Source organism: Melanostigma gelatinosum (genome assembly GCF_949748355.1).
Source record: "Melanostigma gelatinosum genome assembly, chromosome: 14".
NCBI lineage: Eukaryota > Metazoa > Chordata > Actinopteri > Perciformes > Zoarcidae > Melanostigma > Melanostigma gelatinosum.
Genome location: NC_136647.1, coordinates 8,407,533 through 8,613,468, shown reverse-complemented (window position 1 = coordinate 8,613,468; position 205,936 = coordinate 8,407,533). Strand labels below are relative to the sequence as shown.

Genomic DNA, 205,936 nt, shown 5'->3' with positions numbered 1-205,936 from the left:
TTTGCATGTCACGCATAACTCTAATTCACTCTGATCACTGGCTGCTCCGCACCTCCCTCAGTGAGCTCCCCAAGGGCTGCTGTCCACTGCCTGCTTTCAGACACAGGGGAGAGCCAAGAAAGTGCCAATGCAGGAGGAGGTTTATCAGGTTAAGGCACGGGAGGAGCAGATTTGGACATTTGGCTGGTTCTTTCTTCACACTGTATTTCATGCCACAAGTGAACAGGTACTCAGCGACTTTCCAAATCTGGTCACATAATTCCTTGTTTCCCTATAAAACTCATCATATAACACATCAGAAGCATTTCTCTGACTGTGTCTTTGACTAACATGCCATCCACATAAGTTTAATCAATCCTGGGTTTTCAGATGCACAGTACGCATACTGTATACGTACACATGTATTCATGCCTCATGTGAAAAGAATAAGAAGTTCATTCAGGCACTTTAAAGACTAATGCCAGCGAATTACAGTTCTGAAGTGCTGAAATTATTCAAGTCAATAAAAAAAAAATGGCCTAAACCTACTGTCATGCATCATTCCTGTGAAATAAAGAGCCCTGCAATAACAGACAATTATTTAATTATTATTATTTCTGCCTCTGAAATGTTACGACTTGATGCATCACGATGGAGAAGCTTGTCCTTCCTGTTAGTATGACTAATGGACAGCTCTTAAAATTGAATGTACTGAACCTAACAACAGATTTATAGCCTGCAGCTTACGTCATGCTGGTCAGGTCAACCAGAGTTGCCAGTGAAACAGGCACGTGATAAATAATGTGCTAGAAGTGAACTACATGTACATTTTTTATGTTACAAGTTAGAAGGATCACGCGTGTAGGTCTGGAGGCCAATTGCTGCAGTGTAAACAGATACAATGGATGTATTCATTAAGATACCTCATTCGTTTTTTATGAAGCCAGCTTCGTTGTGCATATTTGAATAAAGTGTTTGTGTGTCAGAACAAACAGCAAAGGACAGAAAGAGTGCTGTGCTGGCCGTCGATATGACAAGGCTGAATGAGGTGGACTGCAGGGTAAGCATAAGTGGTTCACAGCTGGTGTCTGGGGGAAACACGAGAGAGGGGTGGAGAAGGCCGGACGGCGACGGGAGGCGAGGGGAGGGCTCTGGTGGCGATTGTGGGGGGCGGTTGCAACCATGACGACTGATGGAGGAGGAAGTAAACAGATGTCCGCAAGCTGGCAGACAGGCCCAGAGCGGTCCAACCACTGAGAGACAGGTGGACATCCAGGAACACAGTGGGACTGCAGAGGGACTGTGAAGCCAAGCAGAGCTTTGCATTTACAACACAAACACTTTTATTGTATGATTTAGTGAACCGGGTAAAAAAAAAAGTATCTAATATATGTCACCATGAAACTTGCCCTGTTTTGTACAAGTTTTCTGAAGATTTTAAATATGTGCTAATTTGCATCCAATTCCAGAACCGAAATCTGAGCATTGGTTGCAGGTTTAAAGTTGTTTCATTTGGTTTACATATTTGAATCAAAGGTTTTTTGGATGTCTCTTTGTATCACTCCATAAATCAGAAAATACTGTCAACCGCCATAAAAAAAATGTGTTCATGAATACAATGTTCTATGAATCAGGTTATGAATGAACCCAACATCTCAATATTGACAAGTGCATGAAAAAGTAGGATTTGCATGCGTCTCCCCTCAACACAAATGAAATCCATATTTGAGATGGTCTCACTTAAAACATGTAATATCCAACTGATGAAGAGACAAAACACAGCAAAAAAACAGCATCTTAATTATATTCATGACCCTGATTGCTGTCTCTTCCAACTTGCTGTAAGTTGAAATCACGAAATGATGAGACGGTGATGATGATGATGCGATGAGAAAGCCTTCATCTCAGCAGTCCAAATGAATCTATCGCTGCCCTTCATATAACCCGCCTCAGCATTTTTGCAGAGTCACCGCAGCCGCAGTCGTCTTGAGGATAGACTGGAAACTAGAAAGCTATCAGCTTTAAATCACCTGGCAAGCTGCTAAATCAGGGCGCAGGAAGCGAAGGAGACGCGCTGTCGCCTCCGCCAATGCTATCAGTCAACATGACCTTGAGCAAGGCACTTCAAACCTCAGCTGCTCTGGGATGCACTTGTATACTCACCGAAAGGGGGCAGAAGTGACGCTAAGTCTGTCTGACAAAGCGTCAGTGTGTGACAAGTTGGAATGAGAGCCTGTTTTTTTTCTTTTTAAGGAGATACATCTGTTCACAGAGTCTGACCACGGCATGACTCGTGACGGTGTGATGTTCTTGTTCCGGTAAAGAGAGGAAGCTGAGCAGGACAGACCTCTGCAGTGATGTCGGCATCATTAAACAAGGCCTCATCGGTTTCCATGGAAGCTTACTCACAGCCGGAAAAGCCTTGAGAGGCTTATTCTGAGCCTAATCAGCTGCAGCCACTCCAGGAAGACCGTGATGAGCAACAAACGATGACGTCATCTGATGAGTAGTTGGCGAAGAAGCTTTTTCTTTCTCAGAAACGTATGCTGAATCACAGATGTGTGTCATCGTCACGTTTGTTGACTGTCGTGTACTTTCGTCGATGCTCTTCATCACAGAGAAAACGTGAGGCCCATGTGTTGGCATGTTGGAGACTGAAAAACCATCATCTGAATGTTTAAAAACATGGTGGATGAAACTAAACAGAAGGTTTGTAGGTGGGTGGCTTCGTGGATAACTCAGAATTAGGTAGAGAGGATCAAAAAAAAGTAACACATGACCCGGATTCCCTTTATGCTCTTTCAGATCACCATGCGGGGAGTCACCGGTGTGCCGTCTCAAGTAGCTTTGTCTGCTCGGCAGATTTTCTAATGAGGGGCTTTTGGAGGAGGGTGACAGAGCGCTCTGCCTGTTCTGTCGGGGAGGAGGGGCATTTAAAAGAAACCAGCAATGCTCTGTCTGTGGATACGCCTCATGCTAGATTCTCAGATGGCCTGCTGGCAGCCTGGCAGCACCATTAGGACTGAGAAGGGTGGCATTAGTCTCAAACTCTCATTATGTCAGACGCACTGAAAACCTCTAATCAATGAGAGGGGTAGAATTAAAATACACTGGGCAAGAAGGCAGCAGAGGTGCAATTCAAAGCACGCAAATCTGCTTTGTTTGTACTTTACACTTGATAACTTTATTTAGGGAGAAAATGCTCAGAATTGAATAGCTTTAAGTAATAATCCATTGTGTTTTAATATGAATCTGTTTCTGAATTAATGTCTGATTGCTACACAAATGCTAGGATTGTTCCTCTTGTACACACAAACAGAGGGGTTTTATAGCACCAGTAATTGTGTATTTCTATTTGTAGTATGTATTTATTGAGTTAGAAATATTAAGAAGGAAAAAGACAGATATCTACAGAAACATGAACCTCAACACAACATTAATCTCCCAGAACAGGCCACAGGTAAATAAGCTCATTGGTAAAAAAAGAAAAAGAAAAACAAGTATACCGCAAAAAATCAACGAAACTTGCAACTATACAATACATATTTTCTATACTTCATAAGGAAGGAAGCAGATATATTTAGAAAAAACAATGGCCCACATACAGTAAACTGGTTCCTGCTCGTTAGCGTGTTATCATCACGAGACAGAAGCATGACAGCTGCTCAATAAATCACTCAACCAAAAACGTGTGAAGAAGGTCACACAAGCACATCTAGAAGAGATGGTGTTTGTCTCCACTTATGCTGATAAATGATCCTTTCATCTTGACAAATCTCACTGGATTTGGTAAACAGGAAGTTCTATCATCTCCACTCTGAAAATCCAAGGAGAGGATGAGTAACTGGCTGCAATCACATTTTTAAAAAGTTGATAAGCTCACCATGCTAGACAGACAGTCTTACAATAAAGATAGGTTATCTTCTCTGGAACGTAAGTGATCATATAAGATTTGGATTGTGTGACTTCCATCTGATTATCCACATTTGCTGAACTTTGCTCGTGTTTTTAATAAGATCATTAATCAAAACCGGAACTTTAAACATGTCACTATTTCCTGAGTTTACGAGCTGCTTGTGAAGAGTTTCCATCACATATATTAGAGAGAAATACTTCCACTAAAAAACGTATTCCGTTGTTGTCTTGCTTTAGAATTCATACGTTATTTATTTCTCCAGAAGATGGAAATATTTCACAAAACCTGAATGAAGATATTGGAGACAAATCTAGTCTAATGATATACTTGCCATTTAATTTTGGGGATTCATGAGGTGTTTAGAAATTCTGTGGCTGATTGTGAGAGATATTCAACTCATCATGTGTTTGAGCGTGGATCAAAGGGTTATTTATCAAAAGAAGTAAATAAAAATATCAGTGGGCTCGGCCCACACACTGGCTGTGTGAAGAAGCCAAAACAGGATTAAAAGAAAAATCCAGGAAGCTAACAGACAGCTCTATTCTTATTATGGCACCACAGTTTTCAGCAAGCACTGGATTATTCATGTCTTTTGTGGTCAATATGTCCGTATAAATGCTGCAGCTGCTACTGCCCATAAAATGTCATCTGCTACTAATTATACAAGGTGTGGTGCATTAGTGGTGAGACGCAGGAACAGCAGAAACAATGTGGGTTCCAGCATCCAGAATGTCACATGTCTGCCATCTGCTGGACTGTTACCACAGTACAACATTGACTCCAACTCTGTTTTTGGACAATGACACGAAAGGGATGGTTCAGTTTTTCTGACACCCTATGGATGGTACGACTTATTCTCTGTCCACAGAAGACTGAGCTAATGTCTCAGTACCACCACCAGAGAGCTATCAATATTATATCAAAGAATATGTACTGGCCCTTTAAATCACACTACATTATTCTCTAAACTGAGAAATAAGGAAATTGATATTAACATAATGAGTCCGTTTGATTTGAAAGTTTGTTTTTCAATCAATATTGATACATTTGGATAATATGTATCACAAATGTTTTGGGTACCTTTGAGTCTGGGGGGGGGGGAAACATGCATTCATAATCAATTATCAATTAAAGGGCATTTAATGTCCTTATCCTTCTATTGTTGCTGCTGCGGTGTTGATGTTTACTAATGTCTGTCCTCTCTGCTTTTAAAATCACCTCACCTTCTTGCAAACCTGCATGCGTGTGTGTGTGTGTGTGTGTGTGTGTGTGTGTGTGTGTGTGCGTGTGTGTGTGTGGACATCTCTGTTGAATTCATACTCTTGGAATCACTTTCTTTTGACTGCCTTAAACTTAGTGAAAAGATGACGCTGCCTCCAGAAGGTGAAAACAAGTCTAGTTTCCTCAATTTGGCTTTCAAAATAAAAGAACAGCAATTGAGACGTGGTAGAGCAGGACTGCTTTTCTTTACTGAGCAATTGACTCAAATAGCACATCTATTAAGTTTCATGAATTGAAAGTGTATGCTTTATAATGTGTCTTTCTTCGCTTTAAGGTTGGGACCTCTGACATTCAGCCAATGTCCTCATATAGTAAATTATGACGAGCAAATTTCATTTTAATTTGGGATTGGGTTTAAATAATTCATGATTTGTGTAGGCTAGTGTTTAGTTGCTCTTGTTTTGAAAACAACATATTTTGAAATAATATGAAACAGCAATTGATTGTAAAAAAGGAGTCAAATCAACCGATGTTTTTGTGTTCTTTTGGATCTTTTATATTTTTATTTTTGGCAGTCACATAAAACCACACACGCTTATGTTGGTATAAATAAAAATAAGAATAAAAAAGACTGGTGCCTGAGTGTGTTATGGAAGAGGATAGCCACAAGAATAAAACATTTCTCAGATAATCTCAGAAGTGATTATCACGTACATCCCAAACAGAAGTGCGATTATTTTGAAAACCCAATCCAACCGGATGTCTCCCGTTAAACCTTTCCAGCTGGACACACACACACACACACACATTACACGCAAAGCAGTGAAGGCTATGGTGGGTTGAAGACGCACGCGGACCTCCAGCGAGCTCGTTCCCAGTGTGATTGACCTGCAGGCGGTGTACCGTGTCGTGAGAAGATGTCTGTGAACGAGGTGTTTGTGTTCCGGCCCTTCAAGCTGATCGCTCTGCTGTGCGTCTTCCTGGCGCTGTGTTTGGACGTGGTGGCTCTGCTGAGCCCAGCCTGGGTCACCGCGGACCACTTCTCCCTGTCCCTGTGGGAGTCCTGCGCCCAGTCCGCGGCGGAGGAGGCTCAGTGGAGCTGCTTCTCCACCCTCACATCTGGTAGGGAGTCGATGTTTGTGTTGGCACCTTTTGGTTGATTTGGGGTTTGTTTATTTGTGTTTGTCCCTGGTGTTGTTGTTGGAGAGAGAGTAACCAAACATTGTGAAGAAAAAGCTGCAATCTCAAGGTTGTGGTCATTTAAAGAAGTTTTTTTTCAGGGAAAACTGAGATTTTGTGATTTAAACAGTAACTCTGGGTGGTTTTAAACGATAGCATGTTACCAGTGGTCTGTTATTGGGGCTGCACTTCACTATGTTTGACATAAACAAAGAGGAATGTGTGTTGAACTGTAGACTCTCTCAATGAATAGTTTGTTATAGTTGGCTTGTTGTTCTCTCAGCAGCAGCTGATCAGGGCTTTCTAGTGCTGCTGGTGCTTTTTCCCTCTGTTCATACCAGAGCAGTGAGGTGGTGTCAAACACACTGTGATGCTCAGCTCCAACAGCAACGTGCGACTCATTCACGAGCAACAATGAGTTTGAATTGAATGATTATGCTGGTGGTTCAATTGTCAGGGTGTTTTCAGAGTTATTATGAATGGTAATTAAATTAACAAAAAAAGGGGGGGGGGGGGGGGGGCTGGTGAATCAGTGTCCCATTTAAAAGTTGATTGGTTACATTGATACTTTATTACTATTTCTAGTAACATCAGTTTCCATGTTAGAAATAACAGAAAACTGATCACATGCAGTGTAGAAGCATAACACCTTTTTTTTTTTTTTAAGAGACGCATTCAGCATCTTCCCCATCATCCACCTCACCAGGTCTGCACCCACCAGGTTGCCTTTTGTCAAGCAGAGAAGCCACATGAATGGAGTGTTTATGCCTCCAGCCCCGTGCCTTTCCCCACCAGGGGAGACAATCCTCATTAAATGCACCACATTTACCAGCATTTGGCTGGTGGCTGTTACAGTAGGCTGGAGCTGTGTGGAGACTCAAATGCAAACCACATACAATCAAATATATATTTATTGAACTTTTTTTTGGATATTTGTTGCCAACTCTAGATTTTAGCTGTTCATTTATTTAAGAGGCCCGAGTGACTCTTTTGTTTGAACCACCATCAAACATGCACAGCCAGGAGTGAAACAGCTTTGGGGTGGCTGACCGCTCTCTGATATTGTGGAATGTGTTGGGGTGAATGGGAGGCGGGTTTGTTGCTTTGAGTGTCTGCAGAGCTCATTAAAAGCAACAGTGGAGGGGCGGGTTGAGGTTAAAGGGGCAGTTCACCAAAAGGCAAAGCTGATTTATTATGCACACTTTCTCATATCCCAAGATTTTTGAATTTCAGTCTGTCTTCGGAGTGACGTAATCGGGCTGACACGATAAATTGCAAGCGACTAGAATAATCCGGATGAAAACAGTGTAATAACTCACAACCTCTTGTGATGGGAGTACACTGTTTAATATTGTTTTTGGGGTTTTTTTTGACAAAAACCAGAATTTGAACCACATAATGGAGGAAAGATGTTAGAATTGTTTTTGGTTGAATCAAATCGGGTTCAGATGTGCCATTTGGGAAAAGTACATTTTGGGGGGGGGGGGGGGGGGGAGTGATGGGTTTAACTTTTCCCCCAGGAGCGACTGGAGTTTGTTTGGAACAGAAGCAGAAAAAGAAAACTGGTGCTGTTAAAAACCCAACATCCGGCAGCCGCAAGCTGAAACTCCAAGGAGATGATTACCGACAGTATTCCAAAAGGATGCAGCTGTGCTTTCAATATCTTCATCGTCAAGTTGTCAGCTGATGATGAGAGTTTGAAGTACGAACTGGAAACCTCTGAATCTATAATTATTTCTGTTAACATGTACATTTAGTTTGTTCGATCCCATTAATGTGACCACAGAGTTACTGGTCGGGTTCCCGTCCCTCGTGCAGGCCCCGAGTCCGTTCTGCTCCACTCGCTGCGGATTAGCTCTTGCTTTGTGTTTGTCAACACAGCGGTTCAATTCAACAGTGTCGCGCCGCGAGTCGAGCTTTTGTTGCTGCCCTCTAACCTGCGTGTGTCTCGTCCTGCAGACTGGCAGATTGCCACCCTGGTGCTGCTGGTTGCCGGTGCCGTGGCAACTCTCCTGGCCTTTCTGGTGGCCCTGATTTCCCTCTGCAGGGGGACGCAGAGGCGCCACTACCGCACCGTGGCCGTGTTGCTCTTCACTGCAGGTACGTCTTCCTTTCTATTGGTTTCCCCCCCCTGTCAAAAGGTTTGAATCATTCACATGTGTGTGTGTATGAATGTTTATCCACTGTTCCCACCCATCATGCACATTTCGGAAAGAGAAAGCCGGCACGTATACGTTCACCACAACAGTTTCCATATAGACAGGGGTTTATTGTTCAAGTAGAAGGGTGCAGAAGGAAAGAAGCAGCTGAAAGAGGCCCGTTGGTTGAGCTCATTCTTTCTGTGGCGTGGAGTCTAGGGAGCTGCCGGATCATGAGCCAAGGGAAAAAAAGAAAAAGCAGCCGCAGAATTTGCAGACTTGCCACAGAAATGAAGTCACTGTGGGGAAAACAAAAAAACCTCCTCACCCAGCACCGCCTCTTGTTTGGACTGCAGGCTCTGCGAGATGGTCCTTTGACACTGCTGAGGGAGGATCTATTTATGAAACGTATTATTAAAACCAAAGCAGTCAAGACACATTGTTCCATATACTACGCAGGCGTTGCAATAACTGTCTCATAACCTGTGTTCAGTTTCTGCAGTGATACAACTCTCATCACTTACCGCCACTTATCTCATGCCCAGTTCCAGATCGGAAAAATTAAATGAGATTATCTGAGAAACAGACATTCTGTCATGCATCATAAATTACGTCCGTCCTGCATTTTTACGTCTTGCCCGTAGACTAAACCTAAAGGAATAGTTCCACACTTACTTGCGTTCTTGGTGAGAGCTTCTGGAAATGAAAAGATTTATTGGTCGTTTTGTTCTTTGTCAACTAAGATTTATTTATTTATTTCATAATTATTTCCAAGAAACGTATGAGCACAATCCTGGTAAACACAAGCTTTAATGTGGTGCCTTTGTGGGATTCCTTGTGGAAAAACTCTATTTTACAGATCTGTCGATCAGTTGACAGAGAATTTCTTTGGTCGGGAACAGCCCTATAGATTACACTCAATGTCTGGAACAAGCGGATCAGATGGATAATAAAATACAACGTTCTCAAATGCTGTAGGAAAATGTTTGATCTAACTTTGGAGGGGCAATACAAGGGATTCTTTTTTAGTTCCGTCTCTGAAACCATCGGTCACAAAGGAGCAGTGTGCGCTCAACGGCTGTGCCTTCGACTGTTATCCATTTACTGAAAAGCGTGGGAAGGCAGTGTTATCCTTTCCTGTGTGTAATTGCTTTAAGAGCCTTTCGAGAATAAGGTCTCCTTACAGGCACACGGTCTTTAGCAGCAGCAGCAGTTGGACTCTGTTAAATGCCCCTTGGCAGGGCCGTGGCTGTGTGGTATTTATTTTCTATCCAGAAATATGACCTCAGCGGGCTGCGCGCTCAGCTCAGCTCCATCAACACAACGCCGCATTCTTGAGCTGCCATCGTCCCTCCTGTACGCCCCCCTCTACTTCGTCCTGTAGGAAGGAAAGGCGGAGTTGCGGTCACACGAAGTCCCTTCCTCAAGAGTCACCTAGCATGCACTAAAGGGAGCGACGGTAGCTGCTGTGAGAGTAGACCACAATGCCCCTTTTATGGCGCACATGCACGTCCTCTCATAATGACGCATTTACCTCCGGTAGCTCATGGTCCTGCATGGTTTAAGGGGAAAATGAATCACGATGATGAAGGCATTAAAGTCATTTTCCTTCAGTGACTTCAAGGCCAGAAGAATGACTTTATATCGGAGTAAAGGGAATGCACACGATTTACTTTTGAGTGCAGAAATGTGCTGGTTGAGTCATTGTCAGGGACAAAAGACAGGCCACTTCAGAAGAGCAAGAAACCCACAAGGAAGAGTTTCACACAAAGAGTGTTTCTCTTGATGTTTTCATCTTTTATGGAGAAGTCAGACTGGATGAAAAATTGAAATACGATTGATGAAAAAACACATCTTATAACTTGTGAAATCACTTGTTGGTCCTCCATTAAGCAGGGTTAAAGAAATAAATTTTAAGCTTTCAACAAAATGCACCATGGCTAAATGTATTTTACAATTTTACGGTTTTATAAATTATTATTTTATTAGCATCACGGGAATCAAGCTGAACAAATCAATCACTTTACTCCTCAAGTCTCTTAAATACTGTTTGTTATGTATTTAAATCGTTCTACAGCGAGGAAGGTTTGGTACTGAGGCATCACTCTCTAGTAGTAGTAGTACAAGGTGTACTGATGGTGGTTGTACGAGTATTTTACAACATAAGTGTGTCTGGTAGTGTTGGTAACAGTACGCTTGACTCTTTTGGTTCTAGTGGTTCTGCAGTCCTGCGCTCTGGTCCTCTACCCGATCAAGTTCATCGATGGAAGGGTTCTCCGGACCTATCACGAGTTCAGCTGGGGCTACGGGCTGGGCTGGGGAGCCACCATCTTCATGCTGGGCGGAGGGATCCTCTTCTGCCTGCGGACGGACGTGTACGAGGACGCAATGTACTGAGTCCTTTCTCAAACCGCCGCCACTGGAAAAACACACACATACACACACACACACACACAGAATTCCCATACAGGAGGTGTGCTACTTTTCTCCACTCTGCACACAGCTTGTGTGCACGCGAGCACAGACCCCGTCTCTCTCTCTCTCCTGCTCTCTCTGTTATTTTTAGACCGGTTGTGAAGGCCCAATTTAGGCCAGGCCCTTTAATGAATAAGACGCCCAGAACCCCTCCTCCCATGCAGCCGGCAGGTCCCTCGGCCCTGCCGGTATCAGGGATGAGGCGGGCAGAGCTAAAGCACAGAGAGCTTTCCGGACAGGCATGAGTCACCGATGCTGGACGCTTCCAACGCACGTTGACCTGGATCTCTATTGTTAGAGAAGCGGGACAGTAGATTCTGAGCACAGACCTGAATGTGCAGTGACTGAACATTTAAAGGGATTGACTGATCGCCACGTTTCCTTTTTTAAAAAATTCTTTTCTTAGCATTTCACGAGGACAAGCTTGTTGTTGATGTATTTATGGCACACACTTTATAAATATTGATGAACTTCCCCCTCCGTGTGTTCTAGCTGAAACATATCTAGTAATGCCAGGCCTTCTGATAGTAGAATTGTAAATTAGATATATGCCAGAGCTCTCGAGTGTTTATAGTTTGTTTGCAAACTCACACTAGTCTGTCTCAAATTCAACATGTAAATGTGTACAAAGTATTTCTACATGAAGGAAATCCAGAATAAACAATTGTAGTTTTGGGAGTGTTAGAAGTGTGATTTAACGTTGATTTCAATACGAAGACATTCTGCCGCTCTGACACCAGCGGCTCACAAACTGACCTCCAACTGAATGTAAAGAGGGGGAGCGTCACCCTTTTTTTCCTTCTTTTTTTTGGCGACCAAATGGCAATGAGACAAATATGTATGTATGTATATATATATACAGTTCATGGATTTATCTGGGGCATTATCATTATTTGCTCACAAGCCAAAATTCAAATTACAGCTACCGGTACTATTTATTTTGAAATCTCCTCTTTTAGTTTGCAGATGAAAAGGTAGCTGTAAGTAGTTTATTCATGTTTTGGTCATAGTGTGCTAATGTAAGGCAACTTTTTAAAGATCTCTGTTATTTTGTGTAAAACAGAAGGCACTGCCACACATGAGCAGCCTGGTGTGAAGTTTCATCTTTACCCCCCCGTAGTTCAACAGCTGGTTAAATAGTCTCCAGAGAGGGAACCACTGCAATTAAACAATCTCCCCAGCTGCTGCGGTGTGAAAACTGTGGACATTATTTACGCCCGAATCAACAGCTCCGAGGAAAAGTAGCCGGAATTACTCCGCCATGTGAACCTGACGCTTGGCTCCTGTGAAGACTTTTATGTGGTGTGTTGAGGGTGTGAGGTGCCGGGCCAGTGGTTGTCTTATAATAGCGGTGACCTCTCGGGAATCTTTCAAAATGTGACTCGCGTGTTAAGAAGGTGACGTGGTAACACAACATGCAGACGGAGAGGGCACATCATACAGTATCTAAACCATGACACACACACGTGATCACATTACTTTGTTGTCCCACACGTGTGTAAAGCATGTTGAGTTAAACTTCAGTGGCGAGCACAATGTGAAAAGATGTTTTCACAATGTGGAACACTGATTCAGGAGATTTAAAACATTTATTCGACAGTAGAACATTTACTCTCTCTTAAAGGATACACAAACACCCACAGTATACCAGCTGACACACATAATATGCAAATATGCTTTGCTTTGTAACGGTGAAACTGCCAGTGGGTCTTCAATCTCAGCACAACACCCACACAGTTTTTCTTACATTACTTGCCACTGCACAGTTAAGAGGAATATGCACTTCACACAAAATGTCTCACAAAAGACAATGTTCAAAGACAGGAGAGCTGGTTGCTCATTTGCCCTTTGATCTTGTTCTGTTCACTTGCCAGCATGCCAGAGAAAGATTTAGTATGTCCCAATATATCGTGTGTCAAATGCAGTATGTCAAATAAGCAAAAAGGGGTCAAAGTTCGAGGTGCAATGTTAAGACGAAGTAGTATGTCCCAATTGAGTGCACGCTGCATGCAACAGTACGTACTTTGCAAGGGCAGCTGCAGTGTGTACCAAAAGTAAAAAAGAATGTGATTTGGAACGCAGACTTGCTTTTGCCTCCACCATGAGCACCATGTTTGACCCACTCGCATGATGAAGTCTAACTTCTTCTTCCAGCTAATGGGCAAACATGATCATGCTTGCTGTGGTGAGGCGATGCGAGCCGTCATGAATCACAAGAGCAAAATAGTTATGATTCTGTTTCTCAACTGGAGGGTGATATCGATCTGCAGCATGTTAAACAGAAAATGTGTATCCTAAAACGCTTTTTGAGGTGTTTATCGTGACTCTTTTCTGTATGCTGTATACAAATGAAGAAGTGAAAATATATATACAGTATGTATCACATCAATCATGTCCCAAATCTGTTGTTTTTTGCTAAGATAGGCAGGAAAACTAGCTCTACGCTTGCATTCAAACAATGGCATCACGTCACCTTTAAGTTTGTACTGATACAGATATGAAAGCACCAGACTGACCTGAAACACCAACTCAGAATGATGAATATCAAATGTATATACAAACCTATTATTAATGTACACATTTTTACAAGCAGAATCATTTTTAGAACAATGCTGCACCTGTGCAGCAACATGCACTCATCTCTGAATACTGTGGATACGACCACCGTTTTTCCTTCTGCTGCAGAAGATTAGCACAAAACCAAAGCATGGCAAATCCTTCTCTCCAGCTGTTTCCACCCGCAACACATTTAGTCACAGACGATTGCAAATCTCAAAGCAGCGAAGTGTATTTGAAGTGAAGATGATGGGTCCTTTGGAGAGAAGCCCGGCCCCTGGGTGCAGTAACCAGCCAGGCCCTGCACTTTGTCATTCTGCAGGGACAGATTCCAGTTACTGAGCCTGGGGGACAGAGACAAAGATGGACTCTGACATCTTTGACATCTCTGACAGATGTGCTAAAAATGCAAGATATCCAATCATAAATGCAAACCATAGTTGTCCAGCTCCTCCTGTGATTCTCAGCAGTGGACGTCCTCTGCAGACTAGTGAAGCAGATAAATGGAATGAAAAGTCATACCTGGGCTATACATTACCCTCCGACCAATCGCCTATCAAGCTTGGCTCCACCAAAATTACATATTAACCTGAAGAAAGTTGCTCATTTCTCCTCCACTATCACACTTCTGCTGCCCTGCAGCCCCCCTGGGTCCCGTTAAACCCACATACTGCCACTGTATACTCAACATTGTTTGCATACAACAGTCAAATCACTTGCATAACACTTTCTTAACTCGTCATTCATTAGTTATCTTCTGTTTTGTTACGCAGGCAGGGTGCAGAAGTCAGAGGTTGCATTCAAATATGCAACTTCTAATTCACCCATGACATAAAAATGATGACTATCCGTGTGTGTGTGTGTGCATGCTTTATTAATGTTTCTCTCATTTATTCTTTACTGAATAATCATACAAGAACTCTATCTCAACAATGAGCCAAATGAAGTTACCAAGAGAGACACAACTACCCACCGACACACACATGCACATGGACAGTCAGGTGTGAACGAGGCGACCTGGTGTGGGAAGCTGTCAGCTGCATCACTGACCTTGTGGATGTCAATGAATGTTGGATCAAACTCTGAAGAACAGCCGTCAGCCTGGAGCCAGATGGTTACTTTCCCAACATGAAAGAAATGCAGTGGAAATTCATTTAATGTACACTTGCACTGCAGAGTGATGAGATCTGCATGAACAGCATAGAGTAGTCTGTTAACATACAAAGGAAACATGAATACACGCTGAATCAGAGCTTCCTTTTTTTGCAAAGTTTCAATCCAAATTTGATCTTCTTAAACACAAAGGTAATGATCGAGCCTGTATATGAGTAGTGGCATCATAACCACTTCATCACACTCACATGTGCCAAAATATCCATATCAAATGTAAAATGAAAAAAAAACATTGATATGGACAGCTGCACACAGGTAAGTGAAATATATTGTGCACAATCATTTCATCTGTAGATCACAAGAGAATCTGCTGAAAGTATAAAGGACCCTAATTTCATCTACGTGGTGGGTGCTATAGATTGTCTGAACACTAGAGGGCAACGAGAGCTATAGCAAAACAATAAGGTCTTCCTTACTGTATACACTAAAAGCAGGTTATCTTCAGAAGTAAATTTGGTGTCATCATAAAATATCATTTGTACCATGGACCATATAAATAAATAGAAACCCATCCTGCTTCTTCCCTTACACTGCTGTTTCAGTACGTCACAGTTGGAAAATACGATTATTTGCTGTTGTTTTAACATCTGATGTTACACCTGGAAACCAAAGATGTATCTCTTCACTGTTTGAAATGACAGAACACTGTATGAAGTTTAAATGACAGAACACTGCTTACTATAGGAATTCCAAGCACTCATTACATTTAATTTCATATGGAACTGAGAAATTGAGATTGTTGTTCCACAGCTAGTATTGAGGTTGATTTTTGTGAAAATGCAGCGAGACAACTACAGAAACATTATGCGCATATTGCAACCGAGTGTTATCATTGTTCCTGTTTATACTACTATATCGTAAGGCGTATATATACAACGGAGAATACAAATTGTATTTATAGGTATTTCCAGCTCTTTCAGTCATGACAGACAAGTTTAAGCAGATGTTAATTATATATATATTCACAGAACCATTCCTCTAGTTACCTCTAGTCAACAGACAATACAAACATGTTTTATGTTAGTGATGAGTTTTCAAGGAAAGGATTCAACTAGGAGAAGATCAGATTCAACTATATTGTCAATGCCTGAAAAACACACTGTGACACTTTCATTAAGTCGTTGTATCCATTTAATATCTTTTAATAAACAGTCTTAAAGTAATTCACAAAACTACAACTCATAGTGCCTTCAACAGTACGCTTTATTTGAAATAGGCAACACAATCAATCAGAAAAAACACTGCTGATGTCCAGTGTCTTGGTAGACATTTGGTTCATACAAAAATCTCATGAAGTAAACCATACACCCCAAAATACCATTAATTAAACAGTATACTCATGTTAAATACAATACAAAGCACAAATCCACTTCAAACACATTCTCCTGGTACACTGGAATTAGACATGGTAATACAATACTCATTATTTGAACTATTTGGCAAGACTTAAGGCAAAAAGCAAACCATTTAACACAAAAAAAGACTTCAAAATAGAATTCTATATTATTTCTCCACAACATGGAAGTCGGTCATTGCTCACTGAATCAGCTGGAAAGTGTTTTGGCAAAAACAGCCAACCATGAAAAAAACAACAACAATCGTAAAAAATACAATTCCAGTTACATTTCCTGTAAATTCAAGCCTTTGCTAAATAAAAAGCAAGCGCAGTGCATTATGTTGGATTCATAGAATACTGTTTTGTAACACGTAGCCTATGAAGTAACCTGCTGGAGCCTTCAGCCCAACAGGTTTAATTCTACAACAAAACATTCAACAGAGGTGGCGTGTTTGAGAGCGATGAAGGTGCACGTTTTCTTGTCTTCTTAGGCCTCCGCCGCCGTGAGTACTGAATTTCTGGCAGAGGGTGGTGAGCAGAGAGTCCGGCTTCTTCACTTGTCTCGAGATCTTCCTAAAATGGAAACACAGTTTGCAGTGAGCTTATTTTCTCATTTTATTGTGAGTCCAAAAGCACCTGGAAGACGTTCATTTAACCCAAAACATGATACTTTCCTCAACCTAACCAAGTATGTTTGTTAACTAAACCTAAGCAGATTTCTGGCAGACAGCCCTGAAGGAAAACTTCTCCCATGTGTACTTTGTATTTATTTACTCACATTGCCTCCACACACAGCAACAGCACCAGTATGGCGATGATGGCAAGAGCGATATATACATAGATAGGTACCATGTCCCATCCTGGTTCAGGTGCCACTTCTTTCTTCTCTAAAGACAAAGCAAACACACACAATGTTCAGGTTACGTATTCCCTTCATCAATAAAAGCATCTGTCCATGAACCTTACAAAGACAAGTCAACTAAGATCTACAGAAACAACAATAGATTATCAATGCAATGTTGAAAATAAAGCAGGAGATCCCTATTTGGACATTTTATAGAACCACAAGTCATTTGGACCCATTTGTATTGCGTAAGCTTTATAACAGTATACCAGTTACAGTAAGAGACCGGCAAACAAATTGCATAAATATGAATGAATGAATGAATTTTATTTATATAGAACTTTTCACAGACAGTAGTATCACAAAGTGCTTAACAGAGCAGACATTTAAAAGCATAAAAAACACAATGTGACCCTAGGGTCAATAAATTATCTACACAGAGAAAATTAAAAAATTAAAGAATAAAATAAAAAATAAAAAATAAAATAAAAATGTAAAACATATTTTAAGAGCAGGTCTAGGACATGGGTTTACTTTTACACAAACGCCAGCCTAAACAGGTGGGTTTTGAGCTGGCTTTTAAAAGTATCCACAGTATCTGCGAGGCGCAGAGTTGCAGGCAGAGCATTCCAGAGCCTCGGGGCCACTGCCTCAAAGGCTCGGTCACCACGGCTCTTAAATCGTGTGCGTGGGACTGACAGAAGACCTAGAGCGTTTGACCTGAGAGTGCGGGCGGGTGAATAGGGGCGAAGTAGATCAGCTACATAAGCCAGAGCCTGACCGTGAAGTGCTCTGTAAGTGATGGTGAGAATTTTAAACTGTATCGATGCTACAGGAAACCAGTGGAGAGATCGGAGTACGGGGGTGATGTGAGACCGTCGATTTGTTCATGTCCTCTGGAGCAATAACTAGGACCTCCGTCTTAGAGTCGTTGAGTTGCAAGCAGTTTTCTGCCGTCCAGTCTCTGATGGCATTGACACAGTCCAGGAGCCTAGTTAATGTGAATGCCTCGCTGGGTTTGAATGACAGATGAAGTTGGATATCGTCTGCATATAAGTGATAGGACACATTATAGCTTTTTATGATCGGTCCCAAAGGTAACAGATAAAGGGAAAATAACAGAGGCCCCAGAACCGAGCCCTGCGGTACACCACAAGACAGTGGAGAGGTAACAGACACAATTCATTCATTCATATATATAACATCACAATAAGACAATGAAGTCAAGCTAAGCAGAAATCACACACACTAATTAAAAGAGGCACAAATAGTATTAAAGACATCAGCAAGAAGAATATTAAAGTCCCTCAGAGGGATTAGCAGTTCATTCCAGTGGTGCAAGGTGCAGAGTACGAATACACTTCAAACTCAACTTTTGAATATCTCAGCAGCTAATTGTCTTTAATTAGCTTTCAACTTCATCATATAAATCCTGGAAAAGTGTGAGACGACCCTCTGCACCCTGCCTGCTTGTTTGGCTGCTTTCTTGTCAGGTACTAGAGGTAGAAGTAGCAGATGTTCATCAGCAAACACCTGGGCTCATCAGCAACACTAGCAACACCTGGGCCCTGTGCTCCTAAAGAAAATACCCTGTTTGAGCTCAGTTTACTGCCTCTTTCCTGCCCTAGACCCCCATTTGGTTTTTGGTTGGTATTTTGACTCATGTTTTTCCACTCATGCATGCATCCACCTACATTGCTGAACTTAATGATTACACATGCCACTGTAAGTTTAAGTTTTCCTCTTGTGCTTTTAAAAATAAATAAATAAGAATATTAAATTGGTTGTGTGCATCTCCCTCTTTTGTCATGTCCGTGTGGCCAAAGTGTGATAGCTGTCTTGAGTATAATGAATCAAACGGCACAGTGGTAAAATCACAGTGGTTTAAGGGTTGTGGCACCAGCATAAAGATACAGGATATTTCCATATTCCAGAGATAGTATCATGGTTTGTATAATGGTCTGTTTTGAAAGGACGAACCAGCTCTGTTCCTGTATAAGAATCCAATAAGAGTTTGACTTCATAAGTTTTGTAGGATTTAGTCACAAGGAGTCACATTAGGCAATGGAGAAAAAATAATCACTTAATTTGTGCATTTCAGTCCTTGTCCTCCAATTCCCTCTTTACCTGGAAGGCAGACAGTTTCAGTCGCTAGTGGTACATCCTTCTATTGAAGTAATTCAACACGAACTCAGGTACTTTTTTAAATACTAGATTTACAAGTAGAGACCTTAAGGTGCTTTAAGTGGTACACATTTCCACACAAATTTGAAATTAATAAAATTGCCCCAAACAAATGAACACAAAGTTCAATGTCGGCCACTGGATGTCTCATGTTTGAAGCTCAAAAAATACATTTGTGGTGCTGTTGCATTTATCACGTTTAAACCTCTCAAAATGATCATAACATAACATTTTGTTCAGGATGCTCCCAATCCTCAGATGCTCCTTCATCCTTCCTGATCTTGGCAGCATTAGTGTCTAAAAAAACCCAAAACAAATAGAGATAAATTAGAAAGGGCCATGATGTTGTGATGCTGTCCAATAGCCTGCAATTACATTGTTATTTTTGACACACCTGCTGAAGTGACATCAATTAGACGTTGGCATGTCAAGCAGATAATTATGCCACTGCCACAACATGTCGTTACATTTATGGCTCTCACAAATTCTAAAATCATTAAAAAAACATTTATTAAAGATATTTTTGTTGTATAGTATAGGATAAGGATAAGAGCAAAATAAAGTAAAATTAAATTTGACAAAAGACCAGAAGGCATGAAAATAATAATGTATTTGAAATAGATAGCCATATTGTACACCTGAATGCAATTTATGTTTTGCAATATAAAATAATAAATAATTAAACTTACTGTTTTATGATCACATCAGGGTCTTCCAGGACAGACTCCAAAAATATGTAGCTTATGAGGACTCATTGATGTAGAAACAAAACAGTTGCTTCATAGCTTTTTTTTAAAAATGTGTATACCTGGAAACATTTTGAATTAATCCTCCAGAAAAACCAGATTAAAAATAAATCTCAGGAATTTAAGGTGTCATATAAATTAGTTTTTTCAAATGTCTCCGTCTGTGGCACATTGCTACATATATCTCATGAGGACACCCAGACAAAGACTGACTGGGAAAGTTTCAAAATAAGCTTGACACTCAGATGAACGGATTTCATGGTGTAGAAATGATATTTTCAGGTTTTCTTCGTAATAACAAAAACAAAATACAGGTTTTACTGCAATGCTATTGGTAAACACCATTACCTGGGTGGCATGTCGGACGACTCCACTTGCTCCAAAAGCTGTTGGCTGCGCAATACTTGTGCAACTTGGACCGAACACTGAAGCAGTTTTTCTGATTGTCATGGTTGGAGGGCAGCGTTATGTTCCTCTGCCTCGTTGAAATCAGCTTCTGTCAACAACAAAAATGTGTAGAGAAGTGATTATAATACAATACAACCTTGAGTTAGAGAGTCAACACACATATCCCAATGCCTAAATCGACTTTAAGCTGCATTAATCGACATTTCTTTATTTAGTCTCATTTAGCTCACTCGTTTTATGGCACACTCGGTTCAGTCTCTCATTAACCCAGCTTTTAAAAACATTAGCTGTGATGCACCAAATTGCACTGCAGAAATTCTGGGAAACATTATTAGATATAAGAAGAAATTATGTGATGATGTATGTTATGCACTTGGGTTTTTGTTTCCTCCGTTTCCTCCTCGTGTGTCATATTTGGTTTCACTTCCGTTCTTGTGAGTTTTCCCGTCTTTTTGATTGTCTGCTCTGCCCTGATTAGTTTCACCTCTCCTCTCCTCACCTCCTGCTCTAACTTCCCTTGTTAGTCAATCCCTATTCATGCCACCTCAATTTCTTTGTTCTTTGCTGGCGCCGCATAAATTGCTGTCTGGAGTTTGGGTACCAGTTTTGCCTGTTACACCTGCCTGCTTCTGGCTTCTTTCATTTTATCTTTTAAGTGTACAAGTCTGCCTGCTTTGCCTGCAGTTTAGGGATTATGTGACTCTTCCCTCTATGCTTACATGCCTCTCACAGCAGCCGAATCCTGTTTTCTGCAGGTGGTTCTGCAGTACTTTTATCACTCTTGCAGCTGAACAATCGACAGATGTGGAAAACTATACTCCGAAACCCTGAAGCAGAAATGCTCATATTACGTACCGAAGCAGTTTTCCCATCAGGTCCCTCTTGTTTGTGTTCCACCTCCCATTCTAGACATTGTCCAGGAATGCTCCCAACTGGGCTTTCCCAGTGTAGTTGCAGCTGCTTGCCTGGACCTGATTGCAGATGCACCTTCTCTGTGGTTCCAGGCTTCACTGTATGAACATAAAACAAATGACGCCTGATTACAGATTGTGACAGGAAGCTGAGAGGTCAACAAATATATGTTGGTGAGCGGAGCAAGTAATGACCCTAAACACAGGGTAAAACATGAGGGCCATAATAATCACTATGCTCTCATTAAGTTTGCATGTTAAGGCAAACCTTCATGTACCGTGGTTTTGGATTTCCAAGGAGATGAATGTAGTTTGCAGGGGGCCTTCAGGAGAGGAGCCATTTACACAGAAGTTGATATCAGTGAACTCCGGGAGGGATTTTTCAGTGAAGTTGCAGCCGCTCCTGGTTCCGCCCGAGATAAGATATTTTGGGCATTCATCTGCCTGTTCCAGCCCATTGTGCCTTGGGAATAGACAAAACACATGCTTAAATGGGTGCTATCGCTCCATCCAGACAGTTTTGTTGAGAGTTGTTGAGGTTTGAAGATGTTTGCCGTATGACTACCATCATGTTAATTCTTCAAAGGACAATGGCCTTTATTTCTTATTATAATAAGATCTTGGCACTTAGGTAGATTTAAACAAATCAAGCAATCACCAACGTTGTTCAGGTTCATCCTCAGGGGATCTTGAAGGTAAATAGGATTTATCTGCTCAGGGCCATGGATGTCTTTACAAAATTTCAAGGGAATCCATCTAATACATATTTTGTTCTGAACCAAATAGGTGGTGCAACTGACCTCGGAGGAAATTGCTAAAGAGGACTTTGATGGGCCCGTAACATACCAGAAATACAGATTTTGCCGTGAGTTGGCAGGCATCTTTGGGTTTCCCCCCCAATTGCACTCCAGGTACTGCCTGTTATGGTACACGCAGACAAAATCCTGGACTGCAGTCCCCGCAACACCTTGAGGTAGGAAGGCCAATAAAACCAATCAATGACAATTCATACATTTTCCAAATATCTCATTCTGATGTATTTACCACCATTTATACACCTGGAGCACTGACCTGCGCTGGAAGGTTTCTGGACCAGTTCAGTGTAGCTTGTGCTCTTGATCATAGTGCCGTTGGTGCAGGGTCCACTCAGCAAGGTGTACACTCTCACTCTCACATCTTTCATCAGATCAAACTGGGCACTGTGCTCCGTCGTAGACATCCTGATAGCCTGCCAATCCAGAAACACAATCCCGCTATTCAGATTACAGTTTATTCATACATACTGCGCTCAAACATTCAACAGATGCCTTTGGACAGAAAGTTTGCGTCCCAATCTTCAATATCCACCAGAGATTTTATTCTGGGAAACCTGACGCTGTGTTCAAAGCTGGTTATTGTGGAAATTTGATGCCTAAAAGTCAATTATTACTTATTTGATCCAAACTTCCTGAATAACAAAGTTGCACAGATCACCTTGCGGGCGACAGGGTGCCCGCGGGCACCGTGTTGGCTACCTCTGAGAGAGTGAAGCAGCTGAAGTTTAACCTCTTGTACACGATTGGATACATCAGTTAATGTGCATTCTTTTCACGTTCCTTGTTTGGCATATAATTAAATAATCAATTAGGATTGTGTGAAGTAAAGCAGCTTCCATGGTGACATCAAACACGTCATTTAATTTAACTGTTAAATCTGGATCTTCATGTCTGGATCTCATACGTGGGTATGAGATGAACTGCATCATTTTAATTGACTCATGAACATAGCTGATAATATCACGCTATATTGATTATTTCTGGCATGAGATTAGGCAAGTTAAGAGCCTCTGCAAGAATTGAATGAAAGCACTTACATCCCAGCTGTTCCTGTATGTGTCGAAGTACTCCAGCTGATAACGTTTTGAGCACTCTGTCACATTAACCAAGCTGGCTGGGGGGCTCCATCTAATCTGGAGATGTCCAAAATGACCAGGGTCCAATATCACAAGGTCCTCAGGAGGATCCACTGCAAGAGGAAACCGAATGATTTACAGGGTGTCACCGTGTTTTTCTATTGAAAAGTATGTTTAGTATGACTGTTAATGCGCAATCTGCGTTGAAACAGGCAGCCTCTTGCACAAAAGAAAACCCGACACAAGTGATAAACAAGTGAAGAGTGGCATGCGACTCATAAATGAATAATTGACAGATCTGGACCAACCTGTAGGGCCATTGCAATGCGTGCTCTCGGGCCAGGTTATTAAGAGCAGCATCAGTGTTGGCCAGGATTTACTCGCCATTCAGATGTGTGTACGCGCTTTACAACCAAGACTGTGAAAAACAAATACAGATTCAAAAAAAGTTGTAGAAATGTAGAGAGTATATCGAATAGAAATGTAGGCTACTTTGTAATATATTTCTTAAGCATGAAAAAAATCCCCGAAAAAAGAAGACGTTAAATATAAAGAGTTTTAGAATGACTGATGTAATATTACATAAAATATTGCTGGAAGAAATAAATCTGTCAGACTTAAAAAAAGGTATACTTACGCGAGGAGGAGGCAGGTTCAGGGCTGCAGGGCACTGGCAGTGTTGGTGGTTTGACAGTGTGTGCTGCTCACAGGAGGCGTCTCGCTCTATTGAAGGCACTCGTTGAGTCATCCCATATCTGCATGATTAATGTATTTGTGTGAATACAAATATAATGTGCAGAGGAGGAGGAAGCTTAAGAGGGTGGAGACACAGTCCGCTGCTATTTTAAGAAAAGAGTATTCCTTTCAATCATGTTGGCTCTTGTGTGAAAGAACACACATGTCCACTTAAATCCTCCTTCTCTTGGCAACAGAAAAACTATATTAAATGAATCTTTTTTTTTCTGCGTTGTCAACCAATTTGGTAAGTCCAGTGCTTTTGTGCCGTGGTCCATATCCTTGTTATCGGCTAATTCTCACTGTCGCCATGGGAAAAGTTCATACAAATCCTTCATTCACACCTGTCAATTGCGATGAACAGTGTGGGTGAGGTCGATCGTAACGGAAGGTAAGCCACACCGTTCAGGTTATTCCAGTCAAGAAGCTGTAAACGACACTTAGGAAAACCCCAAAGAACAGAAAGGTATGTTGGAGGAGTCTGATGCATGCCTGGGCATGGGGGAGGAGCTACGATAACGTAGCTGAGGATGGAGAGAAACCAGGAAAAGCTGCAGGAACCTATAATTGTTAACTCATGGGTTTATGTGCATACATGTGTTCAAGTGCAGACTGTCTCATGCAAAACCAGACACACGATCCAATCCTAAACAACACAACATCGGAACTGGTTTAGCTTTAATGCCCAAGTTCAGCCTGAAATTACATTATTATGGTCATATTACCAGATCAACTCTTCAGGTGCAGCGATTTTTCTTCTTCTAATTGTTTTTGTGCTAAAACGGTGGCTTACAGTTCAGCTGGGTGGCAAAATAAGTGCGAACTAAGTGAAATATAAAATCTGTAAATGAAAACTAAAATCAGACACACAGACCTCATCCTCAACTCAGAGTGCCATCAACATTGAATGCATAAGAAAATGCTCCTGGGCCTCAAACTGCACACAATTATCGCTCTTCTCTTCCACGCTTTTGCACGCTATAATAACCTCATGGAAGAAAAAAACATCAGACATGCCAGCATAAACCTCTAAATGATCAATTATCTGCATTTTTCTGTTGGTGAGACATTGTGTTTTTCCTGGAAGTACGGTTATCGATTCCTGGGCACAAGTCAGTTTTTGAATTACAGTAAACATTCATCCAATAGATAAAACATACAATAGAAAACTGATTGCAGTGCATGATTGTCTCCGGTGATTTCTAAGCTTCTGACTCACTGACGTTCTTGTTTTGGACTTGGGTGGTTGGTTCCCATCCATTATGTGTCAGGACTGACTGTCTAACTCAGAACAACTTGTTTTGTCACAGTTCAGGTAGCGACAACTGGAACCAAATGCACACAGACATGCAGACTGTAGGCACATCGAGCAAAGAGCTCCAGTGGGCAGAGCCTGAGATGACGAGACAAGACAAGACTGAGCTGCAAAGAATTTGACTTTTATTTCATATGGACCACGTTTGTTTTTGTTTTTTTTGTAAGAAATCCCTGGACTTTATACAGATGATATGTACAGAGGTTGAGCTTCAGCCGCTCTGTATTCTTGCATGCATTTGACTTGTTTTTAAATACAAAAAGCGTACGTACATACGTTTGAATTTTCTTGGCAGTGTGGTATTTAGACATGACTCACGGATTCACTGTTTTCTTTGGATGAGATGATAAGATGAAGTGTTAAAATAAAAAAAATGACAGGTACAGATGAAGTCTGTCTTATTCACATACCCATATGAACAGCGAGAGATTTCAATCGCTACGATCATTCCTCCAGTTCACCCTGCCCTGAGGAAATCTCCCTTTAAAGAGTTTCCTGCGTAAAAGATGGGAGGCCAAAATCCCCAGTCCTGATTCTGTGGAAAAATACTTTGACGTTCAGCCAAAGCTAATCTGAGGCTTCAGCAGTTCTGAGCAAGACACAACAAGCGGGTATCATCTGAAGATAAGTGTTTTCAGTACAACATTCCCATTGTGTTACTATTCCTCTGCCACAGTTCAACAAAGAAACACTGTTTGTGGAATTTCACACGCTAACAGATACTGTTAGCTAGAAGATACTCGCTTGACTCTCGTATTAACTTTGGCTGAACCTGCTTTTTTGCAATGATTTCTTGACAGCCAACTTAAACTGTGTCAATGTACATCTGTACCACTGTTTTCATTCATAAACAGATAGATAGATAGAAATAATGTATGCCACTGCATGCGGTATTTCACGTTCAGTTTCTGCAAATCATAACACAAACCATCTGGATGCACCTCCGTCTCCATGCTGTGAGATCCACTATCTGTCTACAGCGGTGAGGCTTTTTGCTGAAACACTGAAGCTTGCAATCGGAGGATAACCCTCGTGATTTGGCACTTGGTTAATTGACAGTAAAACAATGAAAGCGCAGCTGGACATACGGTAGCGTATAAAGGTAAAAACAAGAGCAAGGCACCAGTGTCAGACATTGGACAACATAATTACATGAGTCTTTTGGCCACCTTAGCTGACAGACGTTGAATGAGTCATCTCACCTTTTACAGTGCAAAATACATATATCAAAGGAAGGAGGGTGAGGCACCACACTTCCATAAATCATATTTTATGTCTAAATTTATGCCTACAGCAATCACAACAAGAGCGATTGCTTTGCATTTTAGTCAAGTACATGCACGTCTGTGATGAAATGAAGGACTCAAAGGACATAAAGCTGCACAACATTCATTTGAATGCTATGCCTCATGCCCAAGCATGTTAGTGCATTTCACCACGGACAGACGAAGTTCTAGAGAAGACACAATGACACACTTTAATGCCTTGTTGTTCAGATATAGCGCCAGCCGGCGTCTGTAATGCTATCATATCGCTGTGCGCTACAAGTTTTGAGCAGCTTGTGTCTTTCTGCCTAAGACACAGGCGTGTCATAAGGCTGTGAGTATTTTACACCCGAGGCCTAAGAAACTGGATGCCATGTATTGTTTTGTATCTCTGTGGCATCTCTTCCTTGGAACATGACGGCACAAAGTCATTCAATACAGCCTGTTCAGAGAACGCGGAGATTCTTAAGTGTTGCATTTAGAGCTGGAACGCAAAAAGAGCTGACTCATGCAAAAATCTAAAGCATCCTCTAAGTACAGGGAGGAAAACTATAACTCAATATTGTAATTACTTAAGACTGCAGACAGAACAATGAACACAGCCAAGGCACAAGAAGTCCTGTTTTTAGATGTTTCAATGCGGTTTAACATGATGTTTGAGAACTTTCCGGGTGTTGAAGTGGCTTTAGGCACTGTTGTCCTCCAAGATGTTTCAGCTACAAAACAATACACTGTCAAAGCAGATAGACATTAACCGCCTTGCCTACTTGTTTCTGTTTTAAACATGGGGTTTCGTGTTAACTACAGGTCACTATAGCTGAACTAGCAAAGCCTTTGTAATAGCCACAGGTCATTCAATTCAATGACCAATGTGTCAAGGATAGCGGTCAACACAAGTCCTCAGAGGGCGGGACTAACAGTAACCTGGCAACAAGATTGATATTGCTCTGCAGAAATAACAACCCTTAAATAAGAAACAAATAACAAATTGAACAGATAAAAAGTGAACAACTTTATGAGGAAATGACAAACACTGGAAGGAATTTTCAGTTTAGAATACCTCTAAAGTCGTCTTTGTGAAGATGTTATGCAGGTACGTCTTATGCTGTCAGCTCTACTGACAAAGGCCGGCTTATCAACTCCCACACGGAGTGGTTGTCACGTTTTAAATACACGTGTTACAGATGTCACGCTATGCCGCTATGTGTTATGCAGACGATTCACAGAGGTATTAAGTTAAACACACAGGAAACACACGTGAGATCTAAATGTTCAGATGCACCACACCTGACCTGGTAGTCAGGGTGAAGATGACACAAAGCAACAACATATAAATAGAAAACAAAATGAATAAATACATAAATAATTTCCCTGAAATAATGGGTTGTATCAGAAGCCACATACAGCAGGGTGGCAGTAAGATAAGAGCGTGCCATGTGTAGAAGGTCTGCAGGAGCGAGTGCTCCTTTCGCCTCCACTCACAAACACGTACAGTGTGAACATGTTTCATCAGAGGTGGTGCAAAGGAATCAAATTCCAACGGCTTTGTGTCTAACATTGCAAACACAAGCTCTGAACTCTGGGAAAAATAAATGGCAATTGATGATTGGAAAGAAAGTATAAAAGCTTTAGAAAAGTCATACAGAATCATTTTCAATAACAATAACCTTGCGTGTTCAATGAAAAAAAGGCTAGAAAACAGGACCGTGGTGCTTCTGGCCACAGCCGAGCACATGTTCTCACAGTGGTCAAATGTCATGCAGGTTTGTATTGAGAAAGCATTTTAAGTATTGGTTTGTACAGCGGTTTAAATATGACCAAACTACACCAGAGTTTGAGGGAAAACGGGCAGCATGTCTACAGATGCATGACTTCCAGCAGGACAACGTCAAATCCCATTCTTTTTGCCTTCGCCATCAAAACGTCAACACCACTTATGAATCAGGTTTGGCTGCTGAAAAGCAGACACGGCAGAGAACCTGAAGAAAAAAAACGTATCAAATTCAAAAATGAATTTTCATGGGAAGAATAAATTCCACAAAAAGAAGAGAAACTCAAGAGTGTAAGAACCCCTTGAGGTCAGTCAGTGGATTGTACTCTTCAGTAAAGAAGTGAGTCACGTGTCTGTCGTCTCTTCACTGCCGATGTCTCCCACAGCAGCACGGAAATGTTGTCGGCACTTGCAGACTCAACAACCACTGAGCCTGTTGAGAGGGACGAACAGGTCTTCCTAAAGACCCACCGTCTTCAACGTCTGTCCTCAGCGAGCCCGAGCTGTGCAGCTCAGGAAACACACGGTCACATTGCTAGTCCACACACATACAGGACGACCCCAGTAACTAGGAACAAGGATACACGTGGAAATGTGATGCGCAGGAAGTGTGGTGGCGGCTGACATCATATAAAGAGACTGAGGTGTTTCTCCCTCCGGTCTCCTGTTTCAGTCAGGCAGAAGCAAACCCCCAAAGACCCACAAGCCCACTGGGTCCCCCCCCCCCCCCGAGGGGCTCTCTGGTCCCTGGCTATGGGGATCGGGATCGGGCTGGGGAGAGGGGTGGGCTGGATGACTGCGGGTCGGACGCAGCATTCGGGCTCGTGTCAAACAGCTGACAGTTGAGTGGGCTTCGATGCGGGCAGATCCAGCAGAGCCTGGACAGTCAGACTCACCTTCACCCCGCGCTCTTCTAGGATGTGATGGGGCAGACACAGCTTGTCCTGAGTGAGCAGAGGGACGTCTTACACTCGGCAAATAAAAGACGGGTGTGACTTCCATAGCTTCTCCTCTCCCTCATCATTTTAAGCACTTGATAAAGGATCAGTACACTCAAAGCAAATAAAAAACACAATTGCACATGAATGTGTAAAAAACACTTGAATATTCATTGTGAATTTCTGAACCCTGCTTATAGAATTCATATTATTATGTAAATGTTTGGCTTCCACACAAATTCTCTTGAAATCTAATTGTGTGGGGGGGTAACTTTGGTCGAGGTCAGCATTTTCTGCTGAGCCTGTTGCAGTATTAGTTTCAGTGTGTGTTAAAAAGAAAAACATAAAGTGAAGTTAAGACTGGGAAAGCCGTGCTTGTATTGAACACATTGTATATTATATCATAATAATATTACCTGAGTTACACCCAGCTTCTTACAGGCGTCCAAGAAGTTCTCCACATTCCTGCGGCACTTCGCCATGCTAAGCTTTGGCTGGTGGCCAGAACACATATGACGTTAGAGACATTTCATGAAGCTGTAAGGTGTTGCACAACACAACGCATTTAATGACTCGCAGCTTATTAACCACATAAAGTGAGAAAGCTTATATATTACCACTGCGGGAGACGGCACGTGGATGCTGGCGACAGACCGGGGACAAATGTGATTGGCTAAATGGCAAAGGACAACCCCATCCATCAGAGCAGCGCCAACATCGTCTGGGAGCAACACCTTCAGTCGAGACTCAATGTTCTGCAAACACAATGACAGTGAACTCATGACATACTGTATTCATACTGTACATTGACTTCTGTTTCCTCTCATAGTGTGAGGAGCGTGTCCAGGCCTGCACTGTGTGAGTCATATTTGGGAGGGTTTACTAAATAACCTCATTACTGTTAAATACTGTGTGGAAAGTTGTTATGCGATCAAACTAATTGGTTATGCATTACATAATTACAACATCATTTTGATTTTCCAGAAAAAAGGAAAACTCCTCAGCCAAGTTCAACGAGTTTAAGGTGCTGCCAACACCCATGAGACTTCCTGGAAATGATTACCTGGTGCTCTACGAGACAGCATGTGCAAATGAACTGCACTTAAATTGGATCTGATGCATGTCTGAACAGAAAATGGAGTGCAAGGCAGCTGTTTTCTACTGCTATTCGTGCACTCTTCTCACACGAAGGAAGGCTATATTATGTGAGGAGGTATAAGTTAAACAGTCTGGTGTTGTCAGCTCAACAAAAAGACCAATGACTGAATCAACATGGGAGATTTTTGGTGGTTCTTAGAACTTTAAAAATGTATTATAAAAATGTTACCAGAAAACTGTGGCCTATTTATTGACTTTTTAAATGGCTGATTGCTCAGTCACATGACCCGAGTATGGAACTTTGGTCACATTGTAACATGTGGTCACGTATGGGGGGGGGGGGGGGGGGGGATGGGGGCTGCGGTCAAATAGTTTCGCTAAGGAAGGTTCAATGCTTCCTTTCTCATCTCCTTTAGCAAAGGGAACACTGGAACATCCTTTACGAAATGAAAGGAGTTAAAGCCCTCTCACAATTCCTTGCGTCAGCAGCATTTAAAGCGACACACGTCTGCAACATCCACGGTTGCATCATTACGTAGCCTGATGTAGGTGCAGTCGGATTCTTGACAAAGAAGAGGTTGTTCTGCTCTCAGCATCGCCGAATGGTGTTTCCTAAAAGTGACAGTCCGAGAATGCAGTTTCCGTTCTAAAATATGACCTCAAATGCAGTTTCCATTCAGAGCACTTGCCTGGGACTAGAAAGTATTGCAATCTCTCACTAGCAATAACAATGATTTTATTGAGATAGAAAGTCAAGACAAGACTTGACTTCTTTGTCATGGTCAAGGGTCAAGACTTCTAAGCCTTGAAATGATAAGAATTAAGGAACCAAAATGGATGGTGCCCGAACTCCTTATGGTGGGTTTCCCAGTAAAGTGCATGTCTGCTCTATTATTCATCTGCATGCCTTGCGTTCCTTTTCTTGCTGTTGCTGCCTCTCAGCTTTGAAACAGCCTCCCGCTTTGTGTCCTTTTACACTGTCTGGTCTGTCTCTATTATCCCCTTTTGCCTTTTCTTCCATCTGCAGAACACTTTAACTGCTGTTTAGGAAAGTCCCATGAATCTGTAAATGATGTTTGCTTACTTCAGGGATATCAGATCATCTTAACGTGTGAAATGGCCTGCAGATGTGAATTCTGTGATTAATGTGATGTTTGTTCAGAATCAAGTGGGTTGAGCACATCTGTACACTATATTGTATTTCAGTCTGTTTATTCAGTCTGTGACAAACGATGAGAGGTTCCTGACATACCTCTGCATGTTCAGACAAGGGCAATCCACCTGTCAATGTTACTAACACACTGTCTGAAAATGTACAGATAACATCTTTACTCTGTCACAACACTTGGCAGCCTAACAAAGGCTTCTTTTCATCACTGCATAACGTCACACTAATACAACATAAGCTACTGTGATGACTGCTAAAAATCTACTCCTAGTGCGACTAAAAACTACTCGTCTTACTACTAAAAAGAATGCAAATGTAGCATTACAAAGCAGTACTACTACTACAAAAACGGTGACATGAAGTTTCAATTAGGCAGCTCAATACAGCAGCAATTAGCAACCGCAATTTGGTGATGAAGTCATGTGCTGCATCCAAAATCACACGCTCTGCACTACACACTCAATGTGTACAATCAACATACTTTTGTGTGACCAAACAGAAGAACGCATCTTTTCGGACGCACTGGGCTGTGATTAGCCGGAGCGTCTTTGCCGGCAGGAAATGCGTAACTGCGGTGACTCGCGACAACTTCATGTGACCAAACGAGGATTTGTGAGTCTGAACTGATGAATGAAATACAGAACATCTGTCAAAGTGGAATCTTACACCTAAACCTATGCATTGAACACTACCGCATCGCATCGTGAGATATTTATGCCGGGGTAGTGTCCAGTGTCCAGTCATTTAACAGGAAAGTGTGTACAATTTGCGTCCTATTGATTTTGACATCCTATCTTCCCTAAAGGGAGAGATTTCTAAAATTACAAGAGAGGAACTTAAAAGTGCGCTGGCGGAAGATGGCAGTTGTGACACTTTTGTATCATTGAATGGGAATGTTCAGTGAGGATACACACACCCTCCTCCGATACCACATAATATTACAAACACTGGAACAAAAGCAGGATCTGACAGGCTTTGGCCTCTGAATGACTCAATGATTTGCGCAGATGGCGTAAACAAGCCGGGAAGCTTCTGACCTGCCGTAGGAGTCCTATCTGTTCGATTTCCTCCCTCAAGTGCTCCATCTTCCTCCTCATAGTGAAGCTGGGGTCTGTCGAGCTGTACTCCTGGCGGCTTCCTTTGGCGAAGGCTGAAATAGGAGTTCCAGATAACACAGAGTGACACACAAAAAGGAAGCTAGAATCCTAGATACAGCTACCACCGACTATCCTAGCAGGTCAACCGCGGGCCACCTGAGGTCCACTTCGGGTGAGTGTGATAACAGACATGTACATTTCACTCCCACGTTTCAGGGAAAAGGCGACGTCACTGTGAGAACAAGCCACACTGTGCCGAACGCAAATATCACTGCTTTACTTCCATTGTTGTTAGAGATGGTTGAGATATGGTTGCAACTTCCTGCGTCACCTGTTATCTTTAGTTCTCATACTACGGTCCAGTACATTTCCCACAACTTCTCATGAAAAATGTTTTGTTAGAGTAGCATCCCACACAAATCCTTGCACCCCATTGGCTCCTCGTTTCTGGAAACTCAGCTTCTTACAGTATATAATATGAGTGTTTTCCAGAGATGTCCTTTTAAATATAAGACACTATTAATGCAGGTCAATGATAAGAGTTGATTTACAATTCACAATTCCACTCTAATATCTATTATTTATCAGGCATCTTATTGCCATCTTCCTAAAAATCTTTCTGATACCGGTGTTCTAACTTATGCAAATCTTTTTCTTGTTTGATTAAATTACATCTTCCTCAAAGTCCTAAAGAGAAGCAACAAATAACATGTTTTATAAGTAAAGTACTTCGTTACTTGTACTTTACTTTAGTATTTCCATTTTCTGCAAATTTATACTCGATGCAGATCAAACTATCTTAAAGTATATACATTGAAAAATGAAATGAGTAGTCAATTAAACTTACACGCTTTTATTTAGCTATTATTTTCAATGTAGGACTTGCAACTTGCAATGGAGTGTTTTTACACAGTAAGACTTTTATCTATGTAAAGGATCTGACATGTTTTGACAGACAAGATGTTATCAATACTGATAAAATCACATATCCATGGTTTATTAGTGCCAAAATAAAGCAGGAAGAGTCATTAATCCTGTTGCGCCTTGTCCTTGTCTGTTAATGCACTGATGTAGAACAGTTCCTCAGAAACCTTCCCCACTTCCAGAGAAAGGAAGCTGAGACTCCACCTAAAAAAAACTTGGCTTCAGATATGAGCCTTGGGTTATGGAGCACCGCCTCAGTGCTATACAAGCTTTATTTGCATATTAGGAGAAGCTAAGTGCACATGATGCATGGAATGTTAATAATGGAATATTTTAGCTAAGCCCATTGATGTGAAGCTATCCTAAGTAAACATTTTATTTGATTTCCTAAATGTAATTTTCAAGATGATTTGCGGTCTCTCTAATTTTGATTTCTACCCAAGCTTCTGGATTCGTCAAGTCTTTAATGTTTACATCCTTTCCCGTCTCTATTCCTTCATTATCTGCAGACATATATTTAGAAGAGGTCTTACAGGTGAGCAAGAACTTGTGTATTACCTGATCTGGGCTTCAGTCCAAACACAGTCAGAGTGGTGCTAAATTCAGCGTTGCACAAACCCTCCTGGAGACACAACGTCATTAAGATTAGGAGGAGGGCATTGTCTCAGAACTGATTGTTTGAGATGATTTGTTGTTTTTATTTTCATTCACACACACAATGTTTTTCACACCCACCTCACAGTCGTCGGTCCCACTGGAGTTTTTCCGAGCACTCTGACACTTGTACTGTCAGAAAAAGGAAAAGCACTTTTTTTTTAATGAATTTGCTAACATATGTGCCATGAGTGCCATAATTATAAAAGGATGACTTTCACTATGTTATAAATTACCAAAGATTTCTGAGAATATATGCACCTGCAACTAATGAGGTTTTGTTGTGCAGCGCATCCATTTAAATTAGGCCGCTGCAGTTACGGGGAGACGTGTGCAGGCTCATACCTTCAGATAATCTTTTCTCAGGTACTTGTTCCTCCTGCGATCTTCGTTCTGATTGAGGACCGGTGGGATTTCGGGCCATTTCGGCTCCGAATCCGACTGATCTGACTTCAGGCTGCCATCAAATGAGCAGGAGGAAGACGGCTGCAGAAATTGACGGACACAATTAAAAGCATTCCCTGCATCCTCCAGAGAGAAACAATCACATGAGGAATGGGAGACACGGCAGGAAACAAAGTAGCTGATCACGCATGGTATGTTTCATTTGAAGTAGAAGAGTTTGTACCTGTCCACTCAGCACTGATGCCCCACTACTTCCTTCATCCAGAGAAGCACTAGAATACAGACAAGCAAGACAAAACTAATTGAGCAGAAATATTGCTATGTTTCTGGTCATCGTAGCCACAGGCCGTCTACAAGGGCTCCTCTTTACATGTGTGCTCCCGGTCGGCAGGACTGAACTCGTGTTACAGCGCGTACCTGCGAGCGGTCTGAGGAGGGGGCCTCGGTTTGCTGCCTGAGCTTCCAGAGTAACTTAGGAATCTGTAGACGGAAGCAAGAAACAGTAACTGTGATTTACAACAACAACTCCGTGACAACGGATGTGACTCATGTTCCATGATGCGTGTGGACTGCTGTGCGTCAATGATGATATGTTGACAAATACAACAATTGGGTAAGTCAAATTCAATGGAAATGTAACCAGTTGAGCCACAAAGTGAAATGAACCCGCACAATGAACGAGTAAGTTTACAAATTTCTACCAGTTCACAGGCTTCGATTTCCACATACTCTGTGGGTGTGCTCACGGACACGACCGGTGGTTGTCTACCCGGTGTGACGCACAAATAATCTGCGATTGATGAAGAAAGAAAGTCCATCTACCTGTGTGCGCGGCCAGTCACTCTCCGTCGGTGAATAAGACTCTCCGCTCTGCAAATCAAGGACCGTCGTCTAGAAGCCGCGAAAAATCAATGGCGCAGCAGCCGGGTTGAGGGAGAGGACAAGAGGGAAGTCGCGTTGATAAAGAATTCGATTTTATCAGAGCAGAGGTGAAAGAGGTAAAATGGTGCTTGACGGAGCGATATTTGGGGATGTAAGGAAAACAATCCGTGGATACAGAGAATGAATCCACAAACACCGTTATGATGAGAGGATCTTTTCACAAGTTGTGCACGTAGGAGGAGGTTGATTTTTAGCAGTGCAGCAAATGGAGATCCAAACTAATGGCAGTGCAGAGTGCTTCATTAAGTATGGGTTGGCTTTCGTTACTGGAAGAAAAGTGAGAGCCACACACCTGTTCTGCTGCTCCTGCTGCAAAAGCTGAACAGCAATCTTCCTCAGATCCAGCACTTCCTTCAGCTCGTCATCCTCTTCCTCAACTAGCTGCTCCTTGTCAGAGCTGGAGAAAAGTCGAAGATATCTAAATCATCAGAAACTACACATGACTCACCATTTTGACGTCGGAGTTTAAACATAATCTTCACAAAAGGTCTGCAAAGTGAAGAGAGCCCCGTAAGAAATAAATCAGAAAGGCCCAGTATAGCTGTCAAAACCAAAGCCTGACATGTATATATACACCAAATCATGTACATCTAAACTTGTCTTTTTGATGCGACCGTAAATCACGTCTGCACATGATCGCTTAACATTTGCAAACTCTCCAAAATATTTTCAGATGTCTTAAACTGACAACCTGCATAAAGAGTATGACACGATCCAAAACTGTCCCTTGAACGGACCAGTTGTTGCCGCAGTAGATTAGTTTTCAAGCTGAGGGCCGCGTTGAATATTTGCAAGAGCATCGAGTTGATTGATCAAACTACTGGTACCACTAGTCACTGCTTATGGATGATTGCAAGAGTTGATTTGTGGAAATCCTTTGTTTGTGGCTACAAACATTTTTTTTGTTTTTTTTTGCTTTGTGCTGAAATATCCTCGCAATTATGGTGAGCAAAAAATATCGAAAGAAAGAGACAACATTCACAACATGTTCGATTAACACTGCAAGGCAGCATGTTCTTTGTTTTTACTGTGAATGTATCCGGGCAACTTAGGAAACTCCTTTCTTCCACAGAACTTTTTGCACTCACAAAAATGAGTTGCATGCATAAATAGACAGTGATGAGTAACATCATGAATCACGGACTCACCCTGACTCCTCTTTCCAGCCGTCTTTATCTCTGCTTTGGTGAGACATATTAAGAACTTTCTCCAGTTCCTGAAACACACACACACCATGTCAGGGACCAATTGATTGATTCATTGATAAATAAATGAATTGATTGATTCATACCCTGATACAAGACACACTGCTCTGCTGCCCGTCGCACTCTGACAGAGCAGGATCCTCGTCCGGGTTGGGGTCTATAAAGTCATAGAGATCCTGATCTGATAGAGGGAGGAAGCATCGGCGTTCATCAAATAAACTGTCACATGTTAGGCACTTCACTCAACCACCCCCGTGTCTCTGTTATTGCTGCCAAAGGGAATGTGTGATGCTTATTTCCGGTAACCTTTGCAAGAATCCATTTTAGAGAGGAGAGAGAGGGCATCAGCACGGGCGGTCTCTGACACCTGAGAGTGCAGGCTGACAGTGTCATCGTCTGAAGGCTGCAGGAGAAGAAAAGCACGAATAATAACCGTTAATAAAACAAGAACAATGAAAATAACGTTTGCTTCTCATGCAATACTTTGACGCAGGCAGGGAGGTTCCTCGTGCCTGAGTCAGAGGTGGACTCCCACACTTGTGTTTCAACCTCTGCTGTCATGTCGAGACTCAATTACTCCACCATCTTCCCATCAGTCGCCCTCAGAGACCTTCCCACCTCAGCCAACCACCCCTGACCACCCACCTGCTTGCACAACTGCCTCCCAGTTTTTTTGAGCTTTTAGATAAACTTTGCTAAAAAAAAACAACTCTAGCGAGCAGCAGTGTATCCATTGTGCCATAAGGTGCACTTTGACATTCATGCATCTCAAAATGTTGCATCAGTTGAGCGTTTGAACTCTGACCTCAGTTGTAGACAGCCTCTTGTCACCATTGTCACTTCCAATTCCAGAGTCAGGCCCGTGGTTCTTACTGGGATAAAAATCTTCCATGCTGGAAATATGCAACACAAAACTGCTCATTAGGGCTGTATCAGGCAACCGTCAAATCGAATTTGCGAGGATAGAATAATGAACGAACATAACACGTGTCGTCAAGGGAGTTTGTGTAGACGCAAAACAAATATTTCCAAAGGGACGGATATGAAACGTGAGTGTATTGTGTGTGACGTCACGGTGAAACAATAACAACAAGTGTCTCAGTACCTATCTGTAAGCGGCTGTGGAAGGCAACGTTTGCCGAGGGAGGGGAGGTCCAGGGTGTCCGGCTTCTTGTCCATCCTACACGCCTGGATGTTCAGGAACTTGAATATGTGCACTTTGCCCTTGAGACAAATCTGAAACGTACCAAAGCAAACAAGGGGTCTGAGTTGTGACAACTGGAAAGATAAATATGTTCCTCAGTCGTACCAGGTTCACTTCAAACTAAAAGATGTGTGCTGCACGCTGACACCAGATATACTCATGACGTCTGCAGCACATGATATGCACAAACGGAATTGTGAAGTGAATGCGCGTACCTGTGCTGGTGGAGACTGCATGGGGTTGTTATCGAGGATGATGTGCTGCAGCTGCCTGAGCTTCCTGTAAGCTGGAGGAATCTCTGTGATCTTATTGCAGGAAAAGTCAAGTTGGATGAGGGGCAGGTCAGCCAACTCTGCAAGTACAGACCAGAGAACAGCTTTTGTTGAATGCAATGCAATGGAAATGTCTTCTTTCTTACGCCGGTGGGTTACACCTATTACTGCCTCACCCACAAACACTGAGCCAAGTCCAGGTTGGTATTGTTCCTGGGCTGATGGTGTCTTAAAGGAGTACTCTAGCGATTTAGTGTTTGCTGTACTCTACATTTGAGGAACTCGATCAAAATTGATGCACTCTACTTTTTTTTATCCCTATGCATGCATGAGTAAACACCCACATCTTCCAAACTCTTTGTAATGCAGATTTTCCATGACAAAACGCCTCCAAACACCACCTCCCCAACCGAAGTGTGTTTTATCTTTTCATTTAATTCACTCTAATTCAAACGCATGCAGAGAACGGGAAGGTTCCTTCGGGCTGCTTCGTAACAAGAGTTCAACCTCTGTAAATTTATAAAGTGAATCTTTATCAAATATGAACAAAATCAGAGACTGCATGGTTACTATTCATAATTGTTTAAACATGGCTGAAATCCAGGGATTCTTTGGCTTGGTTTTGGTAATTGCATCAATTACTACGGTACATGTAGTTCAACCAAACCCTAAATAACCGCAAGTCGGGCGTGAGAGAACCGCAATGCTTGCCAAAAGTGTCAACCATAATGAATGAATAAAGTGGCGTGATGGACGGACCCTCAGGCAGCATGTGAAGACAATTCTTCCTGATGTTGAGTTCTCGCAAGGCGTGAAGCCGCCCCACCTGGGCTGGCAGCACCCGGATCTCATTACAGCTCAGGTCCTGCAGGGGGAGACAAAGTGTAGGAAATGCTGGCACTCTGGTGGTACAATATACACAGGTTCATTTTATTGCACTGCTGACACAGACGCACTGCTCACCAGTTCCATCAACTCTTTGGCCCTGCCGATGTCCTCGGGGATGGACACGAGTTTGTTGTTGCTCACCAGCAGAACTTTGAGGGGGAGGCTGAACAAGTATTTTGGCAAAACTGACAGGAGATTTCGGCTGTAGACGGAGATAAAACATTGACCTACATTTAAAACGGGACACAGGAGCATGCAACAGAGAGTATCACTGGGAATTGAGTTTCAGCAAAGGAGGAAATGCTTCTCTTTCACCAAAGCATGTTGGGCCCTGTTAATTGTACTGGAAGGGGAACAAGCACTTCTTGAGAGCACACATTCATTCACTTTTGTTGCGTGTGTATAATGAGACATAGGGATTAGGCTGAAAGTATAGGGTTAGCAATGACCCACCTGATATCAAGATACGTCAGCATCTGCAGATTGATAATGGCTTCTGGGATGCACTTGATGCAGTTGTGGTAGAGGTTGAGCGACTCGAGGGGGGCGAACAGACACACTTCAGGGGGGATTTCCGTGAGGCGATTCTTGGACAAATCTGCAAGTCGGAGAAAGAGGAGCTGATGAATCTCTACACTTTCAACACACAGTTGACATACGCACATTATGATCTTTTGAAGATCTTGGCATCGTCTATTATGTATGCTTTAGGCATGAGGCCATAGAGCCGAAAGACTAATCGATCCCGGTGACGGAGCGCGCCTCTTCATCGGACACCGGTCTAAGATTACAGAAGAGTCTTGGGCCTCGAAGGTTTGAGTGCTGCTGGCAGTTTAATATCTCAGTATTTTCGATCTCACTGGGAGTGGCACAGAAATGGCCTTTGAATTGTATGAATGTGAGGAAAGTGTTTTCTTTTTGCAACAGATGAAACCCCTCAGTGATTATGATAAGGGATATTTGGGCTGCTTGTTGTAAATAAGGGTGGTTTTTCTATGCCACTGAATAGTCTGGAATTATTTATTTTGAATAACATATATGGCAAGTTAGCTGCAGTAATGTAACTGAAATATGCATTTTTATAGACATGGAAATCTAATATATTGACATAAATTGAACACATTTGCAATGTAATGTAATAAACCAAATGCTATGTGGCAAAACACAAAGTGGTGCTCTAAGCTAAGTGCTAATGCTAACATGGCAACATACTTACAATGCTAATATGCTAATGTTTAGCAGGTCTAATGTCTGCTATGTTCACCATCTTAGTTTAGCATGTTGGCCCGCTAACATTTGCTAATTAGCACCAAACACAAACAGCAGAGGCTCATGGGAATGTATTTGGTTTTGCAGTTATTTCAAATTACAACAAATGTATTCAAATTCATCCAGAGGGAGACATCAACAATAAATAAGTCAGTTCCATGAGTTAAAACTGTGCTGATGTTGAATCAATAACGGACAAGCTGTGATTAGAAATGTGTGACACATTTAGCACAGACGACAATAACTCACGGGCTCTGCTTTACTACCGAAGACAATTTGCTGCACAATCACAGCCCAGAGCGGCTGCTGCTACTACTCTGGGACAACAACATGAATCTAATCCCTGCTGCAGTCAATGAATGTGAGCACAGCCTATCATCTGCATCTTTGCTTCTTATGATTAAATATTGAGATACTGGCTCTCTCGCCCAAGAACATCGAAGCAGAGGAAAACACTCACTCGGCACATAATTTACTCCATCATAGTACACCAACCAGACTCCTTATCCCTCTGGAGGTCTACATGCCTCTGGATCTCGCACCGCTTAAGGCACACTGTCCCTCAAGGTTGCTGAATCACTGTCCAAGAAAAGTCCATGGACAAACACACTGGAACATGCAACCAAATCCACACCACCTCACTCTCTTTGTGTCATCTATTAAATGAAGCCAGACACAAACAGCATTCAATTCAACAGAAAAGGTGAGGATGCCTGGGGAACCATTAGAACAATACATGTGAAGACTACCGTATCGACAAGGCTTCGCCTTCAGATGCATATTGATTCAGTAGAGCTGCAAATTGCATGTGTGTCTTCTGAATTATCTCTGGGTGACATGATGGAGCAGCTCAGCCACAGATAAAAACAGCTTCGTGCTGAAACGCAAACACTACTGCGCCTCCATCGCCCGACACAATTACGCTATATGGGCTTTACTGAAAGCAAACACTCACTGGCCTACTGGCAGGAGGATTCTGTTTACTGTGGATGGATTAGCAATGTAATATCAATGGCACTTCAACGTATTTACGCAGACATCGCAACCCTTAATCCCTGCTCCCCGGGGGTTACAAGATGGCAAAACTGTTTGCGAGCTGTGTCTGTGCGTTTCGAAGGACTCTCATTTCTGACCAACAATAGACCCGACAGGCCTCACTCTGTAGCTGTGGTCTGAGCTCTGGCAGCAGCCGGTAAGCAGAAGTGAGAAGCAGACCATGACACAGTCAGCAGCACAAAGGGAAAAGCAGCAGAGATGTCAAGGGAAACAGAAATGATTACCACATGGGAAAAGACCAAAGCTGAGGTCACAGGGTGTACTCGTTTTCCATTAAGAGTCAATTCTGCTTCTCCCCGAGGCTCTAACCTTGATGCTGTAAGCCCAGCTGTACGCAGACCATCCAAACAACCGGGGAGTCTCCTTTAGCAGTGGAATCATGTGGGTCGATGGGCGATGGGGGTGGGTGGAGGCAGTCTTTATGAGCCTGTCCGTCTCCAAGCCCTTCTCCCTCCTCCAGCCCGGGCCATGCACCATCTGCAGCCCACAGTGGGCCTTTTATCCACCTGCTGGTCGCCCAGAGCTCCCGCAGGACGAGTCCCGCCAGGCAGACGAGCCCTCCACCAAGGCTCCCCTGTGCTGCACCCTGCCGCCAAATCACCAACCCATCAACGTATGTTGGTCGTGCCGACGATGTCTGGCTATGTCATCCCGTGACACAGCAAACTCTACACCAACAGACATCCTGCTGAGCGTTTGAGCAAATAACTGAGGGGTTCTGAACAGAAAATATTCGTGTAAAGATTGCAATTAAAATGTTCAACCTGTGATCATCTTAATATAACGACTACGAGAAAAACTGCCTGAATGCATCATTTCACTACAAAGTTCAATTTCATGAAAACAGGACAGCATCATGACAAAAACATGATTAATTGGGGTTAATTATTTGCGCCCTGCAGCAGATGCGACCACAGTCCCTGGCTGCCAGGTTGTGGGCGTGGTCTGGAGTGTAGAGGGTAAGCAGGGACCTTTATTGGGCATTATGTCTGCGTGTTTGATGGTCAGTCAGCTCGCTGCTCCTGCCATCAATCTGCTCCTGGAGATTCCCAAATGGGATTTCGCAGCAGGTTTTGAGGAGCCATTTCAACCATGATACGATGAGCCAATGAGGCCTTTTTATGAGCATTCATCACAACTGAGGCTGGCGTCCAGGACGGCTCGGAACTTGTGAGCCGTGTTGATAGAGTGGTCGGGCCGTTGCAGACTGCTGCTGTGTGTGAGGTGTACCCTGGGATCAGCTGTATTGGCTCAGCTACGTTATTGGGGGGGCTGTCTGTGGATCCTTAGAGACCTTTCAGTTTGCTCACACTCAGGCACGAATTTGGCCGACATCTGGTCCGTGCATTACAGTCACGACATCTACACTTCCACTCAAAGATATGTTCTTCTAGACGCTTCATGACTTCAGCAGCCCCATACTGACAGATTCACTCATACACAATAAACATACACATTATTATCGGCACTTTAGATATAAAATATTCATGTTCACATAATGCTTGATTTTCTTCCTGTGTTGTTTTCCAAGGAGATCACTCTCACGCACACACACACATTCCATCATTTATGTTTAACCTCCTCTCCAACAGTCGCTACAGTACAAACAACGATGAAAAGAAGGTGCTCCTTTAGCTGTATATCGTACAGAATGTTTGTTTCTGCTGACTGAATGGAGTGGAATCCGATGCAGCAGTAGCTACTCGTGGCTGTACAGTTGACTTGCTGCTGATTCACACAGAGGAGCACTTTAAAATATGATTTTAATAAAATGAGCACAGCGGCCGTTATACGACACACAACAGCTTCTCATTTCATTTGCAGGATAGATTATTACTTATTATTACTTATTATTATTATTAAGTTACGCAAAGAACAGTTTCAGACATTTTCTAAAAAAACGGAATATATTTCCAAACGTACGGGAATAATCTCCAGTCAGCTTTTCCTACAATACTTCCCTCAACTGTTGACTGTACTGGAAACAGACAGTACGTCAATTATTACCGACAGTGTGTAACACGATAAGAGGATACATTTGTTCTCATCATTTTATTTTTAAGAGATTATTATTTTATCATCCAAACATTTGATGGTGGCGTCATGTGATAAGGCATCGTGTTCCTGATGACAGGTATGTATTTGTCCTCTGGTCTAGACATGCGATGGCACATCTAAAAGGGAGCCCTGAGGGAAGAAGCACCATTGGGGATGTGGATATATTTTTTTCCAGGCGACACTCATATGACTATGAAGTAAAGAGAACCATCCATTTTTGGGTGGCAGTTCTTTTGAGCAGCCTCCCGGCAGCCCAATGCTATTCTTCACACACCAACCACGACAAGAGGAAAGACAGGACAGGCTTTCATAAGACACCCAGAATATTTGATTCCACTACACAGTGTGGTGCTGTGTTTTATACTTCCAAGTCTCTGGAAGCCTTTTAAATGAGTCGGTCTGCAATGTGCTTTAACGAGCAGTGACTCTTTAAGTTATTTACACTCGTTGATGATTGAATACAAGAATGCCAGCGTGATACTTGTGTCCTTGTGGAGACTGTCCTTCGTAAGCAAACTAAACTTCTTAAGAATGTAACAATTAAGAAGCATTTGAACAGTGCGAGGCTTACTGTGTGCTACAATCAAATAAAAAGGGGGGATTTTCAGTTTGCAACCTGTTTCAGCCAGCTCTCGGTAGCACACTAGAATGACACACGATTAATCCTCCAGCTTTTGGTTTCTTCTTCAGATCTCCATCGCATGCACTCACGGTTAGCAACAAAAATATCACACGTGTACATTTTTTCTTTGACCTTGCACTCTTTTCATTTGGAGCTTTATTTGGCTGTTCTATATTACACCAAACGCTTTATAGAGGATACAAGAAGGCGATTATTTTTGTGTTATGACGGATTTCTGTCATAAAGCAAGGAAACCACCACCCATATTCTCAAGTACAGTGTAAATGTGTTCATTATGTTCTCTCAAATAACACATGACACTCTGTTGTATGTCTGAGAATACTGCACGGTGCTGTCGCTTGGTGTGTTCGTACCCTCGGGGCAGGGTAATGGTCGGGCAGGAGCATGCTGGGATAGGAACCTGAACACCTGCCCAGGTTGATGCACTGCTCCCCAGGCCGTCTCCATGGGGAGCAGCGTCCCATGGGACAGCAAACTGACTGGAGATAAACTGCCAGGAGTTCAGTGCAAACACACACCCTTGTGTGAGCAGGCCTCTCTCTCTCTCTCTCTCTCTGTGTCTACACACACCGGGGCCGTCTGCTGCTCATTAGTCAGCCGGAGGCCACTCGGTTAGACCCCGTCCTGTATAAAAAACCCATTTAACTTCTAAAACCAACAATGGGAATTAATGGTGGGAAACAATGCTGTTGCTTCGTCGAAGCATCCAGATCTAAAAATGAAAATATTCCACGGACATTCAGATTTATATAGTACAAGGAAAACAGTGCAAAGACACATACTATGATAATCATTTTCAGAGGAATCTGTTATTTCTTCTTCTTACAAGTCAATTTCACGTGAGCTTGTGTTTCCATTCAGTTTGAAAGGCTTCCGATGGGATCGATCCAGTGACGCGTAAAGGCCGCGTGCAGCATTGTAAAGCTGTTTCCTTTGTACGGCAGAGATTGGAGTTGTCGTGGAGGACGCTGCTGTGAGGTGTTTATCTGTCTTCGCACATTTCAAAGTGAGACTTCCTTCCGGCACACCTTCCATTGACGGCATCGCAATGAAAGGTGTGAATAAAAGTGAAAGGACTGCAGCAATCACGGTGACAGGGTGAAGTCGCATGTGTGAGTGAGACGATGAGAGGTGTACTCCCTCTCACATCTCTTTTGATTACTTTCAGTGCTACGGTATATAACGTGCGCTCACCAAATCCTATTTGTGACAATAATGATATCTGTGGACAGTCTTGGTTCAGATAGAGACAAGCTGGTCATTATTACAGCATATTGTGACGTTAACAAGTGTGTACAATCAGCCCGGCAGTCCAGAAATGGAGCATACTAACTTCCTGTTGCTACTGAAAAGCAGCCTGTTCATAATTGACATGGCTTCAGCTATTCAAAGGTATAGGTTTTTAAAATGACATCATTCCGGATCACTGACACAGAGAAGCAACAATCTGCATGTTTGTCCAAAATGTCTGCTGAAACTAACCGGTTACCTTTTAGCCAAGCCAATTACTGTCTATTATGATTACATTATGAAGCACGAAACATATCTTTACGTTGAATTCCATATACGTGTTTGGATCCGCCAGCTTTCGAAAAGGTGAAACAAAAAAGAAAAGTCTGAGGAGGTACCAAACTCTTTGAGCAGAAAATGTAAAGCCCTTGGAGTATAAGGGCTCTCCAACACACCACAGCTTGCCATGAGCTGCACATGACAGGGTAACACCATATGGCACGCGGACATGTCAGAGGAGGAAATTATCATCCTGATATTCAGCACAATCTAGATGTCCACGATAATGACTGGTATCCATTACATTTGCTTATAGTATAAAAAGGTATATCTGATACAAATATTCTCCTGAACAGGGCTCCTTGGAACAAAATAGCATCAGTTATGTCTGTCGTCCTTTATGTGTAAAGAGTTAGACAAGCCGATTCCGAAACCACAATGTCTGATACAGTATGTGTGGCCTGACCCTGATAAGCCTTCAGGAAGCTTACGCTACTGGCTATATTCTAATTCCCTACCTTATAATAAAGACCAAAACAGCAGATACATATCTATCCGCCTGCATGTGAAACCAAAAGCAGACCATGCGTCTTCCTCCTCTCTTTTACAGACTATATCGCATGTGCAGCCAGGGGGGTGAGGCTGCAAGTACACACTGCATCTTTTGTCTGGTTGTGCAGAAAATGCAGAAGAAAAAAAAGATGAAGCATGTACGCGTATCACATGCTCTCCGCAAATGATAATGAGTGAGGAAGCATTTACGACTGCCCTTTCGGTTCATTCATATTCTGCTCCAGCAGTCCGGTGCCAAATCAACTGCAAACCACTGCGCAGCGCCTGGCATGGGTGCGCCTGCTGCCGCCTCATTCATGAGTCTCATGGGGGGGGTGGGGGGGTTGGCGTCGATCAAAACAACCACACAACAGCAGCCGAGTCCCTTGTGCAGGGAAACTGGTGTGGTTTATATGAACCCGAGTGGGCAGTAATTACAACCAGGATGTATATATGTGCATTTACAGAAGCCAGCTCAGTGGACGGTGTTGCCCTTTAAATATTGTCACCTGCGCGTTAATGCGCCTGTCCATAAAATCAGACATAAATCCGTGCACAATGCGGGCATGCTGCATTCACATAAAAGAGCGAGCACATTTCTTTTGTATTGTTATTTTGTATATATGAAGCACATTGGGGCTGACTCGTGGCTTCCTATATGGTCCATGCACGCACAGCGACCCACCTGCTTGTGTCGTATCGGTCAGATCGTAGCTCAGCCCCGGGTACTCCCTCAGCTTCCTGCCGCTCAGGTTCAGTAGCCCCGAGCACGCGGCATCCTCCAGAGCCCGGTCCAGGCTGCGGGCCGTGTGGTGCTGCTGCTGGTGCTGGAACTGGCTGATGCTCGGGCTCCAGGGAGGTCCGCTCGAGTAGTGATGGCTTTGTAGAGCCGTGACAGCTCCCACACCTCCCTGACTGGACGCCATTTTCGTTCAAAAAAAAAAAGAGAAGAAATTACTCTTACAATAATAACAGCGCACAGCGGCAGTTTCCCCGCCCATGCGCAGACGGGGTACATTCCCTGGACGGACGCTAGGGGTTGGGCTTCTGAGGTGGTGGTGCTGCTGCTGATGGTGATGGTGAGCAATGTATGGTGGCCATTTTAAGCTTTTACCCTTCCTTCACCTGCTAATACCAAACTGCCAGCAGTGCGGGGCCCCTGCCCCATGTGTGCTACTCTGGGGCCCCTCAATCATTTCCTTAAAATGTGCCCCCAATGCCTGGAGGGGCAGTGGATGGTTATTATTATTATTATTATTATTATTATTATTATTATTATTATTATTATTATTATTAACAAATTATGATGACTCACTTTAATAACAACAATATCAGATAAATATATTTCAGCAATACTAATACTTCTTTCTGAAGAGGCGACTCATACTATAACATTGTGCATCAGATAGTCTAAAGGAGATGACGTCAGAGACTATCACGTCCATATAGGGTCAATACTGACCTACTTTGGTTCACAGGTTAGCAATTATAGTTCATCACTGCTACTCCTGGTAAAGGGACGGCTACTGGAAGACTGGAGAGTGGAAGCTAATAGCAAAATAATTATCCCCACATAAATCTTCGCTGTGGTAATTTCCAACGCAGCGTATTATATTTCTCGGTCCTGAAGGGGCATTTTCCTTTTCTCCCCTAATGTCACTCCAGAGAAGAACTACATTTGCACAAAGGCCCCTCTAGTCAGCCCTAAGAGGCCCTTATCTGCCAAATGGTCCTCAGGTCAGCCCATGATTGTCCTCTTGGCCCAAACACACCTTGTCAACAGAGTGCTGTTTGGACCAAATGCCTGTGTCCGTATATGGCCGGGAAAAAATATCCTGAAAGTGCCCCTCAGGTTATCCCCATGTTCATTAAAAAATAATATAAAATAGGGCCACACCTTTTATTCTAGCATTGAACACATGTGATGACCAAACAGCTGGTTTCTCCAAGCTCCATTGTTATTTCCCTGTGTCTTTTTTCATATAGTTATGGTTTTATGGACTGGGAAGGAATAAGTGCATGGAGCCTATATGAAGCTTATATATTGACAGTTTTAATATTATCATTAGTGCATGGATACTATGTATTTTATTAGTTGTACTTCATGACCGAAGAAAGGATTTGTCAAAAATATACTGCACATCTACACTTTTTGTATATTATCAGACGTAATATTCATGCAATTGATTAAATCAGATATGTTAATGGTGATATTATGTTGTATTGTATGATCAGTCAAATGATTGACGATGAGGCTAATTGAGGGGCGTTTAAAGACATTTATTCACATAATATTTCCAAATATTGAAAAATGTTAAGGGTGTAAGAACCAGAAAGAAGCTTATGTTCAGTGGAAACTTGGAACTGGATTTAAACTCCCAAGACCTGGTTGAACTTCAGTAAGTAGGCTGTAACATTTGAGAAAACTCTCCAGCCATAGGTGACCACAGCTCGTGTGGGGGGGGGTATAAAGGGGGAGCGCACTCTTTTGTAAGCACAATAACAATTTGACAACTCACCTAAATAAAGTCCAAATTGTCCACGAGAAAGAGTGGACTGTCTCCCCCATGCATATGCACGAGCAGAGAGACAGACTCGTTTATTACTTTGCGGACTGAGCCCCACCGAGCAGGCGTCCTCTCTGCAGAGCTCCAGTCGGATGTCTCGCCTCTTCACAGCTCCGTGTTGTTGTACTAATCAATAGTCGTCGCAACCAGAACATGGTGAAGCAGTAGCATGACACACGTTGTAAGTTACAGTTTCAGCTTAAAGTGTTAAGCTATGTGCATGGAAGTGCGGTTTAATAATAATCAGTTGTGTGCGGTCAGCCGGTGCTTTTTGTGGCGTTACAGAAGGGAAACATTAAGACTGTTATGTTAGCTTAGCGTTAGCTAAGAGGGTCACTGTGTGACATCCACAGTTAGCAGATGTTAGCGGTTCGATGGAGGGTTGTTGCATCTGTGTGGGTCAGTGAGGTTTATCAGGATATAATGGTCGACGTGGAAGTATCGGCTGTATGCAGCGGTGCTCCTCTAAAGGTTAACGCTCGAGTGAGCTAAGCTAAACATTAATGCTAGCTAACGTTAGCTAAGTGTTAGCCCAGGCCTTTTAAACACCGTGTGTGCTACAAACTGACCAAAAACAACGCGTGCGTTACCTCAAAGGACTCCCAGGACATGTGCTGAATGGTATACAGTTTAAAATATACATAATATAGTGGAGTAAATCTGCCTCTGGCCATATGTTTGAGCAGTTTGCAGTCAATGTGGGGTGTGAATGATGCTAGATTTTGCTAAGTGTTCAAATGTGCACAGTTTAAGTTTTGAAAGAAGGCTAACTATATATTATACAAAACTCAGAGGACCAGGGACGTGTCTTACTATTTATTGTTCTTCACTGTGCAGTTTGTGCTGACAACATAAAGGATGTCAGACTCCATTGAGACATATAACAGGATTAGAGTCATTTAAACACCAAAAAGGCTAATTTTGAATTACCAAAGGCTGTTGGAAGGGGATGTATGCTGGATTTAACAGAGATGTCACTGTTATGACATTCCTGTGATAGATGTAGCATCTTTACATTTTGACTTCATTCATTTATTATTGTTACTTTTGCAGTTCGAGCATGGCAGATAGAAAAGGAAAACCTGTCACTCAGATCAAAACACTCACAAAGAAAGAACAAGAAGAGCTCAAGAAAAAGGTACGGAGGTTTGGGGATGTTGTAATATTTGATATAGAAAACTCGTCATCAGAATTGTGAATTTGATCAACAGTGAACTGAGATTGTACTGTACATGTTTCTGTGACATTCTAGGAGGAAGAAAAAGCAGCGGACGTTTTTGAAGAATTCTTGGCGTCGTTTGAGACCAACGAGAAAAGCGGAGTGAAAACCTTTGTCCGTGGGGGGATTGTAAATGCAACTAAAGGTCAGCGGCTAAGACTTCGCAATACTGTTCCACTTTTCTTGCGTGGTATGTCCGGACAAAAGATGAATCATGAGTTATCTGTTCCAGTTATGAATTACCTGGATATCTTAAGATAACTGAAAATAGTTATTTTAAGACTATCGGGCTGACTCTGCAGTGAAATAAATCACCATTTCTCATGTTGTACTTATACACATACAGTATGGCAATAAGGGACAAATGAAGAGCGATCTTCATTTCTTTTCTGTGGGTGTTTTTAAGTGAATGTGGGTCTTTCGGATCAGTGAGAGGAGTTATAGTTTGCACACCTGAATAAGTGTTGGATAGTCGGTATTCAATGATCGCTTTGATTACTTTTTTGCAGAGGAGGAAGCAGCAGAGGTCAAGAAAAATAAGCTGTATCGACCTGCTGGCAAGTTTGTCCCCGTGTCCCAGCATGCCTCACCAGTATCGTCTGCTGACAGCAAAAAGTCTGTAAGTTTGGACTCCGATGTTTGTATAAAGGTATAATTTACTGAATTGAGTAAGAATGCAAACTTACTATCAACATGTATCTTTAAATGTTGCTCAGTCAATTATAATAATAACCACATTGGCTACTTCTTTGATTAATAGGCGTATAAAAAGAAGGCAGAAGAAAAGAAGAAGAGTAATCTCGAGCTCTTCAAAGAAGAACTTAAGCTGTAAGTCTTTTTTTGTGCCGAGCATCATGTTTCAGTTCAATAAGTTGATATCTTTTTGGCATTCATAAGTCTATAATTATGTTTGAAAAAAAAAAAATGCAGAATACAAGAAGAGCGAGAGGAAAGATATAAGAGGAAGAAAAATGACTCTGGTGGTGGAGGATTTGGAGAACTGGACGCACCATTGTCAGGACGGTCGGGTAAGAATAACTACAAAATTGTTCCATTCGTTAAAAATGTCTCGTCTCTAAATCATGTTAACCTCAATCCTGCTTTCCCCCCGACAGCATTGTACGATGACCTGACCGTGCCAACCACCACTAACCTCTACATTAGCTGCATTAGCCCAAAGGTAAAGGAGCACACTGACTTTGACTGGCTTAGCGCCGCATCGACGTACATCTCCCACTGTTTGTGTTTCCTCCTCCTTTCAGATGAACGAGGAGATTCTGTGCAAAGAGTTTGGTAAGTATGGTCCCCTGGCCAGCGTGAAGATCATGTGGCCCCGAACGGACGAGGAGCGCTGCAGGACGTCCAACAGAGCCTTCGTGGCTTTCATGACGCGGAAAGATGCAGAGAGAGCCTTGTCTTCACTCGATGGTACAGTTGACTCTGAAAAAAATAGGTTTTTGATTTACAGGCTGCGATAGCAGGTTTATCTAATAATACCCATTCCCCCCCCATTGTTCTAATCGTCTAATTACTGTGATTGTGTTTTGTAGGTAAAGTGATTATGGGCTTTGAAATAAAGCTCGGATGGGGTAAACCAGCTCGGATTCCACCCCAGCCTCTCTACACACCGGTGGGGGTGAGGGCCACGCCGCCGCCCCCATCTGGTCTCCCTTTCAACGCTCAGCCAAGAGACCGCTTCCGCAATGACTTCACCAAGCCGCTCGGCATGTCCAAAGGAGAGCTCGACAAGGTGAAGTTGTCTCCGTTCTCTGCGGTGTTTTGCATGGCCATTTTGTCTCTGTCATGTGTGTGTGCCACCACAGGCTCTCGTGTTTCAGTTACGAGCAATTTTAGTCATGAGATTATTAAGGAAGATGAAGCTTTAGAGAAGATTTTAGAAATATGCACACCCCTGAAAATGTGTTATTTGGCTTCAATATTAAAATGAAAGTACAAACTTTTTAAAACTGCAGTGGGTTCTGCAACTGATTCAGAATAAGTCAATGTAATCTTTCATCATCAATCATTGTAAAAAGTTGTTTGTTCTTATGTCGCATGTTTGTTCATTCATCTAATTGATCACCTTGTCCATGCAGTGCCATGCAGGCTAAAGAAATGCACTAATTCAAAGTAACATAGCAGTTTGACTTTGTAAAAAGGATCTAACTATAAACCTTTTAGATCAATTAGCTTAGCTAGTATAGCTGGTTTAGCATTTGTTGGAGAGTTTACTAAAGCTGTGTGACCCTCCCCTTCATTTCACTGACTATGAATGCTGTCGTCGTTTTCTATGCTGTATGTATCCTGCAGTGTTTCATCTGTACAAGTTCTCACTTTTTAATATTTTCACTATTTGATTTGACTTCACAAACAGACTCTGTCCGAAGCCGTAGTCAAAGTGGTTATCCCAACCGAAAGGTACACGCACTCTTCTTACTACGACTGACCAGCTGCAAAAACACAAGTGTTACAGGACCCGTACACATTCAGGCTGTTCACGCATCTGACACGGTCGGACATTTTTGACACCTGCAACGTAAGACTGAGGGTTCTCATTGTAGATGTCAAAGGTCCCGATGGCCTCAGATTTACATACAATGAATGCAGTTAGTAGTTTTAGTATTTGCTCCTTCTAGTTGGCTCAAATACCTCAGACAATTCATGTTGTTCCCTTCATCATATTATTGTTATTGTTGTGAAAAGCAGAAGATTTTGTAAATGACTGTACGAGCCATTTGATTTCTAGCAACATCTTTGAGCCCTGGGTTTCCCACGGGTGGGCTGAGACACTGCAGACCGATACAGCTAGAAGGCAGACAGACTTAATATTAACCCAAGTCAGGCGATGTGGATTCATGCTGGTGTCATAAATGAAACTTAAGTACCGCTTCAGGTTAGGGTAGCGAGTGTTCTGAAGGTCTAACTGCAGTGGTAGATCTGACACAACATCAGGTAACACTGCATGAGCACACTGTGTACACTGATGCTCCAGTTCAGAGAGGATTCTGGCCTAGAGCCCCACATTATCGTCTCTATATCATCCTGATGCTGACTTATCATGTGTTTTAATGTTTTGTTCTAGTTATTATCTGGGGAAAAAATACATTTTGAGACTTTTTATTTCTTAAAAACTGGCCTGTAAATTCTCACGTGGTTTTGTTGGAACTTTTTCTACAATCGAGGTAAAATGGCGAAACCTTCCTATGATTGGGGCTTTCATATCTTAAAATCCAAGTCAGCGAATAGATGCTGTGCGTACATTAAAGTACGCTGATGCACTGTCTGCACAGAGGACAGTGACTATGCAGTTTTTGCAAAGTCCCAGGGGCTGTCGCCTTTTATTATGTTCAATATTTTGTAATAACATTGCGAACGACACTGTTTGCGGTCAACTGCGTTCAATGTGACGGTCAGCCTGCAGTTTGCATGGGCCGCTAGTTCGGCGTGAAGAGGTGTTAGAGATCTCGTGCTGTGACTGGCGGGCGGTGTGCAAACCCTGCTCTGATGCGCTCTTCGTCTCCCACAGGAACCTATTATTCCTCATTCACAGGATGATAGAGTTTGTGGTGCGTGAAGGCCCCGTGTTTGAAGCCGTAATCATGAACAAGGAGAAAAGCAATCCAGATTACAGGTGAGCATTACTGCACCCGGTGGCGTGATGGTCTCGTGACCTCCGCGGGTACGTATTTGATGAGCTCATTCTTTTGTCGTTGCAGGTTCCTTTTCGACAACAAAAGCCAAGATCATGTGTACTATCGCTGGAAACTGTTCTCCATCCTGCAGGTATGTTTTCACCGCAAAGTCTCGTTTCTTAAGACCTTTAGGATTGTACCTGGAGGAAGTAAAAGCTGTTCTACACTTCACTTGTTAATCTCATTTCATGGGGGAACAGCTGTCGGAGTCATGCCCCAATTCTTTCTAGCTTTTACTCTGAAGCCGTGTATGTTCTATTTACCCGACCTTCGTCCTTACCACAGGGACAGTCCCCGACGGAGTGGAGGACGGCAGACTTTCGTATGTTCCGGGGAGGCTCCATGTGGAGACCCCCGATCATAAACAATTACTCCGAGAGAGATGACGACAGGGCGGATGTGGAGGAGGATGTTCCCCCCGAGGAGGAGGTGAAGAAAGGGCAGCTCAGAGCTGAGTAAGTGTGTCCAGCAGGCAGAATGACATTCATTCATACGCTGTTTAGCTTTCGTCGAATTAACTGTAAACCTGTGTTTTTCTTTGCCATTCAGGCACAAACAGAGGCTGGAGACATTGCTTAAGGAGCTCACTCCAAGCAGAGACGATATCGCCAATGCCATGCTGTTCTGTCTTGAGCGAGCAGATGCAGCAGAGGAAGTAGTGGGACACATCACTGAATCTTTTTCCTTGCTTCAGACGCCCCTTCAGAAGAAGGCTAGTCTTCAGATAATAAACATAGTTGCACAGAATGTCTATGTGAACATAAACAGCTGATTTTAATCAGCATTTGTTTTTGTTGTCCTCTTTCCTGCAGATTGCCCGATTGTATCTCGTGTCGGATATCTTGCACAATTCATGTGCCAAAGTAGCCGGTGCATCATATTATCGTAAATAGTAAGATACTTTCCCTTAAACTCCAGCTTTAACACGTTCTTCCGCTGTTATTTTTTGTCTTAACGTGTGTTTTTTTGGGCTCTGTCTTTTCAGTTTTGAAACTAAGCTAACAGAGATATTTGGAGACCTTAATGCGGCGCATAAAAACATACAAGCCAGGCTGCAGGCAGAACAGTTTAAGGTAATCGTGTGTTTTCATTTGGGTCACACAACAACATTTACCATAACGGACAACAAAAGGAAAGCATTTGTATTCCCTGTCTTCACAGCAAAAGGTCACAAGTTGTTTTCGAGCTTGGGAAGACTGGGCCATATACCCGGAGCCTTATTTAATCCACCTTCAAAACATCTTTCTGGGCTTCGCCAAAGCAGTGGAGGAGTTGAAAGAGACTACAGAGGTGAATATTTATCTTGTCATTACAGACATTATTGCCTTTTTCTAACAGCATTTCAACAAATCAGACGGCTGTTCATGTCAAAAAAAAATTGAATACAAAGAAAATCAAGATGTTTGCTCACGAACAGGACAAACAGTATGTCCCCTTGTCTGTCTCCTTGCAGGAAGTATCCTCCTTTATCGACGGTGCGCCGATGGACCACGCACCCATAGATGGGTTGCCTTCGCAAAGAGCTCCTGTGGATGACCTCGATGGCTGCCCCTTAGGCTGGGACCCTGTGGATGGCGTCCCTGTTGATGACATAGACGGCGTTCCCTTAGGAGTTGCCATCGATGACATTGATGGAATGCCCCGTGAGTCCACACGCACATCAAAAAGCACGTCTTTCAACCAGAAGTCCACCGGTTTCCTGTTCTTGTCAATTATCCGCCAAGTGTCACGAATCGATACACGATCAATCCACCCTCTCACGGGTTGTTGTCGGTGGCTGAGTGTGCACTCGGATCTCCATGAGTACAGAAAGGGATTAATACAGCCATCAACTATATCGGTCTCTTTTTTCCCCTCAGTGGAGGAGAGCAGTGTTCCTCTCTCCAGAGTGCCTTTGTCTAAGTGGGAGAAGACGGCCGACACTGGGACATCTTCTCAAGGTAACGCAGGTAAAGATTCACTCGCATATCATATCAATCCCCCCCCCCCCCCCCCCTCTGGCTCATCTTTGTCCTTTCTCTCTCAGCCAAGACTGAGTCGAAGTGGGACATGGTGGTGGAGCCAAACGGTGCAGATGAAGTGAATGTAAGGTAAGGCCTCCGTGGTTGGTATCAATGCATCGAGCATCTACATTTGCGAGAAGCATACACCCTGTACGTAAACCGTCACATGGTATGGAAATGTATTGTTCTTTCCCCCCCCCCCCGGTGACAGTGTCCACTCACAGGATGGCGACGAAGACTCACAGAGTGACAGTAGCGATGACTCCGGCAGATTGTCCAAGTATGAGAGCGCCGACTTCCAGAGCACCCTCAAAAGTTTTCAAATGTCTGAGAGCAAAAGGAAACGGTTGAGAGAGCTGGAGGCAAGTCCACATTTGATCTAGTTTTTATTTATTTATTTATATGTATGTATGTATGGATGGATGGATGGATGGATGTCGTCCTGTAGCCACTTCAGTAACCTGTTTAAATCAGAAATATACAGGATTTAACTCAGGAAGGCTGATGCTATACATAAATATGCAGAACTGATTAGATGTGTCTTGACACAGGTAAAGGTCATGAAGACCCAAGACGAGTTGGAATCCGGCAAGAGGTCGAGGAAGTCTGGAATGAGCATCCAACAACAAGTGGAGCACTACAGGAACAAACTGCTGCAGAAGGTGGAGAACTGGATACTTTTAAATTCTTATTGAATATTTGATTTTATCTTTCAGAAAATAGGAGTCCTGAATTATGAAGCCAGTTAATGATGCATAGTTATTACACAGTATACACCCGGTGTTTGTTCCGCTCTCAAGGGCCTCTGAAGCAAAAAAAATGCAACCATCACTGATATGTAATAGAAATATTTCTTTAATCAAGAACAGTGTGGGGCAAAAATGTACAGAACATTCAAATTAGACTATCAAATTAGTCAATTGGTACAGTAAAAAAGTGTTACTGATGCTAAGCACTCAAAATCAGACACAGGCCATGAGTAGCTGCAGGAAAGGAAAGTACCGGTATAGCTAAAGTTGCAATTGATGGCTTGTTTATTCCAGCACAGTCTCTGTTGAATAACTAAGAACTGTTCACTTTGTGCATTTTGCTGCTAATATTTTTGGCCACACAGAGAAACCAGCATCTATTAAAGAAACGTGTCCTTTCTCTGCCTGTAGGTGTCAATGTTGACATGAACTGGTACAGATCTGTAGTAGTTCTGTTAATAGGTGGAATAGTTGAGCACTGGTCTGACGTTGACAAAGCAGCTGCACATTGTGGAGAACCGGCAGGCGATTATGAGTGTTTGTGAGTTAAGCAGGTTCCATGTCGTGTTTTGCGTCTCAACAGGTAAAAGACATAGAAGCCTATATCTGACTTCATTGGGATGTTTTTACCCCGTCTGCTATAGGAGTTTGAAAAAGATGAAGAAAAGACTGAGAAAAAGTCGAAAGACAAGTCAAAGGACGACAGAAGAGACAAAGACAGGAGCAAAAGAAGTGAAGACGGGGTCAGGAGACGAGGATGGAGTCGAGATCCTGATGACCACACCCGAAAATCCAGGAGCATCTCCCCGTTAAAGCAAGTGCAATGAGGTTTCTGCAGAGTGCCATTGATTATCCTTGAAGTCAATCTGTTATATGTTCAACCCTTTCTCTTTTTAAACAGGACAAGGTCTCCCAAATGGTCCAAGCGTTCCCGATCGCCGTCTCCAAACCGGAAGACGAGGAAGTCGCGGTCGCCGCATCGCTCCCACAAGAAGGCAAAGAAGAGCAAACATTGACTCTCAGCCCTGTCCTCCATCAGCGGGTCGACCCACACACTGCTCTGTTCTCTTGGTCCCAACTCACACTATCCATGCAAGATTCAGCACTCTTTTTGTATGATGAAGTTTGAACACTGTAACTAATTATATATATTTTTGTTTTTATGTTTGTTTTTAAAATAACCCGATACGTTGCTGTAAAGTTCTGAAACTAAATAAATCACTGGTGATGAATGTGTGTGGACATGTTTGGTAGGGCCAGGTATCAAAACACTTTCTCTACTAAAGTGTTCGATGTTAAGAAAGGTTTTCAACCATTCGTTGTTTGTTTGGACTTTTATTGAGGATAATCGAGCATTTGGTTCAGTTTACAAAAAGCTACAAGTATTATAGAACTATTTTATAATGTGCTCTCATTGAACAAAACTTATCAAAAGCACTTATGAGCCATTATTGTTTGTGAAAGATTGTAAGATACCCAGCCCTAACCATTAGGAGCCATTAGTAACCGCATTCAGATTTCCCGTACCGTAGGTCTGCGGTCATCTGCTAAAATGTTTTGATATATTTTAGAGGAAAGGCGTGGAAGGCTGAATTTAGAAAAGCAATCTAGATTTCATAGGCACACATTTCAAACCACCTTGCTTTTCAAGACAATGGTTACATCTCTTTACATAAGACACATTAAAATTTGAGTGTGACATTAGGACAGTGTCTTGCACTTGACTTATCTGAAATGTGAAAGCAAAAATAATTAGTAAGGTGCCCATTCTACAACCAAACAGCCTTGCAGCTAAACTCTGTAAATGAACACATACCTGAACAGACCACACACACTTGGCATTTCTGGCTCTTTTTTTTCTTTTCTTAATGCCAAACCATTCACAGTTGCTTGGTATTAAAGATAAAAAACAGAAATGTGACGGAATCACACAGTGTCTGTATTACAGTCAATTTCTTCCATTGTAGGGTCCCTGTTCTCCCGAAGAAGCCACAGAAGGCTCTTTGTCTCGGAGCAATAACCATTAGGTAGTTGGGTGACGGGCCGTCTTTAGGACGGACGGGACCGGGTGTGGGTGAGCGGACGACCTCAGAAGTGCTCAGTACTTTTTTACGTTGATGAAAACCTTGATGGCTCCAGTGAAGTCGGCGGAGAGTAGAACCTCTGTGTGATCCGTCTTCAGGGCTCCTGCGAACGACAACACTATTTTATAGCACTGAAACGGCCTCGGCGTCATGAAAACTGTGCGTGTGTTACTTGCAATGTACCTGAGGGTATCGTTTCAGAGTCTGTGGAGTCCAGGCTCTTGCACTCTGCTTCTGGTTTGTCTGCTCCAGCTTCTGGTGGAACAATAAGGCCTGGGTGCGGTGCAAAAATTGCTGAGGTGACTACTGCGTTGTGTGCTGAAAGATAAGTCCCACACAAACAAATCAATTAAGACAAGTGGTTAGCATTACAATAATGTTTTGTCATTCACCACACGGAGCACAGTTACCTTTAATTCCTTCCCAGAAGTCATTGCGGTCCCGTCGTACGGAAGTGAATTTGCTCAGGTCGTGGTAAGTGCTCCAGATGTACACGTACTTGTCCTCTGAGCCACTGACTATGAAGGAGTAGTCGTGACTGGAGGAAGAGAATCCCGGGGTAAGTCACGGTGCAGAGCAACATAAAAACAAGACTCAACTGTTACCGCTGCTAGTCAAAGATGGGCCCTCGTCACCTGAAGCTGGCCTTGATCTGGCTGCTGCTGTTGACGTAGCCTTTGTATTTCATGGATAAAGACAAGTCCCTCAGGTCATAAAGGCGAATGCGGGAATCATTTGAGGTCACCAAAATCTATCACGGTGATGGGGAAGGAAATGTGTCATTTAGAAGTCTCGACAGGCGTGCCTCATTATGGTGACATCAGACACACCGCAGATGTAGTTGTAGCGGAGATCAGATGTTACCTTATTCTCTCCAGGTAGAGGTTCAATGCTAGTGATTTTCCGCCCAACTTTGTTCCGGCCTCTGGTGGACCTCACGTGAATTTGAGTGTGGTATTTCAGACGCTACGGGATGAGCAAGCAGAAGAACACGTTTAACCTGGAACAAATGCTGTCATGACAAAAACAATAACAACATTAAAAACCATGTCTCAGCAGCCGGGCACCTCTGTGTCATAGAAGATGCATCGGCCATCGTAGGTGCCGATGACGGCGTACTTCCCATTTTGGCAGAAGTTAGCTGCCGTGATGAGGCGTGTCTGGCCGTCCACCTCATTCCACAACGCCACCTTTTTGTCCGGAATGTTCCAGAGCCGGAGCTTTCCATCCAGAGAGCCACTTAAAAAGTATCGGTCATCCTGGGAAACAAGAAGCACGCGTTACTATAAATACAATCTGGGGCGGGGGGGCAGATTTGTGATGAAAATAAACTTACTCTGGGATGGAAAGCAATGGCTGTGACAAAATCAATGTGCTGAAAGCAGCAGAGACACTCTCTCCTGGATATGTGCCACAACCTGACCGTTTTATCCATGGAAGAGGAGAGGAGGAAGAAGTTCTGGATTGCCACACAAATGAAGAGTAAGAGGAGAGTATAAACCAGTACTGTCTAAAGTGTGCGGAGAGGAGAGATTAAAGGATAGAAGAGTTGGCAGTAAGACATCACCTTTGACCAGGACAAGTCCAATAGATCCGCCGTATGACCTTTATACTTGCAGAAGGGGACTTGACGGAAAGGGGCGTTCCTATTATCTTCTGTGTCTGGGTCCTCCGGAGCACAGCTTGCCTGTGGCGAGAGAACAATCTGTTAAAGAGTCTCAACACTGTACAATATACAGCATTGCAATATTTTTACTATTTCTAAATAACAATAATATTTTCTGGAAACGGTTAATGTCACTCACCCCGTGATCGTCAGATTTAGAGGAGCATAAACTTTCCTGAGAAGGAGACGGTGAAACACGACCTGGACGAACAAAATCAGAAGCTGAGCATCGAACTTGAAATAATCGCTTTCATCATTCGACAACAACAAAAAGAATCGGAGATGCCGATGAGGTTACCTTCGGTGTTGTACTTTAACCTCATGTTATTGAAGTAGTCAAAGGCGATCTTTAAGACCCAGATGCGAACCACGTTGTCTTGGCCCGCGGTCGCCAGCAGCCTCCCGCAGTGAGAGAACTTCATCGTCCAAACGGCCCCCTGAGGAAGAGACAACGGCCGCTGTGAAACCGAGCGTCCACTGGTGCGCGTCTTCTCTTAGAACAGCTCGGACGCTCTTACCATGTGCTCTCCACTCAGGTCCTGCACCACTTTAATCTGATCGAAGTCAAAGGGCCCCTTGAAGCTGTGCGCTGCCTTGAACTTGGCAGACCTAGTGTAAGGCATGCCATCATCGTCACTTGATGACTGATCGTCTTGGTCTGTATGGAACACTGAGCGCACCCGAAACAAAAGAAATCACAACTCAGGTCTTCAACATCCTTTGCAGCAGCTGGAGCATAAATATTTCACAAACGGAAATCTAACCAAGTGTAGAAATACTTAAAATGCTTCTTTTACCTTCATCGCGCACACTTTTCACTTTGTTGACCGCCTTCTCTCCATATTCCTCAGCGAAATGCTTGGCCTTCTTAACAGACTTGCCCAGAAACTTTTTAAACTGAGTTCTGGTTGTATGAAATAAGGGACAAAGCAAAAATATTAGATTATACATTTGATCATGTGGTGAGAAGGGGACGAAGATAAATCCCAGGAAGCAGGAACTTCCTCACGTCTTCTGTTTTAGTTTTCCTCCATCTGTGTCTACCAGCGGAGCCTGAGCCTTGTCATCGTCATCCGACTGTGCTGCATCATTCCTGAGAGGAAACAATACAACAGATCTACTTCCTCTGGAAAATGTACCGTTTGTTTTACCGTGCTCAGCGCCAAATGTAACAATACTGCAGCTCGCTAACACAGACAAACTTACGTAATGTACTCCTTGGTCCTCCTCATGATGTGCAGCGTGAGCGGGTTGATCGCCGCAGGAAGTTTCTCTTCTGCCTGGATTAAAGGGATCTCTTCCCCAGTGTCCAAATTCTTGATCATCACACTGGCCAGAATTTCCTGTTTTAAGATAACACACAAGTTCACATTTTGGGAATAAAAAGGGTTTGGTGGAAGGAATGTGCTAGAGGTTGGGGTCGGGGCTTGGATTGGAGCTGAATAAAAATGCAATAAAAACAAACAGAGAGGAGCTCTTACTTCATCCGTCAGTTCTCTACCAGAGTTGGAACGTGGACGATGAGGGCCTGGAGTTTGTCCCCCACTCTGACACGACGCCTGTTCATCCTCATTTTCCTACAAAAAGCAAAAGCAAGCATCGGTGCAATAGATAAGCAAAGTCCTACACCATATACTTTTTCATTTTTGAGCATCTCCGGTCCACAGCCTCACTGACCTTTGCCGTCACTACTTTGTCCCCGCTGGTAGCACTGGCCAGATCCAAGGAATGCTGCAGCTCTTTGGTTAGACTCCTCACGGTGCTGCTGGGAGACACCAGGCCTGAGGGCTCCAGAACATCATCGCTGACTGCAGAAACTGGACAATCGTACAACACAAAACACTTCATCTGAAAAACACCTTCTACTACTCAGTTTGCTCTGCACGGGAATGCAGCGGTTTGACACTGTAGTTTTGCGAGAACGGCGGTAAAAGAGATGCCGTCTAGTACATGGGCTGTGAGATAACTGCATAACCCGAAAATACTTTCTCGTATGACATCAGTGTTGTTTTTCCAACCTTCTCCACACACGCTATTGCTCTAAAGGCTGTACTTTACAGCAACGTCAAACACTTTAAAAAAAGTAACTAACCAAGTGATGTCTAACAGGTTGAATTCAACGTTCACACAACATTTTGAATCAATGTCATCAACTTGAGCTGTTCTCGCTACCTTCCAGTCCACTTGGCCTCAGACACTCCTGGGACTTCTTGGAGGGTAGACTCTGCCAAGCAGGTGGAGGCGGTCTCGGTGGCGGACCTCCGCCGGGAGGGGGTGGGCGCGAGGGAGGAGGCTTCTTGGTGCTTGCTACAATGTCTGGTTCCGCTGTTATGTGCCGCGGGGGTTTCGTCGGCCCAGAGGAGTCCGAGTCGGCCGGCCTGTCCGCGAACGGGACCTGGTCTAAGATGTCTGCGGGTCTCTGCTCCTCCTCCCCATCCAGCTGAATGAGTCCTACGGTGCTGGTGATGTCCGGCGGCTGAACAACCGATGGCCCTGGGAGATCCGTGGGTTCAGAGGCCGGTGAAGAGCACGCTCCGTTCGTCGCTGCGCTTTCCCGTTCTTCCTCTGGCCTCTCGACAAGATGGGGTTCGACAGCTGGCGCTGCGACCTCCACGGGAACTTCCTGAGCATTATTCTCTTCCGTTGGCTCCGGTTCTGCTCTCGCATCGACTTGTAGCTGATCTAACAGTTGAGCCACCTCACCAACGTCACCTACACTTCCCTTTTGACTCTCCTCAATGATGCTGTCAATGATCTATAAAGGAACAGAACAGTCAACTTAACAACACAGCAATTACAATGAAAGTTCCCATGTCCAGCTTAACTACAACAGATATATGTTATATACATGTTTCTTTAGTTAGTAGTTAACACAAAACAAAAACTTCAAGCTGGAGTTATAGCCACATAACAACCTGGAGGGTACAGCAAAGCACACACTGCAGGATATGCCATTCATAAAGCATACCATTAAAAGATATCACTTTTTTTAACACTTTTCAAAATATGAGAATGTGCTGAAACTCCATTGTCTTTGATCTTTCCATTTTATAGCAGTCATCTCGTGCGGGAAACTGTGCAACCAGGAGAAACACTCACCAGTAGGGAATCGTCTTGCTGAGTCTCAGATGCAGCCACTCTGCAGCTCACATCGTGTGCTGCGTTCACTGATCTCTGTACAAACTATCCAGAAAGCAGAAAAACGACCATCAACAGATACACTTTGGAAATAACAAAAGCCGCACGACCAGCTTCGATCACACATTTCTATAAAATGACTAAAACTCTCATAACCAGCTGACTGTTAATTGGACTTTTATTCTTTTGATGCAACTGCTTGCTATGAGGATGAACTCTGCGACTGAAAGTAAATTCAGGGATCCGCACACAGATTCCATCTGAGCATGAGACACTGCTCTGTGGTGCAATTTCCTTTTTCTGCAAAAATCCACATTTTCAGTCATATTTGCTGATTTCAGGCACAGGGCTGTGAGCAAGGTTCACTCCAGGGTCCAATCCCACACCAGCTCAGTACTGTGATGCAGATAAAGTAGTTATAAAGTAGAGACATTTTAAATTCAGTTATCAAGGCCAGATGATACCTTTACATTCTCCTAGCTGTCAATAGGGAGACGCCAGCTCACCAATGCAAGTGGCAGATGTCACGGCTGAGGGTTGAGTATTAGCAGTCGATGACTCATCGCTAAACAGCCTGCGTTAATGTTTTCACGAAAGGGTCCCAATATCTTTCTCTGAAGTCACTTAAGACGGGCGTCATTTCAAGGACAACTACTATAAACACTGCAGTCACCTCTAGATAGTTAACCACAGGGTACTGCTTTAGTTGGTTTTAGGTCACATGTGTCAAACTCAAGGCCCGCCACGTCATTTTATGTGGCCCGCGAATCCGCCAGCAAAAACAATTAACTTTTTTTTTTTTTTTGAAAAATTATTAAAAGTTTGACTTGAAAATAAAAGTATCCCCATGGTCGAAATTATGAGATAGAAAGTTGAAATTATGAGATAGCATGTTGTCTGTGTACCGACATTACAACTATCACAACAGGTGGACAGGAGAGGCAACAGCCCGAAAAGAGGTTTTCCAACATTTGCGAAAGATCGACAAATAATCCCAAAATGTCCACGAAGAGAAAAATTGATGCAGAGGGAAGAACATGTAATGAAAGATGGGAAAGCGAATACATGTTTGTGCTTCAAGGAGAGAAACGTGTCTGTCTTCTGTGTTATGAGGCGTGTCGGTGATGAAGGAATACAATTCACGTCTGCATTTTGACACCAAACACGGAGCTAAATTTAGCCTCCAAGAAAAACATCAAACTGTCCAAGAATTAAAAGGCAGACTGCAATCACAGCAGAATATATTTACAAAAGCTACAATATTTGTACACTTGAATAAACAATAATCAAATGCAGTTTACCAATATGTTCGGGAGAAGTTAGTTATACAGTCTTACAGTTACAACCGGCCCTTTGAGGGCGACCGTGATGCTGATGTGGCCCAGAGTGAAAATGAGTTTGACACCCCTGTTTTAGGTCCAATAGCCATTGTTAAAATACCCAGATTCACGAAAGTCCAATTCTAGTTAACTCTCTATTTTAACTAGCAAGGTAAGCAAACAGGTGGTCATCTTGCTGAGGTACAACTGCTATCAAACAGAAGTAAAAAAAACAACTCGTAACAAACTACCTCAATAGATTCAATAAAGGATTCTAAAGGAATATAATACAAGTTAATTGAACTTGGATAATATGTATTAACTACCTCTACTTCCCTTTCAAGCCTTGGTAACTTTCAAACTAAGCGACTCAGCAGATACTGCCTTGATTAAACAGTGGCCAGGCTTTAGATAAACATACCTGAGGTGAAGGAATGGCGAACTTTGTAGGTGACCTAAAAACCACAAAAAGGTAATGAGGGTCAATGTCTAAAACACAACGTGCTAAAACAAATCTAATCTGAAACCAAACGTGTTGTTATTGTATCTTTCCCCCTTGAGCAGTTAGATGTATGTGTGTGAATTACAACTCTTTTATCCCCCAAAAAAGAAATACAGATGTTCAGACCTCTTCAATCATTAAACCAAAAAAAAAAAACTAAATTGCCACACATTTGGTTTCTACACTTGATCAGTACTAAAACATATAAAACATGATGAATAACATGCACGTGCTGTTAAGTGAATAATGCCCAGGATGGATATTCACATGGTGGCCTCAACTATTGATTTTTACTCCGAACAAACAAAAAAGGAGATAAAGTCCAAGAGGCAAAGTGACAGTTAAATCTTGGGAGCATTTCCCAACAATATTATGAAAACATGGCGATGTTTTAAAAAGCTAAAGCTAAAACCACAAGTTCCCAAAAATGTCAACCTGCTGTATCTTTTTGATGTTGCAATAAACAATGTTTATAAATGGAAATGGTCGATTTGATCTCAGGAATAACATCACGTGACTTGATTATTGCGGTTGACTCTCCCTGCACTGACACCACACCAGTATAGTTTAACACAATACTGACTGGATATAGCTCATCTCTGCCGATAGATATGAGCATTTAGCCATTTTAACGTTAAGTTTGTTAGCTGTCATTGTTACGTTGGATAGGTGCTGATGCCACCAGATGAACCAATCAGAAACACGTGTGCATTGGTCACTCTTATGCGAAGTAATAGTATAAAAAAGACGTGTTTCCTTACACTTTGGGAGATGGAGTCAAATGAACGTCCTCGGGAGCATCATAGAATTCCTCGGTGTCACTTGTATCTGACGCCATGCTAACATGAATGTAGCTCACAAGCTAAATCAACTTCAGTCGCCAGGCAGCTGTCTAGAAGCCTAACCTGCGAGTGTTAAGCGTTACACACACATGCACTTTGTTCCTCTATATACTGCCTTCTCTATATATCTATGTTATCGTATAAATGGCTCGGCCCAGCCTTCCTGTCCAACGTCACTCCATGACTGTTACAGATGAGCCAAAATGCTAGGCTAACAACTCTAATCTGTTCGTTCGACTCACCAACGCCTACTGCTAAACTAGCTCTCTACCCTCCTATACATCTGTCGTTCACAGCACAGTAGCTTCCATGAAATCGGACATCGACGAGTGCGTTTTTTTTTTACAACAGCATACTCTCTCGGTCAGCTGTCAAGCTAATGGGGCCAATGAGCCGCGTCATAAACAAACCACAAACACAAAAAAAATACATCTAACGAACGAGGTGAGTCAAAGGGCGGGGCCCAGACGCTCTTCTTCTTCTACGCTACTATTATGGCAGTTGGAGGATGATGTTGACACACTACTGCCCCATACTGGACTTGTTGAAGAACAGCACGTAACAGAAAACAGGAAAAACCAGGGAGGGGTTGTCGTTTGTATTTTGCAAAAGGCTGGCAAAACGTAGGGATGAGAAGCTAATCTTGGTTGTTTGTTGTTGGGTTAAATCTTTGCACGACTGTTTATTTCGTTCATTTAATATTATTCTACTTCATTGTATATGTTGTGCATTTTTATACTCGATATTTTTTATTTTTTACTCTTTGCTTACCTGTATTATGATGCTGCTGTAGCGAACTAATTTCCCCTTGCGGGATTAATAAAGTATCTATCTATCTATCTATCTATCTATCTATCTATCTATCTATCTATCTATCTATCTATCTATCTATCTATCTATCTATCTATCTATCTGTCTGTCTGTCTGTCTGTCTGTCTGTCTGTCTGTCTGTCTGTCTGTCTGTCTGTCTGTCTATCTATCTATCTATCTATCTATCTATCTATCTATCTATCTATCTATCTATCTATCTATCTATCTATCTATCTATCTATCTCATCACCGAAATCAGTGCAGCCTAGAGCATCGCTGATCCTGGATTTTGAGACAAATACCAATATAGATATTTGACAAAATAAGAAATACAGAACCAAGACATTTTTTTTGCAAAATTGTATTACATTTGGTTATTAAAGAAATGTGGCCAATATATGTTGGCTGCTGACCAGAACATTTTACAGTGGAAAAACTGCCATGTACAGAGATATGTCTGTGATGTGCTAAAACTGTGAAAAACTGTGTTCCCAGTATTGTAACCTGAGGTCACACAATGATAATCAAAACTTTTTTTAAATTGAAAAATCATGCAGAAATAACTGATTCTGGAATGTGTGCGTGAATCTTTAATTATAAACTTAAATTATCCAAGAACATTTAATTACATGGTACTGTATACCAGTTGGATGGTTCATGAACAGCCAGTGCAACTCATGAGGTGAGAATTGGTTGGTAAAATATGCGCATAAATTAGCAGCTGCAAGTCCCATTCATTCACACATAACACAGGCAGCCACTTATATACACTGTAGAGCCATCAACAGTGAATCAAAATTAGCATTGCATTTTAAGTCTGTTCCAACGTGCTCTTTGTTCCAGATCAATGCATCAGTTGATAAATAAGCTTGCAATTTCATTGATGATTGGAGAGGACAAAAAGGTGGCAGTGGTAGATGAGTGATTATACAAATAGCCTCAGTGCATTTTAATGAATGCATTTGGGAATTTTGTTTTTGGCCATATTGTAGACTTGCATTCACATTATCAAGCATGCATAGAATATGAATTGCAAAAAATTATTACTGTTGTGTTTTAAGCTTTTTAATTTTCCTCAAACATGTTTAAATGTTTGCAACTAAACCCCAAAGTCAGTGTGTTTTGCATCATACGGTTGATTTTTGATTGGTAGGCTTTGGTAAATGAACATTTAACAATTCACCTTATAGGAGTATTTCAAAAATACTCTCGATAAATCGTTTCTTCAACTTTTGATTATTAATCAATGAATAATAATTTTAAAATAATTTAAAAAACAGTCTAAGGATCTTGAAACTTCAGTAGCATTAAACAGCATTCAAAGGAAAACATATTACATAAATAAATAAATAAATAAATAAATGTGGTATGCTTGTCTGTCTCCTTTGTTGAGGAAGCTTCTGAGTGTGGAGATAAGGACGTGTGTGAGTGTGTATTTGTGTACAAATCAAATTCAAGTAGGGACTTTGTCAATACTTGAATGTGAGAGCAAGAGATAAAGACCTAAGCGTCAGCACTTGTGATAATATAAAAAGTAGAGTAAATGGAGTTAGCAATGTATGTTGACTGTAATAAATCCTAACATCCACATCCACTGCATCTGTGCAGTTAATGTAGAATTGTTTTACCTAAATCACTCAAATCACTCTAAAACCAAAGTTTGCTTTCTGCTTTTCTGCTTTATTTTCATAGATTTTTTAATTACCACATGCACAGCACTAGAGGTTCTTCATTAAGCCCTGCTTTGCTTCAAAGACTCTGTGAGTCCTTGTTACTTTTCTTAAGATGATATTTCCTGTGTTTTCACACAGAGAGCCAATTGTTTTCCTTGTAACTAATCCCGGGCGTTGTAAGGACACATCAGATCTCCATAATCAATTTACCGGTAACCTTATTTTTCCAAGTAAAGCAAGCACAGACATTTGTTTCAGGGCATGAACGCTTCACAGAAAGACGACTCCTCTTTGGAAAAGACTTTATTTAGTAACGGAAGTTTTGAGCCAATGAGAAAAGATTGCCATACTCTTCCACCAATGGGAAGTGTGGATACTCCAGCTCTGCTAGTAAGCGACGATTTCATTGGCTAGAAATAGGAAGGAGGCTCCAAGTGGTATAAGTGGATTTGAGGGGCTTGGGAAGGAAAACAAGGACGCTAGTCAACGATATCGCGTTGTTGAAGGTATGGAATCTGCTATTTAAAAGTTTACAGAGTGTATTTGCGATACATATGTTCATTGAAATATCATATATATAGCAAGGTTGTATTAAGCTCAACAAATACCGGGTTGACAGGTAGTCACAGTCATGTGTTGGTGGTAAGCCAACCAGCCTGACTAACTAATAACTAAGCCAACTAACTCGTTAAGACCCCGGTCTTTTAGTAGTTAGTTAAGCTGACCTAGCTAGCGAACGATGTATACCAGCAACTAACTTAACAGTCATATAGCCGGTTGTCCTGCTTCTAATGTTATCTCAAGCTAGCCAATGTTAAAGGGTTAGCTTGGCTAGTTAGCCACATAGCCTGTTCCCACTGGAGATGTAACGACTGTGTTGCGGCAACATGGCCAGAAAACTAGCAAAAGCTCCGATCTGTCAGCGTGTCTTCACGTGACAATATAACTGTATAAGTCTGGACGCAATAAAGACACTTTTAACGCCAGATCCTGGTAGGCTGAAAGCTTCTGCTAGCAAGCAAGTGGGCTACCTCGCCGTAGACTTAGTGACATGTATCTCACTTTAGCTTTTAAAGGAACGTTCCACCTCGTGCCTGTCTGAGAGCTTTTTCAGAGGTAAGCTGTCAACTCCTATCAGTTCTGTGTCACTAAAATTATGTCATTTTTAACAGGAACCAGACTAGTGAGGAAACTTTACCGTGGGCCAGTTGTCATTCTTCTAAGACATTGCTGTACGCCTTTCATTTTGTCCAACATATCAGCTGAATTTCAAAATAAGAGGTGGTTCTGTCAAAAAAACAACACACTGCAGATATTTTTAACTTCAATTCGCCTAGTTCTGTGTAAAGCAACAAGTTAGAAATATGATGCCACTGTCACATGTCAGAAGGGGATGGGGCTCAAGGAAAGCCCATTGCACCTCGCCATCAACTTCTGTGGGACATGAATGCAAATATATTCACATTATTTTGAGATAATCACTAAACTTCAAGAGCTAATGAGGCCACAGGTGTGTGTGTAGCTAAAGTCTGTCACACAGACACACATGTTTGCTTTCAGGATAAACTTGAAAGTCAACTTTTTGGTATTTACTCAATCTGATGCCATTATTAGTCTTATTTAGAAATATGTGAAACTTTTAAAGTTTAAATTATGCTAGGTGTTGCTATTTATTGCTCCTTCTCAGTTGTAGAAAATATACATTTTGATGCTTTCTTTTTACCTTTTTAATACTGTGTAACTGTAAGGTAGTTTTACTTGTGATCTGTAGTGAAATAATACTGTTGTTTACTCCTGTATCTTTTGGAAATAAGAGTGCCAGATTCTGAAATCATCTATGCATGACTGTAGAAAGAGTTTCTCTGTTACAACAATGGGATACTGTCCAAATTAGACAATACATTGTATGTTTAATAGTGTGCGGACTGCAACATTTAAATAAAAAAGGAAGTTTGGTTAAACGTGCAGATACGAAATTGACTTGCTGAATCAAAACGCGTCTTCATGTAACTGCTTAATCTTGCTTTTCTTGGGTGAAATTTAATGTTTGTTTTGACAAAAGACTTAATTCAAATGTTAAAGTACCATTTCTTTATGTTTTTGAGGTGTGGTTTTGGCGAGGGTATGGAGCACCCTGTACACAGAGGGGAGACGATGCCCATTGGACTACATGACAGGTAATGTGCAATGTCTCATATTTCATTATTCTGCTGGCAACTGTAAAAATGTGTATTTGTGGACTTTTCACTGTACACATTCTACTGCCAAAAAGTTATTAACAGTAGCTGTAGTAGTAGCTGTTTTGCAACCCTGTAAAATTACCAATTCAAATCAATGAATTTTTGACTCAGGATTGATGGTTCATCATAATAATTCTTGACTCGTATACAGTACAGCATGTATCTTCAGTTCTGTCTGTCGGGGCTAGGTAATGGCTTCTCCCTGGAATTGAAGTTGTTAATCAGGTAATCCCTGATTGGATTATAAGAAAGAAAAGCATGCTGGCACTCATAAACAGGGTGGAGAGCCACGCTAAGCATCTTACCAGAGTGTCACCCAAGGTGTTTCTGTGACATTAGTTCCCCTGTGGCCTAGATTGCCTTTGCATAATGATGGCAAAATGTGTCACTATTTGCCAGCAATCATTCTGTCACTCAAACATTATTGTCACAGCCCACTTTGCTTACTTGTTTGGTCTACATACACTGAAATAGGAGTTTTCAACTGGGCACAGTGCTGGTGCTGGCAACATACAAATGTTTTTACGTGCTGACAACATGTGGGAGTTTAATTAGCATAAGAGAAACTGGTACGTCGTGCACTTTTTCTCAACTTCCAACAGAATATCAGCAAAGTTATGGAATAGCATAAACTTATCGAGATCAAGCCTGTGACTGATGACCGATGGGGTGACACATTTGGGCAAGTTTTTCCTTCAGTTGGGTTCTGAGGAATGTTTAGTTTCACCGCAAGGAAGCTCCCGAAGAGCCGTGCGTTTTTATTTGTTGCATACCTTTTTTTTTTTATAGGTAGCACCAAATGGTTGCATACGGATGTGTTTTTAAAATTAGACACCCGAGGAAGGCGCTTGGCTGATAGTTTTATGTGCTTTTGATCCAATTTGTCTCCTTTGCCCATCGACAGGATTGTGACTGGAGGTGGGTGAGACACCAACTGGATGAGCAGTTGTGGAGCGTAAATAACAGATCGTAGAATCAAACATTGCTAGTTTACATGAATGAAGGAAGCAGCAGTTCTCCGTCAGCTTATTGCTGTTTTCATTATTGGCAAGGAATCTCTGTCTGACATGGAGGAAGAGCACCTTTACTTTGGACTTGTGAATCCTAATAATTCTTGCTGTGCCATTACTTCTGTAGTAATATGACCCATACTGATGTTTTTCTCGTTAGCCAATATGAGGACATTTGCTTTGTGAGGTAGTTAAACTGGAATTGACTTCTTCGATACCGGTTGCCTGGGGCTTAAAAGTGAATCTTTAAACTAACATGACCGTGTTCATGTTATTATGTATTACATCAGACGTTGCTGTTTCTTAGTCTCTTGCACAGTAATCCAACACATCTAATTGATTTCATAAAAGTGGGGCAGGACGATAGGCATGACAACTTGTGTTTTCTGAGAGATATGAGTTATCTGAACGTTGGGTACAGCAGCGCTGCAGCGTCTCATTTGCTAAAAGCCTTTCTTTATTTTTTTTACACAAGGGGTGTCTTTAAGTGGAGAGTTGATGGGGCATCCTGGTGGCCTAAGGCTCCAGTATACGCGTATGAACTTTTTCTTCTCCAGGACGACCTGACCATGAGCCGCCACATCCCCTGTTTGAGTCTGGCTATAGTGCTTTGTTGCATCATTTAGGAAAGGTTTATCATACCAGAGGGGTTGCTGTAAGTGTGAATCAGAAAGTTTGGTGTGAGCTGTGTTGGTACACCTGTTTGTTAATTTACACTGATTGCTCTCGGGCTGACTCTACTCATGAACACTCCAGAATAACACTCATTTATCCCTCTGTCTGTTTTATTGTTTAGCCAAAATGCAAAGCACAGCCGCGTCCAAACATGATATGTGGGAAAAGCCTACATCTTAAATCGAGGGATTTTTGAGCATGTTGTCAGAATTATCTGTTAATTCGCCTTAGTGGCTCTCCAAGTCTTGAAACTTGGAATACAACGGTGACGAGACATACGCTGAAAAGAGAATACATATTTGAACTCTTTTCCATTTGACTGCTGCGCCCACTAGAAAGCGATTGCAGTGGAAACGTCTTGTAGTGATCACGTCTGTCCAAGTCAAATTATTATAACCATGTTATAAACACATTTCATGCAGATTGCCATCTATTTGGCCTTTTTGTTTTACAAGAATATTACATACTGAAGTGCTATTTACTGAATTATATTGACCGTTTCAAAATACAGTACAGCTGCTTCAAACGTGATGTTGATTGTTTTATGGGGGGCTTCAACCACAGCTGCATTCCCTGTGCCCATATCTTAAATATACATTTTTAAAATTTTCTCCATATGTTGTCATGTATAAAAATACCCCAGATGAACACTGAGGACTACTTGATTACTTAATATCCAGACTTCAACGCATAAGGAATAACTGAGTACCATAGTTAAATCCCAAATGTCACCCAGGGTTTTTTTTTGTGTTCTTTCTCCTACTCCTTTATCTCTCCTCCATGTCTTTACATGGAGCAGATATCCAGAACTGTAATCACAGCTCCTTTAACAAGGTGGCACTGTTGCTCAGCTGCTGGGCTTTTCATAAACCATGAAAGGGTGATGGGAAGGCTGGGCTTCTCCCCCCCCCCCCCCCCCCCCCCCCTCGCCTTCCACAAGACAGCCGTGAATGCAGCAGGACAAGTAGTCGTGGTGGATGCAATCTATTGGCGTCTCTGTGCTGCTGCCCTGACTGAAGCCCGCACTGCCTCTACCAGTGTATTTCTGTAGCTGCTGCTGCTGCTCTCCCTCCTCCTTAAATGGTGTGGGCAGAGTGGGATGGAAGACTGCGTCGGGAACCTTTTCATGGAAATGGTCTTTGCCGTTGGTCTTGCTGTAGCACCAGTCTGGTGACACCAACATGCCGTTGAAATGGAAAAGCGGTTCTCCCGTCAGCTGGAAATTCCCAGTACCCGTTCTTAAGACATCCCGGTCCTCACCCCTTTCACCTGCCTACATGTGAGTACGAGCTGAACAGCATTCTCATCATACCATTGTGGTACTGGGGAGATGTTTCTTATTTCTTTGTAAATCTTTTTTTTTTCGTTGCAGCCCTAATTAGGCAGAATGCGACCGAGCCTCGTAGTGTGTCAGGTTTGCCTTGCCCTGCATGCATTGTGTAGTTCTGCTCCTGTGCAGAAGGACTCATTTTGCCAGCTATAGTCGGGACACGGCGAGCACCACATCCCCGACTCTTGCCCCCTCCCTGTGGCTCTGTTTATTTGGGAGCAGGGACTCGGCAGCTTGGGAGGAGCCTGCCTTTGTCAGGATGTCTGGCGTGCCCTGGTTTAGACGCTATTGTCATCTGCTACTGTTCAGGATGGTGGGGGGGGGGTAGAATGAAAGTGCCTCTCGCCATCCTCGCCCTCTCGCCGTTTCCTGCTGCTCTGCTGAAATGGACAAGTGTCTCGGTTGACTTTTGTTCCATGGCTTTGGCCTACAGAGTGAGAGAAGCAAAAGCTTGAAAACAACACAGTTTACATGGCATGCTAGGCTAGCCGATAGCCTTAAGGTCATTTTATAGGCTTACTCGGGTGGGTTTTTGCAAAATTGGATTGATGCAGTCTCCAGTTATCATGCAGCTTTACTTATGAGCTTAATTTTGCTAGGTTTACAGAAATGTTTATTTTAGACATATTACTGCATCCCAGCAAGAGACATCTGTGCTCATCCTCAGTGAAGCCGGTCACATCTCCTACATGACGAGCTCTAAATGCACAAAACATGTACATTTACCATATAGTCCTTAAGTACACATCAAGTAAGGCTCCTCAAAATCATTCCACTTTGTAAGCTCTTTACAAAATGACATGATGAATGCTTCGCTATTATTGACTCTGTAATTTTGGTTTTAATCTTGGTAGTTTAGCTGGAACACCCTGATGCACACATGCACGCACACACATAAATTCACATCTCGGAAGCTGTCCAGTTCTACCACAGTCCTATCTGTTGGCCACTGAGCAGCTCCACTGGAGCAGTTGGGGGGGGGGGGGGGGGTTAAGGGCCTTGCTCAAGGGCACCTTAGTGGCTGTAGCAGTCATTGTTCTTTCACCTCCCCACCCGGGTTTATTCAGACGGCTGCAACCAGCAACCTTCCAGTTATTTTAGCTCCACTGGGATCTATAATAGAAAGGCCCAAACTGTGTTGTAGTTCACAATGTAGTTGGCAAACAAGGAGCGGAAATTTCTGTGTAAATCTCCATCTTGTCCATGAACATTTAATAATAATCCAGTCTGCAGATATGTTGCGCCGTTGTTGGTGATTTGTTTGAGTTTTTGTTGTGTAATAAAGCTCCTTCAAAATAAAGCAGCACAAGTCAACGCTAAAAAAATGTATTTCTTGCTGGTTCGTACAGATTTTTGTCATAAAAGAATTTTTATTTATTTGTTGTGGGGCATTTAAATGATCATATCGTTGTATGTTTGCAAATTTATATTTGCTGTATAATTTAGAATTTCTGTATAAATTGTCATAGACCGGCCATGGTCCGTTTCTATGTGGTGTACTCGATTACTTTACATCTTATCTTGATAACTCATCTTTTTGGGCTTATTTCTAAACTCATTTAAAAAAATAAATCACGCTGTCAATGCTGTAAAGTGACTTAACTACTGTATGTCATCAGTATCCTCCTCCCACTACAGCATTAATCAGGACCAGTATGCAGGATCTTAACACCAACGCGTCTAACACAACTCTACCAATGAAAACGCAAGGGCGACAGACAGTGCATTGAATGTACTTAAGATGCGGGCGGGTGGCACTAGCGTGTCTTCATTGGAGAACACACACCAACGCCTTGAGGCTCCACCTCACTCTGCCCTCCCAGACCACGTACTATTTTTGAAACGTGTACATTGTGAGCTAATATTGGGACCCCCAATTATAGGTTACTCTGTGGTCAGGGAGAAGTCCCTCTTTATAGGTCCTTTGAGTGGCGCAACTGTCCGCTTGGCTTTGGAGACATTTTTAACTTGGTGTGCTGCAGCTCGGGTAATCTTTGCATATGGAGGACACATGCGAGAGGGTTTAAAATATCTGTCACACATGATTTATAAATAATTTGTTTTTCACGATGTCTGTTTTTGAAACCGCCCTAATCTAAATATAGACCGGAGAACTGCTTGTGGTGCAGATTTCAATGCTAGCAATGGAACTGTTTAAGATCTACTGCCGGCACGGCTCATAGAATAATCTTCCGCTCAGTAAACCGTCATTGGGTTTTATATTTCATTTCACATAGAGTCTGGGAAATGAATGTCATCCCTCATCTTACAGCGGTTCAGTACAAAGCGCTTAATATATGTGTGACTGCTGTCTATAATAATCTCCTCTCGGGAGGCGTCATGGTGAGCCGGCAACCTCAACTGCGGCAAAGCCGGTTAGATTCCAGTCGGGGACCTTTACCCCCCCCCCTTTCCTCTCTCGCTATGTTTTCTGTCAACAATCTCATCGAGGCAAAATGGGAATGAGAAAATCAATCCTTCAAAGGAAATCTAAAAATGAAATCACACCTTGCACATTCTGTGCTCCAGCACATTAAAGTCTAGAAGTGATTTATCTACTGCCGTCCTTTGGTTCTACTGATTTTTATATATATATATATATATATATATATATATATATATATATATATATATTTTGTTTTAAAGAAATGCACACTTTAAGAAAATAAAACATGCAGGCTGCTGCTAAAATGGCTTACGACTTAAGTCAAAGCAATCTAAGTTTTTACAAAAGTATTTCTAGTGTATCGACTGTAACTAAAGCCAGTGTGACCAGATTACATTCAATGTGGAAGGTACAGCTATATAAGTCAAATGAAAGCTTTTCTCTTTCAACAGATATTTGTGACCGTAGATGCGTCTCGTGTTTCGTCAAATCCTTCTGCTGCTGAATCCTCTGCTGCTGCTGTTATGAGCCCACTGCTTCACATTCTTTGAAACCTACTTTTATTACCAACTTGTATTAATTTGTTCGATGAATTAAACAATTCATCTGTTCTAAAATTAATAGGAAAAAAATGTTAATTTGACAGCTGGCATGAAACTGAATAAGAGCTGTTTTTTGCGCTGAGAATTTTCATTTACTTTGAACGTCATCTGATGTTTTAAAAATGCATTAAACAATGGAATTGTACTCAAGGGTGTCACCAGATACTTCTTATGTGTTAATTGGACTCAGCCAGGGATGATGTTCAAACTACAATACTGTACGATTGTACTCTAAAGTGCAAGTACAGATGGAGAAAACCAAAATGTGACCATGGATGGATACGGCTTGTCCGCTTCAGTTCCCTGTCAGAAATGGTTTTCTCACAGTAAGGTAGAGCGCTAAAAAGCCTCTTTCTTTAAGCCCAAATGCGTGCTGATGTCCCCGTCCACCGCAGTACATTGCTTGGTTTCTGTGCTGTAACTCCAATCTGCTTCTCCAAACCATACTCTACTGTAGGTCATACACAATAGATAAGTACCTCGTACAACCCTCACGTGTGTCTTATTCCTAACATGTGTTGGCTTCTCCATTTTGATGGAAGGCAGAGAATCGGCCGGTGTGCCACATCAGCTAAAAGGTAGTTCCACTGAATCAAGCTGCTCTTCAATACGCCGAGTGACTGATTAACATGGTCTCTAAATGCCAGGCTGTCGATGGACACTGATCACAGTGATGTCAAACAATATATGATCAGTTTCATTAAACCGGAGTGCAACATCTGCCATTGTTTGTAAATGAGTGTCAGATTTAGAGCATCGTGGTGGAGCTTTTAATGTATCTGCCTTTTTGGAATGGACATTAGGTTCTTGCTGACCGGTGGCCGTATTTTGTACAAAATGCATTGGATCCACACGGGGATCATTTATTTTCATTGAAAGGCCTAAAGGGAAGGCCCGGGTGGTCTGGCTGGCAGAGCATCAACCGAGTTCAAACTGTTTTTTGAAATTTTAAGGCACTCATCAATTTTTTTTTTTTTTGATGCAAAGGCTGTGTCCTTTTGAAAGCGCTCTTTGATTATTAAGTGTAATTACAGACTCATTAAAACTGACAAATTGCTCAGATTCTAAGCATGATTGGAGCAATTATCTGGAGATCGTGGAAGGTTTGTTGTGGACAGAGTGAGCCGTCAATACAACGCATAACCTAATCGCTAAACTCATCAAGTTCACATAGTCTGCATGCATTTTGTGGCACCCTGGGGGGTTATTTTCACATGTTTTGTTTATCATATCGCAGATTTTCTGCTCTCATGAACACTGGAACTTTCTCTAATCCAATTGGTTCCACATTTACTCCCCTTTTTTTCTTTTTGGAACAGTTTAATCCATGCTAATCTGTTTTTAAATCAGAATATTTACGTGTGATTTCCAGCAATTTAAGAGTCTGTGAATAGTACATTGCAACCATCCATTCAGGTGGTTAAGCCACAGTATTAATTAGGGAAGTGCCAATTTGACCATAATGGGGCAGAGCAAACAACCATTTGTCAAACACAGATGTTTGAATATTCTGATAAGTGATCGCAGATCAAGGCTTGTTTTTAAAAGCCAACGTCTGTATTTATTAAGATGATGGACATGTTCATGTTGCGATCCATCCACCAGTCACATTTTAGATGCACCAGAAGTCTGTCTTGATGGAACAGAAGACGGTACGAGAGAAGAATTTTAAGACGGCGTAACTACTTCCTTCTCTCTGCCCGACTGCTTCTCGATGAGGAAAGGGAAACAAGAGCTGCACCCAATCGTCTGAAATGTTGAGAGAATTTCACACTTCTTTTGGGGAGGGGGTGGGAGGTAGTGTTGCTGCTGCAGGAAAGGTGAAGAGGAAGCTGCTGAATTTCCACGTGCTTGTATACTAGAAGACAAATAACCCATCGGATAGTCTCATGTTTAACCTCGATAGGTTTGTAATTTGATGTAAGTGTTGAGTACTCTTACAGCTAAAATAATTTAGGAAATAACATCCACCCGCACCTCTGCAGTATTAGAAATCCAAGTGACACTGTACTGCACGTTTGCAAATAGGGGTTCAGCTTGAGCCACAGCAGTGTTTTCTGCCGCAGCATCGTTGATGTATTGTGTTGCATGATAGCAGAAGGTGTGTATGACTATAAGTCACCATGTTTTATTGGCCATTGTATTGGAGTGCAGTGAATTGTAAAGGTGTTTTTACTTGAGTACTACTGCGTCATACCCCCCGGAGTAGAAGCTGTTCAACATGCAGCCCGGTGATTGAGAAGAGCCTTCAGTTTCGGGGCTCTGCCGTCGCTCGGCTTGCTTCAGATCCGGCTGCTGCAGTGCCTGTTGTGAGGACAGCAGCAGCAGGCGGTGGAGGCATCCTCTTTGTTTTCTACCGTGTCTGTTTTTGCTCTCAGGCTCTTCCTGTGTTCCTGTTTAAAACAATAGGTCACATAAGTCCACAGTAGGTGTGAGCAACTCAAACTTTTTTTTTAAATGTCCGTGTGACTCAGTTTGTACAGGAATTAGTCCAAGAATAATGGGCTGCATATCAATTTTGCATAAGCTGTACATGTACTTAATTTAGGATTTCTGTCTTTTTTTTTTGGGGGGGGGGGGGTGTTCTTCCTGTCTCCTGAGTGAACAATCCTTTTAAAGCGAGGCCCAGGACCGGACACAATGAGCACTTACACCAGTAAATTTGACCATGCAAGTTCTTTGCTCCAGAAACATTTTGAAACGTGACATTGGTCTTTCAGATATTATGAACCTGAAACAGATTAATGAAGTTCAATATCTATGCACGTCTGAGCATGATGAGGCTGCAAAGCTATACTCATTTATCCTTTAAGACTCTTCCGCTGTCATCGGAGGGAAAAAGCCAAGTTGACTTTAGCTTCAGCTGAACTGTCACTGGTGGAAAGATGTTTTCTTAAGCTTTGCACTGGCATAACAGAGCTGCAGAGACGGCTACCATTGTTTCTCAATCCTCCAGCCCTCTCTTTCTCCCTGCTCAGGTGAAAATAAAACGCATGTTATGTGTCACTGAGCTGAATATAGGATCCACAGCATGGCGGTCCTGTTATTTGTCCTTTCCGATGTAGTCCACAATGTATGCGCTGGTTTTTGTTGTGGGAATAAAAAACATAAAGTATAGGAGGCTGCAAGAGCAAATTGGTCTAAAGTGTAAACGTGAGAAATTGCTGCACTGAACTAATAACTGCTCCGTACCATAACTATAAATACCAATTGATGATTCCTCATTAACTTAATTGGTACAATGAATCTGCCATCCTCTAATCTGATGAATAAAATCAAGTGTCAATCTATCATTTAAATTCCCCCTAATTTAAAGCTTCTGACATAACTGTTTACTCTCTCAGAGATTAGCAGTGTGTACCGCATTGCTTGATGTGAGGTTCACAAACAATGAATCCTCATTCTGTTAAAAGTAAACAACGTGCTGTGAAACCACATGACGCTCCAAACTCTTGTGCATGAACTCATCGTTCAGTATAGGACACATCTCGGGTGCTGAGATGTCAAACCACGTTGAATTAAACACTGACATTTGTGACATTGTGTAATTATTGAAAAAAAGTGATTCACATAAAAACGAAACTTAAAATAAACCCACAGTTGGCCTTGGTAATAGGTGTTTGTCAGGCTCGGAGATGGTGAAATATTCTCTGATGTTTAATAAATGATTATTTTGCATTGGTCAGTGCTGAGCTGCAGTAACGCTTTAGGCACGATTATCTTCAAACGCGGCAGCAGCTACAGATTCACTCCCCAGGTCGTCTGATGTCTTTAAGGTCGAGCAGAAAAATATTCACAAGCGTATCCAGATGATGAATACCAGGCGCTGCCTTTTCTATACAGTGTGCAGACTCTATTTCTTTTTAGGAAAAGCAGAACTTTGATACGGGATGCTGTAGCTGTTGTCTCCTTTGTTTTCGTTCCGGCAGCCACCATCACTCCTTTGTGGTTTGGACAGCCCACTCGCTCCTCGCTGCCTGTCCGACTTACCACCTGACGGGGTAAATGTGCCAGTGCATTGCCTGTGTGATGTGTGTGTCCGTGTGATTGTCTCCACTGTTCAAGTTCCTCAGCGTTTCGTGGTGGTGTTCACAAAGTCCTGAGTAGACGTGGTCCATGATCATCTCCCTTTTATTCCTGAATCCATCCTCTCCTCATCATCTTAGAAATGCAATAGACCTTAAGCATGTGTGACCACGACCGTAGTTGTTTGTTTCTACCTCTTGTTCTAGCAGATGTGTGTTTGTGCTTATGTTGTTGTTGCTTATGTATTCTCATTGGTCCTTCCTACCCGTTCCTCAGTCCTTGTACAGCATGTGGAGAGAATGACAAGTAGATTCCACCTGACCTTCTCTCAATGTTTATCCATCATGTACCCCAAATGTCTTTGGCCTAATCTTTTAAAGTCTTGTAAAAGAGAGACTGCGGTTGACTGTTAGCCGGCCAAAGTGTTAGTGGTGTGTTCAAGTTTAAAGATGTGACTCGACACAAAACGTTTGATCAGTCTATCGGAGCCCTAAAGTGAAGTTTCTTTGACAAGGAAAGTTTTCATTAGCAAATAGAGATAGATAGAGAACGTCTCCCTGCATACTCGTCCTGTAAAGTGAATCAATCGTTGTGCAATAGTTCCTTTTTTTTGTATGATTGTTAAAAGCAGGACCGTTTCATATTAACGTTCCGTAATTAACATTACGGAGCGTTTCCATTCTCTGTTCTTACAGGTCAGCGTTTAAGTAGAAAATAATGACGCATGAGCCTTTAACCTGGCTTATTGATTCAGCCGTTGGTAGAAGCTTTGTCTGTCTGGAGCTAATGACTATATTTAACATCAAATCTCCTCAATCCCTTGTTAAGTTTTATTCAAAGAAAACGGATCCTGCACTTTCTTACTCAGGATCATATTTATTAATAGCATTTTCTGTTGAGATGTTTGATTTAATAACACATTACTGACATGGTTTCTAATCAGATGTGCCATAAGAAGAAGAGACTGGCAGAGCAGTCTTTATGTGAGATAGCACCATTATTGGTAAAAATAGTCGTGCATTGTTCTGTGCATCTGTTCCATAAAGACTGCTCTGCCTTCCTTTTATAGATTTACATAATTAGCATTATATGTGATTACTCTTCACATAGTCTCATTGAAAGGTGAGTGAGTACATTTTGCATATCAGATGAGATCAGCCTAAATATGTTGCATTAACGAAATTTATTTCAAACATACTTCCAGCATCTAAAAGCTATATTTTATTTAGATCTGCTGAATAACGAAGGCTGTTTCCTTACAAATGATAAAAAGCACCCTGCAAGCCACAGAACAATCTGACTTGTCGCACTTTAGAGTTGCTTCATTCTATAAATAGTCCAGTCAAAAACCATTCGTCTTCTACATCTGACACGCACTGCTTGCTCGCGATTCTGTTTGAAGACGCAAACTTTACTGTTATGCTGAGCCAGACACTTTATTGAAAGAATATTTTATCTAAAACGAGGCCAAGCTATCTGAAAATGAGTCTCGCGTGCCACATCGGCGACTATTCTGTCATCTCTATGTATTGCGTGGAGAATAGTTGTAATATTTTAAACTGGGTTATTGAACTGTAGATGTTTGTGAGCCATTGTGGTGCATGTGTAGTGCCTCTCTCAGTGCAACAACTCTTACTGAAAAAGGTTCACGCAAACAACCCGTATAATAATCAGTCACACGTCCTCAAGCTCTAGTTCCTTCTGGTGTCATATTAACTTCTTTGTCTGTAAAAATACCAACCTTCTTCAACTCAACTGGTCTTTCTTGTCTGGAGGTGCTTGATGAGGAGTTGTTGTATTGTATTTTTATTGTCCGTCCGTACCGATCTCGTGGACGCCGTCTCTTAGTAAAGCCTCGAGGGAATTTCTTCAAACTTGGCACAGACGTCCACTTGGACTCGAGTAAGAACTGATCAGAATTGTGGAGATCAAAAAAAATCCTGCGACCTCGCAAAAAACAGTTTTTGGACATAACAAAAAAATGAATGTGCTGATTATGACAAATTCATACAAATATCTAATGGGATGAAATGATTAAGTGAAGACTTTTTTTGGACTGACATGGACATAAACTGCAACGTGATTGCAGTAATTCTACTTTTTTATCCACTCTGCAGTCTCGATCAACAAGGTTTGCCGATGATCTAACCTTAAGAGGCCGTTATGCTGTTTGATGAAAGATGACTGATTGTGTTGATTCACAGAGTGTTGGGATATATATTTTTTTTTTACCCAAATGAGCTTCATTCTCTAATGTCAGTATTGTCAGCGCAAAATGTACCCGTATTCCGAGAGTGTTCCCCTCGGGGCTCTGAGTCACACTCTGCTTTCCACGTTCACGCTCTCTGAGGAGCCGTTGAGGACTTTCTGTTACATTTTAGTCAGACTGCCCTCGAGCTCGGGAATATCACACAAATTGGACTATTCAAATATGAACCTCTAATATACCACGTTCTCACAGAGCAGAATCTTTTTCCCTGTAGTAGAGGGCTGTTTAAGACTCGACAGACTTCTGTTATACGGAAGAATACATTACACATTTTGAGACCAGACTTTGATTAACTTCAATCCTCATTAGCAGCATTTTGTCTGCTAAGTGGTTGTTTTTCCTCAGTGCTGAAAAGTGAGAAATAATGTTTTTGTCTTTCCCTATTTTAGTCGCAGCTTTTCAGAAAACTAATGATCTTTTCAACGCTGTGCAGCCCATTTTTTAAAAAGTAGTTAAATTCAGTCTTCAATACGCCTCCACAATAAACGGTAGTTTTTAACAAAAATGTCTGCTTTAATATTAGATTTTATCATGTCAATATGTCTATTACATTCATGAGATCTATCTTCTGTGAAAGTAGATGTTTTGGCCCGCGGATGAGCATCAAGGAGCAGGAATGACTTAAACGCTTTTTTTGGGGAATTGCTTTTTCGAGCATGAAATTCACTGTGTACACATGGTAAAGGTCTGCATTTAAATGCCTCTTTGAGTCATCTCCAACACGCGTGTACTGCTTCTAGCTAAACCACATATACTAAGGAAGTCAGTTGGATCACAGTGGCTCTAAATAAAACATTGCTCTCAGGATTTCACAACACATTGTTTTAGACATAAGTTAAAGTGTGTGTGTGTGTGTGTGTGTGTACTTCATCCGCTTAGACGTTTGCATATATTGGCACAACGGAACTGCTGACTGACATAAACCAGTTCATTTATTCCGATGGTATTTTACAACCTACACATCATATGATCATATAATAATAATAATAATAATAATAATAATAATAATACATTATTTATTACTTGTGTAGCGCTTCAAGGGTACACAAAGGCACTCTACATGGTAAAAGTAGAAACAATGAAAGCAATTACAATATGAACAAAAGAGATGACATAACAGTAAAACAATGGAGCAAAATGTTTTGTAGCTGTTATCTAGAAAAATGTTTTGTAGCTGTTATCTAATTCATTCTGAGCTCTCGATTCCAAGATGTTACAGATAGTAGGTGCTATGAACACTTATTTTCATGAAATCTGGAAGCAGCTCGTCATGTTGAAGACCAGTGAGTGGCCTTAGTAGAGCCGGAGTTCAGTTCCTTGCCCAAAGGCATTGTGGGAAGTACGGGTCATGCCTTCCTCACTGCCACTGCTCCTCCAGGCCTGCAAATCCTCAACTTTTTAGGTGACACGTTTATCTAACAATTAGGCTACCCCCCCCAATATGTCCTTACGTAGTGTCACTTTGAAAACTTCTCTGTCCTACTTTCTAGAAGCTAAAATTAGATGGAAACACGTGTTTTTGGCAACACTTTTCGAAGTGAAATCTTTTCCCCCTTTGTCCCAATAGATCCCTCGTGGAGGACGACGACGCTCACATGAAAGTGGCTCTGGGCTATGGTGATATGGGCATCTCTGCTCACCTTCAGCCGTCAAAGACTGGAAACACACGCTTTTTCACAAGCAACACGCACAGCTCAGTGGTTCTTCAGGTAAGAGTGTAGACGCGTAGCGACAACCTCTCATGACGCACTGCATGTGAAGTCAAATATCATCGCTGTCTGATATTAATGCGTCCATTCCTCCTGATTGTTCCTTTGATATCCTGTGAGCAATGTACGCTACATGGCTCAATTCAGGACATCGTGCCAGTTGTGGGCTGGCGAGGCTGTGATTTAGATTTCTTACCTTCACTTTTGAGATAAATTTCTATCCAAGTTAATCTTTGCCTCCTACAAGGCTACAAACTGGTTAATTTGCAAAATCAAAACCATGTTTGAGTGCTGAGGTAACAACTCCCACGTAGCTGAATAATCTAATTAAAATGACACAGAAAGTGAAACGGTTGTTAATTGATTAAAAATAGTGCATTCTGTAATCTAAATAAATTGGATGCATGACCAAAAAAAAAAATCAGCACCATAAGTTATTCAGGAAAGGTTCTTTAAACGATGTAATGGATGAAGAAGTTATTTAATAAAGCAAGATAGTGTACTGCAGCGGACGTTTAAGTGCAGGATCCGTCTGAAGTTATTGTAGTCGACGCGGCATTGCGCCGTGTGCAATGGCTGCCCTTCGTCACCAGCTCTCATTGAAAATTAATGGGTGTTGGCTGCTTTTGCTGCGCATTAATAGCTTGGTGTCGGAGAGCACAGTGAGGGAAGGATGATGATTTGTCTTTGGCCACAGTTGGTTATAGCACACTCGGTCAGCTGGTGCATTTGGAAGCATTGTGCCTGTTGTGTATTACAGGAGTTTGAGTTGATGTATGTTAATAGCATGTACTGTACGTTTTCTTACTACTTGCTATTAGTGCTACCATTTATGACTGACTCATAGGCCATGGCAAATAACTGGATTGTTTAAATTAACCCCTTTTCCCCCAGAAGTGTAAAATGTTAGTGAATGAAGTCGGGTGTGCAGATAAGTGCGACTCCTTGAGAAAAGAAAAATCTCCGACCGCATGTGTAGACAGCCTCAGGTACGCAGCAGCCAAGCGATTAAACAGCGGATGCAAAATATGACTCTAAAGACTACACCGTATAAATTTACGGTGCAGCCATTCACGCCTCTTAATAACCTGATTTAAGGATAAGGACGGGATTATTATTTGTTTTGCAACTAGTTCCCTGCAGAGACAAAAATAGTGAATGAATCTGTGTAGCCAAAGTCTGATAGACTGCAGGTAAGGCCTCCATGCTGTACGTGTCCCCACCAGGTTGGATGGCTTACAAAGAGATAGTGTACCGAAGCTCCAAACATATGATTCCTAAGTAGTTTTTCTGGTCCATGAGCTCTTATCTGACAGGCTGTCATCCACTACTCTGGTCCCAGTAGCACTCATCACTCACATGCATCCCTAACCTTTCTCCTCTTCTCTCAGGGATTTGACCAGCTGAGGATAGAGGGTTTACTATGCGACGTCACGCTGGTGGCTGGGGACGGCGATGAAGCTTTCCCCGTACACCGCGCCATGATGGCCTCCTCGTCCGACTATTTCAAAGCCATGTTCACAGGTGGGTCCACAAAGCCTCGCGCTGACCAGAACATCTGCTCAATGGGGATGTTCAGCTATTTGACTGGTACCACCTACGTTGATTTGTGTGGGTTGTGCTCTTTGTCGCCACAAAGCATGCTTTTGATTGCTTTGTATCATATATATATATATATTTCATTCTCGCTCCTGCACTTTATTCTCTGGTGAAGCATTTATTATTCATGAACATGTCCATGCTTTAACACAGTCGCAGTCCCGTCACTGTCATTTTGCCTCCGCAGAAATTACTCAAATTGACCTTGTGCACACATCCCTCCAGGATTGTGTGTGTGTGTCTATTCACAACAGTTTCCATGTTATTCAACCAACCTGCTTATTGTTATACATTCATGGTTGTTTGTACTTATAATGCCTGCACGTATTGGCCTGTCTCATCTCCCAGGCACACTGGATGCAGAAGTAGAAGAACCTTGAATACATTTAAATACATACTGTAAAGTGCATGAAGGGTATTTTAGGAATAACAGATAAACTGTTGTGTCTAAAAAACAATGTGGTGGAAAAGTACTTGTACTGAAACACACAATGTGCCAGGTTTTGTATTATTTTTTACGTTAAAACCAAGGAAGCCTTGTAATACAGATGTTTGTTAGAAAAAGTGACCTTAATGCGTTGATTGCGTTGTATTAACCTGTCAATTTAAAATAAGGTGTTTATTTTTCATCACTCAATCTTTATTAGTAATGTAACACTCGTGTCAATTGGATTATATTGTGTATATACTGAGCTTAGAAAGAGGATGACTGGTAAAGGGAACAGTCGACGTGTTTCTTTTGGAACTCATATTGTGACCGTAGTGGAAGTAAATTTGTTGATTTGGCATTTAAAGTATATGATAAAGATGAAGACTGTTGTGCAGGAAAGCTGGTTAAAGGGGAAACTGCACTTAGAGCGAGCGATAGCTCATTAGTGTGAGCACAGATGCTGAGCAATGGAATTCTCCCTAAAACCTTCAATCCTTTCTCTGAACGAAAGTCCTTGGACACTGAAAACATTTCACTGTCATTTAACACGCAATGGCATGTGCATCCAAATGATATGATGCATTTTTTAATTCAATCATTTCATTTATTATGTTTGTTTGAAGGATCAAGCTTATATAACGAGCTTTATTCTTCAAGTTTAAAATAAATCACCAGACCTGTCAGTCAAATGAGATTATGAGTCTCCCCCCACGCTCTCCCGATGCAGGTGGAATGAAAGAACAGGATCTAATGTGCATCAAGCTTCACGGAGTTAACCGAATAGGCCTGAAGAAGATCATTGACTTTATCTACACGGCCAAGTTGTCGCTCAACATGGAGAATCTGCAAGACACACTTGAGGCAGCCAGCTTCTTACAAATCCTTCCTGTGCTGGACTTCTGCAAGGTTTTCCTCATATCGGGGGTGAGTATGGCGAGACACACACAAGCCAAAAGCTGCACAGTGCACAGATTTCCTCTAGTGTCGGCCAGGCGTAGATTAGCTGTTGAACACGTTGAAATAACTTGATTTGAAAAAGAGAAATTCGAACACTTGTTCCCCCAAAATATTTCATATCATTGTTTCTGGACTTTGGTGTGTTCAGAAGGTATGAGCTTTTTCTTTTTCTTTTAAATACACTAAAATGTAACTGAAACTAATTTGTGTGGATGCAAATTCGGGCTGCAACTCATGATTGCGACGATTGATTTCTTTAGAGCCCATGTATTGACATCTTGAAATTGCTTATTTGTCTTGCCACCAGTCTAAAAACTAAAAGGCATTAAGTCTACACTGATAGAATACAAATAAAAGCAGCAAATCCTCTTATGTTCAGGTGTAGACTGAATGTTAATTTGCCTCTGATTGCCGCATCCCTCAACGCTAAATCACTGATATGTAATTTAGAAGTCCTTCTGTCTAAGGAAGCGAGTTTCTCTGCACAAGTTTGAGAAGATGCATCCTCCATGTCCTGAGATGTCTCGGTTGCAGCTTTCCAAGATTCTGATTTCCTCCCCCCCTTGCAGGTTTCTCTCGACAACTGTGTCGAGGTGGGTCGCATCGCCAACGCGTACAACCTCACAGAGGTGGACAAATATGTCAACAACTTCATCCTGAAGAACTTCCCCTCGCTGCTGAGCACGGGAGAGTTCGTCAAGCTGCCGTTTGACCGGCTGGCGTTTGTGCTGTCCAGCAACAGCTTGAAACACTGCACCGAGCTGGACCTGTTCAAGGCCGCTTGCCGCTGGTTACGCTACGAAGACAGTCGCATGGACTTTGCCGCCAAGCTCATGAAGAACATCCGCTTTCCCCTCATGAACCCCCAGGAGCTCATCAATCACGTGCAGACAGTGGACTTTATGCGCACGGACAACACCTGCGTCAACCTCCTCCTGGAGGCTAGCAACTACCAAATGATGCCCTACATGCAACCGGTTATGCAGTCAGAACGGACAGCCATCCGCTCGGACAGCGCCCACCTGGTCACCCTGGGGGGCGTCCTGCGGCAGCAGCTGGTCGTGAGTAAGGAGCTGCGTCTTTTCGACGAGAAGGCTCACGAGTGGAAGGCGCTGGCGCCCATGGACGCGCCCCGCTACCAACACGGCATCGCGGTCATCGGCAACTTTCTCTACGTGGTGGGCGGCCAAAGCAACTACGACACCAAAGGCAAGACGGCGGTGGACACGGTGTTCCGGTACGACCCGCGCTACAACAAGTGGATGCAGGTGGCGTGCCTTAATGAGAAACGGACCTTCTTCCACCTCAGTGCACTCAAGGGACACCTCTACGCTGTCGGCGGAAGGAACGCTGCGGGGGAACTCGGTGAGTTCATTTCCCTGCTCGTTTATTCTTTTCAAGCAACAACAGAAGCCTTTTAATTAATATTCTATGAGATTATACACTTAAATATCGAGCAGCAGTAGCAGAGAGACTGTGCAGTTGTAATGAGGCTGCGAGCATACTGATGCGGGTAATCAAATGTTGTGCCTACACATCATTTGCCGTTTCATGCCGTACGCGTAATCGCTGTGTAATTTAATATGGTTTTTAGAGGATGTGCACATCATCAGGAACTCCTTTTCAATCTGCTGTAATCTTTAAGTACAGAAGTATTTCTTAATAACTTGCAGACTCATTGCATGCAATAATCCATCTCTCACTCAGTCAGTGTCATTGTGTCTCTCCTCGAGCCCAAAAGTCTAATTGTATTTTCAAAATTCACAGCATGTTTTTTTCTTTTTATCTTATGAAATATTCAGCTTCAATCTATAGTTGTTGATGTTAAGCCTTTCAAAAAAAAAACCTCATTCGCTCTCCTTGCCGCTCTTGAATGTGAAATATCTCGATGAAGCCGTGATGCAGAATCCATTTGCAACGTCTGATGTTCAATCTCATTTGTCACCGTGTCAGAAGTTTCATATATTCTAAGGCTGTTGCTTGGTGATGTGGTGTTTCGGGTTTTGTTGTGCTGTAATGAAAGTTTTTCTCCACCTGATAATATAGTCACTATATTATCATGCACTCCAGTACAACAAAGCCACAGCCTCTACACACGACGAAGTCTTTTTGGTCAGTTGAATACTTCAATATTGCAGTCTACCTCACAATATTTACGACAATGCTGTCGGTGATCACAAAGGGGTCGTGTCAGATCATCTTCAGTCGGTAATCTGATTTATTTTTCACAGTTTAAACAGAATTTTGTGACATTTAGACACACGGCTCGCCCCTCCGCTAGAATCACGTCAATGAAGTGATATATTTATATCTGTCCATTGTAGTTTGGTTGCTGCGTAACCAGTCTGGAATCTCAGCGCCCGAAACTGTGGACCACATAGGTGCCACCCAATACTTAAAGTCAGCTCTGTAACTGCTGCGGAGAGGGAGAGGGGGAGGGAGGGGGAGAGGGAGAGGCCGCTGTGTGAGCCGGCGGCTCTTCTGCGTTATAATTAGACTCGAAGTACGCGGCCCCGGTTCACTGGCTGTCTACACAACTGCCTTTTTCTGCTTTACGTTCCACTGCACGGGGTTCAACCTTGATGTGTTTTGTGGATGCGCCCATCCCTGGCATTATATCTGTTTACTCTGGGTAGGTCATACGGGTGTGGCTTCATTGTTACGTCTGAAATACCCAGATTATAAAAGAGAGAGCTCAACAATGTCAAAACGGATCTTTACAGGAGGAAGCTTTCAATCTTACCTGGTTCATGGTCAGACACCATTCGACTTGGTTGATTGCTTATTCGTGTCTTTCAAAATGACCAAATATATCTTTAGATTTGGGGGTGGGGTTGTTAGTCTGTTGTAACCATTCAATAATTTGCGACAATCAATCATTTCCAGTAGCTTTCGACCCCTTTACGGGGTCCCGACCCGACATGGAGCCGCTGCTCTAGGTCAGAGTGTGCCACGTAGTGATTAGGACCAGATGTCACCAGCTACCGGCTTGACAGCCAGCAGGAAGAGAATATCATGCAAATCAGGCACATGACCTTGTCAGCTGATCATGGGACAATCTGATGGTAGAGTAAAAAAAAAAAGCCCTTTTTCAATTTAGAAGAGCATCTGGTCTCTGTAGGTAAATCAACACGAGTGTATTCTCGTGTTATGTTATCATTTGTTTATGAAAAGGTTTTTAATAACTGCTCTGCATTCATTTAATCTGTTTAATGAAGTCTCGTCTCCTCATACGTCTGTTCTACTTCCACTGAACATGTTGTGCTCTGCGCAAGGTTACCTTCATGATAGTTGTCGAGCAAGCAGAGAACGGTTTTCACTCTTTTCTTCCCTGCTGAGATTTCCCCAGGTGGCACAGCCTGCTTTTTGGTCCTGAGCTGCTGTATTTTAGAGTCGATATGATTTCTCTTTTTTTTTTTTTAAAGAATTTCAAGTCTTTTGATTTCACCAAAACCTTTAAAAAGGTGTTTTTTTGTTTATTCTTGACGTTCAGCTAAGCCCACTTCTTTCACTGCTGTCAGTTCACCAACTACTGCTTCTATTAGCTGCACTCTGTAAAAACAGGATATTATTTTACAACCTCTCCACCCCCTTTTAAAAGATATTGTAACTCGTTATATGCAGATGAGACTGTGAAGATAAGACCCCCTCCTTGTAATTTTAAATAATAATTTATAACACTTCATCGACTGTATATTTCCTTTTCCAAGCTCCCAATGAGCCCGTAAAGTGATCGACCCTGGCTGCTCACCTATTGGTCACTCATAAATCTCAGCGTCCCCTGTTCCGGTTTCTCACAGAATTTATGGAGCCGTCCTCCGAGGCTTTCACATAAAAAGGATCTTACAATCTCCCCCATGTCCTGTGCAGTCAGTGCGTTCAGTGCTGGTGGGGTTGTAGAGATGTGCACTGTGTATTTTAATCTGTGTTTTAGCTCCCACGCTGAGACCCTCCAAGGTCTCATTTGCTGCTGTTTGTCCTCCTTAGTTGTGTCTTGACCTACTTTCTACTAATGCATCCTTTTTTTTTTTTATCCGTCTTTTCCCCCTCAAGCTACCGTGGAGTGCTACAACCCAAGGACAAATGAATGGACATATGTTGCCAAAATGAATGAACCACATTACGGCCACGCTGGGACGGTGTATGGTGGTTATATGTATATTTCAGGTAAGTGTAATCAACCCAAATAAAGAGGCATATGTAATGCTGGGTGGATGTGTAGCTAGTTTAAAGATAGATTTCATGTCTTCAAGTCATAATTAGAATGAATGTCAGTGCATTGTGATTTCCAATTAGATAATGTTTTTCTTCACTAGCAGCAAACGGCTGATTCGATTTTATAACATGCAAGGCCATGACATCTAATCTGTGGTTTGCTCGTCTGCTGCCTTTAGTTTAACCCTCGAGTGGATGCATTGCCATGACTCATTGAGACGGGCTGTGTGTGTGTACACATGTTCAAACTATATCCACTTTGTGATTGACTCATGCATTACAGGGCTGCAGGGGAGGTGTGCTCACAATAGTACAACACAATTCAGTATTATTACAACTATTTTCCCAGGAATTTGGTATTTATTTTTTCAACAGAAAGGAAATACTGTAGATTCTAGGTTTTCAGTGACTCAATTATGAGGTTTCTGACGGTATGCTAATGCTACGTAGCTGTATTTATCATATAAAAATCGTGTCTTTCACAACTGCAGACTTTCCCGGATCCGTCCTCGCTCACTCTCTTCATCTATGCCGAGCACGCGGGTGAAGTTAGTTCAATTCTGTGAGGGTTGAATGCTCCGGGGCACGAGGGTGGACACTGAGATTGTTCTTTAAGGCGTCTCCTCAAGACTTGTTCACTTCGTAGGATTGAAAACAGATCCTGCGTTATGGAGATGAGCCCTAGTTCCTCTGTGTGACTAATCCAGAGTGGTGCTACAAAGGCAGGCGACGGGAGGGGTGGAAGGGAAATTTGGGAAGGATGGAGCAAATTAGAGGACTGACTCATGAGTGGGAGGTGTAATACGGAGGAGCCTGTGTTAATCCCTCCTGGCCGTGGGTACTGCCATCGTTCTACAACGCGCCAACATGAAAAACATCACAGGAGTTTTCCAACTGGATTCGTTTTCTATATGTCTTTTGGTGAAACGGAGGTAGGAAAGGGAAATGGGGAGTTTATGGTCATCCTCACCCTGAATATCATTACTGGATAGCAGTTACATGGCCAGGTTATCTCTAAACACATGCTCAGTATATAGGAACTTTAGAAATGGGACCAGTGGAGCTAGATCCAAGTGAAAATCTGTGGCATGCCACCAAAAGAATTAAGCTGTTTGAGTGTTACAGTAATTACAAGTCAAAGAATCAGAATTTCAATGCATTTGTGAGCCCATGAACTACTTAAAGAGGCTTTTTGTTATTGGAGCTGTGCTTGGCCTCTACAGCCTCATAATTAACTCACATGAACAACATTAACACCTTTGCGCTCATCACATGCTGTACTCGCCAGCTGGGAGGCGAGTGAAAAGAAAATGTCAAAAACCTCGTTAACTGCAGTATTAAGCTTATTTAAGATACAAAGTGCTGACCAGCGTACATGCTTTTTTTTTATTAGCTGCAGTATTTGATTACTGTTGTTGGGGTCCATATGGCTGCAACATGTGCTGTGAACAAAGAATCAGGCCTTTCCTTTTGCAAGCAAAGGTTTCATCCTGATTGTGGTTTGATGAGAGCAAACTTCCTCTGAAGGAATTTCACACTAGGGTGTGAAAGACGTCTAATCCTCTCCTGACCGATGATTACCGGGAGACGCACGGACCACGTCGTCTCAGCCGAAGTTTCACTGTCCCCGCTGCAGCGAGAACAGATCGGACCCGCGCTTGCTCCAGAGCGAGCTGCGCCACAGATTTAAATCACTGTCTTGTTACACCGCGCCATCGCACAAACAACGCGGTCCACGGACCCCCGCTATATTGTGTATTGCCTGCTGTAACTACCTGCATCTAGATCAGTCACTGCTAGTGAATGGGAGTTTGTGTATTATCACTGAAAGACTGAACCTATGGTGGCCAGACCTTCGTCTTGCCGACCGAGTTTCGGGGTGATAGGAAACAATGCTCTCGTCTCACCGCAGTGATAAGGGTCTGTTTTATTTGGGATTTATTTTCATTTGTTTTATTACACTCCGTGTGATATTCTCTCCTCACTAAATCAGCTCTGTGAGTGAAATGTGGGATCTCGGCTATCGTACATAGCTGCCGGCAGTTCTACCGACAGCGGAACTTTGTATACGATACGTCCAGCTCTCCCCATTCTCACTACAAGGCGGACCACACACAGAGCGTGATTCATGACCCCCCTCCTCTCTCACTCACACACACAGTCAGCTGCCCCTGGGTAACTGAGTTGACCTCGGTTGCCTCACACACACATATAGCTTTGAGCTAACCTAGCTACGTGCGGAACAGCGATCAGCACATGTAGACACCAGGTCTCCTGTGGCTCTCCGCCATTTTGGGTCTCACGCATGAGAGACTTCACACGTCACTGAGCTGTTCCCTCGCTGCCCCCCCCCCCTTTTGCGCACACGCACGTATAGATCCTCATCCATTTTATTCATTCTTTAGTTTAGGCACATCAAATTGTATAACGTTTGTTGGTTGCAATATTAATTGATTTGATCATTTACTATTTTGATTGAATAAACTCTGTTATACTTTAAGGAGCAGTCGTCTGTGATTACGTGTGCATATGTATGTAATGAAATTGTATGTAGTAGCCTGTGCTCGAATTTAACCCTTCACTGTCACTGAATGTATAGTCATACGCAGACTATTGACATTATGAGTGACCACTAATTATGAGATTTAGTTTTATCGTTTGGTTATTGGTCCCTGTTCGCAGGGTGGCGCCCCGTTGTTGTTAATAATCATTAATAATTGTTACATACATTAATAATTCTATTGATGTCAAGAATTCAGTTTCTTAAATGCTGATAACCCAAACACGCTCCATGAGGTTCCCAACACTGCACACAACCAGTGAATTCAATTTCATAATCCACAGATCTCATTATTGCTGCAAAGTATTATATCGATGTATACATTAGCCACCGTATAGACACCATGCATCTATGTTTTGTTTTAGTTCTCAAGAATTTAGTTTGCATTATACATTAGTGCTTTTTCATCCCAAGTGGAACCCTGAGACATATTTTGGACCACATGGACCGCATGATTTAGCGAGTCTAATATTACCGCGGCGCGAAGATGAAAGGCATCATTTCGCTTTAAAAAAAGTGAAATGATGAATACCATAATGGTCACGGAGTGAGCTAGTATGCTGGTAGCCAGCAGTTTGTCTCCCTCAGGCTGTACTCTGCAGTACATCGTATTTATTGCTCGTCCTTTTTGATATTTGAATAGATTCCTTTTGTGTCGGTTCATGTTTCAGTGATAGCCTGGTAAATTCCACTATGTCATGCTTTGCACCTGCAGCAGCTAATACTACATGGGGGGGGGGGGGGGGGATTCATATTTTCGTGTTACAGGAGAACGCTTGTGAATTAGTTTTGTGAATACAGCTGTGGGTTATGACACAAGACAGAAACATGCACAATGGCTGTCTTTAATGGACTGTAGTGCTTTCAATGCAGAAGGTACAGAACATTACCCATGAGGCCCCGCTGTAGCGCCCGCGGTCTCCTGGCGGGGGGGGGGGGGGGGGGTTACGGTCTTGCTGTGCAAGGTGACCCTCTCTGAAGTGCAGTTCTGTGTCTGTCTGTCACAGCAGATCAGGTCACAAACTCCTGCTGCGCTGTCTGAAGGTATTCCGTCAGCTGACGAATGCACTCAGACCGCAGACCGTCACAGCTGGAGTGGTGCGTCAGAGTTCAGACGCAACTAGTGAACGAGCACAGAGACGCTCTGCCTCTGGTCTACCGTTCTACCTGAGAGATTCATCATAGCTGGGGTTTTGCTTCCGATATCGATATTTGGGGGTCCCTTGGATTTATTTAAATTTTAAATTGTGACCAAGATGCATATTGAGAGAAATTGTTTGTTTGTGAGCATTCAGTCTGCAGGCATCAGCCGGAGACGCTTCAGTGCCTCTTTTTGTTTGTTTTTGCCCTGACTGATGCCCCAGGACATGCAGTCTGTCAGCTTCATGTATACAATTATGGGTAGGTGTTTGCTCTCAAGTCAGAGATTGTTAACTTTAGGGTTAAAACTACATGTGATATGCAGAGACTTTCAATAGTGCTGGGGGTGAGGCACAACCTGAGTAAGGGCGGCCTCAGAAGCCGTCTCTGTGTGGAAACGAGGCTCGTTAGGCGTTTTAGTGCGTTTAAAAGAAAGCCGGTTTGTTATGGCCGTTTGAATTTGAGTGGTAATGGCCTCGTAACAGTGGCTCATAATTGGCTTATTTTATGCATCAAAAGGCGGCGATCTTTAATGTCTGCAAGCTTTTTCTCCCACTTGATCATTTTTGAAATGGTGCTATAGCAGCTCAGCAAATGATGTGGGGGAAATGGTCTGCCATTTTATTTAAGTGCTCAAAAAACCTTTCCTGCCATCAATCCCACAATGCAATGTGTTTGCTTTTATAGATGTAAAATGACCATTGTGGGCCTGAAGTGTCTGGACTTTCAATGTGCTCACTATTGAGGGTACATTACTGTCTGTTTATAAAGGGAGTGCTTTCATAAACATCTGACATCAGTTTGCTTGTACTGTAAGATCTCATATTCCAGCCCTTTAAAAAGTCTGAAATGCTGAGTCGCCTTTTTCCTGCCTCACCTTCATCTTCTCCTCGGTTCCCACTTGTGCCGGCACTGATTCAACCAACCAACCAAGCAGGTCACTGGTTCTTCAAGGGGACTCTACACCTGATTCATACCTACAGGACATGGGGAGGGAAATGGTTTTATCCGGCCTACGTAGAGGACAATACAAACGATAAAGCAGTCGCTCCTGTGACGTCTATAGAACGGTGAAAGCTTTTAGCCGGTCTCTCTTAGACAGTGTCAATTTGGCTAAGCCTTCTCCGCTCTTGGTGGCTCACTAATGGCACTCATTAGCCATTAGGATACTGGGATACTGATCAGACATAATTGTATCAGAGAAAGGCTAAAGCTCTTAAACTGAATCAGAATAGCAGCAGGGCCTCTTGAGAGGAATTATAAGGACCTTACGTCTGCTCCGCCACTGTTCCCTTGTCAGGGTTTTTAATGGCAGACCTGCCCCGTGGACTACTTGGATAAAGAAAATGGATAGTCGGGCTATCTTTTGGGTTTGATCAGTTAAGGAGGTGCAGCATCACAGATCTGAGTCATGGCAGCTGAACAGACGGCTCAGGCCTCAACAATAAACCGAGCACACGATCACTGGGCAGCAGCAGAAGAGGGATTCAGCCTCTGTTCGGCACGCTCTGCAAATAGTCTCAGAATTTGCTCCGAGTCACTCTGCCTAAAGGGAGGAGGGGTGGGCTGGCTTCCACCCAAATGCATGCTGGGATTGTGTGCCTCTTTATTTTAAGCCTTCCCTGTAGACATGTCCTGTTTGTTTTTTCGCCCCCTTTTCCCTCATCTTTTTCTCTCCCGCCGTCTACAGTCTGTTTGTGCGTATGTGTATGAATGTTTTTTTGTAACGGCGTTCCTGTTTGTACCGCGCTCCCCATCAGCATTATTTCACGCTGTAGCAGAGAATATTGATGTCACTCTTCACAAAATTTCGTTTTATTGGCTGTTGAGTTTGCGTCAAGGTTTGACAAATGGGGATCGAGGATACGTGTGATCTAAAAGTGTACAGACTTTGTCCTCAATCCTGTTCTGTATGATGTTAGGGAAGCAAAGGTTCCAGTGGTATGGCCAGTGCTCCACATGGCCTCCATGAATGCATGTAGGTTGACATGGCTGAATGAGTCACAGATCAAATCATCAGTGTGGAGGCTAATTTGCGCTCTTTTCCTTTTTTCCGCTGCAGGGGGAATCACTCACGACACTTTTCAGAAGGAGCTGATGTGCTTTGACCCAGATGCAGATAAATGGACTCAGAAAGCGCCCATGACGACGGTGCGCGGCCTCCACTGCATGTGCACGGTGGGCGACCGCCTCTACGTCATCGGGGGCAATCACTTCCGGGGCACCAGCGACTACGACGACGTGCTGAGCTGCGAATACTACTCCCCCGCCCTGGACTTGTGGACACCTATCGCCGCCATGCTGCGGGGCCAGAGTGACGTGGGCGTGGCCGTGTTTGAGAATAAGATCTATGTGGTGGGCGGCTACTCGTGGAACAATCGCTGCATGGTGGAAATAGTACAGAAGTACGACCCCGAGAAAGACGAATGGCACAAAGTGTTTGACTTACCCGAGTCGCTGGGCGGGATCCGGGCCTGCACACTCACAGTTTTCCCCCCCGAGGATATCTCGGGCTCGCCCTCCAGAGAGTCGCCCCTCTCGGCACCTTGATGAGTAAAGGGGGGGGGGGGGGCCCTGATTTGCTCATACCCCCCCGTAAACCCCTCGCCCACTCACCCCCCCTCAACAAACACTCCTTATAGACATCGTTTGCACTTCCTCTTTGGACTACGTCTGTACCGCATCCCTAAGTATCTCCAAGTCCACCTCCCCATAAGCTGTGCAGAAACCACTCCCAAAGTGATTTAAACGTTCGTACCGGCAGCCTAATTACATGTTGACGTTGCATACTCGGTATATTTTGGCAGGAAATATCTTGACTTGAAAAGAGACTTTGCAAATCAACTTTTCTACCTGATGTCTACGGAGTTTTCTTATGTCTCGTTTTCTTTTAGCGTTCTACCTTGAGATGTTGACTACCGCACTGACTCTCCTCTAGTCTATGCCAGGTCAGATGCAGGTGACTCCAGAAGGCAGAAGCGTAGGGACGATTTAAGCTCTGAAACACAGCCGTTTTTAACTCTGGGGGGTTGGCCCAGGCCCCCCATCGACGTCGTCGCTCTCTTACAGTTTCAGTTCTTTTCCTGCTATTGCTATGAAACTGTTAACAAAATGGTGTTTTCTAAATTTAATAAACAAGGTTTTGAAAATAATTCAAATGTTGTTGTCATTGCTGACTGCAGCAGAGCCGGGCTGATCCTCAAAAGCGGAAGTCGTTCGAATGTAGTAACTCGACAACAAAACGGCTTAACGTGCACTTAACCGCGCAACTCGCGTCAATCCGTGCGGTGCTTAACGGGCTCGACTCTTTTCAAAGAATATAATGTGTTTTTGTTGTGACATATATTTGTATATGATGGACGGGGTAGACCGGTTGGTGTCGATGAACTGTTCGGTGTATATCTAGACACTGAAAGCTGCCGTTGTTGATGCTTTGAGTGAAGCCCTCTGACTCTGGAACAAGATGTGTGGCCTTTACAACTTTTCAACTTCTATTTCATTGTGCAACCCTGTGTTGTAAAATGGCAAATAAATGACTCTTGTAACCTTGATACAGCTGTAAGAAAGAAGCTAGTTTCCTTTTTAAGTGTGTTCTCTAATGACTGTAATGAAATGCGCTGCAGAGATGGGACAGACTATCAGTTGACCTGTTTGCTTTCCTGTTACAATATTAGACGGCAGGGTTATAAAACACAACTTTCTTTTCAATCTCTCCCATCTGTTTTTGAATATTGGCCTCAGTGGTCGTAGGCCCGGTCCACGTGCCCAAGTCGGCTACAGAAAACAGTTTGAACTGCCAGCCGGTGATCTAAACACTATGCCGCTGACCAGCACCAACTGGAAGCTGCCACTTCCACCGCTGTCGCCGCTCCTCCTGCTGGCATCGAGACGGATGGTAATGTCGCCCACAATCTGCCCACCTGCTCCCGGCCGATTAAAGCCTTAATGGCAGCATATGGTGTCCGAGAATGTCCGCTTGGTGCTGTGAGCGGGAACAAAAGATTTGTGTTATCAGGTGGGTTTGCTCTGGCGCTTTAAATCCTCATTATACTCATTATATCCCGTTAATGGAGTGCTGCACTGCAGCTGACTTTAAATTTCAATGCCTGTCCCTGTGTCGTTCATGGCAACACAATGTCTGCTCATATGTTACCGAAGTTATGTTACCTAAACACGTCTTTAACTCTGTTTAATGCCTTTCACTGATTCACTTTTAGCTTCTGAAACTCTTCTGTGTTTCATTTCCTCCATCTTTCCCATGTCGTCTTATCCTTTTTTTTTTTTTTTTTTTTAGTTCTTTGCGATTGTCTGACGTCGTCTTGTTTTGAGGAGAGCTGTGTTAATACCATTCCAAAAGCGCTCTTTTGTGCAGCAGCTTATTTTTAAGTCCCTTTGATGAAACCGTTTGCATCATTTAAAAATAGGCCGTTTGTAATCCTTTCAATGGAAAGTCACTGATGTAACGTGCTCAGCTGCTGGCTAAAGGCATACGAGACCGAAGATGGTAGACGGTTGGGATTTAGTGCCGTCTCTTCCCCGGACATTTCGCCGAAGATAATTCACACTTTGTTGACCATCTACCATCTGTATCACCTGGACCTGAAGGCATTAGTATGACTCTAAAGAGAAGATGGCGTGATGCTGTAGATAAATCGCCACGACCGCAGCAGCAACCCTTCCTGGGAAAGTAGGATGTGAAGGTGATGCAGCTCCAGTTATTCTTAGGACTGAACATATGTCGCCTGTCTACTTCAGTGGATAAGTTATAACTGCCTCACTTTAAGGCGCTCTGAATGTTTGGCAGAGTTCACATGTCGCATTGGCCAAAATATGCGGCTACATACAGCTGTGTCACCAGATGTTATTAGTGTGTGATTTTGAAAAGTGTGCTGTTTCAGGCATCGCGCAATAAAACACCTCATTAATGTTCAGAGATATAAACGATAGAGAACGTGAGGATGTTAATTAACCAGCCGTTAGAGATTTTTTCCATACAGTTTATATTATTGCATTTATCTCTAATATCTCTGGGTGTATTCGGCCATTGGAGGCAGATTAGCAAATACATGCAGGAGTGTTTTATTTGAACATTTGGTTTTATACATGCAGAGTGGCTCTAGGGACGGCAAGCTTGGTGTCGGTCTGTCTCTTGTTTAGTCCAGACTGAAATTTCTCAGCAACTATTTGACGGGTTGCTGGGAAATTTTGTACTACATTCATTGTCCCCAGAAGATGAATCCTAATGACTTTGGTGATCCCCTGACCGAACCGCTAGTGTCACCGTGAGACATTTTTGGGTACTAATTCATCACGCGTTTTAGTAGAGACGTTCATGGTCCACAGAGGATGAAGTGACTTTGACCTCCATGCCAAACATCAACATGCTAGCATTGTCATTGTGAGCATGTCAGCTTGCTGACGTTAGCATTTTGCTCAAAGCACCACTGGACTGAAGCATAGCCTCCAAGAGCCGCTAGCATGGCTGTAGACTCTTGTCTGTATATACAGTTCATCGCATTGATATGATTTTTGTATCAATGTGATGAACCAACCCGGGGGTTTTTTTCAGCTTCCCTAAAATATGCCTGTCTCGTCATACATCAATGTTGCAGTATGAAAGTGCTTGTACAGTGATGGAGGATTGTATCCATACTGCCCAGTCCTCTGCCTCAGCATGACCATTGTTCCAGCAGTCAAAGCAGATAGATTGCAGTCTTGAGTTTTGCAATAGCACTCAGCTGTTCAGACACATTTTAAAGCATTAATTGATTTTTCAATGGATTTCAGAGAAGACATCCCGCTAAGAGCACCGACACTTTAATGAATCTTTTTTTCACTGTGCAGAGCACTTTTGAGGCTAAAAAAGAAAAATCCACCTCTGCATATCCACAATCTCTGTAGGCATGCAGCACACCATGTTCCAGATCCAGTGTGTAATTCCTGACACATGGTTGCATTGCAAGCCAATGTCAATATTGCATGATGCAGAGCTCTGTGTGTCCTGAAGACTGAAGGCGTGGGTTTTTAATGAACAATGTGTCCTCGGTGCTGAAGCAAAGAGAACTGGAGCAAGAAATTACGAGCCTTCCATCCTCCTCCTCCCTCTGCTTCACTACCTGTTTCTCAGCGGTTTTCACTTGATTCATGAAGCAGATAAAAGAGGTGCGTGTTGGATTACGGCCCGACTCCTGACACATGAACACAGCACACATTTGCGACTCGGCGTGTCTCCAGACGGCTCCTCCTCTCAGCTCATCCCAGCCAGAAAATGACCTAGATTCTGCAGGCTGCTGGGTGTGTTTACATACACAGCACACTGATGACATTGTCAGTCCGACAGCCTCTCCCTCGGCAGCGAGGAGAGAGATGCTAATACAGTTTTTAAAAAAAACATTCAACATGGTTCCTATCATGATAAAACACTGCAGGGCCACAGATCCCTGCCGTCCTCTGACTGCATGCATGATGGTGTTAATTGCTATTGATCCATTTGGCTGGCCGACAGCCAAGATATCCTGACGTTGCTCCTGCCAGATATATTTATTTTTCCATTGAATCACGAGCTGCCTTGTTTTATTAGACTCCCCGAAGGTTTCAGGTCTCAGAAAAGGTTTACATCTCTCTCTCTCTCTCTTCTCTCTTTCATCATGAATATTTAGAAAAGGTTTACATCTCTCTCTCTTCTCTCTTTCATCATGAATATTTAGAAAAGGTTTACATCTCTCTCTCTTCTCTCTTTCATCATGAATATTTAGAAAAGGTCGAGTCCTTGCGCTCCTCTTGAGCTCTCTATCCCCCCGTGGCTGTGTCCTGAATAATCTGTCCCTGATTCATCTCTTGTTCCAGTGCTTGTTCCTGCCCCAGCTGCAGTGTGTTTTTTATATTATGAAACCAATGGGAGGAGTAATTGGGATTGGTTTTGTTCAACATCTGGCCATGCATCAGTTCTAGATTCTAGTTCATGCTTCAGTTATTTCTCTAAAGGTCTGTGTGCACGTCTCCTCATACAGATTGGACATGTTTTCACCGAGTTTAATCCTGCACCTGGCCTAACTGCAGGACAGGATGTGCAGAACTACCTCTTTGCATCTTCTATCTCAAAACTCCTTATTCACAGCTGTCATGTTGTTGCATCGATTCCGATGAAGTTTTTGGACTTTTCTGTCTTTACTGTATTAAACTGTATTTCCACGTTCCACTTTTTCATCAAGTTTCCTCCCGTAGTTCAAAGTGATTTGGAGACTGTGTGATTGACTGGCAGCCTGTCCAAAGTGTCTCCTTACCGCCATCCCAATGCATGCTGGGATATGCTTCAGTGCCCCCTTGACAAGAAAAAGGAAAAAGCAGGTAAAGAATATAAATGGCTTGCGAGATAGACTGTATGATGCCGTTCGCACACTGAGAGCTCTTCAACTGTGAGATTGTCCTTTGAGGCAACGAAGAACATGGCGTTTTATAAAGTGCATGAAGAGCCACTTAGGACCTGCGAAATACAAGTGGGGAGCTAGAACGGAACAGTGTGCAGCCTCTCTGGGAAAACTACTTAACCTCACAGGGTTAAATACAGCTCTGGCTCCATGTCCCTCAAGGTTTCCTACGCTCTTTTAAAGATTCAGCTGAAGGCACCTGAGCAGGAACTATTTATGAACATAATAATACATATAATGCGAGAACACGTGTCTGATTCTAAAAATGTATTCACATTTTTTCTTTCACAAGCAGAAAGCTAGTTCATCGAGACAATGTGATACAAGGAAATGCCTCAAAGAACCATAACCCATTGCTCTGTGCCTTTAGGATGAGTGCAGTACTACAATTCATCCACCAGATGGAGACAGACTGTTATCACATTCAAGGCTGATGAAAATGAGTGGTACTTTTGGGACAACCAAAATCAAAAACAGCTCTTTGGTAGAAACAAAGGGGGAAATTGGTCTTTTTTTTGCGGCGCCACCATGACTGGCAATAAAAGGCAAAGAATGCAATTCTCGGAAAGGAACGGAGCCATAAGATCTGGCTCCCTTCAAAGAGCTGTAATTCCCATCACTAGCCAGCACCACTCTACGGGAATTCATCGTACGTAGTTTTTGCTGTGTGCTCATTTAGATGCTTTGTGTTGCAATCGTATGTAGTTAGGGTAAAAATGTTCATTCGCTTTAAGCCGAGCTTCTTCCTTTTTTGTGGGTATGCAGGATGGCAAACCTTCATTGTTTTACTACTTCACTGTAAGCCTGTAAATCTCCACAGAGGTCTATAATTTGTTCAACAAGTTTTAAATTATTGCACAACTTAAAACACAGTTAATTGTCATACACATACAGGTATGAAATTTGACCTCTGCATTTAACCCATCCGAAGCACTTTAAGAGCAGAGTGCTGATGTAAAGCGCCCAGGAGCAACTTGGGGTCGAGTATTGGGTTTGGATGTAACCGCCAAACCCATGTCTAATAAGGATCATATGTCCTTCCCGTAAAAACTACCTTAAACATGAAAATTGCAAAAATTGAGAAATCCTATTCCTCTATAATTTCAAGATTTTTCTTTTGCTAAATGAACTAAATTAATTGAATTATATGATTGCAGTGGAGTTTTCTAGTTTGACTGATAAGATGATGAATAATAAAATGTATACTGGCCTTGGCAAACACCGCTAACCCTTTAACATGAGCACGAGGGTTTTATGCAAGCAGATCTGTCCTCCTGACGCTGAAGTGGCTGTTTCTTTTGTTCTCTGATGAAAAGGAAAATGTCATTATCCTGGTGTGTGTGTGTGAGAGAGAGAGAGATTGTGCTGATGCCAAAGTGATTGATAACTCCTCTGCGAGCTCGAGCTTGGTTTCAACCTCAACTGTGTCCTGTATCATGCCAGGTTGCCATGGTTACCCTTGCTCTTCATAAAAGGAAATGGGGTGAAAAAGAAGGGAAAGATTTTCTCCTCTTCTTCTATGAAACGCTGTCACTCAGCCATCCTGGGGGGGGGGGGGGGGGTGGGAGGAGAGCGCTGACCTGCCTGTCGAGCAGTAGGAAAGAAACTGTGACTGAAAGTAAACATTTAGCGGCTTCTTCAAACACACTCGCGCTCCCCCTGCGATGTCGGAAATGTGGCTGAGCTGATTACCACTGCAAACTCATTTTCATCCTTATTGGAGCAACTCATTTCCATTTCCACTCCATAATCACTGAGCGCATGCCAGAGGTGGCTTTGAACAGTGCTCTCTGCGATAATGACCTCTAGTGGTTCCAGTGAAAACAAATAAAAGCAGCTCTGAGTCACACTCAACCGGTTTTGAAAGATGTCTGGATGATGAAAGATGCCACACTCTTGTTGTTTTTTATTCCAACGGTGCCAAAAGAAGAAACCTAATCAAACACACACCTTGTCTGCATTTGCATAAACCCCGATCATCCCTCCAGTGACATCAGAGTGACTCTTTGGGACTGAATTGAATCTTTTATTTAGAGTCGTGGTCTGAGCCAAGTCAGTCAGACGCAGTCCAAGACATAACGGGAGTCAACAGGATGCGATGTCTGCAGGGGGGTTTGGTTCCCACAACCACCCACTGAGACCCAGAGATTCATCTGATGAAGGCCACAGCATGGCCCAGCATCCCTTGTTCTTTGATTGACACCCTTTTCCATTTGATTTTCTCGTTATTCATTATACTGTGTGCAAAAAACCTTCGAAGACCAAAGGAGTGGAAACCTTTTCTGCGTTTGAATAAAGCCAGGATTCATTCAGGACTGTCTAGATCCAATCATGGGCACTGTTGGATGCCTGACCCACTTTGAAGATGTTATGCCCTGTAAAAGCTGACCCCAGTGTGCAGAGAAAGCAGCCATGAGTGCCCTGGTGGAGCACTAATAACAACAACTAACATTCATTTCCCCGGCAGTAAATGCAAATGAATTTGTTCACGATTAATTAATAGCATGTAAATGAATGACTGTTCGGAATAGGTACCAGTATGTTGTGAGGTGAACATAATATTACAATTAGTCATTGCAGTAAAGCCTCAGCCACAAGCTGCTGCCATGAAAACACACCCAGTGGGGGGTTTTATCCAAAGACGAAACAATCACTCCTTATTAATTACATACAACACAGGGGGAGACAAAATAATGTAATCGCTTCACCAAAAATATCATTTTGTAAAAGCTGCTACAGAAGAAGATCAAATGAAGTTAGCAATCAACATTTTTTTCTCCATGTTTTATACTCTTACCTCTAAATGTTCAGTGTTTGAGTGCAGTGCCCCGTCGAAGATCTGTTTTGTCTCATGTAGCATTGACGCCTCTCATTCGAGAGTGCTGTTAATAGACACTGGGGTTATTTAATCCATTTATCATTGTGATTGTGTTGCTTTTGTGTTAATGCCCTTTTCTTCCCTTTCGTGCAGTCAGGCCTCTTCTGTCAGGGTTGAATGTGACCAGCAGAGGGCAATAAGGTGACTTTTCCTAACCTCTCCGCCTGAGGGAAGGTGAAAGAGGCCTGATACCGTTTGTCTGTTGTGAAAATTGTCTTGGATGCTGACCGACACTTATAAAAGTCCTTGATTACGTAATGCCACTTCAAAATGTCTAGCCCGCTTCTAGGCTTACGTGACATTTTCATGTTTAGCAGAGCAAAGTATGTGAGTCATTTCTCAACAAAGGCTTCTGTAATCATCATTAGCCACATAACATAATGCAATACCTGCGGGGAGAATCCGAAACGTAATAAATCCACATGAGAACATGTCGAGCAGCAGTTCATAGACTACACAATTACTCATTCGAATACAAACGAACTCCATCGTCGCTGTTAATCACACATTACGAGTAACGCAGGCGGGAGGAGGCCAACACAAAGTCTTTTATTGTGAAATCCTACAGCCTGAATTTAGCTGATTCACTCTTTTATATGTGACCACTTCGCCATAAAAGTAGCACGAGTCAGCGGGTTTACTGAATGAGAGAGCGGTGATTCAACAGGGCTCTGTCCTGGACACAGCAGCCGTCCCTGCTGCTGACCTTGCAGAAAAAAACAAATAGAAAGTACAGCTTCTTCTCTGAGATGAATTATTATCTGTGACTGTATCTGCGGTGGTTTTCACTCGACATGTTGAAAATGAAACATCACTGAGAAATTTCTCCTGCGCACTTTGGCACCCTGACTGCCACAAATATACCAGCAAAGAAAACACGGAATCATTCATTAGAAGCAAAGATCTGCCTCAGCAATTGATGAGCAGATATAAATAACAGTCTGTATCGTATGTGACATATGTGCGTTAAATATCAGTTATTTTCTTCCTGATTTACTTGTCTTTAGCTCACATTTTCTACTGGAAAAGATGACTAATAAATTTCCCAGAGTAAAAAAACTCGTATGGAAGCAAAGCAAGGCTGAACACCTGCTAGTGCCACCACATCACTGCTGAACACCTAATGTTGAAAATTAATTATTTTCCCTCTGTGTAATAAGTGGCTTGGATTATGATTTCTTCATGGTCATTCAAAAACATCAGAATTTTCAAAAATGAAAAGTTTATTGAAAAAAAAAAGAAAGAAAAGGCAAACCACATTCATGTTGAAAAGATATGACCGAGTACATGTTGTGCTGTTCTGGTACCATCAGCAGAAATGCTCTGCTCTGCTCGTAGTTCTTGTCAAACCTATTTTGCAGGTTGAAGTATGCATTACAAACATGATATTGTACGCCCGTGTTTTTGCATTTTGTCTCATACTGGCCCATTCATGTCAAGATTTCCCTCCCAGTTTGAGAGTGACTGCACTCAGGCTGAATATGTGTCATAAAAGCAACATCTTGAGGCAATTTCAGTCACTGAAATGAATAGTCTATTGTTTCTCGAAATGACAGATGTTAAATGACTCCCATGCAGCTCTTTGCGATGTAAGTTATGCAGTGCAGATGGAATAAGAGACACCAAGAGCAGTGGAACATCTCCGTGGCAGCAGCCAGAGCAAGAAGGAATTATAACACGGCTGCGAGGCTTGAACAAGAGAAACTGGAGGGGAGGGGGGGGGGGGATTTAAATATTGGACTTTCTTCTCTTTTTCATCATGCCAAAAAATAAATAAAAGCCCTGAAGCTTCTCACCAGCTCAGTGCTAGATGACTGGAAGTCTCAGCTGGAATCACAAAACCAATATCCGGTGAAAAGGCTGGAAAAAACACAGCACTGAAGACTTGTGCTCATCCAGTACGCTGACACAACTTTTGACAAAGATGGGAAAAAAAAACACGCCCATCCAAAAAATGTCAAACAACCTTTAACATACTTTTCATAGTCAGTAGTTTCTGTTTGAACAGCCGGTCTTGTTTTGTGTGCTTATAGACTTCCGTTTGTCTCTTTAGTGTTTAAGGAATCTTGACAAATCGAACTCTTAACATGAACAAGTTCTACGGCAACGTACCAAATGGTTTTCATAAATACAGAACAGAATACAGCACATCATTCCCTTTCGGTCCTTGAAACCACAATACATCGGTTCACTCTGTTATTAAATACATGGACACAAATAACATCAACATATTCACAATCATTTGAACCTTTGTCGGCTGTCGTCTCTGGTGTAAATCATTATTTCTTATTGCATTCCAAACGATCAAGACATCTTGTTTTCATCATCATAACCGAAACTTAAGGAATCAGTGTTCCTTGCTGCTAAATACACAACATAAAGACTCATTGAATTACTAGAAAACAAAGACTGTTTTCTCAGTTCATGAAAGCTGATGTTTTGGAGATACATGGTTTTCCCAGGACCACGGCTGCTTCTGTTAAACGGTATTCTTTTGAGGAATGAACAAAAATCTTAAAAACCAAAAAAACTGAAATTCCCTGATATCAGGGAATGAATAAATACTTAAATTACCGTACTGGTGGTTTTGCACGTTTTATCCCATCAACTAATAATAAATTACAATGAGCAGTTGCAAGCAAGGACTACATGCTGAGATGTTCCTTGAAGTCCTGAGAGCTGTTCAACAAACAGCTCATTTTGTAATGCAAAAAAAAGACCAAATTCACATAATGTGGGGACTTTCTTTTACACGAAGAGATATATTCATGCGTGATGCCGAACGCTGCCTTCTGCGTCTTTTTTTTGCATAAAACCTCAGACATAATGTAATCACATTATCGGCGATGACGCTGAGCAGTCCCATTGGACAGAGTCTTATCTCACTGAGCGTCCATTCTGCTTCACTCTGTCTCAGCTGTGTCATGCATAGAGATGCTGGCCTCCTGTTTCCTCTGCCTCTTGTGCCTCCAGAGCAGGACAGCCAGCAAGAGGAGCAGCAGGAAGCCCAGAGCTCCCCCGATGAGCCCTGCTTTCAGAGGCAGACTGCTGTCCCTGGGCGGGTATGTCACACAGGACCTCTCACTGTCTCCAGCATCATTCACTGCAACCACACAAACCTCTGTGTTGTGGTCCATGTCTCCCAATCCGCCGCTCCTTTGGTCCTTCCTAAACCGCCGCCTCTCTTGCCCCCCTACTTCCACAATATAAGCTGTGACGTATGACTGAGGTGCGCACCACCGAGCAACGACCTCTGACCCGTTCCAGGACACTGATGTCAGGGTGGGAGTATTTGGAACCTCATTATGTAAAGTCAACCCTGGACACAAGCATCTGGTGGAGGTTCTTAGAACAGCACAGGGGATCTGACTGTCAAGACAGGGGTTGTAGTCACATCGCTTCTTTACAAATGGAGTCCGTGTAGGAGGGGCAACTGTGTTGTCTTCCATTAGAGAGTAGTCCTCTGTGGGAAACTCAAAGGTCTCGGTCGTGAACCCACGGGTCGGAGGTCTCGTGGGATTCGTCTCTGCAAGTTGCGATGTCGTAGGCAGGGGAGAGTATCCTGTGATGAGAACCAGGCAAACCATCCCCAGGGTGAAAGCAAGGTCCCTGTTGGCAGCCATTGAGCTGTCTGGAGATCATAGAAAGTAAAATTACATCAGTTAGCTGGAAAAATCAGTTTTTTTATTTTTCATAGGAATGACAAGCATCAGCCCCCTTGGATTCCCAACAAAATGTACATTCAGAGAGTCAGTTGCATTTTTTTTTTCTTGCACGAAAGAGCCCGAATGAGGACATATAGTTATTTCTCCACTGCTGCTGTGTCGTTTAGAGATTATATGACTGCAGGGAATAAAACAAATGGCTTAAATGTGAGCCTGAGCGTCTGCTGGAAAATATAAAACCTATGCACTCACTGTTTCTCTCCAAACCAGAGCACACCGTTTTTACTCTTCAGTAAGCAAATGACAAAACTGTGGACACTTAATGAGTTGAAATGTTTTTTTTTGTTATTTTGTGGCATGTTTGCCAATGATTTATGGTCTTGTATACATAGCTGCAAGGACTAATCCTCATTAGTTCAGATTTGGAGGCACTTCACTCAAATTCAGCATTCCAGGCGGTATTGCACAACAAGTCCACATGCCTACACACCCAAGATTCAACTCAGCCCTGTCAGCAGGATCCAGTTACAGGAAAGCTGCTTGAGCTATTTCCACAATAATACACACAAAGATACCTGAAACATGCTCTATGGTGGGCAGAGGCAACAATGATCTCCAAACATAAATCTGTGTTTGACTTCTTTGAAAACGGAGCGGGAGCCACGATTGAATACTAATTCATTCTGTGCTCTTTGTTGCTTTTGCTGCAGCTGAGCTCTGTTCGATTGTGTTAAGAGTGAAAATATGTAAAATATTAAAAGATGTGAACTTACCTGTTAGCAAAAGTTAGTATAATCTCGATGGAAATGTGAAGAAGCTCCTTCCTCCTCGTCTTTTCTCCACTTGCTCCCTCTCTGGCTCTCTCCACCTTTATACGTTTCCCGTCTCCCCAACAATCACCTCCTTCTTTCTGCCCTCCCACAGTCCCCACTTATTCCCCAACCTTCTGCTCCAGATCCCCTCCTCCTTGCTAAATGGTCTAGTACTGTGAGTGACTGAGTGTGTGTCTGTGTGCTGTTCGTGGTATTACTAGAGTCTGCTATTAGTTACATCAGTGCCACTCATTTTCTGGTGAAGTGAACCAAGTGGATTACATTCCTTTGTGGTGTGCAGGTTTTTCAGAGCGTGTCTCGCTTGTTAATGAGCTCTTGTTTTCCTTTTAGGGCTGAGGGAAATGAAATAGGATTGTGAAACCTCTGTGTCAGGGCATTGATTCATTGGAATTCATCATCACTGACATATGCCAGTGGCTCCAGACAGCACATCCCATTTTAGCCACATAACCTCTCACCTAAATCCTATGATATATATACGACTTAACTCCAAACACTGCAGCAAAACTGAAAGGACTCAAACGGTTGTGCATCTGTTAGCCAAAAGGCCGGATATTGACCTGACTAGACTTGTAGCAGAAATGATTTGTAATGTGTGAAATTGCCATGCTGGTACTTTTCTTTAAAAAAAAAATGAAATGGGTTGAAAATAAGAGGTAAAATAACAAGTGGTGGCAACTAACCTGAGAGAACACCAACATCAGAATAAGAAAACTTCACTCAGCGCTTCCAGGAAAGAGAAGAACTGAACAAGATGTTTTGTTGATGTGTTAAAGCAACCTTATGTGCCAGCTGTGGCCATTAATCCAGCTCTAGCTCACATCGCCACTCTGATTTTGAGCTCCCTCTGCAAATAAAAGTGACCAAGATTAGCTCGCATTGTCCTGCAGCAGATGAAATGAGTTCAGTCAGCTGCTGAGAAACAACACCTCAGTCAAAGTCTGCTTAACTGAGAATGTCAGTTGACATTGTAGTGACTGTATGTGCCTTATTCCTGCTTTAGTCTTCACATACATCTTTTCTCTCTTTCATATGATTTTGCAGGAACCGACATGTTGAGAGGTATTACATCATGAGTAACTATTTTTCCCCCCCAAGATAAATGATTTATTACTTTTATACGATATCATTATTGTGTATTGTCTTTCGGTCTCATAAGAGCATTTGTCTGTGGGTGAGTTAATAGTGGGTGTGTCGGTGTGACTGTTGACTCAACACTGCTTTGCTTTATTTTATGATAATTCATGTTTATGGTGAAGTGAGTCAGTCTGAAAAGAGTTCATCCACAACAAGCCCATGACAGAAACTGTGACACAAAACGTCGAATGAGTTCATAGGAACAAAGATGGTGTGACGGGCAACGTGAGCGAGTCGGAAACCGAGGTGAAGTCACTGAGTAATAAATATTTCTGTTGTGACTCTGGAAGTGACACGAGTTCAAGCAGATGGTTACTGTTAGATGGTTTGTTAGATAATCCCACAATGCATTGCTTCTCTTTGCCTTGGACCAGGTCACTTATAACCCAACCACTGTGTGGCTGAGATGGGTCTGCTTTCCTCATCAGAAATGAGTGCGTATGGAATCAATTATTTTTATATATGAAATAGAAGCAGACAAAAATGATACACGGTTCTGTTTTAAGACATGCAGAACAAATAGTGTTTGATTTAAAGATAAGATCATGGCAACGTATCGACTATTGGCCCAATAATGCACATTTCGCAAATGAATTGTCAAGTTGATCATTATTTTTCAACAGACTTGGGCGGAAAAGAAACATAATTTGAGGCGCCAACTTTGTCCCACTCACTCCCTGAACGAGGCAAATGTGATCCATAAAACGAGAATTAACAAGTTTCTTCTTCACTGGTTCACTTTCAGAAAATGTATTTCGTCTCCAAAAGATCCAGCTGCTGATAAAGAGATGCAGGAAGGAAGCCCTGCAACAGACGTTTTCAATTTATTCTCCAGGAAGTATTCAGTGGCCTGTATTGCCTGATGATTCACCTTATCTGTCTGAACAAATAACAAAAATAAAAGCATGAACTTAAATGAACTGTTAATGTGCTCAGCATATTCGTGTTGGTGAGTAGTCAGAAGAGGAGATAATTAATGTAGGGCTTGACCTCAGTATCAATCATATTAAAACAGCCTATAGTGCCTCCTAGAGCCCAAAAATAATAAAAGGCAGGCGAAGTCTGTTTCTTTTCAGTTACACAACTGGGTGTGGGTGACAGTAATTACTTTTCATGATGAATTGCACTGTGACAATGAGCGGTTCATCTGCGAAGCATCAGAGAATTCATGATACATTTGGCCAGTTTCACAGCATTAGTTCACAGGACTGTGGGATAAACTGTAAACTTGTTCGGCATTTTCCGAGTTTGCATAACCCACGGAGAGGTCGATGGCCTGCGGGTGCTTTCAATTTTGAACCGTGGAGTTATCATTTTAGATAGAAAAGAGCAAAACTTCAGCTTTTCTCCGCAAAAGGCTGCTGCACTGCCATGAAGTTTAATAGCATTTCACCCCGAATTAAATCTTACAGGCTGACAAACAGGACGCATATTACACTTGGACATAGACGCAACTAAGACAAAAGAAAAGACAAATACATTTGTCAGACATGGAGTCAGGCTTGAATAAAAGAGACAAGTGACTAACCCGACTTCTAACAGGTTTTCGTCCCAACTCGTCACATACAGGTCACTAAGACATATGCTAATCAGCATATATTTTATTATTTAAAATATTTCATTCATTCCTGTTTCTATTGTCCAAATAGATATCAACCTCTTAAACACTAGGCCTCTAGCTCAGAGCCCATAGAAAAAGTCATGCTCAAGTTGTGAGTGAGTGTCTGCGCCTACAAGGTTTTTTTGAATAATCTTGGTATCATATTAAATGTAACACTTGTGAGATTTCAGCAGAGGTGTGAGCATCAGAATGAAACTGGGTATATGTAAGCGGAAAGTTGGAGAGGTTTTAGTCGAGGCAGGTTGGCCATTTGGGTACATTTGTGTTCCATCTTTGTTCTCGGGTAACTGCAGGAATCATTTAATTTAATTTACATGTCACCAATGGTATTAATTCCATAGATTTTTGTTTTGAAAGGCCTTATACGGGTTCCCATTCAAAGATAACCATTGGTCCATGAGGACGCCTGCCTGTATTGAAGCTCAATGCCTACAGGATGAGTGTAGTACCATAATTCATCCACCAGAACGAGACATCCACCATATATATCTACACATGGATGGATGAGGACAGGCTCCTCGATGCTGAAGGAAGGCACACTGCAAATGTTCCTCCATGCTATGTAAATGAAAACAGTTTGCTGAAATTGATTAAAATGACCCAGAGACACTGGAGTAGTAGCAGCATGTATCCCCTTGAACACTTTGATCACAAAACAGCAAAGATAAGACATCATTTTTGATTACGGCTGTAAAAAGATTAAGTTTATTTACTCTTGTTTGGCTGCTAGTTCAGTGTATGTGCAGCAGTTGTGTTTTTGCTGTGTGATCAAGTAACAGTTGCTTGGTGTTTCTTTTGGTAAAATAGTTATCATGAGATTTTAGCGAGGCTTCTACATGTTATATGGGTATGCAAGACGAATATGTTGCTACATGTGGTCCATTTAATATAATCAAAGATAAGGCAAAGCCACGCAACTCTGGCTTCTATGTATGCTCTGCTGAAGGGTAGAAAGACCCCTTCAAGTCAACACCCAGGGCAAAGATTTACGGACCCTTTTTCAACGTCATTCGTGTGCGACAGGCCTCACCGTACAGCGTTCTGCCGAGTTCTGGACAGAAGCTGGAAATGGGTGAGTCGCTGCTGAGGGCCATGGTATCAAAGTCTTTCAACACTTATTTACGGACTTGAACATCAAAGTTTCAGACCACCAGCTCGTTTCACCCGCAGAGACACACTGTTTGCAAGAGTACGTCTTTGACCGACTGTCGTTTGTTAGTTTTTGAAGCTAGCGGGCTAACGTTAGCTAGCGGAGCCAGGCCCTGCAAAGAGTCGCACCTCACTGAGTTGATTGTGTTTGTCAGCGACGACAGTTACTCAGATAACGAAACGGATGTGATCGATGCCACTCGACTCATTGCTCTGACATATCACAGCAGTATACTTTCGCATGATTCATCCAGTTTGTTGATATTTTTGGACAGATCTTAGTAGCACATTCAAACTTAGCATAGCCAGTAAACGTCAGCTAACTGAATTAAAGCTAGCTAACTACATTAAAAAGCATGACTGCCAGGAGGACAGGCTACGCTGGTAGCATGGATTCCTCTTCTAATAGTGCCAACAGCTCAGTCCACAGTGGGAATCGTAAACAAAGTATAATCAACGTCGCCGACAGGACCGGGGTAGAGTCTTGTTATGATCGGAAAGCGGATAAGGCTGGATACGGAGCCCCGCAGGGCGGCGTGACCGTAACCTCTCTGAAGTCACGTCTCGCGCCGACCATTCAAACGGCCATGTCCGCTGCTGTGGATACTCTTCTGGGTGAAGTGGTGCTCGTGCTCAATGAGACTCAACAGGAGTTGCTACACAAGGAACAGGAGAACGAGAGACTCAAAGTGCGCCTTGAAGTGTCGGAGAGGGAGTTGAAGACTTTGCAGGAGTGTCTTTGCAGTGCTCAGAAGCTCATAGACCAGCTCCAGATCTCATACACGGGCCCTCAGTCAATCAGTCAGTCCGTCTTCGCCTCATCGCTGTCTTCCATGGCTTCCATGACTTCAGACCTGGACCGGGACCACCAGAACGGCCGAAATGTGAACGGAGCCGGTGTGGACTTGGGCCTCAGTGGCTCTGTGGATGATTCGCTTCATGGGTTTGAGCCCAGAGACGACTACAAAATGTGCCAGCTTTCGATCCAACCCGATGGCTCTGTGACTAACCACGCTCTGGACTCCTTTGCTTCCAACGCATCTCATATGTGCTCCGATTCCAGCAGACAAGGTAGATCTTCAATGTGTACCGTGTGTGTGTTATACTTAATACTCATGGTCTCAAATTATGATATGATCTAGCAATGCTTCTACGTTAACCATCTCTGCATCTCTTTCTATTTGTCTTAAGATGAGAGGCAGTCTCAGGGACCAGGTGGAGCATCTGTGTTTGCGATTAAAGAGGAGCAGGGATCCGGCTCCGGTCAGCCCAGCAGGAAGGAGCCTGGTCTGCGTAATGACAACAGAGCCGGGGACGGTGACCTTGGCTACGTTCAAGTTGGAGGGGAGGGAGTCTCCCAGCGTTCCTTTACTCACCCTCTTCGTCACCAAAGACCGGTGCAAGAATGCAGCAGTGCCTTGCAGCAGGGCGGACTCGATGGACAGAAACAATTGGCCAGCACTGCCGCAGCCGGGAGGGTAGACAGTGTGTCGCCAGGCAGAGCGGAGGACTCTGCGGGACCTTCGGCCTCCGACACGATAGGGGAGCCCTCTCCAGATCGGCCTCACCACTGCTTGGAGTGTGGCAAGACCTTCCGTCTGATCTCCAGCCTGAAGAAGCACATCCGCATCCACACCGGAGAGAAGCCCTACCCGTGTGGAGTCTGCGGCCGTCGCTTCCGCGAGTCAGGGGCGCTTAAAACCCACCTGCGCATACACACGGGCGAGAAGCCGTACTCTTGCTCCGAGTGTGGAAACTGCTTCCGCCACTTGGACGGTTTGCGCAAACACCGGCGCACGCACACCGGAGAGAAACCCTACGTGTGCGCCATCTGCGGGAAGCGCCTGAGCCGCCTGCAGCATCTCAAACACCACCAGCTCATCCACACCGGAGAGAGGCCGTGCTGCTGCCCCTTCTGCAACCGCAGCTTCAAGGAGCCCGCGGCGCTGCGGAAGCACATCCGCACGCACCGGGAGGAAGGCGGTCACATGGGGATCGCTCCCACCGAGGAGGCGGACCCAGATGCCATGGACGACATTAACAACCTCCACCCGGCTGCTCCGTCCCCTCCGATGAGGTTTGGGGAGTGGGGACCCGAGGAGGACGACAGCTCGGTGGTGGACTGTGTGTAGGGCGTGATTGAAGGAGAAGTTGTTTGTTGCCGTTCTCACCGTGAGACCTTCTCCGGATGAAAAACATGGAATGAGACGTTTGTAGTTTCTAGACATGATGGATGGAGTCGGTCATCTCTGTTCCATGCTGTTGAAGTGAATACTCAGGCTACATATAACCCTGGCCTTTGAGATTTGTTTATATCTGGCATTTTTAATGCTTTACACTCTTAGATGACACAAAAAAAAAAGATTGAAATATCCACTGCACATTCTTCAGAAGTGAGTCTTTTTCAGGCATTCAAAAAGCAGCAGCAGCAGCATACAGGTTGTTCTCGGCACAGGGAGTTTCTCGTTGTCTGGACATGACGTCACCTGGACATGACGACTCTGATCGTGTTGATCCGTTTTTTTTTTATAGTTTCACATATTCGAGAGTTTGGATCTGCTGTTGAATTGTCTTCAGTTTCTAATTAGGCATGCTTTTGCCAACACACTGAGCTGAGATGGATATAGGGCTGCTTTTTTATCGAAATTACAATACTCGTTAAATGCAAAATGTTTTCCAAAATACCATTTTTTTAAATTTAGTATTGTCATGCTGGAGAGATGTCCTGGCCTTCACGTCTAGCTTTTGATCTCGATAAATCGATAATATTTGAGTTTTTTATTGTCTTAAGTTTTTACACAATATTTATAAACTCAAATAAATGGTCAGTTAGTCGGGTTAGTATCGATATTGCAACAAAATGATGGGGTTAAACCACAATATACCAAAAATGTACACAATGAGATATTTGATAAATAATCACAGCGTAGATATAATTTCTAAGTGGGTGAAAGCAAATAATGGAGCGTCTAGAACAATTAAGTGGCTATGTTCAGAAACTTACATCACTTTACTGTAATGCTTATGCGGATATCCTGAAGCTAAGACAATATCTAGTCTCGTATCATGATATTGATCGCTCTACTCTGTCCTCAGACAAATTGAAGTGATCTGCATCAAGTGTATCTAATTTGGAAGGTATCTGTACATTAATCTATCTGTTCGAGGGCACAGTCCGTTGGCATCAGGATGCTCCCCGATCAACAGCGTGAACTGTTTCTCCAGTCTTGACTTTCATCTCTCTTTTTACGGACCATATCTTAGCATTCCGCTTTTTCGTGCAAGCTGCTACCGTTTGTCTGTAAAGCGTTTCCCTTTTCGGGACCTGTATTAATGTAACCAGCAAGTCCTAGTGGGACGGATTTTGGGTGCTCGCATGTGCATTTCTGTCCCTCCGCCGGCATCGATTGCCTCCCGGGCGGTTTCTGTACATAAGAATGTAGTTTTAGCCGTTTTATCTGGATTAATGAGGGTTTAACATTTGTGGAAAAGTTAACGTGCAACAACGACTGAAAAGAAAAAGTAACGTGCTGTGAAAACGTCAGTATTCTAACATGCAATGTAATTACATATACTCTTATTGAAATTCTTCCTGATGTGACTCGACTGATGCATCATGGGTCAACAGCAGAGCATTAATCTTCTCAGCCTTTTGAGCTATCCTGTAGGTCTCTGGTGTCATTTACCACGTATGCGACTAACGATCCCCGTGTAGCTACTCTGTGGACATTTACAAGTGTGAGTCATTTTAAACGGCACAAAAAATGTTAAATATCTGTTACTGTATACCCAGCATACGACTTGCCATGGTAGTCCCGTATAATCATATTTATTGTTTTTTGTATTGCATACAGAGGGAGCCTTTGCATGTAGGTTTAAACCGAAATGGCATTCTTCCTAAAACAAAAAAAAGTCTGTGTTAAAATGTGATGTTAAAAACTTATTTTTTTTTAATGCATCTGTGTCCGACATATATTCCTCCACATCACATTCACTCTGTTACCTGCTGTAAATGTTACTCTATTAAAGGGCCTTGTTTATACTTCTTCTTTTTCTGTGGCTGTTTATTCCGTAGATGAAATTAAAAAGAGCTTCCTTATCACGGCAGTAAACTCACTAAATAGATCGACAATGTGGCAATTTGCCCACAGCTAACACCACGAATACGTGCTAATTTGAGATCATCCCAGCGTTATTACTTCAGTGTCGCTTTGTTTCGTTGTATCTTGACAGGAACATCACATAAACCCCGGAGGAGAGTTCACGCTCTGACTGAAACGTTGCCAAACAAGTTGACGCGCCCAAACACAGGTCTCAAATAACACTTTGCTCTCCTCCCGATGCTGAGTAACGACCGCTATGTTCATACACACAAACTGCTATTTGAGATGGCCTTTGGTATGAAACTAATTCAACTTTTTTCTCATGTTTTTGTTGATATTTCGGTGGAGCAGGAATATCCAAAGCAGCTTAATTACAAGTTGATAATCTGATTGGAATAAATCAAACCAACGTAAGTTAAACTAACAGACCTCGGGGTCCAGTAGGCGTCAAAAATTTGGTTGATCTAAAAAAATACGTCAAGCCCACGCATGGATTTAACTCTTTTTCCCTGAAACGGATTGACGTTAATCCGGAGACTCACTTGGAAGGATGCAAATTTGTTCCAACAAATGACTTCAAGTTGAAGCAAGTGCTGCAGAAGGCACACAAAGACGATATTTCCCTGAAGTTCACACAGCCGAGCTTATGATTCATGAAAAAACAACAACTTGGTGAAGCGCCTCTGTGGTTGGTGAGAGAACGGTGCATCCAAACAGTCACAACAGCTATTTCATTTGAATGACATCAGCTAGAGAGGGGAAAGGATCATTAGGATGTGCTTCTAGTACTACAACTAGAACTTCTAGTACTTCTACACTGGTGTTAATCTGTAATAACAATCCAGTTCTATAATATCCATGTCACCATAACACTGACATGGGCCAGTCTGCAGCATAGTGAGTGCTTTTATTCTTACACACTTACTTTCTCTCATGTAGAAGCTGGTTTTATCTTTAGGTTGTGGAATACATGTTTATTTCTCTTTCCTGTTTGTCACAATTATCTGATGCAGTGAGTGACACTACGGTTTGAGTTTTCAGAAGGGAAGTAATTATCTTGAATCTTATCTCGGGCTGGTTTATGTCTGAGCTACGGTGTATTTGCATTGTGTGTGTGTGTGCGTGCGTGTGTGTGTGTGTGTGTGTGTTTTTCTTGGCAGCCGATGATGCAGTGATGGCGAGCACCAGAGGCAGAGAGGAATGAGAGCGGCCTGTGAACTCTGCAGGCCCATGCAGTCATTTCCTCAGTGACCGAAGGTAAACACTCACTCTTTGGAGCGGAAGTGACTCAGCTCTCTCTCTCTCTCTCTCTCTCTCTCTCTCTCTCTCCCCCTTTCTCTCTGTCTCTCTCACTTTCACAGACCCCCCCCCCCCCCCCCGGGATCCTTAAAGCTGTGTAACTTCATATTTAAACACCTTATGTCATCCAGTCATATGTTAACAGTTACGTGTGGTTGATTGGCATGCCAGATGTAAGCGTCACAGTTTAAGTTCTACAGAATTGTGACAGGATCATGACCGTTTCAGATCAACAGGTTTTTCAAAAGGACTTCTGCTCAGTGCATTGTTTTTGTTTTTAAACTTTATTTCATTGTCCTCATCATCCACATTTTCCATAGAATTGATCTGACGATTGGAGTTACTAAGTACACACAGGAAGCTCAGGATAGAGTTTAAACCAACTCACAGCGTGTGTATATTAACCTCTAAATAAAAAGATTGAAGCAGTTTTGCAAAGTTTTCGCCATTTTTCCGAACTGAGGCTTTACATTTTGATTTGTACGTATGTGTCACTGCTTACAACTTTTATTTCGATGAACATTTTATGCAGATGTTTTGGTTGAAGTTTGGTGTTTTTTTTTTATCGTTTTGTCTATCATCAGGAAAAATACGGACATGTTGAAAAGGGCAATCATTGTTGTGGTTTGCCATTTGCGACAGATAAACTGATGTGGTAGCAGACAAACTGACCTGTGAACTCGACGCCACACGTAACACACATCTGTAAAGCTGTTGTGCAGATGTCATACTTTTGTCTCGAGGGGAATGAGCTAAACGTTGAACTAAAAACTAGAAGCAGATGTCCACCGGGCTGCATCCTTTCAGGTGGAGTCATACTGACAGAAAATGTCTCCACGCTTTGACCGACTTGCAAGACTTAAAAGAGTAATATAGTTACTTGATGCTAAGTATTAACTCAAGGCTAAACAAAAAGAAAATGTGTGATATATTTTCTAAGAAATTCAGAAATATAATGCAGAATTAAGTCATAGGGCTGGCTGATTTATAACTGTCCATCGCTAAGTCACATGCTCGTTTTAGTACTTTTACACATAATAAACGAATCAAACACGGGTGCATACAGCAATACATCATTGCATGTCAGTATGTTTTTATTCTCAGAGTGACACACACAGCTGTGCAGCTATGATTTGCAGAGTGGGGGTCTGTGCAGGAGAGGAGGGGGGTGTTGGAGAGAAATAACCAACAAGGAAACCACTTTCAGCTTTGCTCCTGCACCGCCTGGCTGGCCCGCAGCCAGGTTTTCTCCAGAGAGGGTTGGCTCACCCCTTCTCCTCTCCTCCCTTCTCTCGCTCTCTCTCTCCCTCCCTCTCCCTAACCCACATACGCACTCTCTCCTACTCTCCAAAGCAACAGGCGAGAAGGAGGAAGAGCGACGGGAAACTTTTAGAAAACAGCAACGAGGGCAACAATAAACTTCTTAAAGATGTCAAACGTGTCTGTTTTCCCCGCGGATCACTTGGTTACGCAAGGGAAGTAATTTTATTATTTGTTTCCTTAAGGACAAAACAGGAGGGAGGACGCGCTTTTTTCCTATATTTTTTTCCTCCAACGCACGAGACGTCAAAAATCTTCCTCGGGTTAACAAAGCACGCGCGTTTGAGCTGGAGCTGAACCCCTCAGCTTGTGATTTAATGTCCCTGGGCCTCTGTGGAGGGCAGCGAAGGATGCCAGGATGCCCATTCTGATCTCCCATCTGCTTGTCATCTGGCTGAGCGTCCACAGGCTGGTGTGGTGCACGGAGCGCTCCTCCACACGGGAGCGCTTCAAGGTGGTCATCGCTCCTCTCATCTGCAAGCGGATCTGCCTGAAGGGACAGTGCCAGGATACCTGCGAGCAGGGCAACAACACCACGCTGATCGCAGAGAACGGGCAGGCGGCCGACACGCTCATCGGACAGGGCTTCAGGGTCGGTGAGTGGAACAATGCTGTTTATTTACGAGGGGCTATAATTAGGCCGCTGCGATGAACCAATAGCTGCTCTGACCTCTGGGTTTATAGTTCCTCCCGTTTGGAGGGGCGAGGGAGGCCTGTTGCTCATAAATGGACTTCTTTTAAAATGAATGTGTCAATGTTCTATAGATAATTAGACTGTAACACTATCACTACAACTCGTGTTTCAGACGTTATTCAGGGAGAATGACTGCTTTGAATCGGCAATAAAAGGGCCAATTACTTCCATGGAACAACATAAAATGCTTAAAATGGGCCTAGTGTGTATTGCCCACTGTTATTACAAGGCAGTGGTGGAAAAAGCATTCAAATCAACTTGATTCAGTAAACGTCCACATTTAGGCTCCATTGCAGTGAAAAGTCCTGCAATCAAATTCTTACTTCAGTCAAGAAATACAGCAGTATTAGCAGAAAAACACAAGTATCAAAAGTGAAAGTATACTCACAACGCACATTGACCTCTTTCAGTCTGATGTATTCAATTGTTGATAGAGTTTTGGTTGGTGTTGCTTAGAATAACATCTTAATCGGTACTTAACTGTAACAATGGATCATATTAAATGATCTTATGTTTCATAGCCATAAAACCTTTACTTGCAAATTAACTTCAGACCAGTAGAGGTCAAAAGTGCCAACTGTACCTCCTAAGTGTAGTGGATTGAAATAAAAAGTCCTCTAAAATCAAAATAATCAAATGGAGTACAAACACTGTGTCATAAGATGGGGCTTGAGTACAGCACATGACAAGTATAACTGATTCATTCAGGCCTTTATTCCCTCAAAAGGTTCTATCTTCAGCGTACGTCTATTTGACACCAGCTACTCATATCCACCATGAACACATGTCATTAAGATGAGTATAAACTCTGCTCCGCAAATAAATAGGTGGCTAAGACGAGGTGAGCTGGGTTTACCCTCCACTGCATCGCTGGACAACGTTCCCATACTCCGCTTTAATTACTGAGGCATGGCTCATTACATAGCATGTAAATGTGCTCCTAAGATCTGTACTCCAGTGTCTGGTTGGCATGAGTGGATCCTTTCTGCGCTGTATCAGATCAGCTGTGGTGAGACGTGGAGCCTCGCAGTCTACGTCAGTGTACGGCCCAGAACTGCAATTCACTGCTCCTCATTTCTCCTTCTCACTTGGTGTCGGGAATAAGATGCGAAACAAGAAAAGTACACATTGGTTAATCGGCTGAGTAGTTCTGCTGTGATTTAAAAAAAAAGAAAAAAGAGCTTTAACTTCTCAGTGACATACCTGCGGTGGACATTTCTCTCTTTGTATAAACGGATTGAAATTATGAGTCACTTTATCCCCTTTCACAAAAATGTATTTGCAACCCCATGTTAAGCTGTAGCACAAGCCTAAAAGTAACAAATTATAGATAACAGCTGTACGTCAGAGCCAGCATGCTGTGGTGCAACAGCTTCTTATTGCTGTCTACATCACATTGGCACCAGAGCCATAATCTTTTCTCCTCTGTTTTGCAAGAAATAAAACATAATTATTCAAAAACCTTGTTCTGAATTTGTCCAGTGTTAACCATCTGCTCTGAATGCTGACACACGTTTGGATTTTAAAAGAGAAGATGCAGTTGTGCTGAATGAAAAATGGCCGTATATTCATCAAAACACAGTTTCACAGTACAGGGAGGTTGTAGTTGGTCATACAGATGTCACCTTTCCAGCTGTTTTCATCAGTGTGCCCATGTGAAAGTAAGCAGGCTGGATTTAATCGAGGTCAAGTGAATCCTTCTTGTTCCTCGACACCACGCAGTGCTGTGTGGAGTCGGAGAGTTGGCCTCGGCCACCGGTCCTCCCTCTTCTTCCCCCAATTTCTTTTGTGGTACGTCACGATTCGGAGCCTCTGTGTCAAATATTTCAAAAGAGACATATTTAGATTCCTGGGATACCGAACGCCGCTTCACATGTGGTCTGGATAGTGCAGCTCGACATGTCACCTGTCCGCCTGGGTTTCACAGGCAAAGTATCCTGAAAAGATCTGTGCACGAGAGTGCGTGAGTTTTTGCAGCAGGGGATATAGGGTTCAGCTTGGAGAGGAGACATGTGTTTTTCAGTGCGAGGGCTGGAATGTGGTGTGGACAAGTGGAAATTTCTCTCTCCCGTGTTAAAGCGGCTTTGGCCGTAGCAGCAACAATATGAAGACTTTTCCATATTTGAGCTGTTGTGACGTCAAGGGCCCAATCTGAGTAAACCTTTCGATTCGATTTGAGAGAGAAAGCACGTGATAAAGTGACCGTGATAATAAACTGGGGACATCTGTGTGGGATGGTAAACATCTTCTCCCAAAACATCTATTTTAAATGCTAACAGAATGTTTACAGGATCAGAAATAAATGTTGAGTTTCAGTTGGATGAATGATACCTCAGAGCTAGAGCAAAATGGAGAACATGTCAGTGTTGGCAGAGGTTTGTGCATCCAAGGAGTTGTTCTATTTACGGTGATATGCAACCGTGAAAAGCAGGCAAACCCCAGATTTAATGTTTGATGTTGTTAGCCATGCACCTCTACGGATGGTAAATGTCTGTTTGTAGGTCAGTCGCTCAGTCCAACTCTTTGATCCAGACTGAAACTCAACAACTGTTGGATTCCTGTGATGTTTGGTGCAGACATTCGTGATACTCACAGGATGGATCTTAATGTCTTTGGCGATCCCCTGACTTTTTGATCTAGCTCCACCGTGAGGTTGACAGTTGTGGTTTTGAGTAAAATATTTCCTTAACTTTTGGATGGATTGTCATGAAATATATTCTACAGACACTCATGTCCCCCTCAGGACATTATTGCTGAAAACAACTGCCTCAGAGCTGTGAGATGCACCCAAAGCAGGAGATTTCTGAGCCAAAAAACATGCTGAACATGAGGAGAAATCAGCACTTTATGCTCTATGCGAGAGAACTTACACACAGACGGTCAAAGATGATAGAATATTGGTTCTGGTCAAGTAAGTAGCAGTTAAAACTGAGTATTGGTCCATTTAATATACAGTGTACAGCATAGTGTACCATCTATGTAATCATTATTTCACACATGTTCCTCTGAGCTCTAGTATACATCATATACGTTCTCATTAACAAGTCAACACTTACTCAACGTATTTAATCTCAAAAACATCACTGCATTGAGGATACAATATGCCAGATACGCTCTGGTCATATGTGTGCAGAGAAGTCACATCAATGGATCCATATTTCACTGGACACATCCTAAAACTGATGAAAGCATGGAAACTTGAAAGCCTCCCAGGCATGTTGGCAGGCAGAGAAAAGTTGGCGTTTACAGCCTGATTCCACATCGTATCTACTGTATCATCGTCATCATCGGGGGGGCACGGCGGTGCGGGCATCGTTATTGTTGTCAGTAAAAAAAAAAAAAAGAACGAGTGCATCTTGAGGCATGTGTGACATTTGTAAATCACAAAATTGTCAACAATTTAAATGAATCTTTGTCCTCTTTGGCGTCTCTATGGAAGCTTAAGCTGTTTATCAGCAGATGTCTTTATAAATATCATGTGTTTGTCAAAATGTCCATCGGCCAACTTATTTTAAGTTTCTTCTATTCTCAGCACTTGAAAGCTTCATGTAAGTTGCAGGATTGGGAGGAGCAGAGAAGGTAACATGGTGCTTTCCTGCTTCTCCTTGGAGACGATAGGTGGTGTTGTGTATGCATGTGCATCTATCTCACACTTCAGTCCACTTGTGAAAGGAAGACTTATATTTCAAAGATATCCTTTCAAAATAAGGTGGTCCCCAAAAAAAAGAAATCAGTATTTGCCCGCATGCCTCGGTTGTGTGTTTTAGTCCAAATGTGTCTCGAGCGTTGCTTGCACAGAGGCATCCCATCTATCAGCCCTATACTGTCAGCAGCTGCTCAGCTCCCAGACAGCACTCTGAGTCTCGTCTCTCGTCTGCGTCTCGGCAGCATCTCCTCTTTATCAGGGCTCCAGACTTCCAGGCTACTCTAGATTCTCTTTTTCTGGAATCACCAAAAGCACAGGGCCTCATGTTGCACAGGAAGAAGGGCTCTTATCATACCCCTGTCTTGGCTTCTCTCCCCTAAAATGGGCATCATGAGAAGTGCATATGGCTATTTCAGAATTTACCATGTGGTTCTTAATTCAGACTAAAGTGACGGGAGTAGCACTGTGGTTTGTTTGGGTTTTCTCTTGGCATGGGTCAGAGGTCCATGGGAGCCTGAAAATGAAGACGAGTCCGACAAACACAGCCGGTTCTGCTTTCTCTCTATTTAGGAGGTGAGTTTATTTTACTTTTCAAAGCCCTCTGCTCTTCCCCACACACACTCTCCTTTCTCTCGTGCCAGACTCCGGAGAAGGCGGTCGAACGCAGGCAACCAAAAACCTGCAGCACTCCGTATTTTTGCCACAGGTTGGATTGAAATCGGAGGCGGAGCTTGGCATGGCGCCTGTGCTCACCGCCTCTTCAACACACACATATTTGTGTGGGAGGCTCATGCACATTTATAAGATAACTCTGAACGGCTCTTCCTTTCGATGATATCACATTGATCATGTGAATTTGTAAGCATGATCATTATCTCTTTACTAAGGGTGCGTTTTTAATATTCATTGGATGCACATTCTGTCACCTCTCTGTCTATTTATGCATGTTGGGAAATTAACACATGAGGGGTTATTTGGGGTCTGCCGTTCTCATTAACCTTTTAGCACTGTTTCGTAAGCGGGGCACGATCACCATGCAGACAGACTGTGAATGCTTTGAAAGGTTACATGAATATGAAAATGTAAAATACTGTCATTTTTCATAGATGAGACCTTAAACCTTAAAAACATGATATATATGTTGTTAAAAGGGTTAAATCTGCAGTCTAACCACAACCCTCATTCAGAGAAGAATCCACGTGATCTGAGCAGGAGTTTCCTGTGAAATCAGACTCCTCCATGTCATCACTTTTTGTAAAAAAAAAAAGAAAAAAGGCAATTCTGCTGGGCAGCTTGAAAAAACAAATTGCAGCAAAGGAAGTTCTGAAAACAAAGCAGCAATTAGATGTTTTTTCTTCCGTCACAAGGGAACAGTGTGTATATTTGCGTGTGTGTGTGCCGAAGTGTATTTGGTGCTCAAGAGCAGTGTACTAAACCCAGCTCAAACAAACAGCCTTCTTTGCCATCTTTAACACTCTCCTCCCATTTGCTTAGCGAGGGGGGGGGGGGGGGGGCGGAGCAGTTATTTAAAGCCGCTCAGAGGAATGTGAGCGCTACGGACTGCACCCACATCGTGCAGGACCCTGTAGTCGAAGCGATTAGCCGGGGTAAACAGAATAACACGGCCTCTGCCAGCGCTGCCTGCCGCCACGGCCTGAGGCTGTGCAGCCTACAGACATTACCTGCCACGCGCTCCAGTGCTGAATGCTGAGTATCCCCGCAGGGCAGGTATCTGACATAATCTCAGCAGAGCACTGTCGGCACACCTCTACCTGCCTGCTCTCCGGTCTTTAGACGGTCATTATATGTATGACATCATCCCTACATGTGCCAAGATCCCGTCTTGACTCTCTGGCTCTCTTTCCAGCAGCATCTCTGCCAGAGGGGAGTGACGGGGTAACGCTGGAGTCGTGCCCACCCAAGAGCTATGGAAACCACGTCGCGTATTGAAAGTCACATTGTGCAAAGCAGAGTTTGATTTAGATTTGGATAATTGCAGACCTCCTTACTCGGATCGGATCTTCCCGATTGATGGCTGCTTCCATTTCTCAGGAGTTTGCTCGTCCCTCCTGTTTCTGTTGAGGTCAACAAACTGTAGTTTTAGGCGTACTGTGAGAGGTAAACGAATAGCTTTGGTGACAATGGTCGACACTGGCAAAGGGCAGCACCATTGTTTGGATAGAGGCCGCTCAGAGTTGCTGGGAGTCGTCAGAGGGCAGAGAGTTGTGCAGGGGGAGGAGGAATGCCTACGCAGGGTTGTTTGTTTCTCAAGGCAGTGATTATGTCATTTACTCCCAACGTCTGGCTCAGCTGCAGCAGCCTGACCCACACCGTGCGTCGCTCTTTCTCACTCGGTGTGGTATGTGGTCTCACAGGGCCAGTCGATGGTAGGCGTATTTGGGGATGTGGTTTCCTGCTTTTGAGCTGATGGTAAAGGGAAGCACGTCATTTGGTGATAGCCACTCTCTTTTGAAACGGGGGCTCCAGCGGCAACTGTGTTTACCGTTTTATTGCACCCAATGTTGTTTAGTCACGGTTCTCTCAGGTCATTAAAGGTCGGATAGTAGCAATATACTATATCGAGGAATACTCATGGAAATACTTTGTAAACCTAGATTCAATTCAGCTTTTGACAATGATATTTCATCAAATGTGTGTCATGTAAAAAGTCCCTCATAGGGCCGTCCACTTCACAGAGCGTTCTCACCTTTGGGCCGCCTCTTCTTTTTCCTTCTGGCGCCCAGGTCATTCTCATGATCCATTTGTTGTTTTGGTCCTTGCTGTTGTTTGGTATTGTCAAAAAGAGTTGAGATCCCAGGACCAGCCTTAAAAGAGGAATACATGGTAGGCCTGTAAATTAGGTTAAAGGGACACAAAGCGTAAAATTAAGAGTTAAAAGATGAAATAGAATAATTATTTTAAAGCAAGCATGTATTACATAACAAATGTAAAGTGATTTTAACAAATGTCAACCTGATAATAATAATAGGTGTATCTGAGAAAGAGTGCAGTTTGTGTGAGTGTTTAAATTGAGGAAATAAGAGAGAAATAGAGAGAAGGCACAAAGCTTAATAATGAGGAAAGATGAAATCTAATAATTATTTTAAAAGCAAGCGTGTGCTAAATAAAACGATTAACAACTGTAACTGTGATTATAACAACTGTAACTGTGATTATAACAACTGTAACTGTGATTATAACAACTGTAACTGATTATAACAACTAACTGTGATGATGATGATTGTAACAGTGATTAAGATAACCAATCTGAGTTAGAAATGTGTGTGTGAGCAAGAGGGGAAGTGAAGGAGCAGAGACGTTAGGATTGCAAAATCAGGCCTACGGGAGGCAAGGTGATTTCCACACGCCCACAACATAAGCACACACACATAATGACGGAGAATGGATCAGGTGCCGAGTGAGAAAGGAGGGGGGTCAAGATAACCCAAAGGTGTTATAAAAGAAGCGACACGCTAACAGACGAGAGGATAATGTCGTAAGAGCCATTTGAGTGCTCCAGCTGAGAGGACCCTGGACTTCGCTCTACAGACGCAGCGGTGGACTTCGTCTCTGCTCAAGAATGAAGAAAAGAAAGAAGAAGACGGCCCTTTGTGAACAAAGAATGAAGAAAAGGAAGAAGGAAAGAAGAAAGATGACAGAAGCAAGACCGAAAACCAACCGAGAAGGACGAATCCAAGTGAGAAGGACGAATCCAAGTGAGAAGGACGAATCCAAGTGAGAAGGACGAATCCAAGTGAGAAGGACGAATCCAAGTGAGAAGGACGAATCCAAGTGAGAAGGACGAATCCAAGTGAGAAGGACGATCCAACCGAGAAGGACAAATCCAAGTGAGAAGGACGATCCAAGTGAGAAGGAAGAAAGACGAGAAAAGACGAAAGAAGAAGACGGCCCTTCTATGAGCAAAGATTGAAAGACGAAGAACCACCTATCCTCCCTGCTCAACTTTAACAAGATCAAAGATCGCTGAACAGATGTCGTTTGCCGAGCAGGCAGGAGCGAGGAGGGTCTGGCCAGACCCTCACCCCTGACAACTCCAAAAAAGAACTTTTCACCGCACCCAAAGCCAGCTCCAACCTCTAACCATGAGTATAACCAAAGAATTGAAAGTAAGAAATCATGTGTAGTATTATTATTTTATGTGAGCTGAAGCTTTGCCCTTGCTAAATATATTTTGCAATAAATATCTAACCTGCATTAAGTAAAATTTTCAATTGCATTCATTTTGCTTACGTAGTAAATGTTCCTCGTGATAGTAAAAAGTTAAATCTATGTATGTCTAACAACTGAGTTCTGAATGGTTATGCTAATGGCCTATCCACTTAACAATCCCTTACGGCTTTATATGAAATCAAAGCCGTTAAAACCAAACCTGGCAATTTACCAAGAGCACGGATCCAAAAGAGGAAGCTACCGTAACTGACGCGACAGGTAGGTGCGCCCGGGGCCAGGGTGGCCCCTCGGCCGAGTGCGTGTTTACCAGAGGAAGCAGGGAAGACGTCGGGAGTAACGGTAGTTAGCAGAGCCGCCCGGCGAGTTCCTCGCAAGAACACCAGCTTGTCAATCTTTTAATAGAGAGCTGAGTCAATAAGTAGCCCCGTATCGGGCCAAGGAACACCCCCGGATCTAACAGTATGCAGCTTTAGCTTCTCATTGTTTTTGGTTTTCCAGGCTGGACATTGACAGTGTGGTTGAGCCTCACTGCTCTCATACGCCGTAATATTACAGCATAGGCAGCAAATTTTAAGCAAACACAGAAAAGTTGGGTTTATATCACATGGCCAGCAAAAAGAGGCAGCGGGCTGAAACCCAAAAATAGATGTTGAAACATTCGAGCAACGAGCCAACTTACGATGCAGATATTGTTGGTGAAAACCAAATAGAAGCTGAGTGGCTATTTGACTTAAGCCAAAAAACTAGATGCCCATGTACGCTGAGTCTGTTGTGTCTGTGCAATGTTCTTCAATAATGTAGCCATAACAGTTTGACAAGCTGGTAGTAATATCAGGGCTTTGTTTCCTTGGTGTCCCTGAGTTGGTCAACAGATCACTTGAAGCAACTTCAAATAAATACTTTGAACATTTTGGAAAATACGCTTGTTTGCTTTCATGCTGAAAAGATGAGAAGATTGTTGCAATTCTCCGATCTGGAAATATTGAGCTTAGCATAGCAAAAGGACTGGAAACATGTGCGAGAGTTTGTTTAAAGTTCAACGCGAGTTGTTACGTGATGTGTTTTAGAAGTTCGCATCATGCATCACAGTTACATTATAACACTAACAAAACTCCACCAGTGGAAACAGGGCTGATTGTGATATCGAAGTCAGCTGACGTGACCAGCGCATTTTGACAAAAAAGTGTTGGCTACTCATTTTAAATCTCAGAGGGGGTTGATTCAGACTGGTATTGAATCATTGTGAAAGTGACTCAATGAGCATCATCACGGATTTTGGGTGTCTGATTCTTGCAGACTGGCTATTTTCACTCTACCAGAATATGACATGTGTTCAAAGAAAGGGACCGATCAGGCCTTTGTAACATCTGTGAGAGACGATGTCTGCAGTAGCTTTCAGTTCAGGGAGCTGGGGAACTTTTGAGCTGTGGTTTGCGGGGCTGTAATTTGTTGTTTTTGTGCTGGGAGGGTGCGGCTGCGGCCGAAAGGACGCCGTGGAGGGAGGGGGCTGAAGATGCGTCATCTCCAGACAGACAGGAGTGAGTGGGTGGGTGGTCACAGGGCACTCAGAGGGCACACTTTACTCTCTTTGTCTCTTTATTTCTTTACTATTTGTCATTGCACACATACACAGTACATACCTGTGCAGACTAGTATAATTTTCCCTCTACCAGTCATTACCCATCATTTAGTAAAAATGCGAAAAACGTGTGTGCCAGTCTGTCTTTATATGTTTTCATGGACGTACATGGTGTCTTTTTGGTCTACTAGGCTTGCTTACTTAGCAGTTGAGGAATGCACAGTATGTTTTTCTTCAAAGGAAAAAAGCAGTGTCTGGGAAGAACAATAATCCCACTGACGCATCACGTTATTTAGTATTCTCTGAATTTTACGTCTCGGCCTGTTTTTTTGCGTCATGCCATCCCTTTCCCAGATATATGACAGACAGTATATGACAAAGACATCTCCTCTCTGCGATGTCATGCTGTGAGGAGACCTGTCCTCCTCACGGAGTGACTCATGACATGATGAAGAAGGAGCTCCCACTCGTATGTCACATGAAACACTCCAACGAGAAGAGCTCCAAGACAAAGTCCCCCCCCCCCCCCCTCTTTTTGTCTCGTTTTCCACTTTAGTTCTCTCTTCTACTTGGAGTGAGTGCTGCATGGGACAATGATACCCTTCGTGGCTGTGTTGGACGTTCAATATTACGTTAGGTTTCAGAGAGCCTTAAAGGACAAAGTCAACTTTGAATGTTCTCTAATGCTGACTGAATCCATACATGGTCAAATACATTTAATGGCTGTACAGTGTGTCCTGTAAGTTACAGTTACTACTCTGTGCTGATCTAAATTCCAGACAAGATGAGTCATCTTTGAATGGGATCCTGTTTCCTCCATTTTCTTTGACGTGTGGAAAATAAGGTTCAAGATAACATAACTCCCCACCAATCGGCCTGTTCATGCCTCGCAATCATTCGGAACAAATAACTCTTGTTTTTAATAACGCACCACCTCTAGTCTGAGGAATGCGTTAGATCCATAATGACAAAGGCGTGGCTCAAAGCAGCGGGGGGGGCGGCTGCGTCTGGGACGCTCGGCTAACTGACGAGGAGAGTCGATGAGCGATTTTGAATCATAAATCCCGCTAATGAACGCCGAGGTGATGATTTCAAGGGAAAGTCCGCTGGAAAGTAAAATCCTTACTATGATCTCAGCTTTTAAAGCGTTCTGGTGCTTTTTTTCGGTATGCAGTGTGGTGCAGTCGCCCGACCGCAGCGGCTCTCCAGGAGACGGTACACCCCTCCACTTATTAGCTCTCGCACGCACGCACCGACGAACACGCCCTTTCACATGTAAGGTCTGCAGAAAACACCAGCCAGTGCATCGCCTGTATGGCTGGAGTTTAAATGAAGGAGGCAGATGTGAAGGAGAACAGCCACCGTATGTTATTATAACATACAAACAGACACGAGACAGCTCATTTGAACAGTTTCCAAAGATGAGAATAATTCAGGCATGAAGTGCAGTAGAAATACAATCTGTTGGAGTTTAGGGAGATTTTCTTATTTTCTGTACTATTCTGGCTGTGTGTTAGCAACAAGTAACATGTTATATAAAAGAAAAAAACAACCAGCTTAGTTTATTGAATTACTGGATGTCTGTGAAGCAGCTTGCCTGAACCGTGAGGGAATATTTGATCATTAAATTCTGGGTTTATAATGAAAATAGAGACTTTATGAATAATGTTACATTGTGTAGTTTAGTTAGAGCTGCCATCTCTCTTTGCACAGCTGCAGAAGTATATTCATAAATCTTAATCCTGTGGACATATTTCATTGTTGCACACTCAGACAAACGCCTCCTTCCAACATCAACTACCCCTAAAACTGAGCTTTCCTTCATATCAAGACTACAAAAATAATGTAAGTTACGTATGCATGTGTTTTCTGTAGACACTTGAAAAGGATGAAACAGTGATTCATGGTGGAACTGTCCAGACACATAAATGACAGCGATGAGCCTCACGTTACATTAAGATGATTCCGGTTCATCCCACATAAGATGCAGCGATTTTAAATTTGGAAAAAAGAGAGCAAGGGTACCAGATCAGTGCTCGCAGATCCTGATTTGAGGTATCGGAATCAGTATCTGTCAGGATTGCAGAAAGGCGTGTGCTGGCAGCTGTGTATTGTACTTTGCACTGCGTATCGCATGTCATCACACTGGCTTCATTTCGCAACCGGTTCTCCTTCTCCAGGCCCCCACCCAAGATGTTACAGCCAACATGTGGAATAGGATTCCCCTTCTTTTGTGTTCATTAGCGTGGCATCGACCCTGACTGCTATCAGAGTCTCATTCAGACACCTTCCCAACGGCCCAGACTTTCCCTACGACATGTCGCCTCTCCAAGTCTCTGTGTGTTTAGATTGTGTAATCACGTTTGGAAAGAGGTCCTTTTCCTGACTTTCTGTGTCTGCAATCCCAATGTTCAGCCCCCGCATCTTTCCCAGTTTCCTCTCATTCTAAATCCAGAACTGAGAAGAAATCTGAGCCGTGGAAACTGGAGCTCTGAAGTAGAGTTTTCTGTCTTCTACAGTCTGCGCTGCTCACCTTCTTTTTTTCTTTTCTGCCATGCCTGAGCCTTCCAGCTCTATTCTGCATGTTGCTGCCTGCTCTCAGTCATAGTAGTTACAGACCACTGTCACATGGTGTTTGGTAGTAGAAGGCTGCTTCTGAACTATCCATCTTGCTTCAGATTTAAAAACGTTACCACACTAGTGGGGTGTTTCATTGAGGTCCTTTTGTTTTTCTGCCAGACTTTCACTTTGTGAGGATGTCCCTGCTGTGTTTAAAGTGATCTAGTCCCCCAATTACGCCACAGCCCAGACTCCCTGGCAGTTCACATATAATTACTTCCATGTGTGCACACTTGGCTCGGCAGCAGAAAGAGGCCTCTCCTGTCGTCTCTTCTCGTTACCTCTCCTCCTTTCTCCTCTCCTCTCGTGTCCTCTCGTCTCGCCACCTTTTGCTTCCTCTTCTCTCGTCTTTTCTCGTCTCCTCTCCTATCGCCACATCTCTCTTCTTCTCTTGTCTCCTTTCATCTCATCTCGTCTTCGCTCGTCTCTTCTCTTTTCGTCTCCTCTCCTCTCGTCTCATGTCTCCTCTCCTCAGATCAACAGTCTTCATCAAGACTATTTGGCCAGGTCGGTCTGTGATGCATTACATTGAGGGAAAACCACAGTAGTAATCGAGTCATGATGTTAAAATCCCTCTGGTATTTATTGATTTACTGAGATATAGTATGGCTGTGTTTTCAGATTATAATGTCGGCTGCTTTGATTGAATGACAAAAAAACGTTTTTGTTGAAAAATATACTTCTACACACTTAAACATGCATTCAAAGTAAGGCAACTCAGGGAGGATTGGCTCATGTGTGTAAGGAGTGCTGTGATGACGTGGCCTTCCTGACTGAACTTTCACTATTACTTCATTAGTGGTCATACTAGTACAACTATTAGCATTGCTTGAGTTTTCTCTCACATCTTTCCCTGGATTCATCATTTCCTTGCAGTTTTCAGCACAGTCCTGCTCGTTCTCTCTTTCCTCAGATTGTTCTGTTGTGGGAATTTCAAAAAACGACTGGACTGAACATAAACACAATGGGAGACCTCATAAAACCACAGTGAAGACTGTATATGCCATGAATCTCTCTCCAGCCAGAAGCGTTCCCATAGATTTCAAGATCTCTCCCATATGTCGGAATAAAGCTGTTGAGCAGATCAATGACTTCACCTGCTTTCCTGCTCAGACGCTGCTGCTGAACTGACTGGAGGGACCCGTGAGTCCGTCAAGCTGATGTGACTTTTACAGTGGTGCAGCTCAAAGTGAATATTTCACGTGGCCCCGCTCAGGCCACAAAGTGTTCTGCCTGTCTGCCGTATTTATGTGATATACACTAATTCATCAGGCGTCTGCCTCTGAGGTGAATGGATCCAAAAGTCCAGTCTGATGAGACTCCTTTTTGTTCTATGACTCATGTTGCTCATGTGTGTACGTTTTTTTTTAACCTTCCTGTCATCTCGTGTGATGGCGATGAACTGTTGACCCTCTGCCTGTCTCGGTGTGACAACTCTACCCCTTGTCCCCCTCTCTGCAGTTGTGTGTCCCCTGACGTGTATGAATGGAGGAGTATGCAGCTCGAGGAAGCACTGCCTGTGCCCGCCTGGCTTCACCGGTCGGCTCTGCCAGTTTCCACTCCACCAGACGCAGCAAGCTCAGGCAGCACGAGGCAACAAGCAGCCTGTCTACCCCATGTCTTTGAAGCCAGAAGGCCAGAAACTAGTGGAGCTATTAAGCATAGGGCGGACTCAGTTGATGCAAACACACTCTGTTCTCACCTTACCTATGTCACACTCATCTGAAGGTATCTATAATTCACTGCAGCTAATACCAGGACTTTAGCATCTGTCGGTTGGTTTTGATTGATGTGGTAAATATACATTTGTGATGGATTGTTGTTCCTCTGATGTTCTTCTTGTCTCTATTTTCAGTACAGTTTAATGTACGTGTTCACCACACGCCAGACACCTCTGTAGTCATTCAACCTCTCGACCAATCAGATGTCAAGCCTCCTTACAAGATGGGGCCACGCCCGATCCCCTCCAGACACAAACCAAAGGGCCGCTGCTTCCAGGAGACCACGCCCAAGCAAGCTGTGAGTTTCGGCACAGCGCTGCAGTGATGGACAACCCTGAAAGCTTTTGTTTTGTCATCTGCACTGACAACATGTCTCTGTCACGTCTTGCTTTAGTGCAACAGCACCCCGCTTCCTGTTCTGACCAATCAGGAGGATTGCTGCGGCAGTGTGGGGAATTCATGGGGACAAAACAAGTGTTATCAGTGCCCCAAACTACCAAGTGAGTTGCAGTGTGCTTCATATGTCTCCTCTGCTAAGAATTCTCGTCCTACTTCTCGTTTTTCATTCAGATGTGATTTTTTTTTTCCCCCCCTTAAGCACTTCTTGTTAGATTTGTATTCGATCTACATCTTGTGTGTTCCAGGGAATAAATTATTGTTTATTGAGCCAAAAATATCAAGCATTGCCTGCAATTTATCCCTCCCATTTTATGAAATTATGGCCCTGGATTAAAACAATCACTTCATACCTCGATTAAAAAAATGTGTTTGAATGGGTACATGAAAGTTAGTGGTGAGGTGGGGTAGGGAGTGTGTGAACGGTTGGGAAGGAGAAAACGGATGAAATTACGGGAATTACTACACAGAAAAGGCAGAAAAGGAGAATGTGGAAAATAACCCTCTACTTAAGCATGTTCCTATGGGCCTGCCCAGTGCAGGACTGTCATCACACTGCTGGAGATTGAATTTCAGGAAAATCTTGGCTACTCACGTTTTTCCACTCCGCTATTATTCCGTTTCTCAGATCTGACTCAGACAATGCGGCCTTTGACAAAACCTGATACTGTGCGTCTGGTTGGTCTTTAGACAACTGGATTGCTGCCCAGAGTGCCGTCTGTTTTGTTGCTCTCGCATCCATTTATAATCTCATCGTATTTTTGTTTAAGGAAGATCATGGCAAAAGTGAGATGTGATCTTCCCCCTCTTTTCTTTGTGCTTTCAAAATGTTTTTAGCGAGTGCAGTCATCCCACAGCTCTCTAATAAAATTGCCAACATGTTTTTACCCCCGCATGGAGAGAGGAACATTCTTCTGTGTTAGAGGTTCACGGCTCTTTGAGGGTAAGAATGAGAACTAGAATAGTGCTTTGTTAGTTTAAACCTCATGAAAGACTTTTATATTTTGTGACGCCAAGCTACACTTCATCAAAGACCGCGTAAAACATGTCATTAGAAAAGAACAAGAAAGGCAAAGAAAGAACATTTGTGTTTGTCCAATCATAAAATCGGGCCAAAATGTTAAAGGAGTTTGACATTTTGGGAAACACGCTTCTTCTGGGCGGAGAGTTAGAGGAGAACATTGATTCAACACTTTTATGTCAATGTTCTCACCTAATTCTCGGCCAGCAGGTGAACAAATGTACTTCTTAAAATGTCAAACTTTTGCTTGTCTGCCTCTATGTGACCGTGTGTAATGAAGCTTAGTATGCTGCTGTTTTTAGACTAATATTAATACACATATTCAATGAATCATTTCCCATTCTGTGACATATTTACTTACTTTCTTGCCAGAAACCAAAACTCAGCATTTATACACATCTGTTTGCAAATAGATGAAACAAAGGAGCTGCAGCGTGTTCGTCAGTCAGTTTAACATCAACGTAAACATTCACTCTTTCGGGCAGTGTTTCCTCGAAGGCTTTCATGGTGATACGGTCGGTTGTACACGTGAACACTGACGGAAGTAGTTGTGGGACCTATTTAAACAAAGTGCTTGAGAGAGAGGTTCAAACCTTGCTGACTGTTACACCTCTGGACACCAGTCCAATGGCTGTGTAAAGTGAGTGATATTGAATTGTCTGCTGCAGAATGTTACAAAAATTGTCGGTTGTACCTCTGATGCAGTTAATTCAGGAAAACTCCATGTGGGCGCTTAAAGATAAGCCAAACATCCTGTAAAGCTTCCTGACATTGTTCGACCTTAAACACAGCCAGTTATTGTAGAGGCTGAATACTTACACGCATGAACATCTTTTTCTATTCTACTAAAACTATTTTTTTATTGTCTTAATGTTCTATCTATATGTTTTGTTGATAAAGAAAAGTGGCAAAACACATGTGGGTCACAAGAGATTTTATTAAGGTTGCAAAATCCTTTTTGCACAAAGTTGCTCATCTAACGATTTACACATGAGGTCTATTGTGATTTGAGTCGCGTTTACAGTTTTTATTTTGGTTTGTTCATTCACCCGCAGCTACAACTTGAACTTCTCCTCCCTCCGGCTGTTCTCACCTTTCCCTCCGTGCTGTAATGTGTCTTCTCCTCCCTCAGATGCATCAGTCAAGCATACCATCGTGGAAGACTACGGCTCTACCTGTCCGCAAGGCTATAAAAGATTCAACAGCACTCACTGTCAAGGTAACACAAACTGGATTTGGCTTTTTGCAAGTACGGAGCTCAGTGTGAGAGTCGTTTCAGTTTTCATGTACTTTTTAGAGCTACATTACCGTGTGATAAACCCTCGGTATCACTTTATGAACAGATATCATCCTTTACAGTGTATCAAAATAACCTTTTCAATTTGTACACGCCAACTTCCGACCTTAGATATCAACGAGTGCTCCATGCAGGGCGTGTGTCAGAACGGAGACTGTCTGAACACATTGGGCAGCTTCAAATGTTCCTGCAAGGCGGGAATGGTGTTGGACAGGAATCGATGTGTTGGTGAGTTAGAGGCCTCTATGGGGCTTTTTCTCTATTCTCTACCTTTCACTGAAGAACCACTTAAATGACATTATATTCTGATTCCCAAATGAAACCTCGGTGTCTCCTCTTGTCAGAGTCTCCAGCTGAGCAGGCTCAGTGCTTCCTGATGGCGTCCGAGGCCAGGGGCTGCGAGCATGCGCTGCCCACCCACATCACCCAGGAAATGTGCTGCTGCACGGTGGGCAAAGCCTGGGGCCGCAGCTGTGAAAGATGTCCTCAGGTGGGCACAGGTGAGTGGACGGAGAAGAGCAGTTACAGGCCGAGAAAACTTTTCAACAGACGCGAGTTGCTGTTCATGATATGTGGGACATTGTCTGGCTGTGCATCCTAAACAAGAACACAATTACTGAAGAACTTACAACAGAACTTCATACTTTCACCACAGCTTTACTGAAATTTGGCACAAAGGTCCACTTGGTCTCAAGAATGAACCGATTAGAATTGATGGTCAAAGATCACTGTGATTCAACCACAAGGCAGTACTTCTATGTTGTGTTGGATTCCAGGAAGTAATCGGTGCTGCTTGCAAATTTCAAAAGAGCAATTCAGCAAAAAGCTATTTCGCAAAATGTGAGATGTGATTAAAAAAGTCAAATAATGTGACACTAAAACCCTGTCCTCTCTCCATGTGGTGCTCAGTGGCCTTCAGTAAGATCTGCCCCGCTGGGAAAGGATACTTCCTCCAAAATATAAGAGAGACCGTGGCCTTCCCGCCCATCATCTTCCCCCGCAAGCCCGTCAAGGAGGGTGAGTCCTCGAACACGATTCGCACCACTTAAACAAGCCTGTCATTTCTACTTGCCTCATGTCGGTTCAGTTGTAATACCTCGCTGTCGCTTTTTCTTTCAGAACCAAAGTGGCCGGTAAGACTTTGTTTCTGTTTTTAATGATCAATGGATTTACATTTTTGCTGATGTGAAATCGGACAATCTCTTTCTATCAGAAGAGGCCTTCAGAGACCGCAACGTCTGTGCAACAGTCTCCCACCAGCACCAGCAGTCCTCGTGTGCCTGGTAAACTTACCTCTAACCCCAGATTTATTCTCCATAACGCCAGTGATGGAACATGTTGAAATAGCAGGATACAATGTATTCGCTGCTGTACTTTGGCTGTCACAATGAGGGTGAAGGTTTTCCGCAACGACGGCTCGTGTAGAGAAATGTTCCCCATGTGTGGTGAAGACAAAAACATCAGGACTAAAGTTCAACATGTCATATCTCTCTTCTGTTGGATCCTCAGTTGTTAAACCCACCCCTCCAACAATCATCAGAATGACCCCAGGCAATGACCCCTTCGAAACACAGACAAAAGTCTTGCGTGAGTTCCTGCAAACTGACTCAAACATCTATTCTTATTCAACCTCACTTCTTTAAAAGCTGGCTCATGTTTCATGCACCTCAAACTGTAAAACCCAGCTCTCCACATTGCCCAGTAAGAGAAGATATTGTGGTGAGCTTTTGGGTCCATCACTCACAAATGACATGTTGACTTTCTCAATGTAATAACATGTATTTATGACGGAGTTATTGAGACCCTGAGGCAGTCCCTGTTGATAAAAATAGAGTCTCAAATCTTGTCAGATGCATGTTTCTTTAATGCTTAACTGACGGTTTCGGACACTTTGCATGTCGTGTGCATCCAACCATGAAGCATGAACCAGCCTTAAGGCTGTGTTCACACTCTCTGTGTTTTATGGAAGCAGGTGTAGTCATAACTACATTTTGTGTTCGTTTTTCTCCATATTGCCCAGCACTAATTTCATGCTGCAGGTTATGTGAGACACTTCCATAAAAAGACAAATTCCTAAAGAAGTGTTTGATATCTTTGGGGTGTTTGATATCTCCACACACACAGAAACACATCTATGTATCCATATACATATGCATGTATATGTATATGATGCTTTTGTTCCCTTCTTGAAGCAGAGACAGATGAATGCCGGCTAAGCAGGAACATTTGTGGTCACGGCGAGTGTGTGAACAGCCTGAACGGCCACATCTGTCACTGTCACCCTGGCTACCATCTCAACCCGCAGAGGAACATCTGTGAGGGTAAGAGCATTCCCGTGCACGCAGGGAATTTCTTCAAATTTGGCACAAACTTCAATCCTAGCATTATGCTTTTTATATATTTATGTTGACACTTGAGAAACGATGTTGGGACGGCTGGTGGAAAACCCTTTGTGGAATCAGAGCAGCGTGTCCTCTATGACCCTCTGTTGTCTGTCTGTAATACGCAACACAGTTTTCATCTTGTGTCGTCATCGTTCTTCTCTCCTGTTGTTCAGATAATAACGAATGTGACTCAGAACCGTGCGGCCACGGCCGAGGCCTTTGCATCAACATGGAAGGTGGTTACAAATGCATTTGTCGCCAGGGCTATAAACACATGGTGCAGTATGGGAGACTCAAGTGCGTAGGTAAGTTAGGTTTTGTGATTTCCATGTTAAAATGTTTTTTTTGTTTATTTTCTCAGGAAGTAATGAGATCCTGCATTGGCTATATCCTTTCTGTTTTGCAGATCTGGATGAGTGCTCTAAGTACGACATCTGTGGTGTCGGAGGCCAGTGTGTAAACCTGCCCGGCTCTTATAAATGTGAATGTCACAGCGGCTTCAGGAGCAAGTCACACCGTCACCCAGCCTGTGAAGGTACAAAGACACTGATTATTATGACAGAATAGATATTAGTGCACAGGCTCTCCACTAACAAAACACTTATTATGCGTGTGTCATGTCACTATAACACGTCTGTGTCTGTGCTCTGCGTCTGTGTTGATGAATACTTTTCCATAAACATGGGTATGTGACACTTCTTCTCAATTATTCCAGACGTAAATGAGTGTTTGAACCCCGAGACTTGTCCCAATGAGCAATGTGAGAACACGCCAGGCTCGTACGAGTGTGTTCCTTGCGTGCATGGTCACGAGGCCCGCAGCGGCACCTGCTTTGGTGAGAGCAACCCTGCCGTACTGCAAATTGAGAGCATTATTACCAGGCTAGAAGTTCAAGAAAAAGTTAACCGGCTCCTTTAGTGAAGGGTGTTTTGCCATCAGATCGAAAATATTGATCCCTGTGAAAAATGGATCACAATGACCAGTCAGCTTGTCAGCATTGGGCATTACTTGAGCCAATAGTGTGTTTTATTAGAGGGAAACATCTTTGATCAACCTACTGCAGAAGGAAAACCCTATTCCTTAAAAGTGTTATGTCATGATAGATATTACATATCACATGTTGCTTGTTTGAATAATCCACACACCACAGATATAAACCAGACATGAAGTAGTAGTATTGCAATCATGTGAAATATATTAGTACCAGTATCAGCCAAACTATGGAAAAAACCATGGAAAGTATGGACTAGATTCAACATTGTGAAATACTGTGTAATAAGTCCTTGTTAAAACTAAATATGCAGTTGATTTTAGTAAGAGTCCAAACATAAAACATTGTTACAAACATGTCATTTCATCGCTGTAATTGACCTTCTCTTTTTTTATGTCTCCCCCGTGTTTCTCCAGACATTAATGAGTGTCAGAAGCCTGGCATCTGTCCTAACGGGCACTGTGAGAACCTCCCTGGTACTTACCGCTGTCTGTGCAACGAGGGCTTCCTCCCGTCTTCAGACAGCAAAGGTTGCAGTGGTGAGTAATGCTTACATAACCTTTACGTGACATTACCTGGATTAACTTTCTTATAATGCAACTGAGTGACTGAATGGCCGTAAAGTGTAATGACAGATTCCGAGTCATTAAGTTGTATTTGGCATTTCCTTCTCCCAAACAGACATTGATGAGTGTGAGGACATCAGACTGTGTGCTTATGGCCACTGCATCAACACAGAAGGCTCCTTCCAGTGCCAGTGCTACCCGGGATACCAGCGCACGCAGGAAGGCAGCCACTGTGAAGGCATGAATTATTCCACAATGTGTTTTAAAAGTGTTCACATGGAATTCACAAGATGCAATAATTTATCATCTGAAACTTGGTAACTTGATAGCTAAGCAGCACTGGACTGTCCAAATATAATTTCCCTGAGTATGACCTGTTCCTTAATCCTGCTCAGCTTCACATTCCAACATCATTTTTGTTTCCTTCCCCCTCAGATATCAACGAGTGTGAGAGGCCATCAAACTGTCAGAGGGGCCGCTGCATCAACAGTATGGGCTCATACCACTGCGATTGCCAGACGGGCTACACACTGGTCGGAGGCAGGAGATGCCAAGGTCAGTCTTTATGGTCAGACCTTCATAAGAAGACAGACTGCTGCCTGTCACGTTCCTAGTAACTAACTAGTAACTAACTCATATGCAGGAGTTGGTAAGCTAAATTGCAGCGTAACTCTTTTTGTTGTTTACAGTATCTGTACTTTCTACTTATGAATTATCATTATTTTGTGTCATCACTGACTCATCTCACGCAGGGCGATGCATTGCATTGTGGGTAAAAAGTAGTTTACATGCTCTGGACACTGGACACAGATATTTCAAATGTCTGAAGAAATGTTTTCTTACTTTACTCTGAGATAAATAGCAAAGCTGTTTTAAAAAGAAGGAACACAATCGATTTGCTCGCAATTCAGATGGTGTTTGGATTGAAACAAATACTCAATCAGAAGCATGTGTGATTTCTTTCCTTTCAGACATAGACGAATGTGCCACAGACAGAAGTCTCTGCCAGCCCTTCGGCTCTTGTGAGAACAGACCAGGCTCGTATGTGTGCGACTGCAATCACGGTTTTGTCCTCTCAGAGGACAAACACAGCTGTGAGGGTAAGCCTGCTCTGATTCCTTCTGCTTCAGTGTACACCCACATTCATCCCCAAGCTTAAACCCGGCCTCAACATTTGATCCCTGCCTGTCCCCAACCAAAAACACATCACTTCAAACCAATCTGAGGGCCTGAAAGCCAAACAATTATAATTATTGGTAATACGTCACCAGAGCATAGATATCATACAGTCACAAACTTAACATAAATTAAAAGTAAAGGCCACACTTGTCGAACCCATTTGCTAACATCCACCATGTTTGCTCCTGCAGCAGTTCGAATGCTGATGGATGAGAAGAAGGAATGCTACTTGAACCTCGATGACACCGTGTTCTGCGACAGCGTCCTGGCCACCAACGTCACCAAGCAGGAGTGCTGCTGCTCCATTGGCGTGGGATGGGGAGATCACTGTGAGATCTATCCCTGTCCTGTCTCCCATTCAGGTACATTTACATTACAGTGCAGTGTACTACTGTGTATCTTACTCTTTATTAAACTCTGCCTGGTTCTCTCCACCCAGCCGAGTTCCACTTCCTGTGTCCAAACGGGCAAGGCCTCTACTATGATGAAGGACTCCTGTACAGCCTGCCTGTCTACCATGGTAGATATTACACAACTTGGGTCACATTATATTCACATACACCAGAGCCACGCTGTGATGAGATATTCCTGCATTTGCACCGAAATGATGTGTTAAAATAACAAATATATATATATAGCCGAGTTAAATAGCTTTGTACTTGCCATCATAAGTTATCAGTCCTCATTACATTGAACAACTTCATGGGAAGACCGCCAGTCTGTTCCTGACAAGAGACTTTTTCTTTCTTGTCTGCAGACATCGACGAGTGTTCTTTGTTTGCTGATGAAATCTGCAAGAAGGGTCGCTGTGAGAACACGCAGCCGGGCTACGAGTGCTACTGTCAACAGGGGTTCTACTATGACGGCAATCTTCTCGAGTGCATTGGTGAGTGCTTAGATACACACCATAAAATGGCACCTAAAAAAATGCTGTAACAACAAACGTCATTTTGTAAATGCTTCACAACAGATGCATTTTTGCTCTTTCTGGTTGCATTGTCTCCGTCAGATGTGAACGAATGCCACGACGAGTCTCTGTGCAATAATGGTCGCTGCGTCAACACCGAAGGGTCCTTTTACTGCAACTGCAACCGGCCCTGGACTCCAGACTCCAACAAGAAGAAGTGTGTGATCGCAACGGTAGCAGGTGAGTAAAAAAAGCGTTGTATCCCAATGACCGCAAAAAAACGAACTTAATGACAACTTATTATGCATTTATCTAGCCACTGGAGGACTTAGCTTCAGCTGAGAGTAAACCTGTGTGTTCTACAGATGTGAATGAGTGTGAGGACCCAGCCAACTGTAAGAACGGCCACTGTGTGGACACTCCAGGGTCGTACTACTGCATCTGCTCTCCGCCCTGGACCCTGGCCACCGACCGTAACAGTTGTGTGACTCCTGAGGAGCAGGCTGGTGAGTGCAGACCCTGTGCAGTTGGCGACGGGGAATATTGTCATTTTTTTAAATTACATATCAGGGGTTGCGAAACAAAAGGAGCAGTCGTTGCAGTTGTTCCAAGAAACCTGAAGCCAATGCTCAAGTGGTGTATTGATGAGGATCTGAACTGATCCCCACCTGATACCGAGTTGCATCGGATACCAGACAGGTGAGGTAGACCCAGTCATTGGTGAACAATTCTGTCGTAAACTTGAAGTTCCCTTTTTCCTCCTCACCAGAGTTTGGGAACATGCAGTTAAATTGCTCCCTTGCAGAAGCAAATTCAGCGAGGAATGAGTATTACATGGCTAAGAAGGACACATTTCAGATGGCCATGCTATCACCATGTTTCCAGAGGTATTTTAAGAAAAGTGTTGTCTGCAGCAAATGTGGCGAACATTTGTTCCCTTCACACTCAGAACGAGAGATGTGTTTGCATTCTTGCTGTTAGGTCAAACATGTGGGCTCTGGACTCCAACAGATGTGCACCTGTACACTGTTATACAAACCAATACAATATCAATGCAATGAATGCTGCGTCTTAACATGTTTTTGTCTCTGTTGAGATTGAATCGGAGATGATTCAATCTCGCTGTGACCAGTTAAAGATGACTTCATAAAGGGAGTATTGATTGCAGGATTATTGTACCGAATTTCATGATGTAGCACAAGTTGTTTTTTTCCAATATTGTGTCCACCACCTACAGACTAAGAGCTGGCCCCAAGCAGATGTTCATACTGTAACCAGTGTCTGTGGTGCCCTTTGCAGATGTGAACGAGTGCCAGGACCCCTTGTACTGTAAGAATGGGAGGTGTGAGAACACGCCCGGCTCCTTTCACTGTTTTTGCGACCCTCCCCTCACCTTCAGTGCGGCGCTGAAACAGTGCGTCTATGACGGTGGGTAAAAGCAGCATCGGCTCACCCGAGCATGACCGATCCAAATGAGCTTTGGCTTACCTCCTCACCTGCCACCCATGTTGCTCTTTTGCAATTCCTCCCAATTTGGCCTGTACTGGCTTTGTGTTTCCCTACATAACAACTTCATAGTTTCCCATTCTTTGGAGAGATTCCACTTTGTGAAATTGTTTAAATATATATTGAATGTTTGCATTCATGCACACAGATATCAAAGCATGTCCAGTGTGCTTTTTCTCTGCATGTCAATTTTTCCCAAAACAATTTGTGTCTGTGCTGTTATAGATGATAAGAATGATTTGTTCTGGTAGAGTAAAGACAGAGTCAGCATTTGAAAGCTGCTTATTTAGTGGATAATGGTCTGAGCTCATAGGACAGCATTCCTGTCCTATGTGCTGTATAACAGGTCTTTTCTTGTGCTCCTTTTTTATCCCAGATCGCACTGCAGCCCACAAGGATGTGTGTTTCCTGCGAGTTGATGAGGGCTTGATCTGCAGCGAGTCCAGGAACGGCATGGTGGTGACCTACTCTGAGTGCTGCTGCCATTACGGTCGTGGCTGGGGCCCCGAGTGTAACACCTGTCCACCTAGAAACTCAGGTGAGCAAACTTGAAGACCAGACTGGCCCGCTCAACTTTGACTGCCGACTTCCGCTTTCTCTTTATTTTGAGCTAAAAAGACATTTCAATTCTTCAGAGATGTTCAGTCGTCTGTGTGAGATGCATCTGGAGACCGAGTCTGATGGGGAGCAGGATTTCCTGGCAGCTTTTGCCAACTACAACCCAGGTAAAGCCATACACTCTCTGTGTCATTTTGCAGTCATATGTCCGACACACTCATCTATTTGCCACCAACTAATCCTTGTTTTTTTCCCCCCACCTCTGCCCTGCCTGTTTGTCTATAACAGGTGACAGTTCAGAGGAGGATTCAGATGAGTGCAGCTGTGCCAATGGCCGCTGTGTCCGCTCCTATCTGGGCACCATGTGTGAATGTAACACAGGCTTTAGGCTGGACCACTCACGCACCCGCTGTATAGGTTTGCACTTGCTATTGTTACAAAAATACATAATCCCAAAAACTTTTTAACTTTCAAAAAACATAATGAATTAATGCATTTTGAGGAATGCACAGTAGCTAATCGAGGCATATAGCCAGACTAATATTTGTATTTAGCACTGTTGATCTCCTTTCTAACAGCTGACACTCATTGATTGTTTGTTTTTCAGACATTGACGAGTGTGCAGAACCAGGAGCTCGTGTCAGTCCATGCAAGAACGCTCGCTGTGTGAACACCACTGGCTCATACAAGTGCTTCTGCAAACACGGCTTTGTGGCAACACGCAGGCCAAACACATGTGTCCGACGCAGAACTCGGTAACCTCCGTGTGTCACTCTGTTTATCCCTATATGCAATACACACACACACACACACACACACACACACACACACACACACACACACACACACACACACACACACACACACACGTCTATCTCACAGTACGAACATGGGACCGCGTGTAGGCAGTGAACCCAGAAAGACCACACCAGGAGCCAAATCTTATCAAATGTACAAAACATGTCGATGTCTGCTCCTCTTTCATTTCATTTCACATTTAAAGAAATAATCAATACAGACAAGGAATACGTTTGTGTGTTTGTTAAACATTTTTGTAATTATTGTTTTTTAAACTGTTTTTTAAGTTTAAATTGTGCTTTTTTGTATTTTTTTTTTTCATTGGTCTCCCTGTTGAATTGATCTCTTATCATCAATTTGAATCTTAGATCTCAAGCCACCTCATGTAAATACGGAAATTTGTTTCAAAGATGTATCTGGTATTCCTTTTGTCTACTTCAGCCCATTCAATATTAACCCATAATAGGAATGCCATGAGAACTTTTACATATTACCGTATTACCGTACATTCCCATTTAAGTCCACATTCTTTCATGTTCAATTCTAAATTGACATCATCTGATATATTTTCAAACACGCATTGTTGATTTTGTGTTATTGTACAGTTTGTCCGATGGATCAACAACTTCTGTAAGAAATGCTCCCTGTCCTACCCCTCTTTATTTGTTGATGTAAAATATGAGAAACCTGAAGTTTTTGTATGATTTGACATGTGCAGCTAAGTGACTTTGAGCTAGAAACACTTAGCAATGAGCATAGTGGGAATATTTGCTAAACGTAGCTTATTTCCGCAAAACGATGAAAGTTCATGACTGCTGCATCAAACTATTTAGAAAACCAAAGCCGCTATTGAGATGACAATTGATTAAAAAGAAAGATGTCAATCAGTCATTCATTTGTTTTTCTTTATCTTGTGTTTGATGGTGTTTTGTTCACACCAAATAATCCCGGCACATGCCAGGGTTTCCTTGGTCTTCCATTCGATCTTTTTACTTGTTACGTCAATGCACACATCTTTAACATTCATTAACTGAATTAAGTTTGGTTGTCAGCATGTTGCCTTGACAGGACATTTGCTTCGCTCCTTCACATACATTCTACAGCATTACACCGGTGTCTTTAACCAGTGAAATGCAACGCAACCAGTTATTTTACAGCATGAAGACACATTTTGTTTTTATCTTAGGATTCAGTTATCACCCTGAACAAGTATCAAAATGAGAACACATCATTATGTTCCTTCAGTGCTGCCAATTTCTTTGATATGTTTGTGCCACTTAATGTTTCCAATTTGTTGATGTAATCTAATCTAAATGTTGACTTTACTTGCATTTTATGTCTTATCCAACATTTTGGTATCTTATTCACCTTTATGAATTATTTATTTTTCAGACAAACAACTAATTACTCCAGTGAAACAACTTATGTCATATAAAGCTCTATGTTTCCCCAAACAAACCAGCATCTATCTTTTTTACGGAAAGATTATCTCAAATCTGACTGTGTGTCACTCATTTAACCACCAGATCGCGCTGTATGACCAAAAAGAAGAAGAAGACTGTCACATGTTTTTTTGCTGCTTTCAAGTACTGTGGGGAATTTTGCAAATCAAATATTTTTTCCCAGGATTTATTTTTCTACCTTCAAAATGAACAGCTGGCAAAGTGTGAATTTTCTAAGATTGCTGAGGAATTGGAATGCGTTGGGAGGTCACGGGAATTGATTTAGACTCATTAACCTCATTGTTTGGGTCATTGTTCGGTCATTTTCAGGCATTCTGCTGAAGTTGACTGTTTTCTTTTGAAATCATGGTAAATTTAGAGTTGTCAACACATATTAATTTACATTCAACAAACTCAACTCAAACTGTCCAATTCGGTCATCAAATTGAAACAGAAAAAGAAAAACTATTGCAATGACAAAATAACTTATCTTTAAAAATGTTTTAAGAATTATAAAATTACAAACGCGTTGGATCTGCTTTCACCATGTTTACGAGGAGCCTATAAAGGCAACATTAATTCGCCTTCCACTTCATTCAATCAAACTAGATTCCCGAAAGGAAAAACAGCCCCTAGTGGTAGCTCCAGCAGCTGCGTAGCAGCACCGTGAAGAAGAGGCTGTGTTTGGATTAGGGGGTTGGGCTGCCTGCTGGTAGGAAACCTGCCGACACACATTCAGCAGGACTCCGGCGGTGCAGCGTTGCTTTCCCGCAGCAGCAGCAGCAGCAGCAGCAGCAGCAACACCGCAGCGCAGTCTCCAGCCTCACCTGCTTCTATCTGCGCCTCTCTCCTCCTCTGTGACCAGAAACAAAACACTGCCGCAGCACAGAGGGGACGGACGGACAAGGACGATCAGCTGTAAGTAACTGCTTTTTGGGGGATACAGTGTAGTTGGTTTTTTTGGTGATGGGGAAAGGTTGAGAAGATGTTTTTTGCTGTTTTTTCCCTTTTTGTTTTTAGGTTAATAAGATAGATACATCTATATTGCAAACAAAAATGTGCTTTTTTGGGAGTATGTTGCTGCTTTTATCATTCAATAATTGATCGCATGCTCCCAAATTGCTTTAACCAAAAAAAAAAAAAATAGTCAAGCTATTGTGTACTTTAAAGCTTATATTAAGTTCAAATTGCAATAGTTGAATCGTCTGTTACACTGGAATATTCTCCATCAAATAGCCCGTGTCTGCCAGGTTTCATTGACCTGAAAGGCTGTTTGGTAAATCCATTCTTTCTCAACACCTCCTCTATTCAGGAGCAGTCTTCAGGGAAATAAAGGGGATATATATAAAGGCGGTGAAAGATGGTGAAACTGGGGAGTAATCTTCAAGACAAAGGGGCCAAACCTGTGAGCGTGGAGGACGGCTTCCAGAATGTGCCCCTCATCACTCCACTGGATGTCGGCAGCCTCCAGAGTCAAGCACCTGACAAGGTGAGAGACTACAGCCGGTTAAGTCTTTGTGTGAAACACATACACTAACAAATATATATCTATATATACACCCACGCTCATACCCTTTCATTCATTCACAAATTAAGTCATCTCAGCTGTCACCCAGCTGTGTCCTTTGTTTTCCAGCTGCGATTAGGAGACATATTTGGTGCCAGACAGACTGTCATTTATCATCTCGACATCCAATAGTAACTGCACCGCAGCTCGTTAATCCAGTTACCATGGTGGCAGCAGAATGTGGAGAGCCTGATTGGTGCTTCTATGAGGTTGTGACAGAGTGCTGCATTGATTGCACATTATAAAAATGAATGGAATTCGACAATATAGAAGCTTTACATTGCATCAATTGTTCAATTGTGTGACAGCATTTGTCTGGTTTCAAGACCACAGTTACAGTGTGATGATTGCCATATGAATCCATATTTCTACCCTGAGCTACTGATCAATTACTTATTGTAGAGCTGCAAGATGACATTATTTATAATAGCATCATTGCACAAGTTATTGAACTCAAAAGGATTATCGATATACAACTTTATTGAAACCAATACACTCTTCCTGATAGGGCTTTGGACAGGAGTCTATTAGGACAATCAATTCAGTTTTAAACAGGAATTAGATACTTTGTATTTATGCCATACAACCCATGTCCAAACCTCTATGCCACCTTGCATTTACCCTCTCAATTAGCCTTTAGTTGTACTTCGTTAACGGCATTACGTATTACCTGTAGTTTCACAAGTACTCCATGTCCGCGTAGGAACAAGAGTACCGCAATGACTTAACATTTGACATTTAGGAACGTAACATGAAGTGGAGACTAACTTTTAGGAAACCATTACATCCTTCATGGTGACATCATCCTACAAGGAGGCATAAACAAAACCATACAATAGCGCTGAAACAATTAGCAGGAAATTAGCCAGGAGGAGATTGGGTGGTTGAATAGCCTTAGATCCCAGCTGGGTTAGCTTTGCTTCCATCTCGGCTCTCCTCATCTTGACTCAGTGGTGTTTGGTCCGGCTGGTCTGGCCGGGTGGTCTTCTTAACGCCCCCCCCCCCCCCGAATGAATCCAATCCCCATGCTTCCTTCTCCGATACTGATGTGTGCATGCTGTCATATGTCATATGTGCTCCAGTAATGAAGACGAAATAACCTAAATTAAGACAAAAATGTAGCAAAATTCATGGAAGCTGCTGTCCGCAGCATGTACATGCTTATTCAGACAATACAAGTTGTTAAAGACTCCCATTCAAGCTCTGGAAAATGAGATTACCATTTTTTATATTGCTTTCTTATATTTCATAGACAACAATTGCCGAACGAAAACATATTTTAGGAATTAGGTTGAGTTCCAACCCTACATCAGATGTTTTTATAAGAAGTCCTACCCCTCTGCCCATCTTATCACTATAAACAAGAGAGGGAGAGAAAGGCTTTCTTTCCTAAATAAAAAACTAAAATAGTCAATTTGTGGGGCCTTTTTAAAATACAGCAAACTACAGAGAGCAAAAGCCTTTTATAGCATTGTGTCCAAGGTACAAGAACTGTGAACCAAAATGACCTGCTGCCTGGCCTTTAAAAGCATGACAATGTATCTATTTTTGGTTCAATCTCTTCAAGTGGTTTTGTCGTTGAAAATTCTCAGAAACTCCCAAAAAATAATTCCCCAAAAATGGACGTCCATTTATGCTGCTGCAGACAGAAACGCTCAGCCCTGAACCCTCGCTGGGTGCCTGCTGAGGGAGGCACAGTCTCTTTCCATTTTATTTTCCTGTTAACTGACTTGTCATTCACTGCACACACGCAGCAGAACACACAGGCATGCTTGCCTTCTAGTGTGTGTGTGTGTGGTACCATTCAGGCATGTGTGTGCGTGAGTGACAAGTCGTTTCTGTCAGCGTCCAACAGTTCGTAACATGACATTCATAGAGCTGTCAGACATTTTACACTGATTTAAATCAGTCCCACTAGACTTGAGAACATCACAACGTATACTGTAGCTGAAGCTGCCATCATGAAACACGCACGCGCACACACACACACACACACACACACACACACACACACACACACACACACACACACACACACACACACACACACACACACACACAGGCTTGCTGTTTTGTTGATCAGTGCATTTTTACATGCCTCGAGAGACGCGGGCACAAAGATTGGGGTTGCTTGTTGCTTCTGGATACACTTCGCTGACAGCTGATGGCAGAGTTTGTATGCTCACTTGCTAACACAAACAATAAGATGGTTTAAGTTATCTGCACTGACGGACATTAAGCGAAAAATGTTTTTCTCATTTTTTGGGAGTTTCTGAGAATTTTCTCATTTTTATAAATCATACTGCAGTTAAATCTTTGAATTTGTCTCCAGCTCCAGATATGAGAGTTTGTCTTCCTGACAAGCGATGCATGAAGGCAACAGAGGCCAAGTGAAATAATAATGAAATCTGTAATTAGACATCGGAGCGTGGGAGGTGTCGATGATGGTTATCACAGTTCATTTAATGAGAATTCTGCACCCTGTACTTCATCCTATACTGTGTATGTTTGTGATCACACTCTTCTGTGCTGTTAGAATACCACGTGGAATTATTGTTGTCCTTTTGAGGCCAGTTTTCAGTATCAGTAGTCCTCACACTCGCATCAGCTGATTTTGTTTTCGCCAATTGGAGTATGTGGAACAAGTTTTTAACACAACATTGACATATCACATTTGAAGTTGATTTGGCAAACCTGTTGGCAAACGATGTATACTGTGGCTATAACAATAAAGGGGTTGAGAGTTTAAAAATCAATTCGGAACAGGGGAAGTGGGAGTGGGCACAGTAGTACAGTATTTATGACAGGCTACTATTCTTTCCTGTCGACTTTGTTTTTGAAAATGCCTCAACACAGCTCCTTATTACAGTCTTCGTCTCAAACACGGCCATTATAGATAAAAGTTGTGATCGGCCCAGCACATCTCAGGCTGCTGGAAATCTTGTTGAGGGGGACCGGACACATAAACAACACAGTTGTGGGCCGGTCAGCTAAACAATGAGCTGAAACCATGAAGCTCCATAAAGCGGAGGGGAGCTTCAGATTCAGGTCATAACTGTCTCTGTAGGTTTATCTTTACGAGTGACCCCTTTCACATTGCCACATCATTTTCACATTGTCATACATTGTTTTGTTTTGTTATGGAATGTTGATTATGGCCACTTTAAAGGAAGATGGCAGTATTGCAGGAAGCCATACCCTTTGTGTGATTTCTATCTCTAAACCTAATCTTTTTAATCTCACTGAATTTAATGTTGTTTTTACCACCCGTCCCAGCCAGAAGGAGTTCATTGTTCATCAGCTTTTATCAGCCTTTCAGAATCTGATCTGTGACCAGTTTCATTCTCTCTGTCCTGTAAAGCGAAAGCAAGATTTATTGGGTCATGTGACCTGTCTAGTTCCCTAGATCAGCAGTGCGGTTCTGAGCAGCTTTACAAATACGACCCCAGCTGTTTCCCCCCTGATCCTGCCTGATGATAGCGTGACCTCCCCGACTACAGGGTTACCTACGGAAATCTACAGGGGCAGGGTGCAGTCACAGCAAAGCTCATTCACGTACGGACGCACACAGCGGCTCACAACAATGCTGCTCGGCCCTGCAGAGGCTGAGGCATTAGAGAGGTATTAGATTTGATTCCATCTGGGCAGGGACTGGGTCACCAATATCTTGATTGGATTGCTGGTTTGAAAAAAAAAAACCCAAAACAACAACAACAACCAGAGGAGGATGGAGAGACTCAATGAAACGTCAGAAAATAGTGAAAGAATATGCATCAAAATATCCCAGATCTAAGGTGACGTTTTCAAACAGTCCAAACCAGAAATAGCAGGAAATAACTGCAACAGGGACAATCTTTAGTGTTTGAAGTAATGAAAGACATTCATGCATATTGTGCTTAGTGGTCATTTATGTATTGTCTACTGTACACTTTGTTATCCAACAGTACTGCAGTGCTGCCTGTTAGTTGGATGACCAGTGGTTTTCAGTCCTGCTCCTTCGGACTCTGTGCTCAGCTGGAATATATTCTAGCTGTGTGGATACGGATCGATTTCCACCTCTGCAGTTCTCCTCAGTTCCATTAAGCCTTTTAATATCTTTCAGCTAATTCTTTTGGTGTTGCTGACAGCAAAGAAAGCTCTGAAAACTCACTCTGTATTTTGAGTTGATGGAGACAAAAAACAGAAGCTAAAAGGAATATTGTGAATATTTGACGATATGTTGCTCTGTTGGATTTGTAAATAGGCAGCTAATACGTTTAATTTGTGAAATTAAAAGATGATAATGTCAAAGTGCGAACAGCATGAGCAGCATCAACAGTTCAAACGGCAACAATGCTGTATGAGCACAGTGCAGAGGGCGGCAATTAGCTAACCCGTAGACAGACGCACATCTTCCATTCACATGATGGGTGTTTAATGAAGTACTCTACTGGTATCACATTAAGAGTACTGGTATTGGTAGTGATATCGTCATTTTTGAAACAATACCCAACCCTAAGCAGTGGGATTTTGGTTCTCGGAGAACCTTCCAGGAATCATGAATGTCTGTACACATGTCAAAGCAATCCACTCAACACTTATTTAGATGTTTCATCTGACTGCAATCCCCAAAGCCACAGTAAAAAAACAAATTACACTTGACCACTTAAATACACATAAATAAAGTCTCAAGAGAAATTATAAATGAAGAATGAGCCGCTCCCTCTGTGGAATAATAAGTGAGTAAGTTGTAATTACATTTTTTTTTTTTTTAAATCCTATCACGACTGTTCATGGCTGCATCATTCATTTGGTGTTTTTTTTACATCAAGCTTTGTAAAACAACATATCATTGTTTATAAATGTATGGTTTCCCAAGGTCTATTTGGAGCTGTCTAATCAGAAGGTTGCACTTTGTTAAGTAGATTCCTATCTGCTGCTGAGAGCTAAAGGCCTGTGTAAATGAGGCAATGTTGATTGATAGCCCCGTCATTAGGTAATGTGAAATAAATGAGTGAGACGAACAGGTGAGGAGAGAGCAATAAAGCAACGTGAAGCGCTGCTGTGTTTGAACCTGTGGGCCCTGAGCATATTATTGTGAAATGAGAAAGAGAAAGTTGAGGCAAAATTGAGACATAAGTTTGTGCACTGAAGGCCACAAGGCTCCATAGCCCCAGGGGTCCAACCAAATGCAATGTATTCAGTGCACCTACTGCGGCCGTCAACTCTTTAGATAAGGGCTTTCTAGAGCCAACTGACGGCTTTGTTATTCAGATAGTGGAGCCAGTTTGTGAGCAAAGCAGTTTCTGGCTTTGTCTCAAAGTGAAGGAGAGCTGCTCAGAGGCAGCGCAATTAGCCACAAGGACACTGAGACATTGTTCTCTTTCTCTTCCTCCACCTCTCCTCTTGCCTTGTCATTTGTACACATTATCTCTCTCTCTGCCCTATCCTCTTGTGCACATGCATACAGAGTGAATGCACAAAACAGTAGGAACACTTTCTCTTTTTAGCAGGTGCAGGGCTGAGGAGAAGGCTGGTAAAAGCCATTATTTTGTGAAATGAAGTCAGTGCTGCAAAAAGATGAGATGATACTAAAGCTGAGAGAAAAAGTGAAAAGTTGGCGGTTCGATCCCCGGTTCCGCTAGTCCATGTCGATGTGTCCTTGGGCAAGACACTTAACCCCAAATTGCTCCCTAGCTGTGCCTACTGTGTGTGAATGTTGTAGGAATGATAGGTAGTGGTGGCCCCTGCCATCAGCGTATGAATGGATGTGAATGGCTGTTTAAGTGCTTTGAGTGGTCGGAAGACGAGTAAAGCGCCATACAAGGCCATATCCACACTAGGCCGTGTCTCGTTGGATGCAGAGTTCTCAAATAGAGCCGATCTCCGTCCACACGGGAGTTTTCAGCATTATTGGAGCATCCACACGGCAGCCTTCGAAGGCGGACAGCACGTGACCATTAACGTACACTGGGCATGCGCGTGATGGTGTAAACAGGAAGTGGATTGCTTGCTTAGTTAAAAAAAAATATGAGAGTAATGAAGTAGTCTTCAATAATGAAAGGTTGTATTTGATACTTAAGATCTTCCTCTATAAACTCAAACAGACACAGTTCGTGGAAAGTTTTAGAAGTTTTATTTTTCAGACGTAGTTACAGCGCTGCGGGTCTCTCTCTCTCTCTCTCTCTCACATCAACTTTACTTTAAAATCAACACTTACATGGAAACGTTTACTCGATTATGGTCCATAAATGTGGTCAACACACGTCGATCACTCGCTTCCATGTGTTGTTGTCGTGGGGGCTGATGAATGTAACGTTAGCTCCATTGGGGTATTCCTTCATGAGATACGGCATCAGGGGATAAGCTGGGTCACCCAGCAGAAAAAACAGGGACATCATCTTCGCCCTCTATCAATTCTTTAGGGCATTTGCTCCATCTTTTAGGGCACAACATCATGCAACAGGTCCGACTCGCTAGCTTCTAAGCTAATTTTAACATTACCGCCAATAGGGAAATGCTAAGCGCGATTAGCATTAGCGAATATAATATATCTTCGTACATATTTTCATGAAGAAATACTTGCAGACTGAGGTCTCTCAAGGCTACCAAACGGAAAAAGTAAAACTAATCAGCGTCGATCACTCGTCTCTCACTCGTTTCCTCTGTTTGTAGCTGTAGCTCTGAATAGCATTTATTGCTAACTGTAGCTTCAGACAGCCGCTCCGTGGGGGCTGATCGCCGATGGTCAAGCAGCTCGCTCATCGCTCGAAGAACAGCTCGCCTCCTCCGCATGTAGGCATCAGCCAAAACCCCGGAGTTCTCAAATACCTCCAACCTCGGCGGAGTTTTCAGGTTCCTCCGTTAAGGTCTGCTCCAAAACTCCGGCGTCGTGTGGCTGCTCAGTGTAAACGTAGGAAAAGTGGACAAGTGTGGACATGGCACAAGTGCAGTCCATTTACCGTTTAGAACCAGTACCTTCCAAAGTATTGAAAAAGTAGACAAGCCATAAGAGTTTGTGAGTTTCACCTCGTCTCATTCCGCCAAACCGGTTTGCTTGAGGAGAGTTATACTGACATTACTGGGGCAGCGTTGTACTTCCCTGCATGGCTCTTTTTTTCCCATCTAGCTGCCGGCACGAAGCACAGTGTTCCTCCTTTGGACTGAGGGACTTAAACTCTGGGCACTGGACCTTATTAACATACAGTAGAGCGTGAACAGATGCCTGGCATCGGTGTTGCCTTTAGGATGGTTTCTGGCTGTGTTGGCCGTTGGGTGTAATTTATGTTCTGATCCTATGCGTCCCTGAAATCACTGCTATTACAATATACATTGATACTGTGTACTGACTATGCTACTTGTATGTAAAACAAACATCTCTCTTAGGCTACATCCACACTAATATGTTTTTGTTTAAAACCAGGGTCTTAAAACAAAAACGATCTCCGTCCACACGGCGTTTCAGCATCGAAATGATTTCCGTCCATACTAGCAAGCCTGAACGCGAATATCACGTGACTATTCACGTACACTGTTGAGAGCTTGAGCTTCTCTAAAATCTTCCTCTATAAACTCAGACACATTTTGTGGAAAGTTTTAGAAGTTTTATTTGTCAAACTTAGTTATAACGCTGCAGGTCGTACTCTATCGCTCTCTCCCACACACATCAAATTCACTACAAATCAAAGTTGACTAGATTATGGGTCAAATGTGGTCAACACACGTAGGGCTGATAACACCACTGGACACGCCGCTCGCTAATCGCTCCAATAACACCCGCTTCCTCCGCATGTCGGCAGTAGAAGAACTATAAAATGCAGAATTTAGCTGCACAACAACTGCTTTTAAGTGAAGACGGATAGGTTTGAAAATGTATCCGTTTCCGGTCCTCTAAAACTCCAGTCTAGCGTGGACGCTCTGTGTAAACGTAGCAAAAATATATGCATTTTAAAATGGAAACGTAGTAGTGTGGACATAGCCTTAACCACGAATAAAATGAGTCCTACCACAATGGATTTAAGGCCTGCATTTAAAGTAAAAGAAAACAAGATAGAATCTTCTGAATAAAATAAAAGTGCCTAAATAAAAGAGAAAACAGTCTCAGACACATTCTGCAGCCTGAAAGCAGTGTTTCGTGTTTCATGCTGCCATAACTCTCACATCTGTGTCATAGTGTTCTCTTACAAACTGTCTAATGAGCTTGTGATATCAACAGGAAAGGATGTCTGTGCCAGATTCAGAGTCAGTTCATGGATAATGGCCATGATCCTGCAATGTTTGAATAAAGAAGGCGGCTGCTTAGATAGAGGCTGTTACCAGGTACAGCCGGGGGGAAGAGGGGGTTGGTCTATGTAAAGATGTAGGCACAGACCAACCGTTGCTGGGTCAGCCTGGATTTTCCTGCGATCGGCCATTCGCCAGCAGCAGATTGAGCAGCGGAATAGCCTTAGGTCTTAACTGCTTTGGCTTAGCTTACAACTCAGCTCTCTTCCCTCTCCTCCTGCGGCAGTCCAATCCATTTTCGGGATTTGCCGGAGATTTGGCGTTTGGTCCTGCAGTTCTGGCTGGGTGGGCGGCTTTGCACGGTGATCGCCTAAAGGGTCCGCTCCCCACGAATTGGTCAATCCCCGCGCTTACTTCTCTCCGATGTTGACGAGTATACTCGAAAATATGCCGTAAGTGCTCCACTATAAAGACTAAAAGACACTAAAGACAAAAATGTAGCAAAATTCATGGGAATTACCGGCGACAGCATGTACATGCGCCGTCGTTGCCTTTCATTTTTCTGAAAGGTCTGGTGACTTTTTCAAAATGTGAAAACATTTGACAGTTCCCTCCTGCAATAACATCCATACACCTTTCACTGCCTTTAGCATACCTGAGTATTTAACGCCTTTGACGCTTTATCTCCCTCCTCCAGGTGGTGGTGAAAACCCGCACTGAGTACCAGACAGAGAAGAAGAGGCTGAAGGTTCCCAAGGTGGAGGAGTTCACCATCAGCTTTACTGACGGGGTGTCTGAGAGACTTAAGGTAAGATGTGATGAGCTCGTCAACTTGTGATGAATGAACTGATCATAATAAATCTGTGTTTTCCACCATCAGTTGCATTCACTCAGCACTGATGGATCAGTGCTTGCTTTCAGTTGATAGCCTGAATTTGGTATCGGGAAGGAAAAAGTTTGGTTGGTGCTTTCTTAAAGAAAACATACTGCACTTGGTCTGTGACTCAAAAGTATAACATTTCCTGTGTGTGGGTTGGAAGTAACACTGAGAAGCAGAATATTTAGGCATCTGACATTTCCCCCCTTGGCTTCCCAAAATGAAATCTGTGTGACCAGGTTTAGAAATAGACCTGCAAATTACTCTGACAAACAAGTGGAAGAATTGGTAATGACATGATCATCTCACGCAGGAAAGTAAGCTTTTACATGAGTAGGATTTTAAAAGGAGCAGAGTACTTCTTCCACCACTACACTCGTCCCTGGCTAAGAGTAGGACAGGTGACTCCAGCGGTGTGTGTGTGTGAATCACTGAGCTACCGGTCCAAACGCATCTACATCACCCAGGCGCTCTCTGTTCCGTTCTTCTGTCGTTAGGGGAGACCAAAGAGAATTCACGTTGTCATGGCAGCAAAGAAAACCTCCCTCCATGGCAACCCTGACTGAGAGCGAGCGAGAAAGAGAGGAGAGAGAAAGTGGTGTGCAAAGGTCTAAGTGTAAGTGTGTGTGTGTGTGTAAAGTGAGGAGTAGCTCTGCTGAAAAGTCCTTCAAAGCGGAAGAGGACAGAATGAGATTCGGGCACATGCAGAGTAAACATTTCTGGATGAAAAGCTTGCACATCTCTTCTCTCTTCAAAGCTTTGCAGATTGTGTTGCTGGATGAAGAGCTCAGAGTGTAAAATGCTCTCTAATCTGCCCTCCCTCACCGCCTCGCTCATGCTTACCACTCTCCATCCTTTCCTCCACTTCTCTTCTCCTTCCTGCTGCTGTTTTCTTTCCTCTCCTCGGATGTTTTGCTTACTCCGTTGCTTTTCCCTTTTTGATTTAAAATGCTTGAAATTGTGAAATTCTGTGCGGCTTGTTTTTAATACAAGACAAGTGTTTAGTTGCGGCTTTAAAGCCACAGTGACACATATGGCCATGCTAGTGTTGGTGTGAATACAGAGTGATCCTTCTGCAAGGAAAGTAGATGGTAGGAGAGGGTAAAAGGCGGACATGTTGATATCCACAATGCATTATTGCCTGAAGAACAAAGCATCGAGAATATAAAATACAATTATATTTTGATGAAAGAAGGGCCTTAAAGTAGATTTACTATGATGGATTCTCACAAGTACTCCCTTCTCACTTAATCCCTCTCTATTTCCCAAAGATTCCTCCCTTTGGACCAGGTGTAATTTCTTACTCCTCCCTCATCCCTCAAAAACAATACTGGTAAATTAAAGATAAATTAATGCGCAAGTTCACATAAAGATGAATGAGCCACTGGTAACAGTTGATTTTAAATGTTAGGAAATAATTTACGAATATAGTTATACTTGTCAAATCACACGCTACTTTATTTTATATTTATTATAGTATTAAAAATACATATCAAATGTTTTCCTCATTTCTTTGACTTTGTATTTGTAGTTTCTATTTATAACAATTTAATTTAAATGACGTTTTCTGTTCTTATATTTACTTATATTGGCTCCCAATGTTCTGTTTTTAAGAGTTTATTTTTGAACTGAATGTTTTGGTCAATTCATATTAACAAGATTTAATCCGGACCTACACTAAAAATGATGTCTATATACTACTGATTTGCTACAGTGAATACGTTTAAAAATATCTCAAAAACTCAATATTGGTTGGGATCCAATAAGAGGGATTCAATTGAGGATAGAAGAAAGGTGTGCTGTTGTGGCATCAGTGTTTTTTTTTAATTCAGCTCATGACCGTTGCTGAAAAACAGCTACTCTATTTGTCCATCTTTCCCATGCAGCTCGACGGCAGACTTTCGGATACAAAGGGAATGCCATGAAGGGCGTCCCTTAAAATGAGGACTTGGAAGAGAGGAAAGGATTAGTCCGGTGCAATAGTGCAGCGATCGAGAGAAGCAGGTGTAGAGATTGATGAAAGGGAGATTTAATTTGCTTGGTTTCTGGCTTGCTTCCTATCTAGAAAACAAGGTGCACTTAGCCAGCTCTCGCCCCACATACACACACTTCAAACCCACGTGCACCACCCACTCCTAGGACTGACTACACACACACACACACACACACACACACACACACACGCACACTGACCACATGACAGAGCCGTGACTGCCAAGCCGAACCCGCTCGGTGCCAGCAGAAGTTAGCAGGCCTGTGTAGGTAGCGACGGGTGAGGCAGCCATCATCCAAAACGATTATCCCATTATTACTTTCACTTCGCCTTCTGATAAAAGCTTTGCCGCAATCTATACCACCTCCACAGTATGCCTCCACTGTTTGTCAGGTTGGAGGTAATTACCGGTACTGTTGCGGTTCGGAATCTTGCACAGACTCCTTTTCCCACATGTTGTTCTATCTTGTTTCGTATGGATGACGAAACGTATGCTCATCATAGGGAGTGTTTAAAGCCGTCGTCTGCTCTCAGTTAAACATCCACACTGATGCACATACATTCAAGTGAGATACAAATCTAGAATTTTAGCACATCTGTCATACTCGTATAGAGTGAATATGTGCTGCATTCAAAAGACCTCAGAGATATCGGTTTCCTTTACTTTCTCTCCCTACAATCATCTCCATCTCTCCCATTTCTTTGCCATTTCTTTCCCTCGTCATCGTGTCATAACAAGCCAACAATCAGTGGCAGCCCGCTGATGCTCTCTCGTGAAATTCAACTCTGGGAAGCATTTTACAACATTTCTAACACACACGCTCACAGTTCCTATTATAACCGCGCCAGCTCAGATTGGCAGATATTCACAGACATCTTATTGTTCAAAATTGACTTGTGATAAAATGAAGTTGCCTGTTGTGATCCTAGAGCCTTGGTTTGCGCACACACACACTTGAAGTATAGACACGTTGAGCTGCTCGCGGTCATTGCTAAATTATGAATTGGTTCACGCTGTGATGCTCAGTTTAGGCCTCAGATGAACATGATGGTTGTATTGGTTTCATGTGAGCAAGAAAGTCAGTTATCAGTGTAAAGCAGACGGGAAGAGGATGCTGTTCACAGGCTGAAAATCATAAAACTTTGTCAACGGAAATCCAGCGTGCAGCTGGATGGTGCAGTACGTGCGTCTTCACGCTCAGCTGAACCACAAACACTTTCCTGGTTAGGTCAGCCTGCAGAGTCAAGTCCAAGTCATTTGTCATTGAGAGGCCCACTGTGTCAGCTAACAGACACTTAGACAGGGCGGACGGAGGACAAGTCGCAATCTTCAGCAACAGATAGAAGGCAGACCAACAGATAACAGCAGAGACGGACATTGCTGCTGTGTGATTTGGGATGATTTATCAGTCCAGATGGCCTCTGTTCTGCTCTACTTCTTGTTTTACATCCCATATAAAGCAACACCTCAAAGGACAGCAGACTGTCTGCCTATCAATATCAGCAGATGTGAAGCTCAGGATGAGAATGTAACAGTCCATGATGTTTTTGAAATACCTCTGTTTTTAATTATCACAACACCATCTCATCCAATTCTGTTTTATCAGATTTTTAGTCCGGGGATTAAATCAGGTCACAGTTTGTTTTTGTTCTTGATATAATTGGGTCGATAGAAACTGCCTGTGAATATTAATATAAACGATGTAATTTGTTCTGATACTAAGCAGGATATCTTTAAAACTTGTTTGCATGTTTCAATAAAATTTGGTGCATTAGGTCATTGCCGGAGGCAGAAATATTCAGTGTGTGACTGTGTGCTGCTGATCGAGCAATATTCAAAGGATTTCTTAACATTGCAAGATAAGCATTGTGAATGTCTTTTGTTGTTGCCATTTTCTTATGAACTATTGCAGTTACTTGAATGAAAAACCATCTTGCACATGTACTTTATGATCTATGCAGGCTGTTGCTTAGCAGAGTTGTGTTGAATGCTTTCTAGTAAAAAAAACAAACACACCGCTAAAAGTTTATGGAATCAATACGTTTTTTTTATGGTTTACAAAAGTAGAGACCATGTTTCATCATCTGTAGTTGTGTGGGTTTACCGGATTTGAAGCAGGCATTATTGAAATGAAGACATTAGCCCATGAAAAAGCCAGGCTTTGTTCTGTCCATCTTGACAATGATGAAGCGAAGCAAGCAGTCTTGGTGCTCCCCTGTCCTCAACCAGAGTCCGTCACTTTGCTGCTGTTGTTCTGACAAGCTGAGCCATGGGAGCAATTATGAGTCAGACGGACTGCGGATAACTAGTCTGACCCTTCCCATCGCTGTTGTTTCCTCTCAGTTGAACATCTGTCTTTGCGACCAATCCACCTGTCTCATCATATGTTACTCATGCTGCACTCGCAGTTCAGGCATCTGAGGTATGTTTTCATTTATCATTGATCATCTTTTCTGTTCAGTTATCATAAATATTATTCATGTTCCATAGGTTACCGATCTATAAATGAAGGCTGATACACCACATATTCTGAACATCATTTTGATTGTAAAGTGTGTTGATTGACACACCTTACTCTCCTCACTTTCAACTGACTGTGAAATGGTAAAAATGGCGTGTTAACTCAGCAGACAGCTTAGAGTCTCACCCCATGATCTGTTTTACCCCTAAAGGTTTCCTCTGACAGACAAATCCTCACACTCCCCTCTCCCCACTGAATCATATCCACCTTCAAAATCTCTCCATCTACTCTTAAGTACAAAAATCCTTTTTATCAACTTTTGTTTCTTATACTTCTTCTCTGAACACAACTCTCTTGTGATTGTATCAGCAGGATTGTTAGGGTCCCGTGATTCTCATGGCATTCGTATTGTTTGCATGTAATGTCGACTGATCCAATACCGAAAGCTAATTTAGTTTGACACGAACTGCAACTGACTCTGGATAAGAGCGCAACACAAACATCTAAAATATGCAGTAAACTCTATTAAGAGGGAACACAAGTACAGCATTTGTTAATGATAATAATACTGCTGCTGCTGCTATATTGCATCTGAAAAATAAGATGTTTTGCTTTAAGGGGTGAAAGAAATCTCGATATTAAAAAATGAAATGCAAGAATTTAAATTAAATTACTGAAAATAAGAACTTGTTAAAACACTATATAGGACAAAAAATGTTTTGTAATTTACCAAACTATTAAAAAAACAAGACTTGAATTTCAAATAATCTGTCAAAACTACTTGCAAAGTTACACACGTGATACACAGTGATAAACCCAGCACATTGACTCGAAAACACACACACACACACACTCGCTCACACACAGCTCTCTACGTGGTGAACATATGCAGGTACATAAGAAATACCCAGGAGACTGAGAGCTGGGGATATATTAGAGTAACGAACCTTGTCTAATGTAAACAACATTCTAGAGGTGTGCTAAGTGTCCTGTGTGTGTGTGTGTGTGTGTGTGTGTGTGTGTGTGTGTGTCGAAGCGGGTCCCATCATTAATAATATCTCCTCTCTTGCAACATCTTCATCCAGCAGAGAAGGCGCTGATTAGCAAATCCAATCCAGATGTTTAGTGGCTCCTCAGAGACGTATTACTGATTCATAATTAGTTTCTCTTTGAGTGTGTTTTTGTGTGTGTGCTCTTATGTGCTCACATTATCGGGTGCATTTGGATTTCGGAAAAGGGAAACGTGATGTTTATTCTATTTTACCGTTTTATGCATTTTCTGTCTTTGACTCGTCACCCTTTTTTGTTTCCCGTTTCTGTCAATTTCAGCCCCGTCTCTCCCGTACAACAAGACTGCATTGTGAATCACAATCTGAGGGAAACATATTTTGGCGTGGATTACGTTTGCTTTTGAATTATCACAAATAAGTTTGAAATGGCTCTGAGAAATCCGCACAGGGAGGAGGTCAGGGTGGTGGTGGGTCCTGTGTGAGTCACACATGTGTTGCCGATACATAACCAAGTACTTTTGTTGCGTTTCGTTTTGTTTCAGTTTTTTTGTGATTTTGAGACGAATCCTGATGCTTTTTTACTGAACTCGATGATTTTGTTGACCAAATGAAATGAAGCCGTTTTGTAGCATTCTGGTTTTTAGCGTTTTGTATTGTTTTAATTTACAACGTTATCCATGTTTTAAACTGTTTCAAACTGCAACCGTAATCCGGAAGTAAATACGTTTCCCTCGAAACATAACTGAGAGTTTAGTTGTATGGAAAGTAATTTTATTGGTGACAGTGTTGGTCATTTTAAGGCCCCCTGCTATTTTGAGTCTATACCCCAAGAGCACATTCTCCTCTAACCAATATGACAGCATGCTCAGACAAAAGCCTTTGAAGCGTTGTCTCCATAGAGACCTTGCTTAATTGGGATATATTAGCATAATTAGCATCTATACTGCTGAACATGCACTGTTTCACTGTGCGCTGAAGTATTGAATTCTGTGTGCATATGAGAGACTTTTTTTCTAACTGCAAAACAGTGGACGTAAAACCTTACAATCACGCTATCAGCAAGTCTTTTATGGAGGAGGCTACAGAGGACATTCAAGTACAAAGTGTTTGTAAGTCATCCACCTCTGGGTGTGCACAACCACACAGAGGGAGATTATATTTGTTCATACCACACCTTGTGCATTTATGTATTTTTTTCTGTATATTTGGCAAATAAGTTTTAACATGATCGAATCTTTCTTAATCCTGGAATTCTGTGATCCAAGACCGGTGTATTCTACACACACACCCTCATGTAGCTTTGCCGAGGGAGCTGTTTCTTTATTGCATCCATGAGACCTTTCTACAAAATGGTAGATCTATGACAAAATACTCGCATATAAAGAAAAACAGCATCAAGACGTGCTCTTGTGTGCTGACCCGAGATCAGAGGAAAATCTTGTGTTTTGTCAGATTGGCATTTAACAGTTTGCGTTTCCATCTGAGATGCGGTGCATCTCCTCAGTGGAGTGTTTGCGCTTTGTTGCCACACTACTGTAGCTGTGCTCGTCTCAACCAGATAGCAAGTCCTCGAGAGCCCCAATCCCCGTACACGTCTCCTTGGCATCCCTCTTCCCCATCTCAGATACTCCGCTCCGAGGCAGCTGGCTCCCCAGAGATCCCTGCTTTGGAGTTGTCTTTGTTCCACTGACTAATAACAAAGAGATCTTTGCACAAAGTCACTTTAGGAGCAAAGAGTTTTGCAGTCACCCCTGCAAAAACCTTCCTGGAAGAAAATCAATGAAAAAAAACCCCTGTCTTTTCTGGCATACAGCGCGAGAAAAATCTATTTCTCTTGAACTGTGGTAGAAGTATTTTTAGGTGTGTGTACTTTACATTTTGTGCTTTATACTGCTACTTCACTGCATTTCAAAAGGGGTATATTGTACTTTTTACTTCAATACATTTATGTAACAGCTAGTTTTGGCTTGTGCCCCTTTTCACCTTTTCAGATTTTTATGATTTCTCCTCTAAAAGTCTCTTAATGTTTTTCATTTAATTAATTGTATCAGGCTAAAAATATTGCACAACAGATCTTATCGATCACCTCATGACCCCTTAGGTTTACCCTGTGACCCTTTGATGGGGGCCCAAAGTGAGTTGGGCACCACTGGACTAAACTACAGAACTAGATAAAATGTAAAAAGTTGCTGTCAGGAACTTTCAACTCAGTCTCAAAACAGTCTGAATTTAAAACCTTCAGAAGTAAACAAGACCACCAGCTAAAAGATTGGCTATTTCTATAAAGTTATTCTTAATGGTTGTCATTGGTACCACCGGGTTGGATCGGCGCCAAATCAGACACAATTATGCAGGTTAACCAGAAAGTCCTTCATCTCAGACTCTGCAACCTGCCCACTGCGGACAGACTTTGGAGCTCCGACAGGCGGTGAAGAGCTCTCCGCCCGGCAGCAGCAGCTCCGGCCAGGAGCAGAGTTTGCCTTACTGCTTAGCCGGTCCCCGTTGGGAACCAACACCACGCTGCTGGAGGCCCAGGTGGTATTGCTGGGTCCACTGGAGGGAAGGGAAGCTCGGAGAACCAGAACCAGGATAGCGCGGGGAAGACTGTCAGTTAAATGAGATGTTTACTAAAGGGACTCTGGTGCTCAGAAAAAGTGCAGCGTTTGCCTTCAAAATTGAAGTAAAGCAGGACTACTGTAGTATTATTTTTATTCTGTTATTATGGTACTTTTACTCAAAGAAACAGAATACTTCTTCCACCACTGAAAACCCACAAGGTCTAGAAATATCTTCCAGACCCCAAATGACGACTGCTATCTTGTTCCAGACAGTTATCTCATGCCCTTATCCACAACCGGCACATTTATATTCCTTTTATATTTATATTCCATGCACCATCACAGAGTAGCTGGGCGCTCTGTGTTTTGCTCAAGGACATGCAGGGATCAAACGCATGACCTTTCATTTATCGGTTGTAGATTCCAACCACTTGGCCTAACAGGTATGTGGTTGCCCGCTTCATGAATTCATCATTACAAAATTGCCTGGGAGAATATTTCATTTACATTTTTACGTAGCTAGCTGATCCCTGACTTAAACGCTTATACATGTGATGGATAAGTGGGGGCTTAGTGTCTCGATGACACTTAAGCGGGAAACATTTCCATCCAACTGTTGGTTCCAGAGGGAATGAATGAAGAATAACAGCAACAGTTCATTTTAACTTGTGTCCTCTTTGTGTGGTTTTGTCCATTGTTCCATCTGTTGTCTGAACATAGACACGTGGAAACACAACAAACGTTAAAATCAAGCGATTTAGAAAAGATGCTCAGTGTGTCAAACAGGTTGTAAACAAACCAACAGTTTAGAATATCAAATTTATTTATTATTGTCATTATATAATAAAGGATTGCACAATAAAAAAAACCCTTCACAATACATACACAAAAAATGTATCAACAGATTTTGAAAATGTTTAAATTCCAGTAAAATCAAAATGATAAAATAGAGCAAACTATATAAAAGTAGCACTAAAGGAAGAAAAAAAATCTGACCAGTGACCTTTAAGCTCCTGTTTTTTTAATTTGTCCTTTTCGAGGATGCGTTCTCTCCGCACTAGCTCACCCTGTCACCGAGTTCATTTATTTCATTAATCAACAAACTTAGCCTAAAGGCATCAGAGGTTATTACAGCCAAGATAAAATGCGTTTAATATAAGAACTTTCTCATGTTATATTAATCGCTCTTTTTTTATGCATGTATCTTTACGTGTCAGCGCAAGGCTTCACTGTAGAGCAGAAGGAAAGAATCCATGAAAATTTAGGGAATTGAGCTGCCTGTTGTGCTGCTATAGAGAAGGTGTCAGAGGGTAATAGGAAGATCAATGAAAAATAGTGGTTTATGCTTCCATCAGTGATGTATTGATTGATGCATCAGCCAATGTCCACTGTGTTTGCTGCCCGCCTGCCTCTCGGTCTGTCTGTCTCTGTCGCCTGCTTCCAAGAGAGGGAACGAGCTTCTCCATCTGCCCCTGGATCTCCATCACTCGCTCTCTGTCTGCATTACGCTCGCTGCTTCATTGTCTCCGTCATCTCCTCCTTTATTTCTCACTTGGCTCCCTTTGTCACGCTGTTATCTGTTTTTATCAGCGTCATTTTTCCTCTCTCACACCACTCTCCTGTCACACACACCTAACTTCCCGTTCTCTCGCTCAAGCACACGCTTACATATTCTCCTCTTTTCCTCGAGCGAATATGAGAAGGTGTCTGCTCCCCTCCCCGCCCCCCGTATGGCCTGTCAAGTTCCAGTAGTGAGAGTGTGGGCGGTGTGTTGCATTCTAACATAGCATGGTGTTAAAAAAAAAGGAAAGAAATGAGAATATGTTGAAAGGTGGTGAAATAGGCTGTGAAGAAGAACATCCATTAAGGAAACCATATCTGTACAGCCGTAAAAAATCAAAGGGAAGTGTATTTTGTGGAAAATATCAATTATAAATCAATTATTTTCTACAAGGGAGGCAGCGTTAGAAGTAAGCAGGTGGTGTGTGTTGAAAGATGTGGGTAAACATAAACAATAGGTAGACTGAAGATGCTTAATCTGCAGTGAGAGAGGAACAATCCTCCTGGATCTGTTGTTATCCGGTGTGATTGTTTGTCTTATTCTACGACACACAACCGTCTACAGCTGCACACACTGCCATGAGAAAACAAAGGACAGGAAAAACATCTGCGTGAATATATGCAGTATAATAAAGTCAATTGACAGAGAAAAATAGCGGGCAAGAATTTTGAGAACCAATTAAATGTTCATTTTTATTTTTAAGATATAATGCAGTTCAGTGAATACTCGCCACTTTTCACATCAGCGAAAGATATTAAAATGTTAAAAAAATGTCTTTAGGAGGTTTAGCAGGTTTGAATCGAGCAATCTTTGTCTTCTGTAAAACTGAACATTTTCAGGTTTTTGATTGTTGGTCAGATGACATTAAATTGGGCATCAATAAATTCTAATAAGCATTTTTATTTTTTAATACAAATTTGAAGTTGTCTTTGCGGTGCCACTTGGATGGAAGTAGGATGTGATCTCTCATGACATTAATATGTAAACAATTTAGTTTGATTCAAATCTTGCGACTGACTTGGACTGTAACTTTGTCCATATCTGTTTAAAGTAATATGTATTGATTTATTTTAAATCAGGATAAAAAAGAGGCAAGAGTGGAAGAGAAGATTTTCTATCAGTCCTGGGTGGATTATAGTCGGTGAAACAAAGAGAGCCACGGTCACCTGACATGCAGTCAAACCAATCTTTTCTGATGGAGCCAATTCTTGTTAAGGACATGTTGCTCTCAGTCCAAATTATAGCCGCATGCTGTGCTTCTTACCTGCATCCAAGAAACAACAAACGTCTGTCTGTTATCTATGTTTCACAGCAAACCGGATGATGGTTGTGTTGGTGGTGTAGGATGGCACATACTGGAGCGCTAATGACAAAACAGCCCCATCGACTGTTCAACGGAAAATAAAATGGCGTTGATGTGTGTGGGAGAAGCTGCCATGCTGGGAGATATTATAGCCTTGTGTTGACTAAACGCCTTATTTGATTGTATTGGGTTCTACTGTATTTCATTCTATCCCATTTGTATGTTGGCACAGATTCAGCTGGTATCAGAAGTATTAGAGCGTTCCCTCATCATCGAGAGACATTGCATCAGTACATACTAGGCAGATAAACGCATGAATCTACTCCATGCACGGAGGGAGTCTCCATCCGTGAGCGGTAGCGTTACCCTGACAACCTCCTTTGGTTTACTGCGGGATTCAGCCAGATGATGAATAATGGAGAAAGGTCAGGATAGATTTTCAATGGATTTATACACCACATGGCAGGGATTCTGGAGCGATCAGTTCTACTACAAGGGGCGGGGTTTGTTTGCCTGAACGGGGGGGGGGTCGTGATTAATTAATCAAAATATAATGATGAGTAAGTAAGAGCCATTCCTATCCTCCATTAGGTCTCATATGAGCACTTCTGCTCAGAAACACCGATAGTGTCAATATACTTTAGCTTTAGTTGTAATTTCCTTCATTTTAATTGTGCAAAAAAAGCAAATCTCTTCAGTCATTAGCAACGCAAGTCTTCGTTTCATGTTTCAAAGTGGTGCAAAGTTGGGTTTCCACATGAATAAAATGCAGATTGCTCGCTGCCTGATATTAGGAGCTTTACAGTAATCCCTCTCCTTAATAAGCTATTTCATATGCCTCATAATTCAAAAAGGGGGTCAGAGTGAGTCCTAATCATTCATTCTATGTCTGTTTCTGCTCCAAAAGGCGGGTTGTTGTGACTTTTAATGTTTTCTTTTCATGTATCACAGTGTGCGATGTAATTTAGAGTGTCGGCAGCAACCAAGGCTGAGAGTCGTGTGTCCCCCAGTTGACACCAAGTAAACAGTCACTTAGCTTGCGTGTCCCTGTCCACCCCCATAACGCTGATGGAGAATAATGATCACACCCATGTGTAATTGCTGTGACGTCTCACGGTGACGGATCGTACAGAGCAGTAAATCGGGAACGGCTTCAAGCCCAATCCAGGGATGGAAATTCGAAACATTCATCCATTATGGAAGGTTCTATGTTTTTTTCAACTCAACTTTTCATTTTGGAGCGTGTGGGGGAAACATGCACAACAGACATATCTACACCGGCATTTGTGGCCTGGCAGACAGTACCGTTTTTAAACAAAGCTATCCTTTGCAATTGATTTGCATATTTCTAATTAAATGGGAAATATATATGCTAATTAAGATCAAACAATCAAATCAATGTTCAATGCTATGGCATTGTCGTGCATTTCACGAGACAAAACCCTCACATTAAAAGCAATAACTTTTGTAGTTTTTATTAAAAAATTGCTTTAAATAAAAAATATAGATATAAAACAGTCATAAAACACAACAAAATCAGTTAGCAAGATGTCCAAATGCTAGATATACAGTATGTATATTTGCAAAAACTATAGACAAAAGCCAAATGAATGTAATGTCATGATATTAGTCCTGATACACACATATTGAATATGGCCCAGTCCTTGTCATAATGAAGTCCTTTACATTAAACTCACATCACATGACTACATTTCCCCATCTGCATGACAGGAGGTGATATCTTTTAGGATTACAAGAAGATTTTACGTAAGCCGAGACAAGTCTGTTGTAGCTTTCGTGCTCTCTTACTTTTGTCGAACATTTGTAATCGAATGAGGAGGGAACTTCTGAAAACTTTTTAAGCATATTAATTAAACCATATTTATTTAAGAAACCTAATGAGAAGATCATATTTGCAATAGGACTTTTTCACTGAAGACGTTCTTTTTAACATGTGAGAGTAGGAAAAGCACAAAACGACGGACTTAAAGACAGCTGAATTACATTTCTCTGCTTCAGTTCCAGGGTCATGGTATTGTGCATGATGGGTCACTGGCTTGCTGTCATGGCTTACTGGGACACTTGAAAAGAACAGAGCCATTGTTCATGTCATTAGTAGCACCGGTGCTTTTCCTATTATGATAAATGTGTTGTGCGAAGCGTCTATTATACTATGAGGCACAGGTTTTGGTACCCTTTCACGACCTGAGTCATCCATCACGCAACTCAACAGGAACACCTTGCCTTGAGGAGCCATTCACCTCAGTCAGCAGCATCCTGCCGTACCATTTATTATGACCACACACACACACACACACACACACACACACACACACACACACACTAGTGCACATATTCCATCTTTTTCATTGTCTAACCCTACCCTGCCTCACATATATAAAACACACACTCTCAATCCTGCTCTATTGCTCTGGCATGCACACACACACACACACACACACACACACACACACACACACACACACACACACACACACACACACAATGACCAGCGTTTGTCTTCCCCCCAGGTGACGATTCTAATCATCCTGGCCCTGGCCTTCCTCGCCTGCATCGTGTTCCTGGTGGTTTATAAAGCCTTCACCTACGACCACGCCTGCCCAGATGGATTCATTTACAAGGTAAGACCCATACGTTAACAGGGCAGCTGGAAAGTACACAGGGTTGAAAGTGAGCCTACACAGGAAGCGTAAAGTGGAGCTGCAACTACGGGTAATGATCATTTTAATTATTGATACATTTGTGCAATAATTTGCCATGTTACGAGGGGTTTAATCTGTCAACAGTTGTTGCATTCATACATAGAAGATTTTGGTGTCGGAAGCATTGTGGTTTCCGTTTGTAGACGAGTAATATTGACAAATAAAGTTTGAGCAGGCTGTGGTTGAATGAAGGTAAATGGTCCGTGCGGAGAGCAAAAGAGGCAGAACGCATTGGCCGAAATGCAATCTCGGAACAATCTTGTGAAACAATCTGGTCAAGTTGCAAATTGGACTGTACCATGAGAAACACACGGAAAAGAAAGTTAATTGGTGAACTTTGGAGATTCTAGCAGGAGGATTTTGTTATTTTTTAACAGAGCCTGTATCTGTTTTGTCTTGTTTCCAGTCTTTAACATTCAGTCTCCTTCTCCAGTCTTTACATTGAATGGACAGATATGAGAGTGGTATCAATGTTCGCAAAATGAATAAACATATTTCACATTTTTATTTCTTAAGTCATCGACCAATCAACTATTCTATGGTTATATATCCTCGATACCTAAGTGTCCTTGCGCAAGGCACTGCATCCCCTCTGCCCTTCACCATCTCCCTCTCTACAGTCTTTCCTGTCTCAATAAAGAGTTAAAGGGGAGCACATTGCCCAGTCGCCTCAACCCCCGCCCCACTTTGACTCATTTCTGAGGTCATGTAGAGGAAGCTAACCAGGCTCATAAGAAAGGCAATCATCAATCAGTGATTTTTTTTTATGACCAGTATAATTAAGTGTAATTTTGGCTTTTGTTCCCTGACACAGAAGCCAAAGAAAGAGACTCTATTGAGGCTGCTCGCATATGTCATTAGCCATGTCGACTATTAAATGCAAATTAGACTTACTGGCTATTTCACAATGATGTCTACATTATGATTACTAACCCCCAATTTATATGGATTTGGTCATAAAAGAAAATGGCTCATGCAGACATTCTTATCCAACAATATGCTTTCCAGATATACACATTATTCGTGTTGAATCTTTAGTTTTGCTGCATGTGACGGAGACAGCCTCTCCTCTCCTCAAGTTTGTACTTTGTGAGAGGTCACCTTGTCCGTGTCTCTGGACAAATCGGGTCTTTAACGGTGGAATAAATCTAGTTTCAGGCCCGAAGTCCTCAGCAGGGGCTCTGCCTGCAGCCTGCAGCGGTATTATTAGCAGTGTCACATGTGTGTTCACCGGGTACAAAAAGGGTAGATAGCAAAACTTGCACTCGCTCACACAGTATGGCACATACACTACACACCTGCAAAAAAAGGTTATTAATGTGTGACCACACTAAAGCACATTCTAATGCTCGATGGACTCAAAATACACCAATATGCACATGCACTACAGTATTATCCAAATGTTCCTGCATAGAGCTATACTGTTAGATTCAGTTATGTAAAAGGCTTCTTGTATTTCTTCCCTTTTCCCTCGAATAAAAACAGGAATGTATAAAAATACAGATTATAGGCTCAGTACCCTGCCCATCATCTGTTGTAAATATTGATTTTTCTCTCTCTCCCTCGCAGCACAAGAGGTGTATCCCAGCGTCTCTGGAGGCCTACTACGCTGCCCAGGATGCTAACTCGAGGGGCCGTTTCTACACAGTGATCAGCCACTACAGCATGGCCAAGCAGACCACCTCGCACTCCGTCACCCCCTGGCTGCCCGGAGAGGCGGCGGGGCAGCAGCATGACGCTAAACCGCCCACTGGCGAGGGCCACTGAGTTAGCCGAGGGGTGTTGTAAACACGTGCAGACATGAAGAAACACAGGCAGGTAGAGACGCACACACACACAAACATGTAGGTGAACATTTTTCGTAGGTATAGATAAAAGAGACGCACAACAGATACAACTACAGTACAACGCCAGAATAGAGTGAAAACATGCATGCAGGCATAAAAACACACATGCTCGGTCATATTCTGATTTCCCCTGACTGCCCATTTCTGTGCTCACTTCCTTATTGGGGGGGCATTTCCCATTGTACCTTTGCCATTTTGGGATTATCATCGTCTGCTGATACACACTCCCACATACAAACAGTCTGCTCTCTCGTTACTATGTTTTGAATCCCTTCCTCTAATTTATTATTCATTGCCTGTCTTGATATGTTTATTTTTTACTGTAATGTGTGGATGATTTGTATGTGATTATCTTTGTACAAAGCTGAATTTCATGCTTTCTCTTCGTGAGATTCTCTGAAGTTTGAAGTCGTTTTTTTTTTTGTTTTCGCCAAGTGTGTTACTGTAGTTAATGTATTTTCATTCACGGGCCCTTTTCTCAGATCACTTCATATTCTGACCCGAAAAACTGTCGGTATGGTCTTGTATTGCTGTAACGCATTTTTAAACACAACATTTTAGCTGCACCGTCTGAGGAAGGTTTGACGCCACGGTCCACGTCAACAACACGTCCTGAGTTGATCGAATACATTTTTCCCTCATGGCTGTTTGATAGCTCATATACAGTGACAAGTCAATGTGCTGTGTTATACATTTTAAATCCTGATATCTCAGTGACCCAAGCTGTACATACACCGGTGTGCTCAGGCTAGTTTTTTTTGTGTGTGTATGCATTGTAGTAGCTTTTATTCTGAGGTTTTTATTTCTGTTTTTACAGATCTACAATTCTTTCATGCAAGTTCCGTACATATTGCTTCAGTGTTGTAGCTCCATGAAACACAATGTTGCAGATGGGAAAGGAAACACCGTGCATATCACCGCCTCTCGCCCACGCTGTTATTTTCCGCTGAGATTTGCTACGTTTATTGATGGGCTTCAACTGCAGTCGAGTTCTGTTCCTGTACCGTTATTTTTCATTATGTAATGTTGGATCTGTTGTCAAGAGCGCTTTTACGAGATATTGTGATGTCGTTAGTTGATATGTAGCGATACCTGGTGTCATTTATCAGTGTGCATCCTTGTCCACATGTTCTCTTGGTTTGAATTCAAAATAAAAGAAGCTGTGACCTGTACTGTGTGCGTCTATCAGTCCCACACTGTCTCTTTAGCACTCACACAACGCCTAATGCAGCCCCGAGGCAGTGCAGCGAGGGCTTTTCGTGCAGCACATTATATTCAGATCTGCATACTCCTACTCAAATTCATACTACATTAGATTTGTATTCTGCTGTCTGTGTATAGGACGTTCCAGAGCATCTGCAACGGCTACGGGATACATTATTCATCAACATAGTGTACACTGAATGGCAGATAAGGACTATGTTCCAGTGTCTTCAGTGAGTGACAAGAAAAGCTGACTTTGTTTTTAATTACAGGCTTGTATTCTAATTATTCTGTCAGCTATCTGTGTTTTTCCCCGACGGAGGAGTGAAACATCCGCTGAATGCAACAGAGCGTTCAGCAAAGGAGAGAAGAAAACACAGCTCGGAGAAAAAGACAACACATTTGAACTGTCCAGGAAATTTTAAGAGCAATGAGTAAGTTCAGAATCTCCCATGAATGATGTTGGCAACATATGATTCAATCAGTAAGAGGAGATGCACACAGTCATGTTACGCAGAATCAGACGGATAATGTAACAGTAATACTTACGTGTTCAGGCTTTTGATCCTGATGTTTGCAGTTTTCTTCACTCCCACATGGATACACAACAGAACTGACTGAGTCTATAAGAATTGGACAGATGGTTGCAAATGCTTACACAACGCCAACACCGACATGTTGTGAATTTAGGGGTCAGGTGATTTCCTTCAAATGCCAACCGACGTCGGAAACAAAGAGACCAAGGTTTATGACTAAACTAAGAAATGAGTTAACAGTATATCTAAAGAAAGACCCCACTTACAACTGCTCATTCCACATTGTCAACGTTGAGACGATAATATGGAGGATTTCTGAAGCTCACTGATTTTAGCAGAACTGCTTATTATGAGATCCATTTCTTCTCCTCACACTGTGGAAGCGTACAATCCTCTCCAGGCTTATTAGACCATTCATTTAGAAGACCTTATGGCCCTGATTACTTACTAGGGACAATTGGCAATCAGATATGGGATGAACTGTGGCTTAATCCTCTCTCTGGCTCTCTAATTATACCAGCAAATGGCTTCCAGTGGTTTAATTCATGCTAAATTCTTGCCAGTGCAGGATATTAGATATTGATGTGAGAAAGGAGTGATTGTTGCAGACAGGTCATTGGTGTTTTCTCAAAGTAGAGAGGGATGTTGGAGGAAGGAGCTGGGGGAAAGTAGAAGAAGAGGGAGCGAGGAAAGACTCTGTTTCGATTGGCACTGAGGGAAATAAGGCCCGACATGTGGAAATGAGCAGCCATATATGTCCATCTTGTCAAACTTTTTTCTTATTGCTTATGAAAATAAAATAATAATAAATAACCCCAGCATTCATATCAAGATCAATAAATAGGAACACAATGTGAGGCAGAATAAATGAAGGTGTCTTGTGGAGTATGGTTCCATTTTAGGTCCATTTTGTTTTACATGATACTCTGCTTTAGAAACAGGGGCGACCACATTTTCCACTTCTTAATTCTATGGCAGAAAACAGGCATGAAATCAATGGGAAGAGAATGCCAGAAGGAATGTGGAAAATATAACATGTGGAGCAAAAGAGAGCTGGGTGAGTCATAGCAATACAAAGAGCAACCACAGAGGAAGTAAGATAATTACAGAGTGAGAAGGCGCTCCACCTTCAGTCAAAGGAAAGAAGGAGAGGGCAATCTTATCACTTGTTGATGAGGAATGATTTTCTCTCCACACTAAGCTAAAGAGTTTGTTTTAATGCTCTGAATCCTGTATAATCCACCTTTAACACTTGCTTTTTAGTCTCCCCAGTTTTTTATACCAACACATGATTGCTGTATTTTTTGTACATTTCATTCTAATTATGAAATTACATTTCAAAATGTCTCGCTCTCAAACATTTGTTGTTAATAGTGCTCTATAAATATTGGCAAACATTAACCAAATGTAAAATTGAATTAAATGACCCAAGAAGCAGTGCAGCCTTGTGTCTTTCCTTTGACTCCCCGTCCTCCATCCTGTCTTTCGTTTTTTATAAACCCACACATGCACTAAAATACACATGCACTCAAACATACACACTGTAATTTGTGTTCTAAACCTCCATCCCTCCCCTCAGCCATCTCCCCTGCTGTCATAGAAAGGCTGCTTCCCAGCAGTTGGTTCTCGTAGGTGTAGACGAGGAAAATAGAAGGAAGAGAAGGAGAAAAATAACAGTGGAGAGGAAGAGACCCGGAGGAATTTACAAGAGCAAGAGAGGCGTCAAGTAAGCCATCAGGAGTTTCATCAAAGCTGCACGAGACAGAATTGCACACTGGCAAATGCTGACAGTTTTGTATTCAGTGTTAGTTTGATTTGCCATTTATGTGCTCAGTTTTCCTGTCAATGTACATACATGATAAAAAATAATTTGATATGAGCTGAAAGGACAAATGCATGTTTCACTCCTGGTCTTTCATGGCAGCTCCACTTTGTGGAGATGTCTGATGTGTTTCAATATAAAAGTAGTGCTGTTCTAAAGCTACAAAAAGAAGAAAAAGAGCAAAAACAAGTAACCTTCCACAAGTCTGCTGTTCACTGTTTTCTATTGAGTTTTAGTTACAATACAAAAAATCAGATTAAATATTAATTAATTGTCTGAACTGAAGTCAAACCTAAGTTTTTCATTGTTGTTACAGTTTTAAACTATACAAGTATGAAAATACAAAATCAAACAGTAGTTTCCATCAACAGAAAAAATATATCACCTTCCATCCGAATCACAAATACATGACTGTATGCACGACCGATTACACACACTGGTGAGTCACTTCAAAACAAAGGATATTCTTACAAAAATTAAACCAGGATCTGATTTCTCTTTCTGGAAAAACTTGAATGCCAAAAATAGATTGTTTGTCATGCAAGACCCTGCAAAACACATATGTTCATATGACTGAAAAATAATCCATTCTCTAAATTGCCACTTACAGAACAACAAGGATTCAAAACCACGTTCTGTGTGACACATTGTGACCAACGTTAACTGTTAGAAGACAGGATATGGACTGCAGTCTTTTGTGTCAAAGTCTGGCACTTTGTATGCTCCGACCCTCCATCCCAGCCTGCTTCCAAGAGACTTTTCAGCGCTATAACTTCACCTTACTGCCGCCTTTGCCTCTTGAGAGAGAACAGAAATGAATGTCATGCCCACGAGAGATCCCTGGAATGGAAAACTGAAGCATAGGTTGTTTTTTTAGCATTTGAACAGCTAGAGAGAGAAACTCGTCCTTTTAATCTGATATTTGTGAGGATGTCGTGTTGCTATACAAACTCAAAAAATGTGGATGTGTGTTCCCAAATTTGAGAAATGTATAGTAGGCTGTCTGAACCAATCGTGTTTGTATTCACTGTAGCCAGCAACAGCTAGAGTCTAATATAAGAGACATGAAACAGACGAAAAACATGTTCTCTAAATAGACTTGAACATCACACTTAGGCATATATACGTAAAACCAAAAAGGTTCAGTGTCACGCTCACTCTGTGATGGGCAGACTAACTCTCTCTGACACTTTACAGATGTAGCGCGTGTGTGTCCGTACTTTGCTCCAGCCTAGTTTCTGCCACCCATTTAGGGGGATGTCAGTTAACCTCTCACTGCTGCTGGGGCACTCCCACTGCGTTTGGTTCATATCACATTCAAAATACTGAGCACAGTTCAATTATTGAGAAACAAATGTCTGGGTTATGGGCTGCAAGTTGTGCCTCTCTCTCAGAGAGCCACTTCAGTGCTGTTGGGGTCTGATAAATGGCTTCAACATGTGCTGTGGACAAAGACAATCAGGCCTTCACTGTTTCAAGCACAGGTCTCATCCTGACTTGTAGTTTGAGGAGAGCAAAGGGATTTCACACTCAGGTGTGAATTCCCCCCCCCCAAATAACCATGGTAACCGCGGCAATCTCATTGGCCGAGAGCCAAGAGACCCGAGGACCCCTGTGGTTCGGCCACTGTTCTATAAAACTCTCTGCCGCCCCCACTTCTAGGCTTTCCCCCTTCGACCTCGGTTGAGTTAGGAGGCACACAACCGCTCTCTTCGCCCGGACCCCCCCCCCCCCGTCCAGGCCACAGAGAATCCAGCTTTCCCCCTTCGACCTCGGTTGAGTTAGGAGGCACACAACCGCTCTCTTCGCCCGGACCCCCCCCCCCCCCCGTCCAGGCCACAGAGAATCCAGCTTTCCCCCTTCGACCTCGGTTGAGTTAGGAAGCACGCAACCGCTCTTCACCCGGACCTTCGTCCTGGACGCATGAAGACACCTCGGCCTCTCCTCCCCCCTCCAGCACGCACGAGGCCACGAGGAAACAACGGCCCTCAAACCCTCAAACCCTGACAGGTCACGAGCCATTTCGCTGGACGAAACAGCCCGCGAAACGAATCCGCATCAGCGATCCGTTCTCTGCTTTTTGTTTCTTTTTATTTTGTGCACAAACCGGCACAGAGGAGCCCGACGAAGCCTCGCTCCTCTCGTGACCGAGGATTCCCGGCAAGACGCGCAGACACGTCGTCTCATCCGAAGTTAACTGTTCTCCCTGCAGCGAGTACAGACCGGACCTGCGTTTGCTCCAGAGCCACGCTAACGGACCGAAGCCGCGCCAGCTCACCGCCGCGCGACACACAGCGCCCGCTGCAAAGCCGCGCCGACCCGCAAGCTCCCCCCTGTCCCCCTTCCCGACGAGGAAAACGGACAGCTTTGCCACAAACACTTCCACGTTGCAACGAAGCATCTACAAGTAAGATTCTTGGCATTTGGGCATAGCTTAGCTTAAATTAACTTAAGTTTAATTCAGGCCATTCATTTATATGTTGATATTCCCGTGTTTTTGTGTGTTTAAGACTGTCGCGTGATATTGAGGTATTACGCAATCATTACGGAGCAGAGAAGCTCCGCTGTATTCGTGTATCAACTATGACTGTTTGCTTGGGATTTATTTGATTTCTTTTCATTGGTTTTACTACACTTCGTGTAGTATTCTCTGCTCATTAAATCAGCTCTGTGAGTGAAGTGTGGAATCTCGGCTATTGTACATAACTGCTGGCAGTTCTACCGACAACGGCACGTTATGTACGATACGCCAGACACCCCCATTATCACTACAACGCGGACAGCACGCAGAAGTCTGATCCATGAGCCCCCACCTTTTTTCTCGTTCCTCCTTTCACGAAACACGCACATACACATAGCTCCTAGTTCTACTCCTGGGGAACCTCGTTCAAACGAGCGCCTCACATCACGTGCTGCCCAGGCACACGTGAGTACATACAGCAGCCTAACTGCCATTTTGTCCGGGTCCCTCGACTCCGCCATCTTTGTAGTTTTTAGCTGTAGTTCTTAAGGCCCCTCCCCTTTGGCCAGCGTCACTCGACGCCGCCATCTTTGTAGTCTTTAGCGTAGCTGTAAGACTCCCTCCTTTTCACCCACAGACCCACACACACACACACACACACACAGACATACACCCTCATCCACTTTATTCATTCTTTAGTTTAGGCATATAAAATTGTATGATAACGTTTGTTGGTTGCAATATTAATTGATTTGATCATTTATTATTTTGATTCAATAAACTCTGTTATACTTTCAGGAGCAGTCGTCTGTGATTACTTGTGCATATGTATTTGATAAGACTGTATGTAGTAGCCGGTGCTCGAACTTAAAAACCTTCACTGTCACTGAATGTGTAGTCATACGCAGACTATTGACATTATGAGTGACTACTAATTATGAGACTTAGTTTTATCGTTTGGTTATTGGTCCCTGTTCGCAGGGTGGTGCCCCGTTTATATTAATAATCATTAATAATTGTTACATACATCAATAATTCTATTGATGTCAAGAATTCAGTTTCTTAAATGCTGATAACCCAAACACGCTCCTTTAGATCCCAACATAATGGTGCCCCGTGTGAGGCTACGTTATTCCAGTTTTGTTACAGTATATATGCACATTAATCCATAATTATTTTTGAATAATTAATTTTCCAAAAAATATTTTTTCCGAAAAATTATTTTTTTTCTTCTTTTGAATGATCCAAATTCCTGAACCTTATTTCCCAAAATAGGTAGGCTTTGATCTTCAAAATATTGTCTTATTGTAATTAAATTTTTGATTTTAAATTTTGATTTTTAATCTTAATCTTTAATTCCCTTCTCGAAATTTTATTTCGTTTCCAGGTTTAATTATTCGTTTCATTTCTTAAACTAACAGCCAGCTGTGTAGTAGATTTGATCGTTTTATTTGTAATACCTTGCTTGTTTTCTTAAATCCCTCCAAATAAGTTACACACAGCTGTCACAGGCCCAAAGTGCTAAACCACATTAGCATTTTCGCACCTCTGGCTGCAAAGCAGTAGTGATACCTCAGAGCAGCAACAGTAGAAACGTAAGTCACAGAGCTAGACATTTCACTGTGCGCCTGCATGAACCGTAACACTAACAGTAATTAACACCTAACAGTAGAAATCCTAAGTTACAGAACTAGACATTTCACTGAGAACCGTAAACACTAACAGTTTCCGTTCTAACACTAGGGAATTAACAACCACTGGGAGTCGCGCTCATTAGAGAGAATGAGCGACGAGAAATCCCTCATTCCTGGAGCTGTAGCTCCAGAAGACACCGCACTACGAGATGCGGTGGCTGATGTCCTCGGACTCACAGCAAAGGAAAGAGAGTACTTTGCAAAATACACTGCTGTCCTATGCGACGAGCAATTAGAGCAGCTGGTGGCTTATGTAAATAACCCAGCAGGTAACAGAGAGCGCCTGATTCAGGACGTAATCGGCGAAATACTGCTCACCTACCATCAGAAAATGCAGCTGCAAGCTGCCCGAACCCGGGCACAGAGCGACGAGCAGCAACGCGAGATCTGGACACTCCGAACAGAGGTTCAGGAGTTGTCACGTGACTGTAGAGCCCTACAGTCAGAAAATAGTAGCCTGCGCAGTGACCTCAGAGAGGTCAACCTAGAACTCTCTAAAGCATCAGAGAGTGATGACAAACTGAAAGCGCTTCAAGGTGTTCCAGCAACCCCGGTAGGTACTGCTACCCCCTATCGAGCCTTTCAGCCCAGTCATTTCTTGGTCTCGGCTCCTTCATTCCCCGAGACCCGAACCACCTTGCATTTCTTGAAGACGCTTTCCCCAACCAGGAGGAGAGAGGACCAACACCAGGTCCTAGTCGGCCCAGGTGGCTTCAAAACCACCTCAGGCGAACGCAATCCTCCACGCAGTTCACGTGCGCGACAAGAACTGACCCCTCCCCCCTCAGGGAGGGAGGATGATAGTCGTTACCACCATCGTGAGTATGGAGACTCAGACGACTCGGACGGCCCAGGCCCCATCAACCTTGGAGGCCTGCGTACTCGACAGATTGAGTCTCTGGCAAAAGACGTAGAGCGCTTCAATCCCGATAATCACGACTCGAGCATCGATGACTACCTTAGGGAGATCGATCGCTGCCTCCTCGACCTATCGCGCCCCTCATCGTGCGAAAAGCTAAAGCTAGTGTGGAAAACCACAGCGCGAAGCGTCCACGCTTTCGTGGAAACGCTCCAGCCGAGCATCCGCGACTGCTATTCATCCCTTTGTCACGCCCTTAGGGAGGAGTACTCCTTGTACAACGACCCAGCTTCTGCCACCCTCTGCGCCTTTGCCATTTCCCAGGAAAGGCTAGAGTCTCCGAGAGACTACTTCAGCCGCTTGAGATCTGCGTACCTCCAAGGACGTAACGCCCCAGGTCTAGAAGAAGACCATGCCTTCAAGTCGCTATTCTTGCACAATCTCCACGACAACGTGAGATACGCTATTACTATGCACTGCAGAACGAGTAACCTCACCATGCCAGAGATTAGGAAATACGCGCAACTTGCATGGGAGACACGCGGACGGCCGACAAATCGGTACGAAGACACCACCATAGTCTTAGGCATCCAACAGTCGAGCGACACCGACCTAGCGTCGGAAGACGACGAGAGGACTTGGCCTAGCGAGCCCTGGTCACCCCCGAGGAACAAACGACCCTGGCGGTCGAAAGACCAACGGAACCAGGGGGGTGAAAGACGCCCTCAAGGGCAACACATCAGGTCACGCTGACTCGCAGCTCACCTGACTAAGCCAAGTGACCTTTCCCTCTGCTGCCAAGTCGACGTGGTAGGGGGGGGGAAGAGAACTCAGCACACTTCCGGAAACGACCACTCCCATTTCGCACCTCGTTCTTCAACCTTCTTGGGCGACCTTGTTCGCAAAGGCAATGCCCGTTATGTATAAATCTATACATATTCTTCAGTCCTACTGGGGGGTCATAACACTCTTGCTCTACCCGACTCCGGGTCAGAAACGAGCCTCATGTGTTCCCCCACCTTTTCGCATACACCTCTAGGGTGCCACAACCTTAGAGGCCCTTCGAGCACCCTTTCGAGTAGCTCGTAAGATCTTTCGTCAACTAAGCCTTCTTCTCCTGCTCTGTCAGCATGAGCCACCTCCAGCTTGTTCAACGAAGCCACCGCCTTCTTTCAGCCGAGTCATCGCCCGGGCCTGTCAAGTCGCCAGTGCCGTAGGTAACTGAACTTGACCTGTGCGCCGGACCTGTCTCCATCTCTAATTAGGAGGGTGGGGGAAGGGAGATATCACCAGCCCGCCATGACACACTCCAGAGTGAAACTGTTCGCGACATTTCCCTGAGTGCTGACGGTAACGTGGGATATCCGCCCTCGCCACTTGAACAGCGCGAGGGGGGTGGGATCTCTGACAACAGAAACTTAGAGAGATGCACTTCACAGGAAGTACACTCTAATCTCGCCAGTGCCGAAACCAACCGGCAGGATGGCAGCTTACTATTGACTACTAACGTTTAACTGCATGCTCCAACTCACCCTGTAGACATGCACTAACCGCTAACACAGCCAACTTCAACCAGAACAGTTGCATGACCTGACAAATCATTGCGACTGTAAACTGATGCTCCACTCTCATAGAGAACCCTTTGCATGCTTTATAGACTCTACCAGAAGTAACCAAAGAGGACATAACCTCTGCCGTAGCAGTCAGATTTAACCCAGGACCTCATCCGAGAAGGCTCAGCTGTCAACAGCGGGAGCAGCGAAAGACCAGCCTAGCTAGTCACACTAGCCGTGCTAATGAAATCTGTAAATCTGCTACCACTACTGTTATGCAACCCTCACAGGTACCTCTGGCCTATAGTCTTGGCAACGCAACTCCAATATCGATAGATTCTAAAACTTAGACACAGGACTCGCTCTAAATCTACCGATCAGAGAGAGATAGACGCACATATCATGTACTAATAGATCCAGAAGCGACAGACTAACTGGATTCCCTCCTATTCATAACACCACGTAGCCAACCTACGACTGCTCCGCCGACGGACTCCAGTCCTGTCTAGGAGTTGAACCAGTAACCACTGTTTGCCCCTCACCTGCTTCTTGTCTTTCTATTCTTTCCTTCTCTCTCTTTGTGTTTTGTTTATTTGGGTTGTTACTTTCTTTGACACTGTGCCACAATGCTAGAATATCACAACATCATAATAGCGATTGAATTATTTGGGAATAATGTTTTGCTCACCTATGATTTGAATTGTGTATGATAGTAGATGTAGGTAGAAGTAGTTAAAGTCATCTGCCCAGATGCCACCTTAGTCATCTGCCCAGATGCCAATGAACTCTGAACTTGAACACCATGAACTTGACCACTATGAACCTTGAACTCTATGAACAATGAACACTGCCTGTTTTAACCACTGCTTTTGGTCTCAGGAACACTTGGACTGTCTCACCTCTTCAGGTTTCCCCACCACATGGATGCACATGCCAGCCCTTGGTTTGCTCTAAAGACCGAAGCCAACATCTCGCTCTTCAGAACAAAGGGGGGATGTTGGGGTCTGATAAATGGCTTCAACATGTGCTGTGGACAAAGACAATCAGGCCTTCACTGTTTCAAGCACAGGTCTCATCCTGACTTGTAGTTTGAGGAGAGCAAAGGGATTTCACACTCAGGTGTGAATTCCCCCCCCCCAAATAACCATGGTAACCGCGGCAATCTCATTGGCCGAGAGCCAAGAGACCCGAGGACCCCTGTGGTTCGGCCACTGTTCTATAAAACTCTCTGCCGCCCCCACTTCTAGGCTTTCCCCCTTCGACCTCGGTTGAGTTAGGAGGCACACAACCGCTCTCTTCGCCCGGACCCCCCCCCCCCGTCCAGGCCACAGAGAATCCAGCTTTCCCCCTTCGACCTCGGTTGAGTTAGGAGGCACACAACCGCTCTCTTCGCCCGGACCCCCCCCCCCCCGTCCAGGCCACAGAGAATCCAGCTTTCCCCCTTCGACCTCGGTTGAGTTAGGAAGCACGCAACCGCTCTTCACCCGGACCTTCGTCCTGGACGCATGAAGACACCTCGGCCTCTCCTCCCCCCTCCAGCACGCACGAGGCCACGAGGAAACAACGGCCCTCAAACCCTCAAACCCTGACAGGTCACGAGCCATTTCGCTGGACGAAACAGCCCGCGAAACGAATCCGCATCAGCGATCCGTTCTCTGCTTTTTGTTTCTTTTTATTTTGTGCACAAACCGGCACAGAGGAGCCCGACGAAGCCTCGCTCCTCTCGTGACCGAGGATTCCCGGCAAGACGCGCAGACACGTCGTCTCATCCGAAGTTAACTGTTCTCCCTGCAGCGAGTACAGACCGGACCTGCGTTTGCTCCAGAGCCACGCTAACGGACCGAAGCCGCGCCAGCTCACCGCCGCGCGACACACAGCGCCCGCTGCAAAGCCGCGCCGACCCGCAAGCTCCCCCCTGTCCCCCTTCCCGACGAGGAAAACGGACAGCTTTGCCACAAACACTTCCACGTTGCAACGAAGCATCTACAAGTAAGATTCTTGGCATTTGGGCATAGCTTAGCTTAAATTAACTTAAGTTTAATTCAGGCCATTCATTTATATGTTGATATTCCCGTGTTTTTGTGTGTTTAAGACTGTCGCGTGATATTGAGGTATTACGCAATCATTACGGAGCAGAGAAGCTCCGCTGTATTCGTGTATCAACTATGACTGTTTGCTTGGGATTTATTTGATTTCTTTTCATTGGTTTTACTACACTTCGTGTAGTATTCTCTGCTCATTAAATCAGCTCTGTGAGTGAAGTGTGGAATCTCGGCTATTGTACATAACTGCTGGCAGTTCTACCGACAACGGCACGTTATGTACGATACGCCAGACACCCCCATTATCACTACAACGCGGACAGCACGCAGAAGTCTGATCCATGAGCCCCCACCTTTTTTCTCGTTCCTCCTTTCACGAAACACGCACATACACATAGCTCCTAGTTCTACTCCTGGGGAACCTCGTTCAAACGAGCGCCTCACATCACGTGCTGCCCAGGCACACGTGAGTACATACAGCAGCCTAACTGCCATTTTGTCCGGGTCCCTCGACTCCGCCATCTTTGTAGTTTTTAGCTGTAGTTCTTAAGGCCCCTCCCCTTTGGCCAGCGTCACTCGACGCCGCCATCTTTGTAGTCTTTAGCGTAGCTGTAAGACTCCCTCCTTTTCACCCACAGACCCACACACACACACACACACACACAGACATACACCCTCATCCACTTTATTCATTCTTTAGTTTAGGCATATAAAATTGTATGATAACGTTTGTTGGTTGCAATATTAATTGATTTGATCATTTATTATTTTGATTCAATAAACTCTGTTATACTTTCAGGAGCAGTCGTCTGTGATTACTTGTGCATATGTATTTGATAAGACTGTATGTAGTAGCCGGTGCTCGAACTTAAAAACCTTCACTGTCACTGAATGTGTAGTCATACGCAGACTATTGACATTATGAGTGACTACTAATTATGAGACTTAGTTTTATCGTTTGGTTATTGGTCCCTGTTCGCAGGGTGGTGCCCCGTTTATATTAATAATCATTAATAATTGTTACATACATCAATAATTCTATTGATGTCAAGAATTCAGTTTCTTAAATGCTGATAACCCAAACACGCTCCTTTAGATCCCAACAGTGCATAACAATCTGTCTGGCTGTAGTATTTGTTATTGCAATGAACAGAACATATGGCTCAACAGTGAGTCAGGTTTTTATTGTTTCATTAAAGACCCATTAGGTCATAGGTCTGCAAATACATTTGTCATGCCAAATTACTTTTTATTAAGTCCCTTTAATCGGTAAACATACACAGACACACACTCACTCACTGAAAGCAGACATTGCTGTAGGCCATGCCTCGAAGCAGACACATGCTCATTGGACGTGTAAAAAGACAATCACACACACACACACACACACACAAAACCCACACTCTGTTCTTTGTTTAGTCTGGGAGCTTTTTTGCTCCACAGCACTCCCTGCTCGCCAGTCCCAGTGGAACTGGGGCAATGGGATAATCCCTGGTCAGATGTCATATTGAAGAATGGATGCCAAGGCACTGTGTGCTGCAGACAGCAAACTGTGCTCTGTGAGAGCAGGGATTACTAAACTACGAAGAGATGACGTTAAATACCAGCCTGTGGGCATTTCATGTGCACTTGCTGGCTACAAGTGTGTTTGTTTATGACTCATGTTTCTTCTACAGAGGCTGGACCTGCCAACACGCGCAGGATACGGTTATGTTCATGACACCGAAGCAGGCGTATATGTTGGTCTCAACAAAACTCTGAGATTGAAGAGCTAATGTTCACATCTTTCTTCAACTATCCTCTGTCCTCTGTCATTCTCTTTTCCCTTCACTTCCATCTGTAATAATTACCCATTCCTTCAGTCATCATATCTGTCTCATAACACCGTCAGCTGCAAATAAAACCTGAAAAGAGAGACGGAAAGAAATAGACATCTGTGATATCTCTTCCCTACTGATTTGCTGCTGAATTTCAATAACAACTGTATGCATTCAACTAGTCTGTTTAAAAAGAAACTATTTTCCTACACATGTACTCTGCTTTAGAAACAGGGGCGACCACATTTTCCACTTCTCATTTCTATGGCAGAAAACAGGCATGAAATCAATGGGAAGAGGATGCCAGAAGGAATTTGTAAAATATAACATGTGGAGCAAAAGAGAGCTCGGTGAGTCATAGCAATACAAAGAGCAACCACAGAGGAAGTAAGATAATTACAGAGTGAGAAGGCGCTCCACCTTTAGTCAAAGAGAAGAAGGAAGGAGAGGACAATCTTATCACTTGTTGATGAGGAACGTTTTTCTCTGCACACGAAGCTAAAGAGTTTGTTTTCTCCCCGAGAACTCTAAATGGGACCATCATGTACATAATGTACTAAATGAACATCATGCTGTACTGAAGAAGTCTTGAAACCATAGGAATTATAAGAGTCAATGGTCATGTCTTTATGCTGTTGCTTGGTTATTTTCTATAAATCAAAAAGCATGCGGCAGGGCTTAGAGGGCAATTCTACAAATTTTAAACATCAAAGTCATGTGAAAAAAAGTTGAATAAAGCCTTTTGTGGCTCCAGAGGGAGGTGTGGGAAGTCTGATGAATTGCCTCACGTGTATTTTGACAGTCGGCGAGGGCTGAAGACTACAAGTTAGAATATCTGGGGGTGTGGAATTACAAAAGAGCGAGGCTACGGCAATAATGATCAGATACACTTTTCCACAATGATGCAATCAAATCGAGAGCAAGGGTGGAAGTCATAATTCAGGTAAAATCCTTCAATTTGAATTCTTTATAAAATAAAAGCCTTTGCCAGAAAAAAATATGCAGTGTTGTCATTTTTGTAAGGAAGGGATTAAAGGTAAATGAATGGCAAGTTGAAGTAACTTGCACAGGTATACTGCGATAGCAAGTCAGAGGGAAGACCGCAGAATTCAATGTCACTATGTCAAATCTCAGTGGGATATTCTGCAACCACCGGGTTGCAGAATATCCCCCTGAGATTTGACATAGTGACGATACCACAGGTGCAGAATGGGATGAAGCAAGCTGCAAATAGTCCACCAACTGCCTCAGTATTTTCTGCCCGGATACTGCAGATGTACAGCAACAAATTAGCATGAATCTTATCATTGTTATTGTCCAAAAATGATATATATTTGAGAATTTATGCAAAATGAAGGCGATATAACGCTGCCTTCAAGTGTTCTAGTTGTTATTTTATATATTTTGTGTCAGTATCATTGCAGAAGTACTTTTGGTAGACTTTCATCATGTGTAAAACAGAATGTGAAGATCAATCTGTACATCCATTGTTGCTTAATTGTGATGCTCGGTCAGCTCTTTCAGAATAAATAAAGACACTTTGTGCAGAGAATAAAGACATAATGTGCATCTGGCATGTGATTAACATATAAATGGTTTGTTGTTCACATTCAGGAGAAAATAAATCAAGATGATTTCATTGTGTATTAAAAATAATAAAGCAATTTCATTAAAGCCCAGCAGGTTCTGATGAAATGAACTGTGACAAAAATATGAACCCGGCACCCTGCTATCAGTATGTTGACACCTAAAGGAGAAAAATCTGCATTTACCAAACAATAATATAAGTATAGTCACGACACTTCCAGTATTATTCATTTCACCACATTCTAGGCCTAAACAGTTACTAAACATTAGCCACTTGGAATACCAGACGATTACAATGCTTTTCAATTTGTGAAAACATTGAATTTGTATGAAAGTCCCAGATATAAAACAGCAATTAAATACAGCATTACTACCTCTGACATTTCTGATACTGCTGTTGTGTCAGTGCTACTAAATATATGACGATGTGTGGCATTTAATCACAACCGCTTCAAGGGACTCTCTTTTCTTTTTTGGTCCACTTGCTTCATTTGTTAAAGAAGCATAAATTTACTCAGCTGAAAAGGCCTACACAACTCACACACACACACACACACACACACACACACGATGTACTGTTGTTGTCTGTCTCACAGTCCCGAGGCTGACGTGACTGGCTGGACGGGTGCATCCAAGAGAAAACTTAAACAAACCCAATCCTCAGCTAAGAGAAAAATCAATGTCAATCTTCTCTTCCTTGTCCAAATAATTATTTTCGAACCAGTTTTCAATCAATCATCAATAGTTGTATGGAATTGTTTTGCTTCACAGCTGCACTTACTAAACATTGACAAACAAGGTCCATAGCGCTGATATTTTTTTCTCTTTTTTGGAATAGAACAATCGATACAGCAGAAGAAAATGTAAGGATGTCCCCTCTCTCACTACAAACCTGATGTGACGGGCCACACATGCCCGAAGTGCTTCGTATAACCAGACTTTGATGCAAAAGCTCACCATGTTTACTTCCTCTCGGTCATGTCACGTTACTTGAAATGTCACGAAATCGAGGACACACAATCTCACAGAGGTCAAGACATTTTTGAGATCCAAATACTTCATATCCCGTCTCCTGACTCAAGTATGAAGCTCTTCTCATTCCTCTGAAAATATCAAGAGAATAGAGGATATGCTTACCCACGTCTCCAGAAACACAAACCAACTCACAGTGCAGCATATTTTAATTAAAGTCTTTACACATCTAGAGTGAAGGAGTGTGAAAGTAATGTGAAAGAGTGTGAAAGTAATGTGAAGGAGTTTCTTATTTGGGCATATTTGTGTCTTTAAATAATATTTCCACTGCACTTATATAGCAATGTGTTCAGCATGTGCTCACCTTGTGACATTCACTGACTGCAAACATGCATAAAAATAAAACTCAGGTACTCGGGGGTATGTCCTGATTCAAAACACACACACACGCACACGCACACACACACACACACACACACACACACACACACACACACAGAGCACTCCAGTGTCCGCCTGACATCCTGCGGCTGACATAGCTGGCACATTCTGAACTGGATGGGTGCATCCAAGGAGAAACTGAGCAGCGAACAGTCCTCCGCTGACATGTCCAACATCGAGGGAGGGATACATAACTGTCCATTCATTCATTTGTTCATTGCATCATTTATTCTGTTGATGTTTTATACTCTTGGAGTCAATTTGAATTGTTTCCATCCAAGCATGCATTAATTAGTATCACAATCAGCTCTAAATCACTAAAATAAACAGTATAGTAGCTCCCACAGTAAGAGAGCCTGAATAAATACAGCTCCTTGTTATGATTGTGAATCTGAATGTCATCTTATCGCTGTACTTTGCACCAGTCCCTTACTCCTTTTTATTCAACATCTATCTGACATAAATGGCAAAGTGCTCAATGACACAATGCCTTTGGGCAAGGACCACTTACTACAGACTGTATTATTGCTCCACATTAAGGCTTAAATAATTGAGCTATAGGTTCTGTGTCTTCACCCAAAGTGAGTTAATGAGAGCTCCTCTTTACTGGGTGATAGAGGGAAAATACCTGACCGTTCTCTATGAATGCTGACGTTTCAAGTAAGACGTTATTTTGTAAAAGGGGATTCAAATGTACCATATAGCAGAAAAAAATGCACCACAAAGGTGAATCCCCCGATTCATCTTCTAGCCAATGTAATATCATATTGCTGAACCGTATTAAACAAAATAAAAGTCAACGGTATTTGGATGCTTGGTATGATAGATTGTGTGGCTGTGGACATATCATAGAATAAATGTGTTAAGAGGAAAAGTAACAGCCAGAAAGGTTTTAAAAAACCTTACAGGAACCCAGATTTAAAGATGTTATGGGACAACCGAAGCAGATCAATCATTTCTAAGAAGTAAGAACAGAAACTTGAGGGAAGGGCTGAAGAGAGACTTCAAGGCAATTAATAGAGGTCTTTCATCGCATATTAATTACATACAAACTCATAATCCCCAGCAGTTTTGCAATGAGATTAACAGATCGGGGCCCTTTATGAAGGCAAAAAATAGAAAATGGTGAATGCAACGCTGTCTGAGTGGTTGTATTACAAAAATGGGGAAAGGGCATTTCAGATGTATTTCTTGGTTGCAACAATTCTTTTGATTATGTTATTTAAAGGAAATAAGTTTAAACCAGGCAATGCAATCTGAAATGAAAGTTCATGTAAATAATCAATCAATCATTCGCCTCATATGTTGGCATTGTGCTAACTGTATGACACAGTAAAATACCCACCTTCTGGGTTGTCAGCTTGTGTTTGTAGAAAGATAAAACATCATTCTGTATCAGTGTAAAGGTTTTTGCTAAACAACTGTCACTGCCTGTCTGTTTGAATTATTTTTTAAATCCAGTTGTGCTTTCACCCAGGTATTATTTCCAACACTTTTCTCCTATGAGTAATAAAATCTAGACGGGTCCTGAAAGTGCCAAAAAATCTAAGCTACAGGTAGCGACGATAAAGGAATACAAACAAGTCCAACCTCAAAGTTTGACTGAGGTGGAAAAGAACAAGGGGTAAGAAGAAAAGACTCAACATTGCAACATCTGCCTTACAAGTTCAAGCAGCCTACAGCTACGTATCCACGCCGCTCGACCTTGCTGGATGGCACGTACTGATGGGAAAACTACTTTTAAATGTGATCAAATGTAAGTACGGTACATTGGCCTTGCAACGCGGCCGGCTTTGGGCCCCGTTGATTTCACTGAGTGATTACCGTTAGTCAGTGCTGGATAGATGTGAGACTGACGCAAAGGCAGGGGTGTTATTGTATTAAAAGGAACCAAGACCTTTGGAGAGTGCGACCAAACATTATTGACCCCACATATTTTACGCCAGGTGATGAAGGTCTTGGTGGGTCATTGTTCATTCCCTGTACATAGTGTCCTTACGCCACATTCAAAGTGAGCTTTGGTCTCACAAGGGCACCCATTGTCACTTGTCTTTGTGACATTCACATGCAAGATGTAAAGGTCTGAAGCACATCTAACGTATTGATTTCACATGTAGATTCTGTTATTTTTTGGGGACCTCCGACGTGCACTGGAGTGTGCGCTGATGTGGATAGGAATGATGACCATGCACCGCCAAGTGTGAGACTGCAAAAAATATGAATTGAATCTGAAAAAAAGAAAATGGTTGCGATGAATGTGAAGCTGCAGGAATGTACGACTGGGACAAACCTTTGTGGTAAAGACAGAGCTGAAAAGCAAAGCTCCCCATGTCCTGACCAATCTTCGTTTCTACCCTGCCATGAAACTGAAGTGGCTGAGATTAGGTTCTCTGTCTGTGTGATGGAGTGAGGCTCTCTTGGTACCAAGCTTCGCCCTTTTGCTTTGGTAAGAGTCAGTTGATATGGTTCAGGAATGTAGTTTGGATGCCTCATGGCCGCACTCTCTTTGGAGAGGATACACGTTCCTCATTTGGCCGATACGAGCATCTGAGGACCTCTGCTCGCCTTGCTGCCACAGCAGCTCTGATGAATAACTGTATTAGTGTACCACGTTATTCAACACAGTTTTAACCAATTTCAAAATAACGCAATGCTTCTTCGAATGAAAAGTTGTTGTATTAGTTGCTTGAATACGCTTTATATATAGAAAGCCCTTCCAATCAACACCCACTGAAACTGCAGCACTGCAGTCACAATTTCCAGTTAATCAACAGAGAAAAGAACGACACATTCGGGCACATATCCAGGCGATACATTAGAGTATGATTATTATGTCAGTCTGTGTAAGGGCCTACCGAGGAGCGAAAGAGAGCTTTTTATAATCCCCCTAATCTGTTCACTGCTCTGTTAGAATAAAATGCAGAGAGGGAAATGTACCAGAAGAATTCTCTCACATCATCCTGATGTTCAAAGTCAAACACAGGATCTTTTTATAAATGGTAATTGCTCTGCTGATAAACCTAATCTCCATTGAACAACCAAACTGTGTGGTGGGCAAATGTAAATACGGTCTTTGGTATTTTGACGATGAGACACATTTAACTGCAGTCTGGTGCTTAAGATGATGTTTTCACCGCTTATTTGCAAATGTCTCCTGCGTCTCTCTTTCGTACCTTTTTTACATGTTTAAACACACCAGACATCCATACCTGGACTCATTTGAACTAGATTCTACAAGTACCGGTAATATTTCCACTATTTCCATGAAAAATTTGAAAATATGCTAGTTCTACCTTGATTTAAAGAGATTTGATATTTCAACGTAAAACATTGGGAAATGTTATGATGTATTTGTACGACTACATGAACAATGTTGAGTCCTGTATTAGTAGCTGATGTTATGAGACAAAATGCGTCCTCTTAGTCTCACAGGATGAAGCATTTTGCAAGCATTAGTTATGAAATTCCAAGTGCAGATAATGTAGAACTACAGAACTAGAGCCTGTTCAGGACACATCTGTCTTTCTATAAGATACAATCAAATGTATTTTGCCCATCTCCATATATGTATGTGCCTATTATTTAGCTTTTCTGTCACCGCCTCTTTAGTTTGGGCCTCTTCTGTTCATGTTTCGTCTTCGCTGCCATATCTGCTCTGCATGCCTCTCTCCATACATCAAAACACCTTGAACAATAGTAATGCATAATGCCATTTGAATTATCATATGAAAGCAAGTTTCTGAGGGATGAGTGGTATCAGAGAGACTGAATGGAGACCTATATGCAGAGACGAATACAAATACACGCTAAAAATCACATATGCTCACACACAGAAAGAGAGAAAATAGACTCTCGGGAGGAAGAGATGAATGGCAGAAAGAGAGAGAGAGAGGCGCTTCAATTTGTGGAAGTACTAGGAGCGCAGGTAACGAGGATGTTGGAAGAGATGGGAGAAAGATAAATGTATCGTGAAGATCCATTCAATTACACAACTGGGCTGCAGGATCTCTTCTCTGGTGCTTGTAAAGTGTCTGAGTCATCAACACCAGTGCCAGAAAACCCCTGGGAATAGTCCATGTAAAGGGATAAAGAAGCATACTGGACTCTATAGAGTCCCCTATCGGGGAGAAGATCATTGCACTGACTCGCTCATTTCCTGCATATAGAAAACTGTGCATTTGAGAACCATGATTCCAGTTTGGGATTTAGGAATTAAACTTCCAATACGAAACATTTTGCCTTTGGCAAACCCAATCCTAACCCAAACCTACTTCATCTGACTAATCAGTTGAGCTCCACCTCAAGCTAAGAGCTGATTAGCATTCTGTTTTCTTGTTGCTACGACCGTCCTGAAATCTGCTGCTGATATCATCATGATAGCCACGAATGAGCTTACAGCGGATCACTCCAGCAGCAAAACATGTTCCGAAAACACCAAAATATGACGATGACAGAATATGGAGGTAAAGAAAATAACAACTTTGCCACAAACTTGCCCCCATAAAATGACAGTGTAGTACAAACGTGTGAGGACCACCTTTACCTGTTTTTCCCCCCACAGAGGAAGAAGTCTTTCTTGCTGTGTCCGTATACAAAATGCTTTTTTTTTGCCACAAAGACAACTTAGAAAATACTTTTTGGATAAAAAAGTTGCAGGGAAAATTTCAAAGTTCTATAAATAAACAAACCTACATGACCATTTCATGGAAATAATATCAAAACCATTGATTAAAAGACATTATTTAGCACGGACTTCTTTTCTTGTGCCATTTGCCACAACTCCACATCTCATTAAAATAATCCGGCAAATTCACATGTGCTAAAGGTGCAGACTGCCAACCATTTCATCTGGGCGCTGCTTGCAGACAAAGTCCCGTACTTGACATCCTGAGGTTATTGTAACTGGATTAATTGCTCTTCTTCTTACTATCCCTCTGGGTTTGAGCAAACCCTGGACGGATTGAAGGAACCAAATACCTTCAAAAGTAATGGCATTCCCTTCAGCCTAAATTACAACACTCAAAAACCAAATTATTCATTTAACTGTGATGATAAAACTGATGCTACATTTCTTTTTGTCACACACTTGCCAACTTGCAGCTGGTTAGCTGAGTGATTTAACAGTGTTTTAACAATCTAATGTTATTGAATTTACTTCGAGACCCATAAAGCAAGTGAACATTAATATCTTTGGCTTACGAGGCAATTTATCAAACTAAGGTTTGTGTAGATACTGAACGTTGAATATCTCTTTTCAACTGCTTCAGTATGGTCTGCAGTTCAATGAGTTATCTCTAATCTCATAAAGACATCCAAGGACATTAAACAAATGAATCTGTGGTTGTTTTAGTAGATAAAGTCAGCATACTATTCTAAAGCTGCAGTTGTAAATGGTAATTAGGGTGACGTGATGAAGACTTTTTGGCATCTAGTGTGAGTCTGATTATAAGATCTCCTATAAAAAACACACACACACACACACATAATAATAATAACAACACTACAGACTGGATTATATAGAGTTTAAATGATTGTTTTCTGATAAGAATGATCTATTTTGCTTATTTCGTTTTTATCCATTTTGGTTTTATCTTTTCTATTCATCCACGCTGGAGCGTAAATGTCACTCGATGCTATCTAAGAGGGAACTTTATGTATTATGTCATTATGTACCAGACAACAGTGGACCCCTGTCATTCAATACAATACAAGTGCGGCCCTTTTTTAACAAAGAAATGCATTCCTATTGACGCATTTCCTGATGCATTTGATAAGGTGCTGGAACATTTTAGATTTTCAAACTACAGTTCGAAAACACCAACATAACATTACCAATGAACAAAAACCTCTGTGGGCAGTCGAAGTAGAGCTTTAACTGGGACACTCCAAGAGTGCCCAAAAGTGACACAGTAAGCAAATTCCTCCAGCAATGTTTCAGTTTTGGGAACACATAAACACAGTTGATTTAACTTCTTACAAACAAATAATCAAAGTCAATTAAACTAGGCTTTTGTGAAATTGCTGAACAAAACTGCTTGAAGAACTAAAATTCATTGTGATCGTTTTTCATTGTTTCCACAATGTAAGCAATGTAATTAACTGAGACAGATATTAATGAACCTCTAGAACAGGCATGTCCAAAGTCTGGCCCGCGGGCCAATCATGGCCCGAGGTCAGATTTTATACGGCCCGCGCCTTCTGTCTTAAAATGCATTATTTATGGCCCGCCAGCACAGTCAAAACGGAATGAATAAATCATACAAATTCAACATGCAATTCCTATTTTGGCAGCACCACTCTGTAACTGTCTGGCTGTTTGAAATTGGCTCTGACCCTTGAACTGTCATGGCTACGGCAAGTAAAAAAAGGAAAGTCGATAATGAGGGCCGCCGCTTCCAGGAGAGGTGGAGATCGCAATATTTTTTTCACCGAAAACCGAAACAACTGTGTCTCCCTAATTTGTCATGAGACTGTTGCCTTGTTTAAGGAATATAATGTAAAGAGACACTACGAGACCAAACGTGCTAATGCTACAACAAGCTATCAGAGAGCGTCCGTGCTAGAAAAGTGAAGCAACTCCAAGATAACTTGGCCACACAGCAGCGGTCCCTTTCACATGAAAACATCATCAAAGTAAGCTGCGGAGTGGCCGTGGTAATTGCTAAACATGACAAACCTTTTTACGGAATGTGAGGTTATCAAAGACTGTGTTATGAAAATAGCAGAAAACATTTGCCCCGAGAAGAAGACAGAGTTTGCTAATGTTTGCCTGGCTCGTAACACTGAAGAGCTATCATCAGATACGAAGAGACAACTTGATTTTTTTCGTGAGCCTGTTTCATGTGTGTTGAATTTAAATGTTAGACAACTTTTCATCACCCTCACTAAGTCATATTTAAGATTGTCTTGAGGTGAGAATATTGATCGGTTTCTATGTAATTAGCTTTTAGATGGCTTGTTCTTTGTTATCTGACTTTCAAGATGTGAAAGAAAGGCAGAATAGTTGTTGAGATGTGTTCACACATGAATGCTTACATTTGGTTACATTGCTATTTGCTGTCATTGAAAATAAAATGATAAAATAACAATGTATGTATAGGCTACTTGTATTGTTTAAAATAATGTCAGCAGGGACTGTTGGCCCTTGGGCATTTTCACATTATCAAATTTGGCCCTCTTTGAAAAAAGTTTGGACACCCCTGCTCTAGAACAATACACTCTGGATCCCAGCGGGGTGAGTCACCCTGGTGTCACTGCTGGTAGTAATATTACCTTGCTTATGATATTCAAGGCGTTCCCCCAGCTCCATGCAAACATAAATACTCATGCAGCTTTAGTTTGTTTTGGCGTGTGCTTCCCAGAGGTCAAACTACTGCATTTCACAACGAGTCTGCAATGATATAAACAAAATGTCTGCAACTTTTTATGCTGCTATCTTGAATATGATAGATAGACTGTGCGTAGCCTACTGTAGGCTATGTATATTTTTTCTAAACCTAAGTGGTTTTGTTGCCTAACCAAACTAGCACTCTAAAATGATAACATTAATAATACTCCTTGGTGACAGTCCTGAGTTTGACCCATTCCACCACAACATATCGCACACCACTTTGTTGCTTTTTACTTGTACTACAATAACTACTACAACTAAATCTTAGTTATCTTTCAGTTAGCCAACTATTGCTTCAATTAAGTAGCATATTCAACTTGACAAAGCTGCAAATAGCTGAATAGCTGAGGTGTGACTCTTCTTACCCAGGTGCAAACACGTAGTATTAAACTCTTTTGATTGTAGGATTTATCGCAGGGCTGTTGCATTAATGCTAGCTGTGTGTACTATTGTAAACTGGCAACTGCACTCAAAAAAATAATTCATTGGATGAACTCAATTAAATTGTGGGCAGGTTTTCCACCGAGGAAATATAGTTAAACCTAACTTGAACTAAAAACATCCATGCACTATAATTAAATTGAGTTAGTCCGACTCAATTTTATCAAATACAACCTAAATAAAAAAATACCATTCATGAAATGAAATTGATTTGTGTTAGTCCAACTCAATATAGTACAATTCATTGGAAATGAATTAATCAGGTAAAAAACTTTTTTTTAATTTGACCCCCAATTAAGACACGAGACAAAACCTAGTTCAAGTGTTTTTTATTGAAAATGCTTAAATACATTAAATATGGTACAAATCTGAACATCCATGATTCTAGAGCCTGCATTTCATTTTTTAAATATAATTTGCTTTTTTTTACAAAAACACTGATCAGAAAAGGATAGCAAAAAAATTCCAAAAGGATCTATACAGTGCATCTTTCATCGTTTTTAAATATTAAAACAGTAGTCTTGTAACAGCTCCACAACTGGTGACAAATAAATACCAAGCTATCCCAAATCCCTTGGCGCCACAAACAAAGACGCCATGAGGGTGGAGGCTATGCACTGCTCTCCAAACAGGGAATATCATTGCACTGCAGTGTAGTCATTCACCAGAAACTATCATTTCCAAAAAGCACAAAACTTCCTGCAATCGATATGTACAACCACTATTGCAAGTGCTAAATTCCCACTACTTTGGTTTGTCAAGAGCAATACAGCTGTTTTCTTTCCTACCAGTACAGATGGTAGTACAAAAGGACTCCTTTACACTGAAGAATAGCCGATGATGTGTTATCATGTGCAGAAACAGGCAACTCGGACCACTTTTGGGCTACAACAGTAAAATCACAAAACATCCACAAACTAAAACTTATAGATTATAAATAACAAGGATACTCATAGTCAATGGAAGTTACAGCGTATTGAACCGTGTTAGGGTCCATTTCAACTCGAGTAGAGAGTCATTCAATCAGACAACGAGGAAAATGGACGTGCAAGTTGACGTTAGAGAGTAATAACACTCGAGTTAGGATGTGGAGGTGAATTGGGCAAAACTTTCTGCGGGTAAACACTTAACCAGCTTGCAGTGACATGTAAAAGTTCCGTAATTTACAGTCTCTGGCTTGCCTCTGTGCAGCTTAGTCAATTTTTTCAAAATGTCAGAACCAGGAAAACATCCATGAGGTCATGGATTGTCGTTGACTGGGCGGAAGATGAAAGTAGAAAACATCCAAAAGATCTGATAAGATTCTTTGGCTTTGTCACTTGGTGTTCACCTCTTGTGCAAACATCTTGATTTTCAGCTCCTGTATCTTAGAATTCAGCTTGTGCCCATCCAAATTCATTATGACCTTCTGGAGAAGCTCAAAGATGTACTTGAAGTTGTCTGGAAAGCTTAGATTAAGGGCACAAATTAGCCCAAAGCATGATGAACGCCATGATGACACCGTCTACGTTGTTCAGGACTTTAATGCAGTTGATCAAGTCCCACGTCCTCTGGCTCCCAATCTCTTTGGATCATGTAAATCCTTATGACAGTGAATGCGATGTCCCTCACTGCATCCTCAGCGGCGGAAGCCTGACAACAACACAAACACAGAAAACTTGTATTAAATTAATCCACAAACATGTATATATATATATATATATATATATATATATATATATATATATATATATATATATATATATATATATATATATATATATATATATATATATATATATATATATATATATGTGGGTAACACTTTGACGCTACATGGGAAACATATTGCGATAAACTTACCAGATTGATAAAGAGTCTGGATCTTCATTGAGGTAGGCTTCTCAGATGCACTCCCTTTTGGTGTTGATGTCATCACACTAAAAGTTCTGGATGAAAGCAGAATAAAAGCAGGCCATTTACTATTCATCACATGTTTTTAAAAAAGCAGATATGGACAAGAAAATATTACAATAACCACCCCAATACAGTGAAACTAATATTGTATACATATGTACTAACCAAATCATTGATGGTCAGGACATCCTTGACCTTTTCTCCTTCACACCTCCTTTGCTCTTTAAGCCCTGTATCAGGGAGTCTGAGAAGAGGTCCAGCTGTGACATGAACTTTGATTGAAATGGCTTGGCGGTGATCAGCAGGAACTCTGCATTGACCTGAATAACAAACAAAATACAGCTGTTTGTTACTTGTTTATTATAATTACTATCACATTATGTGGGATTATTAGATTCAAATTGCGATTGTGAAGCCATTAATCATCAAAATGGTAAACAGATAGAAACACACGTTTACTTACTTAACTTTGCTGGAACAGGGAAGGGGCCTCTGCTCCACAATCTCTGGTTGAATGTGCAGTTCAGCATGTGTGATTTAGAAGCTCACTCCATGTATTAAATGTACATGGGCAATGTATGGACATGTATAGCGATAACTGCCCCTACAATGCCCATGCAACAAGAAATACCTGCTAGCTAGTTCCAAACTGCATTCTTTACACTGACACATGCAGAGTCCTAAAGAGAATAAAGAGAATTAGTACATATCAAACTGAACAAATAACAATGAGAGATCAGCTCGCATCGAGCATATAACCTATTACGTGCTATCATTAGGAGGTTGCCTCAAGAAGCTTGGTAATGCTGATCAAACTGCAAAAGATGAGATAAATATATTAGTGGAGGGAAAGGCTGGAATAATCCAAAGTTCACATAAAACAAAGTCAAGTCAAAAGTGCTTTGGAGCACTCGCAGATATAATGTTACCATTTAGAATAGACTAGCAATTCACCTTTTACAGCAACACTAAAGCTACATACAACAGAAATCAAATCATGCAAGCGTGTTAAATAAGATTAAGACCGTCATTTTAATAAAATATCAAACTGTTTGCCTTGAAAACTCATTCGCACTCCTGCCTGCGTTCACACAGTGTAAGGTCATAGAAATACAATGAGTAGAACGGACATCGATGTTTGTCTTGGTCGTTTTACTAGTTCAAAAGAAAATAGTGCTCAACACTGCGCATTGACCGTAGTATAACAGAAAAGTTAGCCCGCTACATCGATCAGTTCTTCACAATGACGACGGTACACGTACAAACTGCCGCTGCTCTGATCCCGTTACATCGGTTTGAATGGGAATGTCCGTTCTACGCTCTTTCTATTTCTATGGCTGCTGCGATAAAACACCGCTGACTTCCGTGTGTTCATGCATCAGGTGCCCGCGCGAGTGAGAGGAATTCAGCGGTTTTATGAGCTCATGATTTATTCATATTAAACATTTTTCAGTGAAGAAAACGTGGCTAAACCCACTAGAACTGAACGCCCACTAGAGAGTGGCCTTCTGCGGCCTGCTCTGCCTGCCGACATTATGGCGCTGGAGAGGGGGAGACCGTAGTCTGCTCGTTTAACTGCTCTCCTACTGTTTTTTAGTGCATACAGACAGTTCATAAGGAAGCCTTCGGCGCTGCGTCCAAGCCGTATTAATGACAGTACCCTGATCTCTGGTCTGCTCTATAATGCAAACCACGTTGGCTACCTAGCTTGCTAGCTAGCCTGCCAGCTAGCCTGTGTGCCTTCGATCTTATTAAAAACGGAACAGTCGTGTGGCTAAGTTATCACGTCTGTTCCACACATTGTGGTCATTATTACAGAATGGAAGCCTTGATTGACAACGAGGTACATTCTAAACTACTACAACAAAATATATAAAGTTACTTACCAAAGAATGGACGGTCGGTTTGAATCTTGCTGCAGTCGGAAAGGGGGGAAAGACGACTGAGAGCACGTGATCTGGTACATGCGCAAGGGGTAGTCCCCCAACCAAACACATTTATTTTGAGTTGATACACACCATCTAACCCAAATAAATCTAATAAATGAAAGTATTCATGCATTTTATGTTAGACCCATTAAATATAAATGTGTTCATTTTTTAACTTGATATATTTCAATTAATCAAACACGATTTAAATGTGTCACCTTTAAGAAGGGCTTGAATCGTTTTTTTGAGTGTGTGTGTATCCAATATACATCGATACGGGGTGTGAGCTTGCAGCACATCAGGGTATACTTTGCCCTATTTGATCTCATTCTAATTAAGGAAAAGCTGAAATGATTTTCCATCGGAGAACGCTATCCTCTGCTGATGGGGATATTTCTACTCTCCAGTAAACTGATACAGAAAGTGTGTGTGTGTGTCTGGTGTGTTTGTTACGCCAGCATCTGAATCAGTCCTACTGGACAACAGTTAGAAACCTGTGTTGCAGTAAATTTGCAAATATTTAAAGGTAATATTAAACTCTTCACTCATATACATTTTGACTATGGACTGTAGAGAAACACGAATAACATCTGTGACATGCTGGTTTCTGAAGGGACATGTTGAAACTTGGATTTGGGTCTCGGAGTTGCCACCATATTTGTCACTGGACCCAGTATTACCTAATACCTAAGTGTTTACCATTTTGACAGACAATTGTTTTAAGCTTATACTTTTGTGGTTTCAGAAAAACATTGTGCTCTGTGCAGTTATTCCCCTCGGTGACACTCGAGTGCTGCTATATATTTTGTAAAAAAGTGTGGGTGTGATAATTACAAGCTGTCGAACAAAGGCTGTTCTTGAACATGGACATCATCTGGAAATTGCCTGTGACATTCCTGTTTCATTCTTCAGCCACATAATGAACACCTTGCAGGACGCCCACCTCCTCTCGTTCACTCCCTGTGCTCACCGTATTTGCCGCTCATGTCTTCCAAACCTGTCTGTTTCTCTACCCAGTAATTACCACCCTGCCAGATGTTTTAAAACCTCTGTGCTGTAGGAATCAGCCAAACTACTAACAAACATGAAAATGTACAAAGGAATGACACTCCTTTCATTCCTTTGTGCCAACCTGCTTTCTCAAAGAGCAAAGCATCCAAATCTAAGGTCAATGTTAGTCTTATCCTTTGATTTCTATCAGCTAATGTGGACCGAATTTAATCTTGGCTTGCATTTTATCCAATCAGAAAGACTGGCTTAGATAAGTGGATGAAACTTTAATGACTCCGGGGGAAATGGAGTCATTGTAGCTGCACAGAATGAATATTGATACAGTGCAAAGAGGGATAAAGTTTAATTAAGGACATGAAGAATTAAATAATCAAGAATAATGTAACAATATATGATATTGACTGAAAGATGTATAGGCAAACACTTGTTTGTTTGTACAGTATGTCCATTTTTTGATATCCGTTCTCAGTACTTCAATTGTATTGTGTGTACACTGGAAGTCATTAACAGTAGCATGAGATGAAAGATAAAGATCAAGTTTCTTTGTAGAATTAAAAAAGAGTGTAACTAAGTTACAAGTCTAGATTGTGCTCCGTGTGCACCGTTAATAATACAAGGGACCTGGTTAATCAAGATAATCCACAGATGTTTTGGTATTGAATTTTTTTTTGGCGCTTTGAGCACCACAAGTCGAGTGCTCTAAAGTCCCATTACATTTCAGAGAAGGCAGACATCTCTACGGACGATTTCTCCAAAGCCAGGCAACTCACAAAACAATCAAGATTATAGCACTGGGTAAGAGTAAAACGATATGTATTTTAGATTGATTTCTTTTGGCGAACTATCCCCTGAAGACTGAGAGATATACATTTGAAGAAGATGTGGCATAATGTATTAGTAGCTGTTCAAATCATTCAATTATATTTATTGCCTCCAGAAATATCTTCACAAACATATACAATATTCTGCAAACATACAGATTTAACGGTTGTGTTTCTTATAGTTTGCTTCGGACGACAGTGAGAATAGAGAGAGCCTGTGGAAGAGTAGATAGAGGTAATGGCTGTGGCAGAAAGCTTTGTGAAGCCGGATGGCAGTTAGTACAGATGAACACTTGAAACACTCCCTTGTACATGTGCTGTAGCTGCATCAGCTCATTGAAGAGAAGGTGGGAGGCTTTATCCTAGATAAATGAATCATCCTCCCCCCTTGTGCCGACGCCTCCAGGGTTTCCACGCTCAGCCCTGTGACACAGCCAGCCTGAAGAGTACAGGGTGGGTGACCAGAATTCACCGTAGTCTGCACTGTGGGTGGGGGTTGGGGGAAAGTGAAGCATTTTAGATTCAGGTGTGCTGCACAATGTGAGATTACGATTTCTGAAGGGGGCTGGTTTTCCTTTACAGTCTCGTCTCCTAATTAATATATCATCTATAATGGGCTTAACTGCAGACAAATCAAAAAAACACACACACACACACACACACACACACACACGGGTAAACATGCTCCTACAAAGAAATGGCAACCTCGCCCCAGACTGCACACGGACACAATAATTCAAAAGTAATTGCAACTTCCACGCTGTTTAGCCATCTGATATAATAACAAAAGGCATTCACTGATTTTCTGCAGATCACTGACTCACAGGGAGTCCAAATTAGCAGACCTGCTTTGTTCCTGAGCCCTATACACACACTAACCTGCATGTGTTATCTGTTTAAATAATTCACTTTCTAGGAGTGTTAAAGTTTGAGCATTGAAGGTGAAGGCTTCCCTTCAGTGTTTCAGATGGAGAAGTGACCTCTATTTCACATGTGTCATCCACTCTATCATAATCCCGGATGGCACACACACACTGTGCACTCACGCAAGCAAAGAATATGTCCACACGCAACAGGTTTCTATCTCACAGTGTT

At 42.6% G+C, this 205,936-nt stretch overlaps 10 protein-coding genes and 1 long non-coding RNA gene across 17 annotated transcripts; 6 read left to right on the top strand and 5 right to left on the bottom strand.

Annotated features, from left to right (window-relative positions):
- The first annotated feature begins 5,912 nt into the window (after positions 1 to 5,912).
- On the top strand, positions 5,913 to 11,581 carry LOC306787721 (transmembrane protein 47-like). The gene is made up of 3 exons (XM_079282965.1): positions 5,913 to 6,238; positions 8,255 to 8,395; positions 10,649 to 11,581. Exons 1-3 carry the CDS (start codon positions 6,034 to 6,036, stop codon positions 10,828 to 10,830), a joined length of 528 nt encoding a protein of 175 aa, XP_079139091.1. The 5' UTR covers positions 5,913 to 6,033; the 3' UTR covers positions 10,831 to 11,581.
- A 4,258-nt stretch (positions 11,582 to 15,839) lies between these two features.
- Positions 15,840 to 23,709, bottom strand: il13ra2 (interleukin 13 receptor, alpha 2). Its single transcript, XM_079283022.1, is given in 11 exon segments — positions 15,840 to 16,497; positions 16,499 to 16,546; positions 16,752 to 16,860; positions 20,096 to 20,243; positions 21,011 to 21,165; positions 21,345 to 21,529; positions 21,913 to 22,033; positions 22,138 to 22,294; positions 22,919 to 23,070; positions 23,266 to 23,375; positions 23,595 to 23,709. Coding segments are annotated over 10 exon segments (1,191 nt in total). The 5' UTR covers positions 23,345 to 23,375; positions 23,595 to 23,709; the 3' UTR covers positions 15,840 to 16,460.
- Positions 23,710 to 28,838: 5,129 nt separating this feature from the next.
- Positions 28,839 to 46,851, bottom strand: lrch2 (leucine-rich repeats and calponin homology (CH) domain containing 2; the record flags this gene model as incomplete). Its single annotated transcript, XM_079283308.1, has 21 exons — positions 28,839 to 28,987; positions 29,398 to 29,475; positions 29,599 to 29,736; positions 32,285 to 32,397; positions 33,827 to 33,890; positions 34,004 to 34,054; positions 34,268 to 34,408; positions 34,551 to 34,599; positions 34,745 to 34,807; positions 35,150 to 35,218; positions 35,562 to 35,666; positions 36,418 to 36,485; positions 36,561 to 36,655; positions 36,781 to 36,877; positions 37,280 to 37,367; positions 37,580 to 37,710; positions 37,894 to 38,030; positions 38,710 to 38,815; positions 38,914 to 39,040; positions 39,292 to 39,436; positions 46,611 to 46,851. The coding sequence occupies 21 exons, from the start codon at positions 46,849 to 46,851 to the stop codon at positions 28,871 to 28,873; spliced, it is 2,223 nt and encodes a 740-aa protein (XP_079139434.1). The 3' UTR covers positions 28,839 to 28,870.
- Positions 46,852 to 48,486: 1,635 nt separating this feature from the next.
- Positions 48,487 to 57,387, top strand: LOC306787782 (U2 snRNP-associated SURP motif-containing protein). Of its 4 annotated transcripts, none has more exons than XM_079283056.1 (24): positions 48,487 to 48,673; positions 49,546 to 49,630; positions 49,745 to 49,856; positions 50,221 to 50,330; positions 50,472 to 50,539; positions 50,642 to 50,739; positions 50,827 to 50,891; positions 50,974 to 51,139; positions 51,262 to 51,461; positions 52,086 to 52,129; positions 53,238 to 53,342; positions 53,428 to 53,494; positions 53,689 to 53,858; positions 53,953 to 54,115; positions 54,216 to 54,295; positions 54,389 to 54,476; positions 54,565 to 54,693; positions 54,857 to 55,046; positions 55,263 to 55,343; positions 55,430 to 55,493; positions 55,618 to 55,768; positions 55,958 to 56,068; positions 56,800 to 56,969; positions 57,057 to 57,387. In XM_079283056.1, exons 2-24 carry the CDS (start codon positions 49,553 to 49,555, stop codon positions 57,169 to 57,171), a joined length of 2,625 nt encoding a protein of 874 aa, XP_079139182.1. In that variant the 5' UTR covers positions 48,487 to 48,673; positions 49,546 to 49,552; the 3' UTR covers positions 57,172 to 57,387. The 4 variants fall into 4 exon arrangements, with proteins under 4 accessions (XP_079139182.1, XP_079139181.1, XP_079139180.1 ...); XM_079283055.1 differs by having other exon boundaries at positions 55,263 to 55,352; XM_079283054.1 differs by having other exon boundaries at positions 50,642 to 50,891.
- Positions 57,388 to 57,528: 141 nt separating this feature from the next.
- wdr44 (WD repeat domain 44) lies at positions 57,529 to 66,060 on the bottom strand. Its single transcript, XM_079283057.1, has 20 exons — positions 65,626 to 66,060; positions 64,784 to 64,817; positions 63,005 to 63,088; positions 62,078 to 62,660; positions 61,583 to 61,722; positions 61,387 to 61,482; positions 61,112 to 61,248; positions 60,915 to 60,998; positions 60,703 to 60,809; positions 60,424 to 60,575; positions 60,204 to 60,342; positions 60,045 to 60,106; positions 59,807 to 59,926; positions 59,576 to 59,698; positions 59,307 to 59,498; positions 59,104 to 59,205; positions 58,875 to 58,990; positions 58,650 to 58,777; positions 58,423 to 58,557; positions 57,529 to 58,342 (listed from the first exon to the last, which is right to left on the bottom strand). Exons 1-20 carry the CDS (start codon positions 65,700 to 65,702, stop codon positions 58,254 to 58,256), a joined length of 2,700 nt encoding a protein of 899 aa, XP_079139183.1. The 5' UTR covers positions 65,703 to 66,060; the 3' UTR covers positions 57,529 to 58,253.
- A 2,589-nt stretch (positions 66,061 to 68,649) lies between these two features.
- Positions 68,650 to 98,878, top strand: klhl13 (kelch-like family member 13). 2 transcript variants are annotated; one of them, XM_079284107.1, is made up of 8 exons: positions 68,650 to 68,695; positions 70,295 to 70,366; positions 84,295 to 84,436; positions 85,828 to 85,960; positions 87,193 to 87,389; positions 87,992 to 88,787; positions 91,476 to 91,589; positions 97,400 to 98,878. In XM_079284107.1, the coding sequence occupies exons 2-8, from the start codon at positions 70,314 to 70,316 to the stop codon at positions 97,885 to 97,887; spliced, it is 1,923 nt and encodes a 640-aa protein (XP_079140233.1). In that variant the 5' UTR covers positions 68,650 to 68,695; positions 70,295 to 70,313; the 3' UTR covers positions 97,888 to 98,878. The 2 variants fall into 2 exon arrangements, with proteins under 2 accessions (XP_079140233.1, XP_079140232.1); XM_079284106.1 differs by lacking the exons at positions 68,650 to 68,695; positions 70,295 to 70,366 and adding an exon at positions 73,095 to 73,393.
- Positions 98,879 to 106,844: 7,966 nt separating this feature from the next.
- Positions 106,845 to 110,221, bottom strand: LOC306788353 (leucine-rich repeat neuronal protein 4). The gene is made up of 2 exons (XM_079283847.1): positions 110,081 to 110,221; positions 106,845 to 109,273 (listed from the first exon to the last, which is right to left on the bottom strand). Exon 2 carries the CDS (start codon positions 109,263 to 109,265, stop codon positions 108,546 to 108,548), a length of 720 nt encoding a protein of 239 aa, XP_079139973.1. The 5' UTR covers positions 109,266 to 109,273; positions 110,081 to 110,221; the 3' UTR covers positions 106,845 to 108,545.
- Positions 110,222 to 113,974: 3,753 nt separating this feature from the next.
- Positions 113,975 to 118,092, top strand: LOC306788639 (uncharacterized protein). Its single transcript, XM_079284227.1, has 2 exons — positions 113,975 to 115,118; positions 115,239 to 118,092. Exons 1-2 carry the CDS (start codon positions 114,404 to 114,406, stop codon positions 116,177 to 116,179), a joined length of 1,656 nt encoding a protein of 551 aa, XP_079140353.1. The 5' UTR covers positions 113,975 to 114,403; the 3' UTR covers positions 116,180 to 118,092.
- Positions 118,093 to 120,573: 2,481 nt separating this feature from the next.
- Positions 120,574 to 147,713, top strand: ltbp3 (latent transforming growth factor beta binding protein 3). Of its 2 annotated transcripts, none has more exons than XM_079283580.1 (29): positions 120,574 to 121,365; positions 134,960 to 135,226; positions 135,354 to 135,517; positions 135,614 to 135,719; positions 137,769 to 137,855; positions 138,045 to 138,161; positions 138,278 to 138,433; positions 138,843 to 138,950; positions 139,053 to 139,066; positions 139,150 to 139,216; positions 139,443 to 139,520; positions 140,126 to 140,254; positions 140,491 to 140,622; positions 140,724 to 140,852; positions 141,033 to 141,152; positions 141,725 to 141,847; positions 141,990 to 142,112; positions 142,310 to 142,429; positions 142,846 to 142,974; positions 143,245 to 143,415; positions 143,493 to 143,573; positions 143,811 to 143,939; positions 144,063 to 144,200; positions 144,326 to 144,466; positions 145,260 to 145,388; positions 145,843 to 146,004; positions 146,102 to 146,191; positions 146,313 to 146,441; positions 146,632 to 147,713. In XM_079283580.1, the coding sequence occupies exons 1-29, from the start codon at positions 121,128 to 121,130 to the stop codon at positions 146,781 to 146,783; spliced, it is 3,729 nt and encodes a 1,242-aa protein (XP_079139706.1). In that variant the 5' UTR covers positions 120,574 to 121,127; the 3' UTR covers positions 146,784 to 147,713. The 2 variants fall into 2 exon arrangements, with proteins under 2 accessions (XP_079139706.1, XP_079139705.1); XM_079283579.1 differs by having other exon boundaries at positions 139,147 to 139,216.
- Positions 147,714 to 148,970: 1,257 nt separating this feature from the next.
- nsg2 (neuronal vesicle trafficking associated 2) lies at positions 148,971 to 175,518 on the top strand. Its single transcript, XM_079283738.1, has 5 exons — positions 148,971 to 149,182; positions 149,577 to 149,753; positions 158,731 to 158,841; positions 172,329 to 172,439; positions 174,090 to 175,518. Exons 2-5 carry the CDS (start codon positions 149,625 to 149,627, stop codon positions 174,285 to 174,287), a joined length of 549 nt encoding a protein of 182 aa, XP_079139864.1. The 5' UTR covers positions 148,971 to 149,182; positions 149,577 to 149,624; the 3' UTR covers positions 174,288 to 175,518.
- Positions 175,519 to 199,498: 23,980 nt separating this feature from the next.
- LOC306787839 lies at positions 199,499 to 202,997 on the bottom strand. 2 transcript variants are annotated; one of them, XR_013772566.1, is made up of 5 exons: positions 202,968 to 202,997; positions 201,545 to 201,761; positions 201,247 to 201,401; positions 201,028 to 201,113; positions 199,499 to 200,817 (listed from the first exon to the last, which is right to left on the bottom strand). It is a non-coding gene; the product is annotated as an uncharacterized lncRNA (long non-coding RNA). The 2 variants fall into 2 exon arrangements; XR_013772567.1 differs by lacking the exon at positions 202,968 to 202,997 and having other exon boundaries at positions 201,545 to 202,426.
- Positions 202,998 to 205,936: the final 2,939 nt, after the last annotated feature.

Coding starts and splice junctions, on each gene's coding strand:
- LOC306787721 (XM_079282965.1), top strand. CDS start 6,034: ATGTCTGTGAACGAGGTGTTTGTGTTCCGGCCCTTCAAGCTGATCGCT. Junction 6,239..8,254: donor CTTCTCCACCCTCACATCTG/GTAGGGAGTCGA, acceptor CTCGTCCTGCAG/ACTGGCAGATTGCCACCCTG. Junction 8,396..10,648: donor CGTGTTGCTCTTCACTGCAG/GTACGTCTTCCT, acceptor TTTTGGTTCTAG/TGGTTCTGCAGTCCTGCGCT.
- LOC306787782 (XM_079283053.1), top strand. CDS start 49,553: ATGGCAGATAGAAAAGGAAAACCTGTCACTCAGATCAAAACACTCACA. Junction 50,331..50,471: donor CTGCTGACAGCAAAAAGTCT/GTAAGTTTGGAC, acceptor TTTGATTAATAG/GCGTATAAAAAGAAGGCAGA. Junction 55,047..55,262: donor TGACATTGATGGAATGCCCC/GTGAGTCCACAC, acceptor TTTTCCCCTCAG/TGGAGGAGAGCAGTGTTCCT.
- wdr44 (XM_079283057.1), bottom strand. CDS start 65,702: ATGGCGTCAGATACAAGTGACACCGAGGAATTCTATGATGCTCCCGAG. Junction 61,723..62,077: donor GAGGCCAAGTGGACTGGAAG/GTAGCGAGAACA, acceptor ACGATTGTCCAG/TTTCTGCAGTCAGCGATGAT. Junction 60,343..60,423: donor ACCTGAGTGGAGAGCACATG/GTAAGAGCGTCC, acceptor TCTCTTCCTCAG/GGGGCCGTTTGGACGATGAA.
- klhl13 (XM_079284106.1), top strand. CDS start 73,296: ATGCCGTTGAAATGGAAAAGCGGTTCTCCCGTCAGCTGGAAATTCCCA. Junction 85,961..87,192: donor TTTCAAAGCCATGTTCACAG/GTGGGTCCACAA, acceptor CTCCCGATGCAG/GTGGAATGAAAGAACAGGAT. Junction 91,590..97,399: donor TGGTTATATGTATATTTCAG/GTAAGTGTAATC, acceptor TTTCCGCTGCAG/GGGGAATCACTCACGACACT.
- LOC306788353 (XM_079283847.1), bottom strand. CDS start 109,265: ATGGCTGCCAACAGGGACCTTGCTTTCACCCTGGGGATGGTTTGCCTG.
- LOC306788639 (XM_079284227.1), top strand. CDS start 114,404: ATGACTGCCAGGAGGACAGGCTACGCTGGTAGCATGGATTCCTCTTCT. Junction 115,119..115,238: donor CTCCGATTCCAGCAGACAAG/GTAGATCTTCAA, acceptor ATTTGTCTTAAG/ATGAGAGGCAGTCTCAGGGA.
- ltbp3 (XM_079283579.1), top strand. CDS start 121,128: ATGCCCATTCTGATCTCCCATCTGCTTGTCATCTGGCTGAGCGTCCAC. Junction 142,430..142,845: donor CGGAGGCAGGAGATGCCAAG/GTCAGTCTTTAT, acceptor CTTTCCTTTCAG/ACATAGACGAATGTGCCACA. Junction 142,975..143,244: donor GGACAAACACAGCTGTGAGG/GTAAGCCTGCTC, acceptor TTGCTCCTGCAG/CAGTTCGAATGCTGATGGAT.
- nsg2 (XM_079283738.1), top strand. CDS start 149,625: ATGGTGAAACTGGGGAGTAATCTTCAAGACAAAGGGGCCAAACCTGTG. Junction 158,842..172,328: donor GGGTGTCTGAGAGACTTAAG/GTAAGATGTGAT, acceptor TCTTCCCCCCAG/GTGACGATTCTAATCATCCT. Junction 172,440..174,089: donor CAGATGGATTCATTTACAAG/GTAAGACCCATA, acceptor TCTCCCTCGCAG/CACAAGAGGTGTATCCCAGC.